At 46.2% G+C, this 288,358-nt stretch overlaps 3 protein-coding genes across 4 annotated transcripts; all 3 read right to left on the reverse strand.

The window, feature by feature from the left end:
• Positions 1–24,302: 24,302 nt before the first annotated feature.
• On the reverse strand, positions 24,303–229,156 carry LOC135908339 (fibroblast growth factor receptor homolog 2-like). Of its 2 annotated transcripts, none has more exons than XM_070541272.1 (7): positions 228,566–229,156; positions 65,446–65,895; positions 34,760–34,870; positions 33,046–33,252; positions 27,502–27,954; positions 25,756–26,061; positions 24,303–24,500 (listed from the first exon to the last, which is right to left on the reverse strand). In XM_070541272.1, the coding sequence occupies exons 2-7, from the start codon at positions 65,693–65,695 to the stop codon at positions 24,439–24,441; spliced, it is 1,389 nt and encodes a 462-aa protein (XP_070397373.1). In that variant the 5' UTR covers positions 65,696–65,895; positions 228,566–229,156; the 3' UTR covers positions 24,303–24,438. The 2 variants fall into 2 exon arrangements, with proteins under 2 accessions (XP_070397373.1, XP_070397372.1); XM_070541271.1 differs by lacking the exon at positions 228,566–229,156 and adding an exon at positions 121,221–121,443.
• Positions 169,510–172,343, reverse strand: LOC135908297 (uncharacterized). The gene is made up of 2 exons (XM_065440051.2): positions 171,679–172,343; positions 169,510–170,835 (listed from the first exon to the last, which is right to left on the reverse strand). Exons 1-2 carry the CDS (start codon positions 171,970–171,972, stop codon positions 169,729–169,731), a joined length of 1,401 nt encoding a protein of 466 aa, XP_065296123.1. The 5' UTR covers positions 171,973–172,343; the 3' UTR covers positions 169,510–169,728.
• On the reverse strand, positions 211,917–214,876 carry LOC139046654 (uncharacterized). The gene is made up of 2 exons (XM_070541273.1): positions 214,254–214,876; positions 211,917–213,156 (listed from the first exon to the last, which is right to left on the reverse strand). Exons 1-2 carry the CDS (start codon positions 214,533–214,535, stop codon positions 212,038–212,040), a joined length of 1,401 nt encoding a protein of 466 aa, XP_070397374.1. The 5' UTR covers positions 214,536–214,876; the 3' UTR covers positions 211,917–212,037.
• Positions 229,157–288,358: the final 59,202 nt, after the last annotated feature.

The raw sequence follows: 288,358 nt of genomic DNA on the forward strand, positions 1-288,358 counted from the left end.
TCGCCTTTCTTAGGCTGGTTTCCCTCTGGCCTTAATTTCAGCCATAGCGGAACAGCTTCTGAGGCGCACCAAACGTGAGGAGCCCGATCAGTCAAGAAGCCAGCCGGTTGAAAGCCGCCGGTTTGCAGGGCTACGGCATGTGCACGATACCTCCTGTAAGCTAACAAAGATCGGGCAAGCGTGCAGGAATGACAGTGGGATTTTCAGCCACGGCAAAGCTGGCAAGGCTCTGTAAACGTGTAAATACGCCTAAATTATATTATATTTATTTATTTATAGAATACTGCAGGCCAACTTGTGACCCAGTCAGGAGGGAATACGTTCATACAGTAATGTCATTAAATACGTTCAAAGAAAAGAAGTGCATATGAAATATGAAATACATCGAATCATATGAGGTACATTGAAGGATGATATAAATACATAAAAAACACATTCTACAAGCACACAATGCAAGGGATTGAATTGAAAGGAGAGAAATATTTACTGTACCAGTTTACACAGTTTTTACACAGTGTACACAGGTTGTTTTTCCCCAGTCGGGCACAGAAAACGTTTTGTGACATGCGCAACGAACGTGGCTTACGATATTCCCGGGTTTTGAGGTAGTAAATAAGTCGTACAGACAGGCAGGTGCTTAAAATATTGCTGAAGAGAGTACTACAACAACGTTCATAACACTGTTCAAGGCCACTTGGGCATCCATTGCCGCGACAGCGGCTGCGTCGGTAGCGTGACCCTCTTTGAAGATACGAAATCTTTAGTGAGACACAGCTCACAGCTCACGCGGAAAATTATAGAGGCAGATTGCATCAGAAAACTGGGCAATTTGTGCTTTAATGCACCCCCGATTGCGCTGGCACATAGGGAAGTCATGGATCTGAACGAATAGTAATAGTAACCTGCGTTTTTTTCACGTGACCATGTACTTAGTGCAATGACTTGCTGTTAGGGGACCCCCCTGTGCCCATCTTACATTTTCCGCGCATGCCCCCGCTTGTATATATGCACATGGTGTGGCAACGCAATAAAATATGGTTGGAAGCCGGCGCAGTGTTTGTCGCCTGTGGCACACCTTGTCCTCGGCGCTGCACGTCGTTCTTTTTGACATCAATTACTAACTGGCCCAAACAGCCACCCTTGTTCAAAATATACTAGCCGTTAGACCTGCGTGACTGTTTTCAGGCTGCGCATTCTCGCGCACCTTCAACTTGCGATTAGTTAAATGTAGTATGCATCTCTAGGCTATCTTAAGATTGCTTTAGCTTCATTTCGAGCCACGCTACATTTTTTTACCGAGTGGACAAGCTTGCCAATCTATGTAAGCTCTTGCGGAAGTGATTATTATTAACGCTTAGATTGATCTTCATATGCGAGATTATAATGACGAATCTTTTATTAGGTTACGCGCCGTTGACGCATTTGCCAATTACTGTACACATGCACAAATAATAGTAGCTCGATAATCACGTTTTTTTTTGTTGTTGCAGGGTGCATACATTCAGCAGGAAAGCAAACAGTGATTTGAAAGAAGTACCAGTCATGTCATCGATCTCATCATCATCAGCCTGGTTACGCCTTCTGCAGGGCAAAGGCCTCTCCCATACTTCTCCAACTACCCCGGTCATGTACTAATTGTGACCATGTTGTCCCTGCAAACTTCTTAATCTCACCCGCCCACCTAACTTCCTGGCGTCCCCTGCTACACTTCCCTTCCCTTGGAATCCAGTCCGTAACTCTTAATGACCATCGGTTATCTTCCCTCCTCATTACATGTCCTGCCCATCATCACCATCAGCCTCGTTACGCCCACTGCAGGGCAAAGGCCTCTCCCACACTTCTCCAACAACCCCAGTCATGTACTCATTGTAGCCATGTCGTCCCTGCAGACTTCTTAATCTCGTCCGCCCACCTAACCTTCTGCCACCCCCCGCTACGCTTCCCTTCGCTTGGAATCCATTCTGTAACCCTTAATGACCATCGGTTATCTTCCCTTCTCAATACATGTCATGCCCATGCCCATTTCTTTTTCTTCGTTTCAACTATGATGTAATTTACTCGCGTTTGTTCCCTCACCCAATCTGCTCTTTTCTCATCCCCTAACGTTACACCTATAATTCTTCTTTCCATAGCACGTTCCATCGCCTTCAATTTAAGTAGAACCCTTTTCGTAAGCCTCCAGGTTTCCGCCCCGTAGGTGAGTACCGGTAACCCTTACCAAATGACTTTAGACTGTCTATAGAAAGTCTATAGACTTCTTATAGACGACCTTTCCTTTCTATAGATTTGGACTTTTGTTGATACAAAGTCTGTAGACTGTCTATAGACGAAAGTCGATAAAGTTTCTATTTCTTTTTGTCTATACGCAGTCTGTAGACGGTCTATAGAAAAAAGTCGATAAGGTGTTTGCTCTTTTTTGCCTACTTCCGCTCTATGGACTACCTATAGACGAAAGTCGATACAGCTTCTATCTATTTTTGTCCATACTTTGTCTATAGACTTTCTATAGACGAAAGTCGATAAGGTTTCTATTTCTTTTGTCTACTCGTAGTCTATAGACAGTTTATAGAAAAAAGTCGATAAGGAGTTTGTTTCTTTATTGTATCCTTCCCCTCTATGGACTACCTATAGACGAAAATGAATTACGGTCTCTATCTATTTTTGTCCATACTTTGTCTATAAAATTAAATTAAATTATGGGGTTTTACGTGCCAAAACCACTTTCTGATTATGAGGCACGCCGTAGTGGAGGATTCCGGAAATTTCGACCACCTGGGGTTCTTTAACGTGCGCCTAAATCTAAGTACGCCGGTGTTTTCGCATTTCGCCCCCATCAAAATGCGGCCGCCATGGCCGGGATTCGATCCCGCGACCTCGTGCTCAGCAGCCTAACACCATGGCCACTGAGCAACCACGGCGGGTATACTTTGTCTATAGACTTTCTATAGACGAAAGTCGATAAGGTTTCTATTTCTTTTTGTCTACTCGCAGTCTATAGACAGTCTATAGAAAAAAGTCGATAAGGTGTTTTTTTTTGTATCCTTCCCCTCTATGGACTACCTATAGACGAAAGTGGATACGGTCTCTTTATTTTTGTCCATACTTTGTCTACAGACTTTCTAAAGACGAAAGTCGATAAGGTTTCTATTTGTTTTCGTCTACTCGTAGATTATGGACGGTCTATAGAAAAAAGTCGATAAGGTGTTTGTTTCTTTTCTGTGTACTTCCCCCTCTATGGACTGCCTATAGACGAAAGTGGGTACATGTCTCTGTCTATTTTTGTCCATATACTCTGTCTACAGACTTTCTATAGACGAAAGTCAATAAGGTTTTTATTTCTTTTTGTCTAGGCGCAGTCTATAGACGGACTATAGAAAAAATTACGTAAAGTGTTTGTTTCTTTTTTGTCTGCTTCCCCTCTATATGGACTAGCTATAGACGAAAGCCTATACAGTCTCTATTTATTTTTGTCCATACTCTGTCTATAGACTCTCTATATTAGACAGTTAATAATAATAGTCGGCTAAGGTTTCTATTTCTTTTTCTCTCCTGGTGTATTGAATGTCTATATAAGAAAGTCGATAATATGTAATGCCGAGTTCCCATACTCCCCGCCCTCTGCGAAGGCGATGATATGGCACTGGTTCATGCGCGACCGGCACCGCGTGCAACCCCGGCGCGGCGGGCAAACCGTGCAGACTGCTAGTCGTCATTCGGTGCAGCTGCACCGAACGAGGATCGCGGCGGAACAGGCAACGTCCGAGTCACAAAGGTCTTCCAGGCACCCGAAGGCCCTAAACCTGGCTGCTTCCCGGACGTACACTTCGCGAGACCAGCTGGTGAAGGTCAGATGGTGATGATGTGGCAAAGGTGGTGAATAAGTCGCGAAAGCCGGCAGACCAGGTGGTGAATTCACCACCTGGTCTGCCTCTGAGTTGTCGTGGTATTGCATGTCTATAGATTAACAATAGACAAACATCGTTAATCTGGGCCCAACCCGTGTACGCTGTAACCAAGCGCAGGTACCGGTGGATAATACGTAGCTGCGTTTGATATAAGCCACTGAAGTTGTATACTGCTGAGATTGCTGTAGAGCCTATTTGTAGACATTAGTATACACATAGTGTATACCTCCGCATTTGTTGACCACATGATATGATCTACGTAGTCGGTCTCTGCAATCCCAAGACAGTCTTCACAGTTGTCGCATCACTTTTGCGGCAGTAGAATAAAGAAAGCAAAACGCCGATCCAATTGTTATAATAGTTGTTATGAACGCCAGCTTCAGCTACAAGTGGATTCTAAACAGGCATCAAGCTAACAGCAAGGACACTCGTAATGTTTGTAGCTGACAACGCGGACTTTGTGAATGTGCGATGTACCGATGTCGCGCATGTGGTGTTCGCGTTGTGTGTCGTCCGATTCTCGGATACTTTTCTTCATACCTCGGCTGCGTCACTAACATAGGGCGGTTTTTTGTTGACTGATATCCTGCACTATAAACCCATCAAAGTTTCTCATTCACTTATGCTATCTTCGGCTGGTCGTTTCTGAGCGCTCTGGAGCGCTCTCGCGAGCGGCGTTGTCTTCGGCTGGTTGAAAGAGGGTGCGCGCCCTGCGTTCGGCTGGTTCTTCTCGATTGCTCTCCTCCATCTTGGAGCGCTCTGAGGCGCTCCGAGCCCTGTCGTCGGAGCAGTCATCGAGATTGAAACGTCATCGCAGCGCCGCGTCGCTGCTGTTGGTGACGGTCCACCGTAACCTTGGCAACCTAGGCCACTGCATGCTGGCGTCTCGACGAACGCTCGTCCCGCCGGCACGTCCGCCGGTTTTTCCGGAAGCGCCGGGAGCTTTGGATAGGCGAATCATCGGATGTTGGCAGTAGTCACGTGGTTTCGCATCGGCTATTTCCTCCTCCGAGAGCGAGTCGCACGTTCGGCTTCCGCGCTTGTCCTCTATCTTTGAGCGCGGGAAACGCCCGATCTACCCGACTCTGCTTCGGGGCGTACAGGCGACCAGTCGAAGATACCATTAAAATAGGTGCCAAATTATCAGAGCCCACCCAGTATTTCGCCGGCGGTATGCCTGGGCAGCCACGCATATGAGTACCTCAGTGCTGTACTGATTGCTTTGACCTATCACCGGAACAGAAAATTAGCACTAACATACGTGCGGGCATCACATTTGGTGGTACGCTGGAAGATATGCTACAAGTATGCTGTATTACTAATCGACGCTGGCAATAATGCGTCTGAAACGTTTGAAGGGCCCTGTAATGGCTTTTACAAACAGCGCATTCAAGTTAGCGTTCCAGTCTCATACGATAGCCCACAGCGTTTGTCATACAACCTGCCAGCGCATTTCCTTCGTCCACGAAAAAAGATGAATAATGGTGATAAAGATGAATAAGCCACCCGTTCCGGCACGCATGGCGCGCAGAGAGAGAGCGAAAAAAAAAATTGAAGGACGAAAAGGCGCTCACACTCCTCCGAGCGCGCGCGCCCTCGCGCGCGGAGCTCCTGCGCATGCTCGGAGATCTTGCGCATGCGCGGCGGTGCGCCATCTCAACGAGTGCGCCGGGCACGTCGGTGTGCGGTGTCCGCCTGAACGTTGGTGTCTGTGTATGCGTGTCATCTTTGTGGCATCACACGTCAACTACACTGAACGGTAAGCTTTAGCAAAGATGTTTTGCGTCAATAGCTCATGATTATGTGAGCGCATTTCGTAGCGCGAAGCGGCTGCATGTAGCGCAGGCGACTCGGGTATAGTGTCGGTTTGTCGTTGACATGGTTTCATAACGCGCTCTTGTTCTCGCTTCTACTATACGGAATGTTTTATGGCGAGCGATCGCTCGGGCTTGTTGACTTTCGCATAATAGTTTAGGTGCGTAAAGAAGGAAGCTACACCATGTTTTAACTTGATATTGAGCTACCACTAAGCGGATTGTGTATGTTGGGCAGCCTGTGTGGTAGATCTCATTTCGTGGCGCTTGATCCGGCCGCGATGAATGCTGCGCCGCATGTGTAGTGAAATTCTCGTGACACGCTTTACGTATATATCTCGAAATTGTGTTAGCATCAAGAATGTTCTGACAGACACGTATAGTTAAATAACTGCTAACGTACTCGGATGAAAGGCCGTGTTTGCGGGGCATGCATCAGCAGTGTGTGCACTGCCGTTTTCGCATTGTTTAAAGGTAGCAGTATTTTTAAGGTTTCTGGCAACCAATCTAAATAATTTTGGGAAGTTACCGCAAGCAAAACACGAGACTTGAAGAAATGTCAAGCGAAAATCTCTAGATTCACCCAATCTATTTATATGCAACCACAAACGCTTTTGGGAGCAGGAAACCTGCGATAAGCTCAGTCACTCGCAGCTTCGCAAATTAGCCGAAAAAATTGGAGCACAATAAATTACTCGCTCCGGGAAGCACCTTTACACGTTTCAGACTGAAGGCATTGCGTTTGACGGTAGTTGGAAGATTTGTTTTTTGTCTCTTTTTTAAACAGTTTAGCAGCAGAAGTTATCTTTCGAGCTATATGAAAAGCGTTAAGCGCCTTTCGATGCTTCGGGGTTATGCAGTTTACGTGCTCTTAATCTCTAGGCAGCTGCTGGCGCAGATTCGCATTGTGCCAGTCGTGCACGGTATGAAGCCCTTGTCGTGCGCAATAAGTGTTCCGATTTTCATTACTGTTGCATGTAGTGCCGTCGTCTTGGACAGACTGCATACTATATGCGCTGTACAAAAGAAAAAAGAGCCAGATTATCAATTTGGTTGTCTTTTCTTAGTAGATAACGCACAGATTATTCAAATAATTCAGTGGACATTGCATTTGTTCTACCCTTATTAACACACCTAAGAGATCGTAACATGTTTCAGTTGATAAGTAACCTGATCAGTACGCCCCCATTCATGTGCATTCTACTGAAAGTGTGGCAAATGTATTCATCTCGAAGTATGGGAAAAGAGACAATGCAGACTGTTCTAAGCGGAAATAAATTGCAAATGTTAACGTGATTGTTCAAAACTGTAGTCAGTATGCTGAGCATGTTCGATCGGCACGGGCACATTGCATTAACACCTGAAAAATGTGCACAGTCCAGCAGGGTGTCTTTGTTTCAACAATTATTATTATAGGAATCGTTTGGGATTCTCACATTTCTTGTATTTTTATAAGTACACTGTGTGTCACATGAACCTCTCTTTAAACGAAACGTACCGTTGCTAGCACCGGCGACCATTATGGTTGTTTAACTGCTTATCATACTGTAATATAACGAAACATCATAATGGTACTGATTAATATTGCCATGTAGTCTTTAGTGATAGGTAAACAAAGTTAACTGGAGGCATAAGTGGTGAGAGCAAATTATATAGAAAACTACTATTGAACCGTAAAAATAACTCATTGTATAGTTTTCCCTCACATTGTTGCATTTGTTTTACGCGTGTCTCTGTGTCTTCCGTGCTGTACTCGTGTGGCCATCAATTACGAACTTGCCGAAGCCCTTGTCAGCTTTATTAAACAAGGGATTCAAGTCAGTTGCATCTAATACTACATGTTAAGTGACTGACGTGTTATTCGTTTTATCTAAATATTATGGACTGGCACTACTTGGCAAGCATTAAACCATAGTATTTTTTATTGCACTTAAGCTGCAGGCGTCATAGACTGCCTGAAAATTTTCATGAAAACAGCCAGTAAAGGCTTGGAAAAAGATCGGGAAACTTTAAATTGGCCACATAGGTATGCTGTCTTGTTACATGTCAAAGTTTCCAGACAGTCTCTGTGTTAAATATATTTTTAAAACTTTTCACTTCATAAAAATTCAGGGAAATTGGTTCTATTTATTGAAAAAAAAAGAAAGTCAAGCAGACTGACAAGGCATTTCTTACTCAATATGTTTTTTTTTGCGTTAACTAAACGTCCTGAACCTCGATAGCCTAGAAAAAATTTTCATCTTTCAAAGCACCTTAAATAATTTACTGTGATAGAATTCATTCGAACTATACTATCAGTTCTGTTTCCTAGGAGGTGCATATCTGTCGTGCCATGACACAAAGAGCTCGTGTGGTATTTCGGGTGCTCATGTGGTATACCTAACTTGGAAACCTGTTAGCATGCCCAAGAGGCCTCATTACCTGCAAGAAATGAAGGTACCATATCAATACAATCAACCAATCTGCCATCTGTTGAAGTTATGGCCAATGACCCATTCATTTAAAAGTATGAGAAATACATTTCAATGTGTACTAAGCAAAATAAATTGCAATCTTAGGCATGATACTGGGAATATTCCAGTCACGTCTTCTGAAAACATCCCTCTGCACGGGCATACTTAACTACCAGCCAAAAAAACTGTACAGACAGCCCAACTAGGTAACGTTTCCGCAATAAATATAGGGACCATTTGGGATAAGTACATTGATGCATCATATATGAACTTGTCATAAAAGGGAACGTACTGTTGCTGACACGAGCAGCAGTTGTGACTGTTTAATTGTTCACCATACCATGCAATAGAACATTGCATAAAGGTACTGATTTGTATTGACAAGCAGCCATTAGTCATAGTTAAACCGCATTAAGTATGGACTTAGATGGTTTGAGTAAATATATTAAGCTGCTTAATGAACATACAAAGAATACACATCTGTTATTTTTGCCTCATATTGCTGCATGTACTTATTTACAGCATACACCTGCAGCACCTTTGGGACTAATGACACAAAGGTCAAGGCCAGCCTGGCGACCATGCTTGCCAAGGAGTAGTGTAAATATTTAATCTGTTTCCATAATAGCATAAGACAAGAATTTAAGGAATTCATGTATTATATCGAGCAATAAAAATGGTTAATGCATTGCCAGTGCATTTGTTTTATTTTTTGCACTGCATGATTCAGCACTATATAAATTCTTTCTGTTTATGCAACATATATGAAAGTACAGCTGGTTCAGGAGCTTTATTAATCTACTAACGGTAATGCATAAGTGCAGATGAAAAGGAACAGGTGCACATGCATAATACCTGCATTCCATGCATTTCATATCTATAAAATGAAATGAAATACATTCAAAACGTTTTGCTACCGCATGTAATGAAAAATGTCAACTAACTTGTAGATAGCCGCTATGGAGTTATGGCCTTATACACTCTTTGTAGACTTGTCTATAAAATGTCTGTGTCTATAGAGTGTCTCTAAATTAATGAAAATGCATGTTTATTGGCAAGTGTATGCAGAATGCCATAGAAAAAAGTGTATTGGATTATAAAGTTTTGTTTCTGTAGACTGAAGTCTATAGAATGTCTATAGTATATATACATTTGTCTGTAGACATTCCATAGACTTCAGTCTACAAAAGTAGAACTGTAAGCCTATACACTTGCCCATAGACATTATGCAGACAACTGTCTACAAACATGAATTTTAATTAATCCATAGACACTGTAGACTCAGACTTTTTATAGACTAGTCCATAAAAAGTGTATGGCCATAAGTCTATAGACGGTCTATAGACTCAGACTTCTTATAGACTAGTCTATAAAAAGTGTATGGCCATAAGTCTATCGAAAGTCTATAGACAATCTATAGGCTCAGACTTTTTATAGACTAGTCTATAAAAAGTGTATGGCCATAAGTCTACAGACAGTGTATAGACAGTCTATAGACTCAGACTTTTTATAGACTAGTCTATAAAAAGTGTGCGGCCATAAGTCTATAGACCCTCTATAGACTAGTCTAAAGAAATGTCTATAGACAGTCTATAAACTCAGACTTTTTATAGACCAGTCTATAAACAGTGTATGGCCATAAATCTATAGACTGTCTATAGACCAGTCTAAAGAAATGTCTATAGACAGTCTATAGACTTCATAGACAAATGTCTATGGACTGTCTATGGACTTTCTATAAAAATTTTTGTAAGGGAAGACACAGCTGTTATACACTTTTCTCTTGGGGGATAATGGCAACCTGCTGTTCATGACCTGTGAATGCCTGCAATACGCACCCCAGCCCATTCTTATTCTTCTGATTATTTCAGTCTCACGATCCGGATCCGCAGTCACTACCTGCCCTAAGTAGATGTATTCCCTTACGACTTCCAGTGCCTGGCTGCCTATTGTAAATATGCTGTTCTCTTCCGAGACTGTTAAACATTACTTTAGTTTTCTGCAGATTAATTTTTAATTTTTAGGTTCGATTCACGTTTTGGTAAAAAAAGGCGCCCTTACAACGGTTTTGTCGACCCGGGCTAGCATAGTTTTTGCGCCGTTTATAGGTAGCCCACTGCCCACAAAATGGGTACAGCAGTTCTGTGAAGGCTTCGCACCTTCTCTTTGTGCACGTTCTCCAAATCTAGTCGGTTGGCGTAGCGAAACCACCCATGAAACCTATAGGACAAGTAAAACGAAAACTAAGATGTTTAATCTTCAAACACTAGAAAATGATTGAAGGGTATTGATTGACGTTATAATGTACCATGTTTTTTATGGTTTCAACTAATTATGTGGATCACAGAACTGCGTCAAATAAATGGTAATATCATCCTTTCTCTGTGTTCATTGAAATCACAAACACGGCAGCTGCGCAGCAGATATTGTGTTAGCTCTATAAACCACTTTTCTTTTTTAAATATAGCGCGAAAGTTGACGAGATGTATGAAGTTTACCGCGACACATCGAAGATGACGCCAACACGGAGAAATTGAGGCAGACCTGGCAAGCGCTTGCCTTTGGTGATTCTTTTTCTCCATCTCGTCGTGCTTTTTTTTTGTACAGCCCTCATCATGAACACAAGTTCGCCACATTAATGTTGAACGGCGCCGGTGTAAAGCAATTGAGCCGTAGCAAGAAAACTTACCCGGAAGCTTAATAGCAGCCTGGCTGGTTGTCTATCTCACGCACTCTTAAAAAAATAGTTATTTCATTCGTAAGCACATCTCACGTTTCAGATCAGCTATCACCATGTTTCAGAGAAAGAAAGAACAATGGATCATCTTCCGTCTGTCAAAAAGTGAAGAACTTTGCCTTACTATCTCTGCCGCAGTTCTTGCAAGCCACAGCGTGGAGCACACAGAATCGTTGTGGGAGTTTGTACACTAGTTGGCTAGCGTCGAGCCCGCCAAGGGACAGAGGAAAATTGCGTGTTCGCTACCACCCCGGAAAAAAAATTGACAGTCACTTAAGCATCCTCACGTTATCTGAAGACGAAGGCATTGTGACTACTCAAAATAATTGATTTTGTCCCTGATGCTTGACGTCATACATCGCCACGTGTCGTTCATAACTCGCCCTCAATCAACTTTGGCCTAACTTCTACAAACCTTAATCCACTTCATTCTACATTAATGCAGTAATATCCACCTTGCTCTAACTTGTACCAACCTTAGACTACTTCGTCTAACTTGTACAAATTATAACACACTTTAATCCAATTTATTCCATTTTAGTTCAGCTTCGTTCAATTTACTTCACCGTAATTCGCATGAATTCACTTTAACACGCAATAATTCCTCATAATTCGTAATAAGTAAGGTTGTTTAACCATTCATTATACTTTGTATTATTACTGACGTCATACAATACCCTGAAGACGTCACAATAATTTTTGTTACAACTCGTAGCAGACAACGCAGGCTTTTCTGCCTCATGGGACATACAATGGTTTCGCATTAGAAAAAGAACATCTGAAACTGATCCTGGAGAAAACACCATAATGTACAGGCGTCCAGACGTGAAAATTGGCATAAGATAAGCTGAGCGCGAAGCCAGCGAAGCCAATAAAGGCAGTGGCACAAGAAAAAAGAAGTCATTTTCACAAGGCTGCGACTCGCCGCGACTTCACTCGCGCATGCGCAGGAAAGGTCATTTTTGATTTACACGGCGGTTAAGGGTGACAAGGCAAGTAAAGGAACAAATGAGTGCAGTTTCTTGATGTCGCGCCTTTCTCAGTTGAAGAAAAAGGGCACTATGAATATGCCTAAAGCATTTTCGGAATTTTTTTTTTATGTCTGCTATGCGAGAGGTGGCAGAGTGATCGCAAACAAAACTTACGAAGTGATTCCGTCCTGCTGTGTGGCCTCTCGCTTCAACGCCTCTCCGAAACTCGAGATTACGTACCGCACTGGGCGCGCGGAAAGACAGCGCACATAAAGCGCCAGCCATCTCGGCTTTAAACAGTATTTACGTGTAGTGGTGGTGGTGGTGGATTGTAGCAGCAGGCGGGTTTAGCCAGGCGAACAAGGCCGGCAATCTACGTGTATTTACGCCCGCCACAGATTAATTCTAAGAAAAGGCGCGCGGGCCACTTACGGACTCAGCCACGCGCACAACCAGCGCAGCCATGGCCTGGGTAGAGGAGACCCGCGCTCACCAGACCATGCCTTTTGTCTTGCCTTCGACCGCTTTCAAGCCACGTGTTGTGGCTTTTAGTTCCGGTCCATTTTCATGTATAGTTGCGAGAATATATAAAGAAAATTCATTCATTCATTCATTCATTCATTCATTCATTCATTCATTCATTCATTCATTCATTCATTCATTCATGCATGCATGCATGCATGCATTCATCGTGCCTGAATGCCTACTGCGCCGCAATGACTAGATGGCGGCTATTTCGTTCTTCGGGGCGTCCGAAAGGTGGGGCCACAAAGCAATGGTAAGTAGGCTCCCTAATGCAGAAGGCGAATTTAATGCCGTACAGCTGCATATCTTTTGTCGTATCCGTGGCGTGACCGGTTGCCTCCGATCAGCGTCGTCTCACAGTATGTGGTGAGCCTGCGCAGTGAACCTATCACGACGACGAATTATACCTACCTACTCTGGCAGAATTCTCGACGTGCTCCGTGAACGTTGTTTCGCTTCATCTCGCGGTAACTGATACAACCACGTAGCCTATGCGACGTGTCACCTATACAGCCGTGAACGAGGTTATCCCAACTTCCCCGTCGACGCTGTGCGGCAGTGGCTGTGGCAGCTGATCGACCCGATGCCGAATTCCACGCATTCTTTGTGCAAGTGCGAATTTTCGTCGCAGCTTAGACTTGGTCTATTGCCTCCGATGAGCCTTTGCATCTGGCGTGGCCACGTCATTCACTCATTGTGACAGTGTTTATCTGCGTACTTTGGGGTAATTCTTGACGGGGACTGCCGGCGTTGATTGGCGTGCTCTTACGAGACTTGGCGTAGAAGTGTAAATGTGTAATCCGCTCGTCGTGATGCCAATTCAAGTATCCGCAAGGACGCCACAAGTGCCTTGTCGATGCATGGAAGCTGCAGTTGTGGCTTGTCGACACCTGCTTCTGAATTCCACACATCTTTTGATCACAGGTTCGTGCTGCTTATTTTTTAAAATTTTTCCTTAATGCCATAGCCACCCCTGCTGTACTCCGCCACGTTATTGTCTGCTGCACTATGCCTTCCAATGCAGAGCTTCCTAAGCGACTGGTTCTAGAAAACATGTTTTTGTAATAAGCTTGGCACTGTGGTCACTAACCCTGTGTTTATGTGCAGTGGTAGACTACACGAGCTCGGCGTCGAATAATGTACTATTTTATTTCGACGTTGTCGGTACCCGGGCAATGTTTTCTTTTTTTTTGGGAGGGGGGGGGGAGACAGGACGGAACCGAAGAGTTCTAAAAGAACATTGCTTCACTCCCCCCAGGAGTATTCTCGCCTGAACGATGTCGAGATTAAGGCGCTCCCGTTATTCAAGGTGAACGTAGAACTTCAACGGTGGGAACCATCGTTGAGGCTATTGACTGTCCTGATTCTCTCTCTGACTTGGACGCTGTTCACCACAAGGCAGCGAAGTCCAAACAGACATCTTCGCTCGCTTTTGTCGCCGTGAAAACACGAGTGATCTTATTTGGAAGGCCTAAAAAAGCACGTCTATAGCGCAGGTCCAAGTTTTCTTTTCGGAAACCTCGGGTCTCCTGTTTGTTGCATACCACCAAACTCATTAAAATAAACGTTGGTTTTGAACACGTTAGCTCTTAACTCCAGAACACAGAACCACCACTGCAGGTCATTAAAATTAAGAGCAATCTGATAGCCTTTTTTTCTCGCCATAGAGAGTACATTCGCCTCAAAAACACAAACTTTATTTTGAGCATGAGGCAATTAGGGTAGGGACTTAATTAGTGATTGGTTAACGGGACTATATCTATCACATAAACATCGCTTCAGCGTTTAGGAAACGATACGCTGGTCTCACAATACAAGAGGTCCCGAAACATTTTTTATCGATGTCGCGAAATGCATTTCAAGTTAAGACACGCTATTTCAGAAATACTTTGCCGAAAAAAGTACTACAGTGCACTCACTAGAAGCGCAGTCATTGGCAGTTAAATATTGCTTTTCATCCTCTTCGCGTTGCCTCCCTCTTTCTACAATGCCTTGCACTGCGAAGGCTTCGGCGGAGCTTGGCGTGCCCGCTACTCTGTCTACCAAACGTTGCGGTGGTGCGCAGCTCAAACTTCATTTTTAGAGGTTCACGTAGACGACACTACCTCTCATGGCTATCCGCAAACTTTACTCGTACAATTGATTTTTCATGGAGTCTTATCGCTCTGCTGTGTACAGTGTACTAGATAGCTATGCTAGGCTGTGTTTTCTCGCATCGAATGGCAAGTCGCAGATTTCCTTTCGCTCCCATCTTTACTGCAATCGCACAATTTCCGAGGCTCTACTGAAACGTCGTCTGCACGATCACTCGTGCGAGTGCGTCGGCAACGCGCGCACATCAGGTAATCGATTGACGCCACTCTGCGTGCTCACGTTGAAAGGAGTCCTAAGGTGAGGAGCTTCGACCATGAAGTGACGACACAAGTCAAAGGTGCGCATGAAGGTACGCAAGTCGGGAAGCAGACGGCCATTTCTAGCCGTATGTTGGCCCTCAGACTGGCTCGCCACGCGTCTGGAGTCACGTCACTCACAGAGACCATTCAGAGCACGCGGTTGTCTTCAGCGAGTAGCAGCGAGCTCACCACACTACCTCGCCGTGGCGGTGCTTTGACGCTACGACGCAGACGCGGCTACGTGCAACTGTAGAACGTTTGCGATGTATATAACAGGGTTAGACTGCGCGTTCGCGCCAATGTGCTACAGTCTGGCCGTTCTACGTGGCTCGTACCGGCTTGGTCCTGCACCAGTTCGACCGACGGATAGTAGCTGCATGCAACTTGGGCATTTCCGAAGCGCTGTCAATAGGTCAGTAGCAAGCGATGTCTGCCAAGGTGTCAGGGCGTCTAGCGAGGAGCGCCCTGGAGTGAGCGGGCGTTGGCAAGCGTACGTGTGGTCTGACCTTAGGTTTCGCGTAGTTCAAGGCTAGTTTGATTATTTAAAGCTCATCGAAGTTAGTCAGACCAAATGGCTTCCGATAGTGACAAGCCGTGTGGCCAAATTTCGCTCCTACGTGAGCGGCCGCGATCGAGTGCGAGCAGTTGGTACTCGGCTTCATCCGCAAGTGTGTAATTCTCACCGAAATTCGAAAGCGGGTTTTCCCTAACTTCAGCCCGTTCAGTAAACTGTTTCAATAAACATAGACAGTAGCAGTAGGACGAATTGCACTGATCGAAACAGCCTTCTTGTTCCATGCGAGCTATCGGCCAAATGCTGCCGTGTATGGGAATCTGCTAAATGTCAAAATATGCCAGCTTCAAAAAAAAATGAGGACTAGGCTTCTGTTGAAGACAGAGTGAGAAAAATGTGACTGCGCTCCGCTTGTGAGCTTGTTAAACGCAACTTATCAAATATTGGTAGTTCGGGCTTTCTATCGTAATAAAGACCGGAGCTGGCTGTTCCCATAGTCGGATGGCTGGCCACATTAAGGCACGTCGAGCTGGCAGCAGCAATGTGTATCTCATCAAGTCCAACACTGACCCCCCAGTTTTTCCCTATAATTGATCTATCAGCTCTCTTGGGTTTTTGCATATCTGTTACCTCATGTCTCCTTCTTCTGTCGAGTGCAGTTCCTCGGTTTTTGAAGAACACCGTTGTCTAACTCGATGCAACGTCCGTAGCTGTCTCCTCAGCCAGATAAGAATTATGCGCGGTATTCTAAGCTTATCACGCATCTGATTTCTGATTCTTTCTGTGATATAGTCGTCAATTTTGCCGGGTGCTCTCCTGATGATTTATGAACGTGCGCTGGGGTTACACGAATGTAAAAGAAGAGTGATAACCTATCACAAGTTAACTGAGTTAAGCTATCACAAACTATCAGTATATGTTTGTTGTCTCTTCAAGTAAAATACTTCGACATTTGTCTGTTAGGTGTCTCAGTTCTTATTTAAACAACTTTAATATTATAGCACCATGCCCACTTGGTTTTCATTGAGGAAGCTCCAGTGATCATGCCTTGAAGAATAATCGTGTGCTTAGATTTCGGTGCAAACAACTCCAGGTGGCCAAAATGAATCACAAGTCCTCTCCTCCCCTCCCCCCCCCCCCCCCCCCGCCTCCCTAGGGTGTGCGTCACAAACACATCATGGTTTCGGAACTGAAGACCTCGCAAATTAATTTTTTTTTGCGACCTGCGTGCCAACATCAGTGTTGCTTTTTTTAGTGTGAGTTGAGTCAACCCCAAGAACAAATTCTGAAATTTCCCTGGAAACTTGCGATTGTTGTGCGTAGTGACACCCTCCCTTGCAGTTTATCATTCATTCCAGGGAACGGGACGCGCCTTGAGCAAACTTTTGTTTTTACGATTACGGAATCTTGTAATGACCCTAGGCGATCCAAATTAATCCGAATGCCCCCCTCCTAACTGCGGCGTGCCTCATAAGTGTATCGCGGTTTTGGCACGCAAAGCCCAGAATTCAATTTCTTTTGTTCATTTACCGGATCCGAGATTATCATTCAAATTTGTCCGCAAAAGCAGTGTGTTTACTCGGGCTGGAGGACATTAGGCCTCCTCGTGGCGTTTAGTGCTATAGGCGTTGGTCACAAAACTTCTTTTCACTTCAGTTTTTATTCTCGTAAAAACTACCATACATTGCAAAACGTACATATATATAGACAAAGATTCATACACAATAGGTTGTCAATAATAAAGATTTCTCTCTCTCTATCTATCTCTCTCTATCTCTATCTCTCGTAGGGAAGACCATGGAGTCAAGACTCAGAGAGGAGAGCTCCCCTTAGTACATTACTCATAGTTAGATGACTGTCCCTCCACACGAAGTCGTGCAGGTGTGCGCGAAATCGTTATCTGTTCGAGGCGAAGGCTGCGCCGTGAGTGGTTGGGGTGAACGGTGCGCGAACATGTTAGGTTAGGTTAGGTTAGCATCCCGTCCCCGCGGTGTGCCAGTCCACCGACACACGGGCTTCAATGACCCTAGTCGCGCCAGAAACGAGTATGCAGTCCTGGTAGTATACGCAACGTCTCAGTGTTCGTTGACGTTGCAGTCGGTAACTGTCCTCGCCACTTCGTGACTGAGTTTGTCACGCTGCACAAACGCGGCTGTTGGCATCTGCGCTAAAAACTGGCGCGGCCGTCGCATTTTGCACATAGCCAATTCCATTTGACCCGCGCGACGTCGTAGAGATAGACAGTCTACAAAAATTACTACGTGCGAAAGAAGTCATTTTGTTCAGAAAAATATGTATACAAAATGCATTAACCACAATGAATAGGATAAATATAACCATAAAGTATACAGCCAGGAACTATGTATAGACTTAATGGCAGAAAATTGAATTCGGTATTCGAAAAGTAGTTTAGCGAATTCTTTTGCAATGGATTAATGCAATATTTTGTCACACCCGAAGGAAATGAATTCCATGTTAGTACGGATAAAAATAAATGTGCGCTTAAATTGGCCCAATTGGTTGAGAATTGGTAATAAGATGCTACTTAAGGTAGCAAAGCTAGTCCATGAAACGTGAGAACCGTGGGACGTGGAAACGAAATGGCAACTTTTCAATGAGAAATTCAGGCAATAAGATCATTACAAAGCATTCGCAAATATTTTGCACAAATAAAGTTCTGGGCGTAAGACGATGAGCTTGACTCTTCGTGTGAATGCAAATAGAGGCGCGTTTTCTTTTCTTTTCTTCTGCTATATTTTTTTACATGGTTGGTTTATCGCCATGCTTAACAACGTTGTTAGAACAAACTTTACCTCGTGCAGAACTATTTACGTATTAAGGTATTTGTAAGATGCCTAATTTCTTTCCCTAGAAAACCGCATAATTGATTCGAAATAAATTTGTTGAAATCAAGTAGAAATTGGCAGTAATACTGAGTGTTTGCAGCATAACATTGATTCGAGGTGTGAAGATTTTCAATAAGAAGTGCTGAAGAATTGTAGGAAGGAAAGCTCAAGGAGACATTTTTACATATCCATAACTCTGCACCGAATACGCATATTGCACTGCTCCACACTTTATTTGATGGAACATCAAAAGCGGGCAAATTTGTTACATACGTTTGCAGTTTACGTGATGTTGTTACCATGCTTACGACAGTACTGAAATATCTCTACCGGCAAATTAGTGGTATATACTAGAGCGTCGCACAATACAGTGATTTGGTTCATTTTACATGTATGGGTGGGTTCAGTTGTCTGAACTCTGATACATATTTATTAATGATTTAGAGCGGTAAATCTAATAGAGCAGATCTTTGATTTTTTTATTTATATTGCAGTACTCAAGGTTTTTCGTATAAACAACGAAAACCCAAATAACTATTTCACTCCAAGCAGTCAATATGCATGGCTCTTATATATAAATGCAACGAACCTCATCAATATATACGTTGTGTTTGCCAAGCAAAACGATTAATGGGCGAAATAATGGGCCTGACGGTCGAATCAAGTGAAATTATTATTAAAATCATTATATAGCTTCTTAGCACAGTACGTGCAATAATGAATAAAGCGAAGTAACTCAGGCTCTCTCTTCAACTTTGTTATATCGATGTTTTACTGTATTTAGATTGAGGCACCTGAGGTAAAGCTTCACTTTAACGCATCTAAGGACGCACAGTGTCGAGAACGGGTGATGAAGCACACATTTGACAGTGATGGCACGTATCGTCCTTGCGATGTTTCATCGTGAGCGACCCTGTTGGCAAGGACATGAAGGTGCGAACGGAGTGAATGTGAGGAAACTATGAGAGTGCTCAGGGCAAACGCGTTCCGCTTGTGCCCGCAGTATCAGCTGCACGAAGCGTCTGCTGCGAGGTACGCCTTGTGTTCGGCGTGCTTCCGAGCCGCGGCGTCTCTCAGCAGTCGCGATCGTCTCCTGTGGTACTTGAACCACAGCGCTGTGCAGGTGGCTGCTAAGCCTAACGTGGCGATCGCAACGATACAAACGATGACGGCGATCGCCGTCATCGTGGGAGGAGCCCTGGTTGTGCTTTCGGCCGTCGATGCGCGCTCTGCACAGAATGTACAGTGAAGATTAGTGATGTGGCATAGTGGCTATAATTGCAGAGAACTGTGATAAGAAAAACAGGCAATATGAATTGTAGTTGACACTAGCCAAAACCACTTGCACATTGTGTTTCACGTTACACACGTCATACCAAGCATTATAGGTTGTCAGGATTCTCAGATGATCTTCACTATTGATCCTGACGGTATCACCCCTAAAAGATTGTTTTATTGGGAATCGACAAATAGACAATTAGAAGTGGCGCCCCCACTAGCACCTACACTCTAAGAACAGTTTACACCCTTTGGCTTGCCCCTTCTGCCACACAACAATAATCGTTATCTGCCGTAATGGGATTCCTTTCTTTAACGCTGTGAGCCCGGTACTTTTCAGTAACGAACGGCATGCGCGTTATCAGCATAGAACAGTTTACACCCTTTGGAGTGTCCCGTTCGTTACTGGAAAGTTCCGGACTCGCAGCGTTAAAGAAAGGAAATGCATCAAGGCAGATGACGATTATCGTTGTCTGGCAGAAGGGGCACACCAAAGGGTGTAAACTGTTCTTAGAGTGCACCGTTTCTTGTATAATGTTTGTCACAGACTCAAGGAATCGCGACAAAAAAATTTAGGCTTTTATGATTCTCTGTTTATCTTCTCGGGCGAATTCAACAGTCAGACGTCTTAGAGAAGATATTGTATCTATTATTTATCTATTTGTTTCTAGATGTAGTAGGAGGTGTTGTCGAGTATTGGCTTTAATTACTGTAAGACATTTTACCTCTCCCAGCGGAAGATAACAAGCCGGATGTCTTTCTTAGGGTATACCTCTTGCAGCTTTTTAAAATTTTCTCTGCTTTCTGCTTTCTTTCTTTCCGTCTGCACGCCAAACGTACAATTATGCAGCATTACTTAGACGCCACATTTTGACTCAGAGTTCATTCAAAGCTGTAGTTCTAAACATTCAAGTGCACCCAGGAACTTCCCAACACACGCACTGCCCATTAGTGATCCAATAGGGGGTGTTATGTCTATTAAACGTTGCCTTACAACTTCCCGAGGTAACGACCTGTGTGCATATATGCTATGTGTGTTAAAATGGTTGACATTGTTTTCTTTTTTGAAAAATTGTTGTCTGTCCTATTAACTGTTTTTTTACGTAGTAAATGTTCTACGGCGCACTTACTAATTTACTAAGTGTTACTTCAACTGTTATTATTCCATTGTGCTATTATTATTCTTACTAAGTGTTACCTCAACTGTTATTGCATTGTGCCATTATTATTGCCTCCGACCGTCATCCCACAGGCGATAGCGGTCGCCGTGATCAGCTCCACCGTACTCCAGTGTAGCCTAGCAACATAGATTCCTTTCTTTTACAGCGAAGCTGTGTATGGCTAGGATCTTGCGGATCGCATTATCGTGTAAACCGAAAGATTTTTCACACGTGGGCCGATCCCGAAGATAGTGCAATGTCGGGCCTACCAGCGGCGGAGGTTCAGTTCGCCAGTAAGGGGCCCCCATGCACAGCTTCGGCGGTCGTCCTTCTTCAAAGAGTGGAATGGCTCTTAGTTTTTTGTTCAAGATCAACTACCTGCCATCATCCGTCCTTTTATCTCTCTCGCGTTCTCACTTTTTTTTTCCGCGCCAGTAATCAATAATTAGATTTTTATCTGTTCCCACAACATATCTTTGCTAGGTAAATGATGAATTGATCTCGCGTACCTTCCCGTTCTCTGACAGTCTGGGCAGGCGCCAGGGTCCTGACGTAAGTGGTGAACACGTTCGCTTCCGGTTCTAGCCGCGCCACCACCAGGTAGTCGGTGGCCGGCTTGAGGCCCGTCAGGAACTGCGGGTCACCGCCGGTGCTGATCGCGCTGCCAGACTGGGTCGCGACCCAGAAGCCTCGCACCGAGCGGTTACCCGCCGTCGCATCGAACAGCTCGATGCGCAACCGGGCCTTCGCCGCTCCGTGGTCGTCGCCCCCGCTCCAGGCACGGCCGCGTCGACGCGACGCACACGTGACTGAGAACGACGTATCCGTGTAGTTGCCCACCACGCATTCAAGGCTGGACGCTCGCTCTCCTGCGACATGGGTAGATGCAACGGTGGATTGCTTATCAGAACGGCACGCAAGAATCTTTGTCACTGTGGGATGCTCTTTTTTTGCGCCAGAAATGGGGCTGAGCTTAACTCGTGACACCTCACTCGAGACTATAATCTTCGCAAGGAAGTACGAAGCTAGAGATTACGTTAATACTAAGCGGCTGTATACTACTTTTTTCTCAATGTTATGTTTTCGTTTTTCTGAAAATGCAGGCAGCAGGCAGAAGAGCAGCCATAAAAGTAGAAGAATAGTCCTGTGGTCATAGGAAAGCTATCTTGAACATTGCTGCACAGAGAGTGCGGGGTCACTAACGTAAGAGAGGTATCACGTCTTTCGCGATATTTTTCGTATTTCTGCACGTCAAACAGCTCCTAGAACCTACTGCGTGCTTGTTCGTCCCCCATGATTGCAGTGCGATTGTTCGTCGGTGCTAATGAATCACCCAGTGTTGAACAGAAGATTTCAAATGCCATTACATCGCATGAGGTAATGGTGTGCCTACTTCAACGGTTCGTCATTGTTAAGGGCCTGTCCTTATACTGCACACTCACTGCGTTACCAAGCCATCCTCCATAGCCAGAACGCTGTCGCTCGAACTGTTGTACCTTCTGATCTAGCTTGATGTTTGCTGAAAACAAACGTTAGCAAATCGTTTGGTGACTGCCACGCGTGCTGCTGTGGACATAGGATAGGATGATGCTGATGATGACAACATCCTCCATGTTCTGGCAAAGAGTAGACTTTTAGTGCCCCTTTGCCCCAACATGGAGGATGTCATCATCATGTCATCATCATGTCATCATCATGATGCCATCATCATTAGCGTCATCATATCCTATGTCCACAGCCGCACGCGTGGCAATCACCAAACGGTGTTCTTGTATACACTTGCTTTCCTTTTCGGCCCCCTTCTATAATTCCAGCTGATATTCTGTTTTCATATCGCCGCTTAATAACCTACCGTTCTCGCCTGCACTGGCCATTTGCTTGGCGTCCATTCTGTCGCGCGATCAGACCACTGGTTAACTATTCTGTGCATTAATGACTTTCCGAACTTGACTTCCTTAAATTTAATATCAGCTACTTCAGTTTCCTTTCCAATCCGCACCGATTATTGCGCTACCCTTACCCATGTGTCGGAGCGTGAGGTCTAGCTTCTGAAGCTTTTTTTTTCTGTCCCCATTGTTACAGCTCCGTAAGCTCGCGCTGGTTGTATGCACCTAATGATTTTTTTTCTTTTAAGTATAACGGTAAGATTCAAGCCAAAACTAGGTTGTGCCTGACCTATGCGCTCCAGCTCATTCTTTCAGAAATTTGCATTTGATGAGGATGCTTCTCAGTGCTTAGTCTATATCTGTACGGGGTGTTCTGCTCTTTCGGTAACAGAAATTTTAAAGGTGCCCCGTGACATGTAGCATTATTCTACTTCTTGAGGTACAATAATCTCAGCTGTAGACATTATTTGCAAAATAAAAAAAAAGTGGAAGCGAATATTTGATTAGTTAAGTAATTTTGGCTAAATAACATTTAAACTTATTACTTTACGCCACGTATTGTAGTGTAGAAACTGCAGCTGGTGACGTTTAAAGACATATTCACTTCGAAGAAATCCTGAGGCTTACATTAGTTACGAGGTACGCAGGTTTGCAACGAAATGAATTGGTGTTCCAGTAACTTGTGAGCTTCAATGCATAAAAAGGCGATTTGGTAAAGTAAATCGAACAATGCTGCGTTTTTTATGGTAAGTTTGGATGCAATAATCTCAAAACTGGTGCTAGTTTCGAAATTCGTTCCAAGTTGTTGTGCCCTGCGAAATCAATGCCTTCAATTTGTGAATTGCGAAATCAACGTTAAAGCAATTAGATTAAAATTTATTTAGTGAAACTTTGTTATTTAGTCAATTATGCGGATTTATTTTCAATATGAGTAATGCATACCTCTTCCAGTATTCCAGCTCAATAAGTAGATTTGGGCTAAATGCGACAGGTCATTTTTAAAAACTCCATGAACTTGAAAGAAAACATACGGTATATTGTTCCACAGCTTCTTGGGATCCTGACAATGACTGTCAATTTAAAATTCTCATTCTCCTACCAGCCTATTAACATTACTTTAGCAGTGCAGATGCTTTTTTTTCATGCCTGTTATAGACTTGCCCATTAACGTCCTCATTCATCTGTTGCAATACATTTAGAGTGTTGCTGAACAGGACAATGTCATCTTCCACTCACAGGTAGTCTTATAAAAATGCATTAATATTCACAGATGGTCACACAAGCCCGTCGTCCTTATGAAGCACAAAAGCGCCTACACCATCAGCGAACTCACCTCACTTTCCTTCTTCCCTTTCCTCCTCTCTCTCTCCTTGTCATCTTTATTTTCCCCTTTCCCATTCACGCGGTGCAGGGTAGCCAGCCGGACGTTATTCTGGTCAACCTCCCAGCCTTCTGCTTTTCTCTTTCCCTCCCGCCTCCTCCACTCTCAGGTAGCTGAGGTGTTGCCCTTTGAGCCTCGCACCTAATCCTTCCCAGTCTATCAGGTTAAATACTTATTTTTGGACATGCTGTAACTAGCAGCTGGGAGGCTGCACTTCCTTGCCCGACACATGATGCCCAATTGGCAACATCGAAGATGTTGAGTAGAGATTGATTCGATTCGATCTAACAAAAACTTACGTCTCAACTGGAACCGGTGTCTGCAAGGCTCCCGCTGCGTGCCCACGCTATTCCTCGCCCAGCAGAGGAGCGTCGCGTGAAACAGGTGCGCATCTACCAGCACTTCGAGTCGGTTCGAGTCCTGCACTTCCGGAGGCCGCTCTTCAAAGTCCGCCTCCTCGGCTCCGGTGGCGCCCTCTCTCCGCGTCACGTGACGCCTCTTCCCTGTGTCATCCTCGGCAATCCAGAAGAAGCGCAGCCCTTCGCTGGGATCCGCGCTCACGTCGCAGGTCACGTTCAGTGGCTCGTTGGGCCGCGCCGCAAGGAGCGTTTCGCGTCGTACGCCGCACCGGGGGCGTCTGCAGCGAGACACAGCCAGTGAAGGATGTTAGGCTTAGAAATACGTTGAACTTGGCTGGCTGATATACATTCGTTTAGCAACCTAAACCACAAGAAGCACACAAGAACGATAAATAAGCAAGCATTGGGTTATTGCCGCTCATTTTCTTTCTTTCTTTTTTGAGGAAAGAACCTTCATACAAGCACAGACATCTGCTATAGGCACGCTCCACGCCCATTTACAGCTGCACATCACGAACAATAAACACCTGCGTTCGAAATGAATTATATAGCTATCTAGTAGTGTCTTGGACATTTAGATTACGCATTTATCATCATGTTCAACATAAGCTTCCATGGTCTTTCCAGACTTGACATCTCTGTCCCGAAGCAAAGCTGTGGAATCGCATGGAACAAAGGTTCGAACGCAAAGTTCCTGTGACGTGCTTTGGCCTTGGGGAACCACAGAGGTGCACATTCGGTAAAGGCCCCTCCTTGAGATGAAGCGCTTGTACAGATGTTGCACTCAGCTTTTATAGATCACTTCAGCGCACTGTAGTCATGTAGGTGGAGCAGCGAGGCCGCTGTGAGTCAGGCATTCTTCTACAAAAATTGACCTGGACACCCATTATCACAAGACTTGTCTTAGGTCGCAGCCTTTTCCCATTGGCCGGTGCTGCGGTGCGTGCCGCATGTGAGAAAGTGTTTTTATTTGTCATTCAAACAATGCAAGAGGACTCGACTCGAAAGAAAAGCGAAAGTACTTCACTTGAAGAAGTAAATTTTTTTCCATGGCCATTAGGCGTGTAACAACTTGATTAAACCGTAAATTCTGGCGAGCAAGGTCTGAGTAGACGAAAACTAAATTGCAAAGACGAAAGAGAAAAAGAAAGGAAACCTAACACTCACACAGGCAAATTACGTCTTTAATGTACTTCTTCGGACCAACGAAGCGGAAGGGTCCAATTGCTTATATACCTGATATAAAAAAACAGCAAGACCGTGTCATCAACGCAACATAACAAGAACGTCTTTCCTTTCGTGTTGCCTACTTTGTCAGTTTCTATGTTGTGAGCATGAAGCGTGCTTGGAAATGTCGGTAAAAGGTGACGAATTATTCGGTCACCGAATATAATTCCATACAACGGGTGTGTTAGGCGCGATGAATGAGGCAAAGGGCTTGGCAACGGCCAACAGCGAACGTCACATTACGCAAGAGTGAATACCAGCTGCGAGGTCTTCGTTCCTTGCGGCTCAAAACATCTGCGCACTTACGTCTGACGCGGACCTCCAGCGGGGCGCTCTCCACGCTCTCTCCGTCAGCAGTGTTGGCGGTGCAGGTGTACCATCCGTTCTGGTCGACGGTCACCCCCCGGATGACCAGGTAGCGCGATGTGACCAGAGCGTCCGACGACCCTTCGCTGCTGGCGAACCCTTTGATTTCACTCCCGTCACGATGCCAGGTGACCTCGGTGACCTTGGAGGCAGCAAGCACCGAGCACTCCATGTACACATCCGCGCCTGCGACGATGCGGCTGGCGTTGAGACCCACGCCGAGCCGGATGCTGACCTCCGTCTTGTCTGCATGACATTGCGTTTGGTCAGTCGTAGTAAGTTTACTGGTGCAATATTATTCGCTGATTGAATTTCTAAGCGATAACAGCAAACTGCTACTGTATCACTTCTTCAGAAGAATGCAACAAGAAGAAACGCGAGAACGTGTAAACAGGAAGGAGGGCGATGTCCGGTTTTCTCGATCTCCCATGCAAGTACGAAATTAGTATGGAATTATATAAATTTGAAATTATGGTTCGCCCTCGTAGCACAGCGAATAGGGTGATGCACTGCTGAGCATGAACTCGCAGATTCGATCCCGCTCGCACCAGTCGCATTTCGATGAAGGCGGGAAGGAAAGGGCGCTCGCGTGCCAAGCCTTCGGTGCATGTCAAAAAACCCCGCTTCGTCAAAAGTAATCCAGTGTTCGTCAGTACGGTCACTATATCGTAGTTGTGCTCTCTTTCCCCCGTTTTCCAGTGTAAAGTAGGAAACAGAGTTCTCCTGTGAACTTTCTGACTTTCCTGTTTATTCTCTCTCTCTCTCTGTACGTAATATTCCAATACAGAATATACAGAATATAATATTAAGTGGCTTTTGTCCCAGATGCGGCAGACGGCAATCGGAAGTTTTCGCCTGCCTAGGACCCTATCAACACGAATCTCTATCTAAGTGCACCAGCCACGGTTCCTGCCAGCCAATCGTGGTGATGGCGTAGACGGTTGCCTATAGTATCCCTGACGAGGCCCAAAAGAGAATATCAATGGAATATAATCTTTATCCTGTACCGACAAAGTTTCTTTCCTTTCTGTGAGCAAATATGCAGAAAAGGAGAAGCAAAGAAAATAGAGACAAGTTTCTCATGCCTCATGGATCAAGAAAGTGGCACAAGGTGGTGCTTTCAGTGTTGCTGCTTCTAGTCCCAAAACGACTCAGCACATTGTAGGGAAATGTTAGGGTATTCTTCAAACAAGAACCTTAGGAGACGTCCACCTTCTCGAAGAGATGCCATTCAAAGCTGATGGAAGTATTATCTGTTCATCAGTCGGGATAAGCAAGAGGTGTTTAGAGTATTGGCGGTAAATAACAAAAAGAAAATGAGAAAAGAGATTGATAAAACTGGAATCGTTACAAACATACATAACTTTGCAATGCAGAGATAGAGCTTTTAATGAAGAAAGAAAGGGGGATGGACAAATAGACAAAGTGATATACTTCTATAGGTGGATGCATAATACGTATTAGCTTGAGCACTATCGCAGGGGATGCCAATGTGGATCATCATTTTCATCACCACCATACTGCTGTCGCCTACGTCTTCGACATGTCGGGGTTTGGTAAACCGCTATACATGGGTTCACGGAAGTGCTCCTTCTCTCTAATAGCACGTTAATTTGTGCACTTTGTCACGTATATCAAGCACGCCACTGTTTTCCAAGACACTTTTCTCTTGGACCTTTCACTTACGCGACATGTCCACTTTGAGGAAGCGGCTGAGCACGCCTCCGCTCTCGGGCAGGTTGGCGTTGGTGGCGCGGCACTCGAGCAGCCTGCCGGACTGGGCCGACGCCGGCAGCAGAAGCATGCTCGTGGTCACGTCGCCCTCGGTCACGCTTCGGCTGAAAGCCGGGTCCACCGCCGTGCCATCCATAAACCACGTGAGGTTTGCCGCCGGTCGGCTACCAGTGGTTTCGCACTCGAAGCTCCTGGGCTTCGCGGGGAAGCGTTCGGAAGGCGCCACAGCCTCACTTTTTGCCACCTTGCCGTCTGCGGACAACGGAATGCCGATGACCGCATCCGCTGCGGCGGTCTTATTCGGCGGCTCGCGCTGTGTAGCAGTGCCGGGGAGGCCGATCCACCCTGAGGGGGCGTTAGTCTGCTGCGCGGGCCAGCTCCAGATGGTAACTGCCGTTGGTGCCACTGCAGAGGAGACAAAAACGGATTGCAATTGATGTTATTGCCAACCAGCTGCCCGCACCGTCAGCGTCATTAGCTATACTACGAAGTGCACTGTGATCCACTATCAAAGGGAACACCTATTAAATATTTTATTGCACGTTACAGCGGGATTATAAAAAGAAGGTATGATGCCTCTGCAAATTCCATAGATATATTTCATAGAAACTCAGCCTAATGGGTTTTAAATCATTTATTTTCTGTCGACAAATTAGTTGAGTGATTGCCTTTATTTCCAGCTATGCGTTCTAAGAATATACCATACGCTACATGAAACCTTCCAAAAGTTCGGATGGAGCAAGTGAAATGTCCACCGCTACATCTGTCGCGTGCTACTGCATGTAAGTAAATTAAATTTGTGAAGAGAAAGAACTAGGAAACAGTGTGAGCGAGACGGAGTACAGATAACGACACAGTATATATTTTAACAAATGCACACGCGATCAGCGTATGCATGTCCCGAGCACTGACACTACATGATGCACCTTGCGCTTCGGTAGGAGTGCTAAAATTAGAAGTTGATGTCGTTCTCGGTAACCAACGTAAAGGCGATTTTTTTTATTTGCTGCGCAGTACATCAGAAAGGCGCTTCTCCGTCTCGCAGCCGATACCGCAGCGGTCAAGAAGTAGTGCAGCCATCGCGTTAAAATGGCTCATTCATCCATTCTCACCCAGTGCAATTGTGAAGAGGATCTGCCACTGTTCTCGCTTCGACGAACAACGTCAGTCAATCCAGTGTTCCTTAGGCAAACTAGACGACTGGCCTTTTGACGAAGCAGAGATCTCGGCAGCGTGCGCTGACAGCACATCAACAAAGCCACGCGAGCTGTTGTACAATACTTGAAGGCGACAGACTTGAGAGCCGAGCACGCGCATAATTAGGGCACTTGCACCTTTAGGTCCGTAGGGGTGCAAGCATGAGAGTTGTGGACAGTAAAGTACCCTTGGGTGTGCAAATTGGTTTGCAGAGTAGGGCAAGACAGTGCAAAGTTTAGTTAATCTCTGCTTTTCCTTTTCTATCTCTCTGTTTACATCAAACAGCCATCGTCAGCCTATATAAGTCTTCTGCAGGACGCAGGCCACTTCCTGCAATCTACAATTAGCCCTGTCTTATAAAATAGTAGTGTTGAAATAATGGAATGTAAACATTTAAAAAAAAACGCATCTCTCAGGCAGTTTAGGCACTGCGCATCTCGAAAAAATAATATTGCGTGCAAAACTGGGGCGACCACGGGGGCGGGGGGGGGGGGGGTCGTAGGGGGAGATGAAGGGGGGGGGGGTGGACTGCATAGCCGATAAATAGGAAATTTCTTCTGGCGCTGGTATGCAGGCTTGGTATTCGGACGTGCACTGCATCTTGTCACTGCAGTGTCAACCTGGATCTTGAGGCTGCCGAATATTATCTTTCTTTTTACCGAAGACATTATCTTTCCCGAGGTCTCCCGCAGACCTCAGTTTCACGGAAGCTACGCCATAGATCGACACGTGATTCAGTTCTGGACCGCACAGACGTGTCCAGTCGGCCTATGCGCTATGCCATCTTTGCACATATGCAGGCAACCGGCTGCGTTCCGTATGGAAGTGCGGAGCGGAGCAACAAACGCTGCGTAAATAGCCTCACTGCAACCTCTACATGCATTGAATCGCTTCATTACTTTAATAGATCGACTTCATTTGGCTCGTTTACGTACTTGGATGGGCTGGATCACCGCCTGACGCCAACAAGCTCTTTGATACGCACGAAATCTCGCACGTGGTCTCGCGCGAGAGCTCTGGAGGCACGTGAATGTTTACGCGCTGTGATGGGTGGTGGCGCTTCTTGGTGTTTCTCCTCCGCTAAATATTTTCTACTTTTAATCTACTAAAATCTACTTTTATTTCATGCGTATGGTATGGTAAAACTTTATTATGGCGCTTCGGAACGCGCGTCACCATGCAGCGGGCCACACCCACGTGGATATATATATATATATTTATAAATTTCACATACAGTCGAACGTCTCTATAACGAAGTGCTTGGGCGATATACGAAACCATTCGTTATACAGGTCACTTCATTGTAAAGGTCACAATAGAACCGGGACGTAATTATAACTTTATTGTGCATGTCATTTCGTCGTCGAGGTGTTCGTTGCAGAGCCTATTGACTCTACTCGAAAATGTATTTTTGACTAACTTCAGTGCTCCCACGACAGGCAGAGGCATAGTGGGATTCAGACGCCAAGTAGTCTTAAATTCTTTGTTCATTCCAGTAGAGGTTTCCCAACTTTTGTATACGTAACTTTATCATAATTATGCTTTTTTGTTTATTTATTTATTTGTTTATTTATTCGATGTTTCAGCAGGAGGATCAGTATTTATGGAGACGCCCTCTTGATAAAGGCTGGTTCTCTGGCTCAAACGTCAATGAAAAATTGCGTCTCAATGGACCATGCTCTCTTCGTTTAAATGGGGTGCGCAGCCAACCAAAAAAATTATGGGATTTTACGTGCAAAAACCACTTTCTGATTATAAGGCACACCGTAGTGGAAGACTCCGGAAATTTCGACCACCTGGGGTTCTTTAACGTGCACCTAAATCTAAGTACACGGGTGTTTTCGCATTTCGCCCCCATCGGAATGCGGCCGCCGTGGCCGGGATTCGATCCCGCGACCTCATGGTCAGCAGCCCAGCACCATAGCCACTGAAGAACCACGGCGGGTACAGCCAACAAAGACCCATTATTATATGTATGCACAAACATAGATACTGAGTATCTTGATGGGGTGCAAAACTTTGTATTAGGTTCGCATCTACCGACGGGTATCAATGACGTCAGCAACTGCTCGCTTAAGCAAATGCTCGGACGATAACTGAGAATTACCGTGCCTCGGATCACTCGGGAATCGCTTATGACCATACGTATGCAACGGCAAGCGCTACGGACGCGAACAACAATTATTAATGTTCTCGGCAAGTCTGTGCCGCTCTTTTCCTAACTGCCCCGCCGGTGCCAGAACACCTCCCTCACGTACGCTTAGCACCCTCGTCAAAGATTTGCGTTTCCCGACGCCATCAGCGACGCCGTATCCCCACGGATGACTGTTCTCGACGTTTCACGCATCGCGCACGAAGAAACCACGAAGAATAAGCTTTGCGCAGCAGGACACGCCTGTTAATATCCAACCACGGGTGCCGGACGTATAATGTGGCAGCTAAACCACTCCCAGGTGCGTGTTCAAAATGTCTTTTCTTTTTATGTATATTCGTGTTTCGTTGATGGATACATGCATAAGGTACTGGGCTCGTTTCCCTGCGTCGAGGCAGGGCATAGTGTGAATCGCGGTCCCCGACGCCAAGTCGCAAGAAGGCGAATATGTGCTACAGGAAACCGACTCACGCTCCGAGGTAGCGTGGCGACCGTTAGAAAAATTCGGGAACCGCAGCAGCACTGATGCACTTCCGGGGTTCGTCGTTGCCGATCGATCGGGACTCGCTTCGCCACAACGTCCTCCCACAAAGGGTGAACCGCGAGCGTGACTGGAACACGCGATGTTCTAAGGAAAGGGTGACGTTGCGAGGATGCCTCCATCTATTTAAGGCGCTATTTGCGAGGTGGCTCGACGGGTCGAAGTCTGTAAGGCGTGGGGAATTTAAGAGACGAGGTCTTTCAGCGGCGACACTTTACGACAGCTTCTAACGCGTTTTTTTTTTGTTGTTGTTGCTGTTCACAATTGCCAAAGACCCGGGACAGTGTAGTACGTATCTCGCACTCTCTCGAATGTCCGTGAGAAGGGCAAAGTGGTCGTTCTACGCTCAGCATGGAAGTTAAAAATATATATATTACAGCAGCTCCTTTAAAACCATGAGAAGGTAGAGGCAAGGTCGTCTGAATAGGCATTTTTTCTGTTTGATAATTTCATTAGTAAAATCTCGGAAATAAACTTTTCTGGACGCTGACGCATAGACGCACTTCCCTGTGATTGGTTTAGTGGCGTTGCGTCTTACGTAAAAAGAGAGATTCGATTGTGCGACCGACTAGGGCTCTGTGGCAGAGAGCACTGTGTGCAGTTGTAGATCTCTTTGCGATATTGCAGGTAACCGTGCTGCGCTTTGTGTGGTGCAGAATCTGGCAGAGATTTTCGCAAATTGTTCCTTCTCTCTTCCTTTTCTGCCATCTTTTGTCATACCGTTTCCTTGCCCCCAACTACATGGTTTAGCCAGCAGCAGACACTCTCTGGTCGAACAACTTGTCATTTATCTTTATCTCTCTCTCTTTCTCTCTCTCTGGCGGTAATCCCTTTTCAAAATATAAAAAAAGAAAGCCATTTCTCATGCAGCGCTTTAGAGAGGGACACATCTCCACATTTACATCTTGTTTATATGTCATTTTGTATAATATATCACACCACACGTTTATGTCCCGTTCAAATGTGTGATCGAGGGCTGTTGGAAGGCCCCCAACTTTAGGGTATAGCCAGCAGCAGATACTCTCTGGTGAAGCACCTTGCAATTTATTTTCTCGCTCTCTCTGTCTCCCTGGCGGTAATCCCTTTTCAAAATATATAAAAGAAAGATGCAGTGGTATAGAGAGGGTTGGCCAACACATCTCGACATTTACATTTTGTCTACATGTCATTTTGGGTCATATATCACACCACACGTTTATGACCCGTTCAAATGCGTGATCGAGGCCTGTTGGAAGGACTTAACTTTTCTTGGTGTTTATGTTGTGTAATTTTATGCTCCGTTAACTTTCCTGCGCGTGTAGAAACATGGGCACTTTTTTCACTCTGTCCCCATCTTTCCGAAATATACCTTCACGGATAGTAAGCGCTCGTGGTGCGTTCTCTCCCTTCGCTCTTTGTTTGGTTTCAGAGCTAAATGTTCAACGTGAATCAACTCCAACTTTCTCAGTCCATCCTCCTCCTTAACAAATAGGTGTGTATGTTCGCTAAACATAATGACAGGTATGACGCGCCTAACAAACGGGAACGGAAGAATAGAACGGAGTGACACACACAACGCTCAGGAGTCAGGCTGGTTGATGACGTTGCATCATTTCCCGTTACTCACTGTATAGATCGAGAAGCACCGTGGCCGATCCGGGTAGCGAGACGTTGCTCACAGCGAGGCAGGTGATGTTCGAGTGCAGATCGCGGCGACTCAGGGGACCCACGGTGATTAGGCTTTTCCAGCCACCGTCGGATGTCGCCACTGTTCCGCGGGCCGTCCTCAGCTGCGTGCCGTTCTGGTACCACGTGAGGGTGACGTCGTGGTCGCCTGAAAAAAAATCACGTGACGTCGTGATCGGGCTCCGCTGTGTACGTTGGACGAAAGCAACGCTCATCATTTGAAGACGGGAGGAAAACGACTTCTTGAAGGTCGAGATGTGTAAAGAAAATGCAGCCCGCATTGGCCTCTCAGTAGCCAAGGCGATGTCAGCACAAAGTCGTGGCTTTGATACGCGGCCACGGCAGGCGCGTTTAAATGGCGGCGAAACGCAGAAGATACGTGTACATAAATTTGGGGCATGTTACCAAAGCCCAGGCGGTTAAAACTATTGCGCAGCCCCTCAACTACGTCATCTCTCGTAGAGCGTTGCGTCAACTTGGGATGCTAAGCCCCAGAAATGGGTCAGTCAGTTGAACATACAGGGGACAGGATAGCACGAGGGAAGGTTATGCGTCGGTTCCTTAGTGCAAGATTGAAGCGTGCCCTACCCGTTTTGTCCACATTTGCGTGCACACAGTACTGCGGTTCCAGAACTTCATGACTGCTTTCAAGAATTCGAGCACTTGTTCTCAAGGTCGCAGATCAATGTTCTGCTGCATGCTTACCGAGATCTGTAGTTTGTCCCAACTGTCTATGTCCTCTTAATGTGCAACTTATTTTAAGACAGGAGGCCACACGCTATTCAGTCGGCTCTGCAAGAGTGCTGGGGAGATCATTGCTATAGTTTTCCTAGTAATTATTACTATAGCTCATCCATTATTGTATGTTAAGGTACAAACAAGCACAGGCCTGCCAAATCCACGACAGCGTTGTGGGGAACGCAGCAGCAGTGTATATGAACTTCATGAGAGCACAGCTTGCAAATAAAGAATCAAAAGTTGAGAATGTGGGCGTAGAAATGGTTAATAAAGCTCTTAATTATTAGTGAGGTTGTGTACCAATGTCTACTCATGGGGTGTTTACTTTCGGCACTGTAAAGTGCGTTCAATATGAGATAACCTTTGTTCTTTAATCTTCACTTGGCGGTATAGTATGTGCAGGTTTCGTTCACGATAAGCTTAGAACTATAGAGAACATCCAGTATATGTGAAACGGCCAGGGTAGCTATCCGATATTATGCCACTTCTGTTAATTAAAAAAAGTGTTTATTCCTATTTTCTTTTCTTTCTCTCTTTCTCTCTTTCTATTTTGTGGGGCTGAGGCAAAACGAGTTAAAATTTATTTTCTAGCGCATTTTCTCTGCACAAACCCACTAATAACGCTACAGAAAAAAACTTGTAGGGGTAATCAGTGCACGCGGAATAGCAGCAGGGAGGAGTAAAATAACGAATCTACTCGCTGTCTTAACAAAAGTCTTCGTGGAAAGGCTGTCGCCTCTCTATTGGCTGTTTGGTTTGTTCAACAGGCTTTCTATTTAACTAGAACCTGATATAATTCATGTTCTTTTTTTCGCGAGGTTCTAGGCAACCAAAACCTTACTTCACATTCCATCAGTGTAATTCGACATGTGTGGTTTCATAGTAAGGAAGCGCGCACATCTGCAGGTTGTACCTACACGTTTCTATTTCGCAGGTCAGTCGCACGGCCTCTCCGTCGGCGTACGGTCCAGCGATGTCCTTGATCGTAGCGCCGCTGGCGTCTTTGATGAGCGGTGGGCATGCCTGCGCTGTTGAAAATGACAAGCCATACGAATTTCAGTAAGTCAGTGAGCTTTATATATATATATATATATATATATATATATATATATATATATATATATATATATATATATATATAAACGAGAAGAAAGGGGGTTAACCGAGGGACCCGATATTTATTAGTCATATAATGAGAAGCCAACAAACATAGGGGAAATTGCATGTGCTTGATAAATGAAATAAAGTAATGATAAATTAATGGAAATTAAAGTGGATGAAAAAACAACTTGCCGCAGGTGGGAACCGAACCCACAACCTTCGCATGTCGCGTGCGATGCTCTACCAATTGAGCTACCGCGGCGGCGTTTCCCCATCCTCTTTCTCGGGTATTTATGTGTACTAGTAGAACCCTGGGAGTGTTAGCCAGCGCCCCCACTCACAGACCTCGGCGGCGGACGTGGAACGTCTTTTTTGCCGCAGGCGTCACGAGAACGTGATCTTTTCGGGTGAAGGCAACTGGTCAATAAACCCACATATGCTACCTGAAGGCATCAATGTTGCCGGATTCGAGACCCTCGTTATGAAATAAACGAGAAGAAAGGGGGTTCCCAGGGTTCTACTAGTACACATAAATACCCAAGAAAGTGGATGGGGAAACGCCGCCGCGGTAGCTCAATTGGTAGAATGATTACAAAAACGGCGCCGAATAAAACAACACACGAAGAAGGGAAACACGAGACAGCACGTAGGCGCACTAACAACTGAGTGTTTTATTTCCCGACATAGCAATATATAGCTGCTGTCAAAAAACAACAAGAACTAAACAGGGCAGTCATCTGCATCGCACAAGGAAGCGAAGATACAGAATAACATTTCAAGAGTCACTCTCAAGATATGCCAGTTCCTTTGTCGAAAGCGAAACTGAGGCTTCACTGATACATTCTAGACCGCGCTTTTTAATCTCAAGCGCTTCCAATATCTCCCTAGTGAGTTGATGGTCAGCTCTGTACAGAACACTGGTTCTATCGAAATCAGGGATGCACTTGTGCGCCTTACAATGCGCACTTATATGACCGGAGAGCTCGTTTTCCACCTTATATCTATGCTCATGTAATCTGTCATTCAGACATCTGCCCGTTTGGCCTACATATGTTGAACCGCACGACAAGGGGACCGAATAAACGACTTTCTGTACACATCTGACATGTTTCTGCCCATGTTTTTTTTGCGCAAATGTTTTCCCGATTTCCTGCGTTCACTTTGGCACACATCAACCCAAGACGTTTCGGAGCGGAAAATATAACACGAACACCGGATCGTGTACCTACTTTTTTGAGATTGTGCGAAATGCCGTGAACATATGGAATAATGGCAATCCTGGTTTCAGAAGGGCCTGCTCGACCCTGGTTTACAGCGCTAGGATGCTTGAGCTGTTTGAGCATTTTTTCCGCAACAGATACGATCACATGGTGAGGATAACTTGCCCCATTGAGGCGGCTGACCTGACAATGAAAACTGCTTTGCAGCTGATGCACGCATGACTTGTTAAGTGCGTTGGTTAAACATGATTGAATGATGCCTCGCTTTATTACTATTGAATGAGCTGAATGGTAGGAGAGGAGAGGTTTGCTAGCCCTTGGCTTGAACTGCCAGCACACATGACACGATGAAAAAGTTAACTCTAAATCTAAAAATCTTCAACAGTTATCATTCGGAAGCTCATGGGTCAGGGTTAGAGGATGGAAGGCTGTTTTAAACTCTGTCAATACTAATGATGACTGGGTCTCCAATCCTGGACTGTCACAACCTACGAACACTAAAAAGTCATCGACAAATCTAAAGATCTGCAAAACATTTGTCCCCGATATGCACTGCTTTAACAGGTTGTCTTTTGAAGCTAAAAAGATGTCGCTTAAAACAGGGGCTATGCACGAACCTATACAGACACCCTCTTTCTGTAGAAAGACGTCGTCGTTCCATTTTATGTGCGTGGACTTCAGGTAAACGGACAGCAGTTCCAAAAAGGAACCTACTGCTATGCCAGAGGCATTCTGGAAAGCAATTGCTCCAAATTTATCGATGCAGTCATTGACGCTTTCCATCAAATCATTTTGTGGTATCGAGTAATACAAATCTTTTATGTCAACAGAGAAGGCGGATAGCAGTTTGTACTCATTCTGTCTCAAATGTTATTCTGTATCTTCGCTTCCTTGTGCGATGCAGATGACTGCCCTGTTTAGTTCTTGTTGTTTTTTGACAGCAGCTATATATTGCTATATCGGGAAATAAAACACTCAGTTGTTAGTGCGCCTACGTGCTGTCTCGTGTTTCCCTTCTTCGTGTGTTGTTTTATTCGGCGCCGTTTTTGTAATCATGCTTAACCAACTAGCCCACCAACACATGCTCAGTTCAATTGGTAGAGCATCGCACGCGACATGCGAAGGTTGTGGGTTCGGTTCCCACCTGCGGCAAGTTGTTTTTTCATCCACTTTAATTTCCATTAATTTATCATTACTTTATTTCATTTATTAAGCACATGCAATTTCCCCTATGTTGTACTTGGTGTCAGTGTTTGTTGGCTTCTCATTATATATATATATATATATATATATATATATATATATATATATATATATATATATGTAGAGAGAGAGAGAGAGAGAGAGATTGGCCGGCTATGATGTTAATCGTTCGTGAACGTGCGACATATTTGTCGCTTCGTGTCTGTGGCTTAGCCGCTGGACTAGTTATGTTGGTTGCTTGAAGAGGACAGAACACAACTACGATAACAATGATGACAATGGCTACAGCAACAAAAGACGTTCTAAATACACTTTCTTCTCTGACTGAGACGACTACAGTTTTATTTTTCTCGACGGAAAAAGAAAGAGTTGGGTTATTAAATACCTGTCTGTTTCTAAATCAAGTTTCACGTTGCAAACATAGTTGCCTTCTTTCATCGGCTGAAGTTTCGTCGTGTAACTTGGCTGGAGAAAAGTATGAGAGATCACAACTACAGGCGGAAGATGAGTTAATACGTGGCCTAACGAAAACCGCCGCAAAAAGCCTGTAGCAAGCAAGTTCCATATATTGCAAGCCACACTTTTGTACCACCGCGCAAAGTCCTAATTGCATAAAACAGACTAACTCAAGTGACGAAGCTCGTCAATGCATGCCGCGGGAATGGCACGAATCTTCATTTTTTTTCTGAAGACGGGATGCACTGCCTTGCCATAATTCGTGGCAATGAGGGTCGGCATATCCCTCGAGTGTCCCGAACGGCATAATTATCCGGAAGACACATCTGTATAAAATGAGTTTCTGATTGGTCCCTGGTAGAATGCCTCCTCTGACGTGTACGGAAGTATTATTTAGAAGTTTCTTTTATTGTGTGTTTCACTTGTCGCTCAATGACAGGAAGATTTGTATAACCTTTCGTCATATATTTTTAGGTATTTTAGGCTCTAACTACTTTATACATCGGCCAGAAGATACTGAGGCCGAGTACGCTGTAAATGATGGAACGCATTACATCCGGGTCATTAGCAGTCCTTCATATGCGAAGGTTTACCATTACCCGTGGAGTAACAGCAACATTGCTGCGTTAAGTATCTCACTGCGTTTTCATCTATCCGTTCAGCATTTTTTGTATTGGTAATGAACGTCTTATTTTTCCAGGTTCGGTGATTGCTTCCGCTTGAGCACATTGTGATCAATATTTTCTTATGAAAAATTCAACAGTATCGAGCAGCCGCGGTAAAATTCTGCGATATCACGATTGGCCTGTTGCGGAAATATTTTTCAAGATGGCGTCAGCACCCACCTTCGGCTTACACGCCAAAACTCCAATGGTGTAGCTAAAAAACTAATGAATGAATGAATGAATTATTCACTCATTAGCGAATGCCAACCTGTTTCGTTTTGTTGAGAAATTACTTAAAATATTCGTGGGTGCATCCAGTACATATTCAATTAAAAGTAGGCATCTATAGCTTTTATGGCGTTCTTTTAAAAGCTAAATTATGGCGCAACAGTCAACAGAACACAGGATTTTCAAGATAAAATTTTTGTTATGTTTGCGAAGCCAGGGTATATATCCTCGCATTCGAAGTGTGAATGGTGTGGTAATTATTGCGACATACACAGTGATGCAATAAATCAGGTTTGTCATGTGTTAACACCGCAGAAATTCATACTTTTGGTAGAGCCTGTGTCCCGGACACTTTCGTGGCCGACTGCACGCGTCTGGAATGCTGCGTTCCCCGGTTTGTTGACAGCTGTTACCATAGCAACACCGGTCTACATTTAGGTTCAGCTTATGACACGGGAATCATATTACGTAGAGACAAGCGCAGCTCAATAAGAGGGAGTAGCGACAAACGAGCACACTGAAACAAATGAATTTACTTCCACATGAAAGCACAGGTAATTATCGGTTACTTGCTTATCCGTATTGACAAAATGGCCAACTCGTAAGGAAAGACGCCGCAAGACAAATACAATAAGCGCGAGCGCCAGTAAACAAATGAACCAATTAAGATGATAATGTGTTTTCCGCGTGGTATAATCATGCCAATTTCTCAATTAATCTCCCAGGACAATAAGCGCGCAATGAAATGCCCATTATGCACATTAGTGAAAGCACGCTGTCGCAGCAGATTCAACAAAGATGTGTTGTAAAGACAGGTTTAAAGCAGTAACAGGCGTTGTCTCTAAACTCTGCGAATTTTAATTATTTTATCAGCGCGTTTCGTTAGCGTATGCCTTCAAGGCTGAATCAAACACCAAAGGCAACCTGGAATAAAATTGTTCCGGTGTAGCAAAATGTTATTTACAATGTGTGGAAAATTTTTGTTCCCGTTTTCCGTATAGACAAATTTGCCTTTCGTGTAACGTTTGGGTACACATAGCATTATATAGTTTTATGCACTTTATTTAGAGTTACTAAAGAAATAAAATATATGTGGCTGTTTTTGTGAGATTATTCATCGATAAAGTATTTATTTGTTTTTATTAAGGGAATGAAACCTGTCGCCTATCATTTTTAATATTGTGAGGTTCGTATTGTATGTGCTGTTTTACGGAACACTCGTATGCGTAAATGGATCTTGGCAGGCCGTGTAATACAAAAACCCGACCTAGTTTCTTGACCTAATAGCAGTGCATCATGTGGAAAAGGTGCACAGTCGAACGCGGCAGATAATCGTTTAAGTCAATTAGGTTTGGAGGTCTGCGTTTATAGGGTGGATTGGTGTGCCTCTGTACTGGGGCTATTGGTAATCGCTATACGGAAGTCTCTCAGCAACTCTGAGCAATTTTCGTTGAGAGAAATAAAAGTTGCGTGCGACGAACACAAGCCACTCTACGTGAACTGAAAGAATAATAATAATAATGTTAAAAAGGAATGCGATTCGCTATCCCAAGTATGGTTTAGGACTGCAGTAGAACTGGCCTACGGCAAAAACAAGGCTTCATTTTGTTTCCTGTGTACTTACCATATCTCCTCACCAAGGAATCAGTATGAGTGGGAGGGAATAAAAGACTGTTCCCATTTCAGAGGAGAAGGAAAGCCGTCTTATCGACAGATTTTTGTAATGCAATGTCATGCTATCTGTGTCGTTCCGATTTTAGCATTCGCACTTTGGAAAGCAATATTACGCTCTGTTGTCATTATTGTGACACAAATTTGCGGTGAGTGTAATTGGGTAGCCGTAACCGATCGGTTAGTGACATCTTAAGTCCCACGGCTCCACCTAAGCGGGTGATAGACCTTATTGTTCCATTGTTGCGTTTATGTTCCTCCACTGAATGTCGTTTATTCAACACGGAAGGCCTTATTGTTATTTGAAGTTGAAGTTGAAGTTTATTTTCACCACTAACAGTACAGTGTGTTTTACACAGAACAGTTGTGGCGTGGAAAGTGGGAAAAAAGCTGCGCTGATGCAGCTTGACTAGCCCCACCTCCCATCCGTACAAAGCAGCAGAACGACAGCACAGCAAACTTCATACAGTCTTAACATATCAAAGAAAAATAAGTAAAAACGTGTACAATAATTGTCAAGTATACATAATTATATGCGCCCTTGGGTGCCTACAAGTACATCAATCATTCATGCACACACAAAAAAAACCAACGACAAGTAAATTATTGCAAGGTAACATAACAGTAAGACATACTGTAAACAGAAAGGAGGGCTTTAGATAGACAGAATTTTTCTAGGTTTGTAGCAGATTATGTAAACATGTTGAATAGCTCCCCACCTGAAAGGACACGCAAGTGATCTTCTGTCAGCTTGAACGTATTGAGTATGTGTGGAATGGTGAATTTTAACATTTGGAGACCGTAGTTCGTTCGTGTTCGGGGAATGTGCCAGTGTTCAGAATTTCTGATGGGACGCAATGATATGTTCGGCTGTAATTGCGCTAAACCTCTTAGGTTTTGGCTATTTCTACGAATTTCTGACCTTAACGACAACAACAATTGATGTTCATAGGCAACACTGAATTTTAAAACCTTAAATTTTATAAATAAATGAGATGTATGATCGCTATAGCCTAAATTGGCAACAGCCCGCAAAGCACACTTCTGAAGTGTATATATCTTATTCTTTAATGTTTGGGTTCCAGATGCCCATACCAACTGGCAGTAGCGTAGGTGGGAACTAAAAAGCGCATTAAAAATATGAAGTTTCTGGGGAACCGGCAGAAACGTCTGACACCTCCTTAGCATACCTAGAGCTTTTCTTAGTTTAATACATAATTCTTCAATGTGTGAATCCCACAGCATATGTTGATGAAAGATAATACCTAATGTTTTGACAGTCTCTGAAAGTTCAAGTTCAAAATTATTTAGTAGCAGTTTATGTGAGTACTTGCAAGCCGTTCCTTTCGCGCGGAAAAGAACGGCCTTGGTTTTAGAGCTGTTGATTTGTAACGAATTACGACAAGACCATTCGGATAATTTATGTAAAGTTTCATTAGCTGCTTGAATCAACTCATCTAGGTTTGCTCCTGTAAAAAATAAGCTCGTGTCATCTGCATAGATAATGTATGTTATTGATCGATCTATGTTTACAATATCATTAATATAAAGGTTAAATAAGAGAGGGCCTAATATACTTCCCTGCGGTACACCACGTTTGATTTTTTGGGGCATAGATATTTCCCTATTTATTGACACACACTGGTACCGGTCCCTAAGATAGCTCTTTATTAGGTCAAGTGTAACGCCTCTGATGCCATAATAGGGCAATTTTTCTAACAATGTTTGGTGATCAATCCTATCAAACGCTTTTGTAAAATCTACGAATACGCCTAGTGTGAGCTTTCTTGCTTCAATGTTGCCTAATATGACCTCTTTCTGATGTAGAAGTGCTGTCTCTGTTGATACACCCGACCTGAAACCGTATTGTGCCGCTGTAATCACAGAATGCATGTCTAAAAATTTTGAAAGTCTAGTGAAAATAATTTTTTCCAAAGCCTTTGAAAATACTGGCAATACCGATATTGGTCTGTAATTACTCATTTCGTTTTTGTTGCCACTTTTGTAAAGTACCGCGACCTTGGCTTTTTTCATACGCTGAGGGAACAAACCTGTGTTTAAAACAAGATTATATATATGGGTCAAACAAGGTACTAATAAATCGAGGACAAAAATAACCGGTTCCATTCTTATGCCGTCAATGTCTTCGCTTTTACTTTTTTTAAGTTTCATAAAAACATTAGTTACCTCAGATTGTTCTGTGGGGCAAATGAATATCGAGGGCGTTATTGGCGTGGGTAAATAACTTAACGCATTCCTATCGTAAGTACTGCCCGATAAAGAACTAAAGTGGTCGTTAAATTTATTGGCCAACGCTTTTCCCTTAAATACATGTTTGTCAATTTTAAGTTCGTTGACGCGGGGTGCTTGTTTACGTGAAAATATAATTGTGTTTAGGGTTTTCCACATTTGTTTGGTGTCTATGATGCCGTCGAAGATAGTAAAGTAATAATTACGTTTGGCTTGCCTTAATATTTTGGCAAGACTGTTTCTGTAAGTTTTAAACATGTTTAGCGCATCTAAATCGCGATTTTTTAAGAACACCTGGTACAGCTTGTTTTTTGTACGTATCATTTTTAAGTGACTTATTGTTATCCAAGGTTTACGTGCGCGTTTTGGCTTCATTATTTCTTTGTAAGGGAAGCATCGTTTATAGAGAGAGGAAAAAATTTCAATGAAACGCTCATATGCGGCATCAGCCGAAGAGCATGCAAGAACCTCGTTCCAATCAGTCATGACGAGTTCATCTCGGAACTGAGACAGTGCAACCGTGCTGATGTCCTGATATATTATTTTCGCAGTGATGTCTTCTGCCGAATGAGATGTGTCAGTGACTAAGTAAATGGGCAAATGGTCACTAAGGGTCACATTAATGGTACCAGAAAATAGGGCATCAAGTGATAGGTTGGTAATGAAAAGGTCTATAAGTGTTGCGCTGTTTGCAGTAATACGTGTAGGGGCGGTTATTATATTCGACAAAAAATGAGAATCAAGGATTGCAGATAATTCACTTTGCTTAGTGGATTTAACCAACATATCGATGTTTAAGTCACCTCCTAATATTAAAGTGTATTGATTTGCATTAACATACGAAAAAACAGCATCTATATACTTAAAAAACTCGCTCAAATTACCATCAGGTGGTCTGTACACCACAGCAAACAGAAATTTGTCGCATTTTAAACAAATAATTTCAATATCAGCTGTGGACCATGACAGATCATCTAGGTAGTCGCAGCTAATACACAAGTTTACAAACATGCAAACACCGCCACCCCTTTTTGGTTTCCTATTCAAATAAACAGCCCTGTATCCGTCCAAATGTATAGTGTCATGGTCATTATACCATGTCTCAGTTAGCATTATAACTGAGAAAGAAAACCCAAATTCGTTTAAAAACATACAAAAGTCGTCATATTTTCGACGTGCTGACTGCATATTCAAATGCATAAAAGTTAAAGGCGATTTACATCTTTTCACAATGTCAGACATCAGAGTGGTCGGACTTATACAGGATTCACTCACTGATGGTTTGTATGGGTCAGCATATGAGTACATACAGTTTGATTTACACGCAATATTATGCATACATGACACTGCAATAAAGACCTGTATCTATAAGTAACATACTGCGAAGTTGGGAACAGACAAGTAAAAGCCATATCCTTCACAACTAGTTTCATCAGTAGTGACAGACAATGAAACCATGATCTATCCTGACGCATGTCATGGTACAAGTAGACACACAAAGCATCCAGACAAAAGAAAACGGGCCAACTAAAGAATAGTAGTTCAAAACTTAGAACATAGAACATAAAGAAATTTGAATACGTCCCTCTCGGAATGCAACCACATCCTCGCCGAAGTCGCTCCATCGGGACTCCTGGTGCTCGACACGTCGACGTAAAATGCATGTATCTGCAACCGCGCACTCGGAACCACAAATTCACAGTCACGTATTCGCGACCACAGATTCACGGTGGCGAATTCGCAGTGGCTGCCGAAGCAGTAATGTTCGGCAGCCAGAGTCGGCTCGCGACCACGTTTGCCCGTGTCGACAACACTGGCTGCTTTCGAAGCAGAGAATCCTGGAATGCTTGCGTATACGACGTTCCTACGGGAAATCGTTGAAGGGACTACTGAACTTTCTACGTTTGAGTGGTCTGTTAGATAGGCATGGGTACTTATTTACAAGCGTTTCTCACCGCCTATTTCCTTTGTCGCGTGTTTGCTTTCTTTCTCGACTATTTTTTTCCCACTTTCGTTTTCCTCTTGCCGTTCCCCCAGTTTACGTTAGCAAACCGGAAGCTTCTCTTTCTGTTGACCTCCCGGCCTTATCCCGTTGCATTTATGTCTCCCACGCAGAGATCTCGTACAGCTTGCACGCGTGAGAATTTCGAAGGCAAAAAAAAAAACCGTAAGAACTGGTTTTTTAGTGGGCACGTGTCCGACATCCTTACAAAACGGATGCTTTAGAAAAACGGAGGCATCCAAGTGATGGGACTTGTTATAGTTGAAACAGGAGGGGGGGGGGGGAAACCCCCTGCACAGAACGAGTTGACGACGTCTCCTGTAAAAGGCTTTCACCGCACGTTCCCGTCTGCGCTTCTGCCTCGCGATATAAATCTGTTCGCTTCCTATGCCTGCCTACTTGCTTTTATACGTGTCTTTCGACGGCGAACAGACCCACCACCGTTCGCACCTTTCACGGGAGCCACAGCGAGAAATTCCGCTTTGACAGCATCGATTATTCTGCCAGATGGCGGACGTGTAAAAAAAAAAAGGAAGAGCAGCCACAGCAATTGATACTCTCGGTGCGGGTTATTATATATCTTCGCCTTCGGAACCCTATTATTCATCACGCGGTTTTTATTTGGGTGTGTGCACTGCTTCAAGGCGCAAAAGAAAGTGTTGCGGGGAAAAAAGTTGTGATGCCTTATGGGCACGCGTTGTCACATCGTTTTAAGAAGGTAGGGGCCAAGTATGGTGTGAGGGTCATTTTTTCTGCGCAGATGAAGCTGGGTAAATTAGGGACAGCAGTTCAGAGGAAGCAGGAAGGCTTTAAACGGAATGCTGCATGCAAGGCAAATCATGTCAATAAGTACATCAGTTGCAAGAATGGCGCTGTCTACCAAGTTCCTTTATCTTGCGGTCAAACTTACATAGGCCAGGCAGGCCTTTGCATCAATATTAGACTAATGGAGCATGCCAATTCATTGGAAAAAAAGACACTAGCCTGGCAAAGCATTGCAGTATTTGTCAATGCGTACCTTTCTTTGGCGATACACAATTGTTATTTTTTCATAGTGACAAGACTACCAGAGAAGTCGCTGAAGCATTCCATATCATCAGAAAAATCCAATAGTTGCGTTAGCAAAACATCTCTATTCTTGTCAGCGAAAGAAATGGCATTGCTGCATAAAAGGTAGATTTCAAGGCAGGTAGTACATCGCGTGCGTATGTTGGCTGTCCGAAGTTTGTATCTGATCATAGATGTATGACCGGGCGCATGCGTGCCCAGTTTTGTACGTATAAGTGGAGTTCTTACTTCAAATAAATCAGTTGTAAGTTCAGCGCCATGTTTGTCTCCTCCTCTTTCTGGTCTTGTCGTCTAGCGCTGTTTGAATTTTATTGTTATCATGGAACACCAACTCGCCCAATCCGCTGCCCTTCTGCAGTTCATAGACTATATGCCGAGTGCGGCATGCTCTATCGTTTATCACTGTGTCTTATACGCGCAATTCTTATTTTTTATTTACTTACGATAGCAAGTTATACTCGCCTTTCGCACTGGTTTGTAAGGCATGTTTTCTGAAGCATTGTTTTTTGTTACATGTGCCTTCAAGACGTTTATCAACGCGAGAAGTTTCTTGTGATAACAAGTTACGCGCAGTGTTAGGATCAGTTTGCGCCATTTATTTTAAGCCTCGTGTATGCAGCATGGCATACACGAGGCTCATTCAAAAACTGAGAAACTCAAAAACAAGCTAATGATCGCGCAAAGAGCGATGGAACGAAGAATGTTAGCATAACGTTAAGAAACAGGAATAGAGCGTTCTGAATCAGGGAGCAAACATGGAACGCCGACATTCTAATTTACAATAATAGAAAGATATGAAGCTAGGCAGGTCCTTGATTTTGGCTTCTAGCGCGAAGTGAAACACGGACACAGAAAGGAGCAGACAGGGCGAGCGCTAAGGCATGTTGTATCTATATATCTGCGTCTTCAGGTCCTGTAATGTGTAGGTTAGATAACCGGTGGCCCATTAGGGGAACCAAATGGGTGCCAAGAGAAGGGAACCGCAGTCGAGGACTGCAGAGTACTAGCAAGGGCGAAGAAATTTAGAAATTTAGAGGGGCTAGTGGAATCGGTTGGCGCCGGACAGCGGTAATTGTAGATCGCAGGGAGAGGCCGTAGTCCTGCAGTGGACATAAAATAGGCATATGATGATGATGATGATGGTAATAATAAGGATGATGATGACCATAATGATGATGCCGCGCGGCTAATCACGAAAAAATAAAAAAACCCAGAAAAACTGCAGCAGATCCAACGAGTTGGAACCTACATATATTGGATCTTGCGAGTGCATGAAGACTCGAAACACGAGTTTGTGTTTATGGAATGTCCGCACATTGTGACACGGCAGCCTTTATTCCGGCATTGTTGAGAAGCTAATGCAATGGCGCCGTGGCTGCAGCGGATTCGCGGAGGCGAGCGCCATCTGGTGGTGGTGCCAGGAACTCAACGGCAGTGATGTAGCGAGCATCCTCCGCTGTGATTGGTTGGCCTCCTTGGCTAGCGAACACCCACGTAGCACCCACGTTCACGCAAACCCGGCGAGGCTCGCAAAGAAAAGCTTTGTTTTTAAAAGGTGCGGCAGATGGCACCACAATAGCACGTCGTTGCAAGCAGAGGCCTCACCCAGCTTCGTAATATATCTGCGTCTTCTTAGCGCCAATTCATCAACGCGTAACCAGAACGGCAGTCTACGAGCAAGCGTGCGCACTAAAGGCAGGAAGTTTGAATAAGCAGTTTGAGTAGAATATTTACAGCGGAGAAGAACGGAAGCGTAAAAGGAGAAGAGCCAGAGGACGGGAGACGAACGTTAACAGATTTTACTACTACACGGGATGTACCTGTGAGCCTGAACTTGTTATGGGAAATCTCTTATGCCATCTATTTCTGCGACTAGCGCTTGGTTGTGTGTTTTACCGAATAAATTTTGCGCCATGTGTGTGATGCCAGATGACCCCCCCCCCCCCCCCTCCGTCCCCCGCCTTTGCGCCTATCGCACACATTCGCGCATTCGTGTTAAAACTTCGAGCCTTCAGCGTCAGTTACGAAGAGGGACCGAGTCTTCGCCGAAAGGCACTTCGTTCTCAAAAGACCAGTGCATATTAATATCGAGAAAATGTTGTCGCAATGTTGCGCATAGAGCTGATGCCAGGTATTGACGCTACTGGGGCTGAGAATTAGTTTCTCTGCCTGGGCGCAGGGCTGAAGGCTGGCAACGAGGCGAAGTCCTTCAGGCTCCGGCTCCGTATGTTTAGCGCGAGCGGGAAAGTGACGTGAGATGAGACGAAAAACTACGAAAGAGAGAGCGCGTCAAGCTACATCACTCGCATGCGTAATGCAAACAAGAAGGCGCCGAGATGCCGCCGTAATTAATACGAGCAGTCTCACTCGGGCGCACATCTTTTGCCTATACCGATCTGCGTCTCCACGCTCTAATTAGAGTACAAAGTGCTGTACACCGCGTTCCCTTTTCCCCGAAGGACGACGAAGACACGTGATGAAGACGTCGGGTGCGTCGCTCGTTATGATAGCACTCGTACCTACTGAGAACGGTACAGCATAGCGGTAGGTAGAACTGGTACGGCAGCCATCGAGCATCGGCATTCACAAAGCTCTCCGATACGTAAGGTGAGTTCTGCTTCTGGAATCCAATATTATTGCAGCTGTTCAAGGGCCGCGTTCGCAAAGATGTCTACATAAGGCTTGCCCTGGGCTGGCAGCACAGCTGGTAGCGGCCACTGAAGGTCTGTAACAAAGAGCTCTCTATAGGTAAGGCCCCTTCTTGATCCACTGGGAGCCAGTTTGGCAGCGGCTATATAAACTCTGTACACACGATCATTATAACAAAACTTATTGAAGATTGATTAACACAAACCTCTGTTTAGCTTCAGAGCCAACCTGACAGCAGCTTCCCAAAATCTTATTTCTCAAAGATCTTATGCAACGTGGGTTCAGGATTGGGTGGTGGACATAGGTGCCGTTGTAACGGTTACATTGATATTTTTTTTGTCGAGCGGCATAATGCAAGATCAGGCCACTCATCATGCCAGAGTAAGTGCATGTCAAATTCTGACTTCATTTCGAGAGTCAGTTGATCCTCTGCGGAGTACGCTCATTCTTTGTAATCCCTATCAAAAGTGACCGCTCTCAATTGAAGCGCACGAGAACTCCAAAAGAGAGAGTGCAACATGAGAAGAGCAGTTGGTCCCTGAAAATGGAGTAACTGCACGCCATTTGTCCCCAGTCTTCGGGTGATTCCTGCAACCGTTTCATCGAAGAAATAGCGCTGCGAGGGCGGTTGCGGGCTGGTCGGCTTTGGCTGTACCTTCGACCGCGCTGTATAGATTTCGTAGGAGGACCGCAATACTGTGAGTGGCAAAGTTATTGATACGACCGAATAAGTTGCGAGCCTTCGCCGGAGTCAAAGCTGGTGCGGCCTCTTCGAAGTCAGGCGCAGTTATTTCTTTTTTTTTGTCCTTCAACTCTCACAGCGGTGCCATCCAAATTTGGTGGTGACGAATCTTGAAGGCGCAACTTTTCCACTTGCTCAGCGTTCACCCTTGAACAGGGAGAGGTGTTCAGACATAAAACGCCGATATTGGTTGGCGAATGGTGAACGTGGCATTGGAAGTGGTTCCGTTGTATATTTCTTGATGGTAATGTGTGTTCAGGCATGATGCTGTACGAAGTGTATAGGACCTGCTCTACATGTTGTGTATATGCTTTGCAACTGCTAGACAGGAACGTGATATCGCTATTCATTAGATGTTGAGAAATGACGATTATGATCATCATTGTCATCATCATCATCATCATTATCAGCATTATTGGTATACGCTTTGAAACGGGGCGGCGACAAATATTCCTTTAGTCTGCTCGATTTAATGACGTTTTACTACATCTGCCGCCATTCAGTGTTTCGTTTATCTGTACTGATGAACGCTACTTGCAACCTGCCCTTTATTGGCACTAGATAAGCCTCTGTGACCCTTGGCTTAAAGTCAATGTAGGTGTGCACTCTCTCAGAAACATCGGTAGCTCCCTCTGGATTCGGCATATGTGGGAAGATTGCCAAACTGGTCTAATCGCATTCGGGCGATGTGGTGTCTTCAACGAATATATAAATGCGAGAACATTCTTTCGTATTTACCGAAAACGGAAGCTTCTCGCTCTCTGGTTTGAAAAATGCTTCAAGATGAGGACTTTAAAGCAGGCACGTTTCGAGGGAATATTACAATTTCTGCAAGAACGACGATAACATATCGTCGTCATCGTCATCATCATCATCATCATCCTGGTTACGCCCACTGCAGGACGAAGGCCTCTTCTACACTTCTCCAACTTCATAGACATCAGTGAGCTTCACCGTCGAGTGTGCAAGGAAAGCCGGTGGAATAAAGTACCGCTTCATTTAGAGTAGTTCTTGTGCGCCTTTGTCCATTAGTGTCTTGCTGATAACCTGTATTTCAGTAAGTGCGATCGAATTTGATTTGACAAAGCTTGCCCACGCGGTTAGGCCTCCCTGAACTGCGGCGTTTTTGTTATTTGCATATCCACGTTTTACAGGGCCCAGCAGGTTGTGTTTGTCGAGTTGCTTTTATGCAGCGTGTCCCTCTTATTTTAATTTGGAATAGTATGCGCGAAAACCGCCTTTGTCAGTTAGCGCACTTTGGTCATCTTCAGGATGATTACTTGAAGTGCCGAAAGTTATTTCCGCCGCATATATTATTGCTTACATGGCTAATTATTAAGCTTTGATACTAATTACATCTTTAAGTATTCACTTTCAGACGCATGAAGCCGAGATGAAGCAGCTAAATGGGAAAGTCATATCCTTCCAGCAGACAGCCTCCATATAGCTACAGCTGCGGGTTATCCATCCGCAAGATCACATGCAAAATAAATATGCTTTCAAGATAGTAGTTATTAAAAAGCTCCCTTTGTGCAGAGGTTGCAAAACGAACTGCAACGGCAATGCATCTTATAGCACATTTCTCGGGCCAACTTTTTCAACGTATAGGCTAGTGTCAGAATTTCACTTGAGTAAATATGACTTCGGGATTACCTCGCTTTATTTCTACAACTTCAGTATATTAGCCACAGTAAATAAACGAAACTATGTGCGAAACTTTGTTACTTCATTTAGATGAACATGAGGACTTGTGCAAGGTTGTGAAAGTTATGCGCATATTTCAGTAATACCCCCTGGAGACACGGAGACTGTTGTACCTGTCACGACGCGTATTTTAGAAATATCCCTTCTTTAACGGGAAAAAGAAACAGCGACAATAAAACAAGATGTATATTAAATTGGGAAATGCTGAAGTCTGCACGACCATGCGATAAACTTTTATTCTCCTCACGCTGAAAGCGTTTCAGGATAAGTAAAAATGGGTTGAGGGACTTAAGCGGTTGAGAGATTTAATGGGCCTCAGTAGCCTTACTAAACGGTAATTGGAAAATAGCGTTTGGTTGGAAATGATAGTATGGTTAGCGATGAAGAAATAACTTATTAAGCTATTTCCACCGCTATCCGAATTTCCTTTTGGTGTGTGCTTAGGCATGGATGTGTTCATGCTCGCTTACTGCGCTGCATCAGAATTCATAGGGTTTTGCTTTAAAATTAATAATGAGTTATGGTTCGCACCTGAATATCCTATTCAAAAACTGAATTGCGGCGTTTAGAAAAAAACAAAAAAAAATGTAAACTAATCCGTTCCCGGCACTTTCCGAATGAAACTTCAGTCTATTGGCAAGATATTCCTAACTGAGGGCCAAAGCAACTTTTATTTGGCTTCGCTCAACATTTTTAAACTCTCGTTCAAAAAAAAGAAAAGGCTCCCTCGTTGCTTTTGATAGTGTCTTCTCAGCATAAGTTATGCATGTAATTTCATATGCTCTATAATTAAATCTTTTTCTGCCGGTTTTTGTTGTCTCTGATGCACATACAAAAAAAGATATTGCTCCAGCAAGACCCACTTATGATGATAGTGCACGTTTTGCGAGAGCATTCGTGCAGAACACATACTTTACTCCAGATGCAGCCATAGAGTTTCTCGCTATAACACCTAGAGGGAAATCTGGCGCCACCGTCTATGGGAGTTTCCTAAGGGGCACTGTGCCGTCCTGGGAATGATGGTGTATGTGTCTGAGAGGCTTTGTTGTAAGAGGCTTCGTCTAACACGTGGATATGGCTGCGCAAATAACGCGTTCTCAAAGTAAAATCTTCAAAGATCTTTTCATTCATGCATATTACATCTTCCAGTGAAGTTTACTCACCTACAACGCATAGCCAAGCGCAGGAATGCAAGAACAGGCGCCAAACTGTTCCAAAGTGAGCACGAATATTGTCGTTTGTCCTCCAACTTTAGAGGCCCGCTGATACTTTTTACGTTTCATATACATGCAATAACAAGTTCTCATGCTTATACATGTTTCTGTGTAATAGTAAAACTAAAATAGCTTTTTACGTGCTGTGTTAGTAGCAAATTAATCATTGTGACGGACGGAACGGTGCTTGCCTGGCTCTCCGAGAACGATGCCAATCCGAAGTCACAATATACCAGCAATTCCCATGCATACCCCAGCGCAGCAGCGCCAGATTTCCCTCTAGGTAATATGTTGAGAAACTCTACGGTTGCAACCGAGGGAGCGGAGCGTGACGGTGAGTTTGTCTGGTTGCAAAGCTTTGTTTTTTTCTTGCAGCCAATGCGCACTTTCTTGCAATGCTGGATACCTTCTAAACCTCTACGACGCTCCATCTGCGCATGCGCGCCGACATTGTGATGTCACGACGATGTTGACGCGTTTTCGCACAAATACCGCGTGTATTCCGCGCCTCTTCTTAAATCTCGGCGCGGCGCCGAGAATAACTAGGCTCGCTTGCCATGATGTGGGCCCGGGTACGCATCCTCGTAGCGGCCTAATTTTTAAAATTCAGCTTACGCGGTCATTGAGTCGAGAGCACGTAGGGTAGTCGAAGAAGTCGTCTCACATTTAAAAACAATCAGGTGGTCTCACAATTTCTTTTCCCAATGTTTATAAAAAATGATCGCGGTGTTTTCTTAATGCAGTCTTGCGGTTGTGGTGGCAGTGGTACGCGCTATCTACCTCGAGGCTATGCTTAAGTCAACCGGTGTTATTCTTTAATTAGCGTTACTTGAGAGTGCTGTCTCTTTCCCTTAGACAATGTTTTCTCGAAATAAAATCTTAGGGGCTTTAGAAAGTGTGCATGTGTTTTTGTTTCCTGACAGCTTATTTTTTTTCCTCACAAGATAGCGTGCATCAATTTCATGTGCGTTCTGTTTGCAAGACTATGGATTGTCTGCAGCCATTTCGGGGATTTAAGGCCTAGCGCTTTTCATGGACCACTATTTGTACGATTTCTGTTGACAAATGGTTGGCTGCTTACGGGTCACAATAGTCCCGTGGTAATGCGCCTTTGATTGACTGTTATATTACATTCGTGAGACTGACACTATTTGGTGATATAAAGCTAATAAGTAAGATGTTTTTCCTTTTTTTTATTGCCGCCTGATGATGAGGCTTCGGCTTAGGCATACAGGAAAAATAGAGCACAGCAAACGTTCCGAAAAGTTTGAACAACCGAAAGACATTGATATTTTAGGAACCCCCTCCTGCTCAAGGGCACACTGCTTCAGCTCAAAAGAAATGAGAAAGCCCACAGAAAAGCCTCTGTTTGTGATTATTATCGAATTGAATGACATCCTTGTTCATACATACAAACAAATCTTTACTTCAACGGCAAAATATTGACTTTTGAGTTGTTTAGCTTGATATTATTCATGTGATACTCACTTTCTCGCTTCGCCTGAAGTATTTATTTGTTAATGCAGCCTGGGGCGTATGCCAAATATTTAGAAGTAAATATACGTATGGGGGCGAGCGCCAAAAAAGAGAGACGGATGCATTCACCTGTGGAACTTTTTTGAACAGCCACCACTGAATCAACTGGAATTGAGGTCATCCTCTATCTAAAGTTTAGTTAATTAGGCTAACGATGTATTTTCTTAGGTGAGAAAACAATGAATACAGATTGAAAGCTGATAACTGACTTCCAGAGTAGGGCAGACGCTTGAAAACACACTATCCCAGATGCGGCAACGCTGCTGTCCTAGGGTAGCCTTATTGCGTGGGGCTCAGCGAGTCATTATGTCGCATAGGTATATCTTCACTATTTTTGTTTCCTTTCCCTGCCGAGCCAAAAATCGCAATGCTTCGAGGCAGAAGCAAGCTACGTGTTCTGACCCTCCGGGCACAGCCAGTGGCCGAAGCGGCATTTTGCATTTCTTTGAACGTACATACCTGCCAATACCAGCAGTCTCAACGCTCGAACCTCCCGTACGTCTCCGCATCCCCGCTTTCTCTCACCACCCGCCATGTATCCTTGAGGACATATAGGCCCTCCTGCCTTCGGCTGCTTTTGTGGTCATTGAGTTCTTGTTCAAACAAGATGTGACACGTGGTTTCTTTCCGGCACATCGTCGATTTTATCGATCAACGTGCAGCGATCTCTTCCGCCTTTTCTATACCGACGCATCCTCCACCGACTGGCTAACAGGCCGCCAGCAGGCCTTCTAAACTGCTCACTCTCTGCAGTGGAAGCAAGAGCTCAATTCAGCCTGCCACTGAAGGTGCTGTACTATGGTCAAGGTAATTGCAATAACTTATTTTGGAGAGCAATTTCTATGTGTTTTGTTCCCGATTTGTTGTAAAAACCATCTCCAAATATTTCCAAGGGCCCTAAAAGCAGTAATTTTTTTACAAACAGTGCTCATTCTCAACTTCTTAGGTTTATAGGCTTTCCTATGGTAATGAGCATTGCAATACTCCCCCTGAGAGCAAAATGATACGTTGATGGCTCCCTAGTCGTAGCAATCACCTTGATATACTTGCACCTGCTCTGAAGGCAGCAGAGTTTTATAAACAGCGCGCATTTTTCAATTTCATAGATTAGTAGTGCGCCTAGCCGTGAACGATCACAAGGGAAGCGTAGCCTTGAATATATTGGTCACCTTTAGCCATTACTTCAATTGGCGCCGATGTTTAAATTCACAAATAATTCAAGTCCGTTAGCGAGACACCGAAAGAGGGCGTGGGGACCTTATTGGAAGGGCACTGGGACACTTGCAATACGTTGTGGTGGAGCTTCCCTATCTGCAAAATGGCTCGGCCCTTGACATATCAAACACAGCACAGCAAGCACATTCAACGCACTCATGGGTTACTTTGAAGGCAAATGCATACTGAACGTGTTCTACGTGCCGTAGTGGAGAAGGTTGTCCAAGCCGACCACGCTTCCGTAGCGTTTGTTATACGAGTGCGCTTCTTGTCTCGTGTGCGTACCGTACTCATCTTCGTGCATCCGGTGTGACGAACCCGGCTTTTTTGGCTGCCGTGTCTCTACGCGTGTGCGGTGTGCTCTGTGTCTTTCCCTCATCTATGTGCCTGTCCTCCGCGGACCACGTCATGGCCTCATAGATCACGTCGCGGCCTGTTCGGGACTCACTTATACTGTTCTTATCCGCTCTGCGGTATCGGTATATTGAGGACTCCATAAAGCTTCCGGTCATGCATTCCTGGCAGTCCAGTTAGCCAAGAAAAAGAAATCAGTATTTTGTGCCATAGTTTACCGTCGATACATATTCTTGATCTGTTCGGAAGTAAATAGCATGCGTCGATCTCACGTATGGGCTATCTTGTTGCACTTGGCATCAAAAATTCACTTGCCGAACGCTCCCCCCTCTACAGCGATACTGGTGCCAGCCGGAGAGTTCTACGAATTTATAGGCTATTAGTAACTCTTACAGTATTATAGCAGTAACTTATAGTTATAACTTGTAGTATTAGTGACTCGTGCGGCAGCAACGGGAACGTGTGCCAGTTAGTTTGACTGGACGCCACTATGAAAGAGGAGGAGTGCTGGTTCAATTGTGCGTCGACGAATGTCAGTGATATTGTCAGTAATCAGTTTGGAGTGGGCCTAATTACTATCGGCGAGTGTCGCCCGACAACGTGAGCATGAATTCGAGACGGGTGCTGATGAGTGTGAGCTGAGGTGAGTATTAGCATTCCTGGATGCCGGTTTTGCGTAAATAAAAGCGCGTTATGAACGCGAGTGAGTGGTTGGCGAGTGAGTGCGTGCGAGAGGGAGTGCGTGAGCGTGACCAAGTGCCGATCAGCGTGAGCACACGTGAGTGCTCAACACTCATTCTGGGCTCTAGATGGGACGCGCGAGAGGAAAGACAAACAAACTCACGCAAGGCACCAAGACGCCAAGACGCCAGCAATCTATTGCTGCAAGAAACAGAGCAAAGCGCTTGCTTTTGCGCACGTGCTACGCAAAACATATGACATGGCACTGGCGGCTACCTGCATAGTTTCTGGAAACAATAAATCAGTTGGTAGACTTTCCCAAGAAGTTCTATTAACAAATGAGTGCGAATGAACATGTTGCCCGAAATAATATCGGTCAGGGAGTGACTGTCCACATATTGTTGTTTTATATGTATAATTTTCTTTTATTTATAAAGCCCAACTGGCGGGTCTGTGCATAGCGTGTAGTAGACTCTGCCCTCGTTTTGTGTGTCTGCATGTTTCTGCTACCCTGCTAGTAACAGCGCAAAATATAGACAAGGGACGAGACAGGAAGACACCACAAGCGCTGACTTTCATAGCGTGTAGCGAAAGTCAGCGCTTGTGGTGTCTTCCTGTCTCGTCCCTTGTCTATATTTTGCGCTGTTACTAGCAGGATGGAAAACCAACAAGCCCAAGCTGCTATTCTGCATGTTTCTGTGCGTCAAGAATTGAATTCGGACCTCGTTTACTCATTTTAGCCAATTCCGCTCTAGATTTTCCGAGCCAGGGACGTATCATATTTGCTTACACAATTTCTTTAGTATTTCAGATACGTGGAAAATTCAGCTACTACATCTTTCTTTACTTTCACTAAACAATAAAAACTATAAAGCCTTTTAGGGATAATAGGGAAATATTGGAACGTCGCTACCTTTATCGCACCGCAGATCTCTTTTTGCATTCTCGGGCATGTGCAGACGTCGACTTCCATAAGTAGTGCTCAGAACACCCAAAAAACTTCCTGCGCGCCCGGAGTCGTATTGAAGAAACGAGGTCAGTGCACTGATTCCTTCTAAAATACACCCATACATGCCCCATTCTATCCCTTTTCTTTCTTTAATCTTCATCTCTTTCTACGTCTTCAGAGCTTTCTTTATCTTTCCGTCTCCCCTTACCCTTGCTCCAGTGAAGGGTTGCAAACTGGATTTGTAGTTTCCGGTTAACCGCCCTGCTTTTCGCATTTCATTTATCTCTCCCTCTCTCTCTCTCTCCCTAATGATCAGAGAAGCTTCTATGGGAACAAACTTGTTATTATACAGAATGCTTGATATTATATGTAACTACAGATAAGCAGGGTACATGGGCTCCATGGGTTCCTTTAGCACAGTCAGTAGGGCACGGTACTTGCGACCACGTGCTCTTATGTGGAACTCCCTAATCACTGAAGCACCACGGTGTGGGGGCAGACGTATTCGAGTGTGAAAGCCAGTGATGCTGCGGTGATGACATTAACAAATACAACAACGGCAACTGGGACGACGGGCGACGAGGACAGCTACGATGTAGAAAACTCTTGCGATTAGCGGCAGCCTGCGCCTGAGCACCAGTCGATGAGCCAATGGCAATCTGTTGGAGGGAGGTGGACGTTTTCGGCTGGTGGACCAGCCTTTGTCAGAGTACACTGTACTCTGTACAGTGTACAGAGTACATATATATATACAGAGTACAGGCGCCCAAATCTTTAACTGGTGTGCGGGAGCGGCGACTTTTCCGGGCGTCAGCGCCGTATGACGCGCTGGAAACGCGCCTTATGACGCGCGAGGCTGGAAACAGCCTAGTAGACGATGGGCCCAGCTGAGCGCGCTTTGTCCGCATGCGCTTAGCCTCAGACTGTTTCCAGCCTCGCCCCGTCAAACGGCGCTGACGCACGGAAAAGTCGCCGTTCCCGCATACCAGTTAAAGATTTGGGCGCCTGTACATATATATATATATATATATATATATATATATATATATATATATATATATATATATATATATATATACGCGCGCTGACGAGGCCGCCTGAATCTTATTTCGGGCGGCTGAAAAGTACGCATAACTGGCATAACGCGTAATGCTGAACGCGTGCATCGCAAACAGCATTAATTCTTATTATCTAAAACGCGACCCGGTATGCAGGACTTGCCAGAGCAGCGACAATGCAAAGCAAATATCACTGGAATGTCACTTATTCGCCGCACACAAGGCAGGGGCACTTCGTACAACGGCTTCCGGTAATTTACGAAGCTGCTCTTCCTTCTGCGTACGCGAAAGGCTCTTCAGCTCAGTTGGAGCACGGCGGTGGTACGTGGCTACCTAATCCGAGTAAATCCTTCGTAGTTCATCGGGAGAACGCATTCCGCATTCACTTTTATGCGAAGCATATTACTAGAGCTCAACCCAGCTCCTCAGGCGCAGCGGTGTCGCCTTCAATGACCTTTGACCCCATGCCATATCACGTGACACCATGACGTCACGACAGAGGAGAAACGGGGCTCCAACTCGCGCCGTCGCTCGCGGCGTCGCGGCGGTATATAAGCAGCTGCGGTTGTTTCTAGGTGGCTTTGGCTCAACTCTTGCAAGATGGGCTGGGTGGGAATCGAACCAGGGTCTCCGGAGTGTGAGACGGAGACGCTACCACTGAGCCACGAGTACGATGCTTCAAAGCGGTAGAAAAGCGCCTCTAGTGAATGCGGTGTTGCCTTAGAAACGAGCTGTTTCTAGGCGTGCGTCGCTTGCTCAGGCGCACATTTCGTTGCCGCGCCGAACGCTGCGTTGCTCGACGCTCACCGCGTCCAATGCGGGGCGCGTAGTCGCTGCGCCGTAGCCCATTGTCTTACACCCCTTGGCGGGTCGACGGGAACGCTGTCGCGTTCCACTCTTGAAGGCGAAGCAGAGTAACGCATGAGTTGTTTCTTCGTCTAGCCGAACCAAATATATCCAAGCAACAGCAGTTCACCAGGCTAAACAGTGGTTCAACAACTAAAATAAAGGCTAGTATGCTTCGCATCCTGGGCTTAACCTTAGCTAAGCCACAGCCATTTTTTTGTTTTCTTTTTCTTCTTTTTTCCTTGTTTCTTTTGTATGAATGTTGGGTGACGAGCGCTTTTCGCAAGCGCTCGTCACTTTCGCCTTCACCTCGCCTTCAATATTCGTGAATGCGTGCTTCTACAGGCGAGACCCCGGTAGATTAAGGGGTTAACTTTGACACTACAGAAGACGCTTACGTGTTCTTGCGTCTCTTGAGGACAAGTGAATTGAATGAGAGACTTGGAAAAGTTGTTGCTGTTGTTGCCTCTAAACATGGCTCAGCGCCGTGGAAGTACAGTTCTTTTTTTATTTGTTCAGAAAACATCTGTTCCAGCTTGTATTGTGTGTGGCAGCTAACGTTAGCCAATACGAATAAACAAAATAAAAAGACAAAAAATAACACTGTAGAGTGTACGATTACAAAGCATACTATGCACAGTTCGCAAATGTTTGACGACCAAGCACCCTAGATCTTTCATTCGTACCTTGAACCTTGCATTCTAAGTCTTTTTTTATTTTTATTTAAACAGCCTTGGCAACGTTCACTGGGACGCCCTGCATTCGCAACGGTGGCAACAAAAATTACTTATTTCGAACAGCTTCTTGGTAGAAATAAAAAAAAAGGGGGGGGGGCGATTTTGTCAAATGTAAAAATTATGTGCATTACTCCGTGATCGCACTCGGCGTCTTCTCTTAAGGCTTTAATGTGTTCATGTGACTGGACTTTACCTCTCAGCGAGTTTTACACGACGCTTCTTGTCAGCGCCAAATGTTTTGCCTTTAGCCGTGTCCCCTAAGACAATCTGTTCATTGTCTTAAATAAATCAATAAAGAAAGAAAGAAAGAAAGAAAGAAAGAAAGCTTTGTTCAGTACATTCGTATAAATTGGAGGATGGAAAGGAGGAGGAAGGCTTGGTTGGTTGTAGGTTTCAGTCTCGCAAGACACTGCGGAAGTTGTTTCACAGCACCTCCTTTCACAAAATTTCATCGCCGTTCAAAACCGCAGCACTTGACGGCTGAACAAACCTGCGCGTACGGCGAGGCGGAACAGGAAGGAAGGACACAAGCGGCAGCATGCGATCACTCCCGGCGCACGCAACCGAGCGGGGCTGCCCATCCCCCCCACACAACGCCCTGAAATGAATCTGTCATTAATTACCAATAATTATTGACTAAGCCCCCCCGCCCATCTCGTGTTCATGAATACGCCTTCATTTGAAGCCCCATCTTGAGTTGATTTTCATGACAAATGGCATGAACGTTCCAAAAAACATCCATTGCCTTTCATTCGGCGAGCTTACGTCGGGCGTCACCTAGTTTAACAAAAGCATAGGTTTCAAGTTAAGGCACATTTCTGTATACGGAGGTCACTTTACGTCACTTGGAAACATCAGCACTAGTCGGAGATACTTCCATATTGAATGTCTTGTGGTAACGGCGGAATACGATGTCACTCACACTACATTGTGGAGGGCCTAGAGGTTGGAGTGCTTGAAACGTTTCGACGTTGAACAGCATTTATTGGATCGAGTGTCCCAGAGTTTTTACGGGGCGTATGAATTGGCTTTGAGATTGCTTTACTTATTTGTGGAACTTGACAGTAAGTTTGTTTTACGTGAACCTTTTGTGAGCTGCCTCTATATAGCGTTTACGAGACTGGACTTCTGAGTGTGTGAGTGTGTTTATGAACAAGTACAAAATTTTTCAGAAATGTGGCTGCTGCGCATTTGAAACTAGATTACAACGCGATAGAAAGGTTACAGACGATATTCAGTTAGACACAAAGACAGTGTAGGGACAATTTCAGGATCCTCTATGGAATGCTTCGAGTGTCGTTTGAACTGCAAACTCATAAAACACGTACATTTCCTACAGCAATTTTTGCAGTACCTATGAGTACCGTTTAGAGGTAAAGACAGAGAATGTTTTTGGCAAAAAGGCTATAGGCCCGTGGGATACAGTAAAAGAGCTACAAGTGGTTAACCATTACCCGACTTCCAATTTTGTGATGTTCCACTTCCACTTTTATTCCATGCGGCACTGGCTACGTCCCGCCTCCTTTGTCACAGTGACGTGCAATGTCTCGGGTGTTGTCTACTTCTAATTGATTTGAACCCGGGCGAATTGCCGTCTCTCTTTCCGACGCAGATATTCTTTTAAGCCGCAGAATGAAGTTCACGAGCAGCGCTCGCATTTTCAATCAGCGCCCTGCCCCTGCAGTTCAGTGCGTGCACGAACAACTAGCAGTGCATGAAATGATAAACCGAGCCCTGATTCCATTGACGTCGTTTCCCAATAGGCGCTGGCGTCACTGCACTGTTGCACAGTTACGTTGCATTCGAACTCGACTGTGTTAAGGTCCCCATGTAGCAGAAAATCCGGGATCGGCGGCGGCGGCGGTGGAGTCACCCGTGAGCAAAAATTTGCGTATTTATATTTAGCTAAATGCATATGCTACGCTTGCTATATGACATTCCGTATATGCGGGTTATATTGCGACACCATTCTATCACTAAAGTTGCTCACACCGTGTCTTACGTACTTGACAAAATTCTGTGTCTCACTTTTCAGGATGACAGCGGGCAGACAAATGTCACGAAAGGACACACCGACAGCGCATGCCTTTTATGTTAAATCTTCTCGGACTGAAATATAAAGAGTGTGAAACAAATAACAGAACCCCGAAAATGACGTAATTATCTCTGGCGTGACTGTGCATTACCTCCGGGTATGGCGCACGCAAGAGGCCGCGTTTCTACCAGAAAGCTCGCCTTTCTGCATAGTGTTCGCTGCCAGCGCTTCCCGGTAAACATTACGGTTACAGAAGGGGTAGTTGCCGGGAAGTGTGAGAAACAGCCAGTGATTTTTGAATGCTATCGCGTTCCGCACTTAAAGGCGAAGTTTAAGTGGCCCCTATATTTCCCCTCTAGACTTTCCCATTATTCCGCGCAGCCTCGGGAAGTTTCCACCAGAGCTCAAGTTGTGAAAATAAGCTATTCACGCCACTTCTTGCTTTTTTTATGCAGGCGCCCACAATTGAACGTGTGTAGACATCTGCAGCAGGCGATCCGCGTTCTCAGGCGTAAGTGCGCCATAGATTTGAAGAAACGCCAACAGTTCACGTGCATGTGTTTTTATATATGTAGGCACTCTATTTAATATGTATACTTATGACATTAGAAAAAAATGGCTGTGGCTTAGCTAAGGTTAAGCCCAGGATGCGAAGCATACTAGCCTTTATTTTAGTTGTTGAACCACTGTTCAGCCTGGTGAACTGCTGTTGCTTGGCTATATTTGGTTCGGCTAGACGAAGAAACAACTCATGCAGGCGAGCGCACGAGCTGAGAACCGGCTATGTAGCTACGCGGCCGCAAGCGAGCGCACATGTTGAGCCTCCGCTTTTGGAGCTGTTATGACGTCATATGGTAGCTACGCGGCCGCGCGCGGCGCAGCAAGGAAGAGCGTGGTTGTGCGGCTAGTATGCTTCGCATAAAAAATCACTGGACGGGCATGCTCAAAATATTCCCTATGACCTCCCGTCGGAAGCCAATCAGATCACTTGCCCCCACTGACATTACTCATCCGTTCTCAGTAGACTTTTCAGAGGCGGGGAAAACGTAAGGAACAGAACCATGGTGATTTGTAGCGATGCAAATGTTTAAAAAACAAATAATATATTTTACGCTTTATTCAGTGTGCCAAAATCTGGCCTTTTATCCAAACAACCTTTTCTATCGACTTAGTTCCTTTCTTCACATCCATTAAAATTGTTTCAGGGTCGGTAAAGTCAACGACGGGCTTAGAGACAGCCTCTTGACAGGCGATAATTAACGTTTATTCAAGCAATATCTACATGGCGTTCGTAAGTAAAGAATGAGGAAGTTAAAAATGTATTATCTATAAAATGTACACGGAAAGGTTAAAATTACTAAGATTGCCACTGACCTCATTTCATGTAACTCACGCCCAACGTAAATTCATTTGAGTCTCCATGATTGCACAATGGCTGCGCACAGAAATACTCTAAGGCATTCCTTCAGGATTGTTTTTGAGCCATGCCCCTCATGCGCGTCCTCGAGCGCATGCGCACGAAGTCACGAAAAGCTTTAGCGCGTACTCGGGCTGAACTCAGGTCACTGATCCTTTGATCATGGTCTTAGTGAAAATACAGCTTTGTCAAAGAAATTCAGGCGGTGCCCATCTGAGTTGAGCCGCCGAATACTATTCAAGTTACAATTTTGTTACTCTGGTATAAAGACGTCTATGAACGACGCGCATAGACGCGCATAGACGTCAGACGACAGCGCTCATTACCTCTGAAGCCTCTCCATTTATAACCAACCGCTACCGACAACAAACGCACCTGACGCCACTGCACTAACCCTTTAAAACTAACATGACGAGGATGATGAGGCTGCCTTTGACGAAGATAGGTCCTCCTATCGAAACGCTGGCCGGCCTTTCTGAGGCACCATATCCCTGTTTACAAACTTTATACCACAGTGTGCTATTCTATCTGTCAGCCCCTTTCCTGATATTGGACTTCAATGTTGTTACTTGGCACTGGAGCTGCAAGCTGTGCGAGTCAGCTCAGCTTCATCGAATCGGTAGGCGAATGAATGCTACTTTATTGAGTTTGTTAAAAAGGAAACGAAAAGGAAGGCTCTAGATGTAGACGTGCTGTGCTCAATAAGGCACCATGACCAGGCTAATGAACCTTGTTAGCTCCCGCCATGAGCTTTGTAAAAGAAATGTGCTCTGTGAATGGGCGCCAGTTGAAATAGTCACATATACATTTCCACACCGCACTGTGATCCAGAAATAGTCTATCAACAAGTTCAGAGTTAGGACTGTAAAATGTAGCGTTTAATAAGAATTGTCAGAGAAATAGGATATACTTATGGCAGGAGATGTTCCGGCAAAGCCGGCGCAATCACACAAATCAACCGTTATCGGTGCTACAATGAGCGCGTGTATAAAGAAAAATGCAGAAACGCTTTGTTAACAGTCTCATAAACGCAGAGACGAGTTTCTTCCTTTAAGATAAAGCTACGGCTTTAAAATTTCCGACCTCTCTCTGAAGCTCGGCTTACGTTGCTCAGTTATGCCGTGCTGATTCGTCAGTTACGAAGGACTCATCGAAAGATTTGCCCAATTGAAACCTTGCTCCCCGAGGACGTTCCGAAAAAGAGGCAATAATTAAAAGTATGCTTTTTAAGCATTAAATGCATTTAGCCCCCGTTGTTGGTGACCTTCATGGGATCTTGAGCCAAATGCCAGAGCTGTTATCCGGGCACTCAAACGGGGACATCCGGGCAAATTGCGAGAACAAAATGAGATCATCCGGGAAAACAATCAAAACGAAAGAACATGCGATCCCTGGCCACCTACAATTTGTACAGGACCGAATTACATACGCTAGATCCTGCCCAAACAAGTTAAAAGAAATATTGCTTCCGCGTTATTCATATGTTTGTCCACAATATCACTCAGCTGTAACTTCTAGTATACTGAATTTTTTATCATTTCCAATGGCGAGTTGAAAAGGCATATACAAGTCACCAAAGACATAAAGTAATGTTTTGGCGCCGAGGCAGGATTGCATGGGCTCTCTTAAACGACAGCGGCCCGTGAATTCCGCGGCGAGGGTTTTGCATCACCCCGAGAGATGGCGCCAAACCGCTTGGTGCCTCATTCAGATGCTTTTGTTCTAGCGGAGCAGTGCGCTCGGCCTCCCTAGTGTCTTCCGCTGCCCGTCGTGCTGCCTTCAGCCGGTTTTCTTCTTCTAGCTGGGCAGCGTCCATATGGGTTTAATGCACAGTATGGCGTGGTGCGGTGCACTGCACTGCACCCATTTTAAGGTTATGGCTAGTATCATTTCCAAGGAATCTGCTGTGCCGGTTGGCATTGCATGCTTATATCTGCTCTCGATTACGGAAGAGACAGCAATTTTACTACTAACAATTTCCGCCGTCGACGAAGTTTCATGGAATAAAGCTTGACACGCCAGGCCCGAAGGCAGCACGAGAGTGCTTCATGTCACGAGGGCACTTTGCTGTAAAGAACTACTGCCCTGCGTTAAGTTCATTCGCCTTTCATTTACACTCGGAATCGATGTTCGTGACGAGCTTCCCCAGTATTGCTGCATAAGTCAGCATGCCTACGACATTTAGATATTTCTAATTACTCTACCACACCTTCTCAGCTTGATATCGTTGTTTCCCTTAAGTTTGGTCCGTGATCTCCTTTAGAGAAGTAAAAGCAGTGTGTCTTATGCGTTTAAGTTGTGCCTCTGGTGGGGCAGTGGAAAGATATATTTTTTTCCACCTTTAACTTATCGTGACTTAACCATTGCCTACGAAAACAACACTCTGGCTTCTTGGTGATGGATCATTCAATGTTTCTCAAGTTTAAGCACCCGTTAATAAACAATATTGCTTCATTAAAATGTTTCACGCTGCAATCAATGTAAAAGAGATGACGTCACCGCCATCCAGTTAACAACAGAAGATGCCAAGCAACCATAGAAGCGTCTCTTAATAAAATAAAAGAAAAAGCGGCATTACAGGCATAGAATAAAACGTACTCACCGGCCACGAAAAGCTCCACGCGGGACTCCGTCACCACTACCGTGGCGGAAGTGACGTTGTTGCGGTACGTGACGTTGCAGTCATAGTTTCCGCTGTCGGAGCGCTCCAGGCGGTTCAGCCGCAATGCAGGCGGGTCGCTGAGAAGCGAGAAGAACGCCCTGCCCGACCAAGATGGCCGCTTCCAGTGCGTTCCATCCACCAAGCCACCAGTTCCTCCCAACACCGTGGCGGACGGTTCTGGTGCTTCCATCGCGTAAACCCTCTTCGCCTGCAGGTGGCCTTTGGCGTAGTACGGTGAGCTGCCGTATTCTTTGTAGGCGTGGGTTGACACGTGGAACCAGACGGCTGAGATTGGCTCACGGGTGGCCGTGTTGATCGCGCACGGAAGTGACGTCGGCTCGCCTTGCAAGACGTTCAGGCGAAGTGGCGTATTTGGGTCCTTTTTGTCGTCTGCAAAATGAAAGAAAAAATTCATTGCGTACAGCGGGAGTTGCCAACACTTATACCGAAGCATAGTTCCACATCCACAAAAATTTGAACTTGTTCATATTTGTTTCTAGCCATGTAGAGTATGCTTGTAGAAAGGATTAATTAAATGGTGTTTCGGCAGGGAAATTATTAGTGTAGTTATTATACAATCAACAAATAGTTTGGTTTACCATTCACCACATAAAGCTTGATTTTGCGTATCATGGACATTATTATTATATCGCCGTGCTTGAATCAGCATTTCGAAGCATCAAATTCAGCGTGGAATAAATGATATGTCGGGCATTAGAATGTCAATTAGGAGGAGTTTTGGCATATATTTGCTGTGCCCAAATTTGAGTGTGCGTGTGTGCGTGTGTGTGTGTGTGTGTGTGCGTGTGCGTGTGTGTGTGCACGCGCGCGTGTGTGTGTGTGCGCACGTATGTGTTTGTGTGCGTGTGTGTGTGTGAGAGAGAGAGAGAGAAAGATAGAGACTGATTTTCTTGCGCTTCCTGTAAGGCAACCAATGTTGTATCACCCAAAAGCTTTGTGGTCGAATATACTATCCTTTACAACACCAGTCACGCCGTTTTATCGATATAATGGGCTCTTTTGTCTTAAGGTAGTGTTATGGCCGAACTCATATGGCGTCATAGTGAAAAAAATATTAGTCTTGACATCAAGCATAGTACAAAAAATGAGGAAGCGCATTGACAAGCTGGAACTGCAACTGCGCCTAATGAACCACCGTGGAAGGGAATTTAGCGTCGAAACTGTGCTGGCAGTCCAAGCTTTTAATTGAGATTCAAAAATAATAAGTTTAAGCTGAAGCACCCTTACGCCTTCTCGCGTGCCTTTCTGTGAAAGGCTGAAAGTAACGGGCTGAGGAGCCGCAGTGACATAAAGGCGAACGACGCTTCGCTTTAAGGTGTGGTATGCATAAACTGGGCGCCAGGCGTCGACCGCCGTTTCAGAAACCATCAATTTTGGACCACGCCAGTGTCCGGCGCTCCACTCCTGCGAACTTCGCGGAGCAGGAATGGAGCATCACGATAAGCTGTCCTTTACTCGTAACGCACGCCTGCTTAAGCATTCTATGCACCAACAAAGTCGATAATGCGGACAAAAGTGTAAGGGAAACGGGATGGGGCTGACCTAACCAGGCGAGCTCACTGAAACGGAACGCCGCCTCTACGGCACATAAATTCCTTGTAACTTTGCCTTCGCCGCTGGCGTCTGTATTTTTTCGCAAGGACTCGTATTACATCATCAAGACGCGTAACGACTCCACCGATGCTCTGCTATTTCCGGCCCTTGGTCTTACGTGCTCCTCTTTTGTTTTTTCTCACACACAAGATTTACCGTGGTAGCAGTATTTCCTGCTCCTTCTTTTTCTCCCTCTAATCCTGCGTCATAGGCTGGAGCTTATCATCTGACAGCCGCAGTGATCGTGGTAAACATAATGACGAGAAGTGGACGTGATCTTCGTCTTTCACTATTCACCCCATGGCGTTCCTGTCTGTTTCATTCATTACGTAGGCTTGTGCCGACAGAAGTGATAGTAGCATACAAAGGACGCCAGGCCTACCGTAGTTATTGGCGCCTGTTTGAGCCAAACGGACAGTCGGTGCATCAAGTCAATGTTCACGAAAAAAAGGCAGGGGCCGTCGCAATCCCCACTGTTGTGATAACCGAGCGGGAGAGAGAGAGAGAGAGAGTGAGAAAACCAGGGTAGGAAAGGCAGGGAGGTCAACCAGAACAGCATCCGGTTTGCTACCCTACACTGGGGGAAATGGGAATAGAAAGAGGAACACAGGGAGAGAGCAAGCACTGAGTACGTGTGGGAGGGACACCATACACAAGGACACTACAAACGGTATCTTAAGCCCATGCACTTCCAAGTACTGCACTAGTGCACGAATCGCTTTTCGAGCCATTGACGGGTGTGGCCACGGTCCGAGCATCTTTGACTCGGTGAACGGTCTCGAGTCCATTCGGCGTAAAGTTGCCCGCAGAGAGAAGCGTTGGACATCGTAACGAGGGCAGGTACAGAATAAGTGCTCGATGGTCTCCTCGCACCCACAGGAGTCGCACATCGGGCTATCGGCCGTTCCCATACGGTAGGAGTATGCGTTCGTGAAGGCCACCCCCAGCCACAAGCGACACAACAAGGTTGTTTCGCCGCAGGAAAGGCTAGATGGCAGTTGTGGCCGTAGCGTGGGATCCAGTTTACGTAATCTGCAATTGAAGGTACTTGAAATCCAGAGATCTTGTGACTTCTTGCGTGCAAGTAGGCGATGTTCTCTGGCAGCGTCCGACCTCACCAAAGGTGTTGGACGCGTCTTGGTATCTTCGTGGGCACACCGGGCAGCCTTGTCAGCTAGGTTGTTGCCGACGATGCCACAGTGAGCAGGAATCCGCTGAAATATAATGTGCTGTCCTCTTTCCAGAGCATGGTGGTGCAGTTACCTGATGTCAGACGTCATCTGCTCGTAAATTTTGTGACGTAATGCAGACTTGACGCTGTGAAGGGCTGCCTTAGCGTCACAAAATACGACCCATTTCTCTGTTGGCTTTTCGGTGATGTACATTATAGCGGCATGGAGAGCTGCAAGTTCTGCCGATGTAGATGTAGTCGTATGCGACAATTTGAATTTAAGTGTAACGTTCTTAGCTGGAACGACGAATGCGGCAGTTGAGCTGTTAGGTGAGGTCGAACCATCGGTATATATATGAATGCGGTCATGATACCTCTGGTGATGTAATAGGAGCGTAAGTTGCTTCAGAGCCGGCGCTGGATGATTGCACTTTTTTGTAATTCCAGGAATAGCAAAATTCACTTGAGGCTGTCGCAGGCACCACAGGGGAGAGGAAGGCTTCGCCGCCTGTGTAAAAGATGCCGGTATGCACTCTTGATTATTTTATTTATTTATTTATGAATACTGCGATCTTGTACACAAGATCATAGCAGGTGGGAAACATTGTGTGAAGATACAGAATTAGATGAATACAGATGAGCACTAATCACTCGTGAAAAGGTCGCTTGAGGTCTCTCGGCTGATAGGGAGGCCAAATGATGGTCGGGGATCCTTGACAGATGGCGAATGTGCGCTCTGAGAGATTCGACAGTTACATGTGTCTGGATTATATGGTCTCCCGCGATGGCGATTGTAGCTGCTGTTGAGGTGCACCGAGGCAGCCCTAAACGCGTGCGTAGGGCTTAACGTTGTATGCTCTCCAAGGCGCGAAAGTTCGTCTTGCATGCATTTGACAACACTGGTAGGCGGTAACGTAGGAGTCCGAGAAACAAAACCCTGTATAGCTGCAACATAGAATGGACTGGTTTACCCCAGTTTTTCCCGTAGAGAAATTTGAAGACCTGAGCAATTGCGACTAACTTCTTTTTCAGATAGACGCAGTGAGGGCTCCACGAGAGGTTGCGGTCAATGATGACGCCCAGAAACGATGCGTCTTAACATAGAATACAGCTTGGCCATTGATGGTAACAGGATACAATGACAGTAGTTTGCGCGTAAAACCAAGTAATGCACACTTTTCAGTAGACACACTGAGGCCTTGTTCTCGGAGATAAGACGCCGTCATGGTTGCCGCCCGCTGAAGCCTGGCTCTTAGCTGAGGGCGAAGCACCGCAGAGGCCCAGATGCAAATGTCGTCGGCGTATATTGAGACATGAACTGTCTGCGGCAGGTAATCCGCTAGTCCTACCAGGACGAGGTTGAACAAAACAGGGCTCAACAGATGTAACGGTCTGAAGTTGGACCGTCTTCGGTCTTTAAGAAAAAAGGCCTCTCGGTCAAATAGTCCCGAATCCATTTATATATCCGGCCACCAACTCTAACAGCCTCAAGTGAGTTCAGTATGGCCTCATGGGCGACGTTGTCGTATGCTCCTTTTATATCTAGAAAAAGTGCCGCAGATAGGCGCTTGACGCTTTTTTGATTTTGGACCCATGTTACGATGTCAATGACGTTGTCGATGGACGTGCGACCTCGACGAAAGCCTGTCATGGCGTCCGGATAGATGTTGAATCGTTCTAGGTACCATTCCAAGCGAGCAAGAATCATTCTTTCGGTCACTTTGCCGACGCAGCTCGAAAGCGCAATCGGACGATATGATGACATCTCAAGCGGAGACTTTCTAGGTTTCAGAATGGGGATCAAGCGGCTCGATTCCCATTGTTTAGGAACGGCGCCGTTCTGCCATGACTCACTGTAGTAGTTGAGCAGCTCATCACGTGTGTCATGTCCAAGGTGGTATAGGGCAGCATACGTGATGCCATCAGGTCCTGGTGACGAAGGACGCCTGCAGGTCACCAACGCAGCATCGAGCTATTCGACTGAAAATAGCACGTTCATTTCTGGCACTCGTGCCTCAGGGATCTCATTCAATGCTGCGTCAGTAATGATGTCCACGGACCCAGCAAGCCGTGCAGCGAGGTATATGATAACCGAGCGAGCTGGAGACGAGTGGTAAAACTCGAGGTAGAGGCACAGGCATGATGTTTTGTTTTAGTGAATTAAGACTGGCGTGATTTCGTCTGTTATATTGTCACGTGGTTGTGACGTTGAATAACACAGTAGCAGTACTGTGAACGACAAAACTAACTTTTATTGGGCGAACCTGTGCCCACAAAACAGGCTACACTTATAGCACAACGATAGCGGCGAACACGCTCGGCGATCGTCGAAAATCTGATCAACGGGTCAAGCGCGTCGGCTTTTATAGAGCAGTCGTCGAATCTTCCAGACTAATCGTTCGGACCCGCGTGCCTTCCACAAAGTTCTACACCATTCGCGTTACGCGATGAAATCAGATAATACAAGGTTCGGCGACAACATAGAGCCGGGTAGAAGCATCGATAACTTTCCATAAACTTCGGATGCATGCAGGCGCGTCCCGCGCTGTGCGATAACATTTTGTTAGGTGGCGAAACGTGGTCGCCCGATAAAGATAAGTACGTGTGTCAATACCCCCCTCTCAAAAAGCATCGACCCGATGCTGCAAACAAACGAAGGTAATAAACAAAAGCACTTGTAGCAAAGAAAAGAACAAAAAATGGCGAAGTTTGTCAGCGTCCGTAAAAGGGTTTAAGGCGCACCACGTGGACCACTTCAGATCGTGCGCGGCGCCGCTGTGAATGCGAAATGCCGTCTGGCACGACCTCATAGTCCAGAGCGCCAATACGTCGGATGACCTTGTAGGGTCCGAAATAGCGTCGGAGTAGTCTCTCACTGAGTCCTCGTCGGCGTATCGGGGTCCAGACCCAAACACGGTCACCAGGTTGGTACTCGACGAAGCGTCGTCGGAGGTTGTAGTGTCGGCTGTCGTTCCTCTGCTGGCTCTTGATTCGCAGGCGGGCGAGCTGTCGGGCTTCTTCAGCGCGCTGGAGATAGCTAGCGACGTCAACATTCTCTTCGTCAGTTACGTGCGGCAGCATGGCGTCAAGCGTCGTCGTCCGGTTCCTGCCGTAAACCAGCATAAACGGTGTGATCTGTGTTGTTTCTTGCACCGCCATGTTGTACGCAAAGGTTACGTACGGCAGGACCGCGTCCCACGTCTTGTGTTCGACGTCGACGTACATTGCTAGCATGTCGGCGAGGGTCTTGTTCAGGCGCTCCGTGAGACCATTCGTCTGCGGATGGTAGGCAGTTGTCCTCCTGTGGCTCGTCTGGCTGTACTGCAGAATGGCTTGGGTGAGCTCTGCTGTAAAAGCCGTTCCTCTGTCCGTGATGAGGACTTCTGGGGCACCATGTCGAAGCAGGATGTTCTCGACGAAAAATTTCGCCACTTCGGCTGCGCTGCCTTTCGGTAGAGCTTTAGTTTCAGCAAAAAGGGTGAGATAGTCCGTCGCCACGACGATCCACTTATTCCCGGATGTTGATATCGGAAACGGCCCCAACAAATCCATCCCAATCTGCTGGAATGGTCGGCGAGCAGGTTCGATCGGCTGTAGTAATCCTGCTGGCCTTGTCGGTGGTGTCTTGCGTCGTTGGCAGTCTCGGCATGTCTTGACGTAACGGGCGACGTCGGCGGTCAGACGCGGCGAGTAATACCTTTCCTGTATCCTCGACAGCGTCCGGGAGAATCCGAGGTGCCCAGCGGTTGGATCGTCGTGCAGGGCGTGCAGTATTTCTGGACGCAGCGCTGATGGTACAACAAGAAGGTAGCTGGCGCGGACTGGTGAGAAGTTCTTCTTCACGAGCAGGTTGTTTTGTAGCGTGAACGAAGACAACGCGCGCTTAAATGCCCTAGGGACAACGTCGGTGTTCCCTTCCAAATACTCGACGAGACCTTTTAGCTCCGGGTCGGCTCGTTGCTGTTTAATGAAGTCTTCCGCGCTTATTATCCCAAGGAAGGCGTCGTCGTCCTCGTCGTCTTGCGGCGGGGGATCGATGGGGGCGCGCGATAAGCAGTCGGCGTCGGAGTGTTTTCTTCCGGACTTGTATATTACCGTGACGTCGTATTCTTGTAGTCTGAGGCTCCACCGCGCCAGCCGTCCTGAAGGGTCCTTTAAGTTAGCTAGCCAACACAATGCGTGATGGTCACTGACGACTTTGAATGGCCTGCCATAGAGGTAAGGGCGGAATTTAGCTGTAGCCCAAATGATGGCGAGGCATTCCTTTTCAGTCGTAGAATAGTTGCTTTCTGCTTTTGACAGCGACCGGCTAGCATACGATATCACCCTTTCAAGTCCTTCTTTCCTCTGGACTAGGACGGCACCGAGGCCTAGGCTACTGGCGTCAGTGTGGATTTCGGTATCAGCGTCCTCGTCGAAGTGTCAAAGTACCGGCGGCGACTGCATGCGTCGTTTGAGTTCTTGAAATGCCTTGGCCTGAGGCGTTTCCCACTTGAACGCGACATCACATTTGGTTAGATGTGTTAGCGGCTCCGCGATGCGTGAAAAGTCCTTGACAAAGCGCCTATAGTAGGCACACATGCCAAGGAATCTGCGCACTGCCTTCTTGTCGGTGGGCTGCGGGAACTTTGCGATGGCAGCTGTCTTCTGTGGGTCGGGGCGTACTCCTGATTTGCTGATCACGTGGCCTAGGAACAAAAGCTCATCGTAAGCGAAACGGCACTTTTCCGGCTTCAGAGTGAGCCCTGATGACTTGATGGCTTCTAACACTGCCGCAAGCCGCCTAAGGTGGTCGTCGAAATTTTCGGCGAAGACAACGACGTCATCCAGGTAAACAAGGCACGTCTGCCACTTCAGTCCGGCTAACACCGTGTCCATGACGCGCTGAAACGTTGCAGGCGCCGAGCACAGTCCGAATGGCATGACCTTGAACTCATACAGGCCGTCTGGCGTGATGAAGGCAGTCTTTTCGCGATCTCTCTCGTCCACTTCTATTTGCCAGTAGCCAGACTTGAGGTCCATCGACATGAAGTATTTAGCGTTGCAGAGCCGATCCAATGCGTCGTCTATCCGTGGAAGGGGGTACACATCCTTCTTCGTGATCTTGTTCAGTCGACGATAATCGACGCAGAAGCGTAGGGTTCCGTCCTTTTTCTTTACCAGGACTACAGGAGAGGCCCACGGGCTTTTTGACGGCTGGATGATGTCGTCGCGCAGCATTTCGTCGACTTGTTGCCTAATAGCTTCACGTTCTCGCGTCGAAACTCGGTAAGGGCTCTGGCGGAGTGGTCGAGCGCTCTCTTCGGTTATTATGCGATGCTTTGCAACTGGTGTTTGTCGAATCCTCGATGACGTCGAAAAGCAGTCTTTGTATCGTCGGAGAAGACTTCTGATCTGTTGCTGCTTACTCATAGGAAGACTTGGATTCACGTTGAAGTCTGGTTCGGGGATAATGCTCATCGGGGTAGATACGGCTGAATCCGAGAGGACAAAGGCATTGCTGGTTTCCACAATTTCCTCGATGTATGCGATTGTCGTGCCCTTGTTGATGTGCTTGAACTCTTGGCTGAAGTTGGTTAGCATAACTTCCACTTGCCCTGCGTGGAGTCGAGCAATCCCTCTTGCGACGCATATTTCACGGTCGAGCAGTAGATGTTGGTCGCCCTCGATGACGCCTTCTAAGTCAGCGGGTGTTTCAGTGCCGACGGAAATGATAATGCTGGAACGCGGCGGGATGCTCACTTGATCTTCGAGCACACTCAAAGCGTGGTGACTACGAAAGGTCTCCGGCGGTATCGCTTGATCTTGTGACAGCGTTATCAATTTCGACTTTAGGTCGATGACTGCGCCATGCTGATTCAAGAAGTCCATGCCGAGAATGACGTCTCGTGAACACTGTTGGAGGACAACGAAGGTGGCAGGGTAAGTCCGGTCATGAACGGTAATTCTTGCCGTGCAGATCCCTGTCGGCGTAATCAGGTGTCCTCCAGCGGTCCGAATTTGAGGGCCTTCCCATGCAGTCTTAACTTTCCTCAACTGGGCGGCGATGGGTCCACTCATGACGGAGTAATCGGCTCCTGTGTCTACTAAGGCGGTGACTGCGTGGCCGTCGAGAAGCACGTCGAGGTCGGTGGTTCTTTGTCTTGCGTTGCAGTTAGGTCGTGGCGTCGGATCACGGCTGCGTCGTGTTGAACTGAAGTTGGAACGTCGCGTCGTCAAGTCGTCGTTCGTCGTTGTAGTCTTGCCTTCCTGACTTCGTCGGGACGGCGGCGTGTCGTTGTTATGTCGTCGAGGTAGTCTCTTCGGCGTCTTCGTCGGCGGCGGAGGATCTTCGTCAGTTCGACGAACAGCTACCGCACCTCCATCGGTTGCTGCTTTTAGTTTTCCGGATATGGGCTCTCTGACAGGTCCCGGGCTGGGCCAGTGTATGGTCGGCGCTGCGGCGACAGGTAGCGGCCTGGTGATGGCGAACGCGATGGTCGTCGAGAGCTCCACTGAGTAGCGGCGAGGTAGTCGGCGATATCGCGGGGGCGTTCACCTTGCTGCGGGCGCGGAGCGTTGATGGCGAAACCTCGCAGTCCCATTTCCCGGTATGGACATCGTCGGTAGACGTGACCCGCTTCCCCGCAGTGGTAGCAGAGCGGGCGGTGGTCAGGAGCGCGCCAAACGTCGGTCTTCCTCGGGTAGCTCCGCTGGGCGACGGGTGGGCGCGCTGTCGGCGGCGGCGGCGGTGGTCGACGGAATTGCGGCGTTACAGGGCCCTGGCGCGGTCGCTGAGGAGGGCCTTGACGGCGTACGACGGCGGCGTAGGTCATCGCTTCGGGTTGGGGTTGCGGTAATTGAGGTTGCGACGACGGGAAGATCTTCTGAAGCTCCTCTCGTACGACTGCCCTGATAGCCTCGCGCAGGTCTTCGGAGGCCAGTGATTGAAATCCGGCATAGTATGTAGCGTTGGTGCGGCGGTCGAATTGCCGGTTTCGCATCTCGAGTGTCTTCTCGATGCTAGTGGCCTCGCGAAGAAACTCGTCGACAGTCTTCGGTGGGTTTCGTACCATACCGGCGAAAAGTTCCTCCTTAACACCACGCATTAGTAGCCGGACTTTCTTTTCCTCGGACATTTCCGGGTCGGCGTGGCGGAATAGGCGGCTCATTTCCTCTGTAAAAATCGCGGTGGTCTCGTTGGGCAGCTGCACTCGGGTTTCCAGTAGTGCTTGGGCTCGTTCTCGGCGTACGACGCTTGTGAATGTCTTCAGGAAGCCACTTCGGAAAAGGTCCCAGGTCGTTAACGTGGCTTCTCTATTCTCGAACCACGTCCTGGCAGCGTCTTCCAATGCGAAGAAGACATGTCGCAGTTTGTCGTCGCTGTTCCAGCTGTTAAATGCAGCGACCCTCTCGTACGTTTCGAGCCAGGTTTCTGGGTCCTCGAACGTTGAACCGCGGAACGTGGGGGGCTCCCTGGGCTGCTGCAGCACGACGGGGGATGCTGGGGCTGCCATTGGGGAGGACTTGGTGGCAATCTTCCTGCACGTCTCAGGTAGGAGTCCGTGCTCTGGGGGCAGTCCTTGCAGCCGGCGGCTAGCTCGCTGGTCTTGGGCGACGTTGGTTTTGTCCTCGGGCTTCGGGCTTGGATCGCGGCTTTGCGGGGGCGTTCGGTACATGAACGCACAAGCACCTCCACCGGATGTCACGTGGTCGTGACGTTGAATAACACAGTAGCAGTACTGTGAACGACAAAACTAATTTTTATTGGGTGAACCTGTGCCCACAAAACAGGCTACACTTATAGCACAACGATAGCGGCGAACATGCTCGGCGATCGTCGAAAATCTGATCAACGGGTCAAGCGCGTCGGCTTTTTAGAGCAGTCGTCGAATGTTCCAGACTAATCGTTCGGACCCGCGTGCCTTCCACAAAGTTCTACACCATTCGCGTTACGCGATGAAATCAGATAATACACGGTTCGGCGACAACATAGAGCCGGGTAGAAGCATCGATAACTTTCCATAAACTTCGGATGCATGCAGGCGCGTTCCGCGCTGTGCGATAACATTTTGTTAGGTGACGAAACGTGGTCGCCCGATAAAGATAAGTACGCGTGTCAATATAGTTCAGAGGTGGCAGAATAGTATAAATAATTTGCGAAAACAAAAGTGATAGGGTGGTTTTGGATGCGTTAGTCTGGTGTGGGTGTTGACATTGCCATGGTTGTACGTCTTTTTAGGGGCTGTTCGGGACTTGTGCAGCTGAAAGTAAAATTTCAAGATTTCAGTGGTTGCTCAAACCGCCGCTTACTGGCAAAATGTTCCGGCGTCGTAGAAGCACCTCGTGGTAATATTTAGGGGGCAGTGCGTATAATGTCGTTCAATAGTAGACCAATCTTTCGCACTGATTCTGTAGAGATTCAGTTGGTCATAATCCCTGGGACTTGCATAGGCCATGCAGAGATGTGCATGAAGTTGAAGCTGAATGTTGCAGTCATAACTGAAGGACTGAGCAGCTGCGTGGTTATTTATTTTTATGTTTAATAGGCTTTTATTTAACATTTACTTTTAACGTCGAACATTTCACTCCAAATTCCTATGCATGGCGTAGGTACTCATACGGTATCGCCTTTTGATTGAGAGGTATATGTTGCCTATGATTTGATCATTCCATTAGTAATACGCCACCGCGACAGTTGACACCTCGCAATATCAGCATATTTTTTTAGATGGATAATCATTTCTATGCTTACTTTCCGTCACCCTTAGTCACGTAAGACAAAAATATGGGCCCGTCCCGGAAATAGTGCAATACGGGGCCGACCCGTGGTGAAGGTGATGCAGGCTTAAAGAAACCAGCAAAGTGAAGCGAAAAGTGCATATATTCTTTGGAATAACGCATACACTATAGATGGCACCCGCAGCGCCGAGCAGCTTTACCTCCGTGCTTCCTGTCGCTTCCACGCTAACTAAGCGGTGAGAACACCGCGCTCACAAATCTCAGCACACGCCGCACTGTGCCCCTTTCGCTGATCGCTTTCGGGATATGGATCCGCGCGCCTCTCTTTTCGACGCGAAGCGGTGAGAACACAACGCGCGAAGCTATCAGCAGTCGCCACTCTGTCTGCATGGCTGATCGCGTTCGAGGTAGGGTCCACGTGGCTCATAATGGTACCACGCGGGTGGATAAGGCGCTAAAGAGCGATAACAGTCTATAATCATCGGAACGTCATCAACGCACGTGGCACCACCGCCTGCAGTTGTTTGCGTGCCTCATCAATGCACCCATCACTATACATCAATACACCTCATCAAGGCACGCTGCGCGAATGCGCCCAACTATATACAGCAGCCCAAATGTGAGAAACTGCCGTCCCCAGCTCCCGTTAATTAGTTATAAAAAGCAAACAGTTACCGAAATGTGTGCATGCTTTTGATAACTAGAAATAGCGTATCATGCGTCTGCGTACGATGAAGGCATAGGGGAGAATATCACTTCAGAGGCCCTCATCAAGAACTACCGATTTCTGTAATATCAATCTAGTCTCCTGACAAGGACAGGTGAATCACGAAGGTGAGACTGGACACCTGCTACCATAACTTTACGCAACTTTAAGTGCAATTTCAGTTGCAATGACTTTATTAGCAGAAAGCTTCAGCTAATAAGCGACTGCTATATCAATCTAAAGCAATTTGCGCGCTTAAGGCTGCTTTCTGGGCATACCTCAGGCCATTACACCTTTTATGGATGTAAGGGTGGAAGTTACAGACCGATTCGTATCCTTAAAGACCCTTAGCGGTGTAAAGCGGCTTACAGTGACGAAAAAATAACGCTGCCAACCGTAAACTTCTATGAGCAACGACTACCATATCTATGTGTTCTTTTTCTTTGATCGTTGAGCGTATAATATCTTCTCGGCACTAGCGACCAGTACCTTCAGCAGATGGTTACAAGTTTTACGCTCGCTATGAATCATGTGCCATATAGTTGAGCATTGGCGTTATTCTGTAACTAGCGATGCAACTATATAGTTGCGTCCCACCATAGAGTTTCATATTAGTATACCTAGAGGCAAATCTGGCGCTGCGATCGTTCAACCTACATGGGAATGATGGGAAGTACAGGCTTCGGATTGGCATTCTGTTGACTGGCGAACTAGTGTACAAGTATTTTTTTAAAAGTTTCGGTTTCGCTCCAAGCGCAATTGCTATAACCTGCAGTTGGACAGTGCAACGCAAAGCTCTCTGCGTTTGTTAGGTTGCTCAGAGTGGCGATAGCGCGCTGGGCCAGCGACTGGGACGATGCTTGTGTCGCGGTGTGGCGTCGAAGCCGTGACGAGAAAGCGGCGGCATCGTAAACGTTGAAAGAACATGTTTTGAGCGTTTAGACCTTTGTTTGTTAAGTGTGTTAGGTTGGCACTGTAGCGTTACGTGCTTTATGAAACTTCAGAATGGAACAAAGAAGGCACTACTGATACAAGACATATACAATTGTACTTCTAGTGGCTTGACAATCAAATTTTATTGAGGGCTTCATTATGTGCTCGTTTATGTGCTCATTGAAATGCGTGTTTTAGGACTTTGAGAACACAAACTTACTTGTGGTAGGAAAGATAGCTACTTCCTAGCTGTAGTCTAGTGTCGCACAATGGGTACCCGCAAAGCCACGCTGTAACGCTTCGGAAGCGGTACGCCAATATAAGATATGATGAAGCATACTCGTAGGAGGCCACTAGCGTCCTGCGTAGCACGGCAGCAGATGTGTTTAAAATTACATGAAGGCGTTCAGCAATTGTGACAGCCGACGCAACCTTTCGAAAGAGCGAGAGAGTTCGCAAGTGCCTGTCGTCTGCGAGAAAAGTCTCGCGTTTGCAGCGAGTAGGCGTCGTAGCAGACGACACTTGTAGAATTCCTCTCAAGGGCGCAACGCTTTGTCACAATACAACATTTTTATTTCCAGAAATACTTGATGAGTATTTTTATATAAGTACATGCACGGTTGTTTTGCTGTTGCAAAAATGAATAAATAATTATTCCTTGGCGTTAAATTGGGAACAGAATCGCACAAGTATGCATACCCTGGCGTGTCCTGCTGACAAACCATAGTAAACCATGCTTCCATCTCAACGTCATGCAAAGTTTATGTAGCGTGTTGTGCATTATATAACATACTGCAGAAATAGAATTAGATTTTACGCGATAATATTTGAGTATAGCGTTGTTTACTGCGCCAGAAGCAAACGCCACTAGTCTAAAGACCGAAGTCAATCCGAAGCCTGTACTTCCCATCATTCCCATGTAGGTTGAGGCGACGCTCATGAGAACCCCCGTAGACACTAGCGCCACATTTCCCTCTAGGGTATTTTTAGAAACTCTATGCGTCCCACATTATCAGTCTGCGTCCGTGCCGCGAATTCCGCGGTGCACTCTGGATTCGACGCGAGCGCCATCGGCGTCTGTGTAACTTAGAATGGGAGATTGCTGCAGAACCGTTGAATACATGTTGTACCTATGTTGCTACAGTACCACCTTCATCGCTAATCTGTCCTCACTGCGCTGAACCGACCGGACTAAAGAGACAACTTTTTTTGGCAGCGAAGATTCTTGGACAGTGGTCGTGCGGGTCGTCGTTCAGTGTATAAAACGATGGCGAGTGCTACTGTTAATAGTTTACGGACTTTGTTGCACACCTTAACGTGTATGCGCGGCTAAGGATCTTTTTTATGCGAAGCATATTACGAGAGCTCAACCCAGCTCCTCAGGCGCGGCGGTGTCGCCTTGAAACCACGTGACACCGTGACGTCACGACAGAGGAGAAGTGGCTTTGGCTCAACTCTTGCAAGACGGACTGGGTGGGAATCGAACCAGGGTCTCCGGAGTGTGGGACGGAGACGCTACCACGGAGCCACGAGTACGATGCTTCAAAGCGGTACAAAAGCGCCTCTAGTGAATGCGGTGTTGCCTTAGAAACGAGCTGTTTCTAAGGCGTGCGTCTCTTGCTCAGGCGCACATTTCGTTGCCGCGCCGAACGCTGCTTTGCTCGACGCTCACCGCGTCCAATGCGGGGCGCGTAGTCGCTGCCCTGTAGCCCATTGTCTTACACCCCTTGGCGGCTCGACGGGAACGCTGTCGCGTTCCACTCTTGAAGGCGAAGCAGTAATGCATGAGTTGTTTCTTCATCTAGCCGAACCAAATATAGCCAAGCAACAGCAGTTCACCAGGCTAAACAGTGGTTCAACAACTAAAATAAAGGCTAGTATGCTTCGCATCATGGGCTTAACCTTACCTAAGCCACAGTCATTTTTTTTCTCTGCCACAACAGTACGACGGGCAGCAAAAAGGTAACCGAGACAACGCGCTCGCTCCTCAATGAAAAAGCACAAACAAAAACTCTACATTGTCGCACAACGACTTATTGTTACAGTGACAATTTTAGGTGTTGTTCTCAATCAGGCAAAAGCTTCCGTGATATCAACGGGCATTGTTGGAGCGCTAACTGACGCTCTGTGGTCAACGGAAAGCGTCGTTTTCATAGCGAAAACTACTTGTGCCATAAGCCTCTTTTGAAATAATCATGAGCTGTCACCCAAGTGAATTTTGACATCCCTACTAATTTCTGCCGTAACTATATATGTAGCTGCATCATCTGCCCACACCAAACTTTATTTGTGCCCCGTATACAGAATCTATACAGGCGCCTTACTATTGAGGGTACAAATTGCACGTCGTCGTGGCGAAAACTTACAACATTATAGGGTTTGTCGACCGATGACAACCGAATCGAATGGACGCGGGCACTGGCAAACTAAATAAATTCTTTAGCCAACACTTGTACACATAGAGACAGTGCAAAATATTATATATAAAATGGCAAGTCGAAGGCGAGGTTACAATTTTTAAAGACTACACCGAAAGAGTAGCACACGTCAAAACCCTCAAGAAAAACATTCTGGAGCTCATTGTATTGTCTCTAACCTGTAATGTGGCTTGTGGCGGACGCCATAGTGGAGAGCTCCGAAATACTTTCTACGATCTGTGTACACGTAACGTGCGCCCGAAGCAAAGTGCGCAATCACTGTTAATTCAGTATTCGGCTGAACCCACGACCTCGTCCTCAGCAGTACAGCGCCACAGCCACTGAGCGGCGGCTACAGAGGGACAAGAACGGTGTTTGCTCTGTGTCAAAAAATTTCTTGATCACTTCCTGTTTCTCAAGAATAGGTCATAAAACAAAAGTGCCAGGTCTAATTTAAGAGGCAGTCATGTTGTACATTCACAAATACGTTTTAGTAAATGTGCACAGTCTTTTACTAATTGCACTTTCTCTCGAAGGACAAAGCAATGTCAGCGATAGCGAATACGGGAGGCCTGTGTTGATGCGCAGCGTAAACAACACCCCGGAGGCTACCCGGTGTCATAGCTTTATGACGTAACGCGACGTAACGGCGAGTGCGTATGTGGCAAAACCACGTGGTTAGAGGTCCGGTGGCGAAACGCGCGTGCACGCACTGTCATACATGCATTCAAAGGTGAGCAGACGCGCGTACGGTGAACGTCCTTATGAAGTTTCATTTCGGGGCTGAAGGCGAGCATCCGTTGAAAAACGAGCGCGCTTGGCGGGTTTGGGCCCGCCGTTTCCCTTCGCCCTCCCGTTTCCAACCGTTTCTCCCACCCCTTCCGTGGGAGAAATCCAATCCGTGTCGTCCTACCCTCCTGCGGTCGTTTTACCCTCCTCTGGTCGTCCTCCTTTCAGCTCTCACCACACGGAAGAAGGAAACTAAGGAGAGGCCCTACCCCCTCCGCGCGCTAGGAGAAAAGTGTGGCGGAAATGACGCAGTAGGTTCTCATTTTTTTGCTGCTTTTTTTTTTTTTGCTGTATAGCCACGCCTTGTGGGCCACAATAGCGGTGTTGTTATGGTTTTGAGCGCTCACACGTGTTGCTCTGGTAGGTTTCGTGCCGTGGCAAAGGCGCTGTGTGGGCGGGTTTGCGTTAGACACCGTGTCTTGTTGCGCGGTGTTACCTGCACCGTGCTCTGCCGGATGTTGCGCTCCGCGCGCGACACCACGCGCAGCGCGGCTTGGTTTCGCGAAAGATGTAAACAAGAGAGGAGGGTGGCCCAAAAGGCGGAGCATCGCCAATCACTTTTGCTTCCCAAAGAGTGATGTCAGGGCCTCTCCTTAGTTTCCTTCCTCCGTGTCTCACCACTTCACACACGGAGGAGAGGCTGTTACGAACTTTGCACCGCTGCACCACGATTACGACTTTGTGGTCCCGTAGCGCTCGTCACCCGTTTTGTGACAGAGCGTTGGTAGCGAAGACTCCGAGCCAGGCGTCGATGAGAATAACAAAAGGGACTTTATACATTATATACAGGTTATCATACAGGACATGAACGGGTCGGCACTGGGGCCGAGTGCTCACAACAAACGCGACTGTTCTCGCACGGCGACGTCCGGCGAAAACGCGTGACACATCTCACCCCAGTCGGGAGCGACACTGTCTCCCGGTGGGTCGGCGGATCCTTTTTTTTCAGGCAGCGCGTCGCTGCTTTTAAATCCCCGAGGAACCATTGTCACGCAAACGGCCCAATACAAAGTCACCACTCGGCGGTCGTCCGAGAGGTCCAACCAGCGACCGCGCTGGCCACCCGGTTCAAAGTTCGCGCGCGCGGTGACCTCCATGCAAAAGGAGGTGCGGCGCCGGGCTGTCTGACACTCGCTGACACGTCCAAACATGCCGCTCGCCGAGGCTTCTCCCGCAGGACACCGCTGCCTGACGGCTCAGCATCTTGACTTGTGAAGGGAGAATTAGGGCGCTCGCAGGATAGATTCCGCATCTTGCAGATTCGGAATCCGGGCTTGTGGTAATGGCACAACAGCATCCCCGCCCTCAGATAAGGCGCCGGGAAGACGAGCTGCCTCCACGTGGCTCGGATGCCGGGCGCACACGTTCGTCAGGCTCGTCCAAGTTCACGTCCAGTGTCGGGACGCCAGGTAACTTCACGTGCCCAGGTCCGACTCGCCAGGACAGGAGCTCTGCTCACCGCGTCGTCGCCAAGGCACCTTGACCAGCTCCGCTCGGGTCGTTCCTAAGACCTTGCTTCTCGCCACTGGTCCCGCTTGGTCGTTCTGCAGCTTGCAAAACCGACCGGCAAAAGGCAACACCCAACACGAACAAGTGCCCTCTGTCTCCCGTCAAACACCAGACAAGGCCATAATCCAAATCAACCTAACTAAATAGCTATCCCCCTTTTGCTCCCGCTGCAACAGGAGGCAGGTGTACGATCCAGTACACAAGGCTCAAACAACCAGTTTTCAAATTAACAACGCAACAAAATAGAAACAATTATTAATCAGCAATAATAATTACAAATGGAATGGTCCCCTTGAAATCACTTGGACCGAAAACATATTACTGAGGAAGCAAGTGAGGTCATTCATTTTTCCCGGCGATATTTTCGCGGAATCCGAAGCTGCTTATATTTGCGACCCTGCTTATCCGTGTAGCGGCGGTACAATAAGCCAGATTCCTTACCAAATGAAACCCTCTTTTTTTTCACTCCCCGTTTGACGCTCTTCCTCAGATCGGCTAGTGAACAATCTTCCTGTTGCTCGCGAATCCGAGTTTCCCTTTCAACTGCAGCCTGCTCCTGCCAGCTGGCGGAAACCGGAGCGAGTGTGGAGCCCGCGTCGCCTAATTGCGGCGTCTCGTCTATATCGCGGCTAGCACTGCACGCGTCACTCCCACTCACCTCCAGGACCCGCTCGTCTAGGCCAGCCTCCGAGCTCTGCCTCTCCCGTGACTGCTCGCAACTCAAGTTACCTTGATCGGTCCGTGTGCCGCACCGCCTTTCGCTCACCGACGCAAAGTCAAGTTCTCTCGACAGCGGGCGCGCTTTGGATCGCGTGAGCGCCATGTACGCCACGTCGGCAAAGAATGATTTGCCCTGATCCTTCAGCAGCTGCTCCGAGTTATTTGAGAAGAGGTAGGAAAATTGCTCCGGTAGGGCGGCTGACACAGCGGCTTCGGTGTTAAGTTTCCCAAATTCTCCTTCAATGATAACCGTTGCGATCGGTAAACAGACACTCTCCTTCTCGGCCACTTGCCGTATCCTAACGCACTCTCCCGTAAAATCACTCGAGGAGACGAAAGACGGGTGAACAACGTCCATAGTTGCTGCAGAGTACCGCAGTGCTCGGCACTTCTTGCCGTTTACCTTAATTTCCTGCACATAGGGCTCCAATAGACGTATGTTCTTGTGAGTTTCCTGTATCGTTGCAAAAGCAATTCTCTCTGGGCAGCTTGCAGCGATGTGCCCTTGCTTTTTGCAATTGTAGCAGGTTAACGGTTTCCGTTTTTCAAAAGAACGCGTCATTTCGTTTCGCTGTTTCGGACCATCGTCATCATTCTGAGATGCATTCTGTCCTTCCCTTACAGTTTCTTTGGTAAGGGATTCGTCGTCCCGAAACTCGCGACGCGTGATTTGCTTCCGTTCGTCGGGCTTCCCGGAAAACCAATCTCTCCTATCAGCTTTTTCTACGCGCACTGCCTTGCTGTGCAAGCTGCGGCGTGTGTAATACTCTTCCGCTAACTCTGCTGCCTTGTTTAGCTTAACCTCATTTAGCCTATCTTGCAGCCAGAGCCTGACATCCTCATCAATGCAACAGTAGAACTGCTCCAACGCGATGTATTCGACGATTTTGTCGCGGTCGTCGTAAACCTCTTCGCCCTTCAGCCATTCCACCAGGTCGGCTTTTAGACGAAACGCGAAGTCAACATTCGACTCCTTGCCCTTTTTTGCATACCGGAACCTCTGCCGGAAAGCTTCGGGCGACAATTTGTACTTCCGCAGTAGCGCTTCCTTCACATCACTGTAGCTCTCAAACGCCTCTTTCGATAAGCAAGTTATTACGTCTGATGCCTCCCCAGGAAGCAACGCTAACAGATTCTGTGCCCAGAGGGATCGCTCAATGCTATTCCGTTCGCACACGTGCTCAAATTTCACGAGGTATTTGGCCATATCCTCTCCGACGACAAAGGGTGGAAGTTGATCGCGTATTCTTGGAACGTTAGAAGTGAGACTAGGCGCCGGCGATCTATTTCGGGTTTCCAACTCTTTTATTTTAAGCTCGTGCTCACGTCGCTCCTTCTCTTTCCTTTCCTCCTCGCAACGTTCCTTCTCCTCCCTTTCCCGACGTTCATTGATATCCGCCCAGGCCTCTGCGGCTTCCTCAGCCGTTACGTCCCCAGCCCTCATGACCTCAAGGATCGCATTCTTTCTTTTAGTTGAGCCCAACTCAATGCCCAACTCCTCACAAATTTGGAGAAGTTCCTTGACCTTGTACTTCTCCATCGTTCACACTGTCCTCCTGCTGTTTACCCTTTTTGAATATACCTGCCGTACGCTACTATAACACTACTAGTAAGACATACGCAAGTATTTCACACACTGCCCCGTTTTACCCCCTCAGCATCCCCTGGTTTTCAAAACACTCTTACTAGGCTTGAAACACACAAGGTTATCACAATGCAACACCAAATCCTTCCCTAAGCTACTATAACCTGTGTCAGAGAAAGTCTGGTGTTTGAGGTAAACTTCAGGCACTCACCGCGCCGAGGTAGCTGATGCCGGTCAATCCCGTAGCTGCCATCCAGTGTTACGAACTTTGCACCGCTGCACCACGATTACGACTTTGTGGTCCCGTAGCGCTCGTCACCCGTTTTGTGACAGAGCGTTGGTAGCGAAGACTCCGAGCCAGGCGTCGATGAGAATAACAAAAGGGACTTTATACATTATATACAGGTTATCATACAGGACATGAACGGGTCGGCACTGGGGCCGAGTGCTCACAACAAACGCGACTGTTCTCGCACGGCGACGTCCGGCGAAAACGCGTGACACATCTCACCCCAGTCGGGAGCGACACTGTCTCCCGGTGGGTCGGCGGATCCTTTTTTTTCAGGCAGCGCGTCGCTGCTTTTATAATCCCCGAGGAACCATTGTCACGCAAACGGCCCAATACAAAGTCACCACTCGGCGGTCGTCCGAGAGGTCCAACCAGCGACCGCGCTGGCCACCCGGTTCAAAGTTCGCGCGCGCGGTGACCTCCATGCAAAAGGAGGTGCGGCGCCGGGCTGTCTGGCACTCGCTGACACGTCCAAATATGCCGCTCGCCGAGGCTTCTCCCGCAGGACACCGCTGCCTGACGGCTCAGCATCTTGACTTGTGAAGGGAGAATTAGGGCGCTCGCAGGATAGATTCCGCATCTTGCAGATTCGGAATCCGGGCTTGTGGTAATGGCACAACAAGGCCCTGACGTCAGTCTTTGTGAAGCGAAAGTGAAGCCGGAAGTTGGGTTGCTCATGGCGTTGCTCCACCTATCGGGCCAGCTCTCCTCTCTTGTTTACATTTCGCGCGAAACCACGCCGCGCTGCGCGCAACCGTGCTGCTCGGACCCGCGCGCCCCGCAGCAATAGTAAACAATCGTTAGCACGTTAGCACGATTCCGCCAAAGAGGGCAAAATTTTCAGCGAATATTCCTTCGTCCGTTGCCATTGTCGGGGCGCGGTACATTGCGTACAGCGTTGCATGCGCGTTCATTTCACGAACTTTATTCGCTCCTGTCCCACTTGGCCACAGCAATATCCGGTAGAGCATGGTCCAGATAACGAAGCGCAACAAAACACGGAGACCAACGCAAACCTGCCCGCATGGCGCCTTTGCCACGGAACGAAACCGGAGCAACACGTGTGAGCGAAATGAAATCGAGGGTTCGACGGAAGCCCGTCTGGTCGGGATGAAGCATTGAAGAAATAAAACGAAGGACACCGACCAACATAGAAATGTTAAAAAATGAAAAAATCTAAAAGACGTTTCGGCTTCGCTACGGAAGCGTTGTTCACAATGGGATGACGGAAGGTTCAAGGAAGCTTATGTATGCTTTAGAACGTGACGTAAGCAGCGCGTGTATGACGCGGGGAGGGTTCCCTCATTTCGATTAAGCGTGTGACGTGTTTTTTGTATCTCCAGTGACTCCAGATACAGACGCGATTTTTGGTTTCTTTCTTGGCCGATAATTCTCGAGCGATCCCAGTCGATATTGTGGCCCGTTGCATCCGTGTGCTCGGCAAGGGCATTCGACACTGTACGCTTCTTTTCGACATCTTTCTGATGCTGCCTCAGTTTCTGTTTGAAGTTGCCCGATTCACCGATGTATGCGTAGTCGCAATCTGCGCAGGGTATCTCACAGACCACGCCGGGAAACGATTCTCTCGGAAGCCTGTCCTTACCGCCGGCGAGCGCTTGCCTCAGTTTACATACGGGCACGTGCGCCACCTGAACGTCATAACTGCGTAGAAAGCGAGACAGGGTTTCCCTTATCCCTGGAACGTAAGGTATGGCAGCACGCTTTCTTGGTCGGGGATTGGTCGGACGAGCTGGTTTGGACAGACGGCGCTCCACAGCAGTCAAAAAGGATGTGGGGTAGCCGCTTGCTGAGAGATCACCTCGCACGTGGTCCAAGTCAGTGGAACGGCTTTCTGCTGTGGTGCAAATGCGGTTAGTACGGTTGAGCAGTGAGGCAGCAACCGACCTTTTGTGAGCGTCTGCATGAATGGATTGAAAGTTCAGGTAGCGGCCAGTGTGTGTGTCCTTCGGTACACGCTGAACGAGAGCCGTCTATCGCGTCTGGTGACAAGTACATCTAAAAAAGGGAGTCTGCTGTCGACCTCTGTCTCAACTGTGAATTGGATGGCCTTTTCTTGACTGTTTAGGTGCGCAGTGAACGAATCCAAAGCGCTGCGCCGAATCAGACAGAAACAGTCCTCCACATAGCGCAGAAAAACTTTTGGCCTAGGGCTGAAGGACGCAAGAGCACGCCTTTCCAAACATTCCATCGTAAGATTGGCAGCGGTAACAGAGACGGATGCACCCATTGCCGTACCGTGGACTTGCCTGTAGAAGACCTTGTCGAAACAGAAGTACGTGTTTCCAAGGCAAAAACAGAGGAGCCTCTTGAGGTCGGGAACGTCAATGGGCGACCTGTCTGGCAAGGTCCTGTCAGATTCCAGAGCAGAGGTGCATGCTTCCACAGCCAGGTCAGTCGGAATTGAGGTAAACAGTGATACCACGTCGAGCGAAACCATCACCTCGTCGTCGTCTAGAGACACGTCACGAACTTTTTCAATAAAGTCACAGGAGTTGCTCACGTGCGTGGAGCTCTTCCCGACGAGTGGAGCCAGAAGCTGGTGCAGGTATGCGGACAATTTGTAGAGAGGGGAGCGAGTGTAGTCGACGATTGGACGTAGGGGGTCGTTAGGCTTATGAACCTTTGGCAGGCCATAAAGTGCAGGTGCAGCACCGTTATTACAGAGAAGCTTGAAATACAAAGACTTGCGCTCGGGAGCTACGAAGCGGAACACGTCAGCCAGGAGAGTCTGGAAGTCCCTCTGAACCTTCAAGGTCGGGTCCCGAGTGAGCCGGACGTAAGTGTCCTGGTCATTAAGCAGAGCCAACATCTTGTTTTTGTAGACAGCACGTGTGAGCGACAACACGTGTGAGCGCACAGAAAATAACAAAGCCGCCATTGTGGCCCGAAAGGCGGGGCCACTACAACAAAGAAATAAAAAAGCAACAAAAAAAGGAGAACGTACTACGTCACTTCCTCCACACTTTTCTCCTAGCGCGCGGAGGGGGTAGGGCCTCTCCTCAGTTTCCTTCCTCCATGACTTCACACATCGGCAATGCAGCGCCACTTCTCGGGTAATGCCCGAAAGCAAATTTGCGCGAAGCTTTCGTGACGTATGTACGTGGGAAAGATTTTCGCTGGAGCTCGGCAGAGTGCACTGTCGTCGTGACTACATACCGTATCGAATAGTGTAAGGGCCGCGCCCGCGTAAGGACTGCACCCGTGTAAGGGCTGCACCCCCAACTTTTGCGAGTTACAAAAAAAGAAATTTCCAACGGAGACGCAATCGCGTTCGGTGCCTCGATGCCGTACGTACGCATCGCTGCATTTTCGCGCGCTATGTACTTCCACGTGCCGCTACTAGATGGCGACAGCTCGGCGTTGACCTTTGATGCAACGGCACGTCCGCGGATTTGGAGTGTGTGCAAAGGCAGACTACGCCTGCCCCATTTTTATCAAAGACGTTCAGTTCTATGCAGGGCCACACCTCTTCAAAATTATAAAAAGAAAACCCGTGCGGCCTTTAATCGACTAGATACGGATGCTTACCGCATGTTGTTTACATTTCTGCCTTGGTTTGGCAAAAAAAACTTGGCAAAAAAATCTTACATTTATGTTGCAGTGTACGACGAAAAAAAAGAAACAAGTTTTATTCTAATTGGTTGCTTAATATAGGTTATTTGTTGCTTTGACTTACCAACTAGCCCATGAGAACGCTTTGCTGAAATGAAAAATACTTGAAGGGTATGTGCAGTAAAGAATATAAAGACGTACCAGCGGGAAAAGAAAGCCTTGGTTACAATAAAATGAGTGTCAGGTATATAAATACTTCAAAAGTCAGCAATAATTCTAGTTTGGAACACAAGTCGCCTTTCCATAACGTTCACACCGGTCTGAGTCTTCCCCTATACACTAACCTTTGATCGCAATACGTAATGTATCACGTCCATAACGTAGGCATAACATAAGTATTTGTGGAAGGATAGCTTTCTGAAAAATTTCGCGCTTTCTCTTACAAGCAGTTCGGTGTGGTGTACGAGATTAGAACTTCCTACCGCATTTTCTTCTCATTCCGCCTTTTCTAAAGTGTTCAATTAACTCGGTATCTGCCATTTTCTCTTCTATACTTATCTAGCAAAGAATTCGCCAGATTTACAATTGAAAATTAGTAGGAGCTAGGGTGTCGCACATCATACAACCATGCCGATGACAATGGGGGGACGCCAAGGGTGGATCAACTGACTAAGGCTAGCTAAGTCTGGTTGGTACGTGATATTTACACTGGGCGATAACTTTCATCTGTGTCTCATAACTTTCCTTCGTTACCACAACTTTCGTAATCAAATTTTGACTTCGTAACTTTTATTGGCGTGCCATTCATTTAAGTTAAAACAATGCATTAGAAAAAAAATGGCTGTGGCTTAGCTAAGGTTAAGCCCAGGATGCGAAGCATACTAGCCTTTATTTTAACGCGACAGCGTTAAGGAGCTCGTGTCGCAGAAAAGCCGGTGTCGTCGGCGTCGGCTCAGGCGTGCGGCGCTTGCTCAGCCGCACATTTAGTTGTCGCGCCGAACGCTGCGTTGCTCGACGCTCACCGCGTCCGATGCGGGGCGCGTAGTCGCTGCGCCGTAGCAAAGCCACCTAGAAACAGTCTCTGTGGCACGCCGCAACCTTCGCTTCTCATTCCAAGGAGCAGCTCTGTCTCCAGGAGGCATCTCACCTCGTGAGTGTCTAGCAGAGGCAAGCGCAGCTGCCTATATACCGCCGCGACGCCGCGAGCGACGGCGCGAGTTGGAGCCCCGTTTCTCCTCTGTCGTGACGCCACGGTGTCACGTGGTCAGCCTTGAAGGCGACACCGCCGCGCCTGAGGAGCTGGGCTGAGCTCTAGTAATATGCTTCGCATAAAATATAGAACAGCTAAGAACTTGTCTAAGTTCGGCGCTTAGCAAGAAAAAGCGAGAACCGCAAGCTGCAATCACAACGTACTGCGCTTGAGGAAAAATGAAGCGAATCGAAATAGAGGCAGCGCGTATGCAGGGAGGAAAGCTACGTGACACCAATGCCACACATAAAACAAAAGCTTGGTTTGGAGGCGAGAAGAAAGGACGGTCACTAGTGTCATGATGTCGTTATTTGTTACTGTTCTTGTCTGTTCAAAGCTGGCACGTGTTCGCTCTTAGCACTGCACACAAGCACGTGAGGAATAACTCAAACACCCAAATTTACGGCGTTGCCTCTAGCATTTGTTTTTTTTTTTAGACCTTTCTGGCACCCTTACGAACAAGAGGTTTTCAGCTCGAACTCATTTGAAAGCGTCCGCAGCGACATGCTATTTTGGTACCGTTACCATGCATTTTACCGGAAACTAAAATATGTTAGGTAACAAGCAGAACTTCTAAAAAACCACAAAACACTAACACCATCACGTAGGTACACGAGTTCCCTACTACCTGAGAAACCACGGCACATGGGTCTTGCGAAGCATAATGTACGCGTACTTATAATGGTGATCACTGCACTCCTTTTTTTATTTTGTTTGTGGCCGTCGGAATTCGAGCTCGAGGTGGCCACTCATTATATTCGCAACGTGGTCACGCAAAAAGTTGCTTCCCGTACAACCAGAGTTTTCCGCGGAAAAGGAATGAAGTGTTTGTTTTTAACTCTTTCTTACTTCAGTGTTGCGCAACATAGTCGGTTTCCGCTTCTTTTTCTTTCGTTTTCGCGCTTGACCTAGTTTCGTCGACAGCAGCGGAAATGCACTACGTGATTCCCTGGAGCGCAGTAATGAAGTCATACATATCTCCTTGTGTATTGAGAGATCCAGTTACTGTCTGGTCATTTCCCGAGCGCATTTCCTTTCGTGAAAGTTTGTTGCTTTTGGGTATTTGTTTAGTAACCTCTCTGTTGTTTTTATTCGCGGCTTCTTCTTATTGCGATAGCAATTATATGAACACTCCAAGCGATTGTTTGTCATCGGCGTCGGCATCACCGTAAGGTTCCGTATATATTTAGGAATATGTATGCTATGTTGATGCCATGCTATATATAGTCTCGCGGTATATGCGGGTTATATTGCCACACCATGCTATCAATGCACTTGCGCTAGCAGGTCTTACATTCTTTAAAAAAAGGTAGTCTTCAAAATTTAAAGAATGGTAGCCAAGAAAAAATATCATGAAACAAACACCAACAACGCATGCCTTTTATTTGAAGTCTGAGAATACCTAAATATTAGAAGTGAAAAACAATACCTGAGCTCGAGCCTCAAAATGATGTAATTTTATTGGTGAGGCTGTGCACTACCTCCAGGATCGGCCCAGGCAAGAGGGGCGGTAAGGTCACTAAGAAATACGTTGCCTTTCATTAATAAGCATAAATAAAATTTTGTTCCATTGGTAGGATATGAACAGATGACCCCCTAACACAACTGTTTGTTTTTACTTAGGCAGTTTACTTTTATTTCCCTTCATACTGCCATTACAGCTACGCGTCTGACGCTTCGTGTACTCATCTAACAATGCCGCTATCACATTCGTAGCATCCCTCTGATGAAAAAACTTTGATAGATATATTTTTTGTTTTGCTCGCCGTATAAGCATTTCTTACGGGCGCCTTGAGGTCTTGGTATAAAAAGGCAGCGTCCCTGAGTTTCAGTTATCATCAATTTCTCACTTCGTACTTTCTTCGCTAGGACACCTTCCTTCTCTGTATTCTTAATGCAACGTGTCCGTATTGCATTTCTGACCGTCCTCGTGTTTCACCGCAGTGCCTTTGGCGTTATGCTGCTGAACAAGAAGTCGCGGGATCGATCTCCGGGCACGACAGCTGCATTCCAACGCATTCGTACATCGTTTTTGTTGTGTGTGTGTGTGAACCTTATTCTATACCATGTGGCCAAAATTATTGTGCATGGGCTGTGTAACCTATCTCAATGTACCTGTGTTTACATACGTGAGGTGTCGAACACAGTCCTAGAATTCCTTATTAGCAAAAGCTCCGAAAGTTTATGGCGAACTGCTAGAAAGAGGGCGAATGGCTGTTCCGTCGCGGCTCCTTTGCTTGTTCTTTTTTTACATCAGGATAGAACCACAGAAGATTAAGGACGACATTCTCGCTGCTTCCAGTCTGAGTGCGTCATGTCCTTGTGGCTTTCATTGTGAGCTAAATTTGGGCTTAGTCTGAATTCCTAATATTTGCTCGCAGCTCTTACCTCAACTAATCCTAACTTGTCGCATATCCCGCTTCTGAGAAGAGCACCTTCTTTATTATACACGTAGGCATTATAGAGGCACTGATGTTTATGTTTTGTTCCGTTCTTTAAATTGTTTTTGTATATTTTTTCGTGCGCTCCAAGCTGCTTAATTACATGCGCTCGGGCACATACAGCCACGTTAATCCTCTTAATTATTTTTCCTAACCTTGCGAGAGAGACAAATAGAGAGAGAGAGAGCAAAACTATATTCACTGAGAGAATAATCATTAACTTTTCACTAATTAGGAACGGGTGACTTTCTTTACAAATTCTGCTTGCTCATTTCTTGAAAAGCGTGCTTTGCATGGCCGTTAGCATAACAAAGCCGCCTTTAAAGCGCTAGGAAACACACATTATATTCTACTCTTACTTTCTTTTGCTCTTTCGGGATTATTTAAAGCGTGCTCTTGAAGACATAAAAACGTTTTTTTATGCATTCACTTAGTTATATTTGTTTTTTCTTACTATAAGAGTTCATATGACCGTGAAACCTACATGCTTGTGCCTTAATTTTCCGGAATACAAATCGTCACATATAGGTGCAAAAAAGTCAACCAAAGGAAGAGATTTTCGTCAGTTTCCTTTGACAATTAAGGAAGGATTTATAAGTGAGAACAGTTCTTTATTATTTCTCCAGTCAGTGCAGTTGGATTTGCGTCGTTCTGTCTATCCGTCCTGGTTTTTGTGTGGCTTGCTTTGTACTCAAATTTCGCTTAATGATCGTTTTGCGAGCACCTGCGCACATAGGGATAAATCCGTCGATGAGGTCTGTGTAATGCGCTTACTGCGTTACTTTTTGAGGCCGCCTCTACTACAAAACCTTCCGGGACTATGTCGGTAGGCGCTCCTACGCGAGCAGATGTGCACCAATTCTTCCTTTTTTCTTTCCTGATTTCCCATACTCCAAATGTTGGCGGGGATATCAAAGAATGAGTTTGGCGGGAATATGACCAAACATGATTTTGGAGGGAATAATACTAAGCATGAGTTTGGCGGGAGTATGACCAAGCATGAGTTTGGCGGGAAAATGGTCAAGCATGAGTTCGGCGGGAATATGAGCAAGCATGCATTTGGTGAGAAAATGTGCAAGCACGAGTCTGGCGGGAGTTTGAGCCCACCACAGGAGAACAGGAGTGATCTACTAAGTGATATTTTATTTTCGCTGCTGCGTAAAAGTAACATTTGCCTCGGTTGTTCGCGGCAACATTCTTTTTCGTTTGGTATAAGTTATTTACCCTCCTTAAAAGCTGTTTCAGCGTCCTTTCATTCCAAAAAATAAGTGAAGACTGACGAGCCTATCATATCAACACTGATGATTAACTTTCTTGCTGTCATGACGAATTTCCGTGCACTTATAATTTGTAGGCTTCTTTGACGTGTAAGCCCTAGAAAATAAAATTTAGAAATTACGACACTTTCTCTGATGGGATTCAACTTTGGTACTTGCATAGTTTATTTTTTTTCTTGCAGCCTCAACGACGGTTCAAGTTTTCCGCAGTAAAACTAAAAAATAAATTCCGGAGTCTTACCTGTCAAGCCTACGATTTGCTTATAAGCCATGCCGTAGTGGAGGACTCCGGAATAATTTTGACCACCAGGGCCTTTTCAACGTGCCCCCAATGTACGGAACACCGGGCGTTTTTGCATTTTGCCGAAATCGAAACGCGGCCACTGGGGACGGTACTTGATCCCCTGATTTCGTGCTTAGCAGCGCAACAACATAGCCCTGGCTAACATTTCCCAGGACTAGTCCCAGTCCACATACACAATTTTACGAGAAATTGTGTTATGATGCAGCTATCATCCGTACTCATTTGGGCGAGCATCGCAGGTGAAACAGGCTAAAGGTGTTGGTTCAACTCCCACGGGCAGCAAATTTCATCTTCGTATGCTTTACTTTGCCTGTTCCAAATTATTTTACATTTCAGTTAACACGAACTCGTAATTTACCGTATGCTTTCCTGGTCTCTACTGTTCTCTCGATTTCCTATTATTTTAAATAAAAAAAAATTGTGCCCTGCAATTCTCTTTATACTTGTTGCACAAAACATGGGAAAAGTGGCCGAACAAGAAAGTTAATCACGGAATGCATGGTGGTATCCGGTCTATCTAGGCACGACGTCATTTGGAACTTGTGAAAGCGGCCGGCAGAATTTCATGTCTACAGAAAGAACCGAGAGACAAAGAGAGAGAAAGGAATGTATAGAAAGGCAGGGAGGTTAACCAGAGGTAGCTCCGGTTGAAACGGCCAGCCTTCGGAAATGAGGCATTGAGAAACACAAACGGCCGAATGCATCATAGCAGAGAGGAGTTCTTGTAGTCCGACGGTATAGGGCCTTCTGAGTCGCGCCCACAGAACAAATGGGAGCGAAAATGCGTGAACCACGCCTACAGGCTACAATTAGGAGGGACAGCCGTGGCGCAGTGGCATTGGGACATCCTGTTGTGGTCTCGCAATCTCACGGAATTCGCACTCTCACGGAATTCACCATTCTCACCACTGAGACAGACTGCAGACAGGAAAATCCCACATTGTTGGCACCCCGACCCCAATCGAGCCTCGTAGCAGAGAGCTAAGCTTTTTTGCTCGGAATGCGCATTTGGGAGAAGGCTACCATTTATTCGTTAGGTCATCCTGTCCACATTCCCTGTAATCTTGTTCGCGCAGTCTGGCAACGGTTGTTTCGGTGTGGTGACGACAACATTCCTTGCTTGCATTGGAGTCATGCGCAAGTATGCAGATGATTCGCTCATCGTGCGGCTAATTTGGTATGGGTAGATATGCTGCGAAAAGTGTCAGGTATGCGTGAGAGGTACAAGGACGATCTATATCGTGCAGGATTAGTTTTGCATATTACTTTTGCGCCAACGATACGAAATTAACAAAGGAGCAATATCAGCTTTGTTTAAAAATGTATGGAAAACGCACATGATTGTTAGAATGCTTAGCTAAATGGTTGAAAACTGCATGAAATGGATGACGCAGCACAATCTCATTGCATCGCATGAATACCACGACCACATAGAATTCACAATGGAACTGCTACAACATTTTCCAAAACTTGAATACACAAGCCTCTCTTGTTCCAAGCGCTTTTTTTGTCGCATTTTTAAGTGATGCCTTTTTTCAGGCGATGCTGTGTTTCAGTCACGGGTTTCGTATAAGCGCAGATTTATGTGCCTGCGTCGGTAGTTATTGTGAAATTTGTGATGTGCAACAAGAGCTAATTCAGTACATTCTAATTTCATGATATATTTATTTTCAAGTAATTTTTCCATCTGTTTAACTTCTTTATTAAATTGTTTTCTGAGCATATATATTATTCTAAATTGCGCTTCTGCAGCAAAATTCATAGTGCCAAGTAGTACAAGGTTTACTACGAACTCTTCCAGATGCACAAAACCGTTTCAGTCCAGGAAATGAACATATATTACCTCACAAAATATAATAATACATAGAAAATAAATATTTTTAATAATAGCATAATAATCAATCAATCTTATATATTTATTGTGTCCATGAACATCCCTAAGGCCTGAGTGCTGGCACACGCATGCAATCAACACCAAAAACCAAAAAATTAAACTAAACTGCAGGGGAATATAGTTTGAAGAAAGAAAGCACACAGAATGAATAAAAAGAACAATTGTGAAGAGTGTACCTACAACAAAGGCTCTAGCTAAGTGTATCAAAAAAAAAGGAGGAGAAAAGCATTTCAACAATAGGTGAAACTAAGACACGACAACGTATAGCTCGGATAATAATAATTATAATATTTATAATACTGCTAATAATAATATTTCATGAACGAGGGACGTCACTTGCATTTCTACAAGGACATTTGCATTTAGTATCTGCTCAGGAACATTAGTTTTTATGTATTTCTGTTGCATATGCTTATTCAAACTTAAGAAGTGTTGTATTTTTCCGGAGTTGTTGTTGTCCTCGCTTGAAACCTCTACATCACTTCATGCAGACTGTCAGAAAAAAAAGGAAGAACAGTAGGCGACGCCTTCTACAGGTGGAAACGGGAACCTTCAACACAGTCAATATTCTTGAACATAGATACTCTATCCATAGTGTTTTTCGTTTTCTGGTAAAACAAGCCGATCCGCGATTTTTCTCCTGCATGCGCAAGCTTTATCAAAACTGGCTTAAACGCGATTTTTTCCACACAGTTTTCCCTCCCTCCTTCCCCTTATTGAAGCAAATATTAAATGATGGTGTTGCAAAACCAATGAACTCTGCACACCATGTCCTAGCAAGCGGTCAAATTTGTCGTATCGGTAGTATAGTTAATATGTGTATGCGATATATGCTTCCTTTTCACTAAACCCTCAAACGAAGACAAACTCATATAATTTATTCAGCGCCTGCTAGCCTTACGGGAACGAAAGCTCATTTGCTTTTCATGCAGCGTTTACATGAATACGACCAGGACCCATCACATCGCAGTTCTCACACATCTCATAGGTAATGCGCCACGCAGCGAACGCAGCGCTGTCGCTGCTCTGCACTGGGGGCAGCAGTTGTGACGTAGATAGCAGTCTCTCGGCTGTGCTTTGTTCAAAGAAAAAGATGCTGGTTCAGCTAGTTGGATAACTTTCCTGTGAGAACGTGTGGAGGAAAGCAGTGATGAAACAGGAGGGGAACAGACAACGATGAAAGGCCGGGCCAGTCTAGATTGGACCATGCGATGAATTACGTCAACAGGGGCTCGTAAGACAAGCAAGAGCATGTCACCTATTTAGAAACTCGTTTTTATGCACTACTTAACTTTTTTTCTTTTGCTAAATAGATCACAGAGCACAAAGTAACGAAGAGATCGATCGGCATACGCGTCTCTATTTGCTGTCTTTGTTTATATTGTTTCTTCTAAAGAGTGATAAGTGCGCGTAAGTGATATCGCTCGTTTGAATGCCACTGTGGCAAAAAAGAAACCTTTGCATGTGTTACTCGTTTGTGAACGTTACCACTAAATTCCAAACTTTCGGCTACCACACAGGAAAAAAATAAAAAAAACCCGATTTCTCAGCGCATTTCCTCTTTAAACGCAAAACTCAATTTTGCCTTCCGGAAATAAAAATAAAGATCTAAAAATCCGAAAACGAATGACGCTGACTATCCAAAGACACCAAAGATCATGCTCGCTGGTTGTTGAAGACGTCAGCCCTGCTATGTGCAGCTTGCGCCTGTTCAGATCAGGTGAACGAATCTAAATACAATGTCAACAACAACGACGATGACAGTAGCAGCAACAAAAAGAACAATAATATTCAGACAATGACGGAGAAGCATGAATACGTTCCAATAAAGATGTCTGGTAAAACAGCACACGCGTCCTGCGACGGTTAAATACATCTGCACGGTACCTCATCTCCACGTTGCAATTAGTACAGCCAAAGTTCGCTTCGACGTCCGCAGTTTACTTTGTTTTCCTTCAGTTTCCCGCGATGCCGGCAAAGCATACATTTCTTGACCAATTACCACGCATTTTTTTTTTGCCACACACTGACCAGGGAGCTCCGGGCGCCATTTTCCCGCATTGGACGTAACAAAAGGACGCACGGACCTACGACCGGCAAACGCGCTTCGATATGTTTCCGCCCTGCAGCAGGAGAGATTACAGTAACCTATTTTTGGAAGGCATAACGAGTGCGCGTGCTCAGCCGAAAGGACATGCACAACTGTCACGCAAGCTCGTAATGTCTCCCGATAAACAAGGAGGGGGGGTCTGTCACCGATGCTTTTTTGCAAAGGACCCTTTTCGACGAGTCTGCGCGATACACCGGTAAGCTTGGCAGGGCCCCGATATATATTCATCTCTTGGAAGTAATGTCGGTGCAACTGTTTTTTTTTGTTTTACAAATTTTACGCAGTCCCTGAAACGAAAATTTTTAGCGCCCTCATGAAGCAGCGATGGCTTTTCCTGCGTTGATGAACGTATAAAACCATCGAACAATAATAATAGGACAATACAAGAAACGATCGAAATATAAACAGTGACAAGAGTACAAATTAACAGATCTAAAACCAAAGGAGCGTTTTCTCCTTACGCTTCAGCACTGCTATCTTTAAATGTTAACGCGAGGCTTAAGATATTTAGAAACATTTTGACATCAAGCAGGGCATGCGAAAAGGAAACAAAAGTTATTTAGCATAGTGCTGCATGCGATGTAATAGTTTTTGTTGTCTGTTTACATAATTCCACACTAAAGCAACTGAATTGACGTATGGAGTAATTCAATATATCCGCTATACCGGCTATCACCTATAGACTATTTTCTTCTGAATGCATCCTTGCGTGATTCGATTAAGAAACACTTATTGCGGTTGCAATTGTTCTGGTGCCTTGACACAAGACCTAGAAACGTGTTTTTTTCTTCATCGAGCAACAGGATTTGCTTTGCCTGGAAGATGTTCCTCTCGCATTTCGAAGCACGCCAGGGGTTTGCGGGCTGCCTGCCCAGGCTTTCGCACAATGCGCTCAACAGTAAATGTGCAGCCGCATTTTTTATCTAGTTTAATATGCGCTTCGTCAGCGTGTCAACGACCCAATGTTTCTACGTCAGTAAAACTAGAAGAGTCCTCGATTTGACTGGTTGACCAGATACCGCTGTGGTAGCCGAGGAGAACAAAGGTTTTCGTTCGCTAATTCGTTTACGCGAACGCTTTACGGCACATGAACATCACTTACAATGTATTGTGGACTCGTTAGTACGCTCTGTAGATAATTCATTCAATGATGTTCCACCAAATGTGTTAACCAATATAAGCGTACTGGTCCATTGACGGCAAAGCCTTTGACTGCAACTCAAAGTAGCCATGGTTCTCCATTACTACAGGGACACGACGAAAGAAAGGGAAGCCTCGCGACGAGAACGTCGCGGACGGCTGAGATATACTGGACTCGGGTTTGAATCACGCCATGTGCTCCAATAAAGCATTATGTTGCGGCGACGTCTTACGGCTTTGTGGATTACGATGGCGATAAAATTACAATAATACCGAACGCCAAAAAAGCCTACAAGTTTCAAAAACTACGTATAAGGTGTCCAGTTCTGCTTCTGAACACGCAGTTGCAGTTGCGATTCCTGTCGCGTTTCAACAAGAGTGAAATAATAAAAAAGAAAACCCTCTTGCACCCAAATTTAAGTCCATGTTAAAAAACCCGAGGTAGGCAGAAGGTAATTCGGCGCCCCCTGCTTTAGCATCCCTTGACCTAAGTGTTGCTTTAGGACAATAAGGCTCAGAAATAAATAAATAAATAAATATGCCCCAAAAGCCATCCCTGTAAACCTATCCCACGCGTAATGCTTCTTCAAGTCCGAGGAGGACGTGGCATAAGCAACAAACTACAGCAACATCAGCAACCAAATTGATAATGTTCGAAATACACTAAAAGGCCACCCCGCGCAGTCGTTTACGCTTTTATGGTTCACTGTTATCCGTTGACTAATTCATTATTTACCTTTAAGCTAGTGGCACGCAGTCGCATTACTGTTAGTTAGGTCTCAAATGGGCCATCAGGATGCACTTACGTTCAACACTGTCTTGCCTCGTGGTAAAAAATTCACTCCCTGACCACATGCGCTCGCCCTCCAGTGCTTTAAAGCGCGCGCTCCGTGATGGATGTTTGTGACTAAGAGAGCTTTTGCCGGCGACCTATGCAATGAATCGGTGCTGGGGTGTACGACTCGGCGTAGTAACCCAAACCAAAGGAGCGTATTAAAACCGCTGCGTCAAATGAACTTCTTGGGTCAGTGAGGCCTGCGCAACGCTGGCCCGTCATAAAAGGCGGACCGAGTTTAACGAGCGGCAATTATTTACCATTGAAAGCCGAAGAGCCGAAAGATCCACAGTGTCGAGTTTTTGACACCCCTGTATTCCGCACATATATTCTCCTTCTCAGGCAAAAGATCAGTCATCTGAATAGAAGTCTATATTGTTGGAATATCTACGAGCAGTGAAATAAATGACATCCTGGACGGAATGAGTGATCCAGAGCAGAGATCACCGGGAGCATAATCATCGTTCTTCTGCGAAGTGCGAGTTGGGAAAACTTGAACCTTGCACAGAAGCATAATATCTATACGGCTACCGCCAGGGTACTTGAGAAGCATTCGGGGTGGAGAGGGATTTGCTTATCATTTTGATAGCAATTATACGGGCGCTCGAGGCAATTCGTACTGTTCGTGCCGTCGCCGTCGTCGTGACGTCCAGCTATCGATTCGCGGATAGCCAAACCCAGCTAAGTGGCTTTGGGCTAGCGCGGGGACTGTTAGTGCGTCTTCGGAGACGCCAAGTGCGTTTGGTTGATAAACAAAACAAAACACACAAGAAATCGACGAAGTGAAGATGACTTACCGTGAACGCAACGCTTAACACCCTAGATACCGGAACCAGGGCAGCGCTCTCCCTTCTGCTGCTGGGAAAACTGTTGTTCGTGCACGCTAGCGTTCGCGCCGATTTGTGCGGAATGGGCAGTGGACATGAAGCGATACATTGTCTAATAATTCACTGGACATTCAGTAACAGCGATGGTTTCGCGTCGGTCTCACCTCATGCACCATCGAGGTGCGATGCGTCTAACGCCATCTGGCGTGGCTCCCAGTCTTTTGGCGTTAAGGCGAAGGTAATTAAGACACAGTTAGTTAACAGAGACCTAATTAGGGCACTCGAACCCACGACCTTTGGTGGGAGTCCTTAGCTCGACCTTTGGTTAGAGTCGAACTCACGACCTTTGGCAGGAGAACACATGTAAAAAGAAGTTCCAACGCATTCGAATTAGAATGTCAAGTATTTTAATGAATGTTTCTTGAGCACGCGGGCTTTCGCCGTCACCCTCTTTAGCGTATGCTAACGTGACCGTCCACTTTCTTTTTTGAAAAGATCGTCGACAGTTTAAACACATTATAACACTTACCGCTGTACTCCATGACTATTGTAGTCCGTTCTTCACTGGTTGCGCTGTCTTTAGCTTCTTTTGACATGCATAAAATACCTTCCAGACATATCCTGCCCAACGAGTGAGCCCTAGTACGCAACACAGATAAGGATTAAGGTGCAAGCGGTGTAGAGAGGCAAAAAAAAATCAAAGGTAAAACTATATCGTATCCTGGTGAGACACTGACGACGGGGTGGTAGTGAGCGACAACAATAAAGTGGAGAGGTAGAAGAAAGGCAGGATCAGGAGCGGACACAGAACTTAGTGTAGGGTTGATAGCTGGGCGATCTGGCGCGGGTGCCTTAATGCAACTGTAGAACATGGCAAGAGGCTAAGTAATAAAGCAAGCAGACTTAAATTTGCAGCGAACGACTGAGTGCCGAGGACGCTTGCTTTGAGCCGTAAACTCGAGACCCGTCCCAAACTTCGTCTTTCGAAGCGCCTATGCACCCAGTCGTGGTTGATGAGGCTATATCGCGTCTACGAACGTGAGCACCAGTGCAAAGTGTAAATTGCAACAGCAAGGAAAGACACGTTGAAGCAGACAAGCTGAGCTCGTAGTTTGGCAAAGGCGCGACTGGTTGATAGTATGTAAACCGTTCTTGAACATCAAGTTATCATAGATGGTTTAATAATGCTTGACGTGATTGGTCTGTATCTCAATCGAAACAATACAGAAGTTAACCGGAAGATTGAGCATTGAGGGGATCAACAGGGGTTCAACCAAAGTGAACAGAAGTTCAGCAACAGTCATTACACGATAGGTCAACAAGGACTACACTGAAGCCAACGTTCTAACTTGGGGACTTCCGTTTGTTAGGGCGTATAGGTAAGTCCACTTACCGTAATGTGGCTCCAGCGACACCTGTTTTTCGACAATTGTTGTTCATTGCGGAACGTCAATGACATTAAAGAGCTCCTTTCAATCATGAATGCTCTTACGTCATGCAAAACGTTACAGTTGGCCTATACGTAAACGGCATGAAAATCTCCTACCCCATATGACGTGTTCCTCGCTTGGGCCCGGTCGAAAAATTTGTGATCTTCGCTGTATAACTACCAACCAATCATGACATTTTTAATGTGTTGACAATGTATATTAATAGGGCACATACGCTTTTACATCGGTATCATAGTTCATCGCAATTGCTGCACCAATTTGCGCTGTTCTTGGCTGCTAAGCACGAGGTCGCGGCATCGAATCCCAGCCACGGTGGCCGCATTTCTCTGAAGGGGAAATGCGAAAACACCCGTGTATTTAGATTTAGGTGAACGTTAGAGCACTCCACCGGGTCCAAATCTCCGGAGTACCCCACTCCGGCGTGCCTCATAATCAGATCGGGGTTGTGACTCGTAAAACTCCAGAATTATATTTTTAATTTTTTACTTTGTGCAAAACGCAGCGGGCGATTCTTTAATTAGTACGTATGTGTAAGTTGTCTTGCTACCTCTATATGCACTGTACCCTGACAGTGTGCTATTTAGAAAAGCATGGAAACCATACTACTCAAGCTTATACAGATACCACAGGTATCAAAGCTTCATTTGTTCTTCTTATTCCATTAAACATACCATGAAGTAAAAGAAACGAACAATTCCACTCAAAGGAGCGGCCCTAATTGCGCACATATGGCGTACGTGTCGCTAATCCTATTCGCCACACGGTGGCACTGAAGTCGGGGACAAAGGTGCGAGCTCTCTTACAACGCAAACCCTGTCGATGCTAGCGCAAACAAGTAACTTTGCTTTTATTTTCTCGTAATTCACCTCTCTTAAATTGCGTAAAGATCCCTAAAGCAGGATTAGCGAAATGCGGCGCTCTGATGAGGTTCTCTTTCTATTGTTCTTTGAAACGCGTACAACGAAACTTGAGCAATGGGGAAGCTCGGCACAGAGAACTGAGTGCCCAATTCTATGAATACCAAAAACGTAGATGAGACTGTTAGCTGGCTTAGATGCGGATTGCTAATGGGTAATTGTTCTACGCAGTGTCGTGCAAAAAAAGGTGTCGCGAAAAATATGTAAATGCGCTCGCACGTTAGACTAACTTCCACGAACGAGATCTGCTCATATAAAGCGGGCAGCCTCGTCGCGATTTTGCAGCCGGCATGCTTCACCTGCCCAGCGCTCCAGTTTCATGCTTAACTTTTAACACACTAATGAGGACGAAGACTATCGAGTATCAGTTGAACAAATTAGATAATTCATTTATAGCCCCGAGAAAGCAAAACGTGGTAGAAACTCGCCCGATATGCCGAGCGCGCTTAGATTCCGGGCAAGTGGCTCTATCGTGTACGAAACACACGCATGCGCACAAGAATTGCATTGCTCTCAGGGAAGCACCAAAAAACAATGCGATACGCGATGCCTTTTCTCGTGTGAAAACAGAATAGAAAAGAACTGCGCGCGTGCTACCTGTACACTGAATTCAATTCAGTGTACACAAAGTGTACACAATTCAGTGTACACAAAGAAAAAAATCTGAATTTCTTTGAGTGCCACTTGTAACTTGCTTTGATTAACCTCACAGAAAGCTTATAACCTTCTTCAAAGATAACAGACCGTGCAATCTCCTGGACCTTGCATGGAAGGAAAGATATTCCGAGTCGGGACCGCTGAGCTCAGCTGATTTGACGCATAACTGAAGCACACTGTGGCACGAATTAAAAAGAAAATCAAGCTTCGAGCCAATTATCCTTGCTCTTTGGCAAGAGCTTGAAGCGAGCTAATTCTGAAATAGATGAATAAGCAAACCGTTATAAAGGACGTGGATTGTAGTGCGTTAGTTTCGTCAAGTGCGTGGTGGCTAATTAGAGACGTTGACAGATTCGAAAGTTGGGTTTGAAATATTCCACCCGACTTATTCTCCTTTATTTTGAGCGCGAAACGAAAGGAAGGTTCAATGTAGCGTAATACATTTCTTTTCGCGGGAATACAAGAAAGTCCAGCATTCCGCCTCAGATGTTTGATGCCATTTGCACCATTCACAAGATTTTGCTTTCGAGCACTTGGGTGAGCGGGAAAGTAATGGAAGGTTTTATGTGTGGAGTGATAGCTTTTCTATGTTTACGCTGTTCGGAAGTATTGACGACTTTACTTCCCCAGTTTCGTAGACGCTGGTCACGCTAAGTAATGATTAGGCCACGGTGAAAGCCATTTGGGTGAGGTTATATTTCCTGATTTCCTTTAGCTTAGGGTAGCATCAAAGGCCCCATTCGAATAACGTTATTGTATTAAGCAAACTAGGAAAGTACAGCTTGTTCGAAATGAAAACGGCCTGCATGTGCAGCAAACAGAATTCGGAACAACGTATACAAGCAGAAATTTTTTAGCTATACACAAGCATGAAAGCTCTGCTTCAGAACATCGTCGAGTTGCAACCAGTCGTGCAGGGGCGCAAACTCTGTAAAACCTACCGCATTTACTCGTGTAATACCCACAGATTTTTGCTTTTTTTTAATTTTCACCGTGTATGCGCCTTGCACGAATCAGGCTTATGGCCACTTACTGAAGCCTCCAAGTGCCTTCAGAACGCTATGCAAATGAGTGCAACCCCGGCCGACCGACTATGAACACATTCACGACCCAGATCATTTTTTTTAATATAATAATAATATTTGGGGTTTTACGTGCCAAAACCACTTTCTGATTATGAGGCACGCCGTAGTGGAGGACTCCGGAAATTTTGACCACCTGGGGTTCTTTAACGTGCACCTAATCTAAGCACACGGGTGTTTTCGCATTTCGCCCCCATCGAAATGCGGCCGCCGTGGCCGGGATTCGATCCCGCGACCTCGTGCTCAGCAGCCCAACACCATAGCCACTGAGCAACCACGGCGGGTATCATTTTTTTTTATTTTTTTATTTTTTTTAGAGCGCAGCTCTTTGGCGTCCGTTCCTGGGTTTCGCGTCGTCGTCGGCGTTGTCGTCGGCCTCGTAACCAGCTCCGCCCCCCTTTCATCCCCCCAGCGCTAGCAGCGACCGACTGATACCGCTGGATGCCGCTGACGCCGCTAGAGAGTCAAGATAACGTGACTGCATAGAACACCGTCGCCGCCATGCAGAAAGAGGAGGAAAGGGTCCCCCCCCCCCCCCCCCTGTTCTTGTGTGGCGGATAGGGTGCTCTTCAGTTGCCGACGCGCCGGTTATTTGACGTAGGCCCCGGCACGGCGACGAATACGTGACCACCTTCCCACGGCTAGACCTGGTTCTTAGCGCTGCGGAAGCGAGGGTATCATATTGTTTGTGTCGGCATCGGCGGCGTTGTCCCTGAAACCAACTCCGCAGCTGGGGTTGACTCACTATCGGCGTCAGCGGCATCAGTCAGTCGCTGCTATCTCTTCCCTCCTCCCTTTATCGTGTTGTCCGCTTGATGCGCGCGCTTCTGCCTCCATCGTTTGCCGCTGGGTGTACACGCCGCCCCCCTCCCCCCTCTTCCTGCGAGTCTCCGGTTGTCAAAGCGCCGGCTCGAACTTAATTCCTTTCTTCGCTCCTCCTCCAATGCAACCCCTGTGCGGTGGCAATCAGAGAGCCAGATCGGTGGCGGCGGATCTGTATATGTGCACCGCCCGAGCCGAAATTGCTGCTGCCGTTCGCCCTGTGCGGTTGCAATCAGAGAGCCAGATCGGTGGCGGCGGATCTGTATATGTGCACCGCCCGAGCCGAAATTGCCGTTGCCGTTCGCCCTGTGCGGTGGCAATCAGAGAGCCAGATCGGTGGCGGCGGATCTGTATATGTGCACCGCCCGAGCCGAAATTGCCGCTACCGTTCGCCACTGCGAAATTATCTGCCAGTTCTTACTGAGCCATGAGCGAGACGACCGATGGAAGTCCTCCGTCTGCTGCTGCTGCTGCTGCTGCTAAACGAGCTGCCAGAGCAGAGGCCCAGCGCCGTCGCCGTCAGAATCCAGAGGTGCGTGCCGCCGAAGCAGAAGCTTACCGTCGCCGCCGTCGAGATGATACATGTGTTGCTCGATTTCTTTGCCTCAATCTATCGAAAAGGTGAAACAGCTTATTTGCTGCGCTCAAATTTCGCATTAGGAAGTAACGTAATCGTCGGTAATTTTTTGCACACGAACGTGTGCCACCTCGTAGTGGCTTGCGGGAATTAATCACCATGCGAGTATGCGCGTGACGTTAGAGAATTTTTTTTTTTAGATTTTGGCACTCTAAAGTAGGTGGATGGGCCTTACACGAGGGCAGGCCATAGACGAGTAAACATGTTATTCAGTTTGCTTAAGACGTTGTCGTGTTCAACGATGCCGGAAAAGCTACCATGACTAAGAGCCTGACCGAGAAAATTCACGGTTAGGTTGGAAGATTAATATGCCTAAAAATTTGGGTGAATGCATACTTAATTGCCATTAAACTTCGAGGCTCAAATCAACGATGCCGGAGGCTTGCAACATGGCAGTTATGTAAACCCGATATAGAGCAGGGGTCGATAAAGTAACAGGATACTCTTCGTCTTTCGTCGTGTTCAGCCGTGTCCTTGACTTGAAGATCATGTTCAATGTAGCAAGAATGCTTTGCGGCATGAACCTGTTCCTTGGAAAAGTGGCTTCGAGTGCGACGACTGCCAAGCTCGCTAACGCTTTCGGAGTGAAACTTTGGTTGCGAATGGTGGTTGCGCACATCTTGCTTTTTTTTTAAAACTTGAAAGCAATAGTGACCTTTACTGATCTTTTTCTCTCTTTTTTGCGTTGCGCTCATAGCTACTTACGCTCATAATCTTTCATCTATGGAATTACGTGGATATTTGAACTGTAGTACGAACCGAATACAATGTTTCTGTTTCAGGGGGAAGCACAGGACACTAGAGTGTGATGTTCGATTTCTTTTAAGATTCTATTACAGCCAAATATACAGGTCTGCTACCATTGGTGCAGTGTGCCTACCAGGGTAATGTATCATACACCTGGTTTTATCTACCAGTAGGACTGCTGGAGCACCGGCTGTAAGCCAGCCAACGTCTAGAGAAGCGCTCACTTCTTGCTTATTTGTAAGTGGCTCGGCCCAATAGACTTCCAAGAGACTTCCGTTTCTTTAGGACAGATGGCGTGGCTAGCGATTCTTCTCAGCAAAACAAGTTACGAAACGTAGCACATGACCAAGTATCCATTTCTTTTATATATATCCCTGCAGCTGCTGTAGGGATGATGCGTATGATCTATACTAATAATGCGTTCCGCATAAGTTTAAGTGGCACGCTTTGCAAACATGTTGCGCTACTTGTAAAAGCCTGCGTGGTACGCAATGAAGGTGTTCCACTTACTTAGTTAAAGTTATGTGGAACGATGTTAGCAGCGATATAAAGTATCCGCGTTAAGTAGCTCCACATAAGGAAGAGCTGACCCTTAATTGTATTTGTTCCACATAGTTTATACTTATAATATGTGCACCACATTTTCTGTTTCTCTCTTTGCGAATGCGGTCCAGTTACTCATAGAAACTTATTTGGATCGAGAATAAGAGTGTATTGTGGAAAACGACACGAAGGCAATAAAATTCGCCTCGTGAAACGGAAGTAATGCGCCTTTTCTTCACTGCGGCCAAACAACGCAACTTGCGAGCTTATTCTACTGTTACGTGTACCCTGCTTTGACTTATCTCCTGCGCCGCAGCGCGAAAGCATAAGCGGGGGGAAGGCACTTGCGTTCGTCTCTAACTCCGGCAATGTCTCTAATCCGGCAATGTATAAAAGACCCTAGCGGCTGTTCATGGCCCAGGAAACACGAATTAGACTGGTTTACCGAGTATCTCCAAAAACCACGTCTGCTGACGTTGCCTTTAACGGTGCCTCCATCCTCCCGAGGAACCCCATCATTTTTTAAAGCGCTTAGTTATTCTTGAGAACTAACCACGATTCTTCGTGTTTAGCAGCTTTCGTTCACCAATCCCAAAGATGGCGTAGCCTAGCGCAGCGATAAGAAACCACGTGGTGGTATCGGTGGTATAGGGGGTGTTCGCCCATTCTTCCTTTTTTTTTTGGCAGCAAGTGTGTGGAAACGCTGTAGTTGTGACGCTGCACCTCAGTCAAAGACGTTACCGTTCGAGACGCTGTGCGTCTGGTTGAAGCCGCCCGAGGCGCGACTTCCTCGAGCCGCCAGTCGCGCGACGATTTTGCGTGTATTCGCGGGGGCTTCTTTCATGCTTAGAAAAAAAAACGCTTTTATTTAGCATGTATTGAACAACGGAAAGCTGCATTGGAAATTTTCCATATTGCTCTGCAATGTTTCCACTGACACCTTTTGTCTAACTATAGTATTTGAGGAGTTGATTAAATAATTAAGGCTAATGAAGTAATTATACACAATCCAAATAATACTCTGAGTATCTCCAAGCGACTGGAAGCATCATAACCTTGGTTCTGTGCAGCTACGTGGCGTTTGCTTATCTTTAAATCTTGGTGCATGATAGCTTGAACACCCTGCGAAATGTAAATACCCGACACATGTATTATGGCGCCCGATCTCCAGCGCCAACTGTCGCTTTAGCGAGTTGTCTCTCGTTTGGAGGCCTTCTCATTCATGTCTCATATTCTTTAAAAGTGGTGCATAGAATCTGCGGCGGGTGCGAAAGTGGGCGAGCCGATGTGGTTGATGAATTGTTGTTCGCTGTGTTCTCGCTCGCCTTACGCAGGCGGTTGCGTAATAAAAATTCTGAAATGCGTTGAGGCGTTCGCTCGCTGCAGCTACTGCCACTCTTCGTCTCGTCAGTGTTGTGGCAGCGAGGTTCCGTGGCCATCTAGTGAGATCGGATCAAGTTTTCCTGTGCGCCCGTGACAGCGTGCTCGCTAACTTAATTAGTAAGCGAAAGTTTACTGCAATCCATTCGACCGATAAAACTTACTTCGTGCAGTTGTCTAGCACTTCACTGCCGCCATCAATGCTTCGCCATTCGGGCAAAACTGCGTCTTTTTATTGCTTTTGTTAAAGCAATTAGATAAAAGGCATCCACTTCCACCAAAGTCCCTTCCACTGGTTTTGAGCGAGATTAAATTTCGCGATATGCTGAGAAATATTGACAAAAACTTCCTAACAATTAGTGGGCAGACTAAAGAGGACCTTCAAGGCAGAAAATACGTACTGCTGCCTCAAGAAATGGCTCCACCAGCGTTGGTTCACCCCACCCTCAGTTGAATATGGAGTAGCTCCACCTCCTCCTTATTGCGCACCCACTCGGCAATCATTAGACACACAATAGTCTGCTGCTGTGCTACATGGAATATTCTGCAATATAGAGGAAACAATCCAAAGATTGCTAGCCAGACGCTTTGACATATGTCTTAGTGTTCCGCGTGCACCTGCCAGTGTTTTCGTAATTGCTGAATCCCGCCAACCAACTTTTCATTGACTAAGATTTACCAAAACTTTTCACTTTTTTTCGTTTGGCTACACAACACGCTAATCATCCATTATCATCCACCTTCAGGATAGAACTGGTGTACGTATACATGAAGAAATACGGCGGTGCAAAAACTAATTGCGTGCTTATGAATACTGGCCTACTTGCGCAACTCATCCCCCGTGGCGACTAGCAATTCCAGAAACAAACACTTCAATTCCTGGAGCAGGTCGCAAATGTGATATACCCGTAGTTGCTAAAAATATAACCTTTATCACATCTTTGCACGAAGTGCGTAGATCGAATTCACGTGTGTACCACCCGCCGCGGTTGCTCAGTGGCTATGGTGTTAGGCTGCTGAGCACGAGGTCGCGGGATCGAATGCCGGCCACGGCGGCCGCATTTCGATGGGGGCGAAATGCGAAAACACCCGTGTACTTAGATTTAGGTGCACGTTAAAGAACCCCAGGTGGTCAAAATTTCCGGAGTCCCCCACTACGGCGTGCCTCATAATCAGAAAGTGGTTTTGGCACGTAAAACCCCATATATTATTATTATTATTCACGTGTGTACCAAGGGATCATGCTGGAAACAAAGCTCTACATCTGCGTTGTATATACCTGCATGCCAAGAAATAGGAGCTTATAAGCTTTGCCAGTTTACAACGTCCACACCTGCACAACATGAAGCAATACTTTCTGCTTTACGTTACATATGTCAGCAGTCAGAATCACTTTATTGGTTAATTCTGAGTGACTTACAAGCCTCAGTGCTGTGCTTAAACGCAATCAACTTAAGCAAAGCAAACAGCACATTGAAATACGAAATACAGAAGACATACGCCACAGTGAAACATCTACGACACGACACAACTTTCCAGTGGATTCTAAGTCATTGTGAAATCATGTGAAATGTAACACCTGATCACATGGCACGAGCAGCACATCAAGAAAATCACTAATCACTATTTCCTCTAGCGGCGAGTGATGCGCGATGTCTGTTGAACAAACTACGCGGTAGATTGCCCAAGGAAACTTGGTTAATAAATGATGCGCAGAACTCTAAATTTTATAATAGAGATGCTGGAATAGAATGCAATATTCTATTTAAAAGTAATCAATCTTTTGAAACGACAGTTCATAGGCTTCGACTAGACACTGGCTATGCTAAAAGCTTCCTGTATAGGATAAGAAAAATTAACAGTGCTACTCGCTCATGTGAAGAGGCTGAAGAAGACAGAGAACACCTTCTTCTACACTGTAGAAATCACGATTCCCCCCCCCCCCCCCCCACCCCCAATAATCTCTTGAAAAGGCTACGAGGGTTGAATGGACGGCCACTATCCTAAAAAAAAATCTTAGGTCCCTGGCCAACAGAAAAACTTGAAACCATAGCTCCGCGCTTCCTAGCACAATTTTTGGAAGAATCAAGAATATCACAAAGATACTGCTATACAATGGTTCTAACTCGTATTGTTAGTATTAACAGGCACCCTTAATTACACGTTCATTGTGTCTTCGTGGTGTTTATGAAGCAATTGCATTTGTTGCACTTAGAGTGCGGCATTGAAGTGCCCAGCATCTTCTGAGTGAATATCTTGGTTTTGTGAACATTTATGCTGCGTGAACTCATGTGTTGCGTGTGGGCATTTCGGTTTTGTTAGTATTTACGCTACGTGAACTCCTTTGAGGCGCTAGCGTTTATTTATATTGCAGTACTGATGCTTTATACGTGAATGTTCGTTCATGTGTTTATTTGTCCAGTTTGGAGATGGTTGAAAACTTTGTGACGATAACTCTCACGTAAGAGAAAATACGTGTAGCCGGCGCCACACATAGCACCGACGTCTCCTTAAATACATACAATAATAGAAAAAGAATACATACTATATAGATCACTTTTCATTATTCGGCATGTCTCAAGCCTCCTACAGTAGGCCCTTCTCAGAGTTAGCGCAGTGTAAAAAAAATTTACCGATATGGGTTGCTGGGCAGCTATCCCAACCTTTTTAGCGCTATCTCTAAGATAGGCCAGCGGTAGGGGACTAGACACATACCCAATACGTAAGAGAGCTGGTGACGTGCTAAGACTTTCTATTTCAAATATTTTTCGATAGACCGGTGCTCAAGCCGTTACGGACTACCCGGTGGCCCTTGAAGGAGGGAAAATTGCTACACGGATAGAAGCAAAGAAACATAGCTAAAGGTGCATGAAGTATGTTATCGTTGCTAGCCACACAACAACAAATCGTATAGACAGTAAGAAGTGGTTGAGTGATGAATGGCGCAACTAGCAAGTGTCTCGATGTTTATGTGTTAAGGGCGTATCCTCATAGCGAAGCAGCGTTAAAACCATGTCTCGATCAACCGCTCAGGATGCGTTCACGCTTTTGATACCCGTGTTTTGACACAGCTGTCACTCCTAGCAATATTGTCTAGTACGTCTAAAGCTTTCCCCTTTAATGCAAGCTTTTAGCTCGAGAAGTGCCTATCAAGCTGCTCTTTCTGAGGTGCACTATAAGTTTTTCGGCCGTTCCGAAGGGGAGTCTTGTTCCTTATAAGTATGCTCTAATGAGGCCGGCTTTGAAGTGAAATTCGGCTGTCTGAAAAAAAAAAGAAAACATAAAAAGATGATATCTATTGGGAGCTTTTAATGGCCCATTTAGGGTCACTAATGGGCACAAAAAATTCTTCACGCATGTTCCTGCTAAAAGCGCCGAAACTTTAGCCAAACATCGTGGGCAGTGTGTTAGCGAACAAGATCGTGTCACACTTTTCTTCCAGAAACATGTCCATCAAGATTGCAAATTGAGCAACTGAATTTTTTCTTTTATTATTATTATTATAGTATAGCTGTCCTGTCCATTCTCTTGTGTGATAATTTTTTAAACCTTTTCCCTCGACATTTTAGAATTATTGGCGCGTATGACTAATATGAGTACTTTATTGTTTTTATCGGAAAGTGTTCGTCCATTAACAACATTTCAGGCGTGTCATCGATGCCCGTATATACTTATTTTAAATATTCGTTGTGGGCCGCGCGCTAGTGGGCACACTCATACGACGCATTTTTTTTCCCTAACGAAGGTTTTCACCAATGCTCTTTTTTTTCTTTCATAGAATTTAAGTAAGATACAGCTCTATGAAACAGTTCATGCTTTTCATATCTCTTTTCCCAACAGTTTTAAATTTCTTTGCACATGTTGAGCGTATGCAAATTTTAATCCTTTATTTTCAAGTAGGCTGTCGTGCATTGTGGAAGCCGTTAATTCTGTTGACGTTTTCCTACAGCTCAGCGCCAACATAGATTTCTGTAATGTTTCCATTCACGCACGAGCGCGTGCGCATATCATCACGACAGCGAGTAATCGGATAGACGTTTAAGAGTGACGCGGTTATCTTGTTCTCATATTCATTTGGGCATTTTCTTTCAGGTTTGATTCTAACTGTAGCCTGAAGTCCCGAATTAAGATAGGATCTAAGTGGGAAGTAAAACTCGCAAAACCTAAGTACTTCTCGTTAGAAGGCGCCGTGCAGGCTCATTCTAAGAGAAATACCACATATTTAGCATGATGCTTTGTGCATGCCCTAGGGAGAGCTCGTAATTTTCAGTAAACAAATACTGATTTATTGCACGTTCAGTCAACTTGACTATTTCGTAACACAAATTGAAACGCCGGCTCAAAGCACAAGCTCAAGTCATCTATTGACTACGAGCGTTAGCAGGCAGGGAACAAAATATCCGAGGACGCCTAAGCACTTACGAGCTGTGAATGCGAAAGCAATGATGTTCAATAGAACGGCGCTGAGTGGTACTTCGAGTTATAAACTCCTCGCGGTCAAGCGAGCGCGTTGACCCACTTGGCGCGTTTTGATTTGGCCTTAACGAGGCGTAGTTAGAACGCAGGCGAAGAGCTTGCGCGGACAAGGAACGCGCGGATAACACAGGCTTCCGAGAGGGAGAGCGGATGTGACGTGGCGTCGCGGCGTTGCCCTCTCCCCTAAAGCAACGCCTGGCGTGCTAGTGCGGCAGCACCCGTACCCTTTCGCCCGTTCAGCTCCGTTGAGGCGCGCTCGTGATTTGGCACCGCAGCCAAAAAAAAAAAACATTTAACGGCGTTTTCGCTACTGCAGACGACAGACGCCGGCTTTTTCTCTCCATAGGCCGTGTGACGTTTTGTTATCAAAATTGGACGGAACGAGAACTGTCCAATACATGCGTAGCATTATATGGCGCTCGGGGTGGTGCGGAGTGTGTTATGTGGTGTGATGATGTGTGTGGTGGGGGAGGGGGTTACGGTGACGTAGTATACGTTTTTTATTTATATATGCGTGAGGAGTGCGAGGAGAGAGATGCAAATATTTACATTACCGAGCATCATGTACGTTTCGCTCCACGTCGAGTGCCATGTAATGCTGTGCCTTTCTTCTAAAGTTCCTGTTCAGGAAGTTTTCGCCTAATTAGTTTGCGCGATGCCTGGCGTGGCATAGCCAACGCGTTAAGGCCGTCATAGGCACCATAGGAGGAAGCGCTGCGCCTGCATCCGTGAATATAGCACGAGTGGCGCATCCCCACGTCTTGGGTCTCCTTTAGTCACTTTCCAACCTCATGGGAGGGGTGTTTGCCAGGTTGTTCCATACTATGTGCTATACCCCTTTTATTGCAGGCTTAGGCATTTAGGCCTTAGTTTAACGCCTCCTTCTACGTATGTCGTATGTGGAACGGCGAAAGCGTAAGGGCTCATAGAACGTTTGGCACCGGCAACCTTAATTGTTATCGAGGACGATGGGTCACTTATCACTGTACTCCGGATGTCAGCTATCAACCGCGCACCCAATGGATTCAAACGGCGTACTTTCGTCCTGTATTGGGAAAGGGGTTTTCTGGCTTCACATGGTATTTCGACTGACTGGTTATATAACGCTACGCATGGAAATGTATATATCCTTTCACCAACGCCCAACAAGTAGAAAAAAATATCTCAATAAACATGATAGTGCCTTCAGCAACTTAATGCTATGTAGCAGTACTCGGCCAATTGTAGTTAAACGAAGCCGCATATAGTAGACAGGAGGTTCAGTTTACCCGAAACTCAACATCCCTTCTTTTATCATTGCCGCCACTTGACAGGATTGACAAAAAAAAAAAAGGTGCGCACAGAAGTACACACCGTAGACTCTAGGGTACCAGATAGATACGCGAAAAGACGTTTGCGAATATTTTCCACTTAATGGAATGGCGTGGTGCATGAAATCACAAAATATCTGGAACGTTGTTTGACATATTCGAACATTTTCTTTAAAAAAAGTAAACTCACATCATAACAGATATGCGATAATATGTTCCAGCGAAGTATGTGTTGTTGTCCCGAAGAGTGTTTTACATACCTGATCCTATAACTTGGTAGATTAAAAATGTGCGACATTGCTCAAGATACTTAAATAAGGTTCCAGTTGAAGCTGAGTGGAAGGATTTTCTAGTTAATAGGTCGGTGGATTTTGTTGTCCGTGAATAGTTGTTGATGAATTAAAAAAAATGAGTTTACCATTATATTGAACGCTGTTCATTTTACTTCTTGATTTCATGTGGAATGTTGTTCCATAAGTAAGCAGAAACTGTTTGAAAAATAGTGCACTTAATAGATTGAATTTTAATGGAACTAGAGTAAAAGCTTAGGGGCCATTTCTTTGACCTATTGATGCAATATCGTGCGCGCTGTCTCGATATGCACTTTTATATTATGTTGATGGACGCTTTCACTTTATAAGCCTTCATGTTTCTTGCCTAGTAACGGTTCTGCGCTCCTTATTTTGCTGGCAGGTGATGCTCTTCGGCGAGATCAAGATTCGGATCGTGTGTTGCCATTTGTCCAATTGATTTTTCTGCAGCTCATCGCCTGATGGCGGTAGCCAGCTGACAAAAATAGCCAAATTTTTGCCCAGACTGCAGTCGGATCGGCAGCGATTCCCAGTTCCACCAGGCGCATCACGCAAGCCTGCGCGCACTATACCGTGCATTCTCAAGTGCTGGCTGCACGCTATAGCGTGGATTTAATTTCCTCAGGTCCAATTTCTGTCAAAACACGCGTGTGTACTGCTGTGAAACCTGGAATATAGCCGGCGTCAGGCAGAAGGACGCCTAGTTGACAAGATCGTTCACCGACATTTAAGCACGCCTTGACTGGCGCCTTGATTGCAAGCCGATTGGTTGCGCTTGACAAAAAAAAAATACCAAGCGCGATCACATGCCAGACACTGAAGTTTTTTGCGCCTAACATTCTTGTAAATGGTGTGCCAGCTTTGCCGAAACTCGCCAAAGATTCCGACGCGCTGTGTGCGCGTTTAAAAGGAATGCCGAGAAGTCTATGTTCATCGAAATCGCTTCTCAGCATATCGGACGTCGAAGTTGCCACTGTAGTGGACGAATAAGCGATGGCTTTAATGAGTGCCTACGTCTCGACTCCTGGCATCACACGGTGGATGTTTCACAGTGTGTGACATCGTTGTAACAGCAAAGATATGTGCAGGTCGAACACTAATTCTCGCAACTGCTAGTGGTTCGGTGAATACACATCAGGAAATGTCGAAGTTAAAAGTGATGGTTTTAAATATGTGGACGTGGTGTCGTGACTGCTATAGGAGGTTACAATTTAGGAATGCAGCGGCAAACTACTTCACTATCCGACTCGGATAACAATCACGTTCACTCGCTTCCATGACGTCATGGCAGGGATAAATTTCATTCAGTATTAAGGTTCAGAGAAGCAAAATTTGTATGCACAGAAGGCCGGCTCAGAGCAGTCACGCGGGAAGATTGTGTAGATGAGTTAGGGTTAACCGTGTATATAAACTGAGCATACTATTTAGAGTGCTAAGGGCTAAAGGCTCCTCCAGCAAAAACCTGCCCTGTGCTGGCCTACCAGTGTTGCCCACATTGATCCGACAAGTCCCGCGCACTTATATAAGCCTACAGGCCATCGCCTGCTCTGAACAGGAAGCGTTAACTCGGGGCCAACTCCCATGCGGCCTATAGAAATACACGTAAACTCTAAAGAATACTTTAATGAGAAAACGGCTTGACGGATCTGAATTCCATTTATAACATTTAAAAGATAAAAGTTGGAAGCGAAATTTTGATTTAAAAGCTAGAATTTCTACAATGTAGAAATTTTCCAAGATTAGTGAGCTGAAAAACATTTGAAGCACAAAGTTTCCCAATCCGTAACTCTTCCGATATATAGATATTGCAGTTATGTACGCTGCCTGATTTGGATAATATAAAGCGTAGAAAGTTACCGTGTGAACGTGGAGCTTACGTGAATTTATTGTGATGTTTACAAGGAATGTGGAAACGGCCTACTGACAAATTAGTGCTTTATTTGCAGAGGGTGGTATATTCGTCACTTTTGTCCGGTATTAGTGCATTATTAGATGCAGCTTACAGAATTCTAATATCTTTTTTTCATTGTTGATTTACACTGGTAAACATGACAGGCGATTTAATTTGAAATTTCAAGCTTTTTTGACGAAAAGAATGGCACCCTAAATAAAAAAATCCGCTTCCTGCACTCGTTAAATTATAACCTCGTATTTTAAATGTAATGAACCACATCAAATTTGGAGCATTGCTTTCCGACGAAAACGATTTCCTTCTGCTAAACTATTTATCAGGAGCCCCAAATTAAAAGTAGTATGTCAGGACACCATTCATGCTCCTGATGCAGAAACTCAAGGGTGATATTCAAACGATCACCGCACGAAGACCCAATGCCCACTGATGTGAACCTCTGCAGTAACCGAATAGGGCTCACGTACGTACTTGTGAGGATTACAGTGAATATGCAGAAGTGTTCTGAAGTGTTTGTCTAGAGACCGAAAGCACAACCTTTTTTTTTTATCCAGCGGCCGTGGTACAGCGATTCATGAAAGAGCAGGAGAAACCTGTTGCAGCCGGCGACGAGCCTTGTCAATGTTGTTAATTACCTGTGTGTAAGTTTGCCTGAGAATTGAGTGATCCGCCTGTGTGTCACAGCATCGGCTAATTATTATCGGTAGAAATTCTTATGGAGATTTTGGACTATGGTTAAAGGGGCTTTTGGTGCATTTCTGCCAACAGTTTGCATAAAGCTTAGGCAGTTTCTCTTTACAGCGAGGCTGTATATGGCAAGGGATCGGTGCACTTTTGTTCGCCGTGAACAAAAACTACTATCATTAATGGCTCTTACTCCCGTAAGCAAGTAAAAATGCAATGGCTCATAGCCCCGTAAGGCAGAGGATATAATCACTCCGGCTGTAGGTCTAATCACTCAGTAAAGTGAAGCGAAAAGAGCTTACATCTTTCCAATCATGCATGCAACACGCCGAACAGCATGTCGAAAACTGGCCTCATCAATGGCTCATACCTCCGTAAGGCTCCTGGCTACCCACTTTGCCTGAATAAGATACAATGACCGTACCCCTGTTGTCTTTGTCAGTGACTTCTATGTGGGTGGGTCGGTACCGAAAAGCGATTGGTTTACGCGTTCCGTGTTGCAGACATATCCCTCGCGATGCCACACCTATCCGGCCCAACCGACCACCCAGCGGCGTACGTGCATCGACTTGACGATATGAAAGAATATGATTTTAGTTGCGAGAGAAATAATGACCACCAATCAAGACAATAAATGAGTTCCTCCCTTTGTTCAAATTTATGTGCCACCTTCTTCTGGTGCGCTAAACAGCTTCACTGGTCAACCACCTTCAATGAGTGTAATGGCTCATTATTTTTTAGGCAGCAACGTTAAGACACTGCGACCACTAAGTGCCCTTCCTTAGACTTAGTCTACCATTGTGTGCTATACATTTATGCTTTCTACTTTGTCTCACCATGCCGTAGCGTCTTTTTCTCAAAACAAGCTTTCTGTCACGTCGTACTTCTATTTCATCCAAATAATCAATCGCTCGATCAATCAATCAGTCACTTTTTTTTGAGAAAGTAACAGTCGAACCACAACGACATTAAGCTGATTGGTCTAAGCGCAATGCATTCGGCAGTATATGAAACTCTGTCTGACGGAAGTCAAGTAGACAAAGCCTGCTCAAGTGCACACTCTGTAGTACCTTCGCTTGTTTCAGCGTTTTCTTTCGAATTACCGCAGACGGTATATAGGCTATCACAACGCTTTTCTTCTCTCTCCTTCTTATCTGTTATTTCCCCTTCCCCAAAAGTAGGGTAGCGAACCGGGCACGTTCTTGGTTGACTTCCCCACCTTTCCCTTTTCGTTTCTCTTTCTCTCTCTCTCAACCAGCCACACGGAATCTATCAACTGCATCGATTTTTGTCAATGTGCTGTGTGAAAAAAGGACACCGGGTTTCATATTTGCATGTGATTTACCATTCTGTTTCCCATAACTTTCGTACCTCCTCCTCATCGCATACTTATGAAACTGTCTTCAATAACCAACATGAACAGTTTTTGAGTGTGCTCGGGCGTATCTAAAGAAGAACAGCAACAGAATTAAAATAAACGAAGGAATTGTTTTGCATGCGCGCGCCACTAGGTCATAGCACCAGATAATTTGTCTCGTGCAGAGCCCAGTCCTGATAAATCACCGCGAGTTAATTAATATTAGTGTGAAGCTGCACATGTATGAGTGCACGCGAACGCAAAAACACCTTTATTTAATAACATACCAAGCCTACATCTACTTCATTAAAAAAAGAAAAATCATTCCTTTAGATATCGTGGGATGATCAACCACGTCCTCGGCGGCAACCTGTTGATTCCACTGACATTAATTAATTTATTATGTGCAGCTAATACTAGTGCCTTTGTCAACAAATCATAAAACCGCAGCTTTATGATTTGCAACTCATAACGATTAAGCCTTAAAATAGTACAAATAATCCTGGCGCCATAGTATTATGGGTACGGTAACTTTATTTGCGTGTTACTTAAAAAAAATACCTAAAAGCTTCTACAGGTCCTGGTGTCAACTTGTTCTCCGCCGCGATAAAGTAAACTAAAAATAGCACACAAAACATTTCATTAGGTTGATCGGTTTCAAAGCACTATGTACTTTTAATACTGGAGAAACCTCCAAGTTCGCTAATTTTACGTCATCTCCTGCGAGGAATAGGCAACTGTACAAGGGACCTTGCTGGAACTCAACTATTTTTCAAAGTTTGAAAGCATCGTGCTATATGTGGGATTCGTAGTCGCATATACCTAACGAGTTCACGGCACGCTCAATAGCGTCACATAATGGCAGCTGACGTTACCTTTCTCGGGTATAACTTTTCCAATTGCCTAACTTTTCTTTTAATAAGAGTGCCATAATTTATGCGTCTATAGTGGAAACAGCCAAAAACAATCATCTCAATATTTCCTCAAGTTATAAATTAAATGATCCATTTTGCTTACAATATCAGAACAATGAACGTTTACGTGTGGTACACGCCATTTACTGCAAGGAGTGCAACTAACTTGACGCCAAAGGTTTCCATGGTTCAGGTGAGGGACACGAGGACACCGATGCCTAAACGCGAAACGTACAACAACCTCGCGCTACTCTTTGTAAGTTGCATAGGTTTCGTGTCCCCATGTCACTGCTCACACAACTTGACTAACGTCATTTAACAGCAGCGCAACATTCAGCATCAGACCATGCCACACGTTATTACCCTCTGGCAATGCCACCCTTTTAGAGTACAAATAAGTTCCTTCACGCTTACCGTAGTTTGCTTGGCCAACGATTCCGCGTAAGTTCCAAATCCAAGTGAGTGCGATTAAAGCGATACTGCGACGACAACAAACACCTTGCTTGAATCGAGAACTCGTGACCATTTCGGCGGTTCACAACACACTGCGTGCGCTAAGACGTACGTATTCCGGACTACGGAGGTACACGCGACGCCAGAAGCTTTCCTGAAGAGACACGCAAGCCAAAGGCAGCAAGCTCGCTGTTCGATCGGCAAAGCAGGAGGTTCTCGGTCGCATTTGTTGGCGCGCCGGCGCGCCGAGCCGAAGTGAGAGTCGTCCCCCGCTCTTCGCTCGCAGCGCCCCCGTGCGGGAAGCGCGGGCGGGAGCGCTCACGGAGCGCGCCGCCAAGAGGAAGGAGCGCACATACTTTACTACGGTTAGACTCATCGTCTTTGCTGGGTTCGTTTATTAACAGCGCGAAATAGGCAGCGCAAACTATCGTTTCGTACTTAAGGCTCACCATAAAATCATTCCGTTCATTCGTTCGTTCGTTCGTTCGTTCGTTCGTTCGTTCGTTCGTTCGTTCGTTCGTTCGTTCGTTCGTTCGTTCGTTCGTTCGTTCGTTCGTTCGTTCGTTCATTCGTTCGTTCGTTCGTTTCCTTGTTTGTTTGCTTGTTTGTTTCTTTGCTTGCTTGCTTGCTTGCTTGTTTCCTTGTTTGTTTGCTTGTTTGTTTTTTCCTCGCAGTTGACTTCTGAGATTCAGCGTATTTGTCGAGAATGTTCGGAATTGAGAACTTGCAATGCGTCGGAGAGAATGCTTCGGGTCATGTGCGCCATCGAAGTTGCGCGGGTGCTATAAAACTAAGCTGTTTGGGTTAATATACAACCTTTCGTGAAAATTACTTTACAAGCATTCCAAGAGCGTTAAAAGCGCATTTGGGGAACCACGTGCGACCTTTGCCCGATGTCCTGAAAGAACTGAAAATTAAAAAAAATGATCACCTTCAAGGAATAAGGAGCATAATATCGGTGACATGCTGCCAACGTTTCAAGAACGTTAGTTAAATACGGGCTTTAGCAAGGTCTCGCAGGCCAGTATTTCTTTCGTGGAACCTTACGCTCCTCCCGACGCAATAAGTGCAAATTAGCTCGCGTTCAACTTGACGGGACGTCAACTTCTTTAAATCCATCTACTCGCATTTGTATCACCGAGCCTGGCTAGTATGCAAGCGCAATTTGTAAATATGCCTGCGTAGCGTGACCTGCTAGTGGTGCCACCTGGTATTGCAAAACTATGTGCGGATTGCAGTAAGTGGTGTGTTTTTTAGAGCACCATTCAAAACGGCTTTCGGTAAAGTCATGTTGTTCTGCCTTCTTTGAAAACCCCAGAGGGAACTATGGCGACAGACCTGCTCCAGCCCGCGTCGTTGCTGTTGAGGACGCAGGTGTCCATCGAATAACGAGGCGAAAGGTTCCTAGGGCCTGTTTACGCTCCAGTCGCCCATCGCTGCAAGCCGCACCGCACGCGTGCGGTGGTGGGAAAAAAATGCACATATCCAACACTTGTTCACAAATTTCCATTTCCATTGCGTACACTGTGTAAGCGGTACATATTGTATACCGAAATTTGTGCACAAGTGTTCGATATGTGCAATTTCTTCGCGCGACCGCACGCGTGCGGTGCGCCTTGCGGCGATGGGTGGCTCGAGCGAAAACACGCTCTCAGAACATCGGCGCATAAGGGCGCTCGCTGCGGCGCCGGCTGTCGCGATTGATGATGACCGGCCGCTCACAACGGAGCAGGTAGAACGCGCGCTGGCACTCGGCGAATCTCCTTCGGCACCCGGCCTTGACGGCATCACTCTTCCCGTACTAGAATCACTATTCGCTTACCACCCTAATTTCTTTTTGTTCGTTTTTAATTCTGCTTTAAGACCAAGCTTATTCCCCCGCGAATGGAGAAACGATCGTATAATCCCCATTGACAAGTTCACCAGGCCATCGGATGACACATCCTCCTACCGACCGATTGTAATGAATTCCCTTTATTGGCAAAATTTTATTTATGAATACTGCGATCTTGTACACAATATCATAGCAGGTGGGAAACATTGTGTTACAGACACAAAGAAAACAAAATTGCGCATAGAATTTCAACAAGAGAATACAGCGAGCGACAATGTGAATTAACAACAATCAATTCAAATGCTCTTGAAATGAATGTAATGATGTCTGTCTGACAACATCATCCGCGAGGTTATTCCAATCAGTGATGGTCCTTGGAAAAAAGGAGTATTTAAAACAATTAACTCGCGGATTTAATGGTGTTATAGAAAGAGAATGGCGATTTCTAGTTTGGTACCCCGAGGAATAGGTAAGGATATTGGAGGTGTCAACTTTGAGATTATTATTAAATAATTGATAGAAAAACTTTAAGCGACATATGCGATTTCTGTTAGGAATAGAGGGTAAACCGCTTTTTTTGAGGAGGTCACTGACTGATGCTTGCCCGTAAGTGTTATATATAAACCTTACTGCTTTCTTTTGGATTCTTTCAAGTTTATTTATGTTTACCTTTGTAAAAGGGTCCCAGATAATTACTGCATATTCTAAGATTGGTCTAATAATAGTGTTGTAGGCAGGGAGGCGTGTACCAGGGGTTGCTAGCTTAAGCGAGCGTCGTAAGAAAAAAAGCTTTCGGAGAGCATTTGCTGAAACATAGTCGACAGGCCTGGTCCGAGAAAGGTTATCAGATATCCATAGACCTAGATACTTATATTCTGTGACTTCATGAAGAAAATTATTATTAGCAGTGTAGTGATATAGAAGAGGGAGCTTTTTAAGTGTTATTCTCATAAATACGGGTTTTTAATTGACAGTTAATTAATTAATTTTTTAATTAACAGTTAAGTTAATTGACATTTGCCACTTCTCACACCAAGAAACTATTTTTGCAAAATCATTATTCAGCCTAATTTGGTCATCAGTCGAACTTATTTTCTCATACAGCACGCAGTCATCCGCACATAACTTAACACGTACTGACAGGTTTTTAACAATATCATAGATAAACATTAAAAACAGTAGGGGGCCGAGGACGATTCCCTGGGGAACACCGGAATCGACAGGAACGTAATTGGAGCAAGTTCTATAGAGTTCGACAAACTGACGGCGATCAGATAGGTACGATTGTATTCATGTTAATATCTGTTGATTATTTATAATAAAACTGAGTTTATGAAGTAGTTTCTTGTGCGAAACCTTATCGAAAGCTTTTCGAAAGTCCATAAAGATAACATCAGTTTGTTTTCCTTCGTTGATTGCTGTCGCAAAATCATGGATTGTTTCGACCAGCTGAGTGCATGTGGAATACCCTCGTCTGAGCCCGTGTTGAACAGATGCCAGTACATTATGCTCGTCGAGGAAATTAGTTAGATGCTTATTAATGATGTGTTCTAATAATTTGCACGTTGTCGAAGTTAATGAAATAGGGCGATAACTTTCAATACACGTCTTCACTCCACTTTTATGCAAAGGCTTAATTCTAGCAGTTTTCCAATCACACGGTAGAACACCTTCTTTCAATGATCGAGTGAATAGACGCACAAATACTTTGAACACCACTCTGCATACTGTTTAAGGAAGGCATTCGGAATATCATCTGGGCCAGGTGATTTCTTAATATCCAGATTTTATAACAGATTAAAAACACCCTGTTCAGAAATTATAGCATCAGGCATGGAAGGAAGGGACATGGTAAAGGGTGGGGGACGCCCGTCATCTTTCGCGAAAACTTTCTTAAATGTGTTATTAAATGCTGCTGATACCTCGACATTGTCACTTACATGTTGTCCATTTATAATAAATGCATCGGTAGAACGAGAAACTGGTGCAATTGACCGCCAAAACTTTTTAGGTGCAGTTTTTATAAAATCCGGAAGTTGCTTATTGTAGTATTTTTCTTTATCTTTCAGAATGCATTGTTTTAATTTCTCTGAAACTTCATAAATTTTTGCTTCTAAAAAGGCTGAGCTTGATTTTTTATTCTTTTCTTTAATCGCTTTAGCTTGTGCTGCAACTGCAAAGTTTCTCGCGTAATCCAAGGATTGTGATTGTCTGACTTCTTGCATATCCCTGGTACAAAACGCTGAATGCAGTCACGAACAATGTTTTTGAAAACAAGCCACAGGTCATCCACGCTACAAGTGCTGTGCAGAAAACTATAATAATGAAGATCTAAGATATCAATAATCGATTCATTGTCAGCACGGGCGAAATTCGGAAAGTGTCGAATATCACCCCTCCGGTCCAATAATATGTCTTCTATTTTGGAATGGAAATTTTGGAACGTCTGCTAAATTCACGACTCTATTTTTTCTTGCACTCTTGCGGCTTGCTTAACAAAAACCAATTCGGATTCACGCATGGGGAAAAGCGCCGTCGCGGCTTTGTATCGGCTTTGTCAAAATTTACGTCATTTAAAAAAATTAATGTCCCGGCTATACTCATTTCATTGGATTTCAAAGGTGCTTTTGATTCCGTCTGGTACCCATTGGTTCTCGAATTTCTGCGAAAACACGGGTGTTACGGCAATCTGTTCTACCTTCTCCGTTCCTTTCTCTACGGCCGCCTTGTCATCTTTCGTTCTCACAATGGAGAGGGGTTCACACGGCCCACGTTGGGCAGTCCGCAGGGCTAGCTCGCCCATTAGCCCATTGTTGTGGAACATAGTTATTTCCGGCATGCTCGTTATTCCCCTGCCGGCTAAAGTACGCTTGCTGGCCTATGCGGACGATGCGGTCATCATCGTCCCGGGCGAGAACAGAGCGACTATTGAGCGCTCTGCAGCTTTGGTCTTAGGAGCACCCGAGCTAAAGCTTCCTGTTATCTAAATACACGCAAATGGAGAATTCGTTTTTCTGGGCTACCACTGCACGAAATTTGGCGAGGTTTGTTGCATTTAAAAGACAGATTTAAAATCTAGTGACCGTTGGTTTCGAATCTTTTATTTGGGTCGTCAATATTTAATTAAATAGTGGCAAAAATCAAAGGTGTTCTGGAAACGAAACTATCAAGTTTACAACGCTGTAACTCAGCAAAGAAACATGATTTAACAAATATGGCAATTGCATCTAATAGTAAATCTAACAATAATAATAATAATAACAATAATAATAATTATAACTTCTTTATTTCCATCAGTGATGGAGGAGGCTGCGGGTAAAAGTAGCTTTAGAGGCAAACGACTTGACTAGATCCCGCAGCCTCCTTTACAAGGCGAACAGCGATTGAAGAGGATATATATATATATATATATAAGATGCACAAACATAAACGCAGAAACTGAAATTTCCTGAAAACGCTCTTCAATTATTTAAGAAAGATTGAGTGACAGCATGTTCATGCAAAGCTCGTACATCAGTAGTATAAATATCAAGACTTGATTTCAGAAACAAACTTAAAAGTGTTGGTAGTGTGTGCGATATCTTTTGTGTAGAATGATTGGCTCGCGGAGTGACTACCTTCCACTGTTCCGTACACCTTGTGATGTAAGAATGTGTGTTCCTGGTGAGATTAGATAACTCATGAAGAAACCTTAAATTCTCTTTTACCTCCCGTTTGAAAGCTTGACTAACTTGTAGTTATAAAGATTAAACGCAGGTATTGTATTTGCTTTCGGAAATAAGTCTCATGTGTGGGCATTGTAAGGAAAGTTAAAGAGAACTCGCAAATTTTTTTTCTGAAGTATATGTATCTTTTCTAGATTCGTACGTGATGCGGTACGCCACACGAGCAGACAGTAATAAAGTGTAGAAAAAAATACGGTGTTATTAACAAGAACCTTGATTCTGTAAGGTAAGACAGGTCTCAGCCGCACCACCATGCCAACTACACGAGATAATTTGCTAAGTATGGATTCTATTTGCGTGTCCCAAAGCATATTTTGTGTGAAAATAACGCCAAGTATTTTAATACTATCTACAATTTCTATCTCTACATCGTCATAAACAAGGTTGATGGAACTGATTATTTGCTTAGATTTGGGCCTAAAGATTATTGCTTTTGTTTTGTTTATATTGATTTGTAGACAGTTTTGTTTTCATCATAGAGCAGCGTTAGCTTTATTCTCAAGAGTACTAGAGCCAGGTGAGGAAAAAATATACTGGCATCGTCTGCGTACATTGCGTATTTCGCATCTTTATAGATACTTACCAAGTCATTTCTATATACAATAAACAGGAACGGGCCAAGAATACTACCCTGAGGAACGCCTCTGGTGATATGTTTCAAATATGAGCGGACAAATCAGATAATCGCTGTGTTACGCATAAATATAAAGAAATTAGTAATCTGTATATACAGCTCTTGCGGTACCGTTGTACAGAACGCAAGAAATCCACGTAAGATATCAAAAGGCATGTCAAATTTTTCCACTTTCAAAGGTCTAGTGGATGCCGTTTACAGAAACGCGATATCTGTTTTTGACGCAGAGCTATTCATTTATAAATTTCGTGCTTCTATTTCTTTTTGAAACTTTCGAATTTCTGAAAATCTTTTTAACGAAATTCAGGCCCTTAATCGAAATTCCGATTCCGACAGTCACTAGAATTTAACTTTTTCTCTCAAATGCGACGAGTTTCATTGAAATCGGTCTTGGGGTTACCTCAGAAAAACGTGTTTTTTTTGCGTTTTACATGTATTTGAATAGGCCGCGTCGGACTTTGGCCCGAGCTAATGCTTCCGCTGAAGCCGCGTGGCGCAGTGGTCTGCGTGAGCGCGATTGTTGGTCAGCGTGCAGAAATATTTCTTTTGGCTTTCCCTCACAGCAGCGCTGCGGTGAGCGCACTCCTGTTAAAAATATGCATGGGTGATGGCAGGCTTCAACACAAGGAAAACATTTAAAATTTTAGGCGTGGTATTTGAGCGAGTGCGCGAAATGGTGCGAAGCAATATGGTTTCACGAGGGTCGTTACAGCGCATGAAGTCAGAAGTAATGCTCTCCATCAGCTCATCTGATAGGTATTTTTGTATAAAAAAAGCTTAAGTGTTATAAACACGGGCCTATTACTGTAATGGTTCGGAAAGCGAACTGGTCACGATCCAATCGCGTGATTGCACAGAATCATGCCTTTGTGAGCGGGTTGCTGATAGAAGCGCGATTCTGACCACTCACGACAAAGCAACCGCGACTATACTTGCATTTCGAATTCTTGTACGGCGGCGTCCCAAGATACGTGCATTCAACGAAGGTTTCAATTACTTTAGAGGAAATGGCGACAATCTTTTCTTTCCCCGACTCTGGTGTCTTGGATACTTATACATTCTACAGAAGCAATACATAGACAGCTACCACTTTTCAAGGTGCCCTGCCCTGTATTTTCTGTAATGTTGCGCACGAGAGAAATGTTACCATAATGCGTTTTCTACAATTCCGTGATCTAGGTTACCATTTTCTTAACTTTTTTTCTCCAGGATCTTTAAAAATATTTACAATGCCATACTACAAGTGGGCCGAGAAAACTGCATTTCTGTCGATATTTTTTTTTACTGCGAGGATGGACGAAGGTGCACGGCCGAAGTAAAAAGGGAGAGTTATTTACACCACCAGCCGATTTATGGCGACTGTTATATTTTCCCATTAAAGGCAGCTACATGGACAGGAAGATCATATCTCATCATTATACATCACACCAGATTCATAGACTATCAAAGAGGTCGTGTTGCTCCTCGCATGCACAATGTAGGCCCTTTGTTGGCACTGCGGTCTGCGCTGTGTTGTCAATGGAGGCAAACGCCAGCAGTTTAGCTTATGACGGAAAGAATCGACGCAGGAGAGTGTGCACGCAAAGTTGAGTGCACTGCTCTCTTGGTTTGAGCCTACTTCTCCGCGAGCGTGTGTTTACATTGGTTTAGCGCAATCTCTACGTATACCTCAGTACTGCCCTGCAACGCTGCTGAAGGATAAAGATCGCGCAACTTAGGTATGGGGAGAAGCGACGACGCTATTGACACGCGAGAGAGTGGGGCAAGGAAATGCAGGTAAGCTGACTTGACTTTCTGCATTTTGCCACCCGTAACGTGTGTACGGGGACGGGAGAGAGGAAAGAGAGAGAGAGATACGGACTAACGATTCATCCACCACACTACACAAGATGCAGCGTGTCTACAGCCTGGCTTTCTTGTGTGTCGCCTTAAGGCATTGCAGAAGTGCTTGTGTGGCTGTCTCGGCTCCCAGGACTTTTGATTGCATAAAAAAGGCCCATTGTGCAGCGTGATCAAGGCGTGCTGGAGAGTTGGGTCTTGTTATTCGGGGTGGAAAAAAGGCAGAGGGGCCTTCTCGATATAGTGCTATGATATCTGCACCGTGCGCACATGGAGGAGTCCGCCATTTCTGTGCGATGGCTGTGTCAGTTGTTGAAGGCTATCCGACCCACACGACATAGCAGCATTGTGTAATATTGCGAGAGAGTTGATGGCAACTCCTATTGGAATTCATTGTCTGCCGGGCAGGAGAATAGAATGCCCTTTCTGCTTCCATCACCATGGCAACAAATTTTGCTTCCTTTAATTCTCTGCATGCCTGATTCAGGATATTCATCACAAAGTTAACATTCAGCTCCACCCCTCATGTAATACTCTGTATTACAAGGGACAGGACATGAGTGTTATAATATATATATGTATGTATTTCATATATATATATATATATATATATATATATATATATATATATATATATATATATATATATATATATATATATATATATGTGTGTGTGTGTGTGTGTGTGTGTGTGTGTGTGTGTGTGTGTTTGATTTCAGTTTCTCTTTCGGTTAACCTCTCTGCCGCTTCAATCTCCTTATCTTGCTTTAAAACTCAACAATTCGACAATTGAATATATAGCACTGCAAATAAAACATCAGATTCACCGCTCACTGTCTTGCACACGATTGTAAGCCCAACCCTTTGCAATCGCGAGAACAATGTATTCTCCGCTTCTTAACGAGTCCAGCGTTATCTAATTTAGCTCTATTTTAATCCACATGCTTACTCGACAAATTTTACATTCGCCGAGTTAGGCTTGACGTTTTTTTTTATGTGTGCTGCTGAACCAAAGAGCAAGTCCAACGAAAGAACTTTTGTGTCTGAAATACTGTACGACGAGATTGCAGATAAGAAGTACGTGGTGGTGTCGTACCGTAAAGTGAGCTGATCTAATCTTGTGTAGTCACGACGCTATTTATTTATTGCGGCAACCCAGTGAGGGCCGCATCCACTCAGCCTCCGGGGAAGGTCCGTTTTCACTGTTCAGCTATGAGCTCTGCTACTAGTTCAGAGATGACCTGCCCCGGTAGCTGAGTGGCTATGGTCTCGTGCTTAGCTGAGCTCGAGGTCGCGTACCCAGCATGGTGCGACCGTTAGGGAACCCCGCGTGGTCAAAACTAATCCGGAGTCCGCCACTACGGCGTGCCTCCTGATTATTTCGTGGATTTGTCACGTAATATCTCACATTTATTGTATTAACATCAAACTACGAAAAAACAAGGGACTTGTCTACGTTGTCCAGGATGCTGATATCTGAAAGTACTTGTCTAATTAATGTTTAATTATTAATTAAAAATACCTAATAATATTAAACATTATTTAGTAATGTTCAAGGTCAATTAGTTTTCAGAATGGCTGAGTAAAGATCCAGAGAAAACTCTAATCATCCTAACGAGGTAACGCAAAACAGATTCCAAGCAAGGCATCCAACCATTTCCCTGCCATAACGTGGAAACTGTCTTAGGTGTTTTCTACAACTGGAGAGAAATAGCAAAAATGGAAAGAACGGTCTCCAGAGAACGGCACCAGTGCATTATCAAATCACGACGAAAGGCCCGCGCCGGAAATAAAAATGATCGATAACGTCAATTTGACTCCCTTCCCGGCGCTTTTGCGCAGAGTGATCATCAGCATACAGGACTATCATTTTCGCTTCGCATGCTTCCACTAATCATTTAGCACATCTGGTACGTGTGACGCAGACCTATTGGCCCTTCCACGTCCAATGAAAGCTCGTTGGCAAATGCATTTGCCCTCCGATTGCTTTCACTGTATAACGATTGATCAATATATACGTCTTCCTCCCATGACTGAATCGAACACATGAACAGATAAATTGAACCGAACGCGTTGGTGCTTTGGCTGGGTAAGGAAGACGCAAAACGTGTCCGTATGCTCTTGCTGCGCTTAACATAAGTGCTAGACTGCGTTTATGCAATATACCGGTTTAATGTAAGCTATATTTTTATTTGTCTGCATGTAGTCCAACGACGACAGCACCAACGACTACAACAATAACCTTAAGCTAAAACGAATGTTTCATGCGAATTTAAAATAACGACATGAATGGGAATGACACGGGTCTGCCGTTGTCTCATTCCCCCCCCCCCTTTTTTTTACATTCGAACAGAACGATAACACCTTGAATACATGTCCACGTTGTTTTTATCTTTATCTGCGGAGAAAAACACAGACTAGAGTTCCGGAGACCAATTGGCAACTGCCACCGGGAGAGGCCCATTACCCGAATGCCTTAAAGGCAGCGAGGGTAAACGTGTGCATACGCTCAACAAAGGCAAACAAACGATGAGGGCGATGGAATAGACGTGTGCATAGGCGCACGTGCAAGCACACGCACGCATGTACACTCACTAACATATACAGGCAGCATGCAGCCAGCGGTCGCTCGACTTGGCATTTTGAAGTCGGAAAGTGGTGTGCCGTGTTAGAAAAAAAAAATCAAAATGAGAGAAAACAGATAGAAAAAGAAAAGGTAGTGGACATCAATAATATGTGCATTCGGTTTGCTACCCTACACAGGTGTAAAGGGTACAAGGGGAGGAAAGAGGGAGGCACCCACTAGCAGTGCGGATATAAGCATTGCGGTGAAGTATGTATCTTATCCTAACCGTAGCATACAAACTGCAGGCGTCTAATGCAATCATACGTAATACCGGATTCCCCAGTTATCAGCCTGTCGTCGTGACAAGGAGGAAAAAATTAAGCGCTTCGAAAGACTGTTTCGTTTTTTTTTGTTTTTTGTTTTTTGTACGATTGAGAAAAATATTGTTGATGAGATTTGCTGAGAGGCGCGTTTTCTTGCTTTTTCTGGGGCTCATCATCTTCACGCCTAAAAAACGTATGTTTTTGCAAGCCACTTTTATGAATGCATCGTGATGAAAAAGTTCTTGAGAGCGGCGCGGTGTCCACTGTCAGAGCTTCCTGCTGTTGCAGTAAACGTCGACGGGGGAATCACTTAAGGCCTACGGTTTGTTGTTCTTTGGTTCTGCGATGAATGATTTCTACGCGTTCTCTGGTCTAGCTTATGCGCGATTATTCTACTCAAACTGACATTTAAAGTTGCTTTACTTCTACCAAGTTGCTTCATTGTCTGCATGAAGGACGCGTGAATAGATATGGAATGGGAAAACATGGTTATCACATTGTCGACCACTGGTGCTTTCTTTATCAGTATTCTATACGAGATCATGATTTCTTTTATTGTTGTTTCGTGAAAATAATCTGGCAGCGCATACTAATTTCCGGAGCCCCCCACTACTGCATGCTTCATAATCAGATCGTGGTCATGCCACTTAGGTCTACATAATTTATTGGGGTTTTCTTTTAACATTGCATCGAAATGCAGACGACGATATTCCACGAGCAGACGACTTTATTAATTCAAAGCGTTGTATACCCCAGTGCGCGAAAATCCGTCCGCGTCAGTGTGACTCAAAGATCGTACCAAAAATGGCTGATGGCGCAGAGCAGAAACACGGGAAGGAATGCTCGGATTGACATCAAATTTCTCAGCGAGGTTCCTGTAAGCGAAGTAAATTAATCGCCTTGAATAGAAAATTTGGTAAATTTCAGTCTGGGTGGGAATCGAGCTCGGGACTCCGGGATGCGAGACGAGCACGATTCCCCCGACAGCACGGTGGCTCCATGGTTCTGGCTGACTATGGGGTGGTTAGGCTAGTTAGGTTTGGAAACGGGTGTTTAGGCTAACGAAACTGAAGTTACAGTTCACTTTTTAAGTAAATGTTATTCCTATTCATTCAGATTTGTCATTAACTAAACGTGTTGGTTATGCGTGCGTCATCGGGCACATAACGGCACAATCAATGTGGATGAGGTGGCGCCACCTTTTGAGTGTACAACGGCCTGAATGGTGAGCCACACACCAAGAAAGAACATCAAGCGGAAGGTCAGAAAGGCTGAGATAATCTCATGGGTGGCGGCAGTGGAAAAGATGCCTGCAATGAGTAACTACTTAAGAGGAAAAAACTAAATCAGGAAAGACACAATTTATGATAACTCAAAAGGAAGCTCATTACTTTTTGAAGTCAGGTCAGGACGTCTTAGAATACGCACCTATAAAGCGAAATATAAGAAGGAAAAAGCATGCGCTTGCTGCGGTAAAGCTGGGGGAATTATTGAGCACGTTTCATGGAATGTGAAGATGTCTGCCAAATGGTTGATTTAGGAATCACTGGCCTCCTTGAAGCCCTTGGGTTCAGCGGGGGCACGGAGAAGGTAAACATATCCGCATTCCCGATTAATAAGAGGTGATTGGAAGTTTGGTTGAAGAAAAGTAGGGAAACGACAAACAACGCAAGTGTACAAAAAGAAAACAAAGTTCACAATGAGGGTTCAGAAACCTTAATTATGAGAATTCATCGTGTTTTCTTTTCTTCCCATTTTTTTTCTTTTTAGCACAGGTCATTAGGCAATAAAATAACAAGAGCTTGGTTGCGCAACCCACCACCCCGTTTCAAAGGGGAGAATCATAACATCCATCCATCCATACATCTATAACACGAGCGCCTTCATGGCATTACCGATGTGTACAAATGGTATAACGCTTTGGCATTCCCACACGTAAACAGTCTTAAGTGTCTCTGCCGACTTCCTTTTGTGCGCTGTTGTTTGAGGGTTGCCTTTAGGGTTTTTAAGAGTTTCCAAACTTTTCTTTTGATAGAAACTGTGCCACGTTTTCTAGTTTTTTTTTTAATTGAGGCTTTAGGATTATTGACTTGAAATCGACGAACCCTGCGCCAGGTCTGTTATTCTGTTTTTGACATTCAACGCAGTGTCCATTTTTGTGGGTTTATTTTGTTAATTATTTTTTTACGCCCTTGCACAAATCGTACGCTTTGACTGTTCAGTGTTCACGATGAAAGGGTCATTCAGCATTCCATTTTATTGGTGTAACTGTCGCCTAAACTCATGTTAGTCGGTGTTGATGTTCATAGTTCGCGCTCTTGAACATACGTTTAAGATTCCCCCATTCAATACGGTCAGGCTTCGCTACTCGTGAGTTGTTTGGCTATTAAAAAGGTGGGTTTAACACTATTTCTTGCGAGCATAAATATAATAAATTTGTGCCACCAGTCTCACCTGACGTCGCCGTTGGTTGCCAGGTGCATGGAACTTCCACATTAAAAGCACCCGACATCAACACATATAAAGCCTTGCCTAACCCTGAACGAAATCTCTCCTTTGTGAAGCACGCCAGGCAATGCTCATTTACTGTTCAGTTTAAGAATTGATGAAGCGTTGACTGGTATTTACACATGTGATTGTGCTTGAATTAGGCACGAAATCAAATTTTCATTCACATGTGCCTCTTTTACGGGAAGTGCTCACTTTTTAAAGCTTGCACACGTTCAGAAAGCAGTTGAAAAGCCAACGTAAAGGGCCGCTTTTGTTAGAGTTTAAAGACCTCACGCTCGGTAAAAAGGAAACGTTAAGCTAAATATTTTGTTGTAGCGATAATGAAGCCCGTAAATACAATCGACTGCAGATAATCAAAACTCACCTAAACCATAGGCACAAAGTTTACAATACTTCGGTCAAACGAAATGCTCATATTTGCGAACCTTGGTTGAAAGAAACGGTAACTGAAACTACTACCTACTTGATCGTCGGCTGTTATACGGCATGTTAAGCCAGAAAAGTGCGACAATCATATCAAACGGCGAAGCCAAATTAGCCATGAAAATAATTTCGTCGGATAGTTGCAGGCAAGTTAAGGCAAGTTAGAGCTTCGACATTTCGATAGTGTTTGCGCATTGAGGGCTTGGCTAGGCAAATGGTCGCTCGGGAGAAAGACGGCTCTGTCGAGACGGAACAACTTCACAATCAGGTTTTCACAAGCGCTTTAGTAAACATCGTGGGAATACGACACTTTAGCTAATGCCATTGTTATCTACTCTTAGGAGAGCATTGAAGACAATATCGCGGACGTTCGGGACAAAGATAATGATTACAGAGGCAATTATGACATAGGTATTGTTGCTTCGGCGCGCTTTATCGTGTCAGACGAGGCCGCGGATAGCTAGCTTCAAGTCTGCAGCGCTAATTTGAACGCGAGGCCTGTGTGGAATTTCTGCGAAACCATTCGCATGTGAGCACATATACCTTGCACAAGAGATGACAAGCGAAATTGAAAGCAGACCAAAATAACGTCTTTATTTTTTTTTTGCAATCGCAGTATAAACCGAAAGCACTTGGAGTTCTTCAAACACCTTATTTTATTCTGCTTCCTTAACCTTAATGAAACTCCTGATAAACCCTGATAAACGGGACGCTTTCTTTCTGTACTTTCGAGTTTCCCTTAAGTTGAGTCTACAGTACGTAATTACCCTTTTGGGTAGTGTAACTGCGTACCATGACCAGCTACTGGTCGCTACGACCATTGACTCGGCTTCGGCTGCTCCTGCACGCCACCTGATGCAGCGGCATGCTTGATCGCCCCCCGCGACCGTATAGCAACCGCACACACTGCGGAAGCAAACACAGCGAAGAACCAATTCACCGCGGCCTCAGTGCTCTCCTTGCATGGTGCACTCTAATCTGACGTCGACGCCACGTGTGTGTAATAAAAGGGCCCAGTGCTCGCTTATCTTCGCCGCCAGCTAAGCCTTTCTTTCCTCAAGGGCGTCTCGCTTTATCGATGTGGTCACGAAATGCCTTGCAGCATGTACCGCACAAAGCTGCGTTATGAGGTCTTATACCTTATACCTTATACCTTATACCTGGCTGTCTTTCCAGAGTAAGATGGAGGGGGGGGGGAGCGGGTTGGTTAGAGGACCCGCGTTATACTCTCGGGGTGCGAGGTGGTCGAGGTGCGAGGAGGTGGTCCCGCGTTATTGACGTATCTCATTATGCAAACGGGCACGCTCACGACACCTGGTAAAATTCATCCTCTTTCCTCCAAACCCTCCATTCTCACTCTCTGTACGCCGCTCGGTTTAACTAACGCTCATTCCCGACGTCCAGATTGGGGGTAATTAGGGCGACCGCTCTGTATCGCGCTTAACAAACTTTGTCCGTCCTTCTAAACAGGGTGCTATATCGTCAGGGCACAACGACGTCCCTCACAATTGAGACCTAGATAGACACGGTGGTGGAAGGGAAAGTGCGGTGTATACGTTGGGCTTCAGCGGAATGTCGCTGAAAGTTGCCAGCCGAGAAAGCTTCGAGGATCCAGTGGCACCGCATGCTTGGGTGCACAAAACAACAACGCGACAAAGTAACTCAATAAATGTTGCTGTTGGTTTTATGAAACAAGGTAATCTTGGCTATCCAGGAAAACCCATTTCTGGCCGCATACGCTTAAAGTTTAGACAGGAATAAATTTATTATATGGGAGCACGTGCCCGAAAACACGTTTATGCTCGGCTTGTCCATGCTCCTATGTCTTCACGTGGACTGATATTTGTCTGTCGGGAGTAAACGGAAGTGCGTTAAAGAACCCTTCAGATTAGCGTAAACGGGCGTGAATGAATGAATGAATGAATTTCGTTCCCGCTTGACAATGATTCCAGAAGAAATGCTACAATTCAGAAGCTGAAGCGAGTTTATTGGTGGCGGCACAGCAGCACTGACATACAGTCAAGGGCCACATGCGCACTCTGTCGACCACAACAATCACCTTCATTGCCAGGATAAAACAGCAGGAAAGCAATGCGAATGCCATGACAGGAGATGTGTGTTCCCTAACTGTCGCGTCTCTACTGCGATTGCCTTTTTTTCAAGACCGAGTATGTCTGTGAAGATGTGGTACTTCTGCAACGAGCAAGGCTCCCTTAACACGTCTGTACACAAACGACTGTCCAGCGCTTGAAAAGTTCGTTATTTGGACGAGTCAGGCGAAACACTTCTAAATACGAGAGTGCTTTATAAGATTGTTGTCTGGCGACACGAATCGAGTGAAGCGAAGCTTGCGAAACGCGCGGATAGCCACGTGTAATGCATAACCTCACTCTTTGTTGGCGCGAAAGGAGCTTACAGCTATAGAGAAGTTAGCTATAGGTTCCTTGTGGGCGCTATACTCCGATTCGTGATATCTGTGGTGCATCGACACCAGTTCACGGTTCTCATTCAAGCTCTCTTCGCGTGAGGCTGCCCGCATGATGTCAACACTTCAGACGCTGTCATAGGAATGTCGAGTCATCCGATGCGCCGGCAAATTGCGGGCACACTGGATAGCTTCATCCATTTTATTAGCGGTCTGTTTGCGATGAGCTCTACAACGCTACAGAAAACCGAGTCCCTCCGTTAATATATACCCGGTGATCATTTTGAACCGTTACTGAATTTCGTTTTAATCGCATATGGCATATAGCATAACTATAGTCATTGAGCTGAAATATTCGAAGAGTTGGGCGTTGTTTTGCACGAGAAATTGAAACACATATTCTCCTGATTAAAAAGTCACAACTTACCTTCCTAAACAATTACGTTACGCAGATATTGCAAGTAGTAATTGCAACCGATAAGCTGGCATGGCATATCCACTTTGAATGAATTTTGAAGATTACACAAGTTTCGAGATTCATTGCCAAATTGCGCGAGCGTACTGAGTGTTCTAGTTACTTTTGTGCTTAAGTGCATTAAAGAGCATTTCAGTAAAACAAAGTACGTGGGACAACAGTGGATTTTTACCGCTAGTTCGATGGTCCACATGAAGAAACCCATGCCATCCTCAAAATTCGTTCCAAGTTGTTATGTCTTGAAAGCTACCCGGCAATTGCAATTGCAATTCGTAAATGGCAATATCTGCCTTAAAATAGGTTAATTATGGAATTTCGTAAATTAGTTAACGTGTTTCGATTTCTTGTGCAAGTAGTGTCTGCCTCTTTGAATAGTGCACCTCGAGGACTAGTATTGTGCTATCTGCCGCAGGTGACGTTTATTTTTTTTTCTAAAAAAATCTGTAAAACTTAAAGGTGATTACGCCGTATATAATATTCAGCAGAATGTGGCGATGCTCCAACATGGCTCGTCGTTTTTTGCAACCAAACGCAATCCGCGTCGTTGCAGGCGTTCTAACGCACCACTAGTGGGTCGTGGATGCGCTGTCGATACCAATTCAGGATGCCAGCGCAAGCGCCAGTAGCGTAAACGTACCTCATGTGTCTGCATTATTACTATCACACTAAAATATTGATTTAGGCACATTATGCTGCCTCCGCAGAATTTACCACTGATGATTGAGGCAGACACTAGCGAAGTTGATTCTCAAAGTAAGCGATAATCTTGTTGTGTAGCGTGCTGTATATCTTTATGCCATCAGTGAATCACGAAACCGCACGACCACATGCGAAAATACACAAAGTCGATATCTCGCTATCGACCAAAATGCCAAATGATGGCACGCCACAGTGCACATGCATTTGGCCAACCTTCGGCGCCATGTTATAGCGGTGCACGAATGTATACACGCCACGACTTCATGGCGTGTTTCGCCTGCTTCTCAAGTTTCTACGCGATACAAGGTTTGGATGTGAACGGTCAACCGTATGCGTCGTCGTGCTTCGAAAAACGTACAATGCACGGCGCTTGTCAACTTGGTTTTGATGTCTGGTGACGTAGTTTTGCTGCTAAGTGCTTCAGACCGCTGTGCAAGGCTAGGTGCACTTGCAGCAACGCAACACCCTTCGTCTTTCTTTGTAGCGTTACCTTTCCCGGTGCCCTTTCTGTCCTGCTCTTCGCGCATAGTTACTGGTCCACGTTATCAACTGGATCAGCCGGCCGTGAACGGGGCACGGTAAGAGTGGCCTACAATCGAGCAAGGTACATGACAACGAAGTCAAGGTCCTGCTGCATATGCCTATGTCGTTCTTAAATCGAAAAGGCTCGGCGCATCAGCGGACAAACGCAGTGTAAATCTCGCTGTCGATCGCAAGGCCGAATGCACCACAACACAGAGTCTACGCGTATCTTGTAATCACATCATCTCAGTCGAAACTCCGTAGCAACACGCTCTGTCCCGAGGATATTGGCTGCAACTTCATTGCAATGGTACTCGTCAAGCGGCAGCGCTCGATAGCCGAAGGTCTAAGACAATGTAGAGCGCCTCTACATCTCCTACTATGGGACGTCACTCCCACGCGTACCGACCATTATTATGCCTACCTTGCTTTCTCTTCAAATTTGTCCTTTCTCTCTTCGCTCTATATTATCTTCCTGATTTTGAAGACAAGGTCTTCTTTGATGAACTCACCGGGTTTGGCGTATCTGGTACCTTGGGATCCTGTAACCACTTCCAGAAAACAAACGCCCGTTTAGCGCCTACAAAGCGCCATAGCGAATGGCAAGAGGCATCCAATTGCACGTCTCAACGTGACAAGAACCGAGAAATGAACGAAGTGCAGCTGAGGTTAGCGCTGCGACCGTAATTAGCGCCAATGTGGCCGAAACTTAAACACAAGACATTGTATCCCTGTAAATGGTGCACCACCGTTAATATAGATACATTGAGGCAAAGCCGCCGTGCAGCACCCTTGTGGGAAGTGGAGCGAGTTTGCTTGGACTACGCAGGTCTCGCAAGAGGCAGGGATGTCTGGAAGGTTTCTTCCGTACCTACAAGACACGAGAGTTGGTCACAGAGTAGGCAAAATAATGGTGGAGACGTAAATTGCGCTAGTATAGCCCAAAATGAACTACACTGTGCCGTAACCTGTACTATCGGCGGGATCAGCGTAGCTGGCCTCTTAATGAAACAAACGATGGTCAACCAGATGTCTACTCTAAAGAATACACGGTTGACTTAAATGTGTGCGAAATATGATTCCAATAGATAGAAAGTCCAACTTAAAAGAGCGTCTCAACATAAATACTTAGATGTAATTCTCACAGAACATCTTTGTGTGAACACATCGACAATGTTTACTGGAAAGCCGTTAAAAAAGTCGGTTATTTGCGCCGCACTTTAGCTAAGACCCCCCGCGATACTAACCTGCTATTATATGAAATGTTAATTCGCCCTGTTTTTGAATATGCATCTGTCAATTGGTTCCAATACAAACAATGCGAAATAAGTTCGCTCAATAATTTTTAAAGAAAATTTGTTCGTTTCATTTGCCAGAATTACACCCGCAGTTTCTCACCAACACAGGCTCAACAATTTTTGAACATCAAGCCATTATATTCACGTTATCGCATCAAAGCCTTAAAAGATTGATATGCAATTAACAACTCCCCCTCTGGTCTTTCTGAATGTAACTATATCACATTTGCTAATGCAAGTTGTAACCGTAGCTCCCACGCCTTGAAGATAACACCCGTTCTCGTACTAACACTATGAAATACAGTTGTTTTTTTCACATACAGTAAAGCTTTTGAATTCTCTACCCCGTAACATTCGTTCACTATCACGAAAAGATTTTATTACCTACCACTGCTGAGGACTTTGCTAACGTGCAACGCGTTTTTTTCATCATTCATGTTTTTGTGTATGTGTGTGTTTTATTGTGTAATGTGTAGTAATGTATAAGGTTCGCACTCCTGCTATAGCCTTATATTGGGCCGCAGTATAAATAAATAAATAAATAAATAAATAAATAAATAAATAAATAAATAAATAAATAAATAAATAAAATATGAGTTATTAATGAACGTAAAAAAGGATGGCAAAGAATCAGCAATACCTTGTGGCCTTCGGCGGGTAGCTATGAAACGTCATTCTCAAATACTCAGATGAAGCAAGCGGCGGCTGTTGAGACATGGAAGCACCCATTCGCATCTTTTCGTGGCCATGTGCAGCCCGATAGGCAATGCCAGGAGCTTGTTTTTACAGCGAAGCTATTTATTCCTAGGGTTCCGAGCATTTTCCGTGTCCGTCAACAAATCCACATGACCAAAAACTATCATAATCAGATTGGCTCGTAACACTACTGGCGAGTTCGTCGTCGTTTTCTACCACATATGGCTCGTTGGCGTCTCTCGGCGTAACCACGCGAACACGATCGTTCCACTGCTCGCGCATTCGTCGTCGTCGTCTGCTACAGGTGGCTCCGTTGCCGCTCGACATGCCAGCGTTCCCATACCCATGGCGCCATGGGAACCATACCCATGGTTCCCATGGCGCCTCCTTCTGCGAAGGCGGTGACGGCACTGGCCAACTGATAGTCAGTGCGGTGATGTCTGTCTCAAATTCTTTGTCTTAATATATCGCCAAGTGAAAACACGAATATATGTAACGAATGTGTAATACACATGAACGCGGATGTATAAAAATAAATGTGTGTGCGTACCTTTCATCACGATGACCACCGACCAGGACAATGTTAGTACCTTTCTTCAAAATGCCGCGTCACCTTTTTGTCGTTTGCTGCTCACCTTCACAGTGTGAAATAGCTCATCATTTCTTTTTTCCGAGAGCGCAAGAGGGCAGTTTAACACGCGCTCGCAGTAATCACGAAAAATTGTCCCCACCTGCGTACGTTCGCATTCCATTCTCCTTCCATTGCGAAAAGTCCGGAAGGTATTTTGGGCGACTTAGTTATTGCACTACCCCTAGACCGAAACACCTGAAGTGCGTTTTTATCGAGAGGCCAAGCTTATTCGTAGCGACCTTATTTTACGGCTCGCACATAGGGGCATATTTCCTGCGCGCTGTGTCCTGTGCCATTTCTTCATGCCTGTGCGTGTCTGTGAGCGTTAAAATAAGTTCACCCTCTGTAAGACGATGTTGACAAAATGACCCTAAATGTTTCGACTATAACAGTCCAGATTTCTGGGACAGCAAGATTCGCTTTATGCTCAAGCCAAGAGATAAAACCACAGGTATTCAAGTAAGGCTTCTCGAAATAGATATAACTGTCGGACGGAACAGCCTCGAGCGACATTTACTACCCGGGCAGCTTACCGCCAGCGGTACCTTCTACTGTGATAGTGCAAAACGGTGGAGTATTGAGGTCGCCTCGCCCTCAGAATAAGGGCGTGTCTAAGTATATATTTATTTCCCGGATCCTAACAGCACGGATTCATTCTTTACGAGTTCACCTCGAAGGGAAGACCTTTCCCAACAGCGTAGCATAAAAACACCTGACGAACAAAAGGGCTCGGTGCCATAGAAGTAAACCTTTATGGTGAGTGTTTATATTTGTCGCAAGGAACAAGTACTAGAGGGAGTACGTAAAGGCAAAACTATAGAGAAAACAAAGTTTTATAGAAAAATGGTTACAAAGAAAACGCCTTTCTGCCGAAAGATCCCACCGCTATATAGTCGGGACAATGTCCTGTCTAAGCCGTTACGTCGCGGTGTTCTTGGCATGTCCTTCTTGGACCAGTGTCAGTAATGAAAACAACCATTATAGGAGGCGTGACCTAAAAGTGAGTGGGTTTTTTAATGCAGCAAAATGGCTCAATTTATAGCCTTCCTGACAACACTTGCTTGAAGAGTATGTAGAAAATATGTAGCCGTTTCTCTATATAGTCTATAGATTATCTAAAGGCCACCTTCGGCCTTAAGCTTGTTTTCGACTCAGACCTGTACGCGTTTAATAAATCTGCGAATCACTGAAGGTAATAGAATGGGCATAAATACCACCCCATATATTTCGCTATGTTCCATTTTGTAGCGCATTCTTTTTCTTTTAGTAAACACCACCTAGGCAAAGAACAAGTTTTACTGAACACAAAAGAACACAGAATTCTCTGCAACTGTTGTTTGTATATTTGCAGGGTGCATACAGCCTATAGCCAATGGAACACCTGGATGAGAGGGAAAAAAGCACACAAGAGTTAACAACACATGAATTGTATCATTCTTTTACTCTAATGTTTACTGAATGCTATGTGTTGAGCGCCAGCAGGACGGACTCGGCAAATAAGGGAGAAAGGCTCCTTTTCATTATTGTGCACTGATGGTGACATTCTCGCACACATCCTAGTGGGCGTGTACAAAGAAAAATACGATTTTGAGATTGTTCAGGCCATCAAAAGGTTTCTGTGTAGTCCTCACGCACCGTTTTAAGCCTCCGGCAGCTGTAGCCGTCAGTGGCACGTTCGGCGAATTGCGCCGTTTCCAGTACTACAGCGGACGTCCACTGCTAATTTAATAGTCATCCCCTTGTAGATGCTAAGTCGGGTGGAAGGCTAATGCCTTGGAGCCATTCCAGACGTTGTCTGGACAAAGTGCGGCCGGTATTTTTTATAATTATTATTTCGTAGACAAATCGTTCGCAGATAGAAGAGCTGAGCTCATTACTTCCACTGTATGGGAAGCAAAAAACCTGCTTGCCTTAAAAGAAAAAAAAAAGAAGGTACAGCCTTTGTAATAAGTATACGGACTAGTCGGTGCCTTCACCAGTTATGTCTTTCGGCTGTATCGGGCGGTTCTCGTGGCACTCCTGCACTACAGGCCTCTGGATGGCGTAAAATTTTAGAACCTTTTTCTCAGCTTCAGGCGTCACACATAGGGGCATGCTTTAACCTGCAACAACGGTGAATCTCAAAAAGCGCTAGTTGGCATATGCTACCAGAACGTCATACGGAGGCTAAGCTTGACTCATGCCGTCGTATATAAGAAAATATATATTCGTCCGGCTTCTAACAGCCCAGTCATCATAATCATCATAAGGCTGGTTACGCCCACTGCAGGGCAAAGGCCTCTCCCATATTTCTCCAACAACCCCGGTCATGTACTAATTGTGGCCATGCCGTCCCTGCAAATTTCTTAATCTCATCCGCCCACCTAACTTTCTGCCGTCCCCTGCTACGCTTCCCTTCCCTTGGAATCCAGTCCGTAACCCTTAATGACCATCGGTTATCTTCCCTCCTCATTACATGTCCTGCCCATGCCCATTTCTTTTTCTTGATTTCAACTAAGATGTCATTAACTCGCGTTTGTTCCCTCACCCAATCTGCTCTTTTCTTATCCCTTAACGTTACACCTATCATTCTTCTTTCCATAGCTCGTTGCGTCGTTCTCAATTTGAGTAGAACCCTTTTCGTAAGCCTCCAGGTTTCTGCCCCGTAGGTGAGTACTGGTAAGACACAGCTATTATACACTTTTCTCTTGAGGGATAATGGCAACCTGCTGTTCATGATCTGAGAATGCCTGCCAAACGCACCCCAGCCCATTCTTATTCTTCTGATTATTTCTGTCTCATGATCCGGATCCGCAGTCACTACCTGCCCTAAGTAGATGTATTCCCTTACGACTTCCAGTGCCTCGCTGCCTATTGTAAACTGCTGCTCTCGTCCGAGACTGTTAAACATTATTTTAGTTTTCTGCAGATTAATTTTTAGACCCACTCTTCTGCTTTGCCTCTCCAGGTCAGTGAGCATGCATTGCAGTTGGTCCCCTGAGTTACTAAGCAAGGCAATATCATCAGCGAATCGCAAGTTACTAAGGTATTCTCCATTAACTTTTATCCCCATTTCTTCCCAATCCAGGTCTCTGAATACCTCCTGTAAACACGCTGTGAATAGCATTGGAGAGATCGTATCTCCCTGCCTGACGCCTTTCTTTATTGGGATTTTGTTGCTTTCTTTATGGAGGACTACGGTGGCTGTGGAGCCGCTATAGATATTTTTCAGTATTTTTACATATGGCTCGTCTACACCCTGATTCCGTAATGCCTCCATGACTGCTGAGGTTTCGACAGAATCAAATAATAATAATAATAATAATAATAATAATAATAATAATAATACTTTTATTGCAAATAATCAAATCAGTACATTCATACAGGCCTGCCAAAGCCTTTGAAGGCTTGAGTGGCAGTGCCTGGCAGGCAGCAAAACCATACACGGTACATTGATATACTAGTTGTAAGCAGCGAAATCAAGTATACAACACAAAAAAAGGTTATGAGAATGTATACAGTGTCTATGAAAAGAAATTTCATTGAGCATAATGAAACACAGAAGTACAGCAATGCGTGTGAAAAAATTACCGTGAGAGGATGCATAACCATATACCAGACTGACCATCATGGTGCAAAGGAATGGCACAACCACATGTACAAAACACAAACAGTAACGGTAAAAAAAGGAACAAGTACGCCTTTACGAACAGACACGCCTTAGCAGTCTCTTTAACTTATATTTCGTTTTTGCACAAAATGTACTGTGCGGTAATTTATTGAAGTAGGTGGGCACATAATGGGCCCGAGCTCTAGTGCCGTACCTTGTGGAACAACGTGGCCTCCAAAAGGGGTCCCTGGGCCTTAAGCATCGGGAAGCTGTGTATGGAACTAGGAATTGACTGCACCAGAAGTGTTTCAAAATAACCGTTTGCATTAAAAGATCATTGAAATTCGGCATCGAAAGTACTTTGAAGCGGTCTGTGTCAGCATTCAGGTTCATATCATAAGATATGTTTTTTAAGAGGGAGTGCAGTATCGCATTTATTCTGTTGTGCCAGCGGACAGCACAGTGCCCGTAAATTGTTATTCCATACCGGAGTAGACTGTAGCCTAAAGCATGTGTTATAGTTTTCCTTACTGATAAGGGCATGTAGTATCTTATATTGTACAGTAGACAGGATACGGCTCGAAGCTTTTTACAAACGTAAGCAAGGTGACTGTTCCAAGACAGGTCGCTATCAAGATATAAACCAAGATATTTTACAACAGGTGAGTACTTTAAAGGTCTACAAGAACAAGCTGAACAATCTGAAGAATGCAAAACAAGAGGATAGTCAAGGGCTACCCTCCTTAAAGGATGGAAGCAGATTAATTGCGTCTTAGATACATTTATTGTAATTAGGTTATTTTGAAACCAATCCATAGCTTTTGTGGCAGCAGACTGTAAAGAAGCAATTGCATCATAGTAGCTGTGGGCGGTAGTTACGATCATCGTATCATCGGCGTATTGATAAAGCGAAACGGGTATCACGCTAGAGAGGTCATTTACAAAAATATTAAATAATAATGGGCTGAGTATAGATCCCTGCGGAACTCCAGCATTAATAATGGAGAATGCACTATGAACTTCCCCAACTGAGACAACCTGACGCCTACCCCGAAGGAAATTTGCTAACAACGACCAGAAAGCACCCCGAAATCCTAACAAGAAAAGCTTATTTAACAGCAGATCATGATGAACACTGTCAAAAGCCTTGCTACAATCAAGAAGGAGCGCACAAGCAACTTTGTTATTATCGAAAGCTATATTCAACTGATCGGATAAATCTTCCAGAAGGGTCTGAGTGCTTTTGCCGGGTCGGAAACCATACTGACTAGGCGACAAAATGCTGTGGGCGTCCAGAAAGCTTGTCATTGTTAACAATAGGTGTTTTTCAAGTATTTGAGCGATAGAAGGCAGAATTGAAATGGGGCGATAGTTTTCTATTTTATTACGTGCACCGCTTTTATGAAGAGGTATAACCTTCGCTGTTTTCAGTTTTACAGGAATTTCACCACTTGAAATTATGCGATTAAGTAGTGTTAGCAAAACTTCTTGGATGTATTCATAGGTTCTGCGCAACTCATTAATAGAAATGCCGTCAATTCCAGGAGATTTATTACATCTTAAATTGAATATAATCGATCTTAGCTCTTCCTGAGAAATTGAAGGCAGATATGCCGATTCACTAATGCTGTGACGCAAAGTACAAGAATCTACCTGCAGGTTTGCGTTTCTCATTACACGAGAGAAGTGATTATTAAACTCATCAGAAATATTCTGACTGCCGCTGGATAAATTAGAATGAAAATAGTTCATTAAATCAGCCCGCGTATTAGTGCCTCTAAAGCTGTTAATTAACGACCATGTTTTCTTACTGCTGTGACTAGCGGCTTTAAATTTGTCTCGAAAATGTATTCGCTTTGCGGAACGGATCATGGCAGTAACTTTGTTTCTGAGCAGCTTAAATTGGGCCCGTAAGTCTGCACGATTCGGGGCACGCTTGCATTGGGCCCACAGTAAGTCTTTTTCTTTTATTGCTGCGAGTATGACAGAAGACATCCACTTGTTATCCACGTTACGTTGTTTGATATGTATTGTACGGGTAGCACTATCTTTTAAGTTTTTGAACACTTCCACGAGTTTATCATATATGGCAGCAGGAGACTCTATTGCTAAAAAAGATTGCCAGTCATATTGAGCCACCAGATTATCAAATATTTTCGGATCAAGCACTGAAATTAGTTTTTTAGAATCTGTGGGCGCTGTCGCAGTATCTGGATAACTCATTGAGGCGCAAACGAAATAGTGGTCAGCAAGCTTAATTTCTACAATAGCGGATTTTATGGCTAGATTTTGAGCACGAACGATAACGTGATCAATGCAGGACACAGTGAGCTTACCAGCCAGAAATTCCTCTCGAGTCGCTTCATAAATGACGCATTCCAAGCCCCATTTGGAAAGGCTATCGAGGTAATCTGCGACCAAGCCCACAGTAGGACGCAAAAGGTCAATATTGATATCACCTGTGATACACACGTGTTCCTCGAGCGATAAGGTTGACAATGTGGAATCGAGTTCGGATAAGAAAAGCCGCGCATTAAAACTAGGAGGTCGGTACACCGATAACAGAATCACCGAAAAAACAGGTGTGCTCAAGCGCAGCGATATCACTTCAGCTTGGGAAAAGGAAAACGTTAACTGTGAAGCTGCCCATCTGTTACTTATAAAAACTGCAATTCCTCCTCCTTTTCTGCTTGGACGCGTGTACGAGAAGCCTTGGAAACCCGGCAATGAATACTGTGGAATGCTCTTGGCAGGAATATTAATTTCAGTAAGTACAAAAGCATCGAACGTTAGGCGAGATGATGAAATGATGGCATAAAACTGATTCCAGTGTTTCCAAATGCTGCGAATGTTCACATGCGCAACTTTGAAACTGCTGGTGGAAGCATCAGAAATGCTTTCTCAGAAATACTTTCTCGTAATCAATGAAAGCTATATATAAGGGTTGGTTATATTCCGCACATTTCTCTATCACCTGATTAATAGTGTGAATATGATCTATTGTTGAGTAGCCTTTATGGAATCCTGCCTGGTCCTTTGGTTGACAGAAGTCTAAAGTGTTCCTGATTCTATTTGCGATTACCTTAGTGAATAGTTTGTAGGCAACGGACAGTAAGCTGATCGGTCTATAATTTTTCAAGTCTTTGGCATCCCCTTTCTTATGGATTAGGATTATGTTAGCGTTTTTCCAAGATTCCGGTACGCTCGACGTTATGAGGCATTGCGTATACAGGGTGGCCAGTTTCTCTAGAACAATCTGCCCACCATCTTTCAATAAATCTGCTGTTACCTGATCCTCCCCAGCTGCCTTCCCCCTTTGCATATCTCCCAAGGCTTTCTTTACTTCTTCCGGCGTTACCTGTGGGATTTCGAATTGCTCTGCACTATTTTCTCTTTCATTATCGTCGTGGGTGGCACTGGTACTGTATAAATCTCTATAGAACTCCTCAGCCACTTGTACTATCTCATCCATATTAGTAATGATATTGCCGGCTTTGTCTCTTAACGCATACATCTGATTCTTGCCAATTCCTAGTTTCTTCTTCACTGTTTTTAGGCTTCCTCCGTTCCTGAGAGCATGTTCAATTCTATCCATATTATACTTCCTTATGTCAGCTGTCTTACGCTTGTTGATTAACTTCGAAAGTTCTGCCAGTTCTATTCTAGCTGTAAGGTTAGAGGCTTTCATACATTGGCGTTTCTTGATCAGATCTTTCGTCTCCTGCGATAGTTTACTGGTATCCTGCCTAACGGAGTTACCACCGACTTCCATTGCACACTCCTTAATGATGTCCTCAAGATTGTCGTTCATTGCTTCAACACTAAGGTCCTCTTCCTGAGTTAAAGCCGAATACCTGTTCTGAAGCTTGATCTGGAATTCCTCTATTTTCCCTCTTACCGTTAACTCATTGATCGGCTTCTTATGTGCCAGTTTCTTCCGTTCCCTTCTCAGGTCTAGGCTAATTCGAGTTCTACGTAGCAGTACTACGTATTAGAGTACTACGTAGCAAACCAAGCGTAACCCGGTGTAACGCGCGTATGTGCTTCTCATCGTCATTTCTGTCTTTCTCGCGATTGACAAGCTAACCTCTACGTTGCTCAAATTAATTTTACTTGAATTACGCGCGGAAATGAAGGAGCTCGAAATCAACAAGGGTAAAATGCACTTTTTTTTTGTTCACTGAATGGGTTGCTGACTGTGCTTGGAAGCCGGACCACTTATTGCAGTTTGCAGACCACGGCCTGTTATCAGTACATCCGAGGTTAAAGCAGCCGCTGTCGAGTGGGATTCTTGTTGGTTGTTATGTACCGCCTTTTTGTTGTCACGCACTGCAGCACCTTGAACAATAAGTACACCTAAGAGACTGTCTAGAGAGTGCTCATGTGACATCTATGCAGACCACAAGGTAAACACCACTTCCCTAAAACTCAACAAAAAATTTACCGGAAGTAACTTGCGACGCGCTGCTTGTTTGTACTGTCAGCCCTAATTCAAAGATGAACACTTGCGAAACTATTCTAATATGTTGTTCCAACTTCACGCTCACCTGCACTTGTAGCAGCGGCTAAAACCTTACTACACGCTTATAAACCCGCTACAGAAGGACTACACGTCTCACTTACATAGAACTCCGCTGACCAAGCGTTCTGATCAGTCAGTCTCTTGTTGGCGTTTCAATTTATGCTCAAGGCACACTTTGTTCGCGTTTTCGGAAATAACGCGTCCATCATCGTGAATTCAGACATGAACAAGTCTAAAACAACTTTATTGTGTTCTAGCTTACACGAGCTTGCTTACGTTTGTAAATAAAATTTAGTTCAGCCAAAAAATTGCACTTTATGGAACTTGGAAAGCAGCAAAGCCGGCTAAGGAATAGTTTCTCCTTCCAATCCTATGTACTTACGCGTAATATATATCCTGAATATTTTTTTTTTCTGGTCACGCTTCCTGTATGCTAATGGTATGTATATACGCACGTGTGCCCGCTCAGCGTCATCATTTGTCACACGAGATGTCGCTGCGGCTAGCCAGTAATACGCGCGTGTACAGCTCCACACGTGACCGCGATAAAAGCACAGCGCCCAATGAGACGAGGCCACGGCACCCGACAAAGGAATCAATCAGCCTTAATTTCTTCGTGCTGAGCAAGTATTGTGCGCGAAGTGCAGTTTTGGGATTGGCGGTGTACCGGATAAAAAGCACCCGCGCGCACGAGAGAGCACCGGAAACGGTTCAGAAAAGCAAATTCAACAAAAAGGCCCACAGAGTCGCTTACAAGACTGTGCCGCTTACTCTCAAACGATCGTCGACTCGAAGGAAGCTCCACTCCACCAAGCTAAGCACAGCGCCCTCTTTGGACTTGTGAAGACGCTGCACTTCTCAGGAAGTGGCACAGATGATCGCGAAGCGCAGGGACCACTTCCAGCGATGGCTGGCGCTTTCTAAGTCACCGTGGAGAGCTCAGTGGAGAACCTTTCTAGAATACGGGAGTGTACGTCTCGTGACTATTTTTGTTGTTGTCGTTCTTATTCAAGATGAAATAGTGACGTCGTTAATCATCTTACATGACAGCTACGTGAGCGCCATCATCGATTAGCATAAAAAGCAATCTGGACATCGCTTGAGCTGTTTGCTCGCGTATGAAAATTGGATGCGATCTCCTTGGAAGGGGATCACCCATTCTGAGAAAGGATTTCTCTGCCCAGAGAGCTACAAGTGGAGGTGGAAACTAACAGCGAGGTGGTTATGGCATTCACTTGGGTCAGCAGTATTATGCAACCGTCACAGAGTTCAGATTTGATTTCCGTTCTGTTTATTTTTGAAAATATGAAGGAACTGTTGCAATAGCTATAGAAAAGTGTTAAAAAGTAATAATAAGACGAACAGCGGAGAATTTAATTTTCTGCTTTCATTATTGTCCGCGTTCGTAATTCTCGACGTCACTTCAACTAGGGTCAAATTACAGTATTGCGCGGGCATCGTTTCATGGTTGCTGGCGATGCACGGAACTCACTCTGGTCACGCATCCTCTCTCGAGTCTGTTCTTGGGTATTGTGCGCTCTACTTGTCCCGGCGGTAAAAGAAGGAGGAGAGGGTGTCAACGCAAACAAGAGGCGACGAGAATAAACGTTTAATGTCTGGATCCCTTGTGCTTCTGACTTCAATGATAGCCATGTTCCTCCATGCCGAAGTCCGCAACTCGGTCCGCATTTTAGCACGCAGCAAATGGTCACGTTTTGCGCCGAAGGCGTAACCTAGACATTCTCGTTCAGCTGAATGTTTCTTGCGTGTACTCGTCTCTTCCACGCTCGATGCATGTTTTTGTGATCATTTTTTTATATTCGTTCTTTCCTCCACACTCGGCTGCTTGTGTTGCCGACTTTGCCATTTCTCAACAGCCGACTTCTTCAAGTATTTATTGCCGATTTCCTCAATTCCCACTTCTTGTTGTCTCCGCCTATCCCGGGCACATATACCGAGATACAGAAACCCTTTCTTGGGCATTTGCCAAGAACTCAGGGACCCATGCCTACTTCCATGTACCCAGTGGCTCAATTAGGCCATTTGGCACATAGCAGCGCACTCCCAGTGGTACAAGTTGTTGCCAACTTGGCAAGACAACAGATTCTAGCAGCCAGAACCCACAAATTGAGGAACAAAGCTTCGCTTTAATATCTGCGACATAAAGGGTTGTGGTAATACGTAGTTGTAAAATGCTGACAGTTTCGTGTGGTGTCTTTGAGGGGAAATACGGGCGGAAAGAAACGGAGTGAACAGGACAGACGCTCGGATGAGCGTAGAGACGGTGATAGTCTTTTCGATTGAAGAACGGCATAGGCATATGCAGCAGGGCCCTGATTTCGTTGCCATCCGCCTTGCTCGACTGTACGCCACTCTTACCGCGCACCGTTCACAGCCGGCTGATCGAATTGATAACTTGGACCAGTAACGATGCGCGAAGAGCCGGACACAAAGATCACCGTGACAGGTAACGCTACAAAGAAAGACGAAGGGTGTTGCGTTACTGCAACTGCACTTAGCCTTGCAAGACGGTCTGAAGCACTTCGCAGTACTACTAACAACACCAGAGGTCAGAAACAAGTTCACTTCCAAACCTTGTATCGCGTAGAGACTTGAGAAGCAGGAGAAACACGCCATGAAGTCGCGGCGTATATACATTTGTGCACCGCTATAATATGGCGCCGAAAGTTGCACAAATACATGTAGGCTGTGGCGTGGCATGATTTGGCATTGTGGTCGATAGCGAGATATCGACTTTGTGCATTTTCTCATGTGGTCATGTGGTTTCGTGATTCACTGATGGTATGAAGATATGCAGCCTGCAACACAACAAGCTTATCGCTTACTTTGAGAATCAGCTTCGCTCGTGTTTGCCTCCATCGTTAGTGGTAAATTCTGCGGAGGCAGCATAATGTAGCCTAATGAATAGTTCACTATGATAGTAATCGTGTAGACACAGGAGGCGCGTCTACGCTACTGGCGCTTGCGCCATCATCCTGTATTGGTATCGACAGCGCATCCACGACCCACAAGTGGCGCGTTATAAGGCCTGCAAAGACGCGGATTGCGTTGGTCGCAAAAAAAAGAAACCAGAAAAAAAGAAGCGACGAGCTTAGTTGGAGCATCATCACATTCTGTTCAATATTCTATACGGGGTGATCATTTTTAAGTTTTGCAGTATTTTTCAAACGAAAAGTCACCTGCGGCAGATAGAACAATTCTATTGCTCGGGGTTGACTATGGAAAGAGGCAGACACTACTTGCGCAAGAAATCGAAGCACAATAACTAACTGACGTAAAGTTAACTAACTAACGTCTTTAGTTTATGACAGACTTGGCCATTTGCGAATTATAACCGATAAGCTTTCAAGGCATAGGCAGTTGGAAGGAATTTTGTGGATGGCATGGTTTCTTCATATGGACCATGGAACTAGTGGTAAAAATCCACTGTTGTTCTTACTTACTTCTTTTTAACCGAAATGCTCTGTTAGGCACTGAAGCAGGCACGTACACAAGGCCCCCCCCCCCTCGAAATTAACACACATACCCCCCCCCCTTCCCCGCCCACGCCACCACTTCTCACACACATTCCTAAAGCGCCGCCACATCAACGTTGAAACTTGATAGCCATTCGGTGGTCAATATTTTTATGCCTTTTTCACTCCTTTTGGGTGCCAGTAGTTATTGGAATTTCCTGGGGTGTAACGGCCAGGTTTCTCCTCAATTAGGTGCCCACGTGATTAACTGGAGATGCATTCAGTTGTCACCGTCTTTTCGACGGTCACGCGCATCGCTGTTGCTTGGTTAGTTCAACCTTCTTTGTTTAGACTGATCCAGGGACCACGAAAGGGATTCGGTTCGTGGTCAGCTGATCTGCATGCACGTGGAACGAGTTGCGGCCAGAGAAAACGCCAATTCCGTTTAACTTTTCCTTTTGCTTCATTATTTCCTCGAGTAACGGCTTGCAGTGGCACTGGCAGATCCTCGGAACCATATACCCCTGATATGGGTTAGATAAGGTGGAAAATAAAATAATGCGAGGCAGCGTCCATCATCAAACCCTACAATAACCCTGAAACTCATAGGCAATCTCACTGTCACCCTTTAATCCGTCTGGTTTTTTCCTAGTTGCAGAGCTCCTTTCGTGCGAAATTCCCAACTAGAAACAAGAATCACAAGGAGTTGAGAAATTAAGCAATCTACTCAGGGAAAGAGCCAAGGTAAGAGCCAAACAGGAAAGAAAAGTGAAAATTAGCAAATTTAATTGTTGTTTATGAAAATATTTATGAATCAACATATCTTTATTTAAAAAGGAGGTAGAACTGAAAAGGGAAGTGGAGAACAGTTCCGTCTGTTCTGCGTGATGCTTCTAAAGTTACCATTCGAGCAGCCTAACGTAGCCACTTCTCTGCTGTGCTGATGTAGGTGCTTTTCTAAGCTTCCGGGGTGGACGTAGTACGTCTAGAATCGCAGCGTCCTGCACCCTGCCTGGTTGTACGGGACGGGCAGCTACGTATCGTTACGTAACTTCCCAAATAACCATACGAGTCGGTTGTGACACTTAACTTTGTAGAGCAGTAAACGAGGGATCCGAAAGAACTGTGATTGTTCCGCAGATATACATTTCTCTATAAATCTTCCAGAGCTACTTCAATATCGCTACTATAGTGGGAGGTAAATTAAGTCTGCAGCGAAGCCCGACCGATGCCCTCATAACAGCCAGCCACTGTTCCTCGGCGAGGCTGCAAATAATTCGTACTTCAAACTTTTCCTGTTACCCAAACAAGGCGGTAACCATAAGAATGAAAATATTAGGGGGTAATTTTGTACCTTTTCCGTCACTTATTATAGTGGAATGGCCCAAGCCTAATTCTTTATTGAACGAAAATAACATGCTTGAAATAACAACTATTTATTGCCAAGTTTCACTTCAGTTGGCAGTGAAGTATCATGAGTAAAACGGCTTCAGCAGTGAAATGAACGGCACCGCAGACTTTTCAAGAGTGAAATGCTCAGACTCCGTACACTTTGCCCATGTCTGCTGCACATCTGATTGCTTCCGCCGATGAAAAGATTCTTCAAGAACAGCAGACGCTCCGGAGGAATCAAGTACGACGCCACTTTGAAAAGGCCGCATGACGACGATTTTGTTGGCTTCTGTGATTGGCTGACGAAGTAACACAACTCTGCGCGGGATGTGTGCCTTGGTTGCCAACTGCTGTTTTCGTTAAGTTGTGTTCTACTACAGTACTCTTTATTTTACACTTCGGCTTCTTTACTTGTTCTTGGCAGTGTTCTCCCTGCGCTCCTTTCCTGCGCAAGTCCATTTGACGAAGTAGCTTGTTTGCAAGTAAAGGAGAAGTGTATCGCACAGGCGTACCTGTAAAATAAACCTTATTTCATGTCTATTTTCTGCGGGTTTACGCGGTTTCATGGCGAATGGTAGACGTTATTCACATTTGTACTAGTAAACGGACACCCCCCCCTCATTTGCTTAGAAGTTACCTGGGGTTGCCCGCCCCCCCTCCCCCTGAAAAAAAATCTTGGGTACGTGGCTGCACTGAAGCAGAAAAGTAACTGGAACTGTCAGTGCGCTCGCACACTTTGGAAATGAACATGTCCAAACTAGTCTAATCTTCAAAATTCATTCAAAGTGGATATATCATTCCAATTCATCGGTTACAATTAGTAATTGCAATATGTGCGTGAAGTAACTGATCAGGAAGTTAGGCAGTGACTTCTTAATCAGGTGAATATGTCTTTTAGTTTCGCATGCAAAACGATGCCCGCCTCTTTGAATGCTCCAGCTGAATGACTAATTATGCTATCTGCCACAGGTGACTAAAAAGAAATACAGCAACGCTTAAAAATGATCACCAGGTATATATTAACAGAGAGAGGACTTGCTTTCCTGCAGCATTGTCGAGCTCATCGAAAAGAGACCGCTTTTAAACGGATGAAGCTATCCAGTGTGCCCGCAATTTGTCTGCGCATCGGATGACTCGACGATCCTATGCCAGCGTCTTAACTGTTGACATCGTGCGGGCAGCCTCGCACGAAGGCAGCTTTAATGAGAACCGTGAATTGGCCTCGACGCAGTACAGACGTCACGAATCAGAGTATAGCGCCCGCAAGGAACCTATAGTTAACTTTTCTATAACTGTAAGCTTTTATTTCACCCATGAGATGTTGCACCCAGTGTGTCCCTCTTGCGGCGATTGCGGCAACCCTCCGCGCTCGGATGCTAAAACCTCTCAATCTCCCAAAGTAGCGCCATTCACTTCCCTCCTCCTCCGCTCGGCGCGGCCTCGGCGGTGGCGCCGCCGGTGGTGGGCCTGTTGTAGCAGACGAAGGCTAACACGCTACGGGAGGAAATCCGTGGAAAAGTTCGTTCGAGTCCTACGGAGCAGTTTTTTCAATCTAGATCTTGCTTTGTCAGTCGGTAACTGGCCTTAAGAATGTAGTGTCGGATTTGCGGAAGAAATAGAGAAAAGCACCATTATTCAAGGCGTATTTAAGGCGTAAAGCGCGCGCACGTTGAAAGTTCGTGTTGCTGAAACACGACACAAGCACGCGGTGTGCTCAGACACGCGAGTAATTACCACTGTTTCAGGTTTTGACAGCGTGAAAGTATGTGCACGTGGTTTCGTAGGTTAATTTACGTACCTGCAGGATGCTTTTGTTTGACCGGCGCGTGAGAGATTCCGACTGTCTGCTGTCAGCAATGCCTGGCAGCAGGGCCGTTTCTGTTCCGCACCTTTTACAGATGTACGTAGCTCATGCACAGGTTGTGGTGGCCATGAGCAACGTTTTCACACATAGGCGGCATAGATAATTTGAACAACGTACCAGCATATGAAATCGTTATTTATTTATAACAGTGCAAATGGTTAGAATTTCATAGAAAAAAAAGAAGGAACTTGATGGGACAACTGGAAAGAGGTTCAGAAAATAATTATCCCCCTCCCCTCATTGGCACCAGCAACACTTTTGTTGAAGTGCTAATTTTATCTCTGTATACTACGTGCTTCTGTATTCTTTTGCGTTGTAAGTTTTCACAAGGAAGCAGTGTTGCGTTAACTGGAACAGTCAAGGCACACAAGACAGAAAAAAAGTTGATTCTTGGGTTTTACATCCCAACACCACGATCTCATAAGGCAGGCCATAATGGGGGCTCCGGATTAATTTTTTTTCCAGCTGGGGTTCTTTAACGCGCCCCCAATGCACTGGACACGGGCCCATTTTGACACGGGCGTCAAAAGAAGAGGTTGGAGGAGCCGTGGCACGTACTTCACAAAGCCGCGCGTTCTTTGCCACTTGCTCGAAGTCAGCCCGCCCGGTCTTGTGAATCCACACTTTTCTTCGTTTTGCGTTGCGCCCGGCGGATGGTAAAGCAAAAAGCTTTTTGCCGACACTGGGCCTGTTGTGGCAACCGCAGGCGCAGCAGCACGGCATCGCAATTAAGCACTCGGCCCTAACACATCGTATAAAACTACCGCGCTCCTTCAAACCGCCTGCCGTACTTTCGTCGCGCAGGCCCAAGAATGGGGGTCGCAGCGCGCTGGAAAGAAAAGATATACAAAAGCGCGGCGCCTGCTCTGCGCCGGAAAGAAAAAAATATACAAAAGCAGGGGGCCTGCTTTCACGTGACACAGATTGGCCAATGGGGGAGCGGAGGAGGCTGGGGCGACAGGAGGAGTGGAGGAGGAAGCGCCTGGGTGAGCGGGGTGGCGGAAAGATCTAAGAATGGCGCTACTTTTGGAAAATTGAGGGGCTTTAGGTACATGTGCCCCTCCTACGATTGGCGTTGTGGCGGCTTCGAACGGCACGACTTCGTTGACGTAACGGAAATCCACGGTTCGTTTTCGTCTTGGCTGTGTGCCTCTACAGAGCGCCTGTTCTGCCGCGCTTTCTTGCTAGAGAACGCTCCGTTCGTAAAAAGCAAGAAAGAACGAAGCTTAGCCACGAAATGGCACAGAGCAAAAAAAAAGAAAGAAAAACAGATGACTTGTTGCGTTCGCGACAGGGGCGGCCCCTATGCGTCCGCGCCCGTGACTCGACAAAAAAATTTGAAGGATGCTTAACCTGTGCTTTTAAGAGTGGAATGCGATAGCATTGAAAGATCACTTGCTGCTCCTCACGCTTCCCGGCAACTGGAGCACACGTAATCCTAATGTTTACCTGGAAAGGAGCGCCGCTAACGGCGAGCTTTGTGGCAGAACCGCGGCCTCTTGTGTGGCTCGCGGATAGATGGATGGATGTTATGAGCATCCCCAATGGAACGGGGCGGTGGGTTGCGCCACCAAGCTCTTGCTACTATACTGCCTAATATCATACACTCTAAGAACAGTTTACACCCTTTGGCGTGCCCCTTCTGCCACACAACAATAATCTTCATCTGCCTTGATGCGTTTCCTTTCTTTAACGCTGCGAGCGCGGAACTTTCCAGTAACGAACGGCACGCGCGTTATCAGAAGGGGCACTTCAAAGGGTGTAAACTGTTCTACACTCTTCGAAAAATTTACACCCTTTAGGGCTTATCTTGTCCCACAACAATAATTGTCATCTCTTTTGCCCGCGTTTCCTTTCTTTAAAGCTGCGAGCCCTGTACTTCCCAGTCACGAACGGCATGCGCGTTATTAGTGTGACGCAGCATTCTCGACAGGAAAGTAGCGAGCGCCGAGTTTTCAGGAAAGGAAACGCAACCAAGGAAGATGACGATTATTGTTGTCGGACAAATATACACCCCAAAGGGTGCAACCGTTTTAAGAGTGTATGCTGATAACGCGCGTGCCGTTCGTTACTGGAAAGTTCCGGGCTCGCAGCATTAAAGAAAGGAAACGCATCAAGGCAGATGACGATTATCGTTGTGTGGTAGAAGGGGCACGCCAAAGGGTGTAAACTGTATTTAGAGTGTACCTAGGTTAAACAATGAAAAAAAAACCACTATGAACTACCACGCCCAAATTTTCTCATCCCCTATTGCGAACATTGCGATGCGGCGGACGCGAGCGCCAGCTGGAGTGAATGCAAGGAACCGGGTTCGCCGCTCCGTGGCCCCCGAGATGCCAATCCCGCCGGCGCGCGCAAAATGGCGGACGCCGCGGCCGGTATGTGTGTGTGAAGGGGTTGGTTTGAGTTTTCGCGTAGCATCATTATATTTTTCTGGTATAGTCGGAATCAGAATTTATTGTTAGAAGTTGGGCCACATTACGAGTATTTAGTATGCAAGAGGAGGTCCCGTATTCAAAGACTGTATCGGGACCTCCTGTACAAGAACAGTTACGACAGTTGACATCTCAAAGCAACAGTAGCTTATAATAAGGTAGTATGCGAGGAACTGGAAATGAACGTTAACAGAACAAAATACAGAATTCATTACAAATAATAACAATGTTTAGCTTATCTCATGGTAGCAAGAACAACTGTATGGGAAGAAAATACCAGTAGTTTATTTACAAGCACAAAAACAAACAAAAACGAAAAAAATAAACAGGAAAGAATGGACGAAAAAAGGTTACAGTAAGTTTTCTATTTCGTCTGCCAATGATAAATGTATTTTTAGTTCACTTTTGAAATGGTGTAAATAACTTGTGTTTTTCATAATGACAGAAAGAGTGTTCCATAGTGATATCGGAGTGAATTCCACGGTTTGTTTACCGTAGTTAGTGCAGATTGTTGGTAAAAGAGAATTCTTATTGAACGCGAATCATATGGTACTATGAATTGTCAGGTTAGATTGTGAAAATGTGATTGATATGATCGCTAATTATGTAGAAATGTGTATAAAAAAAGATACCTACGTTGTATTTAGTGAGTCCAAAAACAGTAAGGATGTTATTCTCGTGTAGTAAGGAAGTGGCATTAGAGGAGCTTCCACTACGAGTAATTATTCTGATGGCTCGGTTCTGAACAGTCTGTAGAGACGCAATATTAGCATTATAGGTGTTTCTTAACATATTATACCATAAGTGATATGAGAGTTGACGAAAGAGTGGTAAAGTGAGAGCAGTGTGGTCCGTGTGAAGTAAAGGCGTGCTTTAATTAAGATGCGAATACGGTAAGCTATTTTCTTTTTCATGTGAGCAATTTCATTGTGATATTTCAGATTACAATCATGTAGAATGCCAAATAAAGATGAACATGAACTTGGATGAAGGCAGTGGGGACCAGTACTGATAGGAAGCTGTGTTTCGGTGATGTGAAAAGAATAGAACAAACTTAGTCTTAGTTGCATTAATAGATAACATGTTAACATTACACCACCTTAGAATGTTTTCTAAGTCAGCATTTAGCTTATTAAGGAGAGATGAGATATCTTTATGAAAAGTGAACATTGTGACATCATCAGCGTACAGAATGCATTTTGTCGAAGAAAGACGATTACACGCCGGGGTTGCTCAATGGCTAAGGTGTTAGGCTGCTGGGCACGAGGTCGCGGGATCGAATCCTGGCAATGGCGGCCGCATACCGATGGGGGCGAAATGCGATAACACCCGTGTACTTAGATTTAGGTGCACGTTAAAGAACCCCAGGTGGTCGAAATTTCCGGAGTCCTCCGCTACGGCGTGCCTCATAGTCAGAAAGTGGTTTTGGCACGTAAAACCCCATAATGTAATTTAATTTAGAAAGACAATTAGGTAAATCATTAATATAAACTAAAAACAGAAGCGGCCCCAAGATGGAGCCCTGAGCTACGCCGATGTTAGTAGTTCGCTGTCGAGAATAAGCACTGGAAACAGAAACAAGTTGAACCCGGTTATGTAAGTAGCTTTTTTAGTAGCAGAAAGGCAGGACCGCAAATGCCAATTACTTCGAGCTTAGAAAAGAGGACAGTATGATTTATGCTATCAAATGCTTGCGTTAGATCGACGAAAACTTTGGCGGTGAGAAATCCCTCGTCGATAATTTCCTCGTCGGAAAAAGCCTCAGCTATTTCAGCAAGAGAATCGAGCTCTACTCCATCCTTTAAAATTCTGGACACCTGGTTTAGTCGTGTCTGTCTACTTAAAGAGGTGTTCACAATATCCCATTTCTTTCAATGTTATTAGCCGCCTGTAAAATTGTTTGTGCGAAATACAATCGTTTAGCTGTGTTTATTTTACAGTTAAGAGTGTTACAGAAGCTTTTATATCGGGCCCGTAGGTTCATGTTAAATCGTTGCCTTTTAGTGCTCCTATGTAACGTATCCCGTTTGCGCATATTCCTGCTAATACCTGCCCTTCTATTCAAATTACAATCCGAGAGCTCTCACGTCTGTAGGTTGTGTGCAAGTCGTAGTTTACGATTTTTCTGCGTATTTTAGCTTGAGAAATTTAATTAGTTCAGTCAATGCCTTGTATAATATAGAAGCCCTGGGTATACGTGGTTGTAAAATCGTTTCGCCGCTGCGACACCGGACGCCGGATTTCCTGCGACACGGGATCCTCAAGGCTGTCGCGTTAAAAGCGTGCGCAGCGCCCCAGTTCAGGCTTCGCATGGTTGCGGCCGTCGAAGACGCCCCAGGATGGATGTTTGGATGGATGGATGGATGGATGGCTACAGTCATACATTGTGCTGCATTTCTACCCGACTTTGTCGTCTCGACCGTCAACTGGTAGTAGCACACCGCGATCGATATGTGCACAACAAACTTATTTTTCTAAGCTTTGCACGCAGACTTAGCGAAAGTTCTAACTCTATGGTGTTTACGTAGGACTTCGACACGCCTGAAGCAAGCATGAGCACAGCGTTCTGCACTGACAGCAGACAGATTCAGCCTCATAACAGGTCTATACTCCATGGGCCAGCGCGGTGTGCACGAATTAGCAGCGTTACATGTTATTTCGCGTGTTCAAGCAGTTACAGGCACTTCATTATTTTGTCCCTAGCAGTCAACGTAGGTCACGCAATAATCTGCGTATTCAGGTAAGACATCAATGAAGTGGGCGCCAGCTCTGTCAGGAACGACAGAAGGTGCGCTTGTCGTGAAGGTGAGTGTGAGCATCAGAAAATTATAGCAGTTCAAGCACCCACACATTGCGTCTAAGAGAAAAATAAAAATAAAATATTAAGTGAGGCATTGACGCGTGCGCAGCCCTGTTCCGAATGCGGTACTCGAATGCCGCTCGTTTAGGCGCATGAATGACACAGTGCAGGAAAACCGTCAAGTTCCGTGCAGTCCTGTTTACTTGCCGTAACGCCACAATCACTACACCAGTTCGGAACTCCATAGGCGCACTCGAACGCTTTCTGCTTTCCTTCCTTGTATACACCCTGTTTTGTGTATGCGGGTTGACCTCCGTGCGCGTCCCATCTGGAAATAGAACTTAGCAGAACAACAATAAAATACACTGAAAGGTTGTGAACGGCACTGTTATCCTGTTCTCGCAGGTCCGCAGCGGAGCAAGGCATGAAGCATATTACTGCGTGGCTTACGGCAACAAAACGAACACGTACCCGATCATGCTTGCTGGGCAGGAAGTCCCTTATGTTAAGGGCCACTATGCCACAGTATCGTTTCTCAAGTGCCTCAGGAAACTTCTACAGCCGAATGTACTCCACACAAACACGGACTTGTGTCTCCATGAACATCGATCGCGGGGCTTTTGCATGAACAGCTTCCTCGTTCGCTGGTTGTTGGCGAAGCCAAAGACTTCACATTGCGGCTCGGAGGAATGACCTTTGTACACACCGCTCAGCCGATGCGGTATGAACAAGTTGAAAGGCACAACAACATGCCAACTCGATTTGCAAGTGCTGCCTTATTCGCCCGTCTACAACAGTCCCCACCAGAAGGCAGCACCTGGGGCGTATTCTGTAAGTGTCCACCTTGTGGATATGTTCATTGCGTGTGCTGCTGAATTGCTGATTGGCTGGGGGCGCCTGACTCCTTTAGGCGCATACCGCAGTACAGCCAATCAGAACCTCAGCAGCAGAAGGAATCAACATGGTGTAAGAGTAGGAGCCGGACGTGTAAAAACGTGTAGCTGGCCGACGCCATCGTCCGACTCATCCACGCTAAGGACGTTGTTGAGGAGAGAAACCTGTTCTCATCGAGAACGAGGAGTACTGGGTTTATTTACAATATCTACATGAAGAGTGGTGAACGTTACATCCCGTCTGTCCAGCATGACTGAAGTGAAGCACACCGAGCAGCCGAGAGACCTCTGCTTAAAAACCCTGTGTCCTCCCTAGATCCTTAGGCCAGGGAAACTGCCGTCCAACCTTCGTCCAGTCGGAGCGTCCAAAGTCGTCGAAGAACCCGCGTTGAGGGCGAGAGTTCACGCACTCACTCCCGCACCTTTGTTCGCTGCACACACAGAAAGGAGGGGGAAGCCTTGTAGACAGGGGTTGTCTCGCTTTGCTAAAGCTGACACCTCTTTGTTCCTAGGATGAACCTGCAGTTTGCTGGAGCGTTGCTCAAGCGACCGTGGCGGTTACGGGAGTCTGTGAGGGAACGCCTTTGAACACTCTTTCCCAGGAGGTTTTTTTCTTGCTCCCGTTGGTCTGCGAAGGCGACAGTGAACCAACAAACAATACTCAGTCGGCCAAACCTGCCTGGCCTTGCTGGCGCCTCTAGACGGTCCGAGGAAGACGCATTTTTTTTGGCTTCGCGAAGTGATTCGTCGCAGGGGGGCGGGAGAGACTAGAAGGTCACTAACCCCGCTGGCCTATTGTAACAATGTCCACTAGGTGGACACTTACGTATTAATCCGCCCATCCTCATTCGTTGTCAATGGTAGCGGCGCGGTTTCTACGCGTTAATGCCTTTTGCATGTGGCGACCATGCTTGTGTTGGAACAATACTCGGGAACGAATTAGGTTGACTTCTTTTCCTGGACGATACTGAATCATTGTCACTGCTAGACATTCCAGCGTATCCATACCCCAGCCGTCTTTCCGCACTCTCAATAACCAAGACGACGTTGGTGTTATGGTGCAAGTGGAACAAGTGGGAGCGTATACGTAACGCAACGCGTCTACCCCCTCTACAACGTCCGGACTATTTGCACCACGTCATTGGTGCGTTGGTGAATGCCCTTCCGCGGAAATCTTCGATTCTTCCGTCCGCACCTTAGACGCAATCTTGTCCCTCACCACGGCACTCTAACCCGAGCGAATCGCACGTTACCCGCGCCCAACAGCTGTGTGGGATGCCCCCGCCCTATGTCCACTCGGTGGGACACCGATGCAGGGCTCGATAAAGACACTGATGCGAACCTGACAGAAACCTGATACAAACCGTGATAAAGAACGAAGGAATGTATGTCCACGTGGCGCACATGGGTGACAGTGATGCGGTAGCCTTAGCACGTTCGACACCGCGTTCTCAGACTTTTCTTTGCGGTGTCTCCAGGAACGGCTCGCCTTACGAATTACCATTGTGAGGACACGTACATTGTACCTAGTGTATATACTGGCCCACCAAAGTAGTAGTATAAACTTCCCTTAGGCGTTTCCTCTACCTTCTACCTTCCCCTTCTCCCCCCCGCCTTCATTGGCTAGGCCCACCGCCGCCTACCTTCCTCCTGCCCCGCCGTCTCCCTTGAGACCAGCAAGGACATAAAATAAAGTTTCGTCTCTCTCTTTCTCTTGACCTCGTAGGCTGGCTATACGAGCAATGGCTGACAGAATTTCCCCGCAAAATTTTTTTTGCAAATAAAAGGGCTATAACAGAGCAAATGGAAAAACCGTTGGGAATAAAAGAAAAAGTGGGAGGCTACTGGCAGAACTGTAAATCTTCTCAAGAAGTGAATGATTGAGTCGAAACTGCTCTGAAAAACAAGGTTCCGAAATATTCAAGATTTTAATAAACCGACGTAAAAAGCAGAAAAATATGATACGGTATGTAGCGCATTTTTATATACTACCAATTAACGATTACTAATGAGCTGTGTACTAGCGATCAATGTCGCTGGCGCTAGGGTTGCGATAAGGAGACTTGTCACATTTTTTTCTTATTCAGATGCTGTCACATCTAGGATATCCTCTTTTGTGCAGAGTTTTCAATCTGACATCTCGGAGCTTACACTTCTCTGCCCCATATTTTCCAGATTTTCGATATTTTTCACTGAACCCAACGTGTTTTTAAAACAATATTCTGACTAAAGGAGTTGGTAAAACTGATCCTTGCTTCCTACATGCAGCAAAGTTCATGTACGGTTCATAGGTAATGCATGGAGAGCATATCTGCATTTGCATTAACATAAATCGGCGAATTAGAGTTGGAATTGGGCACCAAGATGAAATCTAGTGCGTCTTTTAGAGATAAAAATAAAAGCACCTTTAGAGATAAAAATAAATCAATCATTTTATAAATAAAAATAAATAAATAAAAAGAACACAATTGTTCTGCTTCGGGGGAAGGAAGTTTTGGGAATGCCAAATCAGGTGTAACGTTACTATCAGATAGTTTTGTTATGTTTTGATGACAAAACAATAAATTACTAATCGCCCCTTGCATATAAAGATTTGGCTATTACATCATTTACGGTAGCTACGATAGCACGAGTGTTGCAGTTATTTTGCTGAGTTATTTGAGGAATCTTGTATAAAAAGGAATATTTCTACAGAGAGATTCGCCCCTCCTCAAACTATATTTCCAATAGTTTCGCAAGGAATAAATTTATTGCGCAAGGATAGAGTTTTTTGGTATGATTATAACAGTCTTTGGAAGTACGTGACAAAATTATACCGTGGATAAGAAAAAGCGTTCCATAGGAGGGGAGGGCAGGGAAGCTATCTGATATATCTCCTACTCTGGTATCGTATCTACTGAAGCAGGGGCAGAAGCTGCTTCAGTAGCGTCTGCCGCTAACATCGACCCAGGAGAGGCTTACTGCTTGCGATACATACGGGATGTTTAACTGTACTGTTAACATGATCTTTACAAATCACTGATGACATGTTGCAGAATTCCACATTGAGCGTTAGTCCAAGATGCAAACATTCATTGAACAAAAGTACAAACTAATTATGCACATAATTAGAAATTTTGATTTCTTTAGCTTTTCAACTACTTCCTTTACGCCGTAACTGCTATTTACGAAGTGCAGCCGGTGAATTGTACGGCCATATTCACTAGGAACGAATTGTAAGTATGACATCAGTTTTGAGATTCGCGTTCCGAAAGTTTCCGACGACATGCAACAGGGCTGCAGCAACATTCTAGCCTTAATGCGTATAAAGTGTTTTTTGTTGTGTATGTGTGATTTTTGTTCAAATTCTGACGCTTTACTTGCCGAAACCATGATATGATTGTGAGGCAGGCCTTAGTGGGGGACTGCGGATTAATTTTGGCCACCGGGGTTTTTTTGAACGTGCACATAAGCGTGTACGGTACACGGGTGTTCTCGCATTTCTCCCCCATCGAAATGTGACCGCTGCGGTCGCGATTGGTGTGTCGTTAAAAAAAAAGAAAAGAAGCGGAACAACAGCGTATTTTCACCGCAACTTTGACTGCGCTTGTGTCCAACCTGGTGCCACACTCGAAATTTCATCAGAAGCGGACGAGCCTTGTGAAATCGCTGGCTTCAGTGCGTGCGTCGCAGTATATCTGCTCAAGTAATTAGTTGAATACCGATTGAATTCAATTTTGTTAATAGTGAAGTATGCGCGTTCGTTTTCCGTTGAACTAATGCATGCATCTCCGAGTACTTTAGCGCAATAAGTAGATTTGTGCCGACGTCTACAGGTGATGTAAAAAAAAATATATATATTTCTGTCGACATTAAAATAAAACACGCGGTAGTATAATGCCGTGTTCTTCCTCTACGGCATCACCTTCTGTGGGTATTCGAAAAAGGAGCACACGGGCCTCGATTCTCTGTTTAAAACAAAGAGGAAAAGAACCGCGGCTTCAGACGGGACGCCAGACGAAGCAGTGGACGCAACAGGCGGTGTCTGGATTACGTGGAACACGCCACCCAAATTTCCATGCACTGAAGTAGCGCGATTGCGCAATCGTTCGTCTGTCCTGCTCCTCACTTATAATTTCTGAAGGTTCGCGGGTTCGATTACAGGGGGTCACCGGTGGGCGCGATTGGCTCTTCCTAGGCAGTGTGACGCATCAGAAGCTGATCACAAGGACCCAACCATTCGAGGACGGCGGAATGGAAAGGCGAGGCACAGCAAACCGAGATTCAAGCGATTGCGGCAAACCTGAACGATGATAAATGGTCCATATGGACTTTGGACAAATGGACTTTTACCCTAGGGGCGTTGAACAGAACTGGTCGCTTTTTAAGAATAGATTTAATGAATTAGTGCAAGAATACCTACCCCTGCGAGTTTTCTGGTGTAACCATCGAGCAGCGTGGTTTAATGCATCCCTAAAACGTATCTCGAACAGGAAAAAGCGGCTGTTTCGCCAAATTAAAAAAAAAAAAGAAAACGGAACAAAACTGATAGCTGGCGTGCGTATCAGCAGGTTGCTTCACTGTTTAAAAACGCAAAGAAGCTAAACGCGTTTTGTTTTACAATACACTTCCATCTCTGCTGACTGAAAATACCAAAAAAACTAGGAAAACTGTCAAGGGTTCCCAAAAGATATATGGTGCTGTTGTTCTGCAAGAAGAATGTTCTTCTGCACCCAATGAAGTGTTCCCGAAATCATTTTTGCATAACCTGTTGCCCTGTGCTTCTCTACCTGAAGTTGTTAAGATCAATTTTCCTCAGACGGAGCCCTTGTTAATTGATTACGATAGTGTCGTGAACTAGATTCGTAAGTTAGATTTCGTCATCGTCAAGAGTAGACGATATTAGTTCTAAGTTTTTGAAAAATACCCAACTGTACTCATCCATAATTTTGTGCAACATCTTTTCGCAATCTATTCTGTCGTGCTGATTACCAAAGGATATTAAAGTCGGTAAGGTGGTTCCATTATTTAAATCTGGCGACGTGAATTCACCTTTAAATTACAGGCCGGTTTCTCTAACAAGTGTGTCATGCAAAATTCTAGAGCATATATTATACTCTAATCTCGTCAACTTCCTAGAAACAAATTCATTTTGTCCATCTCGTCAGCATGGGTTCCGCAAATTGTTTTCCTGTGATACTCAACTTATTTCATTTAAACATGAAATCGGTGCCGCGTTGGATAATGGATTTCACGTTGACACCATCTTCATAGACTTTTCTAAAGCATTTCATCTCGTCTCTAACGAATTACTTTGTCTAAAATTAAATACACTCAACATTGACCGTAATATTATCTCATGGATTGAACACTTCTAATCGAATAGAACACAATTTTTCGCAGCTAACAATTTTGACTCTTCGCGTTGTCCTGTCTGTTCCGGGATGCCGCAAGGTTCTGTTCTCGGACCCTTGCTGTTTCTCATTTATAGTTATAATTTGCCAAAGTGTGTAGCGTCCTCCATAAGGTTATTTGCTGGCGAATGTGTCATTTTTAGAGTAATAGCATCAATTTCTGACGATCTGATACAATCTGATATAGACAAGGTAACTAACCGGTGCGACACTTGGAAAATGCGACCTAACTGCCATAAGTGCAAATTAATGAGGATTTTCCGCAATACTGCTTCGTCTAACCTATCCGACTATCACTTGAAGAACACTGTACTCGTAGAAGTCAGTTCCTATTAATACTTAGGTCTCCACATAACGTCTAATTTTTCTTGGCAAACACACATAAACCACATCACTAACAATGCTAACCGTACGCTTGGTTACCTCCGTCTCAATTTCTCTATGGCACCCGCTAAGTTAAAGCTACTTCTATACAAAACACTAATACGTCCTAAGCTTGAATATGCCTCTTCTGTATGGGACGCTGGCTTGGATTACTTAACAAATGCAATAGATGGTATACAACATCGAAGCGCAGGTTTATTCTTACTAACTATTCTCGGACGTCAAGCTTAACATCTATGAAGGCTACTTTAAACCTCCCTCTCCTCTCATCCCGTAGGAAGTTAGCACGCTTATCACTGCTTCAAAAGATTTATTATTACAATCCGGAATTAAAAAGTGAACTTTTGTCCGAACCTGCATACACATAATCGCGTACCGACCATCGCCATAAATTGGGCGTTCCACATTGTCGCACGAACCAATTTTTTATTCATTTATTCCTAAAACTACCAATGAATGGAATCATCTGCCGCCCTCAATTGTTAACATAACCGATACGTCTGCTTTTAGAACTACTATTGAAGAATACTTTTGTTAATCCGCACTTTCAATTTTTAAAAAATAATATTATACCCTGTTATCTGCACATGCTATGTATTTTATTCCACTCCCTTCTTCAACGCCTTCTGGGATTGAATTAAGGTATAATAAATAAATAAATAAATAAATAAATAAATAAATAAATAAATAAATAAATAAATAAATAATTGCGATGCGACGCATAAACATTGGTCGCGTATTGGGGACACGGGACAATGCGGTACTGCAGCGTAGTATCAAACACGAATGTCGCTTTGAAATCAATCGCTTTAACATCCGCACGGCAGTTATCGAGAGAAAAGTATCAGGGTGAACCTCGTAAGGTCAGAAACCACTCGAGGTGCACAACGTTTCGCAACAAAAACTGTATTAGCACAAGAAATAAACAAAACGTACGGCCAGTAAAGTCAGAAAAGGATAGGTTGACAGCTACTAGGGATAGCAAGTTTCCACAAAACAGATGTCGCAGAGATCACTTTATTTACTAGAAAGGAGATCAAAAATTCGTTAAGCTCCTGTGACACATATTGTGATGTGGCGAGGATTCTCCGGTGCAGTGAACATTCTGCGATGACGACGGTTAGGGTGCTCCTCTGATCCCCCCGTCCATCTTACTTTCGCTGAGCGAGATACGGAAGTCTACCTTTCCGTCTCGGAGGTAGCCGTCATTTTCCAGCGAGGCAATGTCTGCAGTAAATTTGAGGTGGAAGTGGAGCAGTGAGGGGTCATCGTGGTTGCAGAAACAAGGCTCGGCAGCGGGAGTCAACGAACGTTCATTGAATATTTTTGGATGCACCGCGCGCACTCTCCAGAAAGGCGGCCAACACTTGGAGTCCACCAGCGTCCCGTTAAACTGGATCTTCAGAACGAGCTCAGCTGCAGAACCGCCGTGCTTCCAAACGGCAATGGCAAAGTACGTGTCCTTCATGTGCCGTACCGTAATCTCGGCAAACTGTTTGAAGCCTTCCTGGCACTGAATGATTTCCTCAAAGTTTTCCACGGTCAGCAGATATTCCACGCACCCATATACTTTAATGCGCTCGAGTATCGATAGCGCACTGGTCAACCGCCGAACGTCACAGAAAATAGATCCACAATGAGCAATGACAGAGCTGGAATGAGGCTTCGTGGAAGTTTGCCGCGAGTGTTCCAGGTGGGCTAAGTGTTCACACTTTCGACGTATTTCATCTTCTTGTCCCGAGTGCAACGACAGCGACCTCGACGTGCTGGCTTCTTCCACTGGATTTTGCTGAGACGTCCGCTGGTGCGACACGGTCGAGGAAATTGCGGCGCTGATTTGATCCATCTCGCCCGCTAAATTGTGCTCGCATGCTCCGAGCTCGCGAGTGATCTCGGCAAACCTGGCTTCCTGTTTTCTGACTTGTTCTGTCAGCTCATTCAACTGACTCTGAATCACTGGCAGCAGCTGGTCGTGGTTGAGACATCCCAACATCGCCTTCACGTCTTCAAGGGTCAGTGTTGTAGGTTGCGATGACTCTGTGATCGCTGAAGAAACACCGGCCCTGCATCCGTTCACATAGTGCCTTGGCAGGTCTTTGTGCTGGACTACCTCGCCGCATCGCAAACATTCCATGGTGTGAAATGCGCATTCGTTCTCGTAGTGTTCCAGCATGCGGTCCATGGTGCCCGTGTACTCGCAGCCGTGCGCTCCGTTCCAGCAGTACACCTTAACAGAAAATAAAATATGTAAATAACCCACATTAAAATTTTTGGCCGACAAACTATTTTTACTACAGGCGACTTCTATACCTGTCCCTAACTTTTAGAACATACCTTTACGTGAATTACGGTGTGAACCACCGTTATCGACAGATTCTTTGGGGAAGCAAATATGCTCAATATCAACAAGCAGTATCTGTCGATAAATTTGAAGCTAGAAGCAACAACACTTAGTTTGGTTTCTTAGCGCTTTTTCTCCCTTTGCTTCCTTGCCTTGTTATGCCAGCCGGCGTGTCAGACGCCGTTGAAACACTGGCTAACACACGGTCGTTGACACGTGATTGGCAGACGGCCGGGACCCTGCCGTTGTGCAGATACTCCTTTATTCTCAATTCGACCCGCTAACACACCTTCGCTCGTTGTCGCACCCGCCCGCCTTACGCCCTGCCCCCTTTATTTGAAGGCCATTACATATACGGTTGCGGGAAAGCATAAGTCGAAGACGAGTCCACTTGTCGAAACATTGTCTCTTGCATTCACCTTTTTTCTCGTTTTGATCATCGTCTTGAATTTCCATCTCCCGCCTTCCCCGTGTTTTCCCTACAGTCAATTTGTGTTGCTCTATTGTGTTAGTTTTGATAAACGCTAAAGAGTAACATCCGGAAGAGGGTGAATTTTTGTGTTACTGTTCGGCCATGGTAAAAGGGGCACTCTAATCGTTAGGCGTGCAGATATGCCGCAGCGGAAATATGGGAATACTAATGCATAATTGCCTCCTGCCCCCCCCCCCCCCACCGAAAAACATAACAATAAAGAAAGAAGTGACAGAAATTATTTCATTGGTCCTCACCTCCACGGTGTTCGCTTTCCTGGCCGGGAATTCATAACCGACGCACTCCCCTTCTTCGAATGCCTCTCGATCCAACGGACACCGACCGACGCTCCCTTCGAGACTGGCTGCTTGGCAAGATTGGCACAGGGCGTGCGAGCACGGCAACAGCACCATCCGTTTGGGGATCATGTGGCAGAGGCTGCATACACGTGAACTGGGAACCTTGTCGACGAACCGCGTCGGTCGCCAGTTGACGCCGGAGACGACGTGGTCGCGAAAACGGTGCACCCGTCCCTGTTCACGATCCGGCATGGCGGTGTTTTGGGGCCCGAATCCTACGCTCGCACAAGAGCGTGGTGGCTTCTTTTACCGAGCTTATCGCTACTCAGTGGTGTCAGACGCTTTGCCTTGATCAGCGTCAACGAGAGATAGAATGAGCCCTGCACCCACTATCGCGTAGAATGGTGAACTGTTATCGCACTTGTCGCCTCCGCAACGCGGCGAGGAACAACTGCTTCGTTACCGTCGGCGATAGCCGTTACATCTGCCGCCGATTCTGTTGTATCGTAGGTGTAGGGGTAGCTGGGTCAGGTTGCCAGACGCACCGAGCCACAGTCGGGGGCCCTCCGTCCCAAAAGAACAACCACGACTTCAATCGTCTGCGATCACATCCCTGACTTCCCTGTGCACGTGTGTCCCTTGACAGCTAACAGCCTTTTTATTGCCATTATGACGTCACGTATGACGTAACAACAAAACCGAAACTAGAAACGAAACCAACTGCACAACAACACAACATAACTTTCCCTTAAACGAGAGAAAGAAACAAGGAAACCAACTTGAACACTTCACAAAGACAGTCTAAGAGGTCACAAAGTCACTCAGCCATGCTGGAGGTCGGCGAATTCTAATTCTGCGTTCCGACTGTGCTGTAGCACTTCTGGATGTTTATGGGGACTCTAGTTGATGCTCCTCTCCTCTTAGCTCGTTTTCCGCTTGAGCTGTTCGTTCAGTGGTATCGAGAAGGCCACGGTGCTCAGCTGGCATAGTTTGGGGCTCGGGAACAACAGGAAAACTGGCATACCAGTGACCAGCCACAGGAGCAGCTGTTGTCAACTGTGAGCCTCCTTGACGAACCGTGTACGGCACCTTAGACCATAGAGTTACTTTACTGACTCTAGTGGACAAGCTACCCATAGGGCCCATGCATTGAAATTGGGAACCGCAAGAGCGCCGCCATGTTGCTACGCGCCGAGGTTGCCAGCTCCTGAGACGCTTGCTAGACTTGGTGACAGTAGTCAGTTTTAATCCGGCAACAGTAGCAGCGTAGCAGCATGGCGTCTCACTTGGAGTGTCGTGAAGTGGTGTGCGTGCAGCCGTGTTTTTAGGCTTTTTAAAGTTGCTTCTTTATGCTATGTTGCGGGACGGTGTGGGTGTGGTCCATGTTGGCCGTACAGGTGGCAGTTATGCAACCGATGGATGATCCTGTTGAACTTTCCGCCGGTATGCGGTTTTCAGCGGTCATGCCTGTTGCTGGAGTGCACGACCGGTCGTGCTTGGGTGTCACTCGACGAGGTTACGAGGTCGAAGCTGTGGTCGGATTACTCGTTGGCATTCTGTAATTCTCTTCGCACGGGCGCGGTATGTTGCAAAAGCCCATTTCGCGATCTATCGTCGCGACGATAGATCGGGTTTTTTATTATTGTAAGTACTGATCCAGCTGTAGGGCACATGTAACCGACAAACGGAAGTCTCAGGAGAGCACCTGAGATTATAATAAAGCAGGCGGCGCAGGAACTCCAGGGCACCCAAGGGACACTGGGGAGATCAAAGCTCGAAGCAGAACGGTACGTAACCCGCCGTGGTTGCTCAGTGGCTATGGTGTTGGGCTGCTGAGCACGAGGTCGCGGGATCGAATCCCGGCCACGGCGGCCGCATTTCGATGGGGGCGTAATGCGAAAATACCCGTGTGCTTAGATTTAGGTGCACGTTAAAGAACCCCAGGTGGTCAAAATTTCCGGAGTCCTCCACTACGGCGTGCCTCATAATCAGAAAGTGGTTTTGGCACGTAAAACCCCAAATATTATTATTATTAGAACGGTACGTAGGTTGGAGCCGCCGAGGCAGGTGTGTGGCAGGGAGTGTTCACACGGACAGCTCCCCTGGCACGCGCAGCAGTGCCTCGCACGGGCGAGATATTTTAAAGGCACCTGCGCCCATGATCTTTCTTTTGCCTCGGTGCAGTGAGCACGATTAACGAGAATAATATGGAGGGCATCCGGTGCAGTCGCGAATGCGTCATGACAAATGTAGCTCGCGTCGCCTGGCCTGTGTAGTAATATCAGAGTTGGTTGTATGAACTTTATGCGTAATACGCTTTGTTACGGTACCTTAACGGAATGGGTCTAGATGACGGTGTTAGTACATTTTTTCGTACCGCCCTAATCCTATACCCCCCACTACAAACACACACACATACCCCCTTTTTTTATGTATACATACAATTCCTTGCCATGACGGATCATAGCCTCCTTTATTTTTGAAAAATAGAGGAGGCTATGATAGTCAGTTGTCACTGCATTGCAATGAATGCGGCTGCAAGCCATCTTTCGAAGGTGTAATCTATCTGTCAAAATATCTTGATGACCGCGCACGCCTTATATCCGAAGCCTTCCACATTCACGTCAGTGGCAAAGCATGTGTAAGTCATTCCGTCCATTTCTCTCCTTCCGAAGGAGATTGCCTTCTTATCACATTAATTGCAATTCCCCCTGCGCATGCCCTATTCCGTAGATTCTGTGGTTTCAGATAGCGGCGGAGCATATATATGCTGACTGACGGAATAAACACCCTTCGGTTGTTAGTCAGCGCTGTTGTCTGTGTTCCTTCACTCGTCCCGTCGTTTAGCGCTGTTTTTATTGCTCGTAATCATGAACCAACCAGCCCAAATGCGTACTCTTTTGCAGTTTATTTCTTCTACATCGGGCTCTTTTCCTTCGTGTGTACCTTTCTCGTGTTTCCGTTCTCAGTCATTTGCATCAATTTGCTCGCCACCGCAACTTGTAGAGCTCGCCTCTACACTTACTCGCTCAAGCATTCTTACCTACCGCCGGAAGTCGCCGTGTTGTTCGGGGGACTGATGCCTTCGGAGGGCCACATTAAGAGAACGTGCCGAATTTTGCGCTCTGAAGCATTTCGACAGGTACGCTTCTACACCGACTGCTTGCAGGTTGTGAACCAGAACGAGCTGCATTTCCACAGTGCTCAGAAGAAGTTCCTTCAAGATTTGCGAATGGCGTCTCAGACAGCAGACTTCCTCCTGTGAGGCAGCCTGGTGGTTCGACCACCTAGGAGAGGACGTAGGAATCCGGGGCAAGGCCAAGAGGTAACAACATTCGGGGATGCCTCAATTCCGAACAATGTTGCCGATCTACTCAAGCTTGGTCCTAAATTTTGTGAGCGCCCTTCTCTGGACAAGACGGAACTGCTCAGCCTCGTCAGGACAGCTGCCGGTAGAGCAAGAACAGATGAAGCTGACAGATGCATCAGAGAAGGTGTTGACTGCCTGCCCCAGCAGGTCAAAAAAGGCAACACAGTTCGGCTCCGCACAGCAGTGACCGTCCTACGAAATGCGGGGCTCAAGCTGCTCCTATCCGACAAAGAAGGCGGTTTTGTCGTGATGCCTGGTGGCTTGTACAAGAGCAAAGCAGATTCGGCCATTCTAGGCAACTTCAAGGAAGTGCATGGAGTGGCTCCTGCGAAGGTGAAAAAAAGGCTGTTCAGCTCTGCGAAAAAGCCGGACTCTCCAAGCTGGCCTCCTCCAAAAAGGCCTGCAAGGAAACCAGTCTTTCTGTGTTTTCAGTGCCAAGACGCACAAAGAACTGTGCCCGTTTCGGGCCATTGTTTCTGAGCGTGGAACCTGGCAACGACAATTGGGAGTGTTCCTGCAAAGGTTTTTGTGCCTCCTCGACATTGATGACCCCTTCCTCATAAAGACGCCAGGTACTGTCTCCACCTTCCTCCGTGAGGAATGTCCAAGGGCTGTCCGAGCCTTTTCCGTGGACATCAAGGACTTGTATTACTCCTTGCCTCAAGAAGATGTATATCTCGGCCATTGCATTGACAAATATGGTGTTATTAGGTTTCAGAATGCATGTGGTATCAACGTCGACAAGATTTTAGAGCTGTTAAGGTTTTATATGCTTTCCACTTTCGTTTCAATGGAGGATAAGCTTTTTATACAGAAGAAAGGTGTGTGCATCGGTTCATGCATAGCCCCTGTTCTTAGTGACATATTATTAGGCAGCTATGACCGCAATCTTGTAACTAAGCTCAGCCAGACAAGCACTGTAAAAGTGATGCGATAGGTCGATGACTTTCTAATTTTTTACAACACTAACGCCACTGACGCGCAGCGCGCTGCTGCTATAATATTTGACTTGTTCCGCACAGTTCTAGATTCTTTCCAATTGACCACGGAGCATCCGTCAGACAACAAACTTCGTTTCTTAGACTTGGAGCTAACGTTCTTAAGCAATCATGTATGTTGGGGTTACGCTCCTCGGTCTCATAAGAACCTTCTTCCATTTTCGTCCGCGCACTCAAAGATAGTCAAGCGCGGTATAGCAAGATCCTGCATGAAGGCGGCCCTCATCTGGTCATGTGACCACCAAGTGGATGTAAGCTTCGAAAAGCAAGTAGCCAGACTGAAGCTCGCAGGTTTCTCGGCACCACTTTTGACCAGCATCGCTGAAAGCCTCGCAGCGAACCTTAAAGGAAAGCAGTCGGCAGCTGCTCTGTCCGAGAATCGCTCACGGCAATTGGTTGCGGTTATACCATATGTTCATCAGGTTGCGCACAATCTCAAAAAGGTTTTCAGTAGGGCAGGCGTCAGGTTGCTGTTTACTGCCGAAAATAAGTTAGGTAGCCTGTGCCACCAAGTCGATAGGGTAAGCAATAACAACAATAAAAGTTGTAAAAAACAGCACAGACAGAGGTGTGTTGGTGACTGTTGTGACTGTGTGGTGTACAAGATCCCCTTTTCATGCAAGCGTTTTTATATCGGCCAAACGGGGAGTTGCATCAACGACCGCATGCGCGAGCACTTCAACAAATTTCAAAAACGGGCAAAAGATAGTCAGTTGTCACTGCATTGCAATGAATGCGGCTGCAAGCCATCTTTCGAAGGTGTAACCTATCTGTCAAAATATCGTGAGGACCGCGCACGCCTTATATCCGAAGCCTTCCACATTCACGTTAGTGGCGAAGCATGTGTAAGCCTTCCGTCCATTTCTCTCCTTCCGAAGGAGATTGCCTTCTTATCACATTAATTGCAATTCCCCCTGCGCATGCCCTCTTCTGCAGATTCTGTGGTTGCAGATAGCGGCGGAGCATATATATGCTGACTGCCGGAATAAACACACTTTGGTTGTTAGTCAGCGCTGTTGTCTGTGTACCTTCACTCGTCCCGTCGTTTAGCGCTGTTTTTATTGCTCGTAATCATGAACCAACCAGCCCAAATGCGTACTCTTTTGGAGTCTTGTGAAATCGCTAGCTTCAGTGCGTGCATTGCAGTGTATCTGCTCAAGTAATTAGTTGAATACTGATTCAATTCAATTTTGGTATTAGTGAAGTATGCGCGTTGGTTTTCCGTTCAAGTAGTGCATACATCTCCGAGTACTTCAGCGCAATAAGTAGATTTGTGCCGACCTCCACAGGTGAATTAAAAAAAAAGTATTCCTGTCAACAATAAAATAAAACACGCAGTAGTACGATGCCATGTTCTTCCTCTACAGCGTTGCCTTCTGTGGGTGCTCGAAATACGAGCACACGGGCCTCGATTCTCTGTTTAAAAGAAAGAGGAAAAGAACCGCGGCTTCAGACGGGACGCCAGACGAAGCAGTGGACGCGACAGGCGGTGTCTGGATTACGTGGAACACGCTACCCAAATTTCCCAGCACTGAAGCAGCGCGATTGCGCAATCATTCCTGTGTCCTGCTCCTCGCTTATGATTTCTGAAGGGTCAGGGGTTCGATTACAGGGGGTCACCGGTGGGCGCGATTGGCTTTTCCTAGGCAGTGTGACGCATCAGAAGCTGATCACAAGGACCCAACCATTCGAGGACGGCGGAATGGAAAGGCGAGGCACAGCAAACCGAGATTCAAGCGATTGCGGCAAACCTTAATGATGATAAATGGTCCATATGGACTTTGGACAAATGGACTTTTACACTCGGATCGTTGAACAGAACCGGTCGCTTTTTAAAAATAAATTTAATGAATTGGTACAAAAATACATACCCCGGCGAGTTGTCCGGTTTAACCATCGAGCAGCGTAATTTAAGGCATCCCTAAAACGTATCTTGAACAGGAAAAAGCGCTTGTTTCCCCAAATTAAAAAACGGAACAAAACTGATAGCTGGCGCGCGTATCAGCAGGTTGCTTCACTGTTTAAAAACGAAGTCAAAGAAGCTAAACGCGTTTTGTTTTACAATAAACTTCCATCTCTGCTGACTGAAAATACAAAAAATATTTTGGGAAACTGTCAAGTGTTCCGGATGTAACACAATATCGTTAACTGATGTAGATGGTGCTGTTGTTCCGCAAGAAGAATGTTGTTTTGTACTCAAGGAAGTCTTTTCTAAATCATTCTTGAATAACGTGTTACCCTGTGCTTCTCGACCTGAAGTTGTTAAGATGAATTTTCCTCAGATGAAGCCCTTGTTAATTGATTACGATAGTGTCGTGAACTAGATTCCTAAGTTAAAGATTGCGTCATCGTCAGGAATAGATGAAAATAATTCTATGTTTTTGAAAAATACCAAAGTGTACTCATTCATAATTTTGTGCAACGTCTTTTCGCAATCTATTCTGTCGTGCTCGTTACCAAATGATTTTAAAGTCGGCAAGGTGGTTCCATTATTTAAGTCTGGCGACGTGAATTCACTTTTAAATTATAGGCCAATTTCTCTATCAAGTGTGCCATGTAAAATTGTAGAGCATATAATGTACTCTAATCTCATCAACTTCCTAGGAACAAATTCATTTTTTTTTTCACTTCGTCAGCATGGGTTCCGTAAATGGTCTTCCTGTGATATTCATTTCATTTATACATGAAATAAAGTGAGGCGACCGTTCTTCACCATGCAACTACAGACCTATTTCGCTAACAAGTACCATATGCAAGGTCATTGAACACGTCATTCACTCCCAAATTGCCAAATACTTAGAAAGCCACAACATAGTATTCCAGTATCAGCACGGTTTCCGCAAGGGCTACTCTTGTGAAACATAACTTGCAGGGTTTGTTCATGACCTACGCTCATCCGTGGACACTGGTTTACAAGTAGATGCAGTTTTCCTTGATTTCTCGAAAGCTTTTTATCGCGTTCCCCACCACAGACTACTTCTCAAAGTTACATGCCTAAACATTCATCCTAACGTCCTCGCATGGGTTAAAGATTTCTTTTGCTCCAGGCTCCAGTTTACTTCCGCTAACAACTACAATTCTTCTTTTGGTCTCGTTACTTGCGGTGTCCCCCAGGGCAGCGTGCTAGGTCCTTTACATTTCTTAATCTATATTTATATACTCCAATCTATATTTCTTAATCTATATTTACGGCTAGGGGTGGCCTTCACGAAATCTTACTCGTTTTGCATTGGAATGGCCGACAACGCTCTCTGCAATGCGTGTCTTTGCGAGGAGACGCTGGAACACATTCTGTGCGACTGTCCTGAATATAATGTTCAGAGACAGTCCATGGTGTCCGTTCTAGCGCACCTTGACAATAGACCATTGTCAGTTGCAACCATTTTCACATATCGCCGACAGAAGACATCGCAGCTGAAGGCGACGAAGGGACTACTTCGGTTTATGAAGGATAAACAGTGATGACAGTGACAGTGATGTCACGTACCGCGCAAGAGTGACGGACTGTAACCAACGATGTGTGCCGTGTTATGTGCCCTCTATCTCTTCTCCCCATCTTTCATCCCCCCATCCCGCTCCCATGTGTAGGGTAGCAAACCGGTTAGGCTAAACTGGTTAACCTCTCTGCCTTCCTTCTCCACTTTTTCCTTCCTTAATCTATATTACCGATCTTCTTTCTTGCGTAACGTCCCGGGTTCGTCTCTTTGCCGATGATGTCGTAATTTACCTAACAATTTCCTGATATCGATCGCCAATGCTTGCAATCTGACCTTGATGCAATTGCCTTATGGTGCTCCTAATGGCTAATGTCGCTTAATATCTCTAAAACGATGGTAATGACATTTAACGGCTGAAAGTAAGTTTCGAATTGACAATACTTACTTCATTAATAACAGCACGATTGAGTTTTCCACTTCCTACAAATATCTTGGCCTTAATTACCAGTCTGACCTAACGCGGCATCACCATATCAATTTAACCGTGGGGTCAGCTGCTAACCGCACTCTTGGATTACTTAATCGAACCCTCAAGCAAGCGCCACCACTCGTACGAAAACAGGCACATATCACCATGATTCCCCCGAAAATTGAACATGCTGCGGCAATTTGGGATCCCCATCAGGTATATCTAGCCTCTAACCTTGAAGCCCTGCAGAACCGTGCTGCTCGATTTATTTTTTCAGATTATTCAACATTCACCAGCGTTACATCTTTAAAGAAACGTGCCGATTTGCAACCCTTGAGCCTTCGTCGCAAACACTCTCGCTTATCAATATTTCATAATATTTTCCACCACTGCTTACTTCGTGATGATTTTTTTCAACCACCGCCGATTATCTTACCTCGCCGCCATCACCCTAATAAAGCGAAACGCATTTTTTGTCGCTCATCAACTTTCGCTCAGTCCTTCGTACCACGCACTATCATTGATTGGAACGATATACCCTCATACCGAGCCATGGAAACTGACATAGCCAAATTTAAGGAAATAAATTGCACTACTGTGACGTGCTGTAAAAATGTTGTGTATTCTTACTGTGTTTCCCTGATATTTTTGATCCTTTGAGTTGTTGCTTGCTCCTGATGTTCATATGTACGATGTTTTTTTTTTCAATATGATAACTACACTGCCATGTTGAGCGGTAAAAATCTCTTGTAAATGTTTTTCTTTTTATGTATGCTGTACCTGAATGTACACGTGTGCTTTTTCTTGTCGCCCCCCCCCCCCCGTCCCCCATGAAATACCGTCCTTCGAGGGCCTTTAGGGGTATTGTAAATAAATAAATAAATAAATAAATAGTAAAATAAATAAATGAATAAAACGGTGCAACATTGGATAATGGATTTCACATTGACACCATCTTATTAGACTTTCCTAAAGCATTTGATCTCGTCTCTCACCAATTACTTTGTCTAAAATTAAATACACTCAACAATGACCGTAATATTATCTCATAAATTAAACTTGTTATCCAAAAGAACACAATTTGTCTCAGCTAACAATTTTGGCTCTTCGCTTTGCCCTGCTTGCTTTTTCTCATTTATATTAATGATTTGCCTAACTGTGTAGCGTGCTGCGTAAGGTTATTTGCAGACGATTGTGTCATTTACAGAGTAATATCATCAAATTCTGACACTCTAACATCACAATCTCATCTAGACAAGGTAACTAAATGGTGCAACACTTGGAAAATGGGACTTAACAGCCAGAAGTGCAAACTAATGAGGATATCGTGCAATACTGCTTCGTCTAACCTATCCGACTATCATTTGAAGAACTCTGTACTCGAAGAAGTCAGTTCTTATAAATACTAAGGCTTCCGCATAACATCTAATTTTTCCTGTCAAACACACATAAACCACACCACTAGCAATGCTAACCGTACGTTTGGTTACCTCCGTCGCAATTTCTCTGCGGCACCCGCTAACTTAAAGCTACTTCTAAACAAAACACTAATACGTCCTAAGCTTCTATATACCTCTTCTGTGTGGCGCCCTGGCTTGGATTACTTAACAAATGCAATAGAGTCAATACAACATCGTAGCGGACGTTTCATTGTTATTAACTATTCTCGGACATCAAGCGTAACATCTATGAAGGCTACGTTAAACCTCCCTGTCCTCTCATCCGGTAGGAAATTGGCACGCTTATCACTGCTGCAGAAAATTTATTACTACAATCCAGAATTAAAAAGCGAATTTTTGTCCGGACCTGCATACATATCTCGCACTGACCATCACCATAAATTAGGCGATCCACACTGTCGCACGAACCTATTTTTTTTATTGATTTATGCCTAAAACTACCAATGAATCGAATCATCGACTGCCTCAATTGTTAACATAACCGATACATCTGCTTTTATAACGACTATTGAAGAATACTTTTGTTAATCCGTACTTTTAAATTTATTTATTATTGTTATAGCCCGTTATCTGCACACGCTCTGTATTTTGTTGCACTCCCTTCTGTAACGCCTTCCGGCCTTGAAGGTTCAATAAATAAATAAATAAATAAATAAATAAATAAATAAATAAATAAATAAATAAATGCGTTGCAATGCATTAACATTGGCCGCGTATTTCGGACACGGGACAACGCGTAGTACTACAGCGTAGTATCAAGCGCGAACGTCGCCTTGAAATCAATTGCTTTAACAGCCGCACGGCAATAATCGAGAGAAAAGTATCGGGGTGAGCGTCGTAAGGCTGGAAACAACTCCAGGAGCACAATATTTCGCAACAAAAACCGCATTAGCAAAAGAAATAAACAAAATCAACGGCCAGTAAAGTCAGAAAACAATGGGTTGACAGTTACAAAGGATAGCAGATTTCTTAAAAAAGGAAATGTCGCAGAGCTCACTTTATTTACTAGAAAGGAGATCGAAAATTTGTTAAGCTGATGTGACACATTTTGTGAAGTGGCAAGGAGGATTCACCGGTGCCGTGCACATTCGGCGATGACGAACGTTAGGGTGCTCCTCTGATGCTATCGTATCTCTCTGTAACGCTGAGCAAGATATGGAACGCCATCTTTCCGTCTCGGAGGTAGCCGTCATTTTCCATCGAGGCAATGTCTGCAGTAAATTTGAGGTGGAAGTGTAGCAGTGAGGGGTCATGGCGCGTGCAGTAACAAGGCTCGGCACAGGGAGTCAACGAACGGTCATTGGGTGTTACTAGACTCATCAGGTGCACGCTCCAGAAAGGCGGCCAACACTCAGAGTGGACCAGCATCCCACTAAACTCGATCTGCACAACGAGTGTAGATGCAGAAGTGCCGTACTTCCAAACGGCAAATGTGAAGTACGTGTCCCTCATGTGCCACACCGTAATCTCAGCAAACTTTTTATCCCTTCCATTCCACTGAATAATTTCCTCACAGTTTTCCAGGTACAGCAGATAATCTAAGAACCGCATTTATTTATTGTGCGCGGTTGTCGACAGCGCACTGGTCAAATGTCAAAAGCCATTGTTCAATGCCTTACAATGAGCAATGACACGGCTGAAATGAGGCTCCCGGGGAGTTTGCCGCCAGTTTTACAGGTGCGCTAAACCTTCTAACTTTCGAAGTATCAGTGCCTGTCCCGAGTGCAACGACAGCGACCTCGACGTGCTGGCTTGCTCCAATGGATTTTGCTGAGATGTGAGTTGATTGGACACGGTCGATGAAATCGTGGCGGCGATTTGAGCCATCTCGCCCTTTAAATTGTGTTCGCATGCTCCGAGCTCGCGAGTGATCCCAGCGAACCTGGCTTCTTGGTTTCTGGCTTTGTCTGTAAGCTCATTCAGCTGACTCTGAATCACTGGCAGCAGCTGGTCGTGGTTGAGACATCCCTACGTGGCCTTCAGGTCTTCTAGGGCAGCGTTCACGTCTGCAAGGGTCAGTGTTGTATGCTCCGAGGACTCTGTGATTGCTGAAGAAACACCGGCACTGCATCCGGCCGCGTAGTGCGTTGGCAGGTGCTTGTGCTGGACTCCCTTGCCGCATCGCTCACATTCCACGGTGTGAAATGGGCATTCGTTCTCGTAGTGCTCCAGCATGCGGTCCATGGTGCCTGTGTACTCGCAGCCGTGCGCTTAGTTCCAGCAGTATACCTTAAGAGGAAATAAAATAAATAAACCACACATTACAATTTTTTGAACTACAAAACATTTTTACTAAAGGTGCGTTGCATCCCTGTCCCCAACTTTTAGAACGTATGTACCTCAACATGAAGTCCGGTGTGAACCAGTGTATACGCTATGCTCAAAATAAACCAGCAGTATCTGCCGCTGTCTAAACTTATATGATGCATCAAACACGAATACGAGCTCAAATTTAATCGCTTAATTATGCTTCTAAATAGCAAGACAGCTACTCTCACACAAGATTCAGCCTTAGTAAGCGAGAATCGAGGAAAAATGCGCCCATTGTTCAACTATTCTTCCAGCTCCAAACTTATCTACGAGGACAGCAGCATTCTTGAGCAGTGGAGACCGCCATGTGCTTTTCGATTGCTAGCTTGCTCCTCAAAGAAATGGGGGTCACCCCCTACGGGCCAAGTCATCTGTCATAGGGCGGGCAGTTCGGAGTGAGTGGGGGTGTAGGTGGGGTTGAGGAATAATGTCTTGAAGTAAAAGTTTGCGCAATTGGTAGTTTTCCAGAAGCGACAGCATCTTTTAGAAGAATAACTAGTGAATTTATATTGTAGTGTACCCAACTTCGTCTTCTGATGTTTCAGTGCGAATTTCAAGGGAAAGAAGAATAATGTGTACATAGAAAGTGATTAACTATCACTCAAGTGTCACTGAAGTGATTATCACCAGTTTCCCTTTGAATTTAGCGCAGAAACGACCACCCCATAACGTCAGTGAGATGTCTCACATTGGGAGGAAGACGAAGTGCTTCTCTTGCGGAACACATCTCGCCCGTCTCTGTGTTTTTCTGGACTTCTTACTGCACCTGTGGGGTCTACCGCCCCCTCCATCGCGGTGATGGATGTACAACACCCCGAGGATCCTCCCGGTTCCCGTTCACCCGCGGACATCGGTTCGAGGAAGCGAGGAAGTACGTGGAGTGGTAGCGAGGACACGGAGCTGTACTGCGCATCAGGTGACGAGTCCTCGGAGGACAGCTTTCGACTTGTCCAGTACCGCAAGGCCAAACGAAGAATTATCAACTCATCTTCGGCGTCCAGCTCGACCACTGTGAAAACAGCTCCTCAGCGATGGCCTCACTCCATCCTGTTTGTGCCACAGAACGCTACCGACAACCTGCGCGTCCTCAACAGGCAAGCACTCTCCGTGTATCTAGAGAACACCGTGCCAAATGAGATCAAGGATGTTAGGATAAATACTAGACGAAACATCCTGGCAATCGATGTGATGAACCCGAGTGCACTGACCATACTACAACATGTAACGCAGCTGGGAAACATCAAGGTCCGATCCATCGTGCCAACGAATGGTGCCACAATAACTGGAGTCATCTATGACATTGACAATGAAATATCTAATGCGGACCTCCCAATTCTCATAAAACCAGCAAGCGAACACAACGTGATTGTGCATGTTAGTCGCCTCGGCAACACACGTTGTGTGAAGATAACCTTCAAAGGCGACTGCCTTCCACCCTACGTGAAGGTCGGCCACTTTCGCCACCAGGTTCGACCATTTATTCCAAGACCAATGCAATGCTTCAATTGTCAGAAGATTGGACATGTGAAGGGTGTTTGCAGAAATTCGGCCGTGTGCCCTCGATGTGCCGAACCCCACTCAGAAGACAACTGCAGCGCAACCACGTTCAAGTGCCCGAACTGTCAAGGTGATCACTGCGCCTCTTCCAAAGACTGTCCCCAGATCAAGAAAGAGTTCACCATTCTTAAGCAAATGGTGAGAGACAACTCTACCCACAAAGAGGCCGCTGTGAAAGTACGGCGAAGACGACGTCACCGACAACGGTCTTCACGGCGGAAAACATCAAGCTTTCAGGAAAAGTCCCCTCGTCAAGCATCATCATCAGCGGACGTTTCCAGCACTCCGATCACCAATGTTGGAAGGGAGCAAACTGCCAGATCTCTCTCCACAAAGGAATGGCCGCCACTTCCACGTATACGACCGCCAGAAGAGCCGCAGAAGAAGCCGCCCCCAGTACAGCAAGGTGCTGTATCCGAGGAGTCGCGGAAAACAGATGAGCAAGTGATAGCACTTATTAGGCCTTTAATGAATGCTATTCGCGTGCTGCTAAGCAACATGCACACACCGTCTGCCAGAAGTGCGCTTCAAGTACTGGACGCCCTGAGTCCGGTGCTTGCAACCCTTGAGTAGATCATGGCTCCACAGCCACGGTCTTTTAGGGAAGGCGTCCGACAAGCAGCTATTTTTCAGTGGAATGCCCGCGGACTCAGAGCGCGCCTTTCGGATTTCCGTCGCTTCGTGTTCGCCAATATGTTTCCCATTATCGTCATTTGCGAGCCGAACTTATCGAACAAAATCAGGCTTTCTGGATATGAATCATTTATGTCGTCAGCTGTTTATGAAAACAGTAAGGTTTTGGTGTTCATTCGCCGTGACCTCACCTACACTCATCAGCCTGTACCACCTAATGACAGTAATCAATATATATGCCTCAACGTAAGGAAAAAGAATCTGGCCTTCACTTTTGTAGGCGCCTACCTATCTCCGTCAAGTCGATTTGATTACAAAAGACTACGAGACATCCTTTCCTCAAGTTCTAATCCCTGGGTCATCACTGGAGATTTCAACGCCCATCATACACTCTGGGGAAGTCCGATCATCAACGCAAGAGGCAGAGCTCTGGTATCTTTCGCCTCCAGTAATGAACTTTGGCTGCTGAATGATGGAAGTCCTACGTTCTTGCGTGGCTCCACGTACAGCAGCTGTCTTGACTTGGCTTTCGTCTCACGAAGCCTAGTCAGGCGTGCAGGGTGGTTTGCGGACATAGAGACGCACGGAAGCGACCATATCCCCACGTACATCAAGATCAGAGGATTGACCGCTTCCAAAATACGGGATACGATCCAAAGAGTGGACTGGCCTAAATTTCAGTCTATTATGGAAGAACACTGCGACGCCAATCCATCTTTCGACTTGGAAGAGGCCATCAAGAGCGTGGTGCAAGACACTATGCGTACTCTAACATGCTCCTCGAAACTTAATGATTATGATGTGGAACTAGAACGACTTCGAGCAATCAGACGACGTGCTGAACGAAGATACCGACGTACGAAAACAATGGATGATCTACGGACCGCCAGGCGCACGCAAAAGAAGATACAGCGCCGGTTAGACAAGCTCGAATCGCAACGTTGGGCTGCCTTCTGTGAGTCGCTAGATCCACGCAAGCCTTTATCGCAACTATGGAGAACGGTGCGCGGACTGCGGACACTTCCCGTACAGCGATTCCCATTCAAGGCACTTGCCCTCTCTCAAAAGAGATCGGAGATTGACGTGGCAGAGGATTTCTGCGCCAGATTATCCGGCCAACTCACAGCTACCAACATTCCATCGCCTTCGAGCAGCTGTCCGCCACCACGTGATCACCGGTTGGATCTACCATTCTCGATCCACGAACTTAAGGCAGCATTAGCTTTGTGTAGCCGCACATCAGCGCCAGGACCTGACGGACTTTCCTACCGAGCTTTGTGTCACCTGGGGGAGCGAGCGAGAGGGGTTCTTCTTGAGGTGTACAATGAATCTTGGAGAAATGGCACGCTACCAACAACCTGGAAGACAAGTCGCCTTGTTCCACTGCTGAAGCCTGGCAAGTCGCCGTTGGAGCTCTCCTCATATCGCCCGATCGCTTTGGCGAGCTGTGTGGGCAAAGTAATGGAGAGGATGATCCTAGGACGCCTGGAGTGGTACTTGGAGTACCACAACACCTACCCAGATGCCATGGCGGGCTTCCGACGCGGTCGATCATCGATCGATAACGTCCTCGACCTGGTCACCTACATTCAAGATGAGAAACGCCGTAAGCGTCTCTGCGCATCCTTATTCCTCGACGTTAAAGGGGCGTATGACAACGTTACGCATGAAGCCATCCTCTCTGCTCTCGCAGAGGTAGGAGTGGGTGGTCGGATGTTTCAATGGATACGGAGCTATCTATACATGCGATCCTTCTTTGTAAGCACCGAGGAAGGCCATACTTCTCTACATTATAGCTACCGCGGAGTCCCCCAGGGCGGTGTACTTATCCCCGTGTTATTTAATCTAACACTAATTGCTCTCCTTGAGCACGTGCCAACCACAGTCAGGCTATCAATGTACGCGGATGACATCTGCATATGGACATCTGCGGTAACACGCCTACAGCTGCGAGCGAGAATTCAGAAAGCCGCGACACAAACTGCTGTCTACCTCCGTAGTCGAGGCCTGGAAATTTCCTCCGAGAAATGCGCACTAGTGCCATTTACGCGCAAACCCATGGCAAACTACAGTGTAACGATAAATGGCCAAGTAATACGACGGGTCCGATCGTACAAGTTTCTAGGTGTCATAATCGACAGGGACTTGTCATGGAGCCCACACATATCTTACGTGAAAAAACGGTTGACAGGCATATGCCACCTATTCAAATTTTTCGCTGGCAAGACCTGGGGAATGTCGCCTAGTGCCATGTTACAACTGTACAGGGTGCTTTTTCTGGGATTTCTGCGATACAGCTTGCCAGCAATAATCAACACAGGCAAAACGAATCTACGCACTATACAAAGTCTTCAGGGTCAAGTGCTCCGGATCTGTCTAGGCCTGCCTCAGAGTGCTTCAACAGTGGCTACGATAGCAATCGCTAGAGACCACCTTGTCAAGACCCACATTGACATTGAAGTACTCAGGACCCATATAAGGCATCTAGCCAGGACTCCTCGTCACCATTTAGCCTCTCTACCAGCGGACAGGCCACACACATCTTTCAGCCAAACGATAACTGCATATGATGAATCATTGCCAGCTTGTTTCACTCCGGCTGCGAGACCTTCGATCCCTCCATGGTGCCTCGCTCAGCCGAAAATCAACCTCGCAATACCTGGTATCTCGAAAAAAGCTGATCTGTCATCACCAGCCCTTAGACAGCTCACGCTACTATATTTGTACGAGAACTACCGTGACTCTACGCATATTTACACTGATGGATCTGTCCTTCCAAGCAGCTCCGCGGCGGCAATCGTCATACCAGCGAAAGCTACAACAATCAAATTTAAGACGACCCACGCGACAACATCGACAGCAGCAGAGCTCGCAGCGCTCTTTACTGCTCTTCATCACATTGGTGATGAACCGCCACACAAATGGACTATATTCTGTGACTCGAAGGCGGCACTGCAGTCTCTACTGTCACCTCTACGACGAGGACCGCACGAACAACTAATATTCCATATTACAGAGACATTACACCATATCAGTGATGCAGGCCACGACATAACCTTTCAGTGGCTTCCAAGTCACTGCGGGATTGTCGGCAATGAACGGGCGGATCACGCTGCCCGCTCAGCCCATACTGAGGAGCGCTACGTCCCCATTCCTCTTTCTAGAACTGACGCTGCACGGAAGCTCCGCCTACTTGCTCGGCAGTGCACCGCGTCGCAATGGAATGAGCCACATTTAAGAAATCCGCGACTGCACTCACTTGATCCAACATTAAGTCTTCGAGCGCCATCACAGCTTCGCCGTAGAGACGCCACGCTTTTATATCGACTTTGGTTGGGCGTTGCCTTTACTAAAGCCTATGCCTTCCGCATAGGGATGACCGACACCCCAACCTGTGACCACTGCGGCCATGAAGAATCAATTGGCCATATTTTGTGCACCTGCCCGGAGTACAGTCCACAGAGGGCATGCCTCAGCCAGGAACTAGACCAACTGGACGACCAACCGCTATCTGAGAAAAGAATTCTGCAACATCGAAAGGACCTACCGTCACAGAAGAAGGCCGTGCAAGCGCTTTTGCGCTTCTTGCGATCTACCGGCCTGTGTGAACGACTTTAACTGGAACGCCTTTTGTGTATGTGTCTCCATGTGTGCGCGTTCGTTTTTTTTTCCTTTCTCTCTCTGTCATCTTTCTAACCCCTATCCCCTATCCCCAGTGTAGGGTAGCAAACCGGAGACTCATATCTGGTTAACCTCCCTGCCTTTCCTCTTCATTCTCTCTCTCTCTCTCTCTCTCTCTCTCTCTCACATTCCAAATTATTGCCTTTTTGTTATATATCTCTTATCTGTGACACTAACAAATAAAGACATAAGGAGTTGCAACGGTATATTTCTCATGAGCCCACAATGAATTTGAATTGTTCAATAGGGTTAGTTTTGATAGACGGTAAAAAGTACCATGTAGTCAGGGTGAATTTGTGTGCTACTTTTCGGCAATAATAAAAGGGACACTATTCGTTCGGCGTGCAGATATGCCGCCGCGGAATGATACGAATACTAATGCATACTTGCCCCCCCCCCCCCCCCAAATATAACTGGCAGGAATTGTCTTTCCTCCTCACCTTCAGGGTGTTCGCTGTTCTGCCAGAGAATTCACAACCCGCGCATTCCGCTTCTTCGAATTGCACTTGATCCAACGGACACTGGCCAGCGCCCCCTTCGAGACTGGCTGCGTGGCAAGATTGGCACAGAGCGTGACCGCACGGCAACAGCACCGTCTGTTTTGGGATCATGCGGCAGAGGCCGCACACACGTGAACTGGGAACATCGTCGACGAGCCGCGTTGGTCGCCAGTTGACGCCGGCGACGACGTGGTCGCGAAAACGGTGCACCCGTCCTCGTCCGTGATCCGGCATGGCGTCGTCTTCGGGCATGAATCCTACGCTCGCGCATGGGCGTGGGGGGCTTCTTTTACCGAACTTATAACGCGGCGGGTGTTTCGTTATCGTCGGCGACAGCCGTTCCATACATCTACCGCCGATTTCACATCCGCTGGTGCATATACACTGAGCTTGTTCCCTTGTCACATACACTAACGCGTGGCGAAATATGGCGAAACGGCCCTCCCTGCCTTCTGGCGTCGCAACCCTGTCGTCGAGACCGACTGCTGTGCGCATGCGCGTTCGTGCGTGACGGCAAGCGTGCATGTATCCGCGCCTCCTTCTTGCGCGCCGGTGATGACCAACGTTACTAGACTAGGTTCAGTTGTCAATCTCCCCGTAGGCGCCGTACATCGCGGGTGGCCCCTTGTCTTGGTTTGCCGCCAGAGGGCGGGAGCACCGCAAGTAGCTCTACCAGGGCGCAGCTCTGCGTTGGCGAAGGGGCTTGAGTCCTCAGACTTCGCAACTTACGTACTCAGCAAGTGTTTTCACCGATGCGCCTTTAAATGTTTGTATAGTCTCGCGTTTAGGAGATTGATTAAAAAACTTTACGTAGCTGTGAAAATGCTGCTGCGCTGCCCCAGAGTGCGCTGTGGAGTCCTTAGTCCAGGGCCGCAGCAGCCCCGGCCGTCCACTGCGCTCTATATTAATCAGCTGTTGCTGATGAGTAGCTGTAAGTAGCTGATTAGTAGTTGTAATCAGCTGTTGCTGCTTAGTACTAATTAAATATTAATGCGAACGTATGAGGCGATGTTAGCGCGACCACACGATGGTCCAAGAAAGTCACGGGAGCCCAAGCGAACCAATCGAGGCAGTTCACGAGGCCAGCCAAGGCAATGTTTATAGATAACGTTGAGTCAAGGCACAGTGAATTAGGCGAAGTTAATTAAGGCACAGTTAATTAAAATAGAGTTAAGGCCTGGACCTTTGGCGGTGGCAACAAATTACATAAATAGATGAACTAATTTAATAATTAGTGAATTAAGAACAGTAACAATTATTGGATATTTTTTAATTAATATTGAATTAACTACGCATTACCTAACTCGGCGGATTTATAATAATTTGAATATCTCAAAGCTACGGAAAACATTACCTTGGTTGTGCCCAGCTACGCGGCATTAATCCGCATATTTTAAAACTCTGGCTGAAGTTAGCTGGGACACACGGTATATACACACTCTCAGCACTTCATTTCGGGTTAAAAAAATGAAGCTAACACTATTTCTTTCATCAGAGCACCACATTCACAAGTGCAATGTTGAAACCTACGTGAGCTTTGCTCCCTTGCGAGCAGACTTGCACATTCAAAGTAAGTTATCGCTGCAGGAACGGAGCATATATATGCATTCGCGTCACTAAATAAAATTGGATGATACGGCCCGTAAACTCTTCAAAACGCACGCGGCATTTAAAACGCATAAGAGTGTCGCAAAAATGCAGCCTGGGAGACTGCAGCAAAACACGCATATATACAACGCGCCAAAACACATAAACAACGGACAGTGCTTCGTCGCCCTGTCCGCGCCGTGCTGACCGAGCAAAGTGCGACAGCAGCGCCACGAGATGCGAGGATCGGTGGTGGGTCCACGCAGTCACGGGAGTTTGAAAACTGAACCTAGTCTAGTAACGTTGGGTGATGACGGGGTACATGTGCCCCTCCTACGATTGGCGCTGTGGCGGCTTGGAACGGGACGACTTCGATGATGCAACGGAAATCAAGGGCGCGGTCGAATATCTTTGTTCGATACGCGTTCTGTTCGGTTGCTGCAACGTCACAAAGTGGCATTATGCAAAATTTCTGAGAACGGGGCGGAGAGAGCAGCCAATCGGCAAGCGGTGAACTCCCCGGAAGTTTACTTCCCTGGTCTGCCGTCTGCTTCCACACAGTATACTCCAAAACGAAATGTTTGTCGTCTTCCATGAATGAAATCTTTAACTAAAAAATGTATTTTTTTCTTTTCAAGCTTAAATACGTTTTCAAGTAGTAATACGTGTAATACGTAATACGTAAGTTGTAATAAGTAGTAATACGTAAATTAGAAGCATGCCTCTCGAACTAGCAGAGTCCTATAAATATCTAGGTGTCACTGTATGCAATGATCTATCCTGGCATAAACATATTTCTAATATCATATCATCTGCTAATAAAACACTAGGTTTTTTAAAACGTAATCTCCGCCAGGCACCTCAAAACGTAAAACTGCTTGCCTACAAGTCCCTTGTTCGGGCAAAACTTGAATATGCATCTGCCATCTGGAGCCCGCACCAAACATATCTTATCACCTCACTTGAATCTGTTCAGAACCGCGCTACTAGGTTCATTCACTCACAATATTCATATGATGTCAGTATTTCCGCACTTAAAACACAATCCGGACTAACATTACTATCTAATCGCCGACGCATTGCTAGTCTTGAGCTCTATCACAAGTTCTTTTTCAGTACCCTTCATCATGCGCCATACATCGTTCCTGCAGCACGCATCTCTCACCGCACCAGTCATCCGCAGCAAGTCGCACGGCCACGTGCCCGAACCACTCATTTTTCCGCCTCGTTCATTCCTCGAGCAGCTAAAGACTGGAACGGCCTTCCTGCTGACATTGTTAGCATAACTTGCCTGTCTTCATTCCTACAGCGTGTGATTGATCACTTTGAATATAATTTATGAAGTGTACCGAATGTGGAACTTATGTTAAACCCACCCCTTATGTAATACCCCCTCCGGGGGTCTTTAAGGACAATAAACTGAACTGAACTGAACGTGTGAATACTACAATTTACAACTATTAGTTTCTCTGCGTCGTCCCTTGGTGGTGTCGCACACAGCGAGGACAGAAAGAAAAAAAGAAACGAAGGCAACAGTGGCGCACTTTTCAAGAGGGAGCAACAACATTGCAGTGGCTTGCTGGCACCGATGACGGGGTCGATTTCGCTGTACAACCAATGCGCTATTTGTTTCGTGAAACGAAAGCGACGCCGGAATTTGCGTTCTGCCTTTTCTTGAAACGCGTTTTGCACCGCCACCCGTTCTCCTTCCTCCTCTAGCAACGCCAGTGCAACAACGTAGGTTCCCAACGCAAGCGGCATTTTCTCGAATTAAACTATGGATTGGATTCGAACGTACTATGGAGCAGTCGTAGCCGCCGGTTGGATCCAATCCAATCCACCAAACGCGCCATGCGAAGCGGGTCTCGTAATAACCGTATGATCGCTCCCAACATGGCAACTCCCGCCTAGAAGACAACGTGCTCGGTTGCACGTTGTCATTTGACGTCGCCCTTTTGACGTCACCGAAAACATGGCCGCGCTCCGCGGCTGGCGGCGTCGGCGCGGTGTAGGCCAATCGTGCGCGCCGTTAACCGAACGAAGGCGCCGAACAACGATCTCCGATCGCACCCCAAGTGTTCATTTTCGTCTTGGTTGTCTCCTTCTACAGAGCTCCTTTTCTGCCACGCTTTTCTGCTAGAGATCGCCCCGTTCATAAAGAGAAATAAAGGACGAAGATTGGACACGAGAAGGCGCAACGGCGAAAGAAGAAAAACAGATGACTTGTTGCGTCCGCGCCCGTGACTCGACATAAAATTCGAAGGATGCTTAAGCTTCGCCTTTAAGAGTGGAATGGGATAGCATTCGAACATCCCTGACTGCTCTTCACGCTTCCCGGCAAATGGAGCATATGTAATCCTAATGTTAACCTGGAAACGCGTGCCGTGTGTGTGTGTGCAGTGACTTGTGAAGCAGAGGAAGAGAGAAGTGCATGAACGGCGAGCTTTGTGGCGGAAGCACGGCCTCTTGCGGGGTTCGCGATGCGGCGGAGGCGAACGCCAGCTGGAGTTAAAGGGACACTAAAGGTTAGTATGAAGTCAAGGTAAAGTGATAAAGCAATGCTCTAGACCGTCTAAGGCGTCAATATAATCGCGAACAGAGCTTTAGTAACCGAGAAATTGAGGTAAATGCATGACACGATTTCAGACGCCCCAGCGACATTCTGGCACTAGCCCGATGACGAAGGCACTCCTCATCACAATTTATATCACTATTACTAAACTTCTCGTATTAAAAGGTCATTTCATTAGATTATAAGACGGAAGAAAATGCTACTTGTCTACTTCTATTTGATTCTAAGAAAAAAAAATAACATTTTGACGTTACGCTTGAGTTGTATGGGTGATCGAAAGGTTTCGTTTTCGCTCGACTCTGCGTGCTCGACTTTGGGCCGCGCGCGCTTTGGAGTTTTAGTTGTTTCGTTATCGCGTCGCGCTTTGGTGGTCCTGCTGGCTCGCAAAGCTTGCATTTGGAACAAGCAGCGTGAATGTCACGTCCATGTGATGTCGTGGGATGCGCGATTGGTCCGCGGAACTTGGCCAAGGGCAGTCGCAGCGGCGAATCCAACGTTACTTATCACTGTGTGCCAACGAGTGAACCTCTCCGTTCGAAGTGGTTAAGGGCCGTACCTCCGCCACGACGCGCTGGAAAAGAGCCGAAAAATCACGTATTGTGCTCGCTGCACGTTCGTGCAGAATATTACGAGTTCGACGCCGACTTACTAAAGTCGTGTGGAGTGCCTTTCAAAGCAGGCCGCCGCCGTAGTAGTACGCAACGACGCCGGCAGCGCCAGCCCTCGGCAGCAGGTCACGTTCGTCAGTGCTTAAATCGCTGAAGTCGAGGCCAGCATAGCGAGACAATGTGTCGTTGTCAGAGTCGTCCTTTGCAACGACGGTCCAAGTTGGCGTCATAAAATAGAGAGCCAGATTATCGTCGCGCGCTTTCACTTCTGCTAGCCACCATAGTTTCGCTTTAGCGCTGCTGTCGGCTCCATCTTGGCTCTGTTTATGTCCACGCGTTTACGTTTTGCGCAGAAAAGCCGTAGCGCCGTCTGCGGGCGCCGTATTACTCACCGACGTTGCAACGTCACCATATGCGACCATGACGTCACTACTCCTCGATGAGAGGGCGGGCGATTTCAACTGCGCTAGAGGTACGCCGATGCTTCAGAACGCATTTTCTCTTAAAATACGTCTCTTCTTCGCACAGAAAATAAGCGTTTCGAGGTTTCTGGGATGATATTTCAAGACTCAACGTTGACCTAATATTAACCTTTAAGGGTCCCTTTAATGGAAGACACCGGGCGCACTGCTCCGTGGCCCTGGAGACGCCCAACGCGCCGGCGCGTGCTAAATTGCAGACGCCGCGGCTGGTCTGTGAACGCCTCGGCTGGTTTGTGTTTGTGAAGGGGTTCGTTTGAGTTTTTGCGTAAAAGAATTACTTTTTCTGGTATAGTGAAATTACAAACCGAGAGCTATTGTGTCTGTAGGTGTATGCAAGTCGTAGTTTACGATTTTTCTGCGTATTTTTGCTTGTGAAATTCAATTATTACAGTCAATTTCTTGCATCATATAGAAGCCCTGGGTATACGCGGTTGTAAAATCATTTCGCCGTTGCGACACCGGACGGCGGATTTCCTGCGACACGGGCTCCTCAACGCTTTCTTAAACAGAACGGCGCCTATATTGACAGGGACACACGACACGGACAAGCCCTGACTAGCAACTGAAGTTTATTGCTTGGAACGAGGAATATATAGCAGCTCCAAACGACAAGAGAACAGAAAAAAAAACATTCATAGGTTCACAGTCGATCATACATGCCGTATTGAACAAAGAGGATAACCTCCATTGTGCACTATAGATGAGACCGACGATAAGCCATCGACGTTAGTCAGCTACAAGTAATTATCAGTCAGTGCCTGTTTAATCCATTAGCTACTATACTAGCTTATATAGGTAATCTATAACCTCAATATGGTAGAAAAATGTTTCACGACATTTTTTTATAAAATACCGCATCGACGTAAAAACCCATGCCGATCACGCGAACCGTGGGTATTGGCGGTCGGGTCGATAATTTGATGCAGATACAAGCTTGTGTTAGTGCTTAAAGGGGCCCTGAACCACTTTTTATCGATGTGGAGTAAGACATTTGAAGAGAAGGTAGGCTATTTCGGAACCACTTGGCCGCAAAAAGTACTTCAATGCGTTCAGCAGAAGCGGTGTCCTCGGCAATCAAACACGGCCTCAGCTGTGCTCCCCCTTCCTACGTCGAAGCCGCTACGTCGGAGACGCCACCGTGGTGCGCAGTTCAAATTTCCAATTCGGGGCCTATGCCACGCTAAGGAGGAGGAGGAGGAGAAACTTTTATTTAAAAAAATAAAAGAAAGGACAAGCAGGTGTCTTTCTGCTTGTGCGGGATGCGCCCTTAGTCCAGGGCTCCTGCGGCTCTTGCTGTCTCCCGGGCCCGCCGCACCAGTTGCTGCTGGTTACGAGGGTCCGAACTAGTCAGCACGGCCTCCCACTGCTCGGGTGTGGGGTTGGGTATTTGCGGGGCCGCCTTCACGTTGGGGCACGCCCATGTGGTGTGATATAGAGAGGCGTAATCATTACAAAAAGGTCATTTGTATGAATATAGTGTAGGGTGGATTGCGTGTAGTCTGCTTAAATGTGGTTATGTATTGGTTTGTAGTTGTCTCCATGTTACGGCGTCTTCACGTGAGAGGGTCTTGTGTGGAGGTGGGTATTGTCGTCTGTTCAATCTGTGGTGTTGTAGTATGGCGTTGTATTGTAAAGGTACGGGCTCCATGGATGCGTCCGTATCCCTCTCTTGTGGCGCCCGGGTGGCATGAGCTCGGGCTACAGCGTGCGCACGCTGATTTCCACGGAGGGACTCGTGTCCTGGAGTCCACACTATTTCAACGTCCGGGAATGCGGAGGCCTGTTTGAGGAGTCGGTGGGCGATTGAAGATATTCGACCTCTCGCGTAGCTACGGCAAGCTGCCTGGGAGTCGGTAATAATTGTGATGTACTCGTTGGTCAGACTAGAGGTGATGGCCAAGGCGATGGCTGTCTCCTCCGCTACGAGGGCGCTGGCAGTGCGGACAGTCATCGAGACCACCTCTTGTAGGTTATAGTCGACAACGCTGGCCGTCATGGCTGCTTTTTCGGGGTACTGCGCGGCATCTGTGTATAGTGTGGTGGGGAGACTGCCATATCTTGTCTGTAGAGCTTTTGCGCGAGCTTGGCGACGATCGGCATGATGTTCCGGGTGCATGCTTCTGGGGATAGGGGCTACCTTGATGTGCTCTCGCAAGTTGGGGGCCAGATGGATTGCTTGTTCGTGGCCTTTGCTGTGTGTGGGGTAGCCTAGGCGCGCTAGGACTGTTCTTCCTGTTGGTGTGAGGGCTAGTCGTTCTCGTTGGCTTGTGAGGTGGGCGTCTATAATTTCTCTTATAGTATTATGCACTCCTAGGGCTTCAAGCTTGAGTGTCGCTGTTCCCGGGGGTAGGCCGAGCGCTTGCTTGTAGGCTTTCCGAAGAAGTACGTCTAATTGATCTGTCTCCTTGGGAGTGAGGGGCAAGTACGGGGCAGCGTAGGCAATGCGGCTGATTATCAGGGCCTGGAGGAGCTGTATTATGTCGTCTTCTTTCAGTCCGTATTGTTTGGTGGTGATACGGCTGACCATTCGCATGATCTGGAAGGTGGTCTGCTTGAGACGTTGGATGGTGTATGCGCCTCCGCCGTCCTGTTGTATGTGGAGTCCGAGAATGCGGACCCGGTTTACTGTGGGTATTTCTTTGTCGTCGAGGATGAGTGTGATGTTTGGTAGTTCATTGAGTTTTCTTCGGGATTTCTGTCGAACGACTAATAGTTCTGACTTCTCGGGGGAGCACCGGAGACCACTTGATTTTGCATATTGCTGGACGACGTCGGTCGCTTGTTGAAGGGCGTCTTGTTTCTCTCCTTCGGAACCAGCGGTGGTCCAGATAGTGATGTCATCGGCGTAATATTGCATGCCTGATTCCTGGTATTGCGTTGAGTTTGTCAGGTAATTTCATCATAGCAATATTGAAAAGGGTGGGTGATAGAACAGCACCTTGTGGGGTTCCTGTGTTGCGGGTAGGTAACGTCGGGGTTCTGAGTGAGCCAATGCCTATTGTGGCCGTGCGGTTGCTTAGAAAGGCGCGTATATAATTGTAAGTATTACGGCCACAGTTTGTGAGGCTTAGGTTTGTAAGGATGGTATGGTGAGCCACATTGTCGAAAGCGCCTTTGAGATCGAGTGCTAAAATCACTCCGGTGTGTTGTGCGGTGAGACGTGTTCAAGGACTTGTTCCTTCAGCTGAAGAAGTATGTCGTGCGTAGAAAGGTGGGGCCGGAATCCGAACATTGTTTCGGGAAACAGGTCGCTGGATTCTAGGTAAGGTTGAAGCCGATTGAGAATGACATGTTCCAGAAGCTTGCCTAGGCATGAAGTCAGTGAAATTGGTCTCATATTTTCTAAGCTGGAGAGTTTGCCTGGCTTCGGAATGAGTATGATGTCCGCGTGCTTCCAGTCTGCTGGTAGTGTACCCGCTTCCCAGTGATGATTAAAGAGGTCAGTAAGAGATTGAATGGTGCCATCATCCAGATTGCGCAGGAGCTTGTTATTTATTTTATCCTTGCCTGGGGTGGTGTTTCGTGTGAGTGCATGGAGTGCTTGTTGTACCTCAGTGATAGTGATCGGCTTGTGGAGGTCGTAATTGTCGCTCCCGCTGTAGGTTGGAGGTAGTCCTTGTGCGGTTTCGAAATCGCCTATGTACCTCGCCCGCAACTCCTCCAGGATTTCGTCATCAGAACCCGGATGGTTGTGGAGGATACGTTGGATTGTTTGCTGGCTAATTGCCTTGCTTTGTGTGGGGTCAAGAAGATGGCGTAGCAGCGACCATGTTTTGGCCGTGCTAAGATTACCCTGCAACTTGTTGCATAGTTGTCGCCAGTTGTGACGGGTGAGCTCCCCCGCATAAAATTCCGCGGTTGCCGTGAGTTTCGCTATACGTAGTTTCAATTTACGATTATGTTTTTGGCGCTTCCATCTCCTAACAAGGCCTCGACGTGCTTCCCAGAGGTGAAGAAGGTGTGGGTCTACGGCCGGTATGTCTGTGGTGAGTGTGATCTGTTTTGAATGTCTGGCTACGTATTGATGGAGCTCTCGTACCCACTGCTCGAGATCCGTAATACCCGTTGAGGAGTCATCCGCTCGCTCTTTGCGAAAAGCTGTCCAATCTGTGAGTGTTGTCTTTTTTATCGGGTGGCGTGCATGCGTAACCTTCAATGTGGTGGCAAGTATGCAGTGGTCACTGCCCAGAGTTTCCTCCGTGTTGTGCCAGGCTGCTTGCTGTATCCCTTTAGTGAGGGTGAGGTCAGGGCATGTATCTCGGGAGACGCTGTTTCCTAGACGTGTGGGGTATGCGGGGTCTGTGAGGATGGTGAGACGGTGCTGCTGTATCGTGCACTGCAGTGCAGTGCCCTTTGATGTGGCTGTCGTGTAGCCCCATGCCTGGTGAGCAGCGTTGAAGTCGCCTACAGTCAGCAGACTATTATTTTTGGCTAAGCCAATCGCTTTAGTGATCAAGTAGTCGAACTTGGCCTGCTTCTGCTTGGGTAGGCTGTATATATTCAGTATGAAAAGGCTCTTTCGGCCTCGTTGGAGCGGCAGGATCTCAATTAGGTTATGGTCGACGTCACTGCCGTCTATTGTGTGTTGTGTGGTTGTGAGCGTTTTAGCTGTAAGTGTGGCCACGCGGCTTTCAGGCGTGGTGGTATGTGTGTTGTAGCCAGCTTGAGTTGGGTGTGTGCCTGGTTCCTGTAATGCGATTACGCTTGGCGTCGTTTTGGAGTTACTTATGTACTGTCTCAGTGATCCTTGCTTGCGTTTGTAGCTGCGGCAATTCCATTGCCAGATTATGAGTGGATTTTCGTTCCTGTGGTTGGTTTTGCTATTCGTCCTGGCTGACGGGTGGATCGGCAGGGTGTCCCTGCTCTGCTTCCTGTTGTACTAGTGTTCTGACTTTCTTGCGTCGCTGATCTTTTGCGAGCCGCGTTTCTTCAATAACACTTGCCAGTTGCTGGATGCTTTGTTGCATTGCTAGAAGCTGCCGTTGCAGTACATCAACTTTCTCCTCGACTTGTGCGATTTCTGTCGGTTTTGCTGATTCCGCAAGAATCATGGGTTCAGAATGCTCCGAAAATGATGGCATTGAGGGTTCGGTTATTGGTGTGGAATGCTGAGTGTCAGTACGAGTCGCGTATAGTTCTGCAATCTGCGTGCGAAGTTTGTTGTTTTCTTCATGAAGGCGTTTGTTTTCTTCTCTGATTGCCTTCAGTTCAGCTAGAATTTGCAGTTGAACATCAGTATTGTGTATGGATGAAGAATTATGTGGGGTGGGTGCTGTGTGTAGACGTGATGAGAGGGTGTTGTCTTGGTGGACTGTGTGAGAGGGGAAAAGCCGTGCTGACCAGCTCACCGCTTGTGATCTCGATACAGCAGGTCCGCTGAGGTTCCGGGTCGCTCCTTGTTGGTTCCGCGAGCAGGAGCGAGACCTGGAGCGGGAACGCTTCCGTTGCTGGTCTGTGCGTGACCGAGACTTCGACTGTGAGTAGTCCCGGCGGCTAGTCCTTTGGGATGCCGAAGATGCCTTCTTCAGTCGATCAGGGCACTCCCTGGAAGCCGTAGGATGAGGCCCCTGGCATAAGGCACACCGGGGGTGACAGGGGTGGTCCTGAGTGGGGTTCCGTGGACCACACTGGGGGCATAGGTTTGCTTCTGGAGTTGGGCATACATCGGTCCGGTGGCCGACTTGGTGGCAGATGCGGCAGAAATGCATGGTTGTTCGGTATGGTTTGCATCGTACTTCACCGCTGTAGTATCGCATGTAGAAGGGTACAGCCTTGCCAGTGAATGTGATCACTGCCGCAGCGGTTTGTCCGAGCATGCGCGCATGTAAGATTTCTCGCCCAGATGCATAGAGCCCGTTAAGGAGGACTTCTGTGGGAGTTCCTGGGGGAATGCCGTGAATGACCCCTTTGGCGGAGCTGTCGGGTGCCGCCACGTATGCCGTGACTGCAAATTCTCGACCGCCCAGGTGAATTGTAGTGATGTGACGGATGCTCATAGCTAGCTCTTCGTTTGGTGTGCTAGCAATAGCGATGTTTTGTACTGGGTCAATTCTTACAGTAAGGGTCCGTACGTGCTCAGTAGTGGGGTGCTGACATGCCAGCTTGATGCCTTCAGCGACCTGTGGCGTGGTCCAGGTGGCAAGGTTGAGTCCCTCTCGGGGACGGATGATTACCTTGAGGTCGTTTCGAGGCAGCGGTGGGAGTCGGGGTTGTCGGTGAAACGATGGGTGTCGGGGTTGGAGGGGTGGATTGGTGGGAGTCGATGTTTTCTTCCGACTGTACTTAACAGTGAGCCAGTCTCCGCCGGCAGGTTCATCAGGAAGTGGGATTTGCGCGTGCTCGAGATGCATCTCGGTGCCATCACTGGTGGCCATTGGTGCACCGAACTGGGTCAAGGTCTTCGGCTAGACCGTACCCGTCGTTAGGCTTAGCTGGGCGGGCGCCTCTTGCAATGTTCAAAGTTCGGTAATTCGTGGAGCAAGCGACTCACAGTATAGCCTTGGGTGTCCACGTGTTCCGCTCGACGTAAGGAGTCGATTAAGGCTGGTTATGGCGGCGCTGACGTCAATTATCCAGGGTTTAGCGATGTAAAGGCGGAACCCATGTGCGGTGCAACCGAGCGCAACCTCTTCTTCTTCTTCTCCCATGCCGCGCTAAAACATGAACCAAACGCGGCTATCCTCATGGAGCCTCAGTGCGCTTAGCGATACAGTTTCCAGGAAGCTCTATGCGCTTAGCTTAGCCACTGGACTCCTGGCGGCACCTCGCGGCGGCCGCGGTGTGGCCGAGCGCCGCCACCAATAGCAGCCGCGTATTGGAGTATGCTTTATGACGAGATCGGGCACACGGAAAAGGGCGAGGATCATGAGGTTTTTGAAACGAGAGCGTTTGAGAGAAAGCTGACTTCGCGCTCCGCTTGCGAGCTCCACGGACCGCGTACGACAGCAGAACTTGGCTGAGATGTTCACAACAGCGTATGCTACCCGCGGACTATGTTATTTCACCAAGCCCGAGGGGTGGTTCAGGGCCCCTTTAAAGCGATGACATTTCAGGTCACGGAAGTATACTGCGGAGGTGACTTTGCGAGAAGGGCCAGCGGCACAGTGTTTATTCAACAGAACTATAGCGTCGTCTGCTTCACAGCAGTTGGAAAGTTGTCCAGTTAGCCTAGCTTTCTTTCTGCAATATCTGTATATATACAGAAGATTTTTTTCTTTTTCATTTCTTGTGGCCTGAAGCGCTGTATGAAAATATACTAGAGGATATCTTGTGCGCTATTGTTTTTTCGTGCATGTTTTTGCATATTTGAGCCCCGCGCTAGCGTCATAGATTGTGCTGCATTTGTAAACGACTTTGTCGTCTCGATCGTCCACTGGTCTTAGCACACCGCGATCGATATGAGTAGAACAAACTTGTTTTCCAAGTTTTGCAAGCAGTCGTAGGGAGAGCTCTAACTCTTGGTTGTTTACGTAAGACTTCGACACGCTTGAAGCAAGGATGAGCAGCGTTCTGCACTGACAGCGGACACACTCAATTGCCACATAACCAACTATAGTGGGCCAGTCCAGTGTGCACGAATTAAAAGCGTTACATCTTATTTGGCATGTGCAAGGAGTTACGGGCCCTTCATTCTTTTCTCCCTCGCAGTCCGTATTCAACACGCAATAATTTGGGTGTTCATGTAAGACAACACTGAAGGGGGCACCGGCTCTGTCAGCGGCGTCTGAACGTACTTGTCGCGAAGCTAAGTGTGAGCATCGGAAAATTTATAGGTGTTGAGGCACACACACAGTGTGGGAATGAAAAAAACAAATAAATGAAAGATCAAGTGTGGCATTGACGCGTCGGCGGCTCTGTTTCGCTACACACGTAGTGCTCTCCCTCGTCGCGGTTACATGTACTCGAATGAGGCTCGTTCTCGAGCATGAAAAACACAGTGCACGAAAACCGTCATGTTCCGTGCAGTCTTGCTTATTTCCCGTAACGAGGCAATCACTGCACAAGTTACGAACTCGATAGGCGCAACCGAACGCTTTCTGCTTACCCTTCTTCCCCATGGAAACGCAGTTCTGTGTATACGACTTGATCTCCGAGGTCTCCATGCGGATACAGAACCCAGTAGAAGCTTGCTGGGCACAAATTCATTTCTGTTTAAGGCCCCTATCATACAGTGCCGGTTCTCAAGTGCCTCTGGAAACTTGTAGAGCGGAATGTACTGCACACAGACACAAACATGTGTCTCGGTGAACATCGATCGCAGATCTCTTGCATGAGCAGCTTCCTCTTTCGCTGGTTGTTGGCTCAGTCAAAGGACGGCACAATGCGACTCGGAGGAATAACCTTTGTACACACCGCTCAGCATATGCGGTAAGAACACCTAAAAGGAAACAGCTAAGCTGATGCGACGAGAACACGCCGAAAGATGATGATGATGATGATGGTGATGATGATGATGTGTGGTGTTTATGGCGCAAGTGCCGTTTGGCCAAAGAGAGCCATGACAAGTGGTAATGCTAACGATGTATTGTGGATGGCGTGCACAATGAATACCTCTTGGTAGGTGTGACATGGCTGTGAAATGGCTTAAAACCTGTCTCGTAAGTGGCGTAGAATATATATACCCTATTTAATCGATTCTAAGCGCCCCCTTTTTTTCACGATCGCGATGCCCAAAGTCAGGGGGGGTGCTTAGATTCGAAAAATCTAGAATGACCCTCCCCCTCCCTCTTTTCGCCGCGACATCACGACGAGATGGGTGCGAGAAATAACATTTTATTTTGCAAACATTCAAAAGAAAAATTCGGTGCAGACGGTGAAACCACCGCTTGTGTAGGATACTGAGTCACTATCACTGCCACTCGAGTTCGTCGCACCGCTTGAACTGCTGCTCTCGGTATGCCACAGCAGGTCGTCTTCCTTTCCTTCGAAGTTATTTGTGATCGAGCACTTCTTAAATGATTTGACCACAACGTCCACTTGGACCGTCTTCCACGTGTCCGAAATCATTTTGCGATGGTTGATGGGGACGCTGTCTGCAGCTTCCCCGTCGGCGTCTTCTTCCAGTCAGGGTTTCGCACCCACTCTTCGTACTCCTGTTGGAGATTGGCTTCAAAGGGCTTGTTGACTGAAACGTCCAGGGGTTGCAGCACTGGCGTCATGCCACCCCGGAATCACAACCACGTCGCTATTGATGTTCCGAAGCTTTGTCTTTACGTCCGGGGTCAGATGGCCGCGAAACGCGTCCAACAGAAACATCGACCGCGTGCCTGCAGGTCCGCCTAGCAATGATTCCAGAGTGAGCAAGCGCGTTTGGCGGTCTTGGCTACACGCTCATCCTAACAAATAAAGGGGGGGGGGGGTGCTTAGATTCGCATGCAAACTTTTTTCCTAACTTTGTCGCAAAAATAGAGAGGGGGGGTGCTTAGAATCGCGAAAATACGGTAGGTGCTAAAATAATGACGCTGACTAGGTAGTGATGTGAGCTAAGGCAATGGGCTTTCACTAAAACATGATGCAATAAAACATGACAGTGACACCACAGTTTCAAGAGAGCCCTTGAAGACAGGGCTGTTAGTCATGTGCTAAAAGTTGCCTGGCCAAATGATTTCCATGGTGTCGGTTTCGGCTCAGAAATCTAAGACTATTTGCAGATTAAAAAGCGGTTCATCGCTGAGAAAAAATGCGGGTGAAGAGGTATATTTTCGTGATATCAAGGGAAACACTTTATCCTCTCTGTTTCTATTGCAGGGCACTGAATAAGAACATGGAGCACTGTCAGACCATTGCTGCACTTACTACAAGTTGCTGGATCGCCCCCAGTCGATAGCTAAGAGTGAGTACCGTATGTGTGGCCCATCCTTCATCGGCAAAGAAGTACTTCCTTGTACCGTGCTGTTTTCCCACTTATCCAGTTACCCAGTTTTGATTTTATTATGTGAAGCTTATTCATTGCTTGTCCCACACGCCTTACCAATGATTCCTCAATTTACGGAGTAGAAAAGGCATTAATTCTGTGGCAAGGATGGGGATATTTCCATCTGTGCGGCTAAAAGTTACGTAGCGCTTTCCTCAGCAGCTTCGTTGCTTCTCATAGCTGTGTAACCACGTACCCAGCATATGACAATCACTTGATTGGGCATATATATTGAGCCCAACAGACTGTACAGCTCATTTAAAAATTGAGTGCCTATATTTTCTTGGTCTAAGTTGGCTGTGACTAAACTTATTGAATATGTGAACACAATAGCCCTAGCAAGGTTTGTGATCCTAATGTTTTGAATAGCGGAGAGTATAGCGTAGACTTCCGTTGTAAAGATGCTTGTGAGGGGATTTAGTGCACCGGATACTGAAAACGAACGTCCCAGAGCTGCATAGGAAACTACATTACGGGACTTGGAAGCGTCTGCATAGTGTTCTGTACAGGAGTACTTCTCCTGACGTTCACGGAAATGGAATTGTATATTTGCTTCTGGCGCCCGCTTATAATATAGATATTTCTACGAAAGAGCTGTCGCATTAAATGGTCTTCATAATTCCCATGGTGGGGGCAGGCGAGTGGGTGCCACTAGGGCATTCCCTGGGACTAATACACCTGTTTCTTCTGCCAGTGCTATCAAACGAAGGTTCTACAGAGCCCTAATAGCTGGGCAACACGTCGAAAGACACAACGTGCCAGCACGAAGTGCAAGTGCTTTCACTTCCGCCCGTCTACTGCAGTCTCCACCAGAAGGCAGCGCGTGGGGTCCATTCTATAAGTGTCCACCTTGCGGACATGTCCACTCCGTCTGCTGCAGAACTGTTGACTGACTGTGGAGCGCCTGTCTCTTTTAGATAGGAGCCAACCAGTCAACCATAACTTCAGGAGCAGATGAAATGGATATGTTGTAAGGATTGGGACCGGTCATGTAAAAAGGGGTAGCTGGCGCATGTCGTCGTCCAACTCATCCACGCTAAGGACATTGTTCAAGTGAAGAACATGTTCTCATCGAGAACGACGAGTAGTGGGTTTATTTAAGTTATCTACATGAAGAATGGCGAACATCCCATCCCATCAGTCCAGCATGACGGAAGTGAAGCACACCGATGAGCCTACAAACGTCTTCTTAAATACCCTCTGTCCTGCCTAGATTCCTAGGCTAGGGAAACTGCCGTCCAACCTTCGTCCAGTCGGACTGTCCGAAGTCGTCGAAGAACCCGCGGTGAGGGCGAAAAATCACGAACTCGCACCCCCACCTTTGTTCACTGCACACACACAGAAAGGAGGGGGGAGCCTTGTCGACTGGGTCTGTCACACATGGCTCTAGCTGGCGCGTCTTGGTTCCTGGGATGACCCCGCAGCTAGCTAGGGCGTTTGTCAAGCGACTGTGGCGGTTACCGGGGTCCGTGAGGTAAAGCCTTGGAACACCCTTTTCCAGGAGTGTGTTGCTCCCATTGGTCCGTGAAGGCGACAGTGAACCAACAAACAATACTCAGCCCGCCAAACCTGCCTTGCCTTGCTGGCGCCGGTAGTCTGTCCGAGGGAGTCGCGTTTGTTGGCTTCGCGAAGCTATTCGTCGCAGTGGTGCGGCAGAGGCTACAAGGTCACTAACCCCACCGGGCTATTGTAACAGTGTACACTAGGTGGACACTTACATAATAGCCCATAACACTTCTTTGACTCATGATTTACGAATTTTCGAGAATTTTCACTCAATCTAACGTGTTAATAGTCTAAATAATAGTCTAAAGCAGTTGGTCAAATTAATCCTTCCCTACTACATGCAGTAAAGTTCATGTAGGGTTCATAGGTAATGAATGGAGGGCATACCTGCGTTTGCATGTACATCAATCGGCGAAATAAATTTGGAATTGGACAGCAAGATCGAATCTAGTGCTTCTCAAGTAGAGACAGAACGCCTTTTTTATATATAGGTTGCTCGCAAATAAAAGCAAGTAAATTATTTTATAAGTAAAATAAATAAATCATGTTATAAATAAATATAAATAAAAGAATGAAATGAACACAATCGTTCTGCTTTGGGGGAACGAAGTTTTTGAGAATGCCATGTCAGAGGTAAGGCTACTATCCGACAGTTTGGTTATGTTTTGATGACAAAACAATAAATTAATATTCGACACTTGGAAGTAATGATTTGGCTCTTACACCATTTACGTTTCCTCCGATAACATTAGTGTTGCGGTTGTTTTGCTGCGTTATTTGAGGAATCTGGCAAAAAAAGGCAATATTTTTGCAAAGAAAAACTTTCGCCCCCTCGTCAAACTATATTTCCAGCAGTTTCGCAAGGAATAAATTTATTGCGTAGGGATAGAGTTTTGTTGGTATGATCATTACAGTCTTTGGAAGTACGTGACATGAATCATACCGAGGATAAAAAAAAAGCGTTCCATAAGAGGCAAGGGCAGGTAAGCTATCTGAAGTATCTCCTACTTTGATATCGTATCTGCTGAAGCAGCGGCAGACGCCTCACAGCAAACATCGACCTGGGAGAGGCTTAATGCTTGCGATATACATACGGGATGATTAACTGTATCGTTAACATAATCTTTACAAATCACTCATGACACGATGCAGAATTCTACATTTAGCGTTATAGTCCCAGATGCAGAAATTCTTTGCACAAGAAATCAAACTAATTATACGCATAATTCACAATTTTGATTTTTTTAGCTTTAACACTACTTCCTTTACACCACAAATTCCTATTTACGAAGTGTAGCCAGTGAATTGTACGGCTATATTCACTAGGAACGAATTCTCAGGATGACATCAGTGTTGAGATTCGTGTTTCGGAAGTTTGCAACAACCTGCGATGGTGCTGCAGCAACATTCTAGCCTCAATGCGTATAAGGCGTTTTTTGTTGTGTGTATGTGTGATGTTTGTTCAAATTCTGGTGTTTTACGAGCCGAAACCACGATGTGATGAGGCAACCGTAGTAGGGGACAGCGGATTAAGTTTGGCCACCGGGGGTTTTTTGAACGTGCACATAAGCGTGTACGGTACACGGGTGTTCTCGCATTTCTCCCCCATCGAAATGCGGCCGCTGCGGTCGGGATTGGTATGTCGTTAAAAAAAAGAAAAAAAGGAAGCGGAACAACAGCGCATTTTCACCGCAACATTGACTGCGCTTGTGTCCAACCTGGTGCCAGACTCGAAATTTCATCAGAAGCGGACGAGCCTTGTGAAATCGCTGGCTTCAGTGCGTGCGTTGCAGTATATCTGCTCAAGTAATTAGTTGAATACTGATTCAATTCAATTATGTTGCATACATGTCCGAGTACTTCATAGCAATAAGTAGATTTTTGCCGACCTCCGCAGGCGAATAAAAAAAAAGTATTTGTCAACATTGAAATAAAACACGCAGTAGTATAATGCCATGTTCTTCCTCTACGGCATTGCCTTCTGTGGGTGCTGGAAATACGAGCACAGGGGTCTCGAATCTTTGTTTAAAGAGGAAAAGAACTGCGGCTTCAGACGGGACGCCAGACGAAGTAGTGGACACCCGCCGTGGTTGCTCAGTGGATATGGTGTGCGGCTGCTGAGCACGAGATCGCGGGATCGAATCCCGGCCATGGCGGCCGCATTTCGATGGAGGCGAAGTGCGAACACACCCGTGTGCTTAGATTTAGGCGCACGTTAAAGAATCCTAGGTAGTCGAAATTTCTCGAGTCCTCCACTACGGTGTGCCTCATAGTCAGAAAGTGGTTTTGGCACGTAAAACGCCATAATTTTTTTTAACGAAGCAGGGGAAGGGGCACGCGGTGTCTGGATGACGTGGAACACGCCGCCCGAATTTCCAAGCACTGAAGCAGCGCGGTGACGCTATCATTCGTGTGTCCTGCTCCTCGCTTATGATTTCTGAAGGGTCAGGGGTTCTAACCCCGGGGGTCACCGGTGGGCGCGATTGGCTTTTCCTAGGCAGTGTGACGCATCAGAAGCTGATCACAAGGACCCAACCATTCGAGGACGGCGGAATGGAAAGGCGATGCACAGCAAACCGAGATTCATGCGATTGCGGCAAACCTTAACGATGATAAGTGGTCCATATGGATTTTGGACAAATGGACGAATGGACTCTTACACTCGGAGCGTTGAACAGAACCGGTCGCTTTTTAAAAATAAATTTAATGAATTGGTACAAAAACACATACCCCTGCGAGTTGTCCAGTATAACAATCGAGCAGCGTGGTTTAATGCATCCCTAAAACGTATCTTGAACAGGAAGAAGCGGCTCTTTCGTCAAACTAAGAAAGCGGAACACAACTGATAGCTGGCGTGCGTATCAGCAGGCTGCTGCACTGTTAAAAACGCAGTCAAAGAAGCTAAACGCGTTTTCTTTTTCAATACACTTCCATCTCTGCTAACTGAAAATACTAAAAAAATTCGGAAAACTGTCAAGGGTTCCCAATGTAACACAATATCGTTAACTGAGTTAGATGGTGCTGTTGTTCCGCAAGAAGAATGTTCTTGTGTACTCAATGAAGTGTTTTCGAAATCATTTTTGCATAACCCGTTGCCCTGTGCTTCTCTACCTGAAGTTGTTAAGATCAATTTTCCTCAGATGGAGCCCTTGTTAATTGATTACGATAGCGTCGTGAACTAGATTCGTAAGTTACAGATTTCGTCATCGTCAGGAATAGACGATATTAGTTCTAAGTTTTTGAAAAATACCGAAGTGTACTCATCCATAATTTTGTGCAACATCTTTTCGCAATCTATTCTGTCGTGCTGATTATCAAAGGATTTTAAAGTCGGTAAGGTGGTTCCATTATTTAAGTCTGGCGACGTGAATTACCCTTTAAATTACAGGCCGATTTCTCTAACCAGTGTGCCATGCAAAATTCTAGAGCATATAATATACTCTAATCTCATGAACTTAGAAACAAATTCATTTTTTTTCATCTCGTCAGCATGGGTTCCGCAAATTGTTTTCCTGTGATACTCAACTTATTTCATTTAAACATGAAATCAGTGCCGCGTTGGATAATGGATTTCACATTGTCACCATCTTCATAGACTTTTCTAGAGCATTTGATCTCGTCTCTCTCCAATTACTTTGTCTAAAATTGGATACACTCAACATTCACCGTAATATTATCTCGCAGATTGAACACTTTTTATCCAATAGAACACAATTTGTCTCAGCTGAGCATTTTGACCCTTCGATTTGCCCTGTCAGTTCCGGGATGCCGCAAGGTTGTGTTCTCGGACCCTTGCTTTTTCTCATTTATATTAATGATTTGCCTAACTGTGTAGCGTCCTTCATGAGGTTGTTTGCAGACGATTGTGTCATATACCGAGTAATATCATAAAATTCTGACACTGTAAAAGTAAAATCTGATCTAGACGAGGTAACTAACCGGTGCGACACTTGTAAAATGCGACTTAACAGCCAAAAGTGCAAACTAATGAGGATATCCCGCAATACTGCTTTGTCTAAACTACCCAACTATCACTTGAAGAACTATGTACTCGAAGAAGTCAGTTCCTATAAATACTTAAGCGTCCACATAAGGTCTAATTTTTCCTGGCAAACACACATAAACCACATTACTAACATTGCTAACCGTACGCTTGGTTACCTCCGTCGCAATTTGCCTATGGCACCCGCTAACTTAAAGCTACTTCTATACAAAACACTAATACGTCCTAAGCTTGAATATGCCTCTTCTGTATGGGAGCCTGGTTTGGGTTAGTTAACAAATGCAATAGACTCTATACAACATCGTAGCGCAGGTTTCTTCTTACTAACTATTGTCGGACATCAAGCGTAACATCTATGAAGGCTACCTTAAGCCTCCCTCTCCTCTCATCATGTAGGAAGTTAGCACGCTTATCACTGCTTCAAAAGATTTATCATTACAATCCGGAATTAAAAAGTGAACTTTTGTCCGAACCTGCCTACACATAATCGCGTACTGACCATCGCCATAAATTGAGCGCTTCACACTGTCGCACGAACCTATTCTTTTATTCATTTATTCCTAAAAATATCAATGAATGGTATGATCTGCCGGCCTCAATTGTTAACATAACGGATACATCTGCTTTTAGAACTACTATTGAAGAATACTTTTGTTAATCGGCACTTTCAATTTTTTTTAAATATTATTATACCCTATTATCCGCACATGCTATGTATTTTGATCCACTCCCTTCTTTAACGCCTTCGGGCATTGAATTAAGGTACAATAAAAAATAAATAAATAAACAAATAAATAAATAAATAAATAACTAATCGCGATGCGACGCATAAACATTGGTCGTGTATTGGGGACACGGGACAACGCGGTACTACAGCGTAGTATCAAACACGATTGTCGCATTGAAATCAATCGGTTTAACAGCCGCACGGCAATAATCGAGAGGAAAGTATCGGGGTGAGTGTCATCAGGTCAGAAACCACTCGAGGAACACAAGATTTCGGAACAAAGACTGTATTAGCACAATAAATAAAGGAAACGAACGGCGAGTACTGTCAGAAAAGAATAGGTTGACAGTTACTAGGAATAGCAAGTTTCCAAAAACCAGATGTCGCAGAGCTCACTTTATTTACTAGAAAGGAGATCGAAAATTCGCTAAGCTCCTGTGACACATCTTGTGAAGTGGCGAGGAGGATTCTCCGGTGCAGTGCACATTTGTGCGATGACGAAGGTTAGGGTGCTCCTCTGATCCCACCGAACAGATCTTTACTGTTGAGCAAGATAAGGAACCCTACCTTCCCGTCTCGGATGCAGCCGTCATGTTTCAGCGAGTCAATGTCTATATGAAATTGGAGGTGGAAGTGTGGCAATGAGGGGTCATCGCGGTTGCAGGAACAACGCTCGGCAGCGGGAGTCAGCGGACGTCGAAAAGATGACCCTGCATCCATCGCGTACACTGTCCAGAAAGGCGGCCAACACTTGGAGTCCACCAGCGTCCCGTTAAACTGGATCTTCAGAACGAGGTCACCTGCAGAACCGCCGTACTTCACAATGGCAATGGTAAAGTAGGTGTCCTCCATGTGCCGCACCGTAATCTCGGCAAAATGTTTGAAGCCTTCCTGGCACTGAATGATTTCCCTAAAGTTTTCTAGGGTCAGCTGATATGTCACGATCCGATCTTTTTTAATGGGCTCGGGTATCGACAGCGCACTGATCAAATGCCGAACGTCACCGCGCAAAGTCTTACAACGGGCAATGACACGGCTGGAATCAGGCTTCGGGGAAGTTTGCCGCGAGTGTTCCAGGACAGCTGAGTGTTCACACTTTCGACGTATCTCATCTTCTTGTTCCGAGCTCAACGACAGCGACCTCGACGTGCTGGCTTCGTCCAATGGATTTTGCTGAGACGTCCGCTGCTGCGACGTGGTCGAGGAAATCGTGGCGGTGATTTGGTCTCTCTCGGCCTTTAAATTCTGCTCGCATGCTCCGAGCTCGCGAGTGAACCTGGCTTCCTGGTTTCTGGCTTGTTCTGTAAGCTTATTCAACTGACTCTGCATCACTGGCAGGAGCTGGTCGTGGTTGAGGGATCCCAGCATCGCCTTCATGTCTGCAAGGGCAGCGTTCACGTCTTCGAGTGTCACTGCTGTAGGTTGCGAGGACTCTGTGATCGCAGTAGACACACCGGCACTGCATCCGGCTGCGTAGTGCGTTGGCAGGTCTCTGTGCTGGACTCCCTCGCCGCATCGCAAACATTCCACGGCGTGAAATGTGCACTCGTTCTCGTAGTGTTCCAGCATGCGGTCCATGGTGCCCGTGTACTCGCAGCCGTGCGCTTCGTTCCAGCAGTACACCTTAATAGTAAATAAAATATATAAATAGCCCACATTAAAATTTTTGGCCGACAAACTATTTTTAATTAAGGCGCCTTCTATACCTGTCCCTAAGTTTTAGAACATACCTTTACATGAATTACGGTGCGAGCCAGCGTTATCGCCAGATTCTTTGGGGAAGCAATTATGCTCAAAATCAACAAGCAGTATCTGTCGCTGTCTCAAGATTAAAGATCCATCAAACACGAATACTAGGTTAAATTTAATCACTTAATTATGCTTCTAAATAGCAAGACAGCTACTCTCGCACAAGAAGCAATCTTGGTAAGCGAGAATCGAGGAAAAATACGCCCATTGTTCAACTATTCTTGCAGCTCCCAACTCATCTACGAGGACAGCAGCATTTTTGTGCAGTGGAGACCGCCATGTGCTTTTCGCTTGCTAGCTTGCTCCTCGAAGAAATCGTGTCACCCACTACGGGCCAAGTCATCTGTCACAGGGCGGGCGGTTGGGAGTGAGTGGGGGTGTAGGTGGTGTTGAGGAATAATGTCTTAAAGTAAAAATTTGCACAAATGGTAGTTTTCCAGAAGCGACACCATCTTTTAGAAGAATAACTAGTGAATTTATTTTGTAGTGTACCCAACTTCATTTTCTGATGTTTGAGTGCGAATTTCAAGGGAAAGAAAAATAATGTGTACACAGAAGGTGATTAACTATCACTCAAGTGTCACTGAAGTGATTATCACCAGGTTCCCTTTGAATTTTTGCGCAGTAACGACGACCCCATAACGTGAGTGAGATGTCTCACATTCCAAATTATTGCCTTTTTGTTATATATCTCTTATCTGTGACACTAAGAAATAAAGACATACCGAGTTGCAACGGTATATTTCTCATGAGCCTAAAGTGAATTTGGATTGTTCAATTGTGTTAGTTTTGATATACGGTAAAAAGTAACATGTAGTCAGGGTGAATTTGTGTGCTACTTTTCGGCAATAATAAAAGCGACACTAATCGTTCGGCGTGCAGATATGCCGCGGTGGAATGATACGAATACTAATGCATACTTGCCCCCCCCCCCCCAAATATAACTGGCAGGAATTGTCTTTCCTCCTCACCTTCAGGGTGTTCGCTGTTCCGCCAGGGAATTCACAACCCACGCATTCCGCTTCTTCGAATTGCACTTGATCAAATGGACACCGCCCGACGCTCCCTTCGAAGCAAGATTGGCACAGAGCGTCACCACACGGCAATACCACCATCCGTTTCCGGATCATGTGGCAGAGGCTGCATACACGTGAACTGGGAACCTCGTCGACGAGCCGCGTCGGTCGCCAGTTGACGCCGGCGACGACGTGGTCTCGAAAACGGTGCACCCGTCCTCGTCCGTGATCCGGCATGGCGGCGTCTTCAGGCACGAATCCTACGCCCACACGAAAGCGTGGTGGCTTCCTTTACCGAGCTTATCGGCGCTGGGTGGCGTCAGACACTTTGCCCAGATAAGCGTCAACGAGAGATAAAATGAGCCCTGCACGCACTGTCGCGTAGAATGGGGAACACTTATCTCACCTTGACCTCCGTAACGCGGCGATCAACATTTGCCTCGTTATCGTCGGCGACAGCCGTTCCATACAACGCCGATTCAGCCTCGGCACATGCATATACATTGGGCTTGTTGCGTGGTCACGTGCTCTCGGCCGCAACGTACAATGCAGAGCACGCGAACGCGTGGCGAAACGGCCCTCCCTGCCTTCTGGCGTCGCAACCCTGTCGTCGAGACCGACTGCTGCGCGCATGCGCGTTCCTCCGTGACCGCAAGCGTGCAGGTTTCCGCGCCTCTTTCTTGCGCGCCGGCGATAACGGGGTACATGTGGCCCTCCTACGATTGCCGCTGTGGGGGATTGGAACGGGACGACTTCGATGACGCAACAGAAATGAAGGGTGCGGTCGAATATCTTTGTTCGATACGCGTTCTGTTCAGTTGCTGCAACGTCACAAAGTAGCAGTATGCAAAATTTCTCAGAACGAGGCGGATAGAGCAGCCAATCGTCAAGCGGTGAACTCCCCGGAAGTTTACTTCCATCGTCTGCCGTCTGCTTCCACACATTTTACTACAAGACGAAATGTTTCTCGTCGTCCAATGAGTGAAATTTTTATCTAAACAATGTATTTTTTTTCTTTTCAAGCTTAAGTACGTTTTCAAATAGTAGTACGTGTGAATACTACAATTTGTAACTATTAGGTTCTCTGCGTCGTCCCTTGGTGGTGTCGCCCACAGCGAGGAGAAAAAGCACAAAGAAACGACGGGAACAGTGGCGCACCTTTTAAAAATCAGCAACAACATTCCATTTTCTTGCTGGCACCGATGATGGGGTCAATATAACTGCACAACCAACGCGCCATTTGTTTCGAGAAACGAAAGCGACGCCGGAATTTGCGTTCTGCCATTTCTTCAAACGCATTTTGCACCGCCACCCGCTCTCCTTCCTCCTCGAGCAACGCCAGCGCAACCACCTAAGTTCTCAACGTATGCGCCATTTTCTCGAATGAAACTATGGATTGGATCCGAATGTGCTATTCTGCAGCCGCAGCCGCCGGTTGGATCCAATCCAATCCAACAGACGCGCCATGCGAAGCCTCGCGCGTAACGAGCGTATGATCGCTCCAAACTTCCCAACTCCCGTCGGGTTCGGCTCCTAGCAGACAACGCGTGCTCGGTTGCGCCTTGTCATTTGACGTCGTCATTTTGCGTGTCGTCATTTTGACGTCACCAAGACGTGGCCGCGCCACGCGGCTGGCGGTGTCGGCGCGGAGCAGGCCAATCCCGCGCGCCGTTGACCGAACGAAGGCGCCCAACGACGATCTCCGGTCGCACCCCAAGGATTCATTTTCGTCTTGGATGTCTCCTTCTACAGAGCGCCTTTTCCTCAACGCTTTCTTGCTAGAATTAAAATAGAAATAGAAATAAAGGACGAAGATTGGACATGCGAAGGCGCAGCGCCGAAAACAGAAAAACAGGTGACTTGTTGCGTTCGCGACCGGGCACCATGCGTCTGCGCCCGTGACTCGACAAAAAATTTTAAGGAGGCTTAAGCTTCGCCTATAACAGTGGAATGCGATAGCATTAAAAGATCCCCGACTGCTCCTCACGCTTCCCGGCAACCAGAGTATATGTAATCCTAATGTTTACCTGGAAACGCTTGCGGTGAGCGGCGAGTCTTGTGGCGGTGAAATTGCGGACGCCGCGGCCGGTCTGTGAACGCCGCGGCTGATTTGTGTGTGTGAAGGTGTTTCTTTGAGTTTTCGTTTAGCAGAATTACGTTTTCTGGTACAGTAAAATTGTAATCCCAGAGCTATGATATCAGTCGGTTCTATTCTTGTCGTAGTTTACGATATTTCTGCGTATTTAAGTTGAGAAATTCAATTAGTTCAGTCAATGCCTTGCATCATACAGAAGCCCTGGGTACAGGAGGTTGTAAAATCATTTTGCCGATGCGACGCCGGACGCCGTATTTCCTGCGACACGGACTCCTTAAGAGGAAGCTGTAGCTCGGGTCTAACTCCGACGCGGCCTATTCAAATACATGTAGAACGCAAAAACGTTTTTCTGAGATAAACCTTGCATCCATTGAAACAAAGTTAGTTGCATTCGAAATGAAATTTGTTGTGTTTGCGAAAATTAAATTCTACTGACTGTTGGAAGCGGAATTTCGATATACGGGTTAAGTTTTGATGAAAGAAAATTTCAAAAATTGGGAAGCTTGAAAAAAATGGAAGCACGAAGTTTACAAATAAACAGATCTGCATAAGAACACATGTCGTGGTTGTGTAAACGGCACCCAGTAGACCATTGAAAGCGGGCAAATACAACGTGTCATTTTATATCCTACCTGAATTTGTTACGTTGTGTACAAGGGTTTTGCAAAGCTCCATTTTCGTATTACTAAATTTTTTAATATTCATGTGTAAGATATCAATTTTGTCCGCTTTAGTTGTACTACTAGATTCAATTCACAGAATCGTGATGTCATTTTTGATTGCTGGATTGCAGAGCTGTAAACTCGATAGTTTCGTATTCTGAAAATTTTCGATTTTTGCCTATGTTTAATAAAATACTGACGACCTAGATGAAAAATTTGAAACCAACAGTCACTGGACCTTATGTTTTTCTTTGAAATGCAACAAACCTCGCGACATTCGGTGCAGTGGTCGCCGAGTAAAACGAATTCTCCTTTTGCATGTATTTAGATAGCAGCACCCGAGGTAAAGCTTCCTCTCAAGAGGAAGCTTTAGCTCTGGCCCAACTCCGATGCGGCCTATTCAAATACTTGTAAAACGCAAAAACGTTTTTGTGAGGTAACCCCTGGGTCAATATTAATTAAATTCGTTGCATTTGAGAGAGAAGGTTAAATTCTAGTGATTGTTGGAAATGGAATTTCGATTTAGGTCCTGTATTTTCTTAAAAAAGATTTTCAAAAATTCGAAAGCGTGAAAAAAATAGAAGCACGAAGTGTACAAATTTATACCTCTGCGTCAAGAACAGATATCACTGTACTGTAAACGGCAAACATTAGATCTGTGAAACAGGACAAATTCGGTATGTCATTTTTATATCTTACATGAATTTGTTGCGTCGTGTACAAGGGTTCTGGAAAAGCTGTATTTCCATATTAGTGAATTTTTTTTAGATTCATGTGTAACATATCAATTTTGTCCGATTGAGGTGTACTATTGGATTCAATTCACAGAATTGTGTTATCATTTTTCGTTGCTTAGTTACATAGTTGCAAACATGATAGTTTGGTTTCTTGAAAATGTTCGAGTTTTCCCATTTTTAATAAGAAATTGACGACCTAAATCAAAAATTTGAAAGCGACAGTCACTAAAGTTTAAGTTTTTCTTTAACATGCTACAGACCTCGTCATATTTGGTGCAGCGGTTACCGAGAAAAACGTATTCTCCTTTTACATGTATTTAGATGGGAGCGCCCGAGCTAAAGCTTCCTCTTAACGCTGTCGCGTTAAAAGCGTCCGCAGCGGCGCGTGCCAGCTAAGGCTTCGCATGGTTGCGCCCGTCGAAGCCGCCACAGGATGGATGGATGGATGGATGGATGGATGTTATTAGCGTCCCCTTTGGAACGGGGTGGTGGGTTGCGCCACCAAGCTCTTGCTAATATACTGCCTAATTTCCTACCTAAGTTAAACAATAAAAAATAAAGACTGTGAACTCCCACACCCAAATTTTCTGATCCCCTATTGCTAACTGTGCTTTTGTACGTCTCCGTTTTTTGTCGTTTCCCTACTCTTCGTCCACCAATCCTCCAATCGCCTCTTACTAATGCCTACTGCGGACATGCTTACTTTTCACCTGCTCCCGCTGAACCCAAGGGCTTCAAGGTGGCCAGTGGTGCCTAAATCGCCCGCTGAGGAGACGTCTTCACATTGTAATAAAACATGCTCTTTAGTTTCCCTAGCTTTACCGCAGCAAGCACATGCTTCTTGTTCCTTCTCCTATCTCGCTTTATAGGTGCGTGTTCTAAGGCGTCCCGATCTCGCTTCGAAAAGTAATGAGCTTCCCTTTGAGTTATCATAATTTATTTCTTTCCTGATTTCGTTTTTTCCTCTTAAGGAATTACTCATGGCAGGTTTCCTTTCCGCTTGACCGTCTTTGTTGCTGTGTTGCCCACCCTACAGGCCACATACTTGCTGGTAAGCTTCCTAGTTCTTTTCCTCCACTGTGAATCAATGTTTCTCCTGTACAGATACCTGAACACTCTCCCAGCCCATTTACTTTCTTCCAGATTCCTCAGGCGTTCTTCTTACTCAATTTTACTGCGAGCTTCCCTCACTTCAAAACTGCACAGCTTCATTTGTAGTCTTCCCATGAGCGCCCAATGCGAGGCGACCCACTGACCAGCGCCATTCGTAGCAGAGCCACCTCGCGGCCACTTCTGGATACCGCCGGCGCGCAACCAGGAAGCGCGGTAACTTGCGCGCTTGTAGTCAGGCAGGTGCGCGCATGCGCGCAACAGGGGTGTGCCAGGCGCTCTCGTGTCCCGAAATATTTTGTGGCAGAGTGTGCGCCATCTCGCTACTGGAAATCGCTAAACAACTGAGACACAACGAGAAAACGGATGATTTGTCATGTTCAGCTAGTACACTGCACGTCGTGAAGAAAGACCCCACATGTAAACTGATATCGGTGAAAGAAGAAAGCAGATATACGAATGGCGTAGTTAAACAAACAATACAGACATCTTTATAATAGAAGAATAAAAATGTTTACTAGTTTAACCTGACGGGGGCAGCACTGGAGCCAAAAGCAAGATTTCACCTCAGCGCTTCAACGACTCGGTCGGTGTTTTTACTACACACGATCACGATGTATTGTCGAGACGCAGCACGCAAGGACATTCCGGCTGTGCAGGAGGGACAGCGCCCTGACAGCTACCAGGCGTCTCACAATGCTCGAGTGACGAAAAGCTTTGCGAGGTGGCGCTGTGGGCGCCGCACCTCCATTGTGCACTAGAGGTGAGGCCGATGATAAACCATCGGCGTTAGTCAGCGACAAGTTATTATTATCTGCCAGCGCCTGTCTAATCCATTACCTACTATGCTAGCTAATATAAATAATCCGTACTTTCAAAATGGTACAATAATGTTTCATGAAATCTCTTTATAATATACCGTATTGACGTAAAAATTCATGCTGATGATACGAACCGTGGGAACTGGCGGTCGGGAGTGTAATTTGTTATAGGTACAAGCTTGTGTTAGTGCTTAATAAACTGACGCTACGTAATGTTAACAGATACGTGGTATTATGTAGATGCTATACACTATAGCAGGATACAACTTAAGAAACTGCTGTTGATATCCAAGGCGCACGGATCGCACGGGATTGTTACTCCGCCAACCAATCACAGAAGCAAACAATATCGTCGTAATGCGACCATTTCAAAATGGCGTCGTACTTTTTACCTCCTTAGCGTCTGCTATTCATAAGAGTATTTGCATGGGCGGAAGCGATGACGTGTGGAAGAGACGCGGACAAAGTGTATGAAGTCTGAGCTTTTCACGCTTCAAAAGTCGGCGGCACAGTTCATTTCAGATATGACCCTTTTTTACCCATGAAACTTCACTGCCAACTGAAGAGAAACTTGTCAATCAATATTTGTAAGACAAATATCTCTACTAATCATGTAAGACATCACTGAATAGGGACCAGCTCTGTCAGGATCGACTGAACGTGCTCGTCGTTAAGCTCAGTGTGAGCATCGGAAAATGTATAGTAGTTCAAGCACGCACACGTTGCCTGAAAGAAAAAGATATATAACACATCAAGGGAGGCATTGACGCGTGAGCAGCCCTGTTTGTGTGCTCGCTACTCGAATAGTGACTCTGTCTTTTCGAGGTAACAAGTACTCGAATGAGGCTTGTTCATGCGCATGAATAACACAGTGCACGAAAACCGTGAAGTTCCGTGCAGTCCTGTTAACTTGCCGTTACGCGGCAATCACTGCGCCAGTCACGAACTCGACACGAGCACCCGAACGCATTCTGCTCACCTTTCTTCCACATCGAAACCCAGTTTTGTGTATACGGGTTGACCTCCGGCCACTCCATCCGCAAATACAACCGAGCAGAACAAGAATAAAAAACACTGAAAGGTCGTGAACAGCACTTTTATGCTATTCTTGCAGGTTCACAGCGGAGCAAGGTATGAAGCAAACTATCACGAACCATATATACGGCAACAAAACGAGTACGCACCCGATCAAGCTTGCTGGGCACGAAGTCCTTTCTGTTTAAGTTCACTATACTGCAGTGTCGTTTCTGTAGTCCCTCGGGAAACTTGTACAGCCGAATGTACTCCACACAAACACAAACTTCTGTTTCCGTGATCATCGATCGCAGCGTTCTTGCATGAGCAGCTTCCTCGTGCGCTGGTGTTTGGCGCAGCCAATGACGGCACAGAGCGGCTCGGAGGAATGACATTCCTGCATACCGCTCAGCAGGTCTGGCATGAACACGCCTAACGCAAACTGCTCAGCCCTGCAGGGGCGTCTGCGTCAGCAGGCGCTTGGTGTGTTGCGACGCCACGTACCCGAACACACGAGGGTTGGACCCTCCCGCGCCTAGCCGTGCGTGGCTTTGCCATGCCCGGGGAAAAGGGGATCCTGCGGGTTGACCGGACACTGAGGGTTTGGACCTTTGTGGCCTACCTACACCTTTTTGGCCTCTGCTTCACGTAGACGGCACCTCCGGCCTGACCCGACCGGGGTGAATCGGCAGTCGCCTTTTCCTGTCCTCCCCTGCATCTTTCACTTTCCTATCTCCTTTCTCACAACTCTCCTGCCTCCTCCTCTCTTCTTGGTTTTTTACCCTTTTCCCGGTGGCTAGGGCTAACCTTGTGTGGCGACCTGTCCTGAGTTCAGCCATATTTGGTTATAGTTGTGCCGTACAGTTGGCGTCGGTAAGACTTGCTTGCCAGTTCCTCTCCCGTCCCCGTCTCCCGTCCCCTGGCAGTTTTGTTATGTTTTGATGACAAAACAATAAATTAATAATCGCCCCTTGGAAATTTCGCTATTTTCGGTATATCCCGCCGTGGTTCCCCAGTGGCTATGGTGCTGGGCTGCTGAGCACGAGGTCGCAGTATCGAATCCCGGCCACGGCGGCCGAATTTCGATGGGGGCGAAATGCGAAAACACCCGTGTGCTTAGATTTAGGTGCGTGTTAAAGAACCCCAGGTGGTCGAAATTTCCGGAGTCCTCCACTACGGCGCGCCTCATAATCAGAAAGTGGTTTTGGCACGTAAAACCCCATTATTTAATTTTTATTTTCGCTATTAGATCATTTACATTTGCTCCGATAACATGGGTGTTGCGGTTGTTTTGTTGAGTTATTTGAGGAATCTGGTATAAAAACAATATCTTTACAAAGAAAGACATTCTTCCCTCGTCAAACTATATTTACAATAGTTTCGCAAGGAATAAATTTATTGCGTAAGGATAGCGTTGTTTTTGGTATGATCATTACAGTCTTTCGAAGTACGTGACACAAACTGTACTGAGGATAAGAAAAAGCGTTCCATAAGAGGGGAGGGCAGGGAATCTTTCTCAAGTATGTCCTACTCTGATATCGTATCTACTGAAGCAGCGGGAGACGCCTCACAGCAAACATCGACCTGGGAGAGGCTTATGCTTGCGTACGGGATGATTCATTGTATTGTTAACATCATTTTTACAAATCACTTATGACACGTTGCACAATTCCTATGTTTGAGTTAGTCGCAGGGGCAGACATTGTTTGCACAAAAAATCAAACTAATTATACGCATAATTAAGAATTTCGATTTTTTTACTTTGCGCCACAAATTCTTATGTACGAAGTGTAGCCGGTGAATTGTACGGCTGTATTCACTAGGAACGAATTGTAAGTATGAGATCAGTTTTGAGATTCGCGTTCCGAAAGTTTCCAACGACATGCAACGGTGCTGCAGCAACATTGTAGCGTCAATGCGTATAAGGCGTTTTTTGTTGTGCGTGTGTGTGATTTTTGTTCAAATTCGGGAGTTTTGCGTGCCGAAACCACGATATGATTGTGAGGCACGCCGTAGTGAGGGAATGCAGATTAACTTTGACCACCGGGGGTTTTTGGAATGCGCACATAAGCGTTCACGGTACACGGGTGTTTTCGCATTTCTTCCCTATCGACATGCGGCCGCCGTGGCCGGGATTGGCGTTTCGTTAAAACGCAAAGGGAACGCAACAACAGTGCATTTTCACCGCAAGTTTGACTGCGCTTGTCTCAAACCTGGTCCTTTGACGTAGTAGTTCAGCGGAAACCCGCAAGGTGGAGAGAAGTAATTGATAAAGGGAAATCAGACATCCAAGGGTGGATGCCTGATTTTCCCTTTATCAATTACTTCTCTCCAGCTGGCGGATTTCCGCTGAAATACTACGTCAAACACTTACCTTTGCTTCGTGTGTTGTCGACAAATTCGACTTTGCCCTGCCATTTGCTAGCCTCCTATTTGCTAGCCGCCTCCTTAGCTCAAATGAATAAAGAAAAAAAAAGCCTCGTTAGCTCAGATGGTAGAGCGGTTGCCCCGGAAAGGCGGTGGTCCATGGTTCGAGTCCCGGACCAGGACGAATTTTTCTTCAACTCTGAGGCTTTTCTTTCGAGGAACCCGTATGGGTTTCGTTTGTAGCAATTGCTACGAATGGGTGGATGTCTGATTTTCCCTTCATCAAACCTGGTCCTACTCTCAAAATTTCGTCGGAAGCGGACGAGCCTTGTGAAATCGCTAGCTTCAGTGCGTGCATTGCAGTGTATCTGCTCAAATAATTAGTTGAATACTGATTCAATTCAATTTTGGTATTAGTGAAGTATGCGCGTTGGTTTTCCGTTCAAGTAATGCATACATCTCCGAGTACTTCAGCGCAATAAGTAGATTTGTGCCGACCTCCACAAGCGAATAAAAAAAAGTTTTTCTGTCAACAATAAAATAAAACACGCAGTAGTATGATGCCATGTTCTTCCTCTACAGCGTTGCCTTCTGTGGGTATTCGAAATACGAGCAGACGGGCCTCGATTCTCTGTTTAAAACAAAGAGGAAAATAACCGCGGCTTCAGATGGGACGTGAGACGAAGTAGTGGACGCGACAGGCGGTGTCTGGATTACGTGGAACACGCCACCCAAATTTCCCAGCACTGAAGCATCGCGCTTATGCAATCATTCGTGTGTTCCGCTCCTCACTTATAAATTCTCAAGCGTCGCGGGTTCGATTCCCGGGGGTCACCGGTGGGCGCGATTGGCTCTTCGTAGGCAGTGTGACGCGCGTCACACTGTCTACGAAGAGCCAATCGCCGTGCGGACGTCGCCGTGCGGGAACAGTCGCGTTTGCTGTGAGATCTCGGCCCCAGTGCCGACCCGTTCATGTCCTGTATAATAACCTGTATATAGTGTATAATGTCCCTTTTGTTATTCTCATCGACGCCTGGCTCGGAGTCTTCGCTACCAACGCTCTGTCACGAAACGGGTGACGAGCGCTACGGCACCACAAAGTCGTAATCGTGGTGCAGCGGTGCAAAGTCGTGTAGCAGTAGGCAGTGTGACGCATCAGAAGCTGATCACAAGGACCCAACCATTCGAGGACGGCGGAATGGAAAGGCGAGGCACAGCAGACAGAGATTCAAGCGATTGCGCTAAACCTGAACGATGCTAAATGGTCCATATGGACTTTGGAGAAATTGACTTTTACACTCGGAGCGTTGAACAGAACTGGTCGCTTTTTAAAAATAAATTTAATGAGTTAGTTCAAAAATACATACCCCTGCGAATTGACCGGTATAACCATCGAGCCATTGTGGTTTATAGCATCCCTAAAACGTATCTTGACGAGGAAGAAGCGGCTGTTTCGCCAAACGGAAAAAAAAACTTCACTTCATTTTAGTACCTTAAAAACCCCATTAGCGGGGTATTACATATGGGGTGGTTAATAAAATAAACATTAGAAACAGGCGTTCATTTTCAGGTATGGGCGACAACAGCTTCGGTAAAGGCAGATGGGCTTGTGATGGCTGCGATGGCGTGTGGAAGGCCGTTCCAGTCCCTTGATGTTTGAATAAAAAATGATGCTTGAAAAGTGGTGGTCCGGGCACGTGCGCGTGCAGCTTGAAGCGGATGACCGGTGCGATGAGATATGGATGAAGGGGGCGTGATGTACGGTGGGTGATTTAGGGAGCTGAAAAAAAAAAATGAGCGGAAGAGAGAGAGGGTTGCAACCTATCGACGGAAAGAAAGCGTTTCCAAGCCAGATTGCGCTTTCATCGATGAAATGCTGATATCGTACGAATATGAAGATTGAATGAACCTAGCAGCACGATTTCCCACAGCCTCAAGTGCATTTATGATGTAAATCTGATGCGGATTCCAGATGGGAGATGCATATTCAAGTTGCGATCTTACGAATGATTTATAGACCAACGCTTTTACTTGTGGGGTATGACGCAGATGTCGCCTAAGAAATCCCAGTGATCTATTAGTAGCTGAGATTATGTTAGTAGCGTGCAAGCGCCAGGATAGATCACAAGATAGGATGACACCGAGGTATTTGAATGATTGGACTGATTCTATTTGAACATCAGCAATGGAATAGGTAAATGTGAGGGGGTTGCGGCTGCGAGTGAAAGACACGAGTTTACATTTGTTAGGATTTAGTTTCATTAGCCAGCAATTACACCATTCTTGTACATTATTGAGATCGTTCTGGATGATTGTGTGGTCAGATGTGTTAGTAACGTTGCGGTAGATTACACAATCATCTGCAAACATCCGAATGTCACATAATGCATGCGTTGGTAGATCGTTAATGTAAATTAAAAAAAGTGGTCCCAAGACGGATCCCTGGGGGACGCCTGATGTCTCCTAGAATAATGGTTATTAACACAAACAAACTGAGAGCGGTTAGTCAAGAATGCTTCTATCCATTTTAGTACGTCGGGGTGTAAATTCAACTGAGAAAATTTTAGCAGCAAACGTTTATGAGGAACTGTGTCAAATGCTTTTGCAAAATCCAGGAATATGGCGTCAGTCTGAAGGTTACTGTCAAGGTTAACATGCAGGTCGTGAAGGAAAATTGTCAGCTGTGTTTCGCAAGAGTAACCTTTTCGAAATCCGTGCTGACAAGAGTGAAAAAGACAGATTGAGTCTAAAAAACTACCAATGAATGGAATCATCTGCCTACCTCAATTGTTAACATAACCGATACTTCTGCTTTTAGAACTACTATTCAAGAATACTTTTGTTTATGCGCACTTTCTATTTTTTAAATTACTATTAAAACCTGTTATCTGCACATGCTCTGTATTTTCTTCCACTCCCTTCTGTAATGCCTTCGGGTTTTGAAGGTACAATAAATAAATAAAATAAATAAATAAATACATGCGATGCGATGCATTAACATTGGCCATGTATTTCGGCCACGGGACAACGCGTGGTACTACAGCGTAATATAAAACACGAACGTCGCCTTGAAATCAATCGCTTTAACAGCCGCACGGCAATAATCGAGAGGAAAGTATCGGGGCGAACGTCAAAAGGTCAAGAGACCACTCGAGAAGCACACCATGCAGGAAAAAAAGCTGTATTAGCACAAGAAATAAAGAAAATGAACGGCAAGTAGAGTAAGAAAACAATATGTTGACAGTTACAAAGGATAGCAAATTTAAAAAAAGAAATTTCGCAAAGCTCACTTTATTTATAACAAAGGAGATCAAAAAATCGTTAAGCTCATGTGACACATTTTGGGAAGTGGCTCGGAGGATTCTCCGGTGCCGTGCACATTCTGCGATGACGAACGTTAGGGTGCGACTCTGATATTATAGCCCAGATCTGTATCGCTGAGCAAGATACGGAACTGCATCTTTCCGTCTCGAAGGTAGCCTTCATTCGTCAGCGAGGCAATGTCCATATGAAATTGGAAATGGAAGTGCTCCAGTGAGGGGTCATCGCGCTTGCACAAACAAAGCCCGGAACGGGAAGTCAACGGACGTTCAAACAATGGGTGTTTTTGATCCACCGCGTGCACGCTCCAGTAAGGCGGCCAACACTGGGAGTCCACCAGCGTCCCGTTAAACTCGATGTGCACACGGAGGGTAGATGGAGGAGGAACGTTGTCCTTCCATGCCTCAATCGTAAAGTACGTGTCCCTCGTGTGCCACACCGTAATCTCAGCAAACTTCTTTCCGTCTCTGTGCCACTGAATGATTTCCTCACAGTTTTCTAGGGTCAGGAGATATAGCACTTTCCGAATTCCTGTAATTGAAGCGGGCGCCGACAGCTCACTGGTCAAATGCCAAAAGTCACGGTCCAAAGCCTCACAATGAGCAATGACGCGGCCGAAACCAGGCTTCGGGGAAGTTTGCCGCCAGTTTTCCAGGTGCGCTAAACTTTCTAACTTTCGAAGTATCAGTGCCTGTCCCGAGTGCAACGACAGCGACCTCGACGTGCTGGCTTCTTCCAATGGATTTTGCTGAGATGTGAGTTGATGGGACACGGTCGATGAAATCGTGGCGGCGATTTGAGCCATCTCGCACGTTAAATTGTGCTCGCATGCTCCGAGCTTGCGAGTGATCCCAGCTAACTTGGCATCCTGGTTCCTGGCTTGCTCTGTAAGCTCATTCAACTGACTCTGGATCACTGGCAGCAGCTGGTCGTGATTGAGGCATCCCAGCATCGCCTTCACGTCTTCAAGAGTAGTGTTCACGTCTTCGAGTGTCACTGCTGTATGCTCCGAGGACTCCGTGATCGCTGAAGAAACTCCGGCACTGCATCCGGCCGCGTAGTGCGTTGGCAGGTCTCTGTGCTTGACTCCCTCGCCGCATCGCAAACATTCCACGGTGTGAAATTCGCATTCGTTACTCGTAGTGTTCCAGCATGCGGTCCATGGTGGCCGTGTACTCGCAGCCGTGCGCTTCGTTCCAGCAGTACACCTTGATGGAAATTAAAATATATAACTAACACACGTTAAAAGTTTTGGCCGATAAACTATTTTTACTAAAGGCGCCTTCTATACCGGTCCCTTACATTTAGAACACATCTTTACATGAATTACGGTGTGAACCAGCGTTATCGCCAGATTCTTTGGGGAAGCAAATGTATCTGTCGCTGTCTAAACATTGAAGATGAATCAAACACGAATACTAGGTCAAAGTGAATCACTTAGTTATGCTTCTAAATACCAAGACAGCTACTCCCACGGAAGAATGAGCCTTGGTAAGCGAGAATCGAGGAAAAATGCGCCCATTGTTCAACTATTCTTCCAGTTCCAAACCTATCTTCGAGGACATCAGCATTCGTCTGCAGTGGAGACCGCCATCTCCTTTTCGCGTGCTAGCTTGCTACTGAAATAGATGCTGTCACCCATTACGGGCAAAGATAGCGCTTAGAGGGCGGTTGCGAAGGAGTGGGGGGGGGGGGGAGTAGTTGAGGTTGAGGAATAATGTCTAAAAGTAAAATTTTGCAGAAATGGTAGTTTTTCAGAAGCAACACTATCTATGCTGTGGCGGGGGAAGCATAGGTCGCCTTGAAGAAGACGAGTCCACTTATCGAAACGCTGGCTCCTGCTTTCACCTTGTTCTCCTTTTGATCATCGTCTTGAATTTCCATCTCTCACCTTCCCCGTGTTTTCCCTACAGTCAATTTGTGTTGCTCTATTGCGTTAGTTTTGATAGACGCTAAAGAGTAACATTTGGTGAGGATGAAATTGTGTATTAATGTTCGGCAATGGTAAAGGGGCACTCTAATCGTTAGGCGTGCACGTATGTCGCAGCGGAATTATCGGATTACTAATGCATAATTGCCTTCCCCCCCCAAATAAAAAGATAAAGAAAGAAGTGACAGAAATTATTTCTTTGGTCCTCACCTTCACGGCGTTCGCTTTCCTGGCCGGGAATTCAGAACCGACGCACTCCCCTTCTTCGAATGCCTCTCGATCCAACGGACACTGGCCAACAACGCCCCCTTCGAGACTGGCTGCGTGGCAAGATTGGCACAGAGCATGCAAGCACGGCAACACCACCGTCCGTTTTGGGATCATGCGGCAGAGGCCGCACACACGTGAACTGGGGACCTCGTCGACGAGCCGCGTCGGTCGCCAGTTGACGCCGGCGACGACGTGGTCACGAAAACGGTGCACCCGTCCTCGTCCTTGATCCGGCATGGCGGCGTCTTCAGGCACGAATGCTACGCTCGCACAAGAGCGTGGTGGCTTTCTTTACCGAGCTTATCGCACCTGGGTGGTGTCAGACACTTTGCCCAGATAAGCGTCAACGAGAGATAGAATGAGCCCTGCACGCACTATCGCGTAGAATGGGGAGCTCTTATCGCACCTATGGCCTCCGCAACGCGGCGAGGAACTGCTTCGTTACCGTCGGCGGCTGCTCTTCCACACATCTACCGCCGATTCCGCAGCAGCGGATGCATATGCACTGGACTTGTTCCGTTGTAACATCCACTAACGCGTGGCGAAATATGGGGAAATAAAGCCCCTGAGTCTCCCAAAGTAGCGCCATTCACTTCCGTCCTCCTCCGCTCGGCGCAGCCTCGACGGTGGCGCCGCTGGTGGTGGGCCTGCCGTAACAGACGACGGCTAACACGCTACGGGATGAAATCCGCAGAAACGTTCGTTCGAGCCTTGCGGAGCAGTTTTTTCAATCGAGATCTTTCTTCGTCAGTCGGTAACTGGCCTTTAGAATTTCGTGTTGGAATTGCGGAAGAAATAGAGAAAAGGACCATTATTCAAGGTGTATTTGAGGTGTAAAGCGCGCGACGTTGAGAGTTCGTGTTGCTGAAACACGACGCATTCACGCGGTGTACTCAAACACGCGCGCAATTACCAAAGTTTCAGATGTTGCCAGCATGAAAGTATGTGTACGTTGTTTTGTAGGTTCATTTACGTACCTGCAGGATACTTTTGTTCGGCCGGCGCGTGAGAGATTGCTGACCGCACACAGGCGGAATGGCTGTGTGCGGTCAGCAATGCCTGGCAAAAGGGCCATTTTTTCCATTGCGGGGTGCTTTGGTAATGGTGACGATATATTGTTTTTATTTTTTTACAAGTACTGCTCCAGGAGGGCACATGTAATGGCTAACGGAGGCCTCTGAAGAGCCCGTGACATTACAATAATGCAGGCGTCGCAGAGAGTGTTCGCATACAAAATTTACTGTCCACAATCTTATACCCCCTTGGCATGCGCAGGCTTCGGCGGGCCCCATCCAGCCCTGGTTCTAGCTTTGGTGTTCCCGTTGCGGCTTTGGTGCCCTGGAGGCGCCGTCAATAACACGAAATAATGATAAGGTGTTACAACTAGTAAATAAAATTTATTGAAGAAATACAATCGCGCTGAGGCGCCAACTTCTAAAGCAGCGCTAGCGCGCCCGCACGAGTGTTATGAAACGCCAACAAGGAATTTACAGGCCCACGTACGATTCTACGATCAAAGTGCACGTTAAACATCCCCAGGCGAGCTAGATAAAGTTATCCGGAGCCATCCACTACGACCTGCATCCCAGCTTTAGTCGCTTCGGAACGTTAAAAACGTTAATCACCACAAACCCAACCAATACATGCGGGCGTACATTCGAAGCTAAAAGACTGCATCGTAAGTCATATTGAGCCTTGCAAAAGCATAGAGAATGTGTTAACTTCTGGTGGAGCTGAAAACACACCCTGAATAAACTCGCTTTTATGTCACAGGCCAGCTGCAGATGCGTGCATTTCACCGCAAGACGAAACTACATGAAACAAAGAGAGCACATTCGAGAAAAAAAAAGTCAAACAACACGCTTAAAAGCACGCAGAGCATGAGCACACACTTTTGCGAAGCGTAAGGCGTGAACTAGGCTCGAAATAAGAGGTTATGAGTAGCCGTGCGTTCTTTGCCACTTCCTCGAAGTCAGCCCGCCCGATCCTGAGAATCCACACTTCTTTTTGCGTTGTGCCCGCCGGATGGCAAAGCAAAAGGCTTTTTGCCCTCGCTGTGTCTGTTGCGGCAACCGAAGGCGCAGCAGCATGGCATCGCAATTAAGTTCTCGGCCCTACACATTCTATTACGCTAACGCACTCCGCCAGTCCGCCTGCCGTACTTCTGTCGCGCAGGCCCAAGAATGGAGGCCGGCGCGCTGGAAAGAAAAAAATATACAAAAGCGCAGTGCCTGCTCCGCGCTGGGAAGAAAAAAACATAGAAAAGCGCGGTGCCTGCTTCCACGTGATACAGATTGGCCAATGGGGGAGCGGAGGAGGCTGGCGCGACAGGAGGCGTGGAGGAGGACGCGCCAGGGTGAGCGGGGTGTCGGAAAGATCTAAGAATGGCACTACTTTTGCAAAATTGAGGGGTTTTATCGGATGCCATCGTGTGGCGCCACCTGGAGCGCGCCACTATAAATATTGGGAGAGTTTCCAGCGCGGCCCGCTCCTCGTCAAGCGCTTGCGATGAGCTGCCGCGATAGGCCGCATCTGCGCCGAACCGACGTGTCTGGTGGATTCATCTGCGCTGTGTTTTCGCGCACCTTATGTTGGGTGGTTGCGTGATCGAGTTTCTGCAGACTTGTTAAAGCGTCCGCTCGTCGCTGCTGCCGTTCTTGATCTCGCCAGCATTGTGACATTCAGGTTAGGTGATCGTCGAGTGAAGTCTCGTCAAGCTTGCCTCGACGCCAGTGACACTGCGGTTGCTAATTTAAATAGTAGGCGAACGTTTATTTTTGTTTATTCGGTCGACGAAACTTACGTCGCGCATTCGTTAGTCGATCAAAATTTAGACAATATGGGCCATGAGCTTCTTTATTTTAGCCTGAGAAAACAAATGAGGATTTGTAAGGTGCCATTTAAGTACTGCTTGCTCATATACCCGCTCCATCAGCGCCCCGGGAAAAGTCTCCTCGCGATCTTTGCCGTAGCGTTGACGGAGATTTTAGAGACATATGTAATCCATGTGGCTGGTTAATATATATATATATATATATATATATATATTAATATGATATTAGCCGCTCTGTCAGGGCATTGGTTTGAGGTAGTCAGCTTGTGTTGAGTGGAGCAGGAACGTACAATGTCGGCGATAACTTTCGAGAGGAAGTTACGACTACGGTCAGTGAGCAGCTGTCGCGGGGCGCCATGAAGTAAGATAATGTCACGCAAGAGAAAGTCCGCGACGTCAGTGGCGCAACTGGTAGGGAGAGCCCGCGTGATAGCGTATCGGGTGGCGTAATCAGTTGCGACGGCTACCCATTTGTTCCCAGAGGATGACGTGGGAAAGGGACCGAGGAGGTCTAATCCAACACGAAAGAACGGTTCCACAGGGACAGTGATCGGCTGGAGATGACCGGCAGGTAGCACCTGTGGTGTTTTCCGACGCTGGCAGATATCACAGGCAGCAACATAGCGTCGGACGGAGCGAGCGAGACCAGGCCAAGAGAAGCGGCGGCGGACGCGGTCGTACGTGCGGGTTACGCCAAGATGTCCTGCAGTAGGTGCATCATGCATCTTAACCCATTAAATACCAGCGTGACCATATGGTCACGGTAGTGTGCACAGTGGATTTCAATTAATTAAGATTAACAAAACGGCACCAAAATCGCCTTTGACGTGCCGTTTGACAGATTAGAGTTCCCTTTATGGATCCCAAGTGGAAGCAGCTGTCAGTCGTTTTGTGGGAGCCCCTCGCGAAGGCGGGAATAAGTGTTGCACTGGGAGTAGCGTTGCCATGCATTGCTCTAAGGAGTAAGCGTGTTTTTTTTTCACTACTTTTTTAAGCAATAGTCAGATATCCTTACCTCTGTATTGTTCTTTGAATATGTGACCTTCGATGAGCATTTGTGAAAGATTAATGTTTGATTTATCCATGAAGGAGCGTGTTTTCTTGCGCGTTGCCATATGGTCACACTGGGCCATTAGGCTACCTAACTTTTTATTTTTTTTAACTGCATTCTCATCGCTTGCACGGCTGCTGGCACGTTCTCGCAGTGGTTATTTCTTATTTTATTATCTGAATGGGTTGATGTTGGAAGAAATAGCGAAGATAGTCGTAGAGGAAGATAACGACGTGTCAGTGATTTATATCGAGCCGCCAGAGGCTAGCACCTATTCGGATGAAGACTCGGCCGATGAAGACTCAGGTGGGCTCATTGACAATCTAAGCAGGTGGCAGCTATGAGCCGGCGCTGAAAGTGGTTTCTCTGACGGACGCCGCATTGGTGGATGCAACTCGTATGGTGACGATCTGGACGAGCAAGGTGACGGTACATCAGAGGTTTCTTCAGTAGTTTATGCGGCCATTCCTGCAAAATTATCCACTACTTCTAAGTGGACGAAGGGTAATCTCCAGATAAGCCTTGGCGTATTTCCCGACCCATACTTTGCTGCTTACAAGGACTTTTCACCTGTTGAGTTGTTCGAACTTTTTGACAAAGCCGTCGTGGAGCTGCAAGTCGAACAAACAAGAACGTATGAGTTATTTTTGAATATGCCCGATCCGGAAGTTACCAAAGAAGGATTAAGTTTTCTTAGAGTGCTCGTTTTGTCCGGCTATAACCACTTGCCAGGGAAAACGTGCGATTGGGACAGCGGCACGGATATTCGAAACACGGTGGCCTACACTGCTGTGCGAAGAAATCGCTTCGTTCAGATAATGCGATTGCTGCACTTTGCCAAATGCAAGCCTAGCACTTAGTGACAAGTTGGCAAAGTTGCGTCCATTGATGGCACCATTGAATGCAAGGTTTCTGGAGCATTTTCAACCTGTGCGTCACCTGAGCTATGACGAAAGTATGATGGAGTATTATGGTCGTCATGGCTGTAAACAGTTTATGCGTGGGAAGCCTATCCGCTCCGGGTATAAAGTATGGTGCCTAAATGCCAAGAACAGATGCCTTGTAAACTTCGAAGTGTATCAAGGCAAGCAGGGGATCTCGGAACATCTGAAAAATATGAAAAGGCTTCGGAAAAGTAGCGGCGCCACTTCTTCAAATGGTGGAAGAACTCGCAGCAGAGACGCACGACTTTCCTCTCTTTGTCTATTTTGATCATTTATTCACAAGCATGCAGCTACTCAGGCATCTCAAGGCACAGAGCTATGAAGGCACGGGCACAGTGAAGCAGAACCGTGTTCCCAAAGAGTGCCCTATCGCTTGACCAGAATTCGTCAAGCACCAACCCCGCGGGCACGAAGATCTCGTGCTGAGCGACAATGGGATAATTGTTGTCCGCTTGATGGACAATTCTGTAGTAACGATCGTAAGCACCATTCGCGGCGTAGAGCCAATGTCATCTGCAGACAAGTACTCTCGTGTTGAGATCGAAGAAGCCAATCAAGATGGCTCATCCAAACACTGTTGCTCAGCACAAGTTTTATAGGAGGTATGGACCAGATGGATGCAAATGTAGGCGCCTATAGGATTGCAATCCGTGGCAAAAAGTGGTGGTGGACAATTTTCACTTGTCTTTGTGATGTATCTATCAGCAACGCTTGGGCGCTAATTCGTAGCACAGTGTTCGACGTCACGCAGATAGGATTCCGCATGCAAATTGCACAAAGCTACCTAATGCGATGGGACAATAAGCCTAGAGGACCTGGTCAACGCAGAATCCCAAAGACTGCTGATGTTCTGAATGTTACACGGTATCGCCAAGTGGCCCACTTTGTTGTACGAATACCCATAGGCAAGAGGTGGAGGTGTGCATGAGATAATTGCAACAGCGTGGTGCACACACATTGCACAAAATATGCTGTCGGCGTGTGTATTCCATGATTTAAACCATATCACACTAAATTAGTGCTCGACTATTCACTATGTATGTTTTTTGTGATGTTTCATGGCTTGAAATAGATGTTTTTAACTTCGCGCATTTTGCTGTAGCATAAGGGCCCAGTGTGACCATATGGTCACGGGCTATATTTCGAAAACTAATTAGGCAAGAGTAATAATTTCTTTGTCTGCAGTCGCAGACAAAGAAACAGAAATTACCGGAACCTCTGCATCAGTCAGATGATGACCATGATGACATTGACGCTCGGATAGACGCACTGGCAAGAGAGATTGAGCGACTACGCAAACATAAAGAATTGGTAATTCTGCGTCGTCAGAAAATAGGACCGACACGTGACGCATCAACCACTGCTAATGCCACCGTTACGCCTGGATCCCGTCCGGCACCACAGGTCAACCAAGCTGTTTGGACAGCAGTTTTAGATCAACTTGCTCAACTAACGTTGCTCATTCAGAATTGCCTGCATCATGGCTAATTCTCTGCAGCAGCTGTCACAGGATGGAATTCTACAGTGGAATTGTCGGGGCCTAAACTCCAAGTTAGGAGAAATTAAAACCAAGCTTCAATACAATAAGCTACATGTGTGGGCACTGCTTATTCAAGAGCATAATAAGCTATGCTCCCTATCCAATTTTAATGGGTACCATAACCCATCTATTAGAGATAGACGTGCTACTACAATGGCTTCAGCTCCGGGGAAAGCTGCAGTTTATATATCATCGCATATTGCTCACACAGTGATTGACCTGGAGCCATGGTGTAGTGGTAATCAAGAAGTTGTCGGGGTCCTGACACGACCAGTGAAGACTCCTGTCATTCTAGTGTCATTCTACGCCAGACCGCAGCGCACACGTTTGAACTTGGGGTGGATAGCCCATCTCCGGTCTACGTACCCGGGAATTCCTATTCTCGTGGGTGGAGACTTCAATGCCCGACATACAGAATGGGGGTACAAGTACAACTCCCGAAGAGGATACCAAGTTAAAAACATCATGAGCGATGCCACTTTTACACTGCTGAACCATCATGCTGTGGGTACCTGTGTTGTACCCGCAGTATCTAGAACAAACGCTCCAGACCTCACGTGGTGGTTGGGTCCTGGAATGCCGCAGTGGCGGGTGGAACCAGATACACGGGGCAGTGATCATATGCCAATAATGATTGGTTTGCACAGAACGTGCATAAAGAAAATTCGACGACGAGTAACAGTCACGCATTGGGATAAGTTTCGGGAATCATCGATTGATAAAGTACCCTCAGAGCCCTCAGAAATTCTTCCCGCTTTGAAAGAACTGCTACGGAGGAACACCACTGTAACTACAGTTGACGAGGAACAACCTCAACCGGACCTCACCCTTTTGCAACTTTGGGCAAAGCGACGTCAGGCAGAATTGTATGCGTCGAGGAATCCCGATGCACCAGGTAGCCGTGCACGTGCTAACCATATAGCGGCGAAGGCGCGTCAGCACGAAAAGCAGCTTTCTCGACGACGATGGTATGAGTGGTGCGAGAATCTTGGATCGGGCATTGAAAACCGAGCACTTTGGCGTACGTTCCGGTCAATGGAACGCGGTCACGAGCAACCTGACCCTGCAGCGAGCGTTAGGTTAGCGATGCAGAGTTCGCCGCATCAATTTGCAGAACACGCTGCTAGAGCGTTTTTTCCGGAATACGATCAAGCGTCACCTATAAACTGCCCCGAAATTGATGAGTCTGACACAACCTCCAAATCCGATATATCCAGCCCTTTCAGCATGGCCGAACTAATAGCGGTGATTGAAACTTCGAAGTAACGAACAACACCTGATCCCGATGGTATTCCTTATGAGGTTTTCAAGAACATGGAAGGAGTAGCTCTCGACGCACTTATTCAGGCTATTAATAAAGTATGGGAGACTGGAAACGTTCCACCTGATTGGAAGCATTCAATTGTTGTCGCGATTCCGAAACCAGGAAAGTCTCCAAATAGCCTGCAGTCTTTACGCCCAATTTCACTAACCTCAACTGTCTGCAAACTCGCTGAAAAGATGCTGGCCACACGAGTTTCCTGATGGCTTGAACGCCACGATAAATATCATCCTGCTCAAATTGGATTCCGTTCTTACTTGGGAACTGAAGACGGACTTTCTATGTTATCAGACGATGTTTTACAGGTTTCTCCACACAGTCACGCTGTGCGCACGGTACTAGCAACAGACATAACGAAAGCTACAATATAGACCATGAAATCATTATAGCCAATCTCATCGACCTGGGACTTCCACCGCGGGTGATAAGATTCATCTACTCATTCCTTCAGAATCGCACATTTGCGATTAGAGTAGATGGAAGGCAAGAAGGATACTTCACATCGAACAGAGGAGTCCCACAAGGCTCGGTTCTGGCTCCTCTTCTATTCAACGTTGCTCTAATACCGCTAGCCTGGCAACTACATCGGATTCCATATGTGAGGTTCTTAATCTATGCGGATGACGTCACTTTGTGGTCCGTGCATAAAGATATATCTAGACAAACTCAACAGCTTCAAGAAGCCCTTGATGTGCTGAACAACTACGCTCGGAAAGCAGGATTGGACATTTCCGCCCAAAAATCAAGCTATGTTGTGGTGGCCAACAAGAAAGGACGCACAAGAATCACGCAGCACCCCTTTACATTTAGACTCGGCGCACTGACAATCTCTGAGGCTTCTGAGGTCCGCATACTGGGTCTCGATATTCACCAATCCGGCAGTGGTGCACACTGGCTCCGTAAAACCAGACAGAGTTCGACAAAAACACTTCACCTTATTCGTCGCATTGCAGCAAAAGCAGCTGGAGCTCGTACTGACGTAGCTCGACGGTTGGTGCGTGCAGTCTTGCAGCCACGAATTTTATATCAAGCACAATTTTAACGGCTGGCTTTGGCACAGCTGGCACAGTTGGAGACGATTAATCGCGATGCTATGCGCACAATCACAGCACTGCCCCGCATCACTCCGATACCAACCTTACAGGAACATGCCCAGCTCAACACAATTGCAGAGCTAATTTTGCAACGTGAAAAAGCACGTGAAATAAAAAAGCAACTTATTCCGGCTGTCGCTGCGTTGCATGCTCATTTTCACCGCGGCTCTCGGATTGACAATCAGCCCTATCCAATGCCTCCCTGGGAATTCACCAGCATCACAACTAATAAGCCAATGAAGTTACGACGCAGCGATACAACAGGTACTATTGACGAACACAACATCGTCGATGCATCATGCGTTAACACCTGCAAAGTCTATACGGATGCTGCCATTCTCCCAGACGGCGGAAGGACATCATTCCTCAGTACTACGCATAATTTCATCAGCGGCCACCAGCGCTATTTATCTACGGAAGCCAGCGCTCTAGTAATGGAACTTCAAGCCATCCACGACGCTGTGCAAGATGCGACATCTAAGCTGCCTACCATCAAGCAACTAGATATATTCACGGATTCTTTAGCGGCTATTCAGGAACTCAAGAAGGTTGATAAGGCGATGGAAATCTGCGAGAGAATACACACTATGAATAGTAAAACAGCTACTTGCGTCAAGGTACACTGGATTCAAGGCCATTCAGCGAACCCTCACAACATTGCTGCTGACCAGCAGGCACACTGCCCTCCTAATCCTGATCCTCCACCTATTCCCCTCCCACCCCAACCCCGTAACTCGCTGCGAGCCCGTAAAAATGTTCTCCGGCAGGACACGCGCGCTCTTATCCCACCGTGTGTCTGCTCCCTCCCCCTTCACCTTACTAGGGCGGAGGAAGTTGTGCTTAGGAGGCTTCGGGCGGGGGTGGCCCTTACACCGGCTGTTGTATCAAGGTGGAACTGGCCGCATTTACCACTGGGTGCTACGTGTCCATACTGCTCCGTTCCTGTGGTGGAATCAGATGCATACCACCTAATATGGACATGTACGGGTTTACAATCGGAACGCTCGCGTCTCCTACAGCAAGCCGGCCTCCGCTACAGTGTGACAACCAGCTATGACCACTGGATACATGACAACAGATTTCACAAAACACTGCTTCAATTCATACACAACACAGGCCTCACAGCACACATATAATACACATTTACGCTCCAAGAATTATGCCTTAAGGGCAAGCCTTCATCGCAATAAAAAAAACAAAAAAATAATTTCTTGCATGTGAATTATTAGTATAAAGGTAAGTTAATATATTACATTTATTTAAAGTTAGCACGAAAAAAAAAAGAAACCGGTCCCTATTGGGTTAAAGAGCACAGTTTGTCGTAGATGTTTTGGCACGACAAGAAGGAGAGTAGATCCGTCAGGGAGGAAGTTCCTTCGGTACAGAATGCCGCCCTGGAGAACATAGCGGCGAACGGACGCGTCGGTAGGTGTAGAGCGCAGACGCTCGATGAGTGCTCGCAGTGGTAGGTCTCGGTACTACTCATCGGCGATGTTAGCGAAGGCAGACACAGAAAAAATGCCGTTGGCGGTACTACTGTCGGCGTCGTCAGGCTCGTCTACCGGGTAACGAGACAGGCAGTCAGCGTCCTTGTGTAGTCGGCCAGATTTGTAGGTAACAGAGAACGAATATTCTTGGAGGCGTAAGGCCCAGCGACCATGTGTTCCTGTAGGATCTTTCAGTGAGCATAACCAGCAAAGCGCGTGACGGTCTGTGACAACGGAAAAGGGTCGGCCATATAAGTATGGGCGGATCTTCGCAACCACCCAAACTAGGGCCAGACACTCACGCTCAGTGATGAAATAGTTGCGCTTCGCAGGTCGGGGGAGCCTGCTGGCGTAAGCGATAACACGGTCGTTGCCGCGCTGGCGTTGCGCCAGTACTGCCAGTACTGCGCCGGTTCCGTGACCGCTGGCATCAGTACGGACTTCGCTAGGCGCAGCAAGATCGAAATGGGCCAGAACGGGAGGCCTTATGGGAACGTCGATTAGATGTGAGAATGCAGAGGCCTCGTTATCGCCCCACTGGAAAGGGGCGTCTTTTTTCAAAAGCTCGGTTAGTGGTCGTGCTAAGGCGGCGAAATTTCTCACGAAACGGTGGAACTACGAACAAAAGCCGATGAAGCTGCGCACATCCTTGGCACACTTCGGAACAGGGAAGTGCGCAACAGCATGGATGTTGCCTGGGTCCGGTTGCACTCCGTTCGCGTCAACGAGATGTCCAAGGGCGGTAATCTGGCGACGGCCTAATTGACACTTAGATGCGTTGAGCTGCAGACCGGCTCGACGAAAAACTACCAGGACTGCTGAGAGGCGCTCGAGGTGCGTAGCGAACGTTGGGGAGAATACGATAACGTCGTCCAAGTAGCATAGGCACGTGGACCATTTTAAACCGTGAAGGAGGGAGTCCATCATGCGTTTAAAAGTGGCAGGGGCGTTACAAAGACCGAATGGCATCACTTTGAATTGATAAAGGCCATCGGGATTTATAAAAGCAGTCTTCTCGCGGTCGAGATCGTCCACGGCAATCTGCCAGTAGCCGGAGTGAAGGTCAATAGAGGAGAAATAGCGAGCACCGTGGAGGCAGTCAAGGGCGTCATCAATCCGAGGTAGGGGATACACGTCCTTTTTGGTAACCCTGTTAAGGTGCCGATAGTCCAAGCGAAAGCGCCATGAGCCATCCTTCTTTTTTACCAGTACAACAGGTGACGCCCATGGACTACATGACGGTTCTATTATGCTCTTGGCAAGCATTTTGCGAACTTCTGCGTGAATAACTTGAAGCTCAGCCGGTGACACTCGATCCGGGCGGCAATGAATAGGAGGGGCATCGCCGGTATTAATGCGATGTTTAACAGTTGTAGTTTGGGCCAAAGGACGATCGTTAAAGTCAAAAATATCGTTGTAGGAAAACGGAACGCGGTAGAGCTCACGAGCGTGCTCGGACGGCATGTCGGGCGCAATCATTTTCTGTAAGTCGGCGATGGTACAAGTTGTCGACTGAGATGGTAGAGGAGGATCGGCTGAATTGCCGTCTACCTCAATAGATGCTATTGAGTGATCCTCGAATGAGCAAAGCTGGGCCAGAGACATCCCGCGTGGCAGCACTTGTGTCGTCAAGCCAAAATTGACCACTGGCAGGCAGACGCAATTAGCCGTAATAGATAAAACGGTATGAAGTACCGTGATCCCGTGTGTAAGGAGGACGTCTTGCATAGGAGCCGCGATATAGTAACCGTTGGGCACTGGTGGGGATGACACTAGGTCAACGTAAGTCAGGGCCGTAGGTGGCAAGCGAATGAAGTCGACGGAACTGAGGCGACTGGGCTGTGGTTCAGCGGGATCCAGAAAAGGCAGGTCAAGGCGGAGAGTACTGACGGAACAATCAATGAGAGCAGAATGTGCGGAGAGGAAGTCTAAGCCGAGGATGATGTCGTGGGGACAGTGGGCGAGGACTGTGAATAGCACAATTGTGGAACGGTTGGCGAAGGAGACACGGGCGGCACACATACCAATTACGGGGGCTGTTCCGCCATCGACGACATGGACAACATGCATCGTGGCGGGCGTGATTATTTTTTTCAGGCGGGTACGAAAGTCCACGCTCATTACCGACAAATGCACCCCAGTGTCTTTAAGAGCAGATACAGGAACACCGTCGACATGCACGTCAAGAAGGTTCAGATGAGTGGGCAATGTCAGTGGAGGATTTCGCGGCGTAGGGAGCAATGCAGCGTCACCTCGAGGCGCTGCATCATCTAGTTTATCGGCTGGGAGCGGCGTCCGAAGGGAGTCGGCGAAAAGGAGCGACGGGGCTGGGAAGAGCGAGATTGTCGTCATTGGGGCGAAGGTGAACGAGAAAAGGGGCGGTTCGGCGCAGGAGAGTCAGTGGCGGCATTATCGGAGCGTGCGGCATAGGGACGAGAAGGGCCACCTGAGGCGCGAGTGTAGGCAGTATAAGCAGACGGGGGCGGTGAAATCCAGCGACTTCGACAGTGCCGAGAAATGGGCCCGGTTCGACGGCAGTGAAAACAAATGGGCTTGTCGATAGCAGTGCGCCATTCAGCTGGGTTGCGGAAGCGTGGTGGGTAAGAAGATGCGGGACGGGGCGGAATCGAAGAAGCCGGATGGGTATCAGGGTGATGGGCCGAGCAGATTGTGTGAAGGCCCATGTTTTCGAACTCCTGGCGGACAACTGCCTGGATCAGGGAAACCGCGACCGCAGGTGCGTTGGTGGGGCCGGAGTCGTAGGCAGCCGGATAGGCGGCCTCAATCTCACGCTGGACGATCTTGGTAATATCGCCAGTGTTGTTGGGACGAGGAGCGCCGGCACAGGAAGATGTCGCTGTAGTGCTGGGCAAGCGGGCAAACTGCTGATCGATACGTCGGCTTTTAGCGAGTTCCAGGCGGCGGCACTCTTTTATAAGAGCATCCACCGTCGCGACGTTGTTGAACACGAGCTAGTTGAAGGCGTCATCGGCAATGCCTTTAAGGACGTGGGATACCTTGTCTGACTCTGTCATGTGTGCATCAACATTGCGGCACAGAGCCAAGATGTCCTGAATGTACGTGACATAGGGCTCTGTTGACGTCTGCACACGGCCGGAAAGCGTCTTCTGCGCGGCAAGTTTGTGACCGTAGGGGTTGCCGAACAAGTCTCGGAGCTTTTGCTTGAGCGAATCCCAACTGGTGAGCTCCTCTTCGTGCGTCCGAAACCAAACTCGGGATGTGCCACCGAGGTGAAAGACGACGTTGGCGAGCATGATAGTAGGGTCCCACCGGTTATTGCGGCTTACGTGTTCGTACAGGCTGATCCAGTCGTCGACGTCTTCCCCATCTTTGCTCGAGAATACGCCAGGATCACGAGGAGCAGGGAGAGTGATGTAGGTCGTCGAAGTGGCCGCAGGTGTCGGAGGCGGCTGAGTCGATTTGTCATCGCCGGGAGCCATGAAACTAGGCTCGACGTACCGTCCACTGCGAAGCTCCGTGACGAGGTACAGGGAACGTCCACCTCCACCAGATATATTACGTAAGAAGACGCAGATGAAAAGCTATATACAAGTACTTTTACAACCTAATACTCCGCACTTGGCCAAGAGGCAGCAGCCCGCGCTAGCCTCTAATCGTCGTCGTAGTCATCTTACTGCTCGCCTCTTCGTCATCGGTAATGCTATTCCGCAGCAACATATATATATATATATATATATATATATATATATGATATTTTGGGTAGATACATGAGAGACGAGCCGCCTTGAGAACGACGACGAAGTGGGTCTGTGCCCTTGGCGCGATTGAATGTCGGCCTGGCGCTCTGGCTGCAGTTTAGTATGGTATGAAGAACTTTATTTGGTCCTGAAGGTGAACCATAGGTTGACGCGGGCCACTCCCACGTTGGGACTGTCAGGCCGAGCCCTTCAGCCACATCGCGGGCCTTCTGGACTGCCCGTAATTGGTCCGAGAGTGATTCGCTGTGTTGCATTTGCCGCCACCATTCTTTTTCCTTGTCACAGTCTGTGAACACCGCGGGGCACTGCCAAAGCATGTGGTCAAGAGTAATGATGCCATTGCACTTATTACAGTTGATTTGAGTTTCCCTCTCAGGATAGATCCTGTTAATAAAATATGGACTTGGGTATGTTCTAGTCTGTAGCAAACGTAATGTGACCGCTTGGGCTCTGCAAAGCTTACCGTGTGGCAATGGGTACTCCCTTCTGCTTAAATAATAATGCTTCGTGATTTCGTTATATGTTAATAATCGATCCCTGTGTTCCCCGGGTGAAGTGTAAGTTGCTCGGTCTTGAAGAGCACGGCTAGAAAGTCCTCGTGCTGCTTCATTTGCCACCTCATTGAGGTTTCTCCGAGCTCCGTCCACTACCCCCAGATGTGCAGGAAACCAGCGGATTTCAATTCTCTCACTGTTGACCTTCTCTAGTAATTTTGTTGCTATCCGTGTCACATATCCGTTGGTAAAGTTGCGTATGGCTGTTCTAGAGTCGCTGTAAATATGTGTCCACCGATTAGCCCGAATGGCTAAGGCGATTGCTACTTGTTCTGCTACTGTTGGGTCCTTGGTATAGACGGTGATGGCATCCCGTATGTTACCTTGAGTGTCTACAACAACGGAGGTATACGCATCCTTATTTTTCACCCAGGCAGCGTCAACGAACACCGCCTGCTGCTTATGTTGATCTATGTCTTGAAGGAGTGCCTTCGCCCTTGCCTTTCGTCTCTCGAGGTTATGTGTCGGGTGCATGTTCCTAGGGAACGGGGTCGTCTTTATTGTTTCTCGTAGTCCCGCTTGCAATTGCGTTAATAATTCTCCTTCGTTGGTGCGGTTGTTAATTTCTACGCCAATTTCTTCAAGTAGCGCCCTCCCAGGTCGTGTCCCCATTAGTCTCTCCTGGTGGGCCACCTGCTGAGCCTCAGCTATCTCTTCTAGTGTGTTATGCAGCCCTAGGCGCAATAAGCTATCGTTAGCCGTGCTGATGGGAAGTCCAAGTGCAGTCTTTATAAGTCGTCTGATTAAAGCGTTTAGCTTGTTCTTATCAGCCTGTGTCCACTGTAGCATGCCAGCCACGTACGAGAAGTGGCAAAAGGCGAATGCATGTACCAATCTTATGGCACTGTGTTCTCCTAGCCCCTTATGCTTGTTGGTAACTCTACGCAGAAGCCTAATGACTTCTTCTGACTTGTTAGAGATGTGTTGTATCATCCTGCAATTAGATCCATTCGCTTGCAGGAGTAGTCCTAGCACTCTAATAGTCTCCACCTGCCTGATTGGTTCTCCATTCTTCGCGTATATGTCAATGCGGGGTTCTTCCTCTGGGATATATCCGTTCGGTTTGCGCCCACGCTTACTGCTCCGTAGTACCAATAGTTCAGATTTCTTAGCAGAGCAGTTCAGTCCCATACCCTCAAGTGTTGTTTCCACCCCAAAAATGCTTTCCTGTAGTTTGGTCTCTGTTTGTCCCATATTACCTTCGGCACTCCAGATTGTTACATCATCTGCATATATAGCAAAGTGGATACCATCAATCTGCGCGAGACCTAGAGCCACTTTTGACATTGCCAAATTAAATAACATGGGAGATAGGACGGACCCTTGTGGTGTCCCACGATTCCCAAGTTCCAGAGTTGTCGATTGGAGTTCGCCTAACCTGAGACAAGCAGAACGGCCACCGAGAAAGGCTTTAACTATATTGTGCAATCGTTTACCCAATCCCATCTCCGAGAGTATATCCAATATGGCCCTGTGCTTGATGCGATCAAAGGCCTTTTCTACATCTAGGCCTAGAAGAGCTCTCGTATGCAGCGGGCTAGCAAGAATAAGGTGATGTTTGATTAAAAGCATTGCATCTTGAGTCGAAAGTCCAGGACGGAAACCGATCAGGTTATGCGGAAGAAGATTTCTGTTTTCTACTTACTTAGTAAGTCTATTGAGTATGACATGCTCCATGGTTTTGCCCAGACATGATGTTAACGATATGGGTCTTAGGTTATCTAGATTTAGTTGCTTGCCTGGTTTGGGAATAAGAATTGTGTTAGCAATTCTCCATTCCTTTGGATAATCACCATTTTTCCAGAGTTCGTTGAAATACTCTGTTAAATATGTTATAGATTCATCGTCCAAATTTTTCAACAGCCTATTGGAAATGCCATCTGGACCGGCAGCAGATCTACTGTTGAGGTCGTACAGGGCTGCGCGAACTTCGCTTTCTGTGAAGTCTTGATCCATAGGCGCACAGTCTTCCCCTGTATATTCAGGCGGGTCTGTACTCTCATTGCTATCCTTAAGCGGTAAATACTTAGCTGCAAGCCGATCCAGAACGGCCTCCTCCGTTGTGTCTTGACTCTCACGATGGACGAGTCGTGCTACTGCTGTTCTCCTATTAGATTTCGTGTCGTTCTCATGAAGCAAATGTCTAAGTAAATTCCAATTTCCACCACGTCTGATTCGACCATCTATGGAATTGCAAAGCTCATCCCATTGTTGTTTCTGTAAATTTCTGGAGTGTTCTTCAATCTCCCTATTCAACAATGATATGCGCTTCCTGAGTCTCCTGTTCAGACGTTGCGTTTTCCATCTTTTTAACATAGATTGTTTGGCTTCAATCAAGTGCGCCAGCCTACTGTCCATGAATTCGATATCCTCCTCTGTGGTAATATCCTTCGTTGCCGCCTTTACATCTTCCCTGAGCTGAGTGGTCCAAGTTTGGAGTGTTTTCTTTTCTCCTGTCTCTGTCTCAGCTCTGCTTTTCCTTGCTTTCCGAAAAAGATCCCAGTCAATGTAGTTAAAATGCTTTATCCCATTACTTGGTGTTTCCAATAGTATTTGCAATATGTAATGATCGCTACCCAGGTCAATATTGGAGTTATTCCAGCCAGCGTTCGCTAAATTTGATACAAAAGTAAGGTCTGGGGTGGAGTCCCTGCATGTAGATGTACCACACCTAGTGGGATAAGCTGGGTTTGTGATGAGGGAGAGATTAAGATCTGTAGCTAGGTGCCGGAGTCCATCCCCTTTCTTAGTATTCCAGCGATATCCCCAGGTTTGATGTGGGGCGTTGAAATCGCCTCCAATAATGAGTGGAGCATGCTTAGTAATAGCCATAGTTTTATTAAGAAGTGCCCTGAAACTCTGTTTCATGTCGCTAGGGCTGCTATAAACATTAAGACAAAAGAGGCTTTGCGGTTTGCTTCTATTCCTTTTCAGAATTATTTCCACAAGTAAGTATTCTAATTTGTTTAGTCCAAGGTGCAAATCATGTTCTATGTAAGGTATTTTCTTATCTACGAGCGTGGCTAGCCCCCTACCCGGCTCTTTGCCCCAGCATGTCGCTTTGTATCCGGAGAGGCTAATGTCATCCGCCAAGGTTTCCTGCAGCATAATAATTTTCGGTTTGTCTGCAGAGTTTTTTATTCACTGCATGAGAGGTGCTTTTTTGTGATAAAATCCTCGGCAATTCCATTGCCACACGGTAAAGCTCCCCCTGCTAGCCATTGCTTATAGAACCCGCCTTACTGCTACCCGCTAGAGTACGCTTCGTAGAACCCCCCGACGCGCCAGGGAGTGATCCGACGCTTTCTGCTTCTGAGGGTAAGTATTCGTCGTCCTCGCCTTGCGCTTCTACTTTGGTAAGCCTCTTTTCAGCCGTTAGTCTCCATTTCCATAACTTATCAACTTTGAAGGTAGTTTTGTCTATGGCATCTCTAAGTTGTTTAATCGCCTCCTTGATCTCTTCCAAAGCCGAGCACACTGTCGTTTCTATTGGTCTTATTGCCCGCTTCTTTGGAGCTGATGTGTTTTCTTCATCCTGACTGTTGTCATTATTCACCGGTTTGGCTATTGCTACTTTTGTGGAGCTAGTCTGCGAGTTCTTGCGAAGTTCTACAACCTGCTTAGTAAGTTCTTCATTTGCCTTTCTCAGATAGGCTACTTCTTTAATTAGCTGTTCTACCCTGGCATCATTATCTCCGACCGGCCGCCCCGCACCGCTCTCCGCGGTGCTCACAGTACCTTTCACTTTGTCGGCCCAGGTTGTACCAGATGTCGTCTTGTCGCCAGGAGTCTGCCCTCCTCCTTCGAAGCGCACCTGCAGTTCACGTGATCTGGAGCGGCTTCTGCCCTTCGACGGCGAGCGGCGTCTTGACCGTGTGGGGCTCCTTGAGCGCGTGCGCCCCCTGGTGCCCGTTTGGGCATCCCATTGCAGCTGAGGTGGTGTCGCCCCCGATGCAGATCTGTTGCGTTCTCGTCGTCGAATTCGCACCACGTATGGAATTTGGTACCGCTGTCGGCAAGTCTTGTCCCCAGTTGGGTGGTCCCCTCCACAGAATTTGCAGTTAGGCACACACATGTGATTGTCCTCCGGGTTTTGAGTTCCACATCCTCTGCACTGTACCACGTCCGGTGTTGGACATACATCTGCTCGATGTCCAATCTTTCCGCAAGCATAGCAGACATCAAACTGTTTCCTATACAGGTAACACCTTACAAGGGTCGACCCGTATCTGACATAATTGGGCACCTTGAGCCCATCAAACAGAACGATGACCGAGCCCGTGGATTTAATGCGTTTTGCTGCCAATGCCAGTGGGTTAAAGTCATGCACAATGTTCTGCGTTATCGTGGCCTGATTGTCTCTGAGGTCAACTCTCCGAATCACCCCTTTACACGTGGTATGCGGAGCTGTCTCGTAGGCGTTCACTTCATATTCTGTTTCCCCTATAACTATTGACCTGATTCGCACATACCTGGAAGCATGACTGGGGTCTGGTGTACTAACCACCACGATGTTTTGCGTGAAGTTAGGGCAACCGACATCCTCTCGGGCTTGTTGCGGAGTCAGGCCTGATGCGTCAATAATCGCCACGCCTATCGCTGTGGTGCTCACTTTGCTCAAGTTGAGACCTCCTCGTGGACGGATGATGATCTTGCTGTGCTCCTCGGGCGATTGGGGCATCCTTGATGCCTTGACAATCCGATTTTTGAACATAGTGGTTGTAGGTCCCTTGTTCTTGCTGCTATTGCCTTGCTCTTGCTGGCTCTGTGGCGATGTTTTCCCATCACCAGCAATCCTTGTGGTGGAGCGAAATTTTCGGCTTGTCACAATTTGCCAACCTAGATCTTCCTCATTCTCTTCTAATCCGGTAGCGTCTTCATCTTCCATGCGCGTGCCCGCCATCGCGGCCCGGCGGGGCCAGTAGGCCTACTTAGGTCTTGCGCCAAGAAAGGCCAGTAAAAGTCCAAAAATGGAAGTCCCACCTTAAAGAAAGGTGTCCGCGAATTCCCGGTGACTTCACAAATCCAGTGATGTGCTTGAATCCGTGATGGCGGCAAAGACGGCTGCACAAACATTCAAAAACGACGGAGCCGGTGTGAGGGACGTCCGCACCTCGGCTTCTTCTTCTTCCTTCCCCTGCAGTTTAGTGTAAATAGTCTGTAAATAGCCTCTTTTGTCTGTGCCTTTCTACACGCGACATTCTAGTGGAGGTCAGCGATCCCCGTCCTCGCCACGGAACTCCGGATTGGTCGGTACGTCGAGCTTGTCACCATGCCTGCCGGCGACGAGCCCGCCTCTGCAACGGTTTCGGCTGGTCCGACTGCTCCCGTCGTCACGGTTGCCCAACATCGCGACCCTGGTGTGTTCTCTGGCCTAGAGGGACAGGACGTTGACGAATGGCTCTAGCTATATCAACATGCCAGCGCTAATAACAGGTGGGACCCAACCATTATGCTCGTCAATGTCATTTTTTATCTTGGCGGCACCCCACGCGTGTGGTACCAGACGCATGACGAAGAGATCAGCAGTTGGGACTCTTTCAAAGAAAAGCTACGGGAACTGTTCGGCGACCCCACTGGCCGCAAGGTTGTCGCGAGAAAGGCTCTTGCGTCTCGCGTTCAGACATCTACCGAGCCGTACGTTTCCTACATCTTCGACGTCTTGGCTCTATGCCGCAAAGCTGACGATGCTATGTCTGAATCAGATAAAGTGTCACATGTCCTAAAAGGCGTCGCCGACGACGCTTTCGATTTGCTTGTTTTCGGCAATGTCTCGACAATCGACGCCATCATTAAAGAATGCCGTCGCCTTGAACAAGCCAAGAGCCGTCGTATCACACACCACATCGCGCGGGTACCCAACACCGCTGCTACGTCGACATGTGAGGGTAGATCGCGTCAGGCCACCACCTGTGACGACGTCACCCGTATTGTTCACCGCGAGCTTGAGGCCGGCTGTTCGCCAGCTTTCTCCACGATGCCTCCCGATCCGCCAGCAACCACGATTGCCATGATTCAGGCCGTAGTCCGACAAGAATTTGAGAACATGGGTCTGAACTCCGTGTGTTCAACATCTCAACCCAGCGTTCCCCAGTTCTCCACCGGCCATCCTCATCCCCAACAGTCCTTCTCCGCCACATCTCGCCGCAACCCGTCCGATTGGCGTACCCCTGATGACAGACCAATCTGCTTTCACTGCAGTCGCATCGGCCACGTCGCTGACCACTGCGGCAACCGATGGCCTCCGCCTCCTCGGACATACACCGCCACTTACTCCCGCACCTTTGGACCTTCTGTTCCCTATGCCACCCGCCGTGAACCCACTGCCGCTGATGCTCCTGCTCCGAACCTTCGCTACAGCAGCTCGCCCTCACCTCAACGCCGTCAGTCCCGTTCGCCCCAACCCCGCCGCTTCTCTTCGCCGCTTATCACGTCCCGGGCCCAGCCGGAAAACTAGGCACTGCAGCTTCTGGAAGTGAAGCTGCGTTGTCGACACTGCCCTCAAATCCTCTGCTCACGTTAAACACGAACCAAAACCTTCTTGACCTTGACGTTGATGGATATCCTGTCACTGCACTCATCGACACAGGGGCACATCTTTCGATTATGAGTGCTGCCTTCCGACGACGACTGAACAAGCTCCTCACCCCAGCGTCGGCACGCGTCGTCCGCGTTGCGGATGGCGGTACTGTACGTGCCTATCATCGGCATGTGTACGGCACGTGTTAGCATCCCCGGCCGCCACACTCCTGTCCTCTTCACCGTGATTGCTCATTGCCCCCACGACCTCATTCTCGGCCTCGATTTTCTCTCCGCGCATTCTACTCTTATTGACTGCTCTGCCAGTACCCTTCGCCTTGAGTTACCGATTCTCGCAGAACCTTCTGACGCACCCCAGTGCCGCCTACGTCCCACTGGCTTTATTTGCCTGCAGCCAAAATCAATAGCCTATATTGAACTCTTGTCTTCCCCACCCGTCCCTGATGGCGAGTACCTCATCACTCCTCTACGCGACATTCCACTACAGTATGACGTTACCATGCCTCACAGTATGCTTACTATTACTGCGAACCGCACTTTCATGCCTATCTTTAACTTTGGATTGGCGATGCAAATTCTACCACAAGGTATTTGCCTTGCCAACGTTGATTGTCTCGGCGACCATCACGTGGCAAATTTATCAACCGATCCTTCTTGCGAGCTTAGCAGGTCTCTCGTGCCAGCCTCGGCCGCCGATCCCAAGATTCAGAAATTGGTTGCGACGGACCTGTCTTCTGCACAGGCTGAAGACCTTTATCGAGTATTATCGGCCTACAGAGATATTTTCGACTTCGACGATAACCTTTTAGGCCAGACGCTCGCGGTCAAGCATCGGATTCTTACTGGCGATGCTACTCCTATTCACCGACGACCGTACCGAGTTTCTGCGTCTGAACGGAAAGTTATTAAAAGCGAAGTGAACAAAATGCTAGACAAAAACACCATTGAACCTTCTTCGAGTCCCTGGGCGTCACCTGTAGTGTTGGTTGAGAAGAAGGATGGCACGTGGCGCTTCTGTGTAGACTACCGTCATCTGAACAACATTACTAAGAAGGACGTCTACCCGTTCCCACGTATAGACGACGCCCTTGACTGCCTCCACGGTTCCAGCAATTTCTCTTCTATTGATCTTCGTTCTGGAAACTGGCAGATTGCTGTTGACGATATGGGCAGAGAAAAAACCGCGTTCATCACACCTGATGGCCTATACCAATTTAAAGTAATGCCATTTGGATTATGCAACGCCCCTGCCACCTTTGAGCGTATGATGGACTCCTTGCTCCGAGGTTTCAAATGGTCCACACGTCTCTGCTACCTCGACGACGTCATCGTCTTCTCACCCACGTTCGACACTCACCTTGAGCGTCTCACAGCTATACTTGATGTATTTCGAAAGGCGAAGCTGCAACTTAACTCGTCCAAATGTTGTTTCGGCCGCCGCCAAATTACTGTTCTGGGCCACCTCGTTGACGCTTCCGAAGTACAGCCTCGCGCTGTCCCAGACTTTCCCGTTCCGAAGACAGCCGCCGATGTTCGAAGTTTTGTAGGGCTATGCTCGTACTTTCGTCGTTGTATTCAAGATTTTGCGGCAATTGCTAGACCCCTCACTAATTTTTGAAGAAAAGCGTACAATTCTCGTGGGGTACTGCAGAAGCCGCCGCCTTCTCTCGTCTCGTTACTCTTCTCTCCTCACCACCCATTCTCGCCCACTTCGACTCTGATGCCCCTACAAAATTGTGTACAGATGCCAGCGGTCATGGCGTAAGCGCCGTCTTAGCCCAGCGTCAGCGTGGCCAGGATCGCGTTATTGCTTACGCGAGCCGCTTCATCACGCCACCGGAGCGCAACTATATTCCATTGCGGAACGAGAATGCCTTGCTGTAGTCTGGGCGGTTGCGAAGTTCCGTCCTTACCTTTACGGTCGCCCTTTTTCCGTAGTCACTGACCATCATGCTCTCTGCCGGCTCTCATCGCTAAGAGATCCTACAGGCCGGCTTGGTCGATGGGCTTTGAGGCTACAAGAATTTTCATATTCCGTGGTGTACAAGTCTGGCCGCCTGCACCAAGACGCTGACAGCTTGTCGCGTTACCCTGTTGACGACCCTGACTCCTCCAATATTACCAGTGCTGCTTGCGTATTCTCTGTGTCGCAGCTGCTTCATTTCGCCGACGAGCAACGTCGTGACGCCTATATCAGAGCACTCATCGACCGTTTTGAACACTCTCCGGCCGAAGCCACACTTCGCCTCTTCGTCCTCCGCGACGGTACTCTGAACTGTCGTAACCTCTTTCCGGACGGCTTTGAGTTCCTACTTGTCATACCTAAACACCTCCGCGCAACCGTTTTAGAAGAGCTTTACGACGCACCAACGGCAGGACACCTCGGCGTATCTCGAACCTATGACCGTGTGCGTCGCCGTTTTTTCTGGCCGGGCCTCCCCCGCTCCGTACGACGTTACGTCGCCGCCTGTGAACTTTGCCAACGACGCAAGAAGCCTTCCCAGCTCCCCGCTCGTTACCTGCAGCCGCTCGACATCCCTGCCGAGCCCTTCGATCGTGTCGGCTTAGACCTTCTCGGCCCATTTCCGGAATCTACATCAGGAAACAAGTGGGTTGCAGTCGAGGCGGACTACGCGACCCGCTATGCCGTAACCCGCGCTCTTCCAACCAGTTGCGCAACTGATGTTGCGGACTTCCTCCTGCAAGATATCATTTTGATTCATGGTGCTCCGCGTCAACTGCTAACGTACCATGGCCGTACGTTCTTAGCCAAAGTCACTGACGACATCATGCGTGCCTGCTCAATACAGCGTAAGTTTACCACCTCCTACCACCCTCAAACGAACGGCCTCACTGAGCGTTTGAACCGCACCCTACAGACATGCTATCCAAATACGTTTCAGACGACCACCGTGACTGGGACCAGGCTCTACCTTATATCAACTTTGCGTATAACTCTTCCCGTCTCGACACTGCTGGCTTTTCTCCTTTTTATCTATTGTATGGCCGTGAACCGACGCTACCACTGGACACTGTGCTTCCGTCCACCACAGCATCAACTAGCGCTTATGCCCGTGATGCTATCGCCCAGACTGACCATGCTCGCCAACTTGCATGCGCTCGTCTACAAGTCTCTCAAGACAAACAAAAGCAGCGCTACGACCTCCGTGACCGTGATGTCAATTTTGTCACCGGCACCCTCGTGTTGCTTTGGTCACCATCGCGTAAAGTTGGCCTTTGTGAAAAACTGCTTTCCTGCTACACGGGCCCATATCACGTGCTTCGCCAAGTGACAGATGTCACCTACGAAATCGTTCTCGCCACGCCCACTACGTCCTCTGCTGTGACAACCAGTGACATTGTCGACGTCACCCGACTCAAGCCCTTCAACTCTCCACGTGCTTTGGATATTTGACAGCACCGTGACGGCGCTCTTGCCGCCGGGGGGTAGTATTACGATATTATCTGTAGATACCCGAGAGACGAGCCGCCGTGAGAACGACGACGAAGTGGGTGTGTGCCCTTGGCGCGAGTGAATGTCGGCCTGGCGCTCTGGCTCCAGTCTAGTGCAAATAGTCTGTAAATAGCCTCTTTTGTTTGTGTCTTTCTACACGTAACAATATACATATATAGATATCAGTGGCGTAGCCAGAAATTTGTTTCGTGGGGGGCTACGCCACTGGCCCGATATCTATCTATCTATCTATCTATCTATCTATCTATCTATCTATCTATCTATCTATCTATCTATCTATCTATCTATCTATCTATCTATCTATCTATATATATACATATATATATATATATATATATATATATATATATATATATATATATATATATATATATATATATATATATATGTATATATATATATATATATATATATATATATATATATATATATATATATATATATATATATATATATATGTATATATTCGTTTTTCCCTGCAACTACTTCACCACATTTGAGGAGGTTTATTGCATTTAAAAGAAAAAGTTTAATTCTGGTGACTACTGGCTTCGAATTTTTCATTTAGGTGGTCAATTATTTATTAAAAACTGGCCTAAACTGAAAATATTCAGAAAACGAAACTATCAAGTTTAAAACTCCATGACTCAACAATGAAAAATGATATCACAATTCTGTGAATTGCATCTAATAGCACATCTACAGCGGACAAAATAGATATGTTACACGTGAATCTCAAGAAATTTAGTATTGTGGAAATACGGCTTTTGCAGAACCCTTGTACACAACGTAACCAATTCACGTAAGATACAAATTGACACAGCAAACTTGTCCGCTTTGACTGTTATAATAAATGCCGTTTACAGAACCACAATATCTGTTCTTCATGCATAGCTATTAGTTTGTAAATGTCGTGCTTCTATTTTTTCGAACTTTCGAATTTTCCAAAATATTTTAAACAAAATTCAGGCCCTAAATCAAAGTTCTGTTTCCAACAGACACTAGGATTTAACTTTCTCTCTCAAATGCAACCAATTTCAATAAAATCGATTAGCAGGATTATCTCAGAAAAGCGTTTCTGCGTTTTACAAGTATTTGAATAGGCCGCGTCGGATTGGGCCCGAGCTAAAGCTTCCTCTTAAACAATTTATCGAGGGATCAAATACATGAATAATAACTGCATTGTCATTGCCAAAGATGCTGCAAATGAATTCTTGAAAGCTACGCACTGTAAATACAAGTAAAATATGTATTTTTTCATAAAATATTATACTCGTATGTGCCAAAAATTGTGCCCAACATAACTGACGTGAATGCTTCCATGTTTTTTGTCTATTTATTAAGTAAAGAAAATATCACACGAACTTTAGAACTATATCAGTTCGAAACCAGGAAAGCAGTGCATGCCGCTGATATGAAAAATTAAAAAGCAATGAACTGAACAAGTTGAGGACAAATATGTTAATGAAACTTTGTCATTCAAGAACCGCGCTTACATTCTTGTATATATGCAATGGCCAGTGAAAAATCTCAATGACGCTGTCGTTTGTTCCAATGTATTACGCAGGAGTAGCTGTCCCTTGTCGTGTATCGTGAGTAATTGCACAGAAGTTATAGTCGCGACAGAGAGCACGTATAAAAAGCAGGAGTTCTGCAAGATATATGAGGGCAAGTCAAATGAATGAGCCAACAACGGGGTACTTTATTTAAAAGTAGTCTTCATGAGAATTTAGACATTTGTCCTATTGACTAACGAGCTGCGTGATTCCCGTCTTATAAAACTGCTTGGGTTGCTGCTTCAAAAAGTCTGTATCTGGTTCCCTTGAGCTGTTTATTTGGTTGCCCCAAAATGTAGATGTCGCAAGGTGACAGGTCTGAGCTGTATGGTGGATGTTGCAGTGTTTCCCACTTGAACTTTGCCAGTTTTTTATTAACCACATAAGCGACGTGGGGACAGGCATTGTCGTGGAACAAGATGACCCCATTCGTCAATTTTCCACGTTGTTCGTTCTTGATAGCGACACGCTGCCGTTCTGGCGTTTCACAATATCGGAAACAATTGATAGCCTCTCAAGATTTAGCAAGTTCTCTCAGTAATGGACCCTGTCGATCGAAAAAAAAAAGTCAACAACACCTTTCCAGCGGAAATGATGGCCTTTACGTTCTTTTGGCGTGGTAAATTCGAATGTTTCCACTGTAAGCTTTGCCGTCGTGTTTCAGGCTCGTAGTAGTGGCACCAAGGTTCGTCCCCGATCACAGTTGCAAACAAGAAGTCGTCATGCTCATTGTGATAGCCGATCAGATGAGTCAAGGCAGCGCGAAACTTCTCCGTCTTCTCGCGATGGATAAAAATCTTGGGGATCCATTGCGCACCAAAGAGCCGATAACCGAGAAACTCATGAATTATGGCGTGAACCTGAACCATGACTGATGTTCAGACGGTCTGCCAGTTCATCGATGCTTATCCTCCGTTCTTGCTTCAGCAGCTCATGAACCTTTGAAATTGTGTGGGGAGTGATTGCACGATGGTTTTGGCCCGGTCTTGGAATGTCTTTGCAACGTCCTTTGAACCGTTTGCACCAGCGCTTCACAGTGGTCAATGAACTACAGTGTTCAACGTACACGGCAGTCATATGGTGATTAATTTCTGTTTTGTAAACACCTTCAGCTGTCAAAAACTTCGCGACACCGAGCTGTTCAACTTTTGAAGTGTCCATTACGTGACGCAACCATATTCAACCCAGTGTAGGAGAGCATTAAAGAACATTTATCTTCACACCTGCGTGTCACTTTTGTAAATGAGACATGCCGTTCTCCTACGCGCATGCCTCGCAGATAATGAACCGAACCATTATTGCGCGGTTAGGGTAGGCTGACTTCCATTTGACTCGCCCTCGTACATTAGAAATGCAAAGATACAATGGGATATGCAAATGCGAAAATACGGCTTGATAAAGGAAAAAAAAGTGTCACTGAAAACAAAGTTCACTGCATGTATACACAAAACCTCGCAACAAGATATTTAAGTATACGTGTAAGTCTCCAATGAGTCTAAGTATGTAACAAGAAGTAACTGTATATAATGCGCCAAACAAGGCAAATAAACATGTTGCACAATCATAGATTCACAGAATCCTAGATTCCGCCCCCATTCCATCCACTCCCCCCGATGTATTGCGCGCGACGGAAGGCGGCGCGCTTGCTCCCCGCTTTTCTCCTTTGCACACACAAGACTGAGCCACCATCGTCGGCTCACCTATTCAACCTCCCCTCCTACGCTTTCACTCGCCCATACAGCATGCAGTGCGTGGTCACGATGTTATCACCCTTGGACTTTATACGAAACACGAGGGCGATGGCAGGAATGCGCCTGGAGTGTCCATATAGTTGCTTTCGCAATAATATAATAAACGTATCCGGCAACTGAAGCGTCCCGTCGCCCATTACTTTCCGCAAAAGAAGTATCAAAATCGAACTTTCCCCATGCGACAATTCGCTGCGCCGCAACAATGTATTTTTTTCCTGTGAGGCGGAGGCACCGAAATGAAAAACAAAACGCACAGGAAATTATGTTGGCCAGACTCTAATGCCTACTTCGGGCACCTAATGGGGCTACGGAAGGAATACCGAAGAAAACATGAGACGCTTAGTCCACTGAGAACCATACGCATACTGCTCAGTATCCTACAGCGGCGAAACAAGACTTTCCGGAAAGGTTCCGCTCAAGGAATGCGGTGCAATCCTTCGAGTTCCCACAATGATGGCGGCGAGCGACCATTGTTTTTTTTTTCTCGTCTGCTAGCCAGAAAGCGTCCAAAACTCTGTCCGGGGAAGATCCACTCGGCCAGAGCAAACCGAACGCGCACCGAAGTGCACCGCACGGTGGTCGGGGCCATACGAGAAAAACGTATGCGCTCTGGCTGGCTCTGGCAGTCCGCGGGTAGGGTAGCGAGAACAAAAAAAAATTGAAGAGGCTCAATGTGTCCTCGCGAATAAAAGTCAAAGTAGAAAAAATAAATAAGAACGTCGTTACTTTGGCTGGCTTTAGTGTCTTGACATGGATGTTCTGGCGTAGGTTAAAAAAAAATTCGATATTTTTTTATGTGACATGACGGCACAAATGAACCACCCCAACGCTTCGTCTCATTGGACCTCGCTGCCTGCTTTGTCAACTTGTCTGCTAGTGTGTTGATTTGGCTTGTCTCGTTGTATGTTCCGATGTAAGACTTTAGAAAAATCAATAGACCTTTGGCGTCAAATGTTTATAACAACATTAAACCCACAAAGTTCCACAATTGAAAATCTAAAGCACAACTTTGGCAATGTCAATGCACCTTTCACATCAAGAGCTTATGAGATTTATACCCATAAAGTTTCGCAATTGATATCCATGCGCTCCACAGATTCCGTGGCCTCAGTGAGATGCCGCGGCGAGCCCAGTCACCATCAAAGCGCCCTAGCAACTTTGTGCTCGGATGGGACTGCTTGACGTTATGTGACTCCCGGTGTATGCGCGTTGCCACGAAATCTAGCCCGAGTTTGCAATCTTCGCGGTTAAATGTCTTTTCGAGCGTCAAAAAGACATTCTAGACAAAATCCAGAGTGATTTCCGGCGCCGGGGGTCGCTTTGGTCGGCGGTGCATGGACAGCACGATAAAATTTCGGGGGGGGGGGGGGGCTGAAGCCCCATAAGCCCCCCCCCCCCTGGCTACGCCCCATATATATATATATATGACGGTAAATCAGCGACATAGATTACATATATCTCTGAAATCTTCATGTGACAGATATCGCTGATGTCACTCTTCTGTTTCGAGTGCTTCTTCGCGTAATATGCATTCCATGTCGCTCGTATATATAGGTATATGACGATAAACCAGCGACGCGGAATATATATGTACATATATATATATATATATATATATATATATATATATATATATATATATATATATATATATATATATATATATATATATATGATCAATTGTGCTTCACGTAATATGTAATCCGCGTCACTGGTTTATGGTCAGTTACGTATACATACCAGTGGCGTGAAATCCATATTCCGTGAAACATAATTCGGAAAAGAAGAGTGACATCAGCGATATATGTCACATGCCCAGACCGGTCCTGCCATTGCTGATGGAGCCACAGCTTTGGAAGTGGTTCCAATTTGCCCCATTACCAGTCCCTCGTAGTCCTCCCGGTTACTAAGAAAGTGTTCTTTGCCATATTCTCAGCATATTGTGAAATTTGAACAAGCTCAAAACAACTTATTAGTTTTGTCGGAATATGCTGCTTTTATTTACCCGTTTTAAGAAAATCAATGGAAAGTAGCATTTCTGCCTGAATGGCAAAGCATTGGTAGCAATAGTAAAGTATTCGACAACTACACGAAGTAAGTTTTGTCGGCCATATGAAGTGCACCTGCTGCCATCTGTGTGGCATGGTGCGAGCCTCCTGTAGCCCATGATGATGATGACCCCAATAACTTTGCCACATACCCAGTCGCAGGGATTGGCCAAGATTCAGGCAGAATATACATATGTGCTAAAGTAATGAATTAAGAATGCCACAGTTTTTGATGAATTAGTAAAGTGAGAAACGTCCAAGAGGATTCGGTAGGCAGTCATTCAATATATTAAAGAAGTGTATATATAGTTATAAATGAGGCAAAAAAGGGAAGAGTGAAATGAACAATACGGTCAATAATGAATTCGGTGTGATTCAATAATGAATTTTTGGATTGCCATGCATACATTCCTGTGGGAATGCCCAAGCACACACGGTCCGAAAAACAGCAGTTTCGGAGTGTTCAGTGGCTTATCGAACAGTCGCACTGTAATTTGTAATGTCCTTTTTTTCTCAGGGAGCAGAAAAGCCGGCAGTCCAATAAGTTCAATCTAAGTCCAATGTTCAATTGTTTCTGATGTTTTGCAGAAATGGCACAAGGGATAAATTGCCATACCAGCTCGGTGCATATGCAAATTTATGGGTGGGACTTGACATCGCAGTCTCGTTAATATCACTTTCGTTTTCCTGGTTTTGAAAATGTTATGGCTCGAAGGCAATAGCACGTGGCGCAGTTCCGAGTGTGATGCTAGCTTTAAATTTGATGTCAAAAGCATGTATCTTCTAAACATGATAGACATGATAAAACCCGGCGTTGGAAGGAGGGTAAACACAGGACCTCTAATGGAAGCCTTGGCCAAGCTGTCTGTCGCTTCATTATTTAAATTATTTACGCCTAGGTACCCATAATAATCGTAAACTCCGCAAATGACTTGGTGCAAGTAAGTACAAAGGTTTTAACTTACGCGCGTTGCCGGGGGCACTAAGTGAAGTACACAACAGTAAAGAATCTGTGATTATTACCGTGGTTGCCCTGGAAGTTTGCAGCTTACGCAAAGCTAGGCCAACAGCTAGGAATTCTGGTAGCAATATTGGAGTGAAGCTTGTGAGTTGAACAGAAAAGGAGCAATCTAATTACGATGAAAAAAGTCCTACTCCGACCTTTTCCTCCCTCTGTGAAGCATCTGTCGCTATAATTACGTTTGTGTGAAGCTGATTCAGGTGGTTCTATAGTAAGCCATTAAGCTGCTTTGATCGTATCTAATTACCAATGAATTTGAAATGCGGCTTGCTGTGATTACATCATTTGTACCTACAGTTAACGGGCTCAATAACGATTGCGTTATAATCTCCTGTGGCGCGTGAAACGGAAAACATTAGGCTCCGAAAAGTTGGGCTGGTTGATTGATAAAGATTGACTGGGATCTGCTTAGTGGAGATTCATAGTGCCTTATGAATGTTTGAACGGTGAGTATTTAACATCTTATTTCAAGAAAGGGCAGTGGTCATTCCTTGTAGACCACAGCGTTTGCTACAAAGTTTGGTAGCCCCATAATAAGCTGAACGCTTCCCATTCCAGCAAAACGATTGGACGCTACTTGTAAACCGAGGCGCCGTAGGATAACACACAGCTGAACTCTAGCATAGGTCCTATATACATTTTATTTATTTATGTTATTTATTTATTTGTTTATTTACCTATTTATTTATTTATTTATTTATTTATTTATTTATTTATTTATTTATTTATTTATTTATTTATTTATTTATTTATTTATACGTACATACTGCAGCGTAAATGACGCTATTGCAGGAGCGGGATGAACAGCAAAGATATAAACATTTATAAACAAGCTTGCGCGAATTGTTCCAGTGGTAGCCAAAGCATGTTGCCCGGTAATGAATTCCAGAGTTCAATTGTTGATGGAAAAAAGCTGTATTTAAAGGAATCAGTGCGGGCAGGAAAGGTTGAGATAGTTAGAGCTTGCTGACTCCTCGTAGATGAGTGTTTGGCAAAAGTCAACTAGTTATCTAGAGATGAAAGACGAGGAGAATTGATTAACATCCGTAGGAATTTTAGGCATTCAAGTTTACGACACTCTGCAAAAAGAGTGAGACCAAGTAGGGAACGAGAGTTAGAGGGTGAAAAGTCCTTGTCATATCTACTACAAACAAAACGCGCTGCCTTTTTTGTACTAATTCTAGTTTTCCTGATGTCACAGTACCTGCATGGATTCCATACAACGCAGCCACATTCGACGATATGGCGAATTGGGGTTTTATATGTCAGAAGATCAGTTTTCTGGGGAACAAGACACTGCGTACGACGTAAGTTACCCAGTCTTTTAAGAGCCTTGTCGCAGGTGACATCGATTAGTTTCGACCATGACAAATCGTGTGTTAGTAGGGCACCTAAACATTAGAATTCGAGCACTCTGTTTACAGTAATATTATTACAGGCATAAGCAAAGAAGGAAGGGCATAAGCGTCATGTAAGGGACACTAAGACAGTTTTGGAAAAGTTGATATTCATTCTGCCATGCTTTGGTCCAGCTAGAGAAGTCAGCGAAAGAATTGTTGAGGACAACATGATCAGTTGGCGATTTCATTGCATGATATAAAAGGCAATCATCTGCGAAAAGATGTATTTCAACTGAGGTGTATAAGGGGAGATCAATAATATAAAGCAGAACTAAAAAAGGGACCAGTACTGAGCCTTGGGGAACCCCTTGTGAGGCATCAAGGGTGAATTAGTAGAGCTGAAACGTACATATTGTGAGCGCTGGGAAGGAAGACTTATATCCAGCCAACCAAGGATGCATTTTTTTATTATTGCGAACAGCTTGGGCATGAGCTTAGGGTGTGAGACCGTGTCGAAGGCCTTTGCAAAACCTACAAAAACATCATCAATCTGGTCACCTATGTCTAAAGAACTACTGATATCGTGAACGAAGTCTGTCATTTATGTTAAGGTGCTGAGGCCAAGTATAAAACTATGCAGGAAAGTGCACAAAATTTTGTTAGTTTCAAGAAATTCCATAATATGTGTAAAGATAATGTGTTGGAGTAAGTTACATGAATGCGCTGTTAAGGAGATGGGCCTGTAGTTAGATGAGAATTGAACATTACCTTACTCAAATAACAGGAGAATAGAAGCGTTTCCACGAGGGAGGAAGGGTGGCCGTTGAGAGAGCTATTCTAAAGATATTTGTTACATATCTGTTGCGTCAAAGAGAGTATCGAAGGAGAAAAACAGTCGGGATACGGTCAGGACCAAACAACTTCTTGGTGTCTAAGTTTATGATTGAATTAAGTACACGATCAGGAGACTGTTGTCATAATATATGGTACGCGGGAGTGGAAACATAAACATACGAAGACAGTGCGCCGTGCGGGGGCGAAGAGGACAGTGAATCTTGGCAAATACCCGCAAGAGAGTCATCATCATCATTATCGACGCCGGCTTGGGAGCGTCGGCAGTGGCGCCTCAAAAAGCGTGGCGCGAGAGTGTGGCCCGTGGCCCGTGGCGTGAGCAGTGCGCGAGGTTCGGTGGTCGACGGAAAGCAGCTTCCTCGCTGGGCGTCTGGCCCATAGGAGCTATCGCCGGCCGCGCCAATACGCCACACCTGAAGCAACACTGTCGCCCGCTGGGACGTTACCTCGCCCCGCTCTTCCGCTGGGCACTGGTCCAGGAGGGCTGGCGGTCCGGAACCGAGGCGCTCGAGCGTTCGGGTGAGCGGCCACAGGGCTACCCCGCCAGCTGTGGACGCGACCCGGTGACTGCGGCCGGCTACCTGAGCGCCGCGAAGCGGTCCGACCCGGCCGTCCAACCCGGCTGTCCGACCCGGCCGACAGTCCCGGCCGTCCGACCCAGCTGTCCGACCCGGCCGTCCAACCCGGCTGTCCGACCCAGCCGACCGTCCCCGCCGTCCGACCCAGCTGTCCGACCCGGCCGTCCTACACGGCTGTCCGACCCGCCGGCCGGCACCGTTGTCCGACCCCGCTGGTCACGGTTGTCCGACCCGCCGGCCGACACTGTTGTCCGACCCCGCTGGCCGGTACCAGTTCAACGAGGTCTCAGACACGGCAACACACGCTTACGCCGGAACTGTAGGCCAAACTTAATCCACCGTTCCATAGATATAGTGCATGTCGCCTATGAGGCATTTTGGGACATTGTCACGTGTGTGTGCCGTTATCTGTGTTGTGTACGTCAATACATGTCTGATGTGTGTTTTTGCTTTGGCGTGCTGCTTCTCCCTTTTTCTGGAGTGACCCGGCCCAAATAACATCACAAACTGGCGAGCCTGCCAGGATTCACTCGTAAATACAGTGAAAGGGGGCAGTTTCGCTTGAGCGCAGACACACATTAGTAGACGGCACCATGGATTTAGAGAAAATCACGGCTATAGGACTCCAAATAGGATTGTCAGGCGCAGAACTTCGCAGATGGATTGAGGCCGAACAGGCAAAACAAAGGGACGAGAGAGCTGCGGAGCGAGAGGCAGCGAAGGAAGCTGCTGAATTAGGGCGCTTAGCTGACGAGAGGCAGCGTGAGATCCTCCAGCTAAAGCTGCAGCTTCAGGAAGGAGCTCGGAATGTGCCGGCAGCGGCTTCTGAACTTTTGACTGCGCCCAGCACCTCCTCGTCATCCCTCAATCCACAGAAGTTACTTCCTTTGTTCGACGAGAAACGCGATGACTTACACGCGTATATACAGCGATTTGAGCGCGTAGCAACAGGGCAGGACTGGCCACAAGTAAAATGGGCTCTTGCTTTGAGCATGTGTCTGTCTGGGGAAGCGTTAACTGTGATCGGTCGGATGACTGCCACCGATTCATTAGATTACCCAAAGGTAAAGAAAGCTTTGCTACAAAGGTTTCAATTCACGGCTCAAGGCTACCAAGAGAAGTTTCGTAAAGCACGAGCAGTAGAGGGCGAAACTGGAAGACAGTTAGCAGCAAGAATTTCAGCCTATTTTGACCATTGGATTGAGATGGCTAATGTGCCTAAATCATATGAAGATCTACGAAATCACATGATCTGTGAACAGTTTCTGCGTTGTTGTGAGCCAAAGCTAGTCATTTTTTGAAGGAGCGAGAGTGCAAATCCCTTGACGAGCTTGCTAGCTTGACAGATCGCTTTCTTGAAGCGCAGAACTGGACAAACCTAGGGAAGGGTCCCGATAACACAAAGGATTCTGGTGGAAAAAACATTGAAGCTCCCAGGAAACCGCAACTTATGTGCACCCTTTGTCATCGGTTTGGACATTTGGCTCCTGACTGCCGTGCCCCACCTAATCGTATGCTGAAGTGTGAGTTGTGCTACAGAACGGGACATACAGCTGAAAATTGCCGAACTGGGTACGGAGACAACAAACCAAGTTCAGCGTGTGCACTCGCCAAATCTCAACCAGTCCGAACTCGTCCAGTGAATGAATCAAAGCATCCAGGAAAGAAGACTCGCCGATCAAGCGACAGCGATGACAAGAACCCTGGGACTGCTGTAACTTTCCTCATCGACGGGATGCCAGTGGTTGAAGGCCGGCTGCTAGGAAGAAGTGTTCGTGTATTACGAGACACCGGTTGTAATACCGCAATTGTCAGACGAGAACTCGTTCCAGAGGTGTATATGACGGCAAGAACGAGCAACGTTGTTCTTCTGGACGGCTCAACAAGCCACCTACCTGAAGCTGTCGTACAAATGAACACGCCGTACTTTACAGGAGAATTAACCGTGGCATGTATGGCCGAGCCCCTCTACGACGTAATTCTGGGAAACCTTCCAGGTGTCAGAGGACCATATGATCCAGACTCTAACTGGAAACCTCCCGATGCTCCCAACCTGGAGTCGTCGCCGATAGAAATGAAGCTGAATAAGGCGCCTAGGAAGCCTCAGCATGTATCGAGCGTGGCTGAAGCCCGAACTGAAGAACAAGGCAAGATTCGTCCCGCGTGCATTCCGACAATCGTCTTACGTGGCGTGACAAAAGGACAACTCATTGAAGAACAGCGGAAAGACCCGACGCTGAAACATATTTTTGCGAAAGTAAGCAAGTCATTTAACTCGGGAAAGGGCCACAGCTACGAGTTCGTGGAAGAAAAAGGATTGTTGTATCGCCTTTACCACCGGGCCACTGGCAGAACCTTTAAGCAGGTGGTCATACCAAAAGCATTTAGACGTGGCGTATTAGAAGTGGCTCATGAAAACATCATGGCAGGACATAAAGGTATTAGGAGAACAACCGATCGTGTCCTACAAGAATTTTATTGGCCAGATGAGCACAGAGACGTAAAACGCTTCGTGAAGTCATGCGACAAGTGCAAAAAGACAACCGCTAAAGAGAAAGTACAGGCCGCTCCACATCCTCGTCAGTGTGTGCTTGTGTGTGCGTGCAAGAATACAAGTCCGTTCGGTCCTGAAATCTTAGAAGCGCCGACACAAGACCCTCCGAAGTCGAGAAAGCGCCGGGGACCAGGCCACCGGAAACAAGCCTACAGAGGAGCGCGCCAGGCACGTCAACAGAGTGTTGCGTTGGAGTCTCCTTTTGCAGGAGTATTCTTTTACTGTTAACTACATAAAAGATTGTGACAATGTCAGAGCTGACTACTTGAGTCGAGTCGCGCGTAATCACCTGTTTACATATCAAAATGTGATTAGACATTGCGACATCTCAAGTGTTTAGTATTTAGTTGAAAGCGAACACACTTGTGCGTTCGTTCTTTGACTGGGTGCAATGCCCTGTGAGCAAGATGTGTCGTGTACTCATATGAAAAATCGGACAGACGTACATGACAATTTTCCTTTTTTTCTGTTCTCATCCCGCGTCCATGTGTTAGAATAGTTGTAAACAACTTTCTCGAAAAGGGGGGTATTGTCATAATATATGGTACGCGGGAGTGGAAACATAAACATACGAAGACAGTGCGCCGTGCGGGGGCGAAGAGGACAGTGAATCTTGGCAAATACCCGCAAGAGAGTCATCATCATCATCATCGACGCCGGCTTGGGAGCGTCGGCAGTGGCGCCTCAAAAAGCGTGGCGCGAGAGTGTGGCCCGTGGCCCGTGGCGTGAGCAGTGCGCGAAGTTCGGCGGTCGACGGAAAGCAGCTTCCTCGCTGGGCGTCTGGCCCATAGGAGCTATCGCCGGCCGCGCCAATACGCCACACCTGAAGCAACACTGTCGCCCGCTGGGAGGTTACCTCGCCCCGCTCTTCCGCTGGGCACTGGTCCAGGAGGGCTGGCGGTCCGGAACCGAGGCGCTCGACCGTTCGGGTGAGCGGCCACAGGGCTACCCCGCCAGCTGTGGACGCGACCCGGTGACTGCGGCCGGCTACCTGAGCGCCGCGAGGCGGTCCGACCCGGCCGTCCAACCCGGCTGTCCGACCCGGCCGACAGTCCCGGCCGTCCGACCCAGCTGTCCGACCCGGCCGTCCAACCCGGCTGTCCGACCCAGCCGACCGTCCCCGCCGTCCGACCCAGCTGTCCGACCCGGCCGTCCTACACGGCTGTCCGACCCGCCGGCCGGCACTGTTGTCCGACCCCGCTGGTCACGGTTGTCCGACCCGCCGGCCGACACTGTTGTCCGACCCCGCTGGCCGGTACCAGTTCAACGAGGTCTCAGGCACGGCAACACACGCTTACGCCGGAACTGTAGGCCAAACTTAATCCACCGTTCCATAGATATAGTGCATGTCGCCTATGAGGCATTTTGGGACATTGTCACGTGTGTGTGCCGTTATCTGTGTTGTGTACGTCAATACATGTCTGATGTGTGTTTTTGCTTTGGCGTGCTGCTTCTCCCTTTTTCTGGAGTGACCCGGCCCAAATAACATCACAACTGTAATACATCATCGATTTGACGGTATAGTTCAGAATCAAAACAGGGATTACCGAGTCATAAGCCGTCAAGACAGAGTGGAAGTTGGTGTGAAAAGAAGCTATTGTCCGATTATCAGAAACTGCATCATTGTTCATTATCAACATATCCGAGGATGACCTAGGTGGTAGGATAGATTTCCAAAATTGACGGGGATCGGTCTTCATTAATTTCGGCAAGGTTACGTAGTAATAAGATTCTTTTTCACTATCCATTTTAGAACAAAGTTTCTTTTTAGCGCTATGTAAGAGCATGAATTTTGTTGAATCAGCAGAGCATATTGAGCGGCGTAATCTGGCCACACGACGTGAGAAATGCAAAAGATCCGTCTTGATCCAAGGAATTTCAGTGTTCGTTTTCTTTGTTTTTAATAGAATGGACAGGCTGATACACTTACAAAAAATTTTTTCCAAGAAACTTGTCAAGGTATTAGTATCACTAGCGGTACTGATTAACTAAAATGCATCGAAATAATCTCATAGGGCGTCTGTTATGGCCAAATAATCAGCGCGGTTAAAATCAGATAATGTGCAGTAGATCTGGCTGCATTTAGAGACGATGCCTGGAACGGAAATTAACACAGCATCGTGGTCAGATATTCCATCAACAACATCGCATTCATAACCGGCACTAAAAAGGGATGTAGTAACAAAAACACGATGAAGGTAAAACGGCAAAAAACAAGGTAAAACATGATCAAGGTAAACCTTGCGGTAAATCATTATGAGTGTGTCTCTACGGCTGCCCCATCGAGTGTTGCTTACCCTTCTTCATGCCCCCTTGCAAGCGAAGCTTTTGATGTTACATGTTGAATATAATGACACCAGTTAATATTTCCCTCATAAATAATTCCAAGGTACATGACTTTTTCCGCTTGTGGAACAGTGTAATGGCGTTATGAAAGGCATATTATAAATGGGTCTTGTAGAGGAAAGACAAGAGTAGCACTCCTATTTACAATTACAGACAAACGGATATTGTCCAGCCATGCTTCTAGATTGCGTAAATATTCCTTAAGCACTCGTGCAGTGTCTATCATTTGCCGAAGCAAAGAAACGCTATATCATCAGCGTAAATGTACGTACTTGCGTCCTGATGAAAAGGAGTGGAACTGAGTAAAATGTTAAAGAACGGTGGGGATAAAACTGCGCCTTGAGGAATTCGGCGCATTTGTCTAAATATTTGCCGGATAAAATTCCGCTTTGTGCACCATAAAACTCCCTGCCCTGAAAGAACTGAGCAGTCCACATTACGAAGGATTCAGGGAATACAATATTCTGCATCCTCTTTATTTATTAATATAGGGTCTTCCACATTATCGTACGCTTTAGAAATCTGTTGTGCAACTAGATCTGCATATTGTTTTTGGTAACGAGCTAGCTGAATCTGGCATGCTTGCTAGACGTGTGCCCAACAAATTGAGATCCCTGGTCTAAATCCAATTTTGCAGATGATCAATAATTCTCTTTTGGTCACAAATTTATTCATACGTGCTTGTGATAATCTTTCACACACTTTTACAAAATGTGATATTAGAGAAATAGGTCGAATCAAACACTTCTTCCCTTAGTTCATACATAAGATTTGCTGAACCTTCCTCATCTAGGAGGTATCACTATCTTAATATTGTGCCCTTATCTGTCGCGAACTGATGCGTTTAAATACAGTTTTTTCCCTTTAACCATTGAATAATGGAACTCGTTGCCTGGTGCCATTCGCTCTCTTCCGTTGGTCGACGTCTTGGTGAAACTTTACTGTCATTGATCTATTTTTGTTTTTTTTTGTTTTCCTCTCTCTCGTGCTGCTTATTTTGCGTATATTTGTACGATATACAACTGTATAATTTTCCACTCCTACTATAGCCCTGGAAGGGGTGCAGTATGCAAAAATAAAAATAAATAAATAAAGAAATTGGAGGACGCTTAAGCTTCGCCTTCAAGAGTGGAACGAGACAGCGTTCCCGTCGACCAGCCAAGGGGTGTAAGACAATGGGCTACGGCGCAGCTATCACTTACGAGGCACCCCGCATCGGACGCGGTGAGCGTCGAGCAACGGAGCGTTCGGCGCGGCAACGAAACGTGCGCCTGAGCAAGCGGAACGAACCAAAGAACTCTGTGTCTCGGAGCCCCGGGGAAACGACGCACGCCAGCCAAACGTCCTGATCGGCACGGGCAGAGAGATAGAGAGATAGTGATCTAAAGAATTGAAGGACGCTTGATTCTGCAAACCGTGTGGGAGCAAGGAGAAACGTCGTCAGGTGAGAGTGCGGGACGCGACGCTCCTGGCACCTGTCCTCGCCAACCCCAATGCTAAAGCCCCTCAGTCTCCCAAAGTAGCGCCATTCACTTCCCTCCTCCTCCGCTCGGCGCGGCCTCGATGGTGGCGCCGCCGGTGGTGGGCCTGCCGTAGCAGACGACGGCTAACACGCTACGGGAGGAAATCCGCGGAAAAGTACGTTCGAGTCCTGCGGAGCAGTTTTTTCAATCGAGATCTTGCTTTGTCAGTCGATAACTGACCTTAAGAATGTCGTGTCGGATTTGTGGAAGAAATAGAGAAAAGCACCATTATTCAAGGCGCATTTAAGGCGTGAAGCGCGCGCACGTTGAAAGTTCGTGTTGCTGAAACACGACACAAGCACGCGGTGTGCTCAGACACGCGAGTAATTACCAGAGTTTCAGGTTTTGACAGCGTGAAAGTATGTGCACGTGGTTTCGTAGGTTAATTTACGTACCTGCAGGATGCTTTTGCTCGGCCGGCGCGTGAGAGATTCCGACTGTCTGCGGTCAGCAATGCCTGGCAGCAGGGCCGTTTCTGTTCCGCGCCTTTTACAGATGTACGTAGCTCATGCACAGGTTGTGGTGGCCATGAGCAACGTTTTCACACATAGGCGGTATAGATAATTTGAACAACGTACCAGCATATGAAATCTTTATTTATTTATTACAGTGCAAATGGTTAGAATTTGATTGAAAAAAAAGAAGGAACTTGGTGGGACAACTGGAAAGAGGTTCAGAAAATAATTATCCCCCTCCCCTCATTGGCACCAGCAACACTCTTGTTGAAGTGCTAATTTTATCTCTGTATACTACGTGCGTCTGTATTCTTTTGCGTTGTAAGTTTTCACAAGGAAGCAGTGTTGCGTTAACTGGAACAGTCAAGGCACACAAGACAGAAAAAAAGTTGACTCTTGGGTTTTACATCCCAACACCACGATCTCATAAGGCATGCCATAATGGGGGCTCCGGATAAATTTTTTTCCAGCCGGGGTTCTTTAACGCGCCCCCAATGCACTGGACACGGGCCCGTTTTGACACGGCCGTCAAAAGAAGAGGTTGGAGGAGCCGTGTCACTTCACAAAGCCGCGCGTTCTTTGCCACTTGCTCGAAGTCAGCCCGCCCGATCTTGTGAATACACACTTTTCTTCGTTTTGCGTTGTGCCGGGCGGATGGTAAAGCAAAAAGCTTTTTGCCGTCACTGGGTCTGTTGTGGCAACCGTAGGCGCAGCAGCACGGCATCGCAATTAAGCACTCGGCCCTAACACATTGTATAAAACTACCGCGCTCCTTCAAACCGCCTGCCGTACTTTCGTCGCGTAGGCCCAAGAATGGGGGTCGCAGCGCGCTGGAAAGAAAAGATATACAAAAGCGCGGCGCCTGCTCTGCGCCGGAAAGAAAAAATATACAAAAGCGCGGGGCATGCTTTCACGTGACACAGATTGGCCAATGGGGGAGCGGAAGAGGCTGGGGCGACAGGAGGGGTGGAGGAGGAAGCGCCTGGGTGAGCGGGGTGGCAGAAAGATCTAAGAATGGCGCTACTTTTGGAAAATTGAGGGGCTTTACCCAATGCGCGCGTGACGCGCCACCTGTCGGGGCAGCACCGTACATTGGGAGGAGGGGATCTTCTGTGTTTGCCGCAAGAGGGCTCTGCGTGTGCAGAAAGCGCTGAAGAAATGTAGCGGAAACGCACTTCCCTACTCGTGTAACTGCAACTTCTGTTAGTTACATGTTCATAATTACCGATATACAGCGCAGTATAACTTTCTACGGCTTGTTTCTGAGGCAACACCGCATTCACTAGAGGCGCTTTTGCACCGCTTTGAAGCATGGAACTTGTGGCTGAGTGGTAGAGTCTTCGTCTCACACTCCGGAGACCCTGGTTCGATTCCCATCTTGCAAGTTGTTTTTTATTCATGAAGTGCCTGCCCGGATTTATCGCTTACGGCCAACGCCGCGGACACCAACGCCAACGACACCGGCTTTTCTGCGACACGAGCTCCTTAACGCTGTCGCGTTAAAAGTAAATCCACCTTTTGCTTGGTCTTTCAGCACTGCAACCACCTTCGCGATTTTCCACGCAGGCGGGATCCGTGCATGTTTTATAGAGTAATTTACGGCATCTATCAGGCGATTCGGAGCGGCGTCAATGAGAACTTTAATCATCTTAGTAGCGATACCTCCGGGACCTGGGCCTGCAGAAGGTAAACATGAAACACCTTAGGACAATTCTCACAAAGAAATCTCTTCGAAATCTTCTAATGTGCCCTGTCTCTGATGAGAGGAGGAAAGACAGGTCGCGAATCGGGTCCACAACCCTCTCTCACTTATATCTCGAGGTTCTGCTTTATCACTTTTGACTAAAACTATTGACACGAAGTTCAAGGGATGCGGAATCATTTTTAGGATCTTAAAAAAAGAAACAATGCACGTTAATTATTTTACTGTGAAAAAAATTGAAATGACGCACATTGTAGTCATTTTGCGCCTTACATACCTTTCTCTTAAATGTTCTAGCAATAAATTTATAGTTATTCCAGTTTTTCGGAGATTGGTTATGCCTGAGTTGTTTCCAAGCGGCTTTCCGTCACTTGTAGTCCCTCAAGCTACCGTTATTGCCCCAGTATGCAGAAGCAGCGTCTTTGCCTGCCTTTAACTGAAGTTCTGACCTATTGCGCGAAGTATGTAAAGTTGAGCAAGTATCATCAGCGTTCAATTAATAACTTTCGCTTGATTGGAAAGTAGTTTGTAAGCACTTTTTAAATATATGGTAATCCACAAAAAAGTGGATTCCAGCCTGCAGGATGGACAGTGTACTTATCCCTTCAAACCCAACTGAAAAATAATCGCTGTTTGTCCCAAGATCCACCGGTTCAAATGAGGATATGGAAAGGTCTGAGCCCGAAAATGTAAGATGTAGCACAGATCTGAATTGTTCACGAAGAAATGTAATTCAACCCGAATTTTGAAAAAAGAAATATTAGTTATGGCCCAGTCCCACACACGCTTTCAACACTGGTCTGATCTGGATCCCCATGATGCGTCACTGAGGGCGTGTATCCTACACACCCGAAGGGAAGTATATATTGACCGACGAGAAAGACCTGCTGCCAGAGAAAAAAATTTCTAAAGCTAGAAGACATCAGCTGTAATGATATATTTGCCCTGCGGAAAACTTTTTTGAGACCCTAATTAACAAACCCCCACTTCTAGACTGGCAATCTAGGCGAAAGAAGTTGAAATTACACAAACAAAATGGGTTTTCAAGGGATAATCAAGTTCCTTGCGGTAAAACTCCATCTGGGGAAATTTGCCACGATAGAAATTTTAAATCAGTAGAAATAGCGAATATTGATGTGCAGTTCCATTGCAGCACCCTCATCTACCTTCCCGTGATGAGAGCACCCCAAGGCAGCAGCCTCTTCTAAAATATTACATTCCGGCTGGACATCACATGGAATTTTCTTAGATTTATGAATTTAGTGTGAAGAGAAAGCCTCTAGGGAACAGCCCCACCTTTTCTGTGCCCTCACGTCAATTTTCATGCTTGAGGTATCCTGATAATCAGAGTTCTCTGGGCTAGTAGTGAACTCGTTTGAGGAAGCTGGAACAGGCCTGCCTTGCTTTATGTGAGATGTGGTCGAGGTTTCGCCATCTTACTGAGAGAGAGGTGAGCATTCATTTCAGAGTTTATTGGCTGAGCAGTACGTAGTAGTCGGATATATTTGTGCTGTGGGGATACAAGTCCGTTAAAGCATTCCGTTACGCTTTCTACAATACGCTGCATAATTTCCGCCACATACTTTTCAATAGATTGTGTGATTTCCTCTGACAGGCTTCCGTCAACGACAGCCTAGTGTCTTGCTGTCGCACGCGTATAACGGCGGGCTCTTTCCTTCCCCGCCGCAATGGCGTCTCGGCATGAGCAACACCTTTTGCCCATAACTTCGAGTATTTTGACTTCTCGAGTCGTAGCAGTGCAGTTTGAGCAGTCGGCCTTGTGGGCTCCACTGCAAAGGCGGCACGAGTCCGATTAAGCTGAGCAGTCATTAACGGAATAGCTCTCGCCACAGGCGCAACAACAAAACTGAGATTTGCAACCACCCATGCTATGGCCATTGCGCCAAAAACTCCGACATTGTAATGGACGCCCGGCATGTGGGTCCACATTGAAGATTAGAGCCAATACTTTTATCTCAGTAGGGCAAGATTTACACACAAAAGTGGCAATTTCTGACTAAGTAGGGACACGTGCGTTGTCCACCATTCTGGTGCAAGGGAACACAGCAATTACCCCATCCACGGAAAGCTTTTCTAGACCCTCTGCAGGATTTAAATTGAAGTCCCCACCACGAACTATTTAGTGTGTTTAGTTTTTCCTTAGTGCTGGCAAGATGGGGGGGAGGGATGAGGACGTTCACTTGCATTGAACCAAATGATGAGTACTTCATTAGGTTATACATGAAAGCCTGATCTACCTTTCCGCAAACAATCGCACCTCAACCAAACTATCGTACATCTACATAAGAGATGTGCAACTAGCGATGCCTGGCCGCCTTAAGTTGCGCAGGCACTGCCTTCGGTTTGTTGAGCCGGATGGCTACTCTATGGAAAGGCCACAACGGCAAAATAATGTTGCACGTCACACTACGAGGGAAAGCTTCAAGAGGCATTTGATCAGGTGGTAGGGAGGTTAAGGTAATGGTGCGGTTTCATTGGTACGCAAACCAGCTGACATCTGGCGGAGACTGTAGGGGCAATTCTCGAGCGACATATATGGTAAATGCTCGTTCAATCAATGTTGTTATGGGAACCGGTGAGGTATTTTGTATCATTAAATAAATTAAGGCATGCGTATCTAGTCGCGCGTAGCGTCAAGTGTTGAGCGGAATCAGAGACATGCACCGTTCCATCGGCAAGCTCAAGCGCTGGCTTAAATATCAATGATGCATGAGAGAACATCATCGATGACTTGAGCCTTCGAATGAGTCTACGACACTGTAGCCGCCATGGCTTGCCAGGTGCACGTCTCTGACGTGAAGCCTATTCTTCTCTAGTGAAATGATGCAACCCATTGTGGGGAATGGGCCATTAATTGGGCTGTAATGATGTGGAACATGCATGGACGTCACCAGAGACTATCTCTTCTTCTTCGTTGGGGCATATTACAGCGAAGCTATATATGCCTAAGTTTTAAAAAATGACGAGCGTCAATCGAACCACGCAGAACGAAAATTTGGTGCTCTTTCACTCTGTCTTAGGATATGTATTTTTTTCTTAGGGCAGGCAAGTGGCCACCAATTGTAGTGCCTCGCTCTATGCTGTGCGGGTGAGCCCTTGCACAACGGATTGGGTGGTAGGGACAAGATGGAGAGGGAGGGGACAAATTGTCTGTGGTTTTCCCTCTCGCTTGTTCGTCACGGAAAGGACTCGGAAAGGGCGCGTGCACTTGGGCAAGCAAGCATCGCCCTAGCGACGTTGTCAGTCGTTGCACTTTGGACTTGCTCTGGGCAGGATGCACATAGTTCGCTCTGTGGAAGAAGAACATGCCCTCAGAGAGCGACAACCAAAGCAAAAGCGCGAATGAGCACGAAAGGGACGAGAAGCCGCTACCGCTGATCGTGCAGCGGCGCACGGGTCGTGACCATCAAGGGTGTGCCTCGCAGACGCAAGATGGGACAGTCATCACGACGGTCTATGGCCCTCCGGCTACATCCAAGGGAGACATCGACACCTTTCTAATAGACGCCTTTGGTTGGATCTCATCCGTAGAAAGCGAGTCGATCGTGACATTGGGAGATTGTAACGTCGACGTAGTGCGCCCCGACGGCAAGTGGTTTGTATCCTTCCTGCTGGCATGGTTCGGAATTGAGTGCTACAAGGACTTCACTGTGCCGACCACGCGTCGCAGGTTGTGTATGAATTTAACTTTTGGCGAGAACGTGTCCATCATCGCAGTGCAACTGATCGTGGTGCACCACAGCCACCAGAAAGCTATGGTCACTGTGGTAACGAATGAAATAGGATAAAGACGATAGCAACCACGAAGTTACGTGTACGTATCTTTGTTCAAGCAATATAGCAATAACAATAGTATATTTGGCAATATAGTCATCCCAACACAGCTTCGCTGGTTATGCTTTTTCGCAGAGTGGAAGGCCACGAAATGTTTTTTTATCTAAGGTGATGGGCATCGGAGCGCTGGTGGAGCAATTTCTTGAGGCAACGTTACGTATATATCTCATTAGAGGTCATCATTAGTTTTCCCTGATATTATTAAAAATTTTCGTCAATATTGTCAGCATAATGCGAAATCTCAAATCACTCAAAATGCCTTTTATTATTTTAACAAAAGCAAAGAACAGTAGCAGTTCCATTCCAATGGCAAAGTATTGACAGCGGTAGTAAATAATTAGAACACGAAGCAAGTTTTGTCGGCCTAATAAATTGCAGTAAACTCCCGCTTACTAATTAAGCTAGGGAGCCCGCTGTCATGGGTGCACAAGCAAACTTGATCAGATGTCATTCGATGACAGCAAAAACTCGCTGTCACAACACTGTTGAGATCAACGGCGGCTAAAGCGGCGGTGAGCGAACGCTTCAACACGTATCTCAAACTTGATTACGCAACCTCCTGCAAAAGGCGAGCGAGAATCAATCTGCCAGCCAAACTGGCTTACCTAGCTTTAGCACTGGCCGCAGATTATATGGAACACCTTCGTAAAATATGAGAGGTACATAAACAGGCCTGCAAGCGAGAGATGATTCGCCAAAGTTGCAGGTTCTTTGTGACAGGTGGCACAGGAGAGTGGGCGCCATGACATATGTATCGGGAATGGGAGACAGGCTGCTCCGGAGTGACGCTAGGGTGGCTTCGAGATCCTGTAAATAATGGACGGTCAGCCGAACCCTTGAACAATAACGGGTCTGCTGTTTGCGGGCAACACCGTGTTGCTCACCAAGGGTGTCGAGGACGGTCAGCTATGGGTCACGGCGTTCCGTGACAAAAAATCTGTGGTGCTGCAGTCCTCCCGCGCATAAGATGACACAGACGCTATTCTTCTATGCGGTGCCGCACTACCATTGTAAACGGTATGCCGTTACTTTGGTGTAACCCTTATCGCGTCAAAAATGTTGTGGAGGAACACGAGGATCCTCGTGTTCCTCCACAACATGTTTATAGACAATTGTCTATCAACTTTCTGCAGACAGTTGCCTACAAACATGAATTTTCATTAATCTATAGACAGTCTACAGACTCAGACTTTTTGTAGACTAGTCTATAAAAAGTGTATGGCCATGAGTCTATAGACTTTCTCTAAAACTTTTTGTAAGGGGAGCACGCGAACCGGAATGTTCCGAGAGCATGCCATTCGTGGCGCTGATGTATGTACGGTTCAATCGGTCCAGTGTCAGGATGACGACTCTGGAAAAAGTTAAACGTGCCCCATGTCACCTGTGGTGACGCTGTTGCATCCCTATTGGTGAAGACGCGAGGATGAATGGAACGCTGTTTGCGCGAAGTTGGGTGGAGTGCTATACCTTGGCTGTGCGTGCGTCATTGTCGACGTGATTCAGGACAACACCGGCTCGTCTCCTTCTTTCGAACCTGTAGAGAAGCAACCAGTAAGGTGTTCAGATACCTGAATTTTGAGGCTATACAAACACTATGGAGTAGACGCCTCCAGAGTTCACCGAAAGTTTGGTTCCCTCGGTTGTCCCGTGCAGGAAGACAGCTAACGCAGGAGGGCGAAGACAGCGAGGGCTCAGGTTAGGCAAGGGGAGACCGCGTTATGGCAGTTCGTCATGCTCTTTAAACGAACGTCGCTATTATGCAGGAGCCGCCAAACAAGCATTGGAGTGTCAAACCTATACAACGGCAATGGGAGTGGTCTGCTTTACGAGGCACGAGCAGCGTATCGACGCACTCTCGTGCATCGACGGTGCTATGACCCGAAACTAAAAGTGCTGGCGGCGAAGTACCGGGCGTGCGGAGATGCGGAACAGGAGGAGGATCATCTGGGCCTGGCCTGCAGAAGTCTCGCACCAGGCCACAAAGCGGGAAACAAGTGCAGTTTCTTCGGCCGACAAAACTTACTTCGTGTAGCTTTTGAATACTTTACTACGGCTAGCAAAGCTTTGCCGCTGGGGCGAACTGTGACTTTCGTTGTTTTTATGAAAACCTTAAAATAAAAGGCATGTGATTCATATAAAACTATTAATTTGATATTGAGCTTGCTAAAAGTTCACCATATTCTGAAATTACCGGCTAAAAACATTTTAATAATACCAAGGAAATGTAACAAGGACTTCTTAGGTAGAAAATGCCATCGGTGCGCTTTTGCGTTGGCTTCATCAGCGCACTCTTGGTTTCACCGCCCTCTTTACCATATTGATTGTAGTATTAGCGCAATATGTTACCCATTGCTTTATTTATTTCGCCGGGTGTATCAGAAGCTATAAATGCCGGAGTGAGCCCACTATAACTTTATGTATAATGGGCATAAAACGAAATAAAAAATAGGGATTGCAATAGCAACCCATAAGCAACTTGCAGAAAGAAGCCAATTAAAAATAAATTCCCAGAGGCATAGCCGGCTAAGTGTCACGAATGAATACTGCGAAAAATACCCATTACTTGGCTTGGCGAAAGATAAGCACCGCGAAGTACGTACATCCATGCTCCTTGGGAGTTAAACGTTAAGGCCGGCGCCAGTGATACGCAGATGTCGCACTGCTGCCTATTTATTGCATTTGAAGCGAGATAAAATGAAGGAAGGTGCTCCGATACAGGCGCGCTGCACGTCAGCCCCCTCCAGTAAGTAGGCTGCCTTCCAGTTGTTGTGAGGTCGTCCTGTTTGTCTGTAGTTCTATGGAGATTTATACAGCACCAATGGCACCCATGGCGATAATGGAAGAGAGAATAGTCAAGAGGAACTGGAAACCCCACAAGTAACGCCGGAAGAAATAAAGAAATCCTTGGGAGCTATGCAAAGAGGGAAAGCAGCTGGGGAGGATCAGGTAACAGCCGAGTTGTTGAAGGATAGTGGGCAGATTGTTTTAGAAAAACTGGCCACCCTGCATACGCAATGCCTCATGACCTCTAGCGTACTGTAATCTTGGAAGAACGCTAACATAATCCTAATCCATAAGAAAGGGGACGCCAAAGACTTGAAAAATTATAGACCGACCAGCTTACTGACCGTTGCCTACAAAGTATTTACTAAGGTAATCGCAAATAGAATCAGGAACACGTTAGACTTCTGTCAACCAAAGAACCAGGCAGGATTCCGTAAAGGCTACTCAACAATAGACCATATTCACGCTATCAGTCAGGTGATAGAGAAATGTGCGGAACATAACCAACCCTTATACATAGCTTTCATTGATTACGAGAAAGCATTTGATTCTGTCGAAACCTCAGCAGTCATGGAGGCATTACACAATCAGTGTGCAGACGATTCGTATGTAAAACACTGAAAGATATCTGTGGCGGCTCCACAGCCACTGTAGTTCTTCTTAAAAAAAGCAACAAAATCCCAATAAAGAAAGGCGTCAGGCAGGGAGATACGATCTCTCCAATGCTATTCACAGCGTGTTTACAGGAGGTATTCGGAGACCTGGACTGGGAAGAATTGAGGATAAGAGTTAATGGAGAATACCTTAGTACCATACGAGTCGCTGATGGTATTGCCTTGCTTAGTAACTCAGGGGACCAATAGCAATACATGCTCAGTGACCTGGAGAGGCAAAGCCGCAGGGTGGGTCTAAAAATTAATCTGCAGAAAACTAAAGTAATGTTTAAGGGTCTCGGAAGAGAACAGCAGTTTACGATAGGTAGCAAGGAACTCGAAATGGTAAGGAAATACATCTACTTAGGTCAGGTAGTGATGGTGGATCCGGATCATGAGACTGAAATAATCAGAAGGATAAGAATGGGCTGGGGTGCGTTTGGCAGGCATTCTTAGATCATGAACAGCAGGTTGCCATTATCCTTCAAGAGAAAAGTGTATAATAGCTGTGTCTCATCAGTACGCACGTACGGGGCAGAAACATAGAGGCTTACGAAGAGGGTTCTACTTAAATTGAGGACGACGCAACCAGCTATGGAATGAATGATGGGTATAACGTTAAGGGATAAGAAAAGAGCAGATTTGGTGAGGGAACAAACGCGAGTTAACGATATCTTAGTTGAAATCAAGAAAAAGAAATGGGCATGGGCAGGACATGTAATGAGGAGGGAAGATAACTTTGGGTCATAAAGGGTTACGGACTGGATTCCAAGGGAAGGGAAGCGTAGCAAGGGGCGGCAGAAAGTTAATTGGCCGGATGAGATTAAGAAGTTTGCAGGGACAACATGGCCACAACTAGTACATGACCAGGGTAGTTGGAGAAGTATAGGGCAGGCATTTGCACTGCAGTGGGCGTAACCAGGCTGATGATGATGAAAGAAACTCTCGAATCCAGTTGAAGACCAGGGGATCAATATTTAGCTGGCCGAGTTTTAGTAGGAGTAAGTGGTAATTAACTCTGTCGAAGACTTTTGCAAAATCTCAAAATATACTCTCTACTATAAAGCCAGCGTCTAGGAAAGTATGGAGATCGGTACAATATGTTAGTAACTGCGTTAAATTGAAGCCATGCTCTAGGGACAGGTCGATTCGCGCGGTCCTCGTGTCCCTCCAAAATCTTGTTTATGCACCAATCGTTACTCCATGGTAACGGAATTCCATGCCGAGGTGTTAGCCAAGTAGCAAAACTCAAATACTCCACAAAGTGGATGGGAAAACTGCACCGCCGCAGCTCAATTGGTAAAAGCATCACACGCCTAATGCAAAGACGTGCGTTCGTATCCCACCAGTCGTCAGGCGTCTTTTCAACCACTTTAATTTGCATGATTTTATCATTTATTTAATTTACCTTGTACTTACAAGTAGTTTCCCCAATCATGTCCTTGGTTTCCTTGGTTGTTGGCTCATTATAAAATGATAATAAATATAGAGCCCATTGGTTTCCTTTCTTGTCATTTATATATTATATAAACAAGTCATATTAAGTAACCACAGGCAGCCAACTTTTTCAAAACACTCTCCGCGTGCGTCGCGTGCCCCACCCTCGCCTTCTTTTCTTGTGACGTGTCACGCTTTGATTCGTCGCGTAAGACGTCAAGGCGCCTCAAGTGTTCCGGTGAGACAAAGTTTTCCAAGTACTTTCCTTGCAGTAGTTTACGCTGGCAGAAACTGTGCAACGTTGTGCCAACTTCATGATCATCAAATTTAGTCACGATTTAACGTTTCGTCACCAGAGTACATATGCCATCGTTTTTACACACACCACATGACGTAGGGATAGGTACGCACGATTGTGTAACATGTAGTTGCTGATGACGTCATAATAAGCTTTTCTCTCGCTTGCGCTCGTCCCGTAGAATCTAGAACTGTAGATGTAGAGCCTAACAATCGTGATGTGGAACGATGGCGCCGAACGGGCGGCATAGATCTGCTTTTGCTGTCATGCGGTCGTCTTCCACGGGGTCGTGCTCATGCTGATTTCGTCACACACACGTACGCTCGTGACCCGCACACACAACAACTCAATTGACGCATATAAGTTTCTTCTCGTAAAAAACGCTGTATAGTAAGGTACCTGCAAAATGCTTCGCATAACACTGATTACCGCAGTGCGTGGGATCCTTAGTTTTCAGCTTCCGCCAGCTACTCTACTCACGCAATATGGCTGCTCTTTTTCGCTAAGGTTGTTACCAAAGTTTACCATAGTGCTATATATCGCTAAGTATAGTGTAAGACTGGTCGTTGCGTGCTCGCTAAGCTGCGCCAGTTGCACGCGTGGCACGGTTTAGGTAATGCATGCAAACCAGCTGGCTGCGCGCGCAGACGGCGGAGGCAATGGTCGAGCGCCACGTGTGGTGAATGCTTGTTCAATCGATGCTCCGATGGGAACCGGTGAGGTATCTGAGTAATTAAATAAGTATCTACTCGCAGGTAGCGGCAAGCATTGAGCAAACTCTCAGACTTGCGACGTTCCATCAGCAAGCTCAAGCGCTGGCTTACGCAGAACATTGCGTGAATGAGCATCGTCCATGAGTTGAGCTTTCGAGGGAGTCCGTGACATTGTAGGTGCGATGGCTTGCAAGGCGGACATCCCTGTTCTTGTTCTTGTTCCCTAGTGAACTGGCCCAACCTACTCTGGGAAATGAGCCATGAATATGGCAGGGATGACGCGAAACATGCAGGGACAAAGCAGAAATTATCTCTTCTATTTCTTCTTCCTTGCTACAGCAAAGCTATTTATGGCTAGCATCAGGAAAACATTGCGTGCCTTTATTGAGCCTCGTATAATAAGAACCAATTTCCGTTCCACTCTATCTTTGGGACAGGTATTATTTCTTCAGGTAGGCAAGCTGCCAGTAATCGTAGTGCCCCATGCCAGCCTGTATGCGTCAGCCCTCGAAAGATGAAGTGGGCGGTAGGCACAAGAAGGAATGGGAGAGGGCGAACTGTAGATTGTTACTTCGCTTGCGTGTTCGTCGCAGGAAGGGCTAGAAAAGGGCGCATGCACTTAGGCAAGGGAACATTGCTCTAGCGACGTTGCCAGCAGTTGCACTTTGGTCTTGCTAGGGCCAGGACATGCGCAGTTCACTCTCAGGAAGAAGAACGGGCCCTCAGAAAAGCGACAACGAAAGCAACAGCCCGAGTGCGCACGAAAGCGACGATAAGCCGCTGCTGCTGAACGCACAGCGGCCGAGGGGTCAGGCCCATCGAGTGCGTGACGCGCAGACACAAGAACGGTCCATCGTCGCGACGGTCGACGCCCCTCTGACTACATGCAAAGGTGACATTGAGACCTTTCTAATGGACGCCTTTGGTTGAATCTCATACTTTGAAAGTGAGTCGATCGTCACGCTGGGAGATTTTAACGTCGACGTAGTTCACCCCGACGGCAAGTTGATTGTATCCTTACTGTCGGAAAGGTTTGGAATTTAGTGCTACACGGACGTCAACGGGCCCGCCGCGTGTCAGAGTTCCTGTATAGATTTAACCTTTTGCAAGAACGTGTCTGATATAGCGACCCAACCCATTGCGGTGTACCACAGTGACGACAAAGTTATGGCCACTGCTGTAAAGAATTAGACAAAATAAAGTCGATAAGGACGCCGAAGTTACGTGTATTTCTTCATTCAATCAATGTAGCAATAACTGTAGCAGCTTTCTTGCGGTGCACTATCAAGCGGTCCTTGAGACAGCGCCCGGTTTGGTCAATATAACATTTCCCAAAGGCGGGGGGAATGCTATACAACACTGGGGCGTACGCTATGTGCCACAGCGCCCTGTCCAGTGCCCTACTGGCATCAGGTTTCACTGCGCCTCAAGAAGGTGGGTGACAAGTGCTGGGTATGGGTTGTGTTTTTGTCTCCGGAAATGCTTGGGCACATGTGCTGCCTATTGAAGGGTCAAAAGGAGAGGTCAGCCTGCGAAACAAAGCTCACCGAAGCCCTCGTTGAATATAAAGTTGTTGTGATGTATAGCATTCTCCTTGCCTGTGGGAAATGTTATATTTGTCAAATCGGGCACTTTCTTAATGTACGCTTGCTAGAGCATCGAAGGAATGCGGCTTCACAAAGTGCCGGCGGTATTAAAGATTTAAATGCGGACAGCAACCTATCGGGTGACTCTCATTGCGATGTGCGAGGTCGACTGATTGAACTATTTCTCTTTTCTTCTGGTGCATGTCTTTTGAATCGCAAGGCACCTACATATTATAATACTGCACATAAAACATATTCCCGTATAGACCTCAGTATTGCATATCCGATCCTTTTATCTGATCCTAAATGGAATTCCATTAGAAATCCATACGGGAGCGACCATTTCCCGATAGTTCTGTCTACACCGAAAATGAATGAATGTCCCCCACAGATTTCTCGGCGGAAAACTAATTCAGCCGACTGGGAACAGTTCCGAAAAATTACTCTCATATCGTGGGCTGACATTTCTGCTCTATGCCTGGAAGCTGCGGTTAAGTATTTCACCTTTTTCCTCATTGATGGCGCGACCAAATGTATCCCAGAAACAAAGGGCTTGTTTAGCAAGCGCCGTGTTCCGTGGTGGAACGAGGCATGTCGTAACGCGCGTAAGAAGCAGAACAAAGCATGGGGATTGATCCGCGATTCTGCGACTGCAGAAAACCAGGTTAATTTCAAGCATGTCAAATCTCAGGAAAAGAGAACGCGCCGACAAGCTAGAAGAGAGAGTTGGCAAAAATATATATCAGGAATTAACTCTTACACAGATGAGACAAAAGTCTGGAATAGAGTGAACAGAATAAAAGGTCGACAACCTTACTCGCTACCCTTAGCAAATACTCAGGGAGATAGTATGGATGACCAGGCGAACTTTCTAGGCGCCCATTTTGAACACATATGCAGTTCGTCGCACTACTCTGACACATTTCAAAGACGCAAAACATGAATAGAACGGCGGCCATTAGAATGAAAAAGTGTAAAAGGTGAGGTATGCAATGGACCATTTCGCATAGCAGAGCTTCAAGCAGCACTAAACGGCTGCAACAAATTTGCCCCAGGTTCTTACCGCATATTATACGAAATGTTAAAGCGCAGCCGTGGCTTAGTGGTAGAGCATCCGCCTCGCGTGTAAGAGGACCATGGTTCGAATCCCGGTGCCGCGCAATATTCCACTGGATTAAAAAAAATCCGCGCATTGATAAAATTGCATAAACAAGGCCTCGAGTGCAGCCTGACCCCTGTGACCAGAACCGGTAACGCAGTCCCTCACCAGAGCAGGATTGGCCACCCTGGTGCAGTACTTGGCCACAACCTCCTATATGAATACAATAATCAAAACCCGACCCTCACTCCCCAGCAGCTGCGAAGCAAGTGACCACGGCGGCGGTCAGGTCCGCGACGCAGCAGAGGGTGCTAAGAATCCCTGGATCCGAACATGCCGCCATTGGAATCTGAACCTGGCAACGTTCAACGCTCGAACGTTATCTAGTGAGACGAGTCTTGCAGTGCTATTGGAGGAATTAGAGGGCAGTAAATGGGATATAATAGGGCTCACTGAAGTTAGGAAGCCAAAAGAAGCATATACAGTGCTAAAAAGCGGGCACGTCCTGTGCTACCAGGGCTTAGCGGAGAGACGAGAACTAGGAGTCGGATTCCTGATTCATAAGAATATCGCTGGTAACATACAGGAATTCTATAGCATTAAGGAGAGGGTGGCAGGTCTTGTGAAACTTAACAAGAGGCACAAAATGAAGGTCGTACAGGTCTACGCCCCAACATCCAGTTATGGCTACCAGGAAGTCGAAAGCTTCTATGAAGACGTGGAATCGGCGATGGGTAAAGTGAAAACAACATACCCTATACTGGCGGGCGACTTCAATGCCAAGGTAGGCAAGAAGCAGGCTGGAGACAAGCCAGTGGGGGAATATGGCATAGGCACTAGGAATAGCAGGGGAGTGCTATTAGTAGACTTTGCGGAACAGAAGAATATGCGGATAATGAATACTTTCTTCCGCAAGCGGGATAGCCGAAAGTGGACGTGGAGGAGTCCGAACGGCGAAACTAGTTTGGCAGCAGTGCGCATCTACTTCACATCGTCTTACAGACTACGTTCTTTACGTAGCCTGCTTCAAGCCCGTCTACAACGAAACTGCCGCCGGGATCAAGCGAGGATCTGTCCCATCTACCAGCGATCACATCTGTCATCGTCGGCTCGGTCCTGCTTCAAGCCTGTCTACAACGAAACTGCCGCCAGAATCAAGCGACGATCTGTTGTCCCATCTACCAGCGATCACATCAGTCATCGTCGGCTTGGTGTGAGGCGAGGCCACTGCGCAGTGCTAAACTGTTTCTCGACCCTGCATATATAAAGGGAGCATCCGCTTGTGTGATTTTCAGTTTGGCAGCAGTGCGCATCAACTTCACATCGTCCTACACACTATGTTCGTTACGCAGGTGAGCTTTGTTTTACTTGCCCTATACGATAAGGGCGCTGTCCCTTGCACTGCTGCCAAACAATAGTGCTTGTGTTTGGTGTCATGGCAAAGGATATTAACAAAGCGCTCGAGGATTTTGAAAGAGAAATTCGTGCTGAACTCCGAAGTTTCAAACAGAGTGTTGATCACTGTAGTGAAACTTGTGACAATGTCCACTTGCTCTCGCAAGAAATCAAGGCCTTGCGCGAGGACCTGGCAACGACGAGGAAAACTAATGAGCAGTTCATTACAGAAAATAGGCAGCTACAAACGAAAGTAGAAGAGTTAGAACAATATACCCGTGCTAACAACATTGAAATTAAGGGCACACCTGATGAAGGAGAGCCACTTGACATTTTGAAAAAGGTATGTGCTGCTATTCAGGAGCCAGTTACCGAATCTGACTGATACGTGCCATAGGGATGGTACAAGTAAGCAAGGAAGTAGAACTATTGTTGTACGTTTTGTGCGTCGTGACAAACGGAATGCTGTTCTCATGAAAGCCAGGAAAGAAAGGCCCTCGGCTTAAACAATTGGTTTTAAGACTTCAGCTCCAACCTTTGTAAACGAAAACTTAACGCAGCAGGGCAGACAATTACTTTGTGCTGCGGTGGCAAAGAAACGAGAAGTTGGGTGGAAATTCGTGTGGACGCAGGGAGGGAAAATCGTTGCAAGGAAATCGGAAGCATCAGAGAAGCTTAGAATCTGCTGTCGGGAGGATGTTGACAAGATGCGTCAATAGCTAATTTTATAATATTTTTGGTTTTGAGAGCTGCCTCAAGATGGCTAAGATGGCAGGTTGCCAATATTACGACCAATATAGGCTCTGTCATACCTTGAAAGGGTTGTCTAAGCAGTTCGCTGCATTTCATCTAAATGTTCGAAGTATTAAAAATAAAATAGATAGCCTCAGTTTGTTCTTTGAGCGTCTTGACATTAAATTTTATGTTTTGTTGTTCACTGAATCCTGGTTAACTCCGAATGACGGACCACCACACCTTGCTGGATATGTTTAAAATGGCATTGTCCGTCCTTCTAACCGAGGCGGTGGAATTCGTCTGTATGTTAAAGATTCCCTCACCCATGATGTTATTGACGAAATGACCTGTATGACGCCTAGTATTGAATGTGTCACAGTGCGTGCGCAAAACGTTATCATTGCAGCTGTTTATCGACCTCCCGCAGGGTATAAGTCTGAATTTTTAAATTTTATAGAAATGTTATTGCGAAAAATTCATTTCATGCGTAGTCCATTTCTTATCATGGGCGATGTCAACATTGACATGCTCAGTGGGGATGCATCTTGTAAACAGTTGGAAACTATTCTTGATTCATTTGCTTGCTCAAATGTCATTACGCAACCTACTCGTCTTACTGACCACAGTGCCAGCTTACTTGACATCAGTATCACAAGCACCCACAAACAAAATTGCACTAGTGGTATATTATCACTCGGCATTAGTGATCACCTTCCTATTTTTACATTTTTGCCACTCACCAGCGACAGGCTCGACTCTTATGAAAAGTCGAACTATCGTAAAATAAATTCACATCTGCTACGTCAATTTTATTATGCGCTGGAAGATACAAACCGGAACCTAGTTTACGCAGAAAGTGACCCTGAGAAGTCATACCGCCTTTTCTTTCACACGCCTAAGGCTATCTATGATAGATGCTTCCCGCTTGTTCAATGCTCCCCGAGGCGAAAAAGAATTCGTGAACCCTGGATTAGTCAATGCTTGTACAAAAAGATCAAAACCAAAAATAATATGTATCACAAGTTTGTAAAGACACGTGACTCTGCTCTGCTCAACGAATACAAAAAGTACCGAAATATATTAAATGCAGATTTGAAAAAAGGTAAGACTTGGTATTATCAAAGTCTTTTCGTTAGGATATTTAATGATCCTAGAAAGCTTTGGAACGAGGTCAACAATCTGTTACACAATTCAAAACTGAAGCGTCCCATAAACATTGTAGCTTTTGCTCATGGTAAAACAGATGTTGAAGCACTCACAGATGTGAATGAATACTTCACTAACGTCGGTGATTTTCAGATCCCCGCAAAAGGGACCTTAGTACCGAAACTTGTCTTGATTCCGTGCAGAAACGCGCCAGCTTGATACACTCAATATCTTTGTTTCCGACAAGTCCACAAGAGGTGGAATATTTATTGGGTAAAATAAAGAACAGCGTCTCGCCAGGAATTGATGACTTGTGTGTTGTACCAATTAAATATGTTGCGTCTGTTATATCTCTACGGCTAACGCATATAACTAATGGAATGCTGGAAACTGGAATCTTCCCCTCCGATCCTAAGCTTGCCCGCATATGCCCAATACACAAGTGTGGGGTGCTTAGTGACATATGTAATTAAAGGCCAATCTCGGTGCAGCCCGTGCTATCCAAAGTCTTTGAAAATGTTATAACACATGCCTCGTGAATTTTATGACTAAGCACCACGTAATAAATGACGCACAGTATGGTTTTCAGAAAAATAAAACAACAGAGCTAGCGTTATTACGTGTTAAAGATAAAATAATGGATGACATTGAAAATAAGCTTTACACCGTTGGTCTCTTCATTGATCTTAGGAAAACATTTGATTGTGTTAACCATGAGATTTTATTAGTTAAACTTCATGATTACGGCATCCGTGGCGTTGCCTTAGATCTATTTAAAAATTATCTTTCCCCCAGAAAACAGTGTATAAAAATCGGTAATATTATTTCCCCAACTACTACAGTAAAGCAGGGAGTACCTCAGGGGTCGATTCTAGGGCCCTTGTTATTTATACTTTACATAAACGATATATATGATATACATAACTCCCGAAAGTTAGTAATTTACGCTGATGATTCCAATCTATTTTTTTCTGCGCGTACACTTGGTGACCTTCAGAACACGATTAACGACTACCTAATGCAGCTTGATAGTTGGCTTCATGCAAATAAATTAGCTTTGAACCTAAAAAAAAACTAACTACGTCTTGTTCAAACCCGCCAACAAAACATGTGACAGTGAACTCACGCTGACATTCCAGGACACCGTCATAGCACGCGTTAAATGCCAGAAATTTCTAGGTGTGTGGTTTTAAGAAGGTACTTCATGGAACACACACCTAAACAAACTAACCTCAGAACGAAGCAGAACATTTGGTTTATTATTCAGATTGTCAGATCTCATTCCTCCGCAGCTAAAGAAAGCCATATATTGTGCCCATTTCTAGTCCCGTTTACCCTACTGCACACTAGTTTGGGGCACTACAACGACTACGAATTATAACAAACTGGAGGTATTACAGAAGAAAGTGCTGAGGATTCTTGAGAATAATCATGGTGAACCCAATGATCACCAACTAATCCTTTGTTTATTAAACACAATTTGCTCAAAGCGAGTAACATATATGACTAGAAACTCCTGCTGCATATACATAAACATAACCTGTTACATGCAACACACACAACGTCAGCTCGTTATGCACTGCGTAACGAACGGATAACAACACCACGAACACGTACATATTTTGCAAGGGCTGTGCTCGCTTATCAAATACCCGCAGTAATAAAGCGTGTGAATTCCCAAATAAATTTCAGCATGAAACTCTACAAATTCAAGTCTCAAATAGACG

The sequence above is a fragment of the Dermacentor albipictus genome, chromosome 6 (genome assembly GCF_038994185.2).
Source record: "Dermacentor albipictus isolate Rhodes 1998 colony chromosome 6, USDA_Dalb.pri_finalv2, whole genome shotgun sequence".
In the NCBI taxonomy this organism is placed as follows: domain Eukaryota; kingdom Metazoa; phylum Arthropoda; class Arachnida; order Ixodida; family Ixodidae; genus Dermacentor; species Dermacentor albipictus.

Bases quoted from the DNA above. Each gene is read 5' to 3' on its own strand.
- LOC135908339 (XM_070541271.1), bottom strand. From the start codon at position 121,332: ATGGTCACGAGTTCTCGATTCAAGCAAGGTGTTTGTTGTCGTCGCAGT. The intron at 34,871-65,445 runs GTGAGTACGTTT...CATTTTCAACAG, and splicing joins CGTGGAGCTTTTCGTGGCCG to CGCAGGCATGCCCACCGCTC. The intron at 27,955-33,045 runs GTGAGTAACGGG...TCTCCTCTGCAG, and splicing joins GGTGCTTCTCGATCTATACA to TGGCACCAACGGCAGTTACC.
- LOC135908297 (XM_065440051.2), bottom strand. From the start codon at position 171,972: ATGCCGGATCGTGAACAGGGACGGGTGCACCGTTTTCGCGACCACGTC. The intron at 170,836-171,678 runs GTGAGGACCAAT...TTTTCTGTTAAG, and splicing joins GGAAAGCGAACACCGTGGAG to GTGTACTGCTGGAACGGAGC.
- LOC139046654 (XM_070541273.1), bottom strand. From the start codon at position 214,535: ATGCCGGATCACGGACGAGGACGGGTGCACCGTTTTCGAGACCACGTC. The intron at 213,157-214,253 runs GTGAGGAGGAAA...TTTACTATTAAG, and splicing joins GAACAGCGAACACCCTGAAG to GTGTACTGCTGGAACGAAGC.